At 41.4% G+C, this 254,929-nt stretch overlaps 6 protein-coding genes across 8 annotated transcripts in view; 4 read left to right on the forward strand and 2 right to left on the reverse strand.

Annotated features, from left to right (window-relative positions):
- LOC146689896 (protein mono-ADP-ribosyltransferase PARP12-like) overlaps positions 1-938 on the forward strand; it is a 15,656-nt gene extending 14,718 nt beyond the window's left edge. The window contains exon 12 of the mRNA XM_085437576.1: positions 1-938. This exon is cut by the window's left edge and continues 2,639 nt beyond it. The gene's annotated coding sequence lies outside the window, so the exon portion shown is untranslated.
- A 6,496-nt stretch (positions 939-7,434) lies between these two features.
- On the forward strand, positions 7,435-141,275 carry syn3 (synapsin III). 2 transcript variants are annotated; one of them, XM_085437581.1, is made up of 14 exons: positions 7,435-7,657; positions 22,458-22,927; positions 38,400-38,457; positions 52,170-52,261; positions 69,839-69,995; positions 70,761-70,850; positions 118,053-118,115; positions 125,308-125,450; positions 126,093-126,167; positions 126,413-126,515; positions 132,543-132,674; positions 135,146-135,164; positions 135,264-135,420; positions 135,519-141,275. In XM_085437581.1, the coding sequence occupies exons 2-14, from the start codon at positions 22,515-22,517 to the stop codon at positions 135,640-135,642; spliced, it is 1,626 nt and encodes a 541-aa protein (XP_085293707.1). In that variant the 5' UTR covers positions 7,435-7,657; positions 22,458-22,514; the 3' UTR covers positions 135,643-141,275. The 2 variants fall into 2 exon arrangements, with proteins under 2 accessions (XP_085293707.1, XP_085293706.1); XM_085437580.1 differs by having other exon boundaries at positions 7,435-7,650.
- LOC146689898 (metalloproteinase inhibitor 3) lies at positions 72,041-89,435 on the reverse strand. The gene is made up of 5 exons (XM_085437582.1): positions 89,096-89,435; positions 79,282-79,364; positions 77,510-77,621; positions 75,203-75,324; positions 72,041-73,268 (listed from the first exon to the last, which is right to left on the reverse strand). The coding sequence occupies exons 1-5, from the start codon at positions 89,433-89,435 to the stop codon at positions 73,071-73,073; spliced, it is 855 nt and encodes a 284-aa protein (XP_085293708.1). The 3' UTR covers positions 72,041-73,070.
- A 13,891-nt stretch (positions 141,276-155,166) lies between the features above and the next one.
- rerg (RAS-like, estrogen-regulated, growth inhibitor) lies at positions 155,167-207,520 on the reverse strand. Of its 2 annotated transcripts, none has more exons than XM_085436772.1 (5): positions 207,285-207,520; positions 194,731-194,878; positions 169,612-169,668; positions 159,811-159,884; positions 155,167-157,097 (listed from the first exon to the last, which is right to left on the reverse strand). In XM_085436772.1, the coding sequence occupies exons 2-5, from the start codon at positions 194,789-194,791 to the stop codon at positions 156,687-156,689; spliced, it is 603 nt and encodes a 200-aa protein (XP_085292898.1). In that variant the 5' UTR covers positions 194,792-194,878; positions 207,285-207,520; the 3' UTR covers positions 155,167-156,686. The 2 variants fall into 2 exon arrangements, with proteins under 2 accessions (XP_085292898.1, XP_085292899.1); XM_085436773.1 differs by lacking the exon at positions 207,285-207,520 and adding an exon at positions 207,157-207,275.
- Positions 207,521-214,531: 7,011 nt separating this feature from the next.
- Positions 214,532-235,530, forward strand: LOC146689900 (plexin-C1-like). The gene is made up of 16 exons (XM_085436527.1): positions 214,532-215,796; positions 216,821-216,943; positions 221,880-222,014; positions 222,089-222,189; positions 222,266-222,371; positions 222,450-222,615; positions 224,410-224,512; positions 225,983-226,058; positions 226,429-226,467; positions 226,562-226,695; positions 229,382-229,561; positions 230,507-230,615; positions 232,334-232,519; positions 232,599-232,754; positions 234,778-234,874; positions 235,001-235,530. The coding sequence occupies exons 1-16, from the start codon at positions 214,792-214,794 to the stop codon at positions 235,054-235,056; spliced, it is 2,772 nt and encodes a 923-aa protein (XP_085292653.1). The 5' UTR covers positions 214,532-214,791; the 3' UTR covers positions 235,057-235,530.
- An 11,926-nt stretch (positions 235,531-247,456) lies between these two features.
- Positions 247,457-248,373, forward strand: LOC146689901 (cornifelin homolog A-like). The gene is made up of 3 exons (XM_085436185.1): positions 247,457-247,556; positions 247,687-247,874; positions 248,137-248,373. Exons 1-3 carry the CDS (start codon positions 247,484-247,486, stop codon positions 248,371-248,373), a joined length of 498 nt encoding a protein of 165 aa, XP_085292311.1. The 5' UTR covers positions 247,457-247,483.
- Positions 248,374-254,929: the final 6,556 nt, after the last annotated feature.

Below are 254,929 nucleotides of genomic sequence, written 5' to 3' on the forward strand. Positions count from 1 at the left end.
GCTGCCGGTGCTTCATCTGACACAAAACATTAGGCCTGTAAAGTAACCCCGCTGTAGCACCCCCTCCTATCAGCGTACATGCACCAGCAACTGCCTTCTGTTATGTTTCCTATAAACTGCAGTGTGAATATGGGCATGTTTGGATGTTTCCACTGTAGCAACGAATGGTGGAAACAGACTTTTTGCACAATTACAAAGCTATTAAATCCAGGTCTTCTGTGATCTTAATGAAAAAAAAAGAAAAAAGTAATCTGCCTTGGTTAAAGATCGAAAACGGTGTCACACTGATTCTGATTAGGCCTGACTCCTGGGAATTAGCTTTGTGGAAGTGGAATTCACAACAAGGCAGATGTGATTTTGAAATGCAGAGATAAATATGCTCACTTGCTAATGAGCCGTTGGGCAGACAATTGTCGACAGAAACCCCCCAAAAAAGCATCAGGAAAGGGGGTTACTGAGCTGAGAGAGCAAGGCATTTAAGTGCAGTTTCCTCTTTAAACTTCTAAACAGCAGAATGATTGTTTTCAAGTTTAAGTGTCGCCCTCTGGTGGCCATTAGGAAGACTGATTCTATTACATGTCATATCCATCTCACAGCTGACACATCCACATCATGGTGACATTTAAAACTTTCCTCTCTGTGCTTCCAAGTTGCAAAGCATAATGCTGACAAATGGCATTATGCTGTCCATCTTACATATACAGTCTATGCTTTATCTTCATATCTTAGATTTTCTGCCCACTTCTTTTTTCCTTTAGCCCGCCCCTTTTAGCATAAGTACCTGTTGAGGAGGCGGGGTTAAAATAGGGAGGCAGGTACACAAACAAACTGATAAAGCCACCAAGGCGTTATCAAACCAAATGCATTGTGTTTCCATATATATTTATTTTTAATGTATGTGGTCCTGTTTCATTTCCAAATAAATCTACATTATTTCAGCCTGTTTGCATGAATGATATCAAGTCCCCCATCAACCACCACAGGTGGGGGACAAAGAAAAAGACAAAGAGCTCAGCCTCCACATTAGATTACAAAGACCCAATTCCCAGGGCGAAAATAAATTTGGCTGCCACTTCTGCTGCATCCATTTATCCACCACCCGTGCTTCATTATGCCTCTGCTGCCCATTAAGATAGAGCTGTCCTATGGGAAATGCAGCTGTGTCCTGCAGGATGCAGAAAGCTCACCCAGCGACAGTAAATATCCACTGACATTAACCAGCTTGAGTGGGGCCCCTTCCTGTCTGATGTGTGCTTCGTGGCGGCTGCAGTCCTGGCCCTGGCTGTCATTTCCTGGACCTCCAGAGTCAGCTGCCAGGACCTTCCAGGCTTCGGCGTATCAGACAATCTGGTCTTTCCTGCAATGCACTGGCTTATGAATTAAATATGACTCCTTTCTGCTTTGTTTGCACGCGGCCCTCCCGGCGTGTGAGATGTTTATGTTTCTGCTGAGTCACAGTGGTTTAGCTCCAGCTGATGGAAGAATGCTATGGCAAAAACCGCAGGGGGGGGCTATGAAAGCGAGTCAGATCTTTATTTCTGGCTGATGGCAGAAGTTTTTGTGGAGTATCTGAAATAGCTGCTTAAACTTAAATTGAAGGTGCAGGCAGCAGATCCATGCATGAGCAGCCTCAGTAGATGAATAAGGCACCTGTGGATCAGCTGACTGGTAATGGTGTCGATATACAGATATATTTAAAGTTACATAGTATATTTCTATGTTGTTAAAGATGCTTTATGTAGCAAGACTTCAGACATCTTTGTGGTGCAACAGTGTAATGTAAGTAAGTAATGTAAGGGGTTCAAAAGTCGTCTAGGGAATTTATGTTTGAGATTTTAGAAAGCATCTTTTTATAGATTTTTTTAAAAGAACTCTTTGATTTATTAACAAATATCTAAAAAATAATGACAATTCCCCCTCAGCTCAGCTCTACTTGGTGGTCAGTGCTAATTAGGAAATGATTATCATGCTCTCATGCAAAATTAATATAGCTAGCCATCGGTAGTGAATGCAAGGTAATACTGGCATTAAGGTCAAAGCACTTAGATCCCTCAAAGCTTTTCTGGCTTCATTTAGGTGCGATAATTAATAAAAAACAAAACAAAAACAAAAAAAAACAACGTATCTACTTATCCCACAAGACCCCTGATGATGTACCTGATGATGTCATTCTGCCCTTTAGGGTGAAGCACAAGAAGCAACTGAGCAGTGGGAAATGTGGTCTTCCTACAATTCTGCATAATTCTCACATGGTGGCAATACTCAGGTCTGCAGTTATTTTTTCACTTTCTGTGATGTTGTCATTTCCTAAAGAAAACCAATAAGGATGCTGTAGAGAAGATGTGTTGCATTACTATTTTGGTGCTCAGCGGATTTAAACAACACATCTACAACTGTTTCCTCTACAAATGGTGCTTAAGAGAAAGGCACACATTAGAGAACAACTTGAAACGTGCTTGGAAGTCGTGCTGAGGACTTGGTCTGAGAATAGAGTCCATATGTGAGTGGCCTGAGGGTTGATGGTCTGGAGGTGTGGGACCTGATTGACCCGAGACGCTACCAGTGGGCAGCGAGTCAAACGGGTGGTGGGTGGGGGTCACCTGTGATGGCCCTTGTTCTCCTCAGACAGGAGGATCTGGCGATGGCCTCCAGGGGTCACAGAGGGCAGCCAGTTATTTTTTGGCCAGTGTTAATTACCCTCTGCGCAGCCTTCCTGTTCTCATTGTGGCCCCTGCGTACCAAACATCCAGGCAGTAGGAGAGTCTCTACTGTGGAGTGATACAAGGCCAGCAGCAGCTTCCTGGCCTCCTGCATCAATTATAGATTTCTTTTCTTAGAAAAAGAGTGAGAGCCACATTTTACATTGTAGCTCTAAAAAATAATCTGCTTTGCTTTTCATTTGGAGCGTAAAGGCCTTTACATACCTGAGGTGTAAAATGCAAATATTTCAAACGTTTAAAATATTTTTGGGACTCACCTATTCATAATGCAGCCGTTCATAGTGACCGCGTAATTTCACTTGACAAATTTGGTGCAAAAAGTAGTCGTGATACAGCTTTACAGCTACACCTTCCTTGGATCAAACCATGAAATTTGTCTCTCTGCATGCCTTCTTGTGAGAAATGGATGAACCTAGAATTTCTGTTTCTTCCATTTCTCTGAACATGAGGACCAGCTCATGATCGCTGTCAACTTCCTGTTTTTTATCATAGTGCATTTTTTGAGGATGAATTTTTCAAAAAAAGGCAACATGTTTGGCGTGTATATAGGTTACACAGTAAGTTTGGATCCGTGATATCCAGAAATTCGTTGCAATTTTTCAAAATGCATTAATTGTGTAAAATATTTCCTAAAGATGTCTTTGCAGATGGAATTCTTTTTGTAATAGAAGTCACTATATGTCACCCCCTCCTGGCTATTAGAGAGAATGCAGGTTCAAGGCATTTCTTTAAAAAAAAAAATGTTATAGCCATCTTTTATATACAGTCTATACAAAACCCCTGTAGACATCCTTGTTAATTAATTTATTGCAGTAAATGCATATCATTTGAAAGCCTTTTCGCAGTTTCCACGAAAAGAAATGAAACTTAAAGAAAGTGAGTCTGAGGATTGAAAACAATGAATGCAGTGCTTCTCAGGTGTACTTCTTCGCCCTTTCCTGTTTAAGCCATCTTTTATACCAATCAGCATTCAGTCTTTGCATAGTTCAGTAGTTGTTCCTCTACAGCAGGGGTGACCAACTCCAGGCCTCGAGCGCCGGTGTCCTGCAGGTTTTAGATCTCACCCTGGGTCAACACACCAGAATCAAATGATTAGTTCATCACCAGGCCTCTGGAGAACTTCAAGACATGTTGAGGAGGTCATTTAGCCACTTAAATCAGCTGTGTTGGATCAAGGACACATCTAAAACCTGCAGGACTCCAGCCCTCGAGGCCTGGACTTCCCCCAGGTTGACTTTATATCTAAAACAACACCAGTGAACGACGTCACAGCAGCTACATCCATGATTTATATACAGTCTGTGGTTCCACTATATGCACATTTTACTCATTTGCACGTCTGCTGGAGGTCTCTTAACCCCAAAATGTGATTGTAACTGTATTAAACAACTCACTTGGTCATTTTCCAGAATCCACAGTTTCATTATACATCTAATCTGAACCCCCAAGCCCCCCCCCCCCAACAAGAACAACCCAAAGCAGCAAAAACTGCACTAACAGTGCCGCTGCTGTGAGACAGAGACTTCAATCTTCTGATGCTGCGCCGTCATGTCAGTTTGTATTTGTGTTCAGCTGCTGTACAGATGTGTCCTGCTGTGAGCTGATGACAGCATTTGCACTGCACTTTGGGGATGCAGCCTCCTTCTCTTTTCTTGTCTGCAACAGCTGTTTCACTGATGGAAAACTGAGCCAGGGCAGCAATGGATTTATGGCCAAGAGCAGGCTGGATCATAAACTGTCACTGATACTACTAATGGATAAAAAAAAAGTCAAACAGGCTTAAAATCGAAACAAAGCAGCATAAAATATACATACAAAAGCTGATTCATGTGTACATCTGTAAACAACCATCAACAGCTCGTGCTGAGAGCTTTACTGCAGTGCAACATAAAAAAGTGGCGTTAATTAGATCCCATTGCAACGTTTGTGACTGCGTTTGCATCCGGAAGGCTGGGAGATGGACCACTGCTTTTAATTAGAGTGTAATTAGCTCCAAAACAATCCTGGGATTTGTACATTCATTCACACTCTTACCCCTGAATTCATTAAAAGTTTTCTTAATCCAGCTCTGTGCCCGTGATGCTGCTGACGTGCTCATTGAAGAGAGCGCAGAGTCATTATGAGGCAAGCATGCTGCATAACAAACTGATGAAACCTACTCTTATTGCATCAGCTTTTTCTGTTTTGACCCCAGTGAAACAAACTGGGCATCGTGTCTGCAGACAGGCGGCTAATAAAAATCATCAGTGACGTTATTACTGTCTGTTACATCAGTGAAAGCCAGGCGGTCCGCTTTTAATCCCTCTTTTTTTTTTTGCTGTCATCAAATATTTACTACTGCTGATATCAGCATCACCAATATCTTCCCACTGGTTTCTTCATTTATATTTTGTTGTGATGATGGTAAGTGGTGGTATGTTGGGAGGCTACCTATCATCGAAGCATTAGTAGATGTTTTATTGGTCACTTGTGGGAAGAGTACATACCTGTAGACCAGAGGTGTCCAACTCCAGGCCTCGAGGGCCGGTGTCCTGCAGGTTTTAGAATAGAATAGAATAGAATAGCCTTTATTGTCATTGTACAGAGTACAACGAAATTGGAGTGCCACTCCCTTGGTGCAAGTTTCAATAATAAATATAAATGTAAAATATAAAAAGTACAAAAAAAACAATCGTAAGTACTCAAACAATAGTATGTACAATATATACAGGATAGCAGCATTAATATAATGACAGTATGAATAGCAGCATAATATAATGACAGTGACGGTATGGAATAGGTTCAATTGTTTTTGTGCTTATTTACTACGGTGATAGCTCTGGGAAAGAAGCCATCCCTGAATCTGTTTGTCCTGGTTTTATGTGACCTGTACCGTCGGCCTGACGGTAATAGTTCAAACAGTTGGTTGCTGGGGTGAGAGTGGTCCTTGATGATATTGCCAGCTCTGCTGAGGTACCGAGAGTTTGCAGTGACCTCCAGGCTGGGCAGAGAGCAGCCAGTGATCTTCTGGGCTGTGTTGATGACCCTCTGCAGTACTTTCCTGTCTGCAGCTGAGCACCCTGCATACCATGTTGTTATGCCGTACGTTAGGATGCTCTCTATGGTGGCTCTGTAAAATGTCACCAGCAGCCTCTCCTCCAGGTTGTTCCTCCTGAGCACTCTCAGAAAGTGGAGACGCTGCTGGGCCTTTTTAACCACCGCTGTAGTATTTGCAGTCCAGGAGAGGTCATCAGATATCTGCACGCCCAGAAACCTCATGGAGTGTACCCTCTCCACACAGCTCCCGTGAATGTAAAGTGGGTCTGCTCTGCCCTTCCTGAAGTCCAAGATAAGTTCTTTAGTTTTCGTGGTGTTCAGTTGGAGGTTGTTAACTGAACACCACTCAGTCAGTCTGTTGACCTCATCTCTGTAGTCCGACTCATCCCCCCTTGAGATGAGTCCAACCACTGTGGTGTCATCCACAGTGGTTAGATCTCACCCTGGGTCAACACACCTGAATCACATGATTAGTTCATTGCCAGGCCTCTGGAGAGCTTCAGGACATGTTGAGGAGGTCATGTAGCCATTTAAATCAGCTGTGTTGGATCAAGGACACATCTTAAACATGCAGGACACCGACCCTCGAAGCCTGGAGTTGGACACCTGTGCTGTAGACTTTGGTTGTGGCATGTTGAGCGCCTTAATTCTTTGTGTGCAGATTCAGTGAGGTGCTGGAATCATTCCTCAGAGATTTTAGTCCATGTTTACATGACAGCCCACAGTTGCAGCAGATTTGTCAGCTCGGCATCTGTAATTTGAATCTACTGTTCCACCACATCTCAATGGTGCTCAATTGGATTTAGATCTGGTGACTGTGGAGGCAATCTCAGTGCAGTGAACTTACTGTCATAAGTGCCTCTCTTGGATTAATACCACCGCAGTAAGATCAGTACTTTGTTTCTGTCTTCCAAGTTCAGTTTGTAGCCCACTGAACATAGTCTGAACCTTTTAGTGCTGACTTTCATGTCTATTATATTTATAGCATAAGTCCTTTAAGTCCTTTAAAGACGGGCGCATTTAGATTGCAGGTCTCAGAAAAACCCAGTTTCAAAATTATTGTGGAAAGTAAAAAAGATGTAAAAGTGATTTAGTGTTCATTCAAATGTGTTCAGAATTTATGATTCATACACACTGCTCTCCCCTAGATAAGATGCCTTTTATAGGGTAAAATTATCAGTACTGGTATCAGTATCAGAAATACTGAATTTACTTGGCATCTGATCGATATCAAAATCTGCAGTGTCATAGCGCTACGTTACATTTCGGGGGCAAATGTTGCACTTTGTGTCTGTGTGTGTGTGTCTCTCTGTGTGTGTTGCATTATTTCACACAAGTTTAGCAATGAAATATTAGACAATTTAAGATTTTTGCAGACTGTCACCGTAACCATGGTGATTCTCTTTGTCAGTGTCCCTTTGCACATTCTCTATATGCGCTGACATCCTTTGTTATAACAAGCTTCAAGAGATCAACAAATACAGCAAACTAAATACATGGATCAGCAGGTTCATATTTTCTACATTAAATAAGCATTTCATGATTAATTTTTAAAAAATCAAAAAAAATATTTAAAGGGATATTTGAATTAAACACACGAGAAAAATTTTTTAAATATAATTTTCTTTAATTTATTTTTCCATTTCATTTTAAGAAATAATTATCCGACCAATGAGCTTACAGGACCGACTGCGGTAATGAATACGCTACACCCCTCACGTTCCCAGCATGCATTGTGGAGAGAGAGTGAGAGAAAGAGAGTGAGGGGGACTTGGCTGGGAGGCTGAGGAGGACCGCGGACCTGAGCGCAAAAGAAGAAGAGGCAGCAGCATCAGTAGAAGAAGACGAAGGGTCATCGCCCGACACTTGCTGATAACTGACAATTGCCGCTCAGGTAAATTGTGCGTGTTTGCGCTTTCTGGTTCTCAGCATCATGCCCACGTTTCTGTTCCCAGCCTTTGTCGGGGTGTTTGTGCTTCCTGCTGCGGGTTCATTCTGTTAGGAGAGAACAGCTGCTGCTTCACACAATGAAGCTTTTTTTTTCCTGGGCATTAATCATGTTTTATTGATTATTATCGCTCCGATGGAAAAATGTGTTTTGGCTACACGAGCGCAGCGTTTTGCTGTGTCAGACTCATTTGAATTGGCAGCTCGTGTGATATGGATCTGTGCAGGGATTCCCTCAGCCGTGTCTCTGCAGCCTGCAGTCCAGTCACTCCGCTGTAAGGGAGGGGAGGTGGGGCTATCCATGTCATGACTGTGACCAGGGGGTGGCCAGTCTAGTGCTGTGTTAAGGCAGATGTCAGGCTACATTAACTCGTGTGTGTGTGTGTGTGTGTGTGTGGTTCCCATTCAGAGACATGAAACTGATGGAGAAGAGCCTGTTTTAGTCCTAATTGAGCTCCTACTTGTCACTAATCTGGTTTAAAGTAAAAAGCTAACTTTTAGATTTTACTTTTTTAAGGTATTTTAATTATTTTAGGTAATATCTTGATATATTAAAAATCATACATATGCTTTTAACCCAATTTAAACCTGCAGTAACTATTTCGGCAGCAGACACAAGCGCAGCACAGAAAATTGACATTTTTATTTTGACTTCTTAGCATACAAATCAGAGCTGACCATGTGTGTGTATGATGACAGTACAGAATGTCACCGGCTATATGAAAGCTTAATAAATTTAAATACATTTAAGAACATTAAAAAAAGATAAAGAGTTGCTGATTCGGAATCAAGTAAATATTGGCAATTGGTTGAAAAAGCTGATATTGGTCAGAAAAATACTTTAACATCATTTGTTTCTGGCCTTCTGGTCCAAGATTTACTCTATTTCTGTGTCTGTTAATTTAAACTAGGTGTAGTTTTTTAGCTGCTAAATGCTAGCCAGTTGCTAGCACAGGGGTGCTTGCGACCACCATCTTGATTACTAGCCTGTTGCTAAGGCTGTTTCTTTTTTTTTTCTTTTTTCTTTTGAATACGCTTTATTGACAAAGCACAAAATACAGATATACAAATACAAAATAGCAAACACAATGTCAAGGGGTTCGTATAAAAAAAACAAAATAGACACAGTCTATTAAAGAATCACATGATATTGAACAGGGAACAAGTTTATGGTTTTGACAGCTTTTAGATTTTGAGAATGTTGTATGGTTTTAACATATTGTTTGGTTTCATTTAAAAAGCACTGAAAGGATGGTTTTGTGTTAGAAAATTTCAACTTATGTATATGAAATTTAGCCAATAATATCAATAAATTAATCAAATAAAATTCGTTTGCCCTGTGCATGGGGTACTTAAAGAAACCAAACAATATTTTCTCGTAACAAAGAGAGAACTCAGAAAAGATAAAGGAAACAACAAAAACACAAAATTCTTGCCAGAAAAGATTTGTGTATAAGCATGACCAAAATAAATGAGAAATATCTTCCTTCACTGTTGCTAAGGCTGTTGTCGCTACCTGATCCGTACCGGATGCGCAAATCTTACGTCACTCCCTCTCTTTGCCAACATCGCGGCATTCAATATATTTGAATGATGGTTAGCGCTCAGTTAGCTCCTAGCATTTCTCAACAGCTCTGCCTCCTTTTCGACTGCCCGGGACTTTAAACAATGGATAATCCGTATACAAACAAATTCCTGTTTTTCTCCTCAACAGAGAGCGTCCCCCGATTGAACAAAAACGCCGTAAAAGAATAACAATGTTGTGTCACGTGAAGATTCATCAGCTAGATTAAGTGTTTACTGACAATTGATAGTGATAGCGGACATCATCATCACTATTCTAACAATCCTCTCCACACAGACAAGCATAAACACACTCGATTATCACTAAATCAAATTTAACACACATTTGTAATGATGCTAATTCAGTTTACAATAGGGTTCATTCGCTCGGTCAGCAGGTAGCGGTATCCTCGTACACTGGGGAGTAAACTGCCATTAAACGAAACAGAAGAAGAAAACATCTGCACATGCGCAGTACGGATCGGGTAGACCCGATTTGTACGTGTCACTACCCGATGCGTACCGGAAACCCAATCGGTACCCCGCATGCGCGAAAGGTGTCTACTTCCGGTCAAAGCGTTTTACGATAGTTACGGGTCAGAGTATCTGTTAAGATGTTAAGAATAATAAGTACCTCTTAAAATGTTTCTGATAATGACTCCCAGGACTCCCCGATCCTTGCTGCGCATGTGCAAAGTCGGACCGTACAAATCGGGCCTACCCGATCCGTACTGCGTATGTGCAGGGGTTTTCTTCTTCTTCTGTTCGTTTAATGGCAGTTTACTCCCCAGTGTACGAGGATACCGCCACCTGCTGACCGAGCGAATGAACCCTGTTGTAAACTGAATTTGCGTCATTACAAATGTGTGTTAAATTTGATTTAGTGATAGTCGAGTGTGTTTATGCTTGTCTGTGTGGAGAGGATTGATTGGAATAGTGATGATGATGTGCGCTATCACTGTCAATTGTCAGTAAACACTTCATCTGGCTGCTGAATCTTCACATGACATATTATAAAGTCTGTATTATTAAGTCTGTAATTAGGCGCCATTCTTCTTAATTTACGGCGCTGTTGTTCAATCGGAGAACGCTCTCTGTTGAGGAGAAAAGCAAAAATTTGTTGCGGATACGGATTATCCATTGTTTAAATGTCCCGGTAGTCGAAAAGGAGGCAGAGCTGTTGAGAAATGCTAGGAGCTAACTGGGCGCTAACCGTATCATTCAAATATATTGAATGTCGCAATGTTGGCAAAGAGAGGAAGTGACATAAGATTTGCGCATGCGGGGTACCGATCGGGTTTCCGGTATAGATCGGGTAGCGACAGTACGGTCCGACTTTGCACATCCGCAGCAAGGATCGGGGAGTCCTGATCCTTAACTATCTTTTTATTTTTCGTTTTTGTCTTTATTATATTGAAATGGTTCATTAATGCAAAAACTTTAAGAGGTACTTATTATTCTTAACATCTTAACAGATACTCTGACCCGTAACTATCGTAAAATGCTTCGACTGGAAGTAGACACCTTTCGCACATGCGGGGTACCGATTGGGTTTCCGGTATGGATCGGGTAGTGACAGCTGTATCCACACTGGAAGCGATTTGCTGGATGCTAAAGCTTTGACAGCTGGTCACTAGTGGACATTTCATGTTTTGTTTGTCTAGGTAGCTTTCAGATCCTTCTGTCCACCAATCAGAGTTTAGTAAAGATGTTTTGATTTAGATGAATGATGACTGTGCTGTTATTTTTTTTTTTTGTTGCCAGGTTACAGATCAGATTATACCACACCCAGTGTTTTTTCTTATTTACCCAGAGAGCTTAATTGTTGTGGAGCAAGAAAAAAAAAGCACTTAAAGAGTAAATAAAATTTTTTTTCCTGGTCTTTAAATGTTGCAAACAAACATGCATATTTATTGTAATGCACTTCTGTGCTGCACAATGGATGCAGTGTTACAACGTAGTTATTAATATTTATTACCAATGACGCCACACTACAAAATAAACGCAATGAAATAGTAATGAGGTCATCAGGAGGCAGATGCAAGCCTTCTGTCCATCAGCAGTTATCTGCTTCCCTTCCAGCAGATGCTCCTCAGCATGAAAGGCCGACTGCAGCTGCTAATGATTCACGTTTTCTGGCTAAAAGATGAATCGCAAGATAAGAATGACCTTTTTGTCCTTAATCAGCCGGCGTTACTGGACGAATGTCAAAGTTAATGCAGAAAATAGAGCAGTTTGAGAAATGACTGGGAGAAACAAGCTGTAGTAATGTGGAGGCTTGTTCTGAATGAATCAATATGCCACTGATGCTGCGATTATGGAAATGATTCACTGACAACCTGTTGGTCATAGCTCAGATATGAAGGGAATGGGTGGTGTATTGGATTACGTCGTGCTGGAGCTCTATACCAAACGCTGGAAGCCAGAATTGTGTTTACACTTGTATTTTTTTCCCTTTAACTGAAAGATGTTGTTTGAGACTGACTGAGTGATTGATGGATTGATGAACCTCTAATCTCTGCAGCGATTCAGTACATTTAGTCGGCCTCCTGCCTTTTTGTGTGGACGTGCACTAATGCGGTGTCTGCAGTGACGGCTTGGCTCGGTCACTACCGCGGTGACTTGGCGGTGACTCCTCGCCTCACCGGCTCCTCGCTGCTGCTGCTGCAGACACTTATAGTGAATTGAGACTGTTGTGTCACTTGAACCATCGAGTTTCGCAGTTTGACGATGACTTTCCTGCTCCTCCTAGGTGTGCTCTAAGTGCAAAATTAGTGAGATTTTCAGTTTAGGTCCAACGCTTCGTGGTTTTTGAAATGGATTTTGTATTCCTAATCGGAATTATGTCCCCATTATCCAAATTGCGTCTTGGCACAATGTCTTGCTTGGAAGTAAGTTGGTAGAAAGGAGAGGCAGTGCACTGAAAGCATTTCGCAGCATGTTAGCATTTTGGTGCATTGAAATCAACACCCTAGAGGCTAATAGTGTCTTCACAAGCTGCCATTTTGCAAGTTTTGCGATGGCTGATCAACTAAGCAGCAGGCGTCCACGCACCCTCCCACAGCAACTCAACATACCATCTTTGCTGTAAATGTCTCGGCCGCCGCAGAGGCGAGAACGTACAGGGAGAGAAAGATACTGCAGATTAACAGTATGTTTTATAATGTTGTGCAGTATTTTTGGACTTGTGATATGTTGGGAGGTTCTTATGGCTCCAAGTCTGGAAATATATGTGGGAAAACCTTTTGCTTGGTGTGGCCCAAATGCAAAGGATTCAGTTTTCTGCAAAGTTAATCAAATTTAAAGGTTTTGGTTTTAACAGTCGGATTGAAATCGTTTTGAGCCAGTGCTGTATAAAGATGGATATATGTATGTATGCATAAATAACAGTTTAGCTGATAGCAAATGCCACTGCTCATATTTTCATATTTAGGATTTAGAACACTTTCTGCTCTGAGCACATTCTGTATTGAGTATGAACACTATATGTATTTATTACCATTAATTAATCTACTTTTTTATGTAGCAATTTCAGTAATGGACTCCTTATGAGGTCACGTAATACAGCCCAATAAAGTCATGCCATCATAATCTAACCAGTTTAATATTGTGCATTAAACATATCAGACTGAGACAGAAGTAATTTATTTATTGCAGAGCTTTATGTTGATGTTGTTATTGTATGATAATGACTTGGGAGAGATGTTTTGTTTTTTTCCAGCTCCATAGCCTCCTAGTGCACTCCTAGTAGCAACATGAAAAAGGTGGCGGAGTGCTAGGCACACAAAGATGAGTCATGCAAACATCCCTGTTTCCTGAAAGGTTGGCGTGTCAGTTAGATGGACTTCTGCCCTGCTTGTAGCTGTACGTAAGCGTGGATTACTAAGTGACTGAGAAGACAGTGCAGATTATGTGATGATGCTGTTGTTTTGTTATAGTCTGAACTCTGTTATTTGCAAAGTACAGCGTGCATATGGAACATCGAACGGTTAGTAGCATTTACAGCTAAGCAAATGTATGAAACGTGAGCAGTGACGATCAGTGAAGATGAAAATGTATTTTTAGTTTCCCAAACATTGCTGAAAGGCAGTAACAGTCTGACTGTGTTAGCTTGTGGAGCCATATAATAGGAAATACTGCTAGCTTTGCACTGGGTTAAAACAGCACTGCAATCTATAGGAAAGGCCAGAGTCGTCTCTGTTTTCTGAGGCGGCTGAGGTCCTTCAACATCGGACAATGCTCAGGATTTTCTATGAGTCTGTTGTGGCCAGTGCCATGTTCTATGTTGTTGCATGCTGGGGCAGCAGGTTGAGGGTCGCAGATGCCAGCAGCCTCAATAAACTGATCCGCAAGACCAGTAATGTTGTGGGGATGGAGCTGGACTCCTTTGGGGTGGTGTTGGAGAGACGGATGTTGTCCAAGATAAGGACAATGCTGGATAATACCTCCCACCCACTCCATGACATGCTGGCTAGTAGGGCTGCCACGATTAGTCGACTAGTCACGATTACGTCGACTATCAAAATCGTCGACGACTGATTTAATAGTCGGCGCGTCGTTTGAAACTTTGTAAGATCACAAAAGACGCAGGAATAAGTAGTAGGATTTAAGAGTGTAATAACGGACTGAAACAGAAGATGGCAGCACTGCATGTACAAGGATGCCAGCTGCTGTTAAACCCCGAAGAAGAAGAAACTGTGTCCCAGAATCCATAGCGCAGCCCAGCGCAGTTTCCAACAATGGAGGCAGCTAGTTAGTTTTAATATTACTCTTATTATTCTTTCTGGGTCACAGAATAAACGTTTAACATATTTTCAGGGAAGAATGTAGCTGTGTAAACCTCAAATATCTGCTCAGTTTATCAAGACACCACATATTTTCAAAAGCGCTCCGACGTTTTCGGAGACGTCTGTTACCCACTAGCTCGATAGTTAGCCGGGGGCTAGGCTCACTAGAGCCGTGAGAACACCGGACTCCCGGCAAATCGTTTTCAAACCCACCGCAGTCTTTCGCTACTCAGGTTAAACATGATATATAAGTCACTTAGATAACTTAAAATGTTATTGTTTGGCTTTTTTCAGTATTTTATTTGTTCCTGAGTAAATCGGTTTGGCTGAGATTAAAGTTATAGTTTTTACACAGCTGAGTAAACGTCAAGCAGACAGCTGATTATCAGAAGTGTGAGATGCTCCAGAATTTACTCCGGTGTCCTGTTATATTTTAGATAGCAAGGAGTTTATTAAACTTCACCGAAACAATCTGCAAATTTCATTAAAATTTAATAAACTATCATCTTGTCTTTATTTTTAGTTAGCACAGACCTTAAACACTTAAAGCTGTAAGCTAATGATAGTTATATAAGAGCAGATGCTGCTGGTGCAATAAGCTGTAGTTTTATGTCCAATGGATGCATGATCTGATTAGTTGACTAATCGCAAAAATAATCGGTGACTAGTTGACTATCAAAATAATCGTTTGTGGCAGCCCTACTGGCTAGTCACAGGAGCATGTTCAGTGAGAGACTGAGATTACCAAAAAGCACCACTGAACGACACAGGAAATCATTCCTGCCTGTGGCCATCTCCCTGTACACCTCCTCCATCTAACACACTGTAAACACTGCAGTAGTTACAGCCTTTTTGCACACGCTCTACAGCAGCGGTCCCCAACGTTTTTTGTGCCACAGTCCGGTTTAATGTCAGACAGTATTTTCAATACAATATTTTCACAGACCAGCCCTTAAGGTGATAAATACAACAAAATAAAATGATATGACCAAGACAGAAATTGTGGTATTTTTCTAAATATAATAATAAACGCAAATTCACTGTGTAATTATGTAACTTTTATTAGCAGCATCTGAAATGCGGCATCAACATTGAGAGTAACTCCTCTCTGCCCCTTAATGCTCTCTGGTCGCTATGGTAATGCGCAAATATTTCTTCCAAAATAAGACACACAACTACAACACAGGAAAAGACCCAGGGAAACCGAATTAACCATAAAAACCTCGAAAACCATAAATTTCACACCTGAGCCTCAACTCTCGCAGCCCGGTACCAAACGACTCACGGACCGGTACTGGTCCATGGCCCGGGGGTTGGGGACCGCTGCTTTACAGTAAAATAGCAAATGACAAAGTTCACAGGTCAGAGTTAAGTGTCAATCATATATATTTCACCTCTGTAATATTCTTGATATTTATAATTGTGTGATTTGTATATATTAGTGCTATTTGTAAACTTTGTAACATTTTGTATTATTAATTAGTTTAGTCTGTTACTGTTGCTGTCTTGGAGCAACTGTAACCAACATAATTTCCCTAGGGATTATTAAAGTAGTCAGATTCTAATGATTGTGAGGCCATATTTAGCAGGAGGCAGCCATTGCTTCTGAATAAGCTAGCTAAGCTAGCAAGGCCCCAAAAGCCTTCAAAAGTGAGTCAAACCCCAGAAAGACAAAGAAAAATGTGTCATACTGGATGAAAACATGAGTTTCTTTTTTTACAAGCAATGAGATTCGCACCTTGTATCTAACTTTGGTACAATATAAATAAAAAGGAACTGAATAGACCCCAAAGGTGGACTGACTGACAGATGACTAGATCAGCTGCTACTAGCTTACAGCTAGCGCAGACACAGAAAAGTATCAAAAGATTACAATAAAAGATGTCCGTGACATGTCCATTATATATGAAAAATAAAATTACAGACAGGCTGTTTTGGTTTTTCCAAAGCAGAAATAACAAAGTCAAAAATCTAAATTGGGTTAAATGTTAATAGGAGAAGTTAGGTAATCTAATACAGTGTAAAGAAGTATTATAGTTAAATAAAAAAAAAACAAACAGATGTGGTAACGAAGCCTGGGACTTGACTTTGGAAAAACAAAAACATGTATTTAATTTGCTTTTTTGCTTGAGATGGGTGAGAGCATTGGTCTGAAGCAACAAAACAGCAGTGATCTAATTAGATTTTGAGGCTTGAGACAGGATGGCTCTACAGAAGAGGTCAGGGTAATTTGAAAGGATCTGATAAACCTTAGTGGGCCCGGCATGTTTCATGGCTGTCTGCCTTGTAGATTAAGATGCTTGCTGTTGAGAAGTTTGACCGATTTGTTTCCAAAAACAGTAGAGGAAACAACAACACATGTGTACAGGCAGACAGAGAGATTGACTGACTGATGATGATCGATGAATATTAATATGATCTATGGTAACCATGACAACAGGGCCTGCCACCAAGGAATTTTTACTGTATGGCCCCAGGATAGTAACATCATGAGCATCAACGCGGCACCGATTCCCGCACGGTTATTAATAATCCCCCAGAATGCCTCGGGGCAGGTTCCAGCCAGCTCGTTCTCCCAGCGTTTTGTCTCTCTGCTCTCTTTAATTTCAGACTCGAGTCCAAGCAGCTATGCTTTGCTCTCTCTCGTTACAACCCCCAGCCACTCACCTCAGACTGTCATGAATAATTAAAACCTTGTTCGACTGCTCGTGGTGACACGCTGCACACTGGGGAGATGAGCACTGATCCCTGTAAGCTCGTTCCAGTTTAGCAGACAATATCTGTCCGTGTGTTCATGTTTGGCTTTGGGGTGTGAGGGGCGCTGTACGCTCCCGTAAGAGCCTTAAGAAGGAAGTTAAGAGCAGTTAGGGTCTTAGATAACACACAGTTTAGGTTTCCACACTTTGTCATTTAGGAGAGGCAGGCACTTGAAAACCTTAGCGGGGAGCAAGTAGTCTTTATGGCACGGTGTGAATATATGGCACGTGCTCTTAACTTCCTGTAGGCCTGTGGAGTGGTCAAAGAAGACGACGTGGCACTGCTGCATGTCTTCCACCACTCAGTCAACACTTCTATCAGGCTTTGGTGTGTAAATTCACAGAAGAGGCGTTCAGATTATGTGCTAGATGTAACAGATTCACAGACTGGATGTGAAGGAGGAAAGAACAGGAAGGAAGGCTGCTGGGTCTGCCGCACTCTCTCCTCGTCAATTTCGAGATTTTTAAATATAGAAAAACGCACGCTGTACATCAGCGGGGCTCCAGAGTATGGTGTGGCATTATCGTCCTCCTTCCCCTTCATTAGCAGCTAAGCCTGTGATTATTGCTGAGCTGATTTTTGCTGCTATCGTCTATTTCAACTGAGGATTATTCAAGCTTTTGAATGTTTGGATATTTCAGTATAAACTCAGGCTTTGCCGCAGTAACCAGCGATTGACCCTGTTTCTGCTACTTCCTGCTAGAGTCCCATGAGCAGTGTTGCCACCTGTTCAGGGGTAACAGTGTGCGGGTATACTGCTGAGAGAACGATGAGGAAAAAGCTTTAAGGCTTTTAAAACTTGAGGCACAGAGGAAACTTTGCTGAGGGGGTGGTTGAAAAAGTAGAAATGTGCCACAAGTGTAAAGATAGTAATTTTCGTCTTTTCAATGAGATCAAGTCGTCACAAAGAGGACAGAGCTGCCAGTCAGTAAATCTATGCCTGTAATTGCTACAGTTTGCTGTTCTCTTTATTCTGTCGATTTTCTAGCTCCTGCTTTTGCTGTTTCTTTTTACTGTAATGTCTTATTTGCATTGTATAAACTTTGCAGTGGTTGACATATTAGCATAATTCCATGGGGGGATGCTCATCACTCGGTGGTAGGATACACTGTTAAGCTTAACTGCTGCAAAGCTTATTACAGCTCCTGTTTTGCTGTTCCTACTGACAACTGGGATCCTAATCCAGAATAAACTCCTGGGCAACAACCCCTAAATTCAAGTAATAAAGTCTTAGTCTCATAATATTCAGTATTTTTATGACTGTCATAAAGAAAGCACACTGTTGACCATGATTCCATCCTAGATATAACATCATGCTGCTGTATATTGATAGAGAGTAAATGTGTATCAGTCTCAAGCCGCAGACTTTGATGCTGAAAACAAAGCCAGTGTGCATGCGCCACTTCCCCACTTTCTTCCTTTTAAAAGGAAGTTTTTCACTCCCACTGTCAAAGCCTAAAGTTCTGCACGATTAAGGGTGTAGTTGTTGAGGGTACTATCAGCTAGGCATCATAAGGTGGAAATCCTGAACTGATTAGCAGAATGCTAATGTTTTATTCAGGACAAGTCCTTCCAGTGGCTCCAAATTCAATCAGTTGTTATATTAAATGCTATTTATGGCCTTTGACTTGAATATTTCCAGCCTCACACAAGAAGTCATTGAGCTAGTGTGTTGGTGCTTGTGTGTATTTCTGTCTTTTTAGTTATACTACTATCCTTCCCCAAACCCTGTGCTTTAGTTATCTATGTTGCTAGAGAGACTTTTATATGTTAGCAATGCATAGCATATATTTGTGTCTCTACAATTCACATTGCTAGCCAAGGTAGCTAGCATTAGGTACCTTGGCTAGCGATGCTTTAAATCTAGAAATGTTAGAAATGTCCCATTACTTACTTCTTCACCCTCTCGTCCTAATGCAATCAAAAATATTTCAAAATACCAAGATGGCATCAGGTAAAAAAAGAAAAAACACATTCAAGGCTTTAAAAATGTCCATATTTTATAAAAACCCATTTCCCAAAAAGTTGAAGGCGTCGTAAAATGTAATCGAAAACCGAAAACATTGATTTTGCAAATGTCATATTTTATTCATAACAGAACACAGAAAATATATAAAATGTTTAAACTGAGAAAATATACCATTAACTCATGTTATTTTGATGTCAGCAACACATCTTCAAAAAGTCTGTAAACTTCTGGGAACTGAGGAGGTCTTAAGTTTTGGTTCATGATACTCTAAATGATTTCAGTTGGTTATCAGTGTGGACTGCAGACAGGCTAGTTCAGTTAGCATCGTCTTGGTGAAATATACAAGGCCTTCTCTGAGAAAGCTGTCAACTGGCCGCTCCCATCCAGCCGAGAATGCGGGTCGATCACCACACAGACCAAACAAAACACAGGGCTTAAATACACAGAGGGAGCAATCAGGGAATGGGAGACAGGAGGGAAACACAGCTGGAACAAATCAGGGCTAACGAGACAAGGGAAGCAAAATCAGATACATTAATATGAGACGCAGACTTTCAAAGTAAAACAGGAAACATAACACAGAGACACGGACAAGAGGATACAGCCAACAGGGGAGACAGCAACTCTGGAGCACAGACAGAAACCAGAAGACTAAAACTCTAACATAAACACACAGAGAACCTAAACTTAGAACAGTCCTGTAACGCATTAGACAAAGAAAGCTAGAATATAATCAAATAAACAAAATGAAAGAAGCAAACACACAAAACACTGGGTCGAGGCCCAGGCACCCTAACACCTGTAGATGATGAGCTATTCAAAGTCTTCTCAGTTTTATGTTGAGGAACGTTCTGAAATTGTTCCACAATTTGTAGATGAAGGGTTTTTTTTGCAAATTGATAAACCTCAGCTCGTCTTTATTTCTGGGAAAACTTCCCTGTTGCCATTTAACCAAATTAGTTGCAAAGCATTCTTCTCAGTTTAAACACTTGATATGTTTTCTATGTTCTACTGTGAATGAAAGATTGATAGATTTATGATTTTGTTTTTATTTATATTTTATTCAGTATTCCAGTATTTTGTAGGAAATGGGGTTCCTTCAGTACCATATGTTTAAAAACTGCTTTACAGTGAGACACTTTTTAAATGTCTATGGAAAAAAAAAATCAATATTTTTACACTAACAATCTTTCAGTTTTGTGTAATATGAAAAAAGTCAAATATATTTTACAGCTCCACACACTTTTGTGGAGAACTTCTGAAACTTTTATAGCTAATTTTAGTTTTCGACCTTCATTGTCACTGTTCTCACTCTCAGCAGCTTCTCTAGCAGGGAGCCATGATAACATCACTGTATGCCATTTGCCCAGCAGCAAACAGCAATAAGGTGAAAGTTAGTCACTAGCGGGGGAGCATAATTAGCAGATTAAGGGCCCGATCTTTTTCTCGGGACCTAGTGAAGACGGAATTAGAGCTAAGTGGATGGTGAATGCTGTAGTTTAATTTGCCGGATGGCCAGATGATGCAATGAACGTTTTGAGTTAAGAGTGCAACTCTTACCTTAGGATGAAAACGATCAGGTCGTTGTGGACACTATGCTGTATTTAGATTTTGTAATAATTCATGTAACCTGACTGATATTAATAGGGCCTTACTCGTCACTGAGCTCAGTGTTCTGTCAGGAGAGATCCAGTGGCGCTTTATCACACTGCTAACAGCTGTAACTGTGCTGCTGCTAAGCAGAATAGTACGGTTCAGCTTCTGTGCAGCTCAGGTCTCACTTCAGTTTCTTGCCTCGCAATATCAGGCAACAGCTGCAAGTTTCACAGAAAGCTTCCTCTTGGCGATAACCTGACTACAGTAACTTGTCAAGATGTAACATTTGCTCCACATCCTTCTCTTATGTCTGCAGGCTTGTCAGGTTCTCCTCCTCTGCAAAAACACAGCCACAAACACTGGGCGCATCCGCCTGAGACAAGACGCCACAATAAGAAATGCACTTTTATCTAATCTAAGCTCCATTTATAGTGGGAGCAGCCTAGTTTTAATCAGGTTTAGGGGTTTCTTTTCCTCTCCGCTTGCGTGCGTGCTTCACTGCAGTTTGATGGCTAATCTGCCTGAATGTCTCTCCTCTGCCTCGCTGGGTTCCATGTGTTATATAACTGTTTTTTTCCAACTGACTCGTCTGCTTTACAAAGAAATGAGCTATGAATCTCCTCCAACTTTGCATCATCACGGCTGCGTCGCTGAATTATTTGCCAGCGATTTCTGTCCCACCCGGCATGGGTAACTCGATCTTATGCAAATCGGGTTTAACAGATTCCTAGCTGTTATAAGAAAAAAGAAAATCACAGTGGAACAACTTTGAAGTGTCACAGTAATAACAGCTCTAGTTTTTCATCCTCATCGATGTGACACTGCTTTCCATCCGTGGTTCATTTTGCCTGAGGTCTGACGCTGATTAGTGTGAACATGGAAAAGTAGAAAAGCATCATATTGTTAAATATTGGATCAGATTCATCTGTGCCCTCAGCATCTAATCCTGATGCTTACATGCCATATACTGTAGTCTGCTCAGTGAACTAACTCAAACTCTCCATAGATACTGCTGATAATCTTTTACTCACTTTAGGCTGTGTTAAACAATTCATAGCCTGACAGCTTTTTCAGTGTCTTATCATCTGGATTACTGTAAACACACTACTGATATATTATCATCAGAACTAATCTCGAGAAAGCATTTCCTGGTTTTTTTTTGTTGTTTTTTTTGTTTTTTTTTTTAAATCTTTATACCAAAGCTTCAGGACGCTCACGAGATAGTCCGCTATTGATAGATACGTATAAAGCTAAATGACTAGAATAATTAAATACATGGTAAATGGACTGGTACTTACATAGTGCTTTTCCACTCTAATAGATTGCCCAAAGCACTTTCTACTACAAATCTCACTCACCCTTTCATCAATTCTATCTGTGAAGCACCAAACTGTCACCTCATGGTGCTTTATATTGGAAGTTAAAGACAGAGAAATACGATTAGACGAGGAAGGGGGGGAAAAAGTTATCTTCCTGGTTAAAATTGTGCATTTTAACATAAGAGTCTGTTGAGTTTGACTTCATTTAGGAGCAAACCTCAAGTTGCCATTGGAGGAGCTGCAGTCAAGTTTGCATCATTCTGTTAATGTGCTCTCATTTTGAGAGAGGGGGTTTGAACCTATGTTGTTCTGTTGTGACCCTGTTTGCTCAGTGTGGGGAAGCACCAAACAGTTCTCTGTGCCATGACTATCATTGTCACTGTGGTTTAGTACATCCTCCATCATGATCATCATCTAGTTGCTAATTGTGTGATAAACTCATTTTGTACATTTTTATCAGAGCTGTTTTTGCTTGATTAGCTGCCTGCTGGAGCAGGAAACATGGCTGATTAGAGCAGTTAGTCTGAATCAAAACATTAATTTTGCTGGCTGCAAGCAATTACCCAGAAGAAGTTAAAATGCTTCTGTAGCACTGGGGGATTTTCTGTGAATACGTCAATTCAGAATGCGACCAAAGAGACAACCACCCCATCAGAGATTGGTGTAGCTTGTATGTTGGACTAACACAACATCAGCCATAGACAGCACTAAAAAGTGAGCCTGAGCTCGCTTCTTGTGTTTTGAATCTTCTCTTCTTTTTCAGGACTACAGGCGTTCTTCCCTCTCACCTCTGGCCTGACTGACCCACCAGCCCATCACCATGAACTACCTTCGCCGGCGCCTGTCAGACAGCAGCTTTGTGGCCAACCTCCCCAACGGCTACATGATGGATCTGCAGAGGCCGACCCCGCCAGGCTCATCAACTTCTTCTCCTGCCTCCCCAGCCACAGAGAGGCGGCAGCCCCCGAGCGTCCCAAGCCAGCCTCAAGCCTCGGGCGTATCCTCTGGCTCAGCCTCTGGTCCGGCCTCAGGCTCAGGGAGCTTCCTCAGCTCCTTCTCCAGTGTGGTGAAGAGTGCACAGATGGCCCAGAATGTGGCGGCTGCCGCGCATGCTAAGTCAGCAGCGGCAGCGGCGGCTGCTGAAGGCGCCTCTGCAGGAGGTGTTCAGCCGGCCAAGCCTGTGATACGCAAGCCTAAGATCCTGCTGGTGATTGATGATCAGCACACAGACTGGTGAGCAGAAGCCTTTTAATGTAGTAGCACAAGTGTGGGTTTATATTTGAGCAGAAAACATTTCACATCACAGTGCTTGCTCTCTGAAGTCTGAAATGACTCATCTGAGATCACTTCAAGTTCCAGCAAATAATGAACTGAAGTGTGACTGATTTGTTTGTCAGAGTACTAGAACTCTTCCATGTCATTTACAGTCGTGCTTCCCTTAAAATTTCCACAGCGGATCACAAAAACCAATGAGCAGTTAAGTGGAAGTAACCTTCTTACTAGAGATGGACCGATCCGATATTACGTATCGGTATCGGTCCGATACTGACCTAAATTACTGGATCGGATATCGGAGAAAAATAAAAAATGTAATCCGATCCATTAAATATCACGAAAGCACCTCACAAAACTTGCAACACACCGTAACTCACCTCAGGTTAGCACGTTGGAGTAGTATGCATCACGTGATAGAGCGGCTGTGGCATGCGGGACCTGTCGGTGGTCTGGATAGCATTTGGAGCTTCGCTAGCAACCCGGCATTTCATCTCCGACAAAGTTATCCCGAGAGAAGTAAAGCAAGTGTGTAAGTCCATCTCTGAATGTTTGTAAAGCATTCCTGCGTTAAGCTTAACAAGCGACTGCGTCTTCTTGCTGCTACTTCAATCATGAAACTGCTTAACGATCAGCTGATCGGCTTTTCTGTCGCGAGTCCGTGTCTCTTGTTTGCTTTTGGCCCACTTTGCACCAGAAAGAGGAAACCAGCGGCTGAACAACAGCAGCACGTTTAAGCTTGATCAGCTATTGTTAGAATGTATTTAATATTACTTTCTACTCGAGGATCTTTTTCTACGTAGCTTGACGGCTGGTAACTGTGCAGGGGCGGATCTAGCAAAGTTTAGCCAGGGGGGCCGATAGGGCATGAACAGGGAAAAGGGGGCACAAAGACATACTTTTCTTTCTTATTCTCATTTAAAATGTCTAGCTTTTAATAAATAATTATCTGACAGCCAAAGTTTTAATTTGATGCAAAATGAATAGAAGTCCATTACTGTATATAGTAACTATTAAGTCTAATATACCCTAGTAAGCTATAGTACTTTTTCCTTTGGGAAGGTACCATCTGTGCAGTCTGCAATTTTGTTGAAGAAAGATGTTGAATCTATTTAATATTTCTTGAAAAATAATTGATTTCTGTGCATTTTTTTTTCACACTGCATCAAATTAAGGTTGATTACGGCGATTAAGCATCATGAGGTGGAGCGTGAGGGGTGGTTCCCTATTTTTTATTTATTTATTTTTGTTGTTGCTGGGAGTTGGAACCCTATTAGTTAGGTTGCTTAATATTTATGCTAAGTACTCTTTAAAATACCAGAATAGGGAGGATGGTGTAGGTTTAAGTTTATTAGATTGATCAGTATTGCTGTACTATGAAATATTTTTTTTTGCATACAGGTATAACAGAATAGCTTTAGTGTAGTTGTTGTTTTAAACTTGAGTATGAACTTATACAAAATGCAGCAAGATATTTAAAAAACAGTTTTGTTGATTAAAAAACACTATATCGGATTCATATCGGTATCGGCAGATATCCAAATTTATGATATCGGTATCGGTATCGGACATAAAAAAGTGGTATCGTGCCATCTCTACTTCTTACTGCTGTATAAAGTGTAGTAGTATAAGTGGGACATGGCAAATTAAACTTAAGAGTGAACTTCTTTGATACATCACCAGACCTTCTAAAAGCAAGTCTACATTTACATTGACTGTTTGATTATTAAACTATAAATTAGCATGTTTTTAAAATGTATATAATTACAGAAAAGGTGTACATACTTTGTAAAACAGGACTGCTGTCATGGATGTAAGAGTGAAGCTGGACTAAGTTGGCATTAGAGTAAAATGAAGATAGGAAACAGCTAGCATAGCATTGCAAACTGACAAAATATAGTTTTTATTCATAAAGAAATACATAAATATAAATATATAAGTAAAATATAAAGTGACAATTTCTTGCCGTGTATTGTTTTTGTTGCTGTAGTTCATATAATTCAAGTAATTCTGAAAAGTGCTAGGCTAACTGTTTCTAATGTTTATGCTAAGTTAGGCTATCTACTTCTAGCTCCGGTTCCATACTTTTAATGCTATGATGTTAACAGTAGTACTAATCCGACACTCTTGTCTGGAAGCACGTAGGTGTATTTAGAAAAACATCTGTATTCCTTTAAGATGCTACTTTCAAAACATCTCATTGTCAGTAAGCTAATTAGCCACCAAAATCTTTAGCATCTAAAAAGAAGATATTGCTAAGATTAAAAAAAGGTCAACTTTGATAGCTTGTATTTCTCCTTCTACTCTCCTGCCAAATGGAAAACATTCTTGTGCTTCAGTTTGAATGAAGTGAGATGTGTTATTGTTTATGATAGATTTGTACGTCCTTGGTCTTAGCCGGCGTTTGCATTAGCGTTCTTTGCTGGAATTAAAATTGTCATGGTAACAAGGAAAAGGAACGATGGAATGTGACAGGGAAAAAAAAAGTGATTTAATCAGAAGAAATGAGCTCTTCTTTCGCTGACAGCCCATACATGAATTTTTGAAGCCGACTTCAGCTGCCTTTTACTCCCAACGCCGGAGGAATTGATTTCCTGAGCTGCAGTGAAGACACGCAGCAGCCAGTTTATCGTGTTTGTCTTACGGAATCAATAAACCACTCATCCATTTCATGAATTGTTATTCTGTTGCCTGACATTTGCTGGTAGACCGACCTCAGCTGGGCTGTTATTAGCCATTTCCAGCCGCTCAAGCTGCACCCACAGAATTAGTAGGGATCATTATGTGCGGAGGCAATCCTCTACTAGGAGATCAGGCAGGAGTCTAAAAATGATCCCTAAATTAAAGCGCCCCACTGACAGCCGTGTCAAAAGCACCAAGATTGCTCTCAATTTCCCTCAAAGCCGGGTGGCCTCTTTTCCTTAAGCTGCAATCCCAAGAGGACCCATTTCTTTTCACACCCTGGTGTTTTTGAAATGAGTCGTCAGGGGATCATCCACCCTCTGAGGCACAAAAGCTCACTCAGCCACTCAGATGGAGCATCCTCACTCTTTGAGAGAACAGCGGCTTTTTTTTTTATTTTTAAATCACCAACTCTGTTAGTTAAATAAAGAGAGAAGAATGGAAGTTTTTTTTTTAAAGTGCGGTTGATTTATTGATTTTTTTTTGTGAGCTTTTGCAGCAACAGGAACATCTGAGCAATATAAAGCAATCCAGGGTAACGAAACCTTACCTTCAAACGAGATTTTAGTATTCAAACTTTGATCATATGAGTTAACTCTGTCAAAATAGCTTGCGGCACTGTTGTAGTGGGTTAGATTATGTGTGATGGATTGCAATTTTGAAGTCCAGGTGTCCATCTATGCTCCATAGTTTCGCTTTGCTTATTGTCATTTATTGGTTGCAGCTTTTATTCAAAGTTTGAGCTTTTTTCTGCACAGTTTGACACGACAGTGCTGAGTTTAGGGCCCACATTTTAAGCACAAGCAGGATTTCTGTGATGCCACAGCTTGCTTTGAAGCCTTAAGCAAAACAGCATAACACCTACACACGTGAGATGTAGAAACACATCATTTTTTAATCATTTCTTACATCTTTTTAAACATTGCAACAGACTGGCGACCTGGCCAGGAGACCTCACATACCCAGCCACCCTCAATTTGATAAAAGGGATTTACTTAAAGCTTCCAAGCAACATTTTAATAACACATTATTTTTTTAAATATTGGTAGGCGTGGGTTCTCTCCGGGTACTCCGGCTTCCTCCCACCGTCCAAAGACATGCAGCTTGTGGGGATAGGTTAATTGGATAATCCAAATTATCACTAGGTGTGAATGTGCGAATGAATGTGAGTGCGAATGGTTGTCTGTCCCTGTGTGTTGGCCCTGCGACAGACTGGCGACCTGTCCAGGGTGTACCCCGCCTCTCGCCCTATGACAGCTGGGATAGGCTCCAGCGCCCCCCGCGACCCTGAAAAGGACAAGCGGAAGCGAATGGATGGATGGATGGATGGTAGGCACTGCTTTATTTTTGGCACATTTTCTGCAATAACTTTTCAGAATTGTGCAATTTAAGTGCTCTGAGAGGAAACTGCATTTCTGTCTACTCTAGGATGTCTTCAGAGGTAGGAGACAAAGAGACTGTTCCTGTTGGTTATCAATGCAAATGTCCATGGATGTCACTTCACAGGGCAAAGAGTCTCGTTCAGTGTGAGGAAATAGAGCAGGAAAACATGATATTGCTTTTAACTGCTGAATTCAAAGCGTGTCAAGCTGCTGTTAAACGCTGTTAAATGTAGAACTGTTCCTGAGTTAACCACTGGGTGGCACTGTAGCTTACTTAAAGCCTCATAGACGGCTGCTTATCATTTCCCTTGACGCTTCAATGTTTCTATGTAGGAGTGATGAGCTTTGACCAGCAGATGGAGTTATCTGATAGACTATAAATTTTATCTGAAGCACTTCCTCTTGCAGTCTTGTAGCGTTTGAGCCTACAGATGTTCTCAGAGTATTAGTCTTTACATCATCACTTATCACTTTGATTTCATTTCAAACCAGTGTTATCTCTAGAGATGAAGGTCATGTCTTTTCCATTTAGATAACAGACTGAAAGCAGTAATTAATTGATATCCAATTCAAGATGATTTTTTTTAGATTCACTTAACACTTTGGACTGTTATCACTGATGTCCATTGTTAGTGAATATACCTAAAATTGGCTCCAAAGCTGCCTGAACAACATCACATCCATGGAAACTGATACTGTTGTTGGACTAGTCGTGTCAAACATGAGGCCTGGGGGCCTGAATTGGCCAGGCAAAAACTCCAATTTGGGCCACTGGATGACTTTGGAAATGTGAAGGAAATTTTGGACTTTGGACCGACAGATCTTTCATTTACTGCAGCAGGATTTCTTCATTGTGTAGATGTACCTTTGAAATTGCATCTTTTTCTTATGATAAGATATCTCAGGGGTTAGTTAAACTTATTTACACTGAGAGAAAGGAGTTTCATCGATTAAGATCAAAGTGGGCTGCGTGAGGCATGTAACATGAGCTTGACATCCCTGATTTGAAGCTTGAATTTGCTTGATGGATGTCCTGAGAGTAAAGACAACTGTTACTCATTCTGCAGGAGTTTATAAATGTTCATCTCCAGCTCCTCTCTGGTATGTTTGCATGTTATCATTGACCAATGGCAGCTTTAAGAGTGTCAGTCATGGTGCTGCTGCTAACAATAAAACTGAACCAGCACTGAAGTGGTGACTGTGAATGTCCACAAGATCAGCTCAGGAGGTGGCTGTCGACTTGAGACTTGAGCCACTTCAGCCAGCAGTCGAACAGTTAACGCTCGACTCTCAGATGCAGATTGAGGGGGAAAAAATTTGGCTGCTCTTTTTGCAACATGTCTTCAACTAAACCTTGTCGCTGGATTTCATTTATAACCGTTGGGAAAGTGATGTATTGTGTGCTGCTTTGCTGTTGAAATCTTTAGGTTGCTCAAATGACAAAGTGAAGATAAGAGTTCCAATTGTGTTGGCGAGGTTTATGATTGGCTTTATGACCCTTTATTGACTCATGATGTACTCTTGATTTTTTTTAAGCCCCAGGAGTCCAATGGTCTTTCAACATCGCGTTCTAAATAGATGCAATGTGGTTTTCATGTATTTACATAGTAAAAATTGAGCTTATTCTATATATGGTCACAAGTTTAGACGCTAACGTAATGTTTTTTGCATGGAAGAAGTGCGATTGCTAAAAAAACACAACTTTAGCTCTTTGACAGACATTCAGCAGGTATATGGCCATCCATCCACTTTCCTTTGCTTACTCCATTTTCCAATTTCTGATGGGGGATTGCAAAATGATCCCAGGACAGTTAAGATGTGTAATATCTCCAGTAGACTGGGCCTACTTTAAAGTTTCCCTTCAGCTTGTTGTGCCTAGAAAACACCCCAGAGGTTTCTCAGTGAGACGTTATAACCAATTCAGTTGGTTTGGTCCAGACGCCCTAGGACAGGGGTGTCCAACTCCAGGCCTCGAGGGCCAGTGTCCTGCAGGTTTTAGATCTCACCCTGGGTCAACACACCTGAATCAAATGATTAGTTCATTACCTGGCCTCTGGAGAACTTCAAGACATGTTGAGGAGGTCATTTAGCCATTTAAACCAGCTGTGTTGGATCAAGGACACATCTAATACCTGCAGGACACCGGCCCTCGGGGCCTGGAGTTGGACACTCCTGTCCCAGGGAGAAAAAGGCTTTGTGGCCTTTTGGATCTGATATCTCATACCGTCTATCATAACCCAAAGCTCCTGGCCTTAGCTACAGGTTGGTATTGGCTGGAAAAATTGAAAGATTACATGTTTACTGGTGAAAATCCAAATAATTTTGTACTTGAGTGAAAATAGCTTTGGCTAGAAACCCAACTAAACACAACCAGCGCAGATTGTCAGGCTGCATGAAAAACGATGAATTCACTTGCAGCTTTTCTTACTGAATTACTGCTGGACAGCGATGTGTTTATGTACAGTTGGGAAAAGGGGAACCGATTGCCCTGATCATCGGCCATCAATCTTTGAACCGAACTAAACAAAGTGACTGGGGCAGGCAAAGGAATATGTGATTTCCACAACAGCTGCTTTACTCTGCTGCCCGAACCTGATTGTTCTTGTTGGAAAACAAACAAACAAACAAAAAAATTCATTCATGTCATTCATCCAGCCCGTTTGTATACAGTCATGTGGTCCATAAATGAAATGAAACTGTAGTTTTCATTGGGTTGTGCAGGAACATAGTGAAGCTATCTCTGAGTGTAGTAGGAACACCAGAACTTGTGCTGTGATTTCAGACAGGTTGCTCAATAGCTTGTCCAGTCTTTCTGAGCAGCCCTGACTCGAGAGCGCTGTGAACATATCGGGTGTCCGTTGATCTATCCTTTCCCCCCCGGGGCTGAATTTCCTCCTGGGCATTCCAGCAGAGAGGCTGGGGTCTCTGGGGAAACCCTGCTCTGTCCTGACAGACTTGGCCTCCAGCAATGACTCATGCACAATAGCAGTACACAGCACTGAGAGCATCACCGCAACCACCAACAATCCTTCCTTTTCTGCCTCTCCCGCTGCCTCTCTTTCAGGGTGACTCGTAAGACGGCGGGCCAAGTAGCTGTCAGTCTGTTTGCTTTGTGTTCTGAATGATATGAGCATCTGATTGCTCAATTCAGCCCCATGCTGGCATACTGCTTACTTCTAGAGTAGCCCAGTACTATTGACATCCCCTGGTCATCTCGAACCACATGAAGAAGATTAAAATTTTCTGTTTTGTCTGCAGAAGAAGCACAGAGGCCACACACTGGCACAAAAAAAGCTAAACATCCTCTCGCTGCATTTGTTAATCTATGCTTTGTCTCACAAAGAGTTCAGAAAGTGCAAAATGAATTCATTAGAAGGCCACTGGGTTTATAAAGCACTCAAAGGGTAAAGACAGTAATTTACTTTTGGAACGTTTAGTGCTAAAAGGTCCAGATAAAAACGTCCCAGACAGTTTGATTCATTTTATTTGATCACGTTTAGATACAGATTTCTGGGGAAAAACCCTTTAAAGTGCGCACCTTACAAAACAGGCACGTTTATTTTGGAGAATTCTCTAAAAATTAACAACATGAGAAAAGAAGCGTGAAGTCGCTCACCTGCTTTCAGTCTCTGAGATTAGTAATCAGAGGCAAAGCCTCGCAGTCACTCCTTTATAAAAAAGACAAATACATTTACATTTTTTTCTGCATACACGGCAAAATGTGACCATCAGAACGTTTCTACTTTCAGCATCAGCTCTGGTACATAAACCTCACAGTAAATGCAGATGGCACACTTTCTGTGTTTCAACTTACTGGAGGCCACGACGGCCACTCCACTCGATTCAGTCAGTCTATGTCCCACCCTCAGCTATCGCCACCAGCTCTGGGTAGTGACCAAAAGAATGAGACGGCAGGTACAAGTGACAGAAATGACCTTCCTCCAAAGGATGTCTGGCTTCACCCTTAGAGAGAGGGTGATGGGGGCGATTATATGGGAGGGATTGCTGCCCCATCCACATCAAAAGTAGTCAGGTGAGATGCTTCCTCAGCCTCCTGGACGTCTACTAAGTGAAGTGTTTTGGGCATGAGGAAGCCCCGGGGCAGACCCATGACAATACTTGCAGGGTTACATCTCTGTGCTGGTTTAAGCTGCGTACATACTGGCAGCGATCGTTTTGCAGCTGCCAGCTGGTTGCTTGCAGACATTCCAGGCTCTGGTTGCCTAGGCGACCTTCTACTGTATTTACTAGCAGGTCAATTCAAGTTATTTATATACCGCCCAATCACAACAGTCACCTCAAGGTGCTTTATATTGTAAGATAGAGAGCCTTAGGGCTGCTCGATTATGGCAAAAATGATAATCACGATTATTTTCACTGAAATTGCGATCTCGATTATTTGACGATATTTATTTAACAATAACAATGTGTTGAATAATGACTTTAAAGATTGTCAAAAAATAATATAAAATAGTGTGCAAATACTGATAACAGTGCAAATGTTTGCAATATAAAAAATAAATGAAAAATGTAAACATCTATGTTTAGTGAACTTTGCAGTGTTGCTCTGTGGTGCAGCTACACTGTAGCAAAGTTTACACACTGTGTCTACTTGATCCACGTCTGACTCCGCGAACCCATAATGTTTCCACACCACTGAAGTTTTTTTTACCTCTCTTTTCAACCAACAGCAGTCACTCTCCTCTCCAAATAACTTCTGCTTAGCTTTCCGAGCTTCCCTCGGGTCCTCTTAATTGTTGTGACGCGTGTTCGAAATGCAGAGAGGTGCGCTTGATTTGCCACACGGAGCAGCGTGAGAGTAAAGCACGAGGGAGGGGCTAATAATCGGCTCAGTCATTTTTAATGATTGTTGAAAGCCCAGATCGTAATCGAGATTAAAATTCAATTAATTGAGCAGCCCTAGAGAGCCTACAATACAATATTGTAAAGGCTTACAGTAATATAGAGAAAATTCCAAAATTCAGTTGATCCTCTATGAGCAAGCACTTTGGCAACAGTGGGACAAAAAAACTCCATTTTAACAGGAAGAAACCTAGAGGGGAGCGAGGGAGGACAAAAGAGCCAGAGAGTAATGATAATAAATGATTAAATGCAGGTCATATGCCAATCAACAGTATTTTTCACTCTCATTGGTATCCTCAGTTGCTTGCCTATAAAGTTTGTTGCAGATCCCGCCCACTTTGCGTTGCCATCATTTATTTTTTATGAATGCCTTGGAAAAGCTGGAGAAGGTGTCCAGGGAGGGTCTTAGACTGTTGCTGCCACAACCTGCAGCCCAGTGGAGCTACAGTTACACTTCTATTACAGATTAAAAATGAGTGGTGAAGTGGAGTTGCGACTCACCAGTAATTGCCACAATCCAGCTGTTGATGACACATTAACAGGAGATTATGTGAGTTTGGTGCTTCAGTTATTTGTAGTGTTTTTTTCTGAGTTTATTACAAACCTGCTGCATAAAACAAAAACAGGATCCATCCATGATCTCAACATACAACAGAGCTGTATGTGTAGCTGTAACGTAAAATAATACCATCCATGCATCCATTTATCCACCCACCCATCCATCCACCCGCCCCCTTTGAGTCCAGGGGCCAGCACATTGAGAAGCCCAGACTTCCCTCACCAGTTCCACCTCTTCTAGCTTATCCCGGGGGACACAGAGTCAATTCCAGGCCAGCTGAGAGATATATTCTCTCCGGGGAGTCCGGGGCCTCCTCCCAGTAGGATATGTCCAAAATACCTCACCTAGGAAGCTTCCAGGAGGCGTACTAGTCAGATGCCCGAACCACCTGAACTGGCTCGTGGTGGAAGACCAGCGGCTCCGAGTCATTCTGGAATAACTGAGCTCGTCACCCTACCTCCAAGAGAGCCCAGCCATCCTTCGAAGGAAACTCATTTCCTCCAAGAATTACTTAGAATAAATTTCCCAGACACAGCAAAACAGTTGTATGAAGCGCTATCATCAAATGAAACCATGTACTTCACTTCAGAGAGGTCACAGTCTTTCAGCTGCAGTTTAATAAGTTTGTATGGGTGCATTTCCCACAAGGTGGCCTTTCAAATCATCAAAGTAACTTTCAAAAAATAGCCACAAAGAAAACTCATTCCCTCAACGTCTGAATGAACTGTGAAGAACACAAACATATATGTAACCTATGTCTGAATGAAGAATGCTACTTTAATTTAAAGCCATTGTTCCTAGACTGACATTTTTGTTGAAGCACACATGGCTGATCATCTGTGCCCACTAAGATGGGTGTGGCCTTTGCTCTCTGATCATTCACCTGTTTGATACTTGATAGTGCTGATCACAGCGGATGTTCTTTCTGTGTGCAGAGAGGCACAATCTGATCTTGGCAGGCTTTTTCTAATCCAGATAACTTTTTATAGTTCCATTTTTATTTTTACTTCTAAAAAAGTTCACATAGCTGCCTTGGACATAGTGTTACAGCAGATGTGACGCTACTGACATCTATATTCTGCTGTCTCCAAGTGGCTAAAGAAATCACTATTTGCAGGTTTAAAGCTTAAGATATTGTGATGGTCTTGTTATGCATCCCTATTGCGCCTTCGTGGGAGTCCCTCCTACAGCGGATGTCTCCAGTGGCCCATGTTTGCCCTCGCCGCACACATGTGCACAATCGAATGGTGAAAACAACACCAGCTACAACCTTCTTTTTTTTTTTTTTTTTTTAAACGAGCTAAACCAGCACATTTTAAATTTTTATCTGCTTGTAAAAATATGAGGCCACTATAGAAAATCTCCTTTAAAAACAGAGCGGTATTAGCACATCATCAGCTCTGATGGAGTTCCTCCTAATAAAAGCAGCGATAACACATGCATGACTCATACGCCTTCTATGAGTGGTACACAAAAAGAAGTAACTTATTCTCATGGTTACAAAAATAAAAGAAGTCGTTAAGCCTCGTGGTGTTTATGTAGTGGGCGTATGCACGACCGAGGGATGGAAAGCCCAGGCCTCTGTGCAGCGCTTCTACATGTGATCACATCTAAAACACTCATTCAAACCACAGAGCCCAGTGGTCTGTAAATGAAATTGATGTAAATTAAACCAGTGAATGAATATTGGAATTGTACAGCGCTTTGAGGGCCCTGAAAAGCGCTATATAAATGCAATCCATTAATATTATTATTATTATTATTATTATTAAATGTTTTGCAATACCTTAAACATATACCGGGCTTTTTTTGTTTTTGTTTGGGCCATTCAGCATGCCTCCCGCTCTGAGGCAGCGGTGGTCCTGACTGCCAGGGGGCATTGCCTGTCTAGTATGTAGGTCAGTCATGAAGAATCCCAGCTTCCACAATTACAGAGAATGAGACGGCTTGGGACCCAAAACTATCAAGCCCAACAGCTGGGAGATGTTAGGAAAAAAGATCCTCCTCAGTGACTGTAATGAACATTAATGAATGGAGCTAAAAGGACACATGTGGGCAGATGAAAAACAAAAGAAGGCGGACAGGCAGAAGAGGAAAGAGGCTTTCTGTTTGGTGGAAGAGAAAAAAAATGTTGCAAAAAGGGAAATGTGTTTCAGTCTGAGGAGGTTGCAAAGCATATGTTGGATCAGAAAGCACTGCACATTTTATACTGTGCTTTACTACTGCCATATATGAGCTACTGTGTAGAGGTCTGGGGAAACACATACAAAAGTAACACACAAACAATAACTATAATACAGAAAAGGGCCATTAGATTAATAAATAATGTAGGGTACAGGGACCATACAAATGCACTCTTTGTCAAAATGCAAGCTATTAAATTCCAAGACTTGGTGAAGCTTAAAACAGCGCAAATAATGTATAAAGTCAGAAATAAATTGCTTCCCAAAGAAATCTGTAAATTGTTCATAGAAAGAGAAGGTGGGTATAACTTAAGAGGGAAATGGAATTTAAAAATACAAAGTGCTAGAACAACTTTAAGAACTATGTCAATCTCAATTGCAGGAGTTAAATTATGGAACAGTCTAACAGAAGAAATAAAAGACAGTCAAAACATAAAACAGTTTAAAGTAAAATATAAAAACCTCATTTTAAATAAGTATAAGAATGAAGAAAACGGGGTTAACCCAGGATGGTAATGTTGCTGGTAATGGTGTTGCGGTTCTTTTTTGGTTGTTTTTTTGTTTTTTTGTTTTGTTTTGGTTTGTTGTTTTTCCATAACTTGTGTATCTGCAAATATACACATTCTGTATTTTTCATATGAAAGAAACTATACTGTGGTGGGGCTTGCTAATTTCTTGTTTTTGATTTATGTATGTTATGTTTTGTTTTACTTCATATGTTTATATGTTTCATATGTTGTTTGTTTAATTTAAGACAAAAAAAAAATTTAATGAATGAGAGGTAAAACTTGAGGGGGTAGGGACAAATAAGTAAATACTTCAGCCTACTCCTTTTCAAACAAATAATGGAATGATATTTTGTAATGATTGTGAAGGCACATGTTTGAAATGTTTGAAATAAAAATGAACTGAACTGAACTGAACTGAACTGAAAGCCCGTCCCAGTAACAGAAGGCCTGTAGCATGTAGCCCAGATCCTCAGCTCCTCAAGGGTCCAGCCCGGAGCCTTTGACAGATTGTTCACTGTCCCACGTCTGAGAGTTCAGCAGCGTCACCTGCAGCTATAAAACAAAAACAATAACCAAAGATCTACGCTTAAGAAAGGAGAGCTGACTTATATCAGATAATGGTGCTCTTATTTTGAGTTGTGTATCGTTAAATACTTTAATAACTGTAAGGTTGTTGCAAATGATTGCGAGAAACCCCCTCTTCAGTTATATTCGCCATATATCATTACCCAACATGCACTGGGCAATTATGTATGCAAGACAAACTGGACGTATTTTTATTCACATTAATGTAGTCATAGATAAGTTGATACTATGAAAGTCTCAGTATACAATAAAACTAGAGCATGATGTTGTTGACACTGTGGCAGGTGTTGGGTCAGTCCACCAAATGAATAGACTGAAACAGCCGGATGGATGGAAACATATTCCAATTACAGTTTTATAATTGACATGGACATAATGTGTAGACGCTTAGCTTTCATTTGCGGGTCTCCAGATTCAAATTGGATCAAAAGTTTGGGAGTTTCAGATCCTGAACATGTGCCACCCTCTTTTTAAAGGGACCAAATGTAATTGGATCAACTGACTCAAAGGCTATTTCATGGGTAGGTGTTCCTTTGTTATTATATGCCATTATCAATTAAACAGATAAAAGGTCTGGAGTTGATTTGAGGTGTGAAGATTTTTGTTGTGAAAAACATGCAGCTAAAGGAGCTCTCCACGCAGGTGAAATAAGTCGTCCTTAACCTGCAAAAAGAGAAAAAAAAAACATCCAAGAAATGGCTAGAATAGCTGGATTGGCAAAATCTACACTTTGGTAAATCCTGAGACTCAAGGGAAGCGCTGGTGAACTCGGTGCAAAAAGACCTGGATGTCCACAGAAGAAAACAGCAGCGGATGATCAAAGCAGATAAACCCCCTCAGAACAGCCAACCAAGTGAACAACACTCTCCAGGAGTCTGCGTATTGATATCCAAATCTACAATAAAGAGAAGACTGCATGAAAGTAAATACAGAGAGTTCACTGGAAGGCACTCATAAGCCTCAAGAACAGAAAAAAGCCAGCACAGTTCTGCAAAAGCATTCTTTGGACAGATGAAAGCAAGACCTCTGTCAGAATGATGGCAAGTAAAAGTTTGGAGAAGGCAGCTCATGATCCAAAGGATACCACATCATTTGTAAAACATACCAGAGGTAGTGTGATGGTTTGGGCGTGCATGGCTGCCAGTGGCACTGGGACACGAGTGTTTACTGATGATGTGACACAAGACAGAAGCAGCCGAATGAACTCTGAAGCGTTCGGAGACAGACTGTCTGCTCAAATCCAGCTAAATGCAGCAAATTGATTGAGGAGTGTCTCATAATACAGAAGGACAGTGATCCTAGACATACAGCCAAAGCAACCCAGGAGTTTATTAAAGCAAAGCAGTGGAATATTCCAAGAAAGTCACCTGATCTCGACCCAGCATGCATTTCACTTGTTGAAGTCTAAACTTCAGACAGAAAGGCAAACAAACAGCAACTGAACGCCGCTGCAGTCAAAGCCTGCTCGAGCATTAAAAAGAAGGAAAGCCAGCGTCTGGTGATGTCCATGAGTTCAAGACTTCAGGCTGTCATTGCGGGCAAAGAGTTTTCAACCAAGTATTAGAAACGAACATTTCATTTTCAGTTATTACTTTCGGGCCCTGAAATAAAGGGATTGTGTTGAAAAATGTTTTAGTTCCTCACATGTTTATCTTTTGTTTAACCCACTGGATTAAAGCTGGAAGTCAACGGCATCTTAGTTGTTTCATTTAAAATTCTTTGTGGTCATGTACAGAACCAAAATGAGAAAAAAGTTGTCTCTGTCCAAATGTATATGGGCCTAATTGTAGCTGCTCTGTGTCCTTTTTTAGGCTTTTTTAAAACTGTTTTTTTTTTTTTACCGGTTTAGCCGTGCATTGTACATTCAAATTAACCAAAGAGAAAAAGTTCACGTTTCACTTTTCTGTACACAAACATCTTGAAATAGCTCACAGAAGCCACGTGCCTCTTGGTAAATCTAAATTCTGCAAGTCTGACAGGACAAAGTCTGATGGGATGTAAGATAACTCTTCTGGTAACTGGAACTTAATTGTGTCAGACCTGAAGGAAACTGCTGCACATCAGGACAAGATGATTCCTGTTTTTTTCCCGTGTGACTGTCACGTGACTTCTAAACTTAGTTTAGTGAGTAAGTGCTCAATATGTAGCAACCGCAGTGCAGTTTCACCTGCTCTACAAACTGCTGCCACAAACACATGAGAAAAAGCAACACGCAGCTACTCATTCATTGTGCTGCCTTTATTAAAAGCACTTTTTTTCACCCTTAGCCAAGGGATTGTGTTTACTTGAAGCCCCGCAAGGTCAGATTCTGTAATCATGGAAAATGTGAGTCATTATTTTGCCTACTTGCAAGGTATTTTGGAAGGTCTGTTGAAATTTCAGCCCTCTTTCTATCAAATAAACAAAGATATTTTAAGGTTGTTTTCACTGTTAGGAGTGTTTAGAGCACGTACATTATTCTGCAGGAGAGGAATCAGTGCATATGACCTATAGTAACAAATCATTTTGTGTTGGAATAGTGATTTATACCCTCTGAGTATCGGCTGAAATCAGAATTCCACTGTAGAAATGCCAAATGTGCATAATGCAAACAAAAGAAATCATCTGATATGGATCAAAAGCAAATCTATTATCATTTCTTTTACAAATTCTCTCTTTTATTTCATCTAGGGCCAAGTATTTCCGAGGGAAAAAGCTGAACGGGGAGTACGAGATCCGTGTCGAGCAGGTACAGTGTATTTAATAACGCTATTCTGCCTATTCATTATTTTAAAGTCATCATTGATAGCTATTGTGTTATGTACTCATTGATCCTTTAAACATAAATATTTTGCCTCTTAACAGCTTCGTACTGATTGCGCAGCAACATGTCACTAAAATATTTGTAATAAATGATATGAAATGATTTACAAAATGTTTGGTTTTTTATCTGTTCAAAACCAAAACTGTATAATAATGAATAATGCACACCAAGGTTATTGTCCATTTAATAAGAATGTAATAAATGTTGACAGACTATGGCAGTCCTGACGAGCTACATGTCGTCTTCCATTTAAAGTTTTTGTAAATCATCAGTTTGGCACTTTGTGACATGTGTGCAGTGGTCCCTTGTTTATCGCAGGAGTTACGTTCCAAAAATAACCTGTGTTACGGGTCCCAGATGTGAAGACCACAATAACAAAAAGAATACAAATCTGTAAAAATAAAGGTAGAGTCTCAGAGAAAGAATCACAGGAGCACTCGTGTCTTTTCCCGAATTGCATCTCTTATTTCAGATCAACAAATATAATTTACATCCAGTGCTTTCACTTGTCAGATATGCTCAATAACTGTAAAAGGTAAATAAAAGGCATTTGGCAAATATATGCATCTATGGTCATTACATTTCTCCAGTTTACACTGTTAACCACACTATTCCTTCACTCATTTACATCAGCAGTGCAGATAGCATATAATGCCTTAAACGTCTTAGTGCTCTTTCTCACATATAGGGCAAACTCAAAATAGCTTATCCACAAATCTGATATAAGTGCATAAATCTTACTAGATTAGACAAAACACACCTGGATGTATTACTTTGCAATGTAACAACATAAATGTACATTCATTCTTAGCTTATTCTTAACATTTCCACATCACTTGAACCATAAAGTATATATAAGATATTTTAATCTCAAATAATCTGATGTCAGGGCCTTTACAGTTAAATTGGAGCACCACACACACATATTTGCTTGTTAAATGGAGTTTACCAAGTTTAAATACATCCCGCGGGCTGGCGAACTCTCGCGGTAACTCTCGCGATAACTCGCGGTAACTCTCGCGATAACTTGGGGCTGCGCGGCTCGGCTTTACCACCGCTGCGGTGCCGCGCTTCAGTAATTTTCAACTAAACCCCGCTTAAGGTTACATCGGCGGTGTCAACATAACTCTCAGTAAACACCGAAGTAGAACAAGGCACAAAACCCTCATACACTGTATTTTTAAGACGATACTGACCTGTAAAAATAAAGGTAGAGTCTCAGAGAAAGAATCACAGGAGCACTCGTGTCTTTTCCCGAATTGCATCTGAGAGGACAGGAAGTTGGTCCGCTCTAGGCAACCGCGGGCGAACGACTACAGTGTCAACAGTTCCGTTTATTATTTCTCACTTTTACTCTCCTCAATTGTTATGGACTACACGTAATGAATGTAAAATAATAATTGTCTTAATTGCTGACATATGTTTTTCTTAAAAATAATAAAATTTCCCAAAATGTGGTAGCACATTTGTGTTCACCACACCTGCAACAGACGAAATCCGCGAAGTAGTCAGCTTAATTATTTTACAGTTATTATAGATATTTTAAGGCTATAAAAAAAACATTACACACTTTATGCACTTTTCTCAGACAGACATGAACATTTTCACACGTTTCTCTCTTGTTTAAACACTCGCAAAGTTCAAACCTTCGTAGAAAAATAAGTCCAGTATTATAAAATGAAACCTTTATTGTATTTTTCTTTCGAACATGAGGGTTTGAGGTCTTACTTTTCATGTTTTCTTCAAGCTAAAACTACACCGCTAGCTTAACGGCTAATTTAAGTTAATGAAGTTGTTCTTTGTCTTAATGGACACTTAAAATTTCTTCTCAGTCTTGAAATCTAAATGATAAGAGTTTTTTTTTTTTTTTAATTAACAGCGTATAACATTTAAGTGAATGCTTTAGTTGTTTAGGGGAAAAAACCTCCTAACGCTTCCACTCATGTGTCACCATATTCAATTATTCCTGTAAGGAAGAAAGCGTACGTTAATTCAGCACAGTTATGAAATTACCGCTTATATGTCTAGACATACGGTATTTACAGTGTGTAGATACCATCTAATTTACCTTAAAAAAGCTGTTCAGTTTGACATGTGCAAGCCATTGTTGAGACTGAAGCTGTCTTTGAAATGGAGTGGTGTGTTTTTATGTGAGAAGGGAAAGAAACCGCAGAAAGCTGGAACGCTGATTTTATAGCCTGTTTGCTTTACTCTCAACTGTTGTGGTCACATCCTCCTTCCAGGACGGCGTGGGAGCTGGAATGAATCAACACTTTCTTTTGAAAATCGATTTTTCTTTTTTTTTAATCTTGCGGCCTCATAATTATTGAACTCCAATAAAAATGCAGCTGATTTAATAATAAGCTCCCTTAAGAGAATAGTGAGGGTGAAGCGACGTATGAGCACCCCTCCACCCCCCACATAGCTCAGCTATAGCTTGAACTGACCTACTTGGATTTTGTTCGACCCTCTTTCCCAGAAGCCCCCTGCACTGACAAATACAAGTCGGTTGCTAATTGCCTTCAGCAGCCAGATTCTTCATCGGCTGTTTGGAGCCTCAGAATGATGGAAACACGATCTCTGTGTGAAAACTTTGCGACATGCTGCGATGAACCATTTTAGGGAACAACAATAAAAGCAGAGAGTCCCACTGCACTGGCTTCTGCTCTCTTGAATTCCACTGTTGTTGGCTTCTTATATAAATGTCCTTTCTTGAGTGACTTTGGGCTTTGGGGAGGCCAATCAATGTCTGATAGGTTTCCACTGTGTGCTTTTCTATCCAGGAATGTTTTTACACACTGCACTGGGAGTGTGTTTGGGATAATTGCTGTTGCCAGTCAAACACTTTCCAGATGATATTACTTGGCAGATAAGAAAAATCTAACTGCACTTTTCTGCTTTCATATTTCCATCCAGTGTGACAGTTTGGGAGCTGAAATGCAGTTCCACACCATGACAGAGCCTCCTCTGTGATCGACTGAAGGGCCAGATGCATCTCTTAAGTCTTTGTTGTATTTTTTTTTTGTCATTTTTGAAGAACATGACATTTAGATTATATTCAGTTGCTTCAGATTTAGTTTTTGGGGCCTGCCACTTCCTTTTTTGTCCTCCGCTTGTTCAGTTTTCCTCAATTTTCTTTAACAAAATGTACACCATGCCAAGATATGTCAAGTATTTAGCTAATAGCTCTTTGGGAATCACTTTGTTGGTGCAAAAATACTTTTTTATGCCTGTCAAACTGTGTTATCTTTGGCACTTTTACAACTAAAGAAATGGGAATAAATGGTGTGACGGGCTGCTAGTGACAAAGTGCCTAAAGATACAATTTAAATGAGCTCTTTGCTAATTTGTCTGCTTTGTATAGACACAGCACTGGTAAAAAAAGGGGGCCAATGTTCAAAGTAAGAGCGGCTGCTCAAGACTGCATTGAAAAATTACAAGACAGTGTGGCTTTTCAGAAGCAAAACATAAAGAAATCAAGGGTGGCTCAAGATTTTTGCCCAGTACTGAAAATAGCCTCTTTGTTTTTTTCACCAGAGTTGAAAGATAGCTCAACATGAAGGCCGTTTAGGTGCTCCCTGAGCTGTTTTTTCTCTGTTATAATGTAATTACAAACTGCATGCCTTACATGGATGGACATTTAGTTTGCTAGTTGCCATGCATCATGTTCATGCTGGTTAAGCTTTCTAAAGCAATGCCAAACCTTCATAACTCTTCTCTGACTTGCTTGCTGCCATATAAGGTACCATCTTTAGACTCGCAGAGCACACACTCACCACAGCGTGTGATGGTGCACTAAAGGAGGCCGGGTGCCAGTCCGAACTTGTCCGAAAGAGAACCAGGAGAGACTGGCTTTGATTCTCAGATGTGATCTCTCATTAAAGTGTGCTGCCTCTTATTTACACGACTCACTTCGAACTTCAGTTTAGTTGATGCTCACAGCCCCGTGTACACTGGCTAATCCCATTTTTCTTTTTTTAACCACTAAACAGATGCTTGTGGCAGTGCTGCTGGTGGCTTATTTGTGCTCCTAAGTGACTCATAAAACAAGCTTGAACCCATTGCTTTCTCACAAAATCATTACATGCAGCTTGTTCAGTAGTATTTCTTGATTCTGTTGGGGTTGAGGGTAACTGTAAGTCAGCATACCTTCTGGATTACAAACACACAAACAGTCCTGACTGCAGAGAGCCTGTTTCTGTGTAACTTCTTCACTGCACTCGGCAGTCATCGGGCTGGGAGTTGTAGATTTCTTTCTTTCATTGAAGCAGTTAGGCAGCACAGTGGCACCGTGGTTAGCACTGTTGCCGCACAGCAAGAAGGTCCTGAGTTCAATTCCACCATCAGGCCGGGGTCTTTCTGTGTGGAGTTTACATGTTCTCCCCGTGTTTGCGTGGGTTCCCTCCGGGTACTCCGGCTTCCTCCCACCGTCTAAAGACATGCAGCTTGTGGGGATAGGTTAATTGATTAATCCAAATTGCCCATAGGAGTGAATGTGAATGGTTGTCTGTCTCTGTGTGTTAGCCCTGCGACAGACTGGCGACCTTTCCAGGGTGTACCCTGCCTCAACAGACCCAGCCTTTCTGATGAGTTTGTTCAGTTTGTTTGCGTCCTTTGCTTGATGCCTCGCCCCCTGCATGCCGCAGCAAAGAAGATGGTGCTCACAACAACAGACTGATAAAACATTTAGAGCAGCCAGCTGCATACATTGAAGTATCTGAGCTTTTGTAGAAAGTAAGTCCAGCTCAGACCCTTTTTGTAGGCAGCGTCAGTGTTAGCAGACCACTGCAGCCTGTGGTCCAGTTGATACTTATGTAAATGGTAAACTGCCTGTATTTGTATAGCGCTTTACTTAGTCCCTATGGACCCCAAAGCACTTTACACTACATCCACCCATTCACACACTGGTGATGGCAGCTACATTGTAGCCACAGCCACCCTGGGGCGCACTGACAGAGGCGAGGCTGCCAGACACTGGCGCCACCGGGCCCTCTGACCACCACCAGTAGGCAACGGGAAGTGTCTTGCCCAAGGACACAACGACCGAGACTGTCGGAGCCGGGCTCGAACCGGCAACCTTCTGATAACAAGACGAACTGCCAACTCTTGAGCCACGATCGCCCCAAATTTTATATTGTGAATATTTCAACATCAGTCCCACCAATGCAGACGGGGGAGGGTCGGGATCTGTTCCTGCCAAAGTCCTCCACCAGCTCCTTTGTTTTGGCCACATTTAGCTGCAGGTGATTCACCTCACACACCGATCAGTCAGTCCTCTGTACGCCTCTTCCTATCCCATCTCCATACTTCCAGTAATGGCTGTGTCATCAGAGAATTTCTGCAGGAGACGAGTTTCTTTGATGTACTTGAAGTCGGCTCTATAGATGATGAAGAGAAAAGGGGAGAGCACAGTTCCCTGCATTTCCATCCCAATCTTTAATCACTCTAACCTGTTGCACATCCTTAGTGTTCGGCCTCACGTACAACTCACTACAAACCATTTCCTTTGCAACCCCCCACTGAACATTAATGAAATTTGCTAAATACTAAAAGGGTAAAAACAGTTATGACAAAGGCTACATATCTACAGATTTCCCAGATATTTCTACCTCACTGTGGTCCTGTCTAACCAAGCAAGGCCCAAACAGGGAAACATCAGAAATCAATTATATCCCTAACATAACCCCGTCTTCTGACCTGCGTCTGTATTATATCCTTCATAGATGTTAACTTGAGGAGTTTTATCTCGCAGTAGGTGGCTGTAGATTATTCGACCCACTGACTCAGTCAATTTGTTATTTGAACACTTGCCTGCTGTTTTACATTTAGACTCAAGAGCTGTGTTCATTCAGACGAGTGGTACATTCCACAGATCTCTGGAGCTTGTGGGATATCCATCTCCTACAATGCCTTTTGTATGTGTCTGAAGGGTCTTGGATGTGTTGCAGCCTTGTGGCAGTGCCAAGTTCAAGACCTTCTTATTTAGTTTCTCGTGCACTGGCAGTTTTTTTTACCGTGCCTGTTTCACTTTTAGATATTTAGAAAATTCTGACAGTCTGCTGCAAGATTTTTGTAAAGTTCAACAGCTACAATCAATGTTGATCACAGACGTAATGACACCCAACAACAGGCTGGCAGACAAACTGCCTGTTTACTACCCACAACTCATAAACACTGTAATTTACACAATTGGACAGATTAAACAGAACTGAAGAGGTCTGTTGTTTGCAAAAGAACAAGAGGCACTTCTGTAGGGTTGCCGGCTCGTGTGGTTTGGGTCGCGCGGGGCAACATCTGCTGGGCAGGCATATGACCTCAGCGCCGTCCACGCTCCTTTCCGCTGCAGTCATGGCAGCTCACAGGCAGTTGGCTGTATGTTATCCGTACCATTTTTTTGGCTCGTACTTGCCCATGACATAGGGCATGTGAGGAGAGCTTTCAGAAGACGGATGGTTTGGTGTGTAACTTGCTGCCTTCTGTTGCTCCGTTGCACTTAGCATCTGTCGTGAATTTCAGCCGTCAATGCCTCAGTGGATTATTTCACTGTTGCACAAGGTGGTAGCTATTAGCAACAAATACCTCTCTGTGGTGCATATGAATAGTCCACTGTACTTCAGGCTTCTCAATTGCATCAGCATGGGATTCAGCCGAGCTTATCGAGAACGACGAAAACATTAAACAAAGTATCTGCCCCGCAACTACTGCGTGTTCCCCATGTGCTGAGTCAAGTCACGCAGTTTTGTTCTGACTGCAGCGTAAAACTGAACAGCTCGACCTCAAATAACAAAAACAGCGCATCACATGCCAGATAATGTGGGATTAATAAAACTGCTATATTTATGTAACGTTTTCTATTTAGAGTTGTTTTTAAACTAGGTGTCAGTTTGTCAAGGTTTTCCCCCATTGAAACCAGAGATGTAAAGCAATAAAAGAAGCAGTTTGGAGCAGAAAAACATCTATTTTGAGGTGAAAAGAAATCACACAATTGGAGCTAGGGGTAGTGAGAGGCAGTTTTTATTCACTGGCAGAAAACGAACTTAGAAACACAATACATGAGCACTAGAAACAAAACCAAAATCCAAACTGGGAAGGATGACCTCAACTGGGAGTTCATGACATAACCTGACAAAACATGACGACTGAGGAACACACAGCTAACACGGAGGACACGTGGGAAAAACACAGGGCTTAAATACATGCTGGCATAATCAGGGAATGGGAGACAAGAGGGAAACACAGCTGGGATAATGCACTCATGACGAGACGCTGGGAAGCAGAACTGAAACCATAAACATGGGACCAGGACTACCAAAGTAAAACAGGAAACTGAGACAAAGCACCAAGATGCAGACTAGACACTAAGACGTGGAAACATAGAAACCTGAAGCACAGAGATGATACAAAACAGAAACCACAATCCAAGGACTGACGATGTAACATAAGCAGAAAACCATAAATCATAATGATAATCAGAACTATCAGTTCACCAAAAAACACAAAGCATTGGGTCTGTGACCAAGTACCGTGACAGTTACTGAGACTTCACCGCTTACGCTTAAGATGACAGTTCAGTTTGTCCTGGAGACTTGCGAACTTAAAGACCCAAAATTTCCATTGCACGTGTTACACTTCAAATAAATTCAGACAATTTCAGCTTTAATACTTCAACTAATCTCTGGTTTGCTCCTTCAGTCAAAACTGGAAATCATGAAATATTTTATGTAAAAAATTATCAAATGTTTTTACCTTCAAGAAAAAAAAAATTGTCGTTTTGGACATTTTTGCAAATCAAAGATTTAGGTGTAACGTGGCTGGTCCGTTTAAGTTGTTTTTGATTCAGGACCAAGCAAAATGCACCTTTACCCACGTGAAAGTTAATAACCTTCCTTAGTCCGGATCTAAAAATACCAACAAAGATTCCAGATGAGCTGCTGTCAGATGGTGTTTACTGTAAACAGTATCCATGGGTTAATGTAACTTGGCATAAGTTGACAGAGCGCACAAATAAATACTCCTTGTTGCCTTTCACCACAGCAGTGTTTGCCTAGTATGAGACTTTATCAGTCAGGAAGAGGCTGTATGTGATTCAAAGGCCAGTTAGACGTTAGCTGTGTGCTAAAAAGAAGAAAAGATCACAAGTTTGGATGACTGTGATGAAAGTAGCTGTGAGTAGAGGGAATGACAATGAAACTGAAAGTGCAGAAATTCAAACAAGCTTAAGTAAGCAAGATTTGTTGTTCTCAGCTTTGAGCCATAGTTAAACTTAATCGTAAATCAACTTTCTCCCAAACTGTGTTTCTGCTATAGCAGTTTGACTGCACAACATTCTTAATTCAGCCTGGATGCAGGTCAACAGATGAGAAGAATCAGTTCTGGAGGCAGTTGTCCTGTGTATCACTTCCTGTTTTCCTTTCCCAGGGCAAGAGCTGTTCCAAGACAAGTGTCTGAATGTGGTACCGTGATGGTAACCATGGCACTGTGAAAAGCCTCCTGCCCTGGCTTCTGGGCCTGTGCCCTGTACCAGCTTCTTTATCCATTACTACCCAGTGACACTGGCTGTTAGCACTCCTTTTAAATGTAACCAGCCAATTGGAGATGGTGTGTAATTCTTGAAGCTTGCCAAAATGTTGCCCACTCTCTGGTTTTATCAGGTCACCACACAAGCCACTGTAGGCCCTGGTGTTTGGGATGGGATTTGTTTAGAAGCAGCACGGTGCATTAGTGCGTACATGTGCATGGGAGTGTCACGCAGTCAGTGTGCATTTGGGTGTGTTGTGCATTTAGGAGCCTTTCTTGGCACGGCATGTGCTGCAAAGCACACAGATGTTTCTTTTGGGAATGGGTATCAGTAAGAGGGGAGCTGAGAAAAGCACCAGAGCCAAATACATGTCCTTCAGGCACAGTGAGCAAGAGTGGCGCCTCGTTGTCCCTGAAATAAGATTATGGTATTTATTCGCCCCCTGCTCTTCCTCTGAGAGTGCAAAACAATAAATTAAAAGAGGTGGGTGTTTCTTTTTTTCCCTCCCTCTCGCTCTTGCCCCTCCAACCCCACCCAAAAAAACCTGAACAGTTTTGTTACTCAGCAAATTCTTTTTAAAGGAAGTTTACTCCCCCATACAAGGTTTACATGGGCCACAGAGCTATCCTATCCTGATAATAGTCCTTTTTATGTAGATGAAAGCCCGTGTGAGTCTCAATAAAGTTTGGCAAAGCCTCAGATGAAAAACACAGCTTGAGGATGTCCAGATACCAATTTGCTTAACTAGCAATGCAAGCTTATTTGTTTATTAAATTACGCAAATACTGGACTGAAAATGAGTGATGAATCCACATTTTACATTTTTTTTGGTTAAAATCAGCTTTAATATGTAAGAGAAAGGTATAACCATCAAAACACAGTGGAGGCTGTCGTGGTTTTTGGCTGAATTCATCCAGTGATGATCTTATCAAAAGTGATGGAAGAATGAATGCAGGAAAATACTGCTCTGGAAAGCAACTGATTGGTAATAGCGTCACGTTTCGGTCTGACAGTGATTCCAAATCTAGTTCCAGTCCAGTAAAAGCAAACCCGGATAGAAAAAGACATAATGGGACACTACCAGTCATGGACTGGCCACCCCAGAGCCCGAACCTTAACATTATGTAGGCAGTGTGTGATCAAGCTTGTTAGAATTGTAAACTAAATCTGATATTGACTTTTTTTTTTATCTGTACTGTTGTCTGCCAACACCTAAGGGGGAATGTCTTAGGTGCTAAATGCCCAATTGTGTTTCTGTAATGTGTAATGAATTTGGGATTTTGTAAGAGTTCTACACTGGTAGAATAAAAGCAGTCTACCAGTGACACTGTGAATAAAGAAAAAAAATGGTTTGCTGACCATTCTTGCAGTTAACTACAACTTTCTCCAAGCTGTGAACTGTGACATACCTTAATGCAGATCTGTCAGACCAGCTGCAAAGGGTTTCTTGCATCTAACAAGTCCATGATTTAGACCGTCAGCCCTCGAGTCATAAACGTATTTGATTAGCTGAATGCCATATGTCATTAGCCATGTGCTGTACATGTGTTCTGGGATTTATTCCAAAGGCCAGATATCACTGTGGGAAGGTGTTTTTCACCCCATGAGTGTCCTTGGGAAACATTTGAATTGTAAAAATAAGAAGAATTTTCTTTTTCAGAATAATAATAATAGTATCTTCAAATGGTAAATGGCCTGTATTTGTATAGTGCTTTACTAGTCCCTAAGGACCCCAAAGCGCTTTACACAACCAGTCATCCACCCATTCACACACACATTCACACACTGGTGATGGCAGCTACATTGTAGCCACAGCCACCCTGGGGCGCACTGACAGAGGCTTCAGATGTAGCCCATTAGGTGTGCTACATTTTGATATGCTTTTTGGGTCCGGCTCTCCAGCCAAAAGCAGTGTTTTCAGTATCTCGTCCTCGTGGCGTAATCATGCAGCAGTTAAAGCAGAGCTGAGAACCAAACAAACGCTTGGCTCTCCGTTTGACACTTTTGTGAAATGGTTATGAAATGGTCGCTTGGTTATTATTTCATTTTTACTCACCGAGCCACAGCCAAGCCACAGCTGGCTTGGGATTAGCACACCAGGAAATGCAGCCGTGTTTCCTGTGAAATGTGGCGCTCGAGAGTCGACCACGTCACTTCAGATTGACTTTTTGCTTTTCCACAGAGAGCAGGCTACTTGTTTAGGGCCCATTTAATCCACTACATGAGTGTCATGTCTCATACTTGAAAGTGATGTGACGACTACCAAACGGCAGCGTTTCGTGTCTGAGGTCAACCGACTGCTGTTTAGTGTCCCTCCAGGGGCGTTCTGTACCTGCGGCAGATGGAAGTTTACAGTGACACAGCTTGACAGACTCTCCTCTGAGGGAAAGCAGAGAGCATGTTCAGAGTGAGGAATGAGGTCTGACAAACAGGCTGGAGCTGCATATTTAGGGTGTAGCTTTGGTTATATTACGCAGACATATTGTTTCTGCTGTATAATGCAATTCAATTCAACTCGTTATAACTGACTACAGTAGCTGTAGGGGCACCAATGACTGTAAATGTGTGTTGTGTTTTTTAAGTGGATATGATGTATTTGTACAAGAAGGTACAGCTGGAGAATTTTTAGCTAATCCTAGTTAGCATGAGTAATTCACGACACAAAGAGGTATTAATGTTGGCTAGCAAAGAACAGAAATTTATTTTTTTGACAAACTTGCTCAGGAGGTAGAGAAAGTTATCTACGTACTGGAAGTTTGGTGTTTTGGTCTCTGGCTGTTCCAGTTTGTTTGCCAAAGTGTCTTTGGGTGAGATACTGAATGGCAATGCCTCAAGATACTCTGAGGCATTCATCGGAGAATTGGATGAATGAAGCATGTCGTGCACTCAGAGTGCTTTGCTTCGAGTGATCACGTAGAGTAGAAAAACTACATAAGAACTAGTCCATTTACTATTTAATTAGAGGATATGGGAATTCTTGGGGAGAACATGAGGCCCAAGTGGAGCTGAACCACAATTTGTGGTTGAATTTTAAGTCCTGGAGTTTGCCATATGGGTGAGTGCCACAGTTGACAGTAAAGGTCTAAGCATAACTTCATAACCATTCGTCTAATGGTTAGAGGTAGATATACACTCAGCAGTAACTTTAGTAGAAACTGGGTTGGATCCACTTTTGGGTTGGCAGAGATTCAATAAGATGCTGGAAACATCCTTCAGAGATGCTGCTCCATATGGACATGATACCATCACACAGTTGTTGCACACCCATGATTCAAATCTACTGTTCCACTCACGGTTGCTCTATTGGATTGAGATCTGATGACTGTGATGGTTATTTGAGTACAATTATTATTTTGAACTCTTTGTCGTGTTCATAAAACCACTTTAGGATGTTCTGAGCATCGTGACCTGGTGCATTGTCCTGCTTTAAGCAGCAGTCAGAAGATGGATATACTGTGGTCATAGAGGGAATGGCATGATTAGCAAAAATACTGAGATAAGCAGCGGCATTGAAACGATTCCGACTTGGTAGGAAGAGGCCCAAAGTGTGCCAAGAAAATATTTCCCACACCATTACACCACCAGCAGCCTGAGCTGTTGACTGAGCAAACAAGGCATGCTTTCATGTTGTTTATGCCAAATTCTGACCCCACCACAGATATTAGGTCACCAAGGTCTGGACCTCAGTAATTTCTCTTCCAAAACAAGACAATAAAACTGAGACAAATCAGTGTTCATTTGCCACATGACTTTTAATTTGAAAGTTTTATGAAGTCCTTGCCTGTCCTACAGTCCCTCTTACTGGGATGTATTGAGAAGGTTAGGTTGATAAATCACCCACAAGGAAGGATAATAGATTGATTTAGGAGCGATGGGCGAATCAGAGGCACAGTAGGGCCAGAGCCACTGAGTAAGGAACTTTTTCCTTTGTGCAGTTTTAATTTCAGTATTTACTTTCAGTATTATGCTATACGTATAGCTCACGTTTCTTTTTACTCCCACAAAAGAAGGAAGATGATAAAATATAGTTTTTTACAGCTTTCAAAATTTCTGGTTTTGATTATTTGCAACTCTAGGAGCCCGTCTCCTCTGAAGTGTAGCCTTTTCTGTTGGTTATTAGACGTGCTTCACCTTAAACATAAGATATTAGCAAAAACAAATTTGGACCTGATTGATTTCTAAACCTGAGCATGATGCTGAACGTGACCTCCACGCTCTAATCCAAAAGGCACATATGATGTTGTTTTCCCATTTTAGCAGGTTTGCCTGGGTTTTGTGTAAGTTCTGGTCTACAAAGAGTTTCTTTATGAGCTTTTCTTTGCCTGCATATGTGCTGAGATCATTCTCTAATGGTTGGAGCTTGTTTGGGGAAAGGAAGGTCTGATGTACCTCTGACCAGCATCACTGAATGGTGCAGTCAGAAGTATGCGCACACCCATTAATGATGTTATGGTATTCTGGCACACACTGGAGTAATTTCCTATTTCCTCATTGCTGTCTAGCTGCAACAAAGTTTCTTACTATTTTGCTCATTTTTTTTAGGAAACCTTGAGAAATCCTTTGCAGTAACTTGGTTATCAATCTGATAGAATTACTCTTACTCTACTCTGAAATTTGGTCCAAAGCAGTAAACATGAATAGATTTATGGGCTGTTGTGACAATCAGTACAAGGACATTTGAATCATCCCTCCCAATCGTGCACAAAGTCCATTCCCAGAAGTCAACTGTCGCCTTTCGTTCTGAGTATTTCTGGAAGTTTGACTGAGTCATTAGGTAGCCAGGCTACGGCCTTTCACAAGGCCCTCACTGTCCAGGAGGCCACTGACTGGGAATAACTCAATTAGCCTTCTCTCACCAGCTCACTTTGTCACTCTGTATTTTGCTCATTTCCATGAGAGTGCAGAAATGTAAAATGGAGGTGAAAGAGTGTGTTGTAGCACTATCTTGTTGATTTTTGGTACTTTTCACAAACAACATAAAGTCAAATTTGAATGCAGTCTAACGCAGTGTCCACATTTCTTCCAGCTTGCAGACACTGATTCAAAGGGACTGTGAAATGCTCTATGTTTGTGCATGTCGCTGTATGATCTTGACATGCCTTGTCTTCGTTACTCCTAGGCAGAGTTCTCAGAGATCAACTTGGCTTCCTACGTTAACTCGGGATGTATGGTGGACATGCAGGTCAATAAAGGTGGCACCAAAGTGATCAGGTAAGACACTCGAAGGGAAGTCGTTTGAGGCACTGGGCCATCCAATATATACTGTGCCACAGTGAGCCTGCACACTTCTTTTCTCTCAGTGCTGTTAAGCATGGCTCTGTGTTTCCCCCGGCATGAGTGAGACTCTATAAAATCAATGCTTTAATGCGATTTAGCCTTTGAAAAAACTAAAAACGGCTTGCTTACTAATTTTTATCCTTGCAGGAAAATCTGTGTGACAGTGGAAAACTGTTTAATCTTTTCACTTTGGTCACAGTTTTCATGTGCGTTTGAGCTTTCTTTTATCTCTGGCTCTCACAGCGTCACCGTGAGGTTTTTCCACCCTGCAAATGCACGTTAAACCCACAGGAGTTGTAGCTAAGTGACCGAATTAGAACTCGGGCAAAACTGACAGTTGCTATTAATCTACTTGTACTAGTTTTTTGCATAAATGTTTCTAAATAACATGTAGACCTCATGTTGCTTTTACTTCATGAAACCTTTCAGTACAGCTGTTGTGGGCTGATGATGGTGACAAGCTTGGACTCCACACAAGTCACGTCTTTGGTGTTTTTAGTGACGTACTGAGCAGTTGGGTCAAAAATGAAAATATTAGCAAACTTTTCATTCTTTAGCTCGCAAGAAGGGCTTCTCTTCCTGTAGTACTGGTTACATTTTAGGAAAACTTGCACACAATGATCAACGAATGGCTCTTGACCAAACGTTTTTGTTCGATGTCAAGGCCATTTTTGTTGTTTTATCGACCCTGTTCCAAGAATCACAAGAATGGGCTCCTAAAAGAGTCGGTCTGGATTATGATTAATTTCATAAATGAAATGTATGCTGTGAGATAACATTGCCTCCAGTCTAAACCATTTCCACATGGGACAGGATTTAGTCTTAGTCTTAACTAACCTCTAGAGACCCATATACAAGGATAAATCCAACTTAATTTTAAGTTAAGATATTTTGCTCATGTAGGCGGTTCTATGATTGCCATGTTGATATTACACCTCTGTCTACTTATTGTTCTTCCGTTTTACGCCTTAGCTGTAAAAGCCTGATAGTGTATCCTTGTTTCCCTGGCGGGTAGGCGGGCAATGCGGACACATCGTTTTGAAAATGCAATAACTTCAGAACAAAGCAATGTGGAACTTTCAAGTTGACATAATAGGTGTGTACTAAAACTCTCAGAATCTTAGTGACCTCAACCTCAAGGTCAAGGTCAGAGGTCAAGTTTCCTATAAGTGTGGTAACTGCGATAACTCCAGAAGGAAGTCACCTAGGCTTTTGACATAGGTACCAGCAGTGGTACCTGAGGGGGTACCAGTAATTTCAGTTATTACTCTTCCTGGGTTTTAGCTTGGATGGCACTAATTGGCTAATCATTTGTCTTTCTTAGGCAATCATTGGAACAACCAATGAAGTGGTCTGAACCCAAGCAGTGCACTTTAGATGGTAGTTAAAAATGTTACTTTTCCAATGGACCTTTCAGCAGTTGGACTGCACTGTTTCCAATCCTAAGCAAAACAAACCAAAGCGTAGGTACTTCCTATTAGCTGCTAACATCCAGCTAATATTTAGCAGCAGTGGAGCAAAATGGGATTCGGAGGAGACAAAACAAAATGATAGTAATAACAAAAATGATATTAATAATAACTATCGTTGTGATACTGTAGCTATAGAAAATTTAAAAATGAAATAAAATAGTAGCAATAACTGTACGGTGTTAAAAATAAAAGAGAATCCTTAAATGTAACCTAAACTGTGCAAAATCATCCAAAAAGAACAATTACATGTGCGTATTATACACACAATATCGATGTTTTATTTTTAATTAGCAGCGTTACCATCTATGTTTGTTATCTCATTAAATTCATTTTCCTCTCGAAATATTTTTGCGTATGGGGAGTTATGGGAAGAAGTCTGACCATGTTACAAATCAAGTGAGAATAACTGCCGACCGAGAAGGCGAATGGTGCTGCTGTTACAATGCCACCTGTTGTCAGAGTTGACACTGAGGTTATTGTGGGGGTTGAATATTTTTCATGATGTTGCTGTAATGGTGGAGAAGCCAAATTGGTTACAGATGGTGTTACTCGCTCACAAACACTGACATTCACTGCCAGATTATTTGGGCTTAGCTTATCATTTATTATTCTGAATCTTATTCTTGTAACTCAAGAAGCCATTCTTAAGGAATGACTTCTTGACAGGGAAACTAAGATACGGAGAAGGCTGTGTTATGGCTTGGTGCTGTATATCAGCGAGTGGTGTTGGAAATTTTGTCAATTATGAATGCAGGAAAGTACTATCCACCACGGAAGTCGATTTACTAAGGAAAGAGTGATTGGCAGTGGCATGATAATGGCTCTAAACACACTGCCCGTGCAGAAAAATCATACCTGGATAGAAAAAGACACAGAGGAACAGAATCAGTCAAGGACCCGTCTCCCCAGAGCCGGGACCTCAATATTATTAATGCAGTGTGGGATCGTGTTGACCGAAAACGGAGCAAACTCCAAAGAAGAGCTTTGAATGACCCTCAAGAAGTCTGAAGAACTATTCCTGAAGCCTTTAAAGAAGATTTAAAGAAACAAAAAGAAAGCTAGCCTAAGAGAGTCCAGGCTGTGATACAAAATTTGACAAGCCAAATGTGGTGCCGAATATTGACTTTCAAGCTTGTTAGAATTGTACAAATCTGTGGATTTGTGCATATTTCAATACATTTCTGCACCTGTTTCCCATTTTGCAAAATAGAAAAAAGAGGGACAGCCCAAGGTTTTTGCACAGTCCGCTCTAAGCTGTAGAAGATGGACTTTACATGTTGGGCTTATGTGGTATAACAAGGCAAATCTGACCTGATATATCCATGTGCATGAAAATAAAAGATATTAATCAGTTCACACATGGATTTATTTTGCTCTTCAGCTCTTTAATCTGTTTTTATCTCTTAAGAGATTCAAGTTTGATTTGATAGTTTACTATTTGAAGTGTGGTTATATTAGTTATATTTCATGGAAAAGAGACTGTATCTGAAAACAAAATGTTTGTCATCTGGTGAGTATGATTAGAGATTAGCAGGGCAGTCATGTAATCTTTCAACTGTCTTTATACTTTCAACTGGGAATGCAGTAAATATCAGTGCTGAGATGCATTTTAAATCTTAACATGAGTGATGAACACACACTTTTTGTTCATATGACCTCATCCATCCATATTCATTTGTTGACTCTAAAACAAGCTAGTAGTAAAACACTGTAGATTTAGATGTAATCGATTACATTTTATTGAGTTATTTACAGCTGTTTATAACTGTTTACAGTGAAACAGTGAAGCAAAATGGAGGGACGGAGGGAGGGTAAAGGGTATTGTGTAAGGAAAAAGGGTTGGGGGATAAAGGATCAAGGTGTGATGGGGATAAAATGGAGGAGATGTAGGATTCTGGTTTGCTGTCTCCTGAATCCTTCACACAGTGTTCTGGATGTGGTGGAGCAATGGGAGAGCCGGTGCTGGAGGATAGAGGCAGTTTCTGAGAGGGATGAGTTAGGGGACAGATGGAGGAAGGTGGAGAGGGGAAACTGTAGGAATCAAAGTTGCTTTCTCCACACTCCTCTGTGCCTCCTCCCTCTTTCATTGTCTTTCCTCTGCATTTTCCTCTTCCCTCCATCTCCCCCAAGTCTTTCTCTTCCTTTCTTCTCCTCCTCTCCTTCCTGCTCCTTTTCTAAAGTGCAAGCTGTTTGACAAAAAAAAATCACTAAGGATTCTGCATTAAAGTTTGAAACATTCTGAAACCGCTTTTGGGATCCAACAGAACATTATCGTGAAATCAAACGATCAGCTCAGGCTGCGCACCTGAAGCTGTTGGATCCTGCTGATGAAGAGTTTTGTGTCTTTTTCTGCCTCTCTTGCTTTTCCATCTCACTGATTCCCTTCATCCAGAAATTCTCAGAGAGAATGTTTCTCTCCTTCTCCTCCTTTTGGACTTTGGTTATGCAGGATTCCTCCTGACGAGCAACGTTATCTTGAAGAGCAGCACAGGCGTCGTTCCATTCTACTTCTTTTCTCGCGGTGGACGAGGTCAGTGTGTGCTTTCACCCGAGGTGTTGGTTTTTCGTGGACCTCGTCTTTTTGTGTGAGGTTGTTGTGGAGCTGTCTTACCTTTGTTTTATGCCCATCTTCTTGGATAGCGATCTTTTCTTTGGGAGAGCTGCGTCTCGTAGCTCTTGCACGGTTGCTGATTGCAGCAGCTGGTTTGTGGGTTGCTGCTGACTGAGTGCAGTGTTGTCTCAGCTGATGCTCGCTGTAAAAGGCAACACAAATGTGAACTAGGCCTAAAGCCTGAAAGCATAAATGTAGCTATTGCAAAAATCCAGCCTCATTCTTATCATTAGATACACATAAAAACACAATGTGTCTACTTATGTATGCACCACATTCACTCCAGCACGCCACACTTGGCTATAGGACCTGCTGTTATCCAAGGACAGCAGTTGTTGCTGCCAAATGGGATTCTTAGGCTTCTTATTTCCACACTTACACGGGTATTTTTTTAAATGTGGATTTTTCCAAGTTTGATTTGAAACACGAAAACTCAAGAAATGATCTCAAGTGATTTCAAGTTCATGGCAGAGCGACAGGTGGCGCTATAACGCACACTGTGAAGAAATGTTAGCCAATTAAAAACCTGCAAATGATAACATGCCGTGTAATGTGACATCACAAAAGGAGCTAAAGGCACCTTTGAAGTTGGGGAATTAAATCTCAATTTTCCATATCCTCATGTAAATGCAAGAATGGAAAATCTTCACCCTGTTAGATTTTCATAAGCGATTCAAAATCTGTTTATTTAGACTTTCCACGACACTTTTGCCACTGCACAAGCAAAGCAGGATAAGATGCACATTGGCTTTGACAAGATCCTTAACCAAGATCAAGATTTGGCAAGAAAGCGATGACGCCAACCTGGTGATTTAGCCGGCTGAACCTTAGTGTCCAACAAATGCACGTGATTAGTCTTGGTGCTTTATGGACTTCCTGCCTAAACATAGGAAATGTTAAGAATGCCGGTCTGGTGTCACGGTGTGAGGACAACAACCCTCAACACTGATAAAACAAAGGAGATGCTTGTGGACATGAGGAAGAAGAAGAGGCCTCACCAGCCGCTGTTTGTCCAGGAGTGTGAGGTGGAGAGGGTGAGCAGCTTTAGGTACCTGGGCATCCACATCAGCGAGGACCTCACCTGGACACTGAACACCACACAGCTGCCCTCTCTGCAGAGCATCTACCATCGCAGAGTCCAGAGGAGCGTCGCCTCCATCCTCAAAGACCCCACACACCCCCAACACGGACTGTTCACACTTCTGCCCTCCAGAGTGTGTGTGGAGTGTGAAACCCAGAACGTCCCGACTCAACAGCTCCTTCTTCCCCCCTGCTGTCAGACTCCTGAACAGCTGACCTACCTCAACTGCAATTTGCACATCAGACACTTTGCACACTAACTTCATTTTGCACATTAAGCTCCATCTATATCAACATTTGCAAACCACACTCGTCTTCCTTTACTTATTTTTGTACTTATTTATCTTCCATTATTTTTTATCCTTATTTCTCTTGTTCTTTGAACCCTCGCCTAACTTGGCATTTGTGCATGGACAGCAAAGGAAAAACGTGCAACGTGGCACAAGCTGTACAGCCTACAGTAGAGCAGAGTGACACACCACAAGGTACAGTAGTTCTGGCATTTTATTCCCTGCTGCTCTGCTGTAGTCAGCCCTTTGGCTTCTCTGCTCTCTGCTGCCAAAACCTCCAGCCAGGCTGCTCGGCTCAAAGTGGGAACACTGGTCGCGGCAGCCAAAGTTTGATAAGCCAGGGAGCAGTGTTCCTCTCCTCTGCCATCTTCACAGAGCTCTGACTGTGGTTAATAAAGGCAGATGATTCATTAGTGGTGATTAATATTGGGCTATGGGGACGTTAACTGCTGGCGGTTGAGTATTTTATTGAGCTTGTTTTACTGTTGCACTCACTGGAAGTAGTTTGGGGCTGGAGCCAGATGCTTAAAATATAAATGTACAATTAGAGTGGACGTGGAGGACTGAGAAGCGTTGGCGTGTTCTCTGTAATGCAACACTGAACCGTCATCGTGGCGAGGATCACAGTTTTATAAAAAAATATTTTACTAGTCTTGGAGGATCTAATTAATACTTCTGCACACATTATTATACCCTCGAGGACACTGATACTTACAGTAACACTAGATCTCACAAGTGAACCACTCCAAATGCCCTTTTACATAAAGTTCAGCAAATACATTTAGTAGATGATGAAATGGTGAGTATTATTAACCCACTTAGCTCCAGACAAAAGCAGCAGTTGTATGGACAGAATAGCAGCGACATTCAGAGTCCAACCAGAACCTCGTAGATTAGAAAGAGCAATTCAGAAGTTCCTCCATACTTAGTGATGTTAGCTGCAAAAAGACACAGGTGCTCAGCAACCTCGCTTTAATGTAGCACTATAACTGAGCTGTCCTCGTGGGTGCAGATTGGCAACATGTTGCAACCAATCTGTCTGTGTTTATAAAGGAGTGGGTTAGGGCTGTTCGATATAACGACATATATCGGATATGAAAACATCTATCGTTTCATATTATACCCTTTCGTTTGTTTCGTGGTGTTGCAAAATAAACTGTTTACGGCAATATGTTTTCATGGTTTGATGGTCACTGTAGCAGCTATATTCATTTCTTGAAGTTCCCTATTTCTCTTTTATGTATTTATTATTTATTACACTACAGCTGGACAAGCGAATGTTTTTATGTGTTGTCGTTAGCAACAACGACGGTAAACCCAGCGTGTGGCTCCGCTGTCCGCTTCTTTATTTTCCACATAAACCTTTCACAATAAAGCTGAAGATCGTGTTGAGATTTTTCAAAATAAACTGAAATGACATGCATTGTTCTCAAACACCAAATTTCAGAAGATGCATCAAACAAATTACCTCAAATAAAAACATGAAGTAACTATAAATGGCGGTTATAGTAACCACGTGGATGCAGGCACAGAGAATACCAGCATGGCCAGTGAAGATGACGCAGAGCCAGGTAGCTCCAAACAGAAGGACCAGTCAAAACAAACCGAGGACTTTATTCCTAAATGAGGTGCTACCTCTGTAGCATGGAATGAGAATAGAATAGAATAGAATTCAACTTTATTGTCATTGCACGTCACAAGTACAAGGCAACGAAATGCAGTTTGCATCCATCTAGAATCCATCTAGAAGTGCTTTAGCCATAATATAGATATATTACAAAATATATATTAGCAATAACATAGATATATAGATATATTACAGAAATGGGTCTGTTATAGATATGAGGGTACAAAATATGGGTCTATTATGGGTATGTTACAATGTACACGGTATGAAGGTCTGTTATGAATCTGCTATAAGTATGTACAGGCTATGGACAGGATATAAATATTAAAACAAGTTATAAACAGTTGTAAACAGTTGTAGAATTATAATCATCTTATTTTACAGAATGATTGTCTATACAGCATTTACAGTAGTGCAGTTAAGTTCACCAGGATGTCTCAGAGTCCTCAGGAAGAAGAGGCGCTGGTGAGCCTTCTCGACCAGCTTGGAGCAGTTGGTCGTCCAGGTGAGATCCTCGGAGATGTGGACACCCAGGAACTTGAAGCTGCTCACACGCTCCACAGCCGTCCCTTTAATGTAGATGGGTGGATGGACAATGGTTTGGTTATGAAAAGTCTGACACGGACCAGAAAACTGTACTATGCAAGTTATGCCGCAAACCGGCCCCCACCACAGACTCAGACATGGCAAAATAAATGTCTCATCAGGATGTGAGATTTTGGTCATATCACACATCCCTAGAGTGATTAGTTATCTGCAAACCGTTGCTAGTCTGTCTGGGAGTGATTGCAGTCAGTCCAAGTTGGAATGCAATTCTTTGGAGATTGGCTGTCCTGTGCAGGCTACCAGAGGGTGTGGCTATTTCACGAGCAAAGAGGCGAGACGGGCATTTGGATAAAAGGTTATCCTCTAAGCTAATGTTGGGCTCAAGTGTCCTAAAAATCACACTTTCCCTCTGAGAATGTCACGGTCTGGCTGGGGCAGACCGTAAGTGTTGCAGAGGAGGACTCAAACGCAGACCAAAACGTGGTGTGGATTAACAAAACAAGCCGTTTATTGAGGTTAGCAACGAGGGTACAAAATAATAGGGCATCGGTGAAAACTAAACAATAACCTAAACTGGGTGAACTAATAACAAAACATGAAAAACCTTAAACATAATGAACTGACATGGGTACCTGGAGATGAGACATGGATGAGCAGACGACCTGACAATGGCATGAAGAAAACAAAAGGCTTAAATACAGACATGAGGTGATCAGGGGAAGTGGCGACACATGGGGGAAAACAGCTGACAGACATAAACCTAATGACAGGACCAGGAGAGGAAAGCTAAATACAATAAACAAAGAACACATGACATTGTCAGAATAAAACAGGAAATACTAAAACATGACAACACAACTTAACAGACCTAATATGTGATGAATAAATACAAAACCCCAAAACATAGAAAACCCAGGAACAATAACTGCCTAAACTAAAGGCAGATAGGAAATAACACAAACTAAATCACATAACAAAATGAGACAAATACAAACATGAACTCAGAGCGCTGGGTCAGAGACCCAGCCTGTGACAGAGAAGTTTTATTACATGCTGACTAGGGCTGGGCCATATTATACCGTTCACGGTAATACCGGTATAATGTTAGGCAACAATAGGAAAATGAAATATCGCGATAGAATATGAGTAAAACGGGCATGCGCAGTGCCTTTGTTTTCATACGCACATGGCCGATTGTTGAGTGAAACAGATGAACCAGAATTGATTTGTAAAAATGGTGCAACTTCAGTGATGTGGAACTGGTTTGGTGTTTGTCCGTCAGATACACGACAAAGCACATTTTTTTGCAGAACATGCAAGCGGCCATCGTTATTGTCGTATTTGTCGGACTAAGATGCTCTTAAATCTGGGAGTAATCTGGGTCCTAAACTCCGTATGCTTCAGGTCAAACAACACTGCAGCATCACTGAGCGTTAAAAACTGTCTAAATTCTTTCATCTTTAATAAAACGATCAGCATTGCTGCTTTACCAGGTGTAACTATGAAGTTTAACTTCCAGGCATCCATTAAAACAAAATTTATTACATTTAACAGAGTTAGAAGTTAGCGGGAAGCTAGCGGAAGTTAGCTCGCTAGTTACCTAAGCATGATATTGCATGTTCTGACTGAGAGATTTCTGAAAAAAATCAAACGTACAGCTCTGCTATCACTTCCAACATAAATGAAGACAGGAAACTAAACAGCAGTGACGTTTGTAGGGTTACTGAAGTTGGGCTAGCTGGTATATAATGATGTGCTACGTGATCACTAGCGACACAGCTATGTTAGCATAACATAAACAGTGAAGCTGGAGGACGAACACTAACACTTTTCCACTTATAAAAGTTAACGTTAAGGTTCCTCATGGTTAGAGACAAATGCAATCGCATGGCAGGATGCTGTAAACGGACCAAACTTCAGTCAGGAGAACAACTGAGATAATCCATCCACAATACGAGGTTAGTCATTAATATACTGCAACAACATGGGAATAGAGCAGCTGCTAGAGAATTCAACATTAATGAACCAATGGTACAGAAGTGGAGGAAGCAAGAAGAATGAGTTTAATAAAGTTTGATTTATCTGACTGCTTTGTTTCGCTTAATGTGCCTTATAATCCCGTGCACCTTATGGTCCGAAAAATACGTATTGCATACTGCAGTTTAATTTTGCAAAGCACCTCTTTTTAACTTCAGTGGATATTATATATGGTTATGTTCAGGATATGTCAGCCCATTTCTACTGGAAATGCCTTTTGGTTAAACTTTCAGCAAGGAATTTGTATTTGCACTGTTACATTTTTATAAAGCTTTAATGTACATAAAAACCAGCTTCTTATTTAAGTGAAAATAAATGGAAGGTTGTCTTTTTGCGCTAGTAATGTTGTGGAGTTGTATTTTGTCTCGCATCAATTATATCGTCAGTTATATCGTTATCGCAAATTTTCAAATATATATCGTGATAAATATTTTTGGCCATATCGCCCTGCTATAATGCTGACATTACATGAGAGTTCATTCACTGTGTCCCACTTCAAAGAAAGTTTCACTAACGCTGGCGAACAGCAGCAAAAACAGCAGCGCTTACCAAAAGAAAGGTTCTGGATATTCTCAACAACTCGCCTCAGTATCGCTGTCTTTGGTCAGAATTGAGCTTCACTGACTCACTGACTCTTTTCACAAAGTCTCCAGAGACATGGACACATGACTCTAAGGTAAACGGACTATGTACTCAAATTGGGAGGGGTAAGAAAACTGAATTCAGCTGCCGGCTACCAACCTAAAAGTTCACGTTTCTATTAATCATTATTCTTACCCATAAGCGTTGTTTTTTTTTGTTTTTTTTTCAGGGATATAGTCCTTTAAAACAGTGGTCCCGAACCTTTTTTGCACCACGGACTGGCCATTAAAGTGTCGCGGATAAATACAACAAAATAAACGACTCACGGACCGGTACCGGGCCAATGTCTCAATGCATGCTCAATCATCCAGATAAGTAAATCCCATCATCCGGACGTAGCATTTTCAGTGGGAGAAACATTTCATCACTCATCCAAGTGACTCTTCAGAAAGTCGCTTCTGGTCACACCTCATTGCTGTGATTGGTCAAACTTTGCTCCGTTCAGCGGCCATTACACCAGACTTCAGGTGGTGATGCAGAGGTCTAGAAAACAGACTGACTTACGTTTTAATATTACTTAAAAATGTCCTGTGGAATCTTTTTGTAGATAAACACAAGTTCACACAAAAAAAAACCCCAAACTGATCAATAACTCCACTATTTAAAATGAGCTTATTTAAAGGATGTAAAATATGCTATTGTTATTCGTCACCAAGAGCCCAGGTGAGGGCAGTCATGGGTAAATACACATACATACAAATGATCACGTTCTCGTTTGGGCCCAAATTGCAGTTCTGTCATTTTCTGTCAATGAAAAACCTAATTTTGGACGAACTGTCAGGGCTGGAGGTGATGCTCTGAATCGGTTTCAACATTAGATCCAGACTTCTCTTTAATTCTGCGCTTTTTTCACTCTCTGTCTCAAATGGCTGAATTGGCTCGTCACATTCCTCCCCATTCTCAACCACACAGATGGACAGAGGGAGGGAGGCCGCCAGATTACATTAGCAGATCCTTGTCCTGTTTCTTTCTTCTTTTTTTTTTACCCCCTCTTTTCATTTAATTTTCTATGCTGCGAGCTACCCGCCAAAGAAGGCCACCCCCGCTTTCCAAATCCCTTCTGCACATATAACAAGACTCTCCGCCTTTGGTTACCTCAGGTGACAATTTACAATTTAGACCACACAGAGGCTGTTCACACACGCACACACACACACACATTGGCTAGCCAAGAATCCTTAGCATCCCGCCCCCCTTCTGCTGACCCCCTTAAAAACCCATTTTAATCAGGGAAGGAACTGTCTGCCCAGAGCAGCCTGAACACTTAATACCTCAAACAGGTTCATCTTGTTACCGAGCAAATAAATCCCGCTCACAGACACGCTGAGTTGAGACGTGGCTTTAGGAGGCCTGAGGGTGGTTTCTTTTGACTGCAGTGAAAGCATGCAGCGGCCGTGAGGCCCGATCCACCATCTCTGCTTTTGTAATATAGCCATGAATACAAATGGCCCCGCTAATTCACTCAAACTCCTAACAACGCTCATTTCCCCTCCTGCCAGAGGTCATTTGGCGCTGTGTTCCTCTCGCAGCTCCTTTTCCTCATTACATCTGCCTCCTGTGGGACTCTTTTTCCTAATCTTCAACAACTAAACATTCTCAAAATTGCGGCACGCTAAAGTTACTCCCACTCCTGTTTAGATTTAACACACGTGTGAAGTTTTATTTTTTTGTTGCTGGGCCCCGTTTCTTTTTTTGGGTTGTTTTCTGTGTGACCTCAGTGTCGTGTCAAGATCAGCCTCGGATTGCGAGCTCAGCTGGAGACAATCCAGACCTCTGGCAGCCCTGACAGCAACTTCCCAGGATCTGAGATGCTGCCAGGTCACTCTGGTGCCACCAGGCCTGGAGCCACGGCCGCAACCACAAGGAGTCCTAGAGTCAGACTGGGGGACCACAACAAGATGCTCGGCTACAGGGAGAGACGGGACACAGAGAGAAATAAGAGTTCTTCAGAGCCTTTGGATATGGTAGCGTCATGTGTTCTGTCCTTAGTAAAAATCCAAAACAGCAAACTGAATCAATTGTTTTAACTTCATAAAAGTGGCTTTATTAATTATTCAATCTCATCAGTGTTCAGGTTCACGTTTTTGCTTCTGCTGTTTCAAACTGTTTTTAGTTGAACATAGATTTTCTAAAACTCAGGAACCTTTTCTGTCTGTGCTGCACTCGAGTGCAGTGGGTCCTCTGAAATGTCCTGCAGCTACAGACGCCAACGAGCGCTGCGACACCAAACGGTAGAATTCTGCACAGAACATACATTTTATTATAAAATAATTTGTTTCATTGTATTGATCACTTAGAGCTTATTTAAATCATGCAATCTCTAACATGTTAAGCTAACTGTGTTTTTCAGCTATGAGCTAATTGGCTCGCAGAGCCGTCTCTGTGCTGGTTGAGACTGTATATAAAAGATGAACAGCAGCTGTGATACCTCTTACGCGCTGCTGTTTTGAACCTTTAGATTAGCGTTTTGGCTATTATTATTATTATTTTTATATATATTTATTTATTTTTTTATATAATGACCAAACGTGACTATATTCTGATGAGGATGCAAACGTCGGGACCTCTGAGCTAATGCTGGCTAGTTTTGTTAGAACAATGCGCCTGCAGTCCACTGATTAAATGTGACGCTGATTTTAACTAGCGAAAAACAAAATGTACTCGCCAGGGAAACAGAAAAGCCAGCTCCAGTGGTTTCCAAAGTGTGGACCGGTGCCCCCTGATGGGACGCAAAAAGTACTGCAGGTGGGCCGCAGTGATACAAAAACTGAAATTCAGTTTTAAATTACTCACAATTATTTACATTCACAGATTTATATAAATGTAGTTATTTATGTAAAAAGCAAATTAAAACTGGTAATAGGAGGGGGTTAGTTTGTGATATCGCTCATTACTCCGACCTAAATTTACTGCTCTTGGTTGGGTCACTCATTCGCCTTAACACTTTGAATATGACTGGTAGCATTAGTGGTTTTTAGCCAGCACCCTGTGTTAGGTTCCCATTGACTTAAGGAAAAACTGCCTTAGTGTGTTCAGTCAAGTCAAGTGACAGAGAGCTATACCTCATGAAAAATGTAAAAGTTGTAAAGAAAAGCATCAGTCCTGTAGTTGTCTTGAAGTAGGAAATGTTCCCCATATATACACATAAAACGATTGTGGCCTGATTGAGAGTTTTTGCTCTGGAGTGCGTCCTCCTAACAGGAAAGCACAGACTTTCTCTAAGGTGCATTTCCCTCTGATGACAGGGAGCCAGCGCGGCACAATGCACCATTGTGTACGAGCGCTGTGCTGATCCTCGGTATGTACTGTTTGACATTTGTGGCATTCCCGCCGAGTTCTACCCCGATTATGCTTATCAATGAGAGACAGACTGATGGTGGAAGATAAGGCCCTCACCAGCTTTTGAAACAGCCGCAGGACCGTTTCGAGAACAAGTGTTCCCCACAATTCAGACATCCCTTTGGAGCCTATTAGAAGGTCAGAGATTCTGTATGATAAATGGATCTGGAGACCAAACGGCAGCATATTGTCCTGAGTTTTGAATACTTTCCTGCTCCAAGAATGCTGATGAAAACATCCTGTTGGCGCCGTTGTGCGGTACATTTTATGATGGGCTTACGTAACTGCCAGGCTCGATGTGTATTCACAGCCACTATAAAGTGTCCTGTTTTAAACATGTTTATCTGTGCTTTGAGGATTACCTGCCTTGTGCTATGACTCTTTCTGTCCTATAGAATTTGCACCTTTTCTCACTGGAGCAGTGAAAACGCAAACACAGCACAAGCTCATAGCGTTGGCTGTGTTTTTTGGGGGTTACTCATGAAACCGAAGCAGAGCAAATATTACTTTGGAGATGTTAGTCTGTCTGTGTGACAAATTAGTAATCACCCTTCATCTGGATCTATTTTCTGTCACCCGTTTCAAGGGGAAATATTTTACCGTTGGAGCAACCAAATGTTCCCGTGTTCCCCAGCTAGCTGTTGACCTGTGTTTAAAGGGTTGTGTGATGGATCTTACTCAGATCAGAGCTGTAACCATTTAACGAAATATTCAATTCAGATGTGGGTGAGTATTCAGATGCTGAAACTCACCCACAAAGCTGGGGGAAACTGCAGAGTCAGGCAGTTTTTCTCTGTGGGTTCGTCACTGGGAGTGGCTGCATTCACGAGCAAGGAGTCATGAGATGGAGATGTTGACTTAAAATAATGTGAGTAGCAGCTCCCAAACATTTTCTATGACTTATAATCAGCACATACTTTAGCTCATATTTGCACACAGCTCCTGTTGTGCAGTGACACCTCCCTGTTCTGGGGGCTTTTGTGAAGTGACTGTAAGAGTGACCTGTTGATACTGGACAAGTCACCAGTCTATACCAGGCGAACACACAGAAAGTGAGAAGACCTCAAACTCTCACATCCACAGCTAGAGCCAGATGAGAGTCAACAGTTAACCGTATCATTCTGTGGGAGGAGCACCTGCACAGACAGGTAGCAATAACATGCACGCGCCACACAGAACCACCCACTCGGTCCCTGTCTGGCTTACTTTACAAATCCTGTCTTATCTGTGGCCTTATGAATCCACACGGATCCTTTCTGTCCTCACCTCCTAATCTATATCTGTGCTCTTCCCCTATCTGAGCCTCTTATTAGCCTTTTATTGCACTGTAACCTATTCAAAGGCCACATTAGAATATCGCCTGTGAAGCAGTGAGTCTCAGGGCCCGAGGTATTCGCATCGTAAAACATAAACGTGCTGCTTCAGGGTTAATCCGTGGCTCGCAGGAAGCAGTACTTTAACAGGATGAGTCCAGGTGAAGACACACAAAAGCAAAGTTAATGGGTGACAAACTTCAGTGATGCTCTGCTGCTCCTGCCGTCATTAACTCTAGCCCAGTGAAATCCCACTGTGCTGAACGACCGCTGCGTCTGCCCGTTCTGTTATAATCAAGTAGTGTAATCAAGTAGGTTGTTTGAGGCTAATAAGGTGTTCTTTGATTAAACTGCTCGTGCACAGTTGTAACCAGGATGGAGTTTGCTTGGAACAGCACGTCCCGTGTTTAGGAAGCAGTCGAGTCTGGTCGGGTTCTGGGCTTCAATAAACAGCTCCATCCAGTATAAATAGCAGAGCCTTTGGTCTGTTGCCACTGCGGCCGAGCGCAGCAGCAGCAGGGAGGAACAGCTGTAGTCGCTCTGTCGCCGAGGACAGATCACTCCTCAGCCATCCTGCCAGTCTTCTCTGTGCAGTCTAACATGAGCAGCGCTTGAGGACCACAGAGTCTGCTGGAGGGCCTTGCTGTAATTTCAGCCCTCTACCTACTGCACGCACCTGTGTCTGTAACTGCAGGTAATCCAGTGGCTTGCTGTGTACCTTTGTGTTCTGTTTTAATACGTTTAAGTATATGTCACAAGGGGAATGTGTCAAAAGGCGTCTCCCTTAGCAACAAAGAATTTTCCCACTCTGTAGTTTCCATCAGCTTTATATTGCCTCAATGTCTTTCATTGTTTTGGTTTTATATCCCACAACTTTGTTTGGGTTTAGTCTCACCGCTCTCATCAGCTTGGTTTCCACCTGCAGCGGGCTGATGCTTCCTGTCGGAGCATGTCAGATTTGGTACTAACCACGGAAACATGAGTGCGAGGATTTTACCAGTCTCAGTGTGTCGAATCTTTGTTTCAAAGCCACTGGAATCTCACAAGTATATACAATGTGCCATTTTACATTAGTGTCATTATGCACCAAGTTCTGGAAATGGGTCGGTGAGTCTCTCATGACCAATTTACTAAATATGGACACTTTGTGTGCAAGCCAGACGTCACTGTATGATTGAGATCAATTTTAGAGCCTGATCAAATTAATGGGCGGGGCTGATAAATTGGCTGTTTGCCTGTATGTCTGTATCGGCTTTTATAACGGCTGATAAATTAATGAATATTGGAAAAAGTAAAGAACAGGCGGGAGAAACACCCTTATGAATGTCGTTATGAATGTCGATGTTGCACAATTTGTCCACTAGAGGGCACCCTGCAGCATCCCGTATGGTTAGAACACTAAAACCTGATGTTCTGAGCAGAGTGCGGCACAGCGTAAACTATTCATCCGTAACTTGTTGTCATAATAAAACAAGATCTTCATTGCCAAAGTAAGGACTCAGAAATTCACATAACAAATGTTCATTTCCCATGTCCCAAAAAAAATATCCCCTAACATGTCAGGTTTTCAAATGAGCAAATATTGGTCTTATAGTGGCCGGGCTCTAATAATTTTTACATCAATGTAGCAATTGGCAGGAACATTTGTTTAGAACTTTAAAGTTTCCAGGTAAATAAATAAATAAAAGTCAAACTGAATTCTCCTTGTTACTATGAAATGTGGGCTAGTTTAAAAGAGGCTTTCAGGTGGGTGATGGGGCACTTGGCTCTGATCCCAGAAAAGTGTCTAAAAAGGAAGGATTAGGCTGGGTTAATTGGATAGATGGTTCAAAAAGATTAGGTGCTGCAAGGAGCATTACTTTACCCCATCAGCTCGATGCACTGAACAACAGAGGGCCTGACTGTAAACACAGCGTCCAGATATAGTGTGTTAATAATGTGCCAACAGAGCTGTCAGCCTGCAAGGAGACACTATGCTGGAGATGTTTGCCCTCAGTGCTGTTAGGTTAGGTGTTAAACAGGAAGTTGATTGTTACATGGAGGAGTGGGTGGATGGTTACGATCTGCCAAAAGAGTCACATATACGTGTATATGTGTAGATGTATAGATAAAGAGAAGTACTGGACAAACTAAACTGGATCCTATAACGACACTAGATGAATATTTATCAAATACCATGATTACTTTTTTGTCCAACAGTTTTTGATACAGTTTACTTTTGGTGAAAAGGAAATCACTAAAGTCTGTAGATGTCTGGCACGTCTGGGTGCAAAAGCTTGCAAAGATTTCATGTTGATCAGTCAGACCAGGTATGCTGCTTCCTGCTTTTTCTGAACACTCAAGCCACACTATGTAGGCATTAAGGACATGTATAACACAACCACAGGCTAGAAGGAGCCCGGGATTGAACCACCAACCTTGCTTTACTTCTACCTATTGAGTCAAAGCTGCCTGGAATTCTTCGCTACTCTAACCCTCAACAGCCTAACTGTATGCTTAACCTTGACAACAGGCCCAGTCTGATGGTTCCTTTTCCATATCCGTCCTGCTGCAGGTCCTTCAAGCCAGACTTTGTTCTGATTCGCCAGCACGCCTACAGCATGATTCCCGGTGAGGACTTCAGGAATCTTGTCATCGGCCTCCATTTTGGCGGCGTCCCGAGCGTCAACTCCATCTTCTCCATATACAACTTCTGCAGCAAACCCTGGGTGGTAAGCGCTCCGTAACGGCTCTCTTTGCTATACTTTCACCCACACAAAGGTGTCGCAAAGTCCCTCCCTCGGCAGCTGCCTCCGACTGATTTATTTGTGCTAATAAATGGAGCTGCAACACCTGTGATTTGAGCTGGCCAGCAGAGCGGGCGGCCTCGGCCACCACGTGTTTTTAGTCACTTTGTGCTGAGAAAAGCTACAAAACTGCAGTGAAAAGTATGTAGATGCTTGGCTTTGAAAGAGGTCTTAAATTTAGGTTTAAAGCAGGAAATATGCAGCACAGTTTTGTTAAAGGTGCCATTCTTCACTATATATTTACAGTTCTGTTACTCATTCTACAAAGCACAAGTTAAAAAATGAGGTGGTTGATCACCAGTAAGGCACCTATCATGCTGTATATGTTAACCAACTGCTGAATGCGACACGTTTAAAACAATGAACCGAAGCAGGTCTGAAGACAAATCTATTGGAAAGGAAATTCCAGCACCTCAAGAATAAATAACTCCAAGAAAGTATTACCTCGGGGTGTAAGCAAATGGATTATTGATTTTAGAAGAACAGGTGTTCAAACCCTCACACTAACAGGTGGGTCTAACTGTACCAGGCCACATTTTATAAACAAAAAAAAACCAAACAAACCTGGAGTTTCAGACGATCCATATCCTCTGCTCCTAAAAGTCGTTAACACGCATGAATCTTATAGAAGTTTCTGTTTGTCCTCCTTGAATAATGACGTCTTCCTGTCTTGTTTATTTCTGCTTGCAGTTTTCTCAAATGATTAAGCTGTACCGCTCCCTCGGCCCTGAGAAATTCCCCCTGAATGAACAAACTTTTTATCCCAACCACACACAGATGGTGAGTGCCCCGCAGATATTATTCTTTATTCCAACGGGGGGGGGTCCACTCTCACGGATGTGCACAAAAATCACCCAAGACCTCCTGTGGAGCATTTTTCATTAAGTCTTTATTATAAAAATATAAAACACAGAAATTAAGTCAAACATTTCTACAACCCCAACAAGGAAATATCCCCAACCCACATAATTCATAAATCAGTGTTTACACACAGACTGTACACAGCTTCCTTGATTGGATTTTTTTTCCTTTTGACTGATTTCTGTGTTAAGCAGATAGTATATTTACATAAACATGAACCACAGAAATAATGACACAGAAATGCCACAGCTGGAGGAAGAGCTCATTATGTATGGAGGTGAAGAACGATAAACTAAATACTGCTGAAAGATTCAGTCATAAAAAAAAAAAGAAAAAAAAAGTGAGCCTTCGCTCAAAATGCTGTTTAAAAAAAACAAACAAAAAAACCCAAAAAAAAACAGAGAACCGAAAAACCCCCCCAAAAACAACAAATAAGAGAAAATATAGAATTTCGTAGAAATTAAAGGGATTAAAAAAAAAAAAAAAAAAAAAAAAAAAAGTGACACAGATAACCAGAAATGGACCATAAATGAAACACAACCTAGTTAGCCTAGCTTCACATAGTCTGGAAATAGCACAGCTAGCATAACCATCTCAACATATGAAACATACACAGTAGTGTTTGAACGAATTTTAAACCACCGTAGTTTGTCCTTCCTCTCTACTATGCTATGCGAGGCAGTTTACAGTATCCTGCTTTAAGCTGCCATAAACTAGGCTAAATCACTGCCAAAAATAGATGCATAATTAGCACAAACATGTCAGAGTGATATCAGTATTCTTTTAGCAAACCAACAGTTTCTGTGCTTGGCGCTCTCTTAGCATAAATTACGAATGGGCTCTTCCTCTTTGTGAGGCCAGTCTGTGTCCGTTATTGGAATGGAATGAAGGGAAGTAAAAATAAGAGAAAACCCCAGACGGGAACAGGCGAACAAGAATGAATTTAGTGACAATATATTGTTACTTTCATTTATATATAATGTTCATCTCAAATAGTTAAATAAAAAAGATTGAATATACACTTACAAAATATGTCCTTCTCTGAAACCTCTGTTATAGTTTTAATTTTATCGGATTGGTAACGAGTACCAGCTTGGGGGGGTGGGGGGGATTATAATGAAGCCAAAAAAACCAAACTACCATAATAGTACCATAATGTTGAATTTGCTGATGCTGGTGCTTCATTTAATACACTGCAGTGAGTTCACGATATTATTTGGCCTGTTTTTCTTTTATGCACATATACCACATAGTATAACCCAATAAACATAAATAAATGTAATAGAGGTTTCAGATGAGTTGATTTCTGTAGCTTATTTTATATACAGCAACAAATAAAATATCACCATCTCTGCAAGAAATCTGGCGCTTCCCCGCGCTGGCACTGTGTTACTTTTGTGAAGCAGTGCGCAACAGTCGCGTTAAAAACAGGAAGCAGACTTACTACCATTATAAAGACGTGTGTGACAGTTCAAACTGAACATAACCGATACTTCACTGTGAAATATTGTCCATTTCACAAAGGGGTTTGAAGCCAAAATAGACGTGTATCGTTAACATATATAATATGTTGGCGCTGTTTCGGCCATGTTCGGTATATTGATAGCAACAAGCTAGCTTTACTCAGCAAATTTACAAAGGATCATCTTCGTAGTATACTTCGTCTGACACCTCCTGGCTTTTGCTTTAGAGACTTCTCCTCGTTCAAATGATCCTGACACTAGCTACTAGCTAAACTGCAGGTTGCTAATTGAAGCCAATGATACTGATGCTGTAAATAATACTTATGATTAAATCTTTTCAGAAGCTCTCAGTAGGTTGAGCGAGGTCTTACACTTTTTATTGGCCCTTTCTGTCTTTGTCACCGATGTCAACTTGGTGCAAAGGACGGAGTTTGTAGTACAAGGAAAAAGGAGCCACAGGACAAGCTGTACAAATAAAGGGAGGGTGGGGGGTATTATTTTCTATCAGAAGTGCTACAAACAGGCACTGTAATAGATTTGCTCTTTTTTTTCCTTTAAAAAGGGGGACATCACCCAGGCAGGTGAGCTCGAACAGTCCTGTAATACTCTAAACGTGACCAGGGATGGGACGGAGTTTGGGAGGCGGCAGCGAGTTTCAGTCAGAGGGCGTTTGTGTTCAGGGGTCAGTGGCATTGATGGTGGTTTTATCACGGGTGGTCATGCCTCGGTACCAGCTGCAGTAGCCCTCCTTCTGCTGGATGCAGGCGTAGTGCCGGGACTGGTAGCCGGGATAACCGAAGTGGGACAGCATGTCCGTCCATAAGCACTCGTTCTTGGAGGTCACGAAGCAGGGCAGGTAGTGGCAGGGCTTAATCTACAGAGAAAGGAGAAAAACCCGAGATGAAGCCTGACAAGCACTATCCCATGATTTGGCATGTTGCTAGAACATACATGATACTGAGTTATAACAGCTTTTTATTAGTGCTGTCAGCGTTAACCTCGTTAAAATGATGTTAACGCCATAACCACATTAACGCGGCAAATCTCCGTTAGCAAGTTAACGCGGATGGCCCCGTGCGTGGGGCTGCACGGCGTCAATGCGTTCGCGCGGTTAGCACGTTAATAAGTTAACGCCGTCATTTTAACGCTGACAGCACTACTTTTTATATTATAACTAAATATCATACCATAGCGCTAATTAGCTTAGCACTTATTAGCTTTGAAAGAAGAGGTTAAAAATGGCGGAAAATGGTTACACTAGTTGAGCTTGGATCTGGCTTCCTAGGTAGCATAGCAAAAAGACAAATAAGCAGATTTTGGCAGTATGAAAGATGTTCCCTGAATACTTAAACAATTTACCGACTGCGTTTTCTCAAATCCTAAAGTACTTTGAATTTACAGTATTTAGGTTTATTTATGGTTCATTATGAATTAGCTTAATGAGTGCTAAGAAAAATAGCTTGGATCTTCAAAAACACTTGACATGAAATACATGCTTGGTGAAACAAGCAAAACATGCATCTTTGCTCTACTGCCTTTCAGCGTTTGCTTTCAGGGATTTACTGCAGAAGATTTATTGATCTGATGGGACTGGAGGAAAAAATGGCAGCTCTCTAAATAACTAAGCTCAAACCCAGTAAGTCTACACTGGCACGTGCTGCTTTGTGCGACGGAACGTTGACATCTTCCTGAAGCAGCGAGAGTTTTTTGTAGTTTGTCAAGGATTCAGTTCGATGTTAGCCTTTCGTGCGTCACCACTCCAGGTGCTCACACAAAAAGCAGCTTCACAGATGAATATACAGCCTGAAGTGACAGGAAGATTCACATAACTAACCGAGTCGTCACACTTATCTGGATATGAATTCAGCAGCAAATTCAATTAGTACATTAAAGGCCACGTTTGCCATTTTTGGCTGCTTTTGTTACTCAGGCCAAGAAAGTTCATCCTCCGTGGCTCAGAGATGTCTGACATAACTTCTCAGTTCGAGTGCTTCTAATGATCTGTAGAGAGTAATAAAACTGCCACGACATGCTTCTTCGCGCTCCAGTGCCGTAAGTCCTCATTTGTGAAGGAATGCGAAGGACAGAGGAGCTGGTTTTTTAAAACAGTGCAGTGATTTCTGTGTCTGCTTTGCGCTTAAGGGCCGTCACCATGACGCCTCAGCTGACTGATTGCCTCCTTCGATTGCCTCTGGGCTGCTGCCACGTACAATCTGAGCACAGTTTACTTGCTTTGGCCCGTATTGGGAACAAACAGGTCTCCCTGCTAATCCACTTATACTGATAGGGGCCCGGCGCGTTAGCAGATGTCCGCGGCGCCGCTGTACAGTAGGATGTTTATGAGGCGTTTCGGCAGCTGCGCAGCAGCAAGCTACATGTGTGAGTCACATGAAATGGGAGGCTTGAGCTGATTCCAGACCTGTTACTTAATTCCCTGTGACAGTAGTAAAACTTGTTTTTTTCTCCATTTCTATCCCAGCTAAACATCCGTGATGAATAATAGTGGGAATTAGACACTTAAAAAGGAGCTCATATTTCAGTCTTGATAAAAAATAATCCGTTCAATGGCTTGCAGTAGAATTAATGATTGATTTGATTCTTCACACAGAGCCACCATAACTAAGTATACACATCCTTCCTCCTGTACTGTTTAAATCCTGTTATATTAATCAACTTTATAAGTGGTCATCCAGCAGGATAACATTTGGTTGCCTTTGCAAAAATGAGCAGCAGTAAGCTCCTCTTGAGCCTCGTCTTTCCTCATCTATCATATCCTTGTTGGGACAAAGGTTGCCTGTTGACACTCACCCTGCAGTTGCAGCCCAGCTGGTAGCGATGGTTGATGCCTTTCTTCTGCGACAGCGAGAGGCGCTCCCACCGCTCGTTCAGGTTGCACAGCCCCGTGTAAACCTTGCCGTCGTAGACTCGTCCTGTGGAAGCACAGGATATTTGGATGTCACTCTTAGATTGTGTTCTCACCTCTGTATAAAACGATGTTTAAGTACCTCTTAGTCTTTAAAACGGACTCTGGAGTCATGCAAACAGATGTGAGGATTTGGCGTTTTTCTTTGCCAGACACACACATGACAAACTGAATCTTCGACTTTGGACGAACCAACAGAACGACATTATCGACCTAATTCACAGAAATTTTAATATTTTCCAAGGCCTTAAGGAGCGTATTTACTTTGCTCTCTCTGGCGCCCAATAAAAGCATCTGTACTTGATTAATGTGTAAAGACCCACACATTAATCCCGACTCAGGTCACGATGCATGCATGCCACTTATTTTGTAATCGTTTCAATATAACACAGGATACTGTAGTCCCATCACTCAACCAGTCCAACTTATTTGCCCATGGTAAGACAATATCATACAGTAAGCCCATATTAAACCAGCACCTCTATTTCTGGATATCCAAATGTCAGCAGACATCTATTTTTAGTGCTGGACCATTTGCACCTTACGGACTCCCGAGACAGGTGCACAATGGCACACTGCATGTGCTCGGGAACGTTTCGATGTCATCAGTGTTGTCACCTCATGGGAATGTGACAGCTCACAAATATGTGCATCTTCGACCCCCAGTGCACCTCCCAATCGGCCTGCATCGTTGCACTGGGATTACTGGAGTCGCTTGCGGGTTTATTACATGGTGCAGAGTGTGCGACACGCACCTAAAATACTAATCGGGGTCAGCGCCCTTATGCTTGATCAAAAGAGATTTTTGCAGCTCACGCTGGAGGCCTCGGTGTGTTTAAATTGTTCTTAATACAATCCTAATTATATGGAGTTCTTTCTATAGATGCCCTGGCAGGAGCGAAAGACACTGATGTCCCCTCGCACCCGGACTGGGTAAACATAGCAGTCACTGCCCAGCAACGCCAGCTCGTTGGCTTGCACTGTGCGGTGCAGTTAGAGTATTTACAGGTCGGGACTTAGCGACAGTTATATACACCAAGCACAGCAGGGTCCAAAGTAAACTGCACCTCTGTTAGAAATAGCAACTCATAAAGTGCTTCTGCTGGAAAATGCCAGTCGCTTCCTGCTGGCTGCTAATTACGAGTTGTGTGTGAGAGGAAAAAACAAAACAAAACTGCAGTTTCTAGACGGCGAAGCTAAGGGAAATGAGTTTTAAGAGGGCCATTCCTTTGCCACCTTGCACGGTGGCAAACAGTAGGTTGTAATTAGTGGGAAACTTTGTGTGACAGGACAAACCAAGAAATCCTTGGGGAGGAGAAGTGTGTGTATCTTGCAGTGATGCTGGCTGGAAGGCCTCTGAATGTTTTCAGCACCCATTTGGTGATAAAATGGATTCAGTTTGGATTTAATCATGCCACAAGCTCAAAAAAGGATATATTGAGAAAGAGTGTTGCTAACAGTTACACGTCCTCTGAGACTGTCACATACAAGCAGTCGCTAAGTTTATGTTATTACGAAACAGACCGCGAGTGGTCAGTTATAACTTTCTCTGGTGCTATCACAAATGATTACCTGAAGCCATTTATCAGAAATGCCAAAGGCAGTAAAATCAAATAAAAACAGTTATTTTGGACAATCAAAGACCTTCACAATGAGGATATTTTGTAAAAGCAACTTTCAGCTCTTATCCCACCTCCATACCCTTTAAAAGGCCTGTTTGATGTTTGATGGCTGAGAGTTAAGTCAGAATTAGGTGCCAGTTACACTCGGGGTAAAGCTTTGGCACTTAGCTGTGAACATTCAACTCGGGGGAGGAGTCTTTGGAATGCACCAATTAATCTCCTCATGAAGACTCTGAGCCCCTCCCCCTACACACAGAGTGGAGCAGCCACTCCAGAATGCTTTTTAACCGAAAACTAATTTTAACCAAAACTTAATCATTGCTTGTTCCACTTACATTAAACTCGGCACTAAAAATGACTCTGAGGAGCAGACAGCCATCGAGCAAAGCTGGATAGCTTAGCTTAGAGTTTCCTTCATATAATTTGATTACGGTGACATTTTCTCCCTTAGCACAGATTTCTGTAAACGTTGCATAGCCTCGCTTTGAGAGGGTTTCTCACACTTAACGTTGATTATTTCAACAGTCTGAGTAAAAATCAGTCAGAGCAACGCTCAAAACCACGGCTCACCTGTGATCAGGTACTGGTATTTGTTGATGTCAAACTTCACACCGCACAAACTCTCCGAGGCGTCTGTGTAAATGTGCTGCACATGCTGGACTTTTTCAAATCCTTTGTACATCTGTAAGACATGAGAATCAAACATGGAATTACACCCCCATGCTCTTTAAAAATAGGAAAGTGTAATGTTTCTGCACCATGGCACTCCATCTCTTCCTCAACCTCCACATATAAATAATGACGAATGGAAACAGCACACTGGCTTTATCAGATGACATTTCTTAAGGAGCGCCTCAGGGGAGAAGGAGTATTTGGCTCTGCCCTCAACCTAATCATAGATAACATAGCTACGTTGTGTAATATGCTTTCACTTTGATGGCGTTTTGGCAAGGTCACTGCTAAAATCCAGTCCTTCCATTCAGCTCAGTCATGTAGAGCCCGAAGTGAATGTTTGCTCTGAGAACTTTCTGGATTTTTCTTCCCCTGGCAGTGTAATCTATTTGTCTGGGAACAACAGGAAATCCCTGTTTAGATGCGGCGTTCTGAGAAAAGCAGAACAAACTGTTACTTAAGCCAGAAACTGTGGCACTTTGGGAAAGCCAAAGGCACAAGTCTCATAGGATCTGTTGAAATTTGAAAGGAATTGTGTAAGTTATTAGAGCAAAGCACTGTTTTCAGTACAAACCAGCAGACTGAAATACAAATAAATAAACCAAGAGGCTCAAAGGCCACGTCTAATTGCTGAGGATAATCCCAGAGTGGCACCTGCTATGCTTCGCCATCAACAGGCCACTTGATGTTTTTGTTACAACCTGGGATTTTACTGATGCATCGCATGACTCTACTGAAATATTTACACTCAGAGTGAGGAGTTTGGTTGAGCTCTAATGCCCGAAAGCCTGCTAATCCTCCAGCCTGGCTTCTATCTGAGCAGCAGGCCGATGTCAGCATCTGTCAGAAATATGCAGCGTTATGTAAGAATATAGAGGAAGTAAAGAATGAGCTTTCAGGGCAAAAGATGCAGAAATTTTACAATTTATTTGCTTCAGATTAAAAAAAACAAAAACCTTAAATAAGTGACAACACTGGGGGAAAAGCCAATCTTTACTAATAATAATCAGCATATTTCTTTCCTGTAGTGTGACAAAAGAAAACTAGACAGGCAAGCCTCATATATACATGTATGTGTGGATATTTTCAGGCTATACAGGTAACGTCCCATGTCAGCAGATGTCATGGTTTCATGGAGCTCAGGATTAACTTGTCATCACTAGCTAGTACATATCATTAGCTAATAATAGCAAAATTCTTTTTCTCTGTTCATGAGAGCTAAAGAAAAATGTATATAAATCTTATATAGAGACCATTTTAGAATATTTAGATAGTTTGTGATTGGCTTAGTTTAGCAGAAGAACTGGAAACAACCAGCCATTTCTGTAAATGTCCAGTCAGTTGCTAATATGACTTTGAGTTAAATATGGCGCTGTAGTATAGTTAGCTATACTACAGCGGGAAAAAAAACAAAACTTCGATATTGTTAAACTACTCTGTTATTTGTATAACATGTTATTTGATCCTGTTTTTGAAATGTAAACAAAAGCAAGATTAGATGTTTCGTTCCTTTTGGTCGTTTGCTAGGTGTCCTGGAAATCTCTTCTTGGTCATGTTATTGCACAAACACAGGGATTAAACTGAAACTTGCCATAAAAGGATTTTGCTTTCTGTAGCTTTGTATTTAACTCAGGCAAACAGCATCGGATTAAGCAGATGTTTGTTCTCACCTTCATTTGCTTGACAGTGTAGCGCATGGTTCCAAACGGTCCATCTCTCAGGAGCTTCTTGCCCACCACTTTAGCTCGAATCACTGTGAAGAGAGCACACAGGTGCATTCCTTTTAGCGTACAACTTTCCAAGCAAATAAACACATTGCTTCTGTTAAATGCCGTTTCAGGACCAGGTTGGCACCACAGTTAACCATTTATGCATTACTTCCATTTGCTGAGAAAGCCAATAGAGAAAAATCACTAAAGGAAAGAATGAGTTTGATACAGAAATGGAAGGAAAAGAGTCTGAACTAGAAAGACATGGATGTCTGCAAATAACTACTCTAGGGTGGGAGTGGAAAAAAAACATTCATGTTCACTGTTATTAACTTTTGACAATCTGAATACTAAATCTTCACATAATTAGGAAAAAGTGACTTTAAACAAAAACAGGGTCCCATCTTTGGGAGTACAGCTTGACAACGATCTTATCAGAGTGCAGGACCCTCATGTAAATGTTGGCGAGGTGAAAATGCTTAGCGGCAAGTTTGATTTGTTTGCTTTCACTTGTGTTGGCGTAAGGGGGCTTATTATGAAAGGCCAGGAACTGGGAGTGTACAAAACGAGTGATCATTTGAGCTGCTGCTTCAGCGCCTGCCTCGAGCTGCGGGCCCTGCATGAGCTTTCAGTCCCGCTCTGAAGTTCACCTGCTGCCCAAAGCCCAACAGCCACAGACACAACTAACACTGACTATGTTTGTTATCTTCTCCCTGTGGAATTTCCTTCCCAGATTCTTTGGGGTTTCACATTCCCCAGAAAGGGGGGAGAAAGAAATGAGGCATGTGGCATCTTCTGTTGGATTTCTGTTTGTCTAGCTGTCCTGCTAAAAGGCAAAAGGAAATTGGGCATAAAACTACAAGTCAAATAGGAAGCTATTACAGCATGGCCACCCAAAAGTGGTGACCACAGATTTATTTTAGTTATACGGTCCCCTATTTGAACCGAGACTTTATTTATGCAACACACCAAATCCTATTTTGAAGCAGTAAATTGAGCAATGCAGCCATCCAGGAGCCTCAAACAGATTTTGTGTTACTTTTCATTCATTTCAGTCTTCTTTAGTAGAAAGCGGTGGCATTTTGTTAACTGTCACTGTTAATGTCACCAAATAAAAGATTAAATCACATTAAATCGTAAATTAATAAAAAAAACAAAAAAACATGGGTCACTCCTTCCAGATTCCAGCCCCTGCCTGCCCTCTACTTTCTGAACTTTTGCAATAACTTGGTGCACAGCATTTGATCCATTAACCTGTCAGCTCGCTCTATATGAACTCAGGAGCGCTGCTATGTGATCAACCTCTGCTAAATGCTGTCTGACAGACGTCTGCAGCTGCAATTACAACAGCACAGGAGCACAATTACACAGGAATGTGCAGATATAACTGGATACTTTTGCCTCATTTCAGTACACTGCCGCCATTATTTTCAAATGCCACCCGAAAACGCAGTTTCATTCTCTGCCCCGGCCTCAAAACCAACCCTCAGGACTAACAAATGTTTGTGTTTGACGAGTCACAGGTCAGCTGATTTAGCTGAAGTACATCCAGATAGGACCCCTTCGTTTTTCTTTAGACGAAGGCCACTAATTGGCCTGTGATAATAAGTGTGACGCACCAAAGACAGGATTTCCTCGAATTGACCTCCTCTGCATTCAGCAGTTATATTTGCAAATGACCGCAGAGTTGCCAGCTCACATATTTAAACCCATTTCTCACATTACCCTGGTTCATCTGGAAACTACAGGTATACTAAGTAGGTACTTTCTAAACTTCTTTTAGTGTTTTTCATTGACTCAAAGTTAGCAAACTACGCTAGCTAACCTAGCCTGGCTTCCAGGTCTAAAAAAGGAAGTCAACAGCACTTCCAGCCTTAAATGTGTATTCTTTTTAATGGCCAGCAGGAGGCGATCATCTGATTGCAAAATATAATTTGTATAAAAACATTTAGTTTATCAAAGCTAATATTTTAGTAAAACACTTTTATTAGTTTATGGGGATCATCACCAGGTTCAATAAAACCTGAAGTTAGATTCAAATAAAGAACATAATTTACAAAATTACAGCCATCGTTTCTACGGTTAATGAGTGGAAGCTAGGTAACCTAGCTAAGAGTGATAATGATTGAAGAAAAAAAAAAAAAGTTTGGCTTTAACAACTTTTGAACTAAACCAAGTAAAATAACACGTGTAATAGTTTTGTTACAAAAATGTATTTTAATATCAGTCATGTATTACCTGGCTGAAGGTTCACTCCATCTTGTGAGGTAAATATATTAACTATTACACCATAGCCATGTCTGTCATGTTAAGTTTAGGTTAGCGAAACCTAACCCGGGCTTATGCAGTGTTCTTGCTATTGGAACTGTCAGTGACGAGTGAGGAGGAGGAGTCTTTCCCTGTGGTTGTCACTGCAACTGCAAGTGTAACTAAAATATGTATGAAGAAAATTTTGATCTGGAAGCACCCTCATGAGAAGAAATTAATCTCTTTGCGCAACAAAAGCAGTAGGCTAGGCCCAGAAAGGAAAGAAAGTTGACCTCAAGTAGTTCACCAACCTATTGTTATTCAAAACAGGCTATAACCCCCCACCCTCTTCCGCCACTACCTCCCCTCAGAACACTTTCCTTGTGACGCACAGGGATTCATCTTCTGCTGAAGACCTGACACACATTTTCAACAGTGGGAGTCTTTTTGTCATAAGAGAGGTAAACAGGAAATAACCTGAAAAAAAAAAAAGAAGAAAAAAAAATCCCCCTCCACTCTCTTGCCTGAAGCAGGCGATTACACAAGCATGGATGCAAATGCTAAGTCTTAAGGTGAGCGTGTAATTTAGTTAAACATTTAGCCAGCCTACGTACAATGTGGCAAACTGCAAGCATGGCAAGAATAAGGCTAGTCGTTTGAGTGTGTCTGTGGATGTGTGAGGGAGAGGAGGAAAGCAAGGCACGGGGCGCGTGACGCCGATTTTGGTATGCAGAAAGTTGTCCAAGCTTGAGGAGGCGAGTAGGAGGAAGAGGAATTCTCAGGACGACACACTACCACGCTCAAAAATAAACACTGAAACCGAATCCCCAATGCAGAGCTTTATGTCAGGTGAAAAACACTGGCGCAGAGAGCATGCAGCGCTCGCTCACATGCCAAATGGAGGGAAGCTTATGAAGCACAGGGATTTTTCTTTCCTATCACTCTGATACCATGATGGTCGATTTCTGCCAAATCAAATATAAGAACCTAACAGTCTTTAAATTTGGCTTAAATGTGCTCAAACGTAGCAGACTTCTTAAAAAGTACCCAACTGTAATGTCAGTCATCAAGCTTCTAGCTAATATTTAAGCTAAGTGAATACCAACACACAGCTGGTAATGCCAGACAAAGCAAAGTGCAGTGCATGAAAACGAAAATCCATTTAACTGCCTGTGAATTCAACTTCTTATTCACCAAATTAGAAAGTTGATTTCCCTTCATTAGAGGCTCCTGCGGGATCGAGCGACAGGAACCTTGAACCAACTACTCGTTTTAATGTTGCCGTCACGCTAGCAGACCTCAAAAATGCTAGTTGCCAGAGTTAAAATTGGTACCCTTTTGCACACTTTGGCCAAAGTATCTAAAACACAGCATCGTGCTCTACAATGAAACCTTGTATCTAAATTAGGGAGTATGCTGAGAAAGCTCTGGGAAAGGCAGTCACAACCCAACACTGGGTGCTATCTGTGCATCGTACTACCTTTGCACCTGCTTTGCATTTTCCTCTTCTTGCTTTTTATCTTTGCCACTCACCGACTTGCTGTTACTCACTCAAATCACCAGCTGCCTTTCACCTTTTTACCTGTTAGACTGCAAGTGTTGCGTAAATCTTGGTAACACTGACAGTTAGAGGTCAGTACAGATCAAACAGTACTTGTTACTATTCTTTCAAGTTCGCTAACCTTTAATAAACATACTGAAGCTGAATAAATGACAGTTTTTTGGTTTATTCTTCATTGTGTTTTCATGTATGAGTGTTGTACCATTGTGCGTCGCCCCTGTATTGGCCTCTTGTTTTGGAACAGTTAACCTCTGGGTGGCTGTGTGGTCATTAGAAGGGAAGGGCGGGCTGGACATTCGATACGCCTGGCTCAGGGGACGAACATCCCAAGCTTGTATGGAATCCAGACTCTTTGACATCTCCTCGAATTTTAACTCACTTGAGGAAAAGTATAAAAATCTGATCCAAGCTTACATAATTCAACGGTGGGGGGAGAGAGCAGATGCTGCTAAAGGGAGTAGCTATTTACCTGAATGCTACATAACTCATTAATAGGAGGATGAGGTCACAAAGCTCAATGCCATGCATCGCTCTAAACCCACTATGCTTTGCTTGTTTCACTAAGCTCCTCTATGGATAGCAAACATCCACAGTGGGGAAGGATCCTTTCTTTCAATGGCCTGATCCCCAATCCCAAACCGAGCATAAACGCATATCACGCTAATCCTCAGCTTCTAACTCGGTTTACAGCGCAAGCATGTAAAAGTTTGCTCCTGTCACCTCCAAGCATTTTGGGAATGAGCGGCATTACGAAGCAATATTGAATTTCATGGTCAAAGCTTACTCCCAGACCTCTAATCTTGCTTCGGGAGGGCTTTGGAAAAACAAGTGCTGCACATTTCCTCCTTGTGAATGGGCTGCTTTAACCCAGCTGCCTAGTAGAGGCCAACAAGGTCTTTGCATAAGGCAGCAGCCAGGTCATTGCCCAGTGCTCAGGTATGTAGCAGGGGAAAAAAGAAAACAACAAAAAACAACCAGCTACAACTCTGCCAACTCTAACAGTAGGCAATACATTTTGGGCCTTTCTATCACATGACCACAGAATAAAGTCCAACACAGACAGGAAACTGCAGCACATGCATGCTTTTGTATGTCACAGTTTTAGATTTGTCAAGTAAAAAGGAGACATTCTGCAATAACCTAATTTTCAACCCCTTTAACCTAATTGTGATTCATCCAGTGGAGTGCCTGCGGGTGATTGTGGGTCAGGGCCAAGAAACCAAGAGGGAAAATGCTTTGAACTCCACTGATGGTCTTAAATTTGGAAGATACAGGCTTTGATGTTGACGTTGAGAATTACAGCCCTTCTCTCCTGTCAAATGAGCATTTCAACCCTATGCCGTGTTGTTTTCCACGTCTCCGAGTCCAGCGAAGAAAGCAGGTTTCAGTTTGAGTTGACAGAAAGAAAAAAAAGACATTCAGCCTAAAACAACAACAATAAAAAGATCTCTACACCAGTTATACAGTTAAATTGTCCATGATTTGGTAATTGCACATGCTGGGAGGCTACACTTGACCCAGAATATCCTGTGAGCATGTGACCTTTTAGTGTTTCTGAAGCGCTTCTCATCGAGGGACTGGAGGTGCGCAAGCAAACCGCAAGCATTCAAAGCACAACCCAAGCTAAGCCCAGGGCCTTGGAAATGGGATTTGTGGGGCTCACAACTGATCGCTGGCCCCCATTGAAGTCAGTCCCAGATTCTACACTGCAAGTCTCATGGGGTGCCAACACCACAAGCTATCCAAAAGATCTGAAGGACTGTGAAAGGCATCGCTTGAGCGTTTGTCAAACGGGGTCACTTGGCTGAAGACACACCCACAGGCTCTGTGATCAGTCCCCACCAAAGAGAAAACGGCCATTTTGGGGCTGTAATGTCACAGTTTCTGTTATCTCCCCTTATAAACAGTGGGATCCTCTAAAGTATGACAGGCTAAACCTGCACCACCTCCTCCTCCTCCTCTAAGATGCTGCAGAGGATTCACCAAACCATCATTGTGAGTTGCTGCCCACGTCAGAGCTAAATGAAGTGACTTCCACCTACAGAGGCACGCTGGTTCTGTCCTCGGAATCTGAGCAAAGAGAAGCCTCCTTTTCACAGGCAAGTCTGGCAAAGCCTTAGGAAAAGCAAAGTCTTGTGGAGCGATTATGACACTCTGAGACTGGAAAAAGGAAACTGCAAATGAAATGGCATTTTTAAAGTTACACCGTGTCCTCGATGTGACGTTTTTCTTGCTGCCAAGGGGTAATAAAAATATGTGAACTGAACAGGATGTCAATCGACGAGAGAAAAGCAGGTTTATGAGAGCTGCTGGATTCTGGAAATATGAGCTTTATTATTGTTTATTGATGGTGATCCATATGCTAAATCGTTAAGGTTAACAGAGCATTTCAATGGGAAAATCTACTTTCAGAGTTAGCTGACACCACTAGCTTTGTGCCGGTATGAATACCATGCTGTACATTGAAGATAACCAACGCTAAAGCTTCAAGCTTAGCAATTTAGGCATTGCTACCTTGATGTTTTGAAACGTGATGTAATGCCTCCAGGCTCATCCTAAACCAAATCCTCCTCTGAGACTAATGGGGACCTCAGACCCCCCAGTACACCTCTACAGAGTTGGATGCTTTATAAGAGTCAGAGGAGTCACCGCCTGCTGGCTGCTGAAGAGAATGCAAGTTCAAGGCACTTAAGCCTTTAAAGTATGAACTAGAGATGGCACGATACCACTTTTTTATGTCCGATACAGATACCGATATCATAAATTTGGATATCTGCCGATACCGATATGAATCCGATATAGTGTTTTTTAATCAACAAAACTGTTTTTTTAAATATCTTGCTGCATTTTGTATAAGTTCATACTCAAGTTTAAAACAACAACTACACTAAAGCTATTCTGTTATACCTGTATGCAAAAAAAAAAAAAATTTCATAGTTCAGCAATACTGATCAATCTAATAAACTTAAACCTACACCATCCTCCCTATTCTGGTATTTTAAAGAGTACTTGGTGTAAATATTAAGCAACCTAACTAATAGGGTTCCAACTCCCAGCAACAAAAATAAATAAATAAAAAATAGGGAACCACCCCTCACGCTCCACCTCATGATGCTTAATCGACGTAATCAACCTTAATTTGATGCAGTGTGAAAAAAAATACACAGAAATCAATTATTTTTCAAGAAATATTAAATAGATTCAACATCTTTCTTCAACAAAATTGCAGACTGCACAGATGGTACCTTCCCAAAGGAAAAAGTACTATAGCTTACTAGGGTATATATATTAGACTTAATAGTTACTATATACAGTAATTGACTTCTATTCATTTTACATCAAATTAAAACTTTGGGTGTCAGATAATTATTTATTAAAAGCTAGACATTTTAAATGAGAATAAGAAAGAAAAGTATGTCTTTGTGCCCCCTTTTCCCTGTTAATGCCCTATCGGCCCCCCTGGCTAAACTTTGCTAGATCCGCCCCTGCACAGTTACCAGCGTCAGCTACGTAGAAAAAGATCCTTGAGTAGAAAGTAATATTAAATACGTTCTAACAACAGCTGATCAAGCTTAAACGTGCTGCTGTTGTTCAGCCGCTGGTTTCCTCTTTCTGGTGCAAAGTGGGCCAAAAACAAACAAGAGACAGACTCGCGACAGAAAAGCCGATCAGCTGATCATTAAGCAGTTTCACCATTGAAGTAGCAGCAGGAGAGGCAGTCGCTTGTTAAGCTTAAAGCAGGAATGCTTTACAAACATTCAGAGATGGACTTACACACTTGCTGTACTTCTCTCGGGATAACTTTGTCGGAGATGAAATGCCGGGTTGCTAGCGAAGCTCCAAATGCTATCCAGACCACCGACAGGTCCTGCATGCCACAGCCGCTCTATCACGTGATGCATACTGCTCCGACGTGCTAACGTTCTGAGGTGAGTTACGGCGTGTTGCAAGTTTTGTGAGGTGCTTTCGTGATATTTAATGGATCGGATTACATTTTTTTTTTTTTCTCCGATATCCGATCCAGTAATTTAGGTCAGTATCGGACCGATACCGATACGTAATATCGGATCGGTCCATCTCTAGTATGAACCATCAAATAATTGCCAAAAAATAAAATCTAACAAAATTACAAATACACCTGTATATTAATTTGGATATATGAGTTTTAGTTTGTGTCATATTTGTTACATACAGCTTTGTTATACTATTTATTGCTTAAATATATATTGTGAATTTAATTGTTTCAGGTTGGGGTGTGTGTTCAAAAATGAAATCACACTGATGATGTAGAAGTCTCAAAAAGTCATGTATCAAATATGGTACACTTTGCATTGCAGGTGTATTATTGAATTCTGACCAATAAGCTGTGTCCATCTTTTATCTACAGTTTATGTTCACTACCTTCAAGTTAGTTCGCTTAGCTTAACTTAGCATAAAGACAATGAAAAAAGGAGGAACCAGCCAGCCTGGTTATGTCCAAAGACTCAGCTATAATTATAAAGTTGAATAAATAATGTCTTCTTTGCTTAATTCATACAAAAGCTTTGGCTGCAGACATCTAAATGTAGTCAAAAGGGCACTTTTAGGAAGTCTGCTTCACCTTTAAGAATAATGGGTATCATTTGTGCAGTAAATTATGATTTGGTGTGTGTATTTAACATGAAGAAGTCTCCAGTTTCATTAAGATTTTAAGGCATCAGTAACTAATGTTCTCTATAATCGTTTTCAGCCTCTACTGGTTACTAGTAGCAAGTACAAGATCATTAACAATGATGTCAGAGTGTGTTCATGTGAATTAGCTGACAGTAGGTGTTAGGGCAAACACGTGGGTTTACACACATGGTAGCTGTGTGTGTGTGTGTGTGTGTGTGTGTGTGTGTGTGTGTGTGTGTGTTCTGAACTGAGAGATTATTGTTTGAGCTCGGGCTAAGGATTTTAGAGTGCCTCATGACGGTTCACACATTTTCAGGTCAAATGAGATTAAAACAAAATATCGGCTCCAGTCAGAAACCCAAATGCGAGTCTGCGCTCCTCGTCTGCAATAAAAACCGCCTTTCTGTCCCATCTGAAACACTTCAGCCCTCTCTCCCCCTACAGCAGAGATCAAATGATCCTCGGGTCTTTACTGGTGTTATCCAACCACAGAGGTCAGGTTGGACCGGCGTTCCAGGCTAAGCCAGATCCTAAATTCATATTATTCTGGGCAGTCAGAGAAAGCACACCCAGGCCAGTAAAACAAGCCATGTACACCTCGACCCTCCACTGCTGCTTTATCAACCCGAGGCCGGGGGTACTGAGCCACTCAACACAGAAATACCAGAGCGTGCAGATAAATAAACAGTATTTGAAACATGTAAACTCACTGTGGGTCTTGTTTTCAACTGGTTCCAATTCACACCAATCAAAGCACATTCCCCCTCACCCACCCATCCTCCCACCAGAGCACAGCTTTGGGAAGAATGTGCAGACATTTGTGTCCCGAGCAAAAGCGGAATATTTGAAGTAAATTAAAAGTCAAACAGTTTTCTGACACACAGACACGCACAGAGCAACAACATTCAATCATCTGTGTGGGGAAGCCTGCTAAGGATCATCAAGGCAGATGCTGGAGGAGAACTCTGCACTCGCTCCGATTTAAACAGGTGGGACCACGAGGTGAATTGAATCAGGTGATTCTTATACTCAGGTCCTCAAGCGTCTTCATCAGTTTGGGACATTTTAAGCTCTCTCACTTTAATCAGCATCCTGCACTGACCAAAAACTACCAGAGTTTATTAAAAATGTCCAATTCACAGTGAGAGATCCGCATGCGAAAACCCAGAAAGGACTGGAAGGAACCAGTTTTTTCACGCTCCTGTGACAAGCAAAGCTTTTATTTTAACATCTGACCTCCGTGCAGTGGTTAGAATAAAGTCACACTAATTTTCATGAGTATGAGAGGGGGGGAAAAAAATCGGGGTTACCCACCTATGTCGGAGTTGCAGAAGGCGTCTTGGGGGTGCGTGAGAGCGCACGAGCAGCCCTCCGTCAGCTGGTTAACATGCAGGGTGCTGAAGATAAACAGCAGGCTGACCAGGTACACTGAGTGCATTTCTCCAAACTTTCTCACTCCCTCTCTGGAATAAAACTGTCCGACTAAGTCCGCTGAATCACCACCACACGCTGGCTGCTGCTTCAGTAAGTAGTCAGTAGATGTAGCAGGTTCTGCGAGTACCGTCCACGTCTGTAGTGCTGCTCGTCTGTCACAGCTCGCTTCTCTCTGCTCGAGCGTTTCTCCCTGATCCCGCGGAGGAGCACACGCGCACATATAAGCGCGCGACGAAAGGTTCACGCCCCTCCCTCTTCAGAGCTCGCAACCAGTGCGGCCAATCACACGCTATTAGGAATAGCAGACACGATGACATACTGGAACATTTCCCCCTCTTCATCTTATTTTCCCATACAGACCTAAATATAATAAAAACAACAACAACAATAATAATACAGAAACATAAAGTACAGAATGAGATGTTAGCTAAAAAAAATATGCGTGCAACTGTTTGATGTTGATCACAGAAGGGAAAGTGGGGTGAGATAAGTGAAGCTCAACTAGTAAAAATGTCGTCTAGCGTCATGTTCATTACAAACAGGATTTAGTTATGTAATAACTAATGAAAGACATGTAGATAGCCAGTATGAACTCACATGTCATACTGGTACATAAAAAAAACAAACAATTAACACAGTTTCTAAGTAGAAATGAGCAACTAATGAATTTAAAGAGTTGTTTATCAAATCTCATTCACTAGATTAATTCCAGAAATACTTTATCTCCCCCTCTCCTCACCCCCTTCTGACTGCAAGAAGAATAACTAAATAATGAACAATGTCTCCTTTATTCTTTTGTTTCCTTTTTGCTCATTTCTCACCGAGGAGCCTCACTTAGTCATCCTGCCCACCCTCTGACGCCCCCTTTAATTACTAATGCTGAGTAATAGCAAACACAGTCTGCAGCGGCAATCCGAGGCAACCAGATGACTCTTCATCTCTGCACAGTAAAATCAACAGATGTGAGGGCAGAGAAAGCCACTCTCTTCTTTTTTCTCTCCCTCTTTAAGGTTGATCATCACTGTGCTTGAAGATTCATGTGGACCTGTGGATAGCTTCACTTTGTTTTGCAAAGGCTTTACTCAAGCCACCTGTTAGGCACATTCAGTTATATTAGCCAGTTAAAGCCTCTTTCCTCTCCCTCCTGACTGCTTCACAGATCCGCTGCTCTGTCGCCACCGGGGCTTATCTGCTGAGAGACTGAGCGAGCTATGTTAAGTGTTCACGCTGCTCGTGGTTACATAAGCGCGGCACAAATAATCATGTCGGGGAACTCTGACCCTAGATGGGCCTTCATTAATGGTTATCACGCTTTAAAGAGACATCGCAGGCACACCAAGGCTTAATTTTGTAATTAGCAGGGTACTGATAAGCATGTGAAATTTCAGTTTTAAACTTTTAATCATAAAATTTAAAGCTGACTGTTTGCCTTGTACATGTGGTCCCATTATGCTCGTTTCTTGGATTCTGTTAGAGTAAATTTGCACAACTCTAAACTCTTTAAATGCTGTTTTAGCACCTCTTTAAGCCAGCTTACTTCTGATTGCCTGCCCCTGGCAAACTGAAGGTTTGAACAGCCAGTGGGGGCGGGCCTTGTGTAACTGCTACATTAAGGACATCCCATCTTTTTGACATCATGTAGATCAAAAAGTTGAGAAGTTGTTGGCAGCATCCATTGATTTTACTGCAGAGAGATTGCTTGTTCTTGGAAAAGCATATGCCAACTTTGAGAAAATTCAGTCATTTAAAGGCCACTTAATGGATGCTTTTGTTAATGTGTCACACTCAGAAATACTAACAGGCTGAAATACTGCACAGGCACCTCAGGACTTTCTGTTTTATCCCTCACCCATGACTCGCATCAAGAACTCATCAAAAGAAGTCAGTGTTTGTTCAGCGGTACATTCAGGTGTAACGCGTCAACGCATTTCAGCCAGCAGGACATTAACCATCTGCGGAAATTCATTTTCACAGTGTGTTATCAGAGGTACAGCCTCATCCGATGGTCAACAGCAGCTACATTTCCAGCACACATTATTGAAAACACGTCAGCTGCGTAATTGTATTCAAGCACAGAAAATGCCCATGCTGTTAGTACTGTTAGTTCAGTCTCCGACCTCAAATCCAAGCCAAATTTATTGGCATCCCCTACTGAAGCAGTGAATCTGCATGTGTCATTTGTGGCTTTGGCGATGAAAACGGGAAGGTCCAGACTAGCAGGAAGTTAAGGCCGGCTGCAGAAAGGAGTGATTCACTTGGGCCAAATGACATATGACTTCATAGCAGTGGAACAGCTCTGCATTTCTAACATATTGTATAAGATAACAACATGAATCAGGGCCAAAGAATGCACAAACCTAATATGGTGATTATTGGCATAGACTGCTTTAAAATATAAATTGTCCTTAAAGTTGTCAGAAGTGATTGTCAGCTCAGAGCCAGTTGTGCCATACTATGAGAGGCTGAGGACTGACCATTTTCTTTTCTTTCTTTTTCTTCTTCTCAAGTCCCTCGAGTTTGTAGGTTCTCTGTCATCCAGGAAATGGTAGTCCTAAGTCAGGAACTCCAGGCCTCAAGGGCCGGTGTCCTGCAGGTTTTAGATTTCAACCTGGGTCAACACACCTGAACTAAATGAGTCATTCATTACCAGGCTTCTCTAGAATTCAAGACATGTTGAGGAGGTCATTTAGCCATTTAAATCAGCTGTGTTGGATCAAGGACACACCTAAAACCTACAGGACACCGGCCCTCAAGGCCTGGAGTTCGACACCTGTGTCCTAAGTGCTTGAAATTATGGCATCTGGACTAGAAGAGCACAAATCACAACAGGTGTTTGCAACTGTTGAAAATTTCCACCAATAAGAAGGGAGCTTTTTCAGTAGGGCTTTATAGATAAAAATATACTAAGTGCTATTGTCTCTTTACACTCAATGAAAGAATAAAAATATACAAGTCATCGAATTTAATATGAAATACAGAACTGTGAGAGTCTATTCAACTGAATTAAATTCAGTTTTATTTATGTAGTGCTAAATCACAACAGGAGTCACCTAAAAGTGCTTTATATTGTAAATAATACAGAGAAAACCCCATCCATCAAGAACTCCCTCATGAGCACTTACATGGTGACAGTGGGAAGGAAAAACTCCTTTTAACAGAAAGAAACATCCAGCAGAGCCAGGCTCAGGGAGGGGCGGGGCCATCTGCAGTGACCGGTTGGCGGTGGTGTGCGGTGAACACACTCGCACGTTGTCATGACCATTTAAGTCGTGGCACACAGTGCTCACTGAGCCCATACAATGACTTTGGACTCCTGTCGGGCACCGTGACGTCATTCTGGGATTGATTGTCCCTTCTTTGTTTTGTCCTTGCAGAGTCGTCTGCAGATGTACGTATGATAAGAAGCTATAAATGAACTTGAATGAGCCCCGCCCTCCTCTTCCTTTTGGGTCTGTTTCTCTCACTCTAATCTGGGCAGAAAGCAACATGCAAACTTTGTCCTTTGGTTTCTGTCAACAGGAATTCTTGAAAATGTAGGAAGTTGCAGAGTGAATGTTTACGAGGGTGGCCGACGGGAGGCGGCTCGAAAATGAAAAGCGCAACACTTCACTGCAAAATATTTCTCGGAATGTAGCAAGCATCAAAAAAGTGATTTATTATGTGTAGCGCAGAGCATGTGAAGGTAAATTTTCCTTTTTGGAGTGAGCAGCTGAATAGAGAGAGCTGTTCACCATATGTGTGTGGGTTCAATGTGTCTTTTTGGCTTGAGACGCTCTCGCTGGATAGTCGAGAGAGTAAGACAGATGCGGTGGGGATGCTCGAGTTCAACAATAAGTTTATGTTTGAAGATTGTAGGTGCACTATTAAAAATGATAGGCCCATGCTATGCAAGCATCGTGTTCTACTTTAACTTTACTGTCAGAAATGGGACAAGATAAAACAGACGATGGCCTCCAGAATATTCTGGTTATGTGTGTCTCTCACAGTCTGTCACTGTGACTTGATCCATGCAACTGAAGGGAAAAAAAACCCTCAACACCCTCTGGAAATCATGCTGCTAAAAGTAGGCCAGCATCCTGTAAGAATAATGCAGAGCATAGTGCATTTCATCTGAAAAAGTCCAATTATAGAAAAAGGTTTGTTGTGAGGCTGGCCGTTCGCCGGGGGAGCAGACAACAGCTTTGTATACCGGAGGTCTTTAAGCCATGGTTGACAAAAGAGAACATAGTGGTGACTCAGAGGAAATACCTTTCATCCGACTGACAGGCCTCTAGAGAGGCACAGGAAGAGTTGGAACTTGAAAAGATAGCACCGCTGGGAGAGACGGTCGCCGAGGGACAGTATCCAGCCCTCACTCACCCGGCCCTGGTGTTCGGCTTACATGCCATTCCACTTAAATGGGACACACAGGATGATCTCTGCTCTGCAGCTCGACACTGTAAGGAGGACCGGCAGTGAAAGTTGTGACACGGCAGGCGCACTGGCCGTATTTCGCAGGAGGATTTGGGATCTTGCGGTTTGGCGAAGGATCTTTCTCCAACTCGCTGGGTGGCTGCGTGGACACAAAGGAAACACCTGTTGTCCAGTGAAACTCCACTGGGTGGTAAACTGAACCGCAGGTGGAGTGTGGTTATTAGGAAGGGACTGGAAGTTATTTCACACAGTTTACCCAAACCAGTGCAGTTGGTACAAGCAGATGCTTTATCACAGGCATTTAATGTTTCTATTTTCAAGTCAGCATTGACACTATAAAGTAAAAGTATTGTTTGGCTTGTAGGCATAAAGGAAAAGTCATCCAAAGGTTGCCAGTTTGAGGCCAGATGCACGTTATTCCTCCTATCTCACAGTTTCTGTTTTCTGTACTAAAAATTTCGAGGATTGATTTGCTTAGTTCTGTACAGGGTTATGCTTCAGGTTCACCAAACATGTAAGCCTTTGATGACTGCTCCTGGGTCAGATGTGCCACGGATTGTATGGAATGCATATTTATAGTGGTTACACCTGCAGCGCGCGTTTGATGTGGAGCTGTCTGATTCACAGGCAGAGCAAGTTTGGTGAGCTTTTCTTCTGTATTCTGTGGTGTTTTCAGGTTTAAGAGTTGCTACACTGTTGCAAAACTGTGTAACAGGAGTGTGTTAACAACTACAGGTTTAAGTTACTAAGCAACCTCCAGCTCAGGGGTCAGTGGTTACTTTTCTCAAGGGGCCACATGGTAAACTGGGACTGTTGTAAACTGGGAGAGTTCCATGAAGAAGCTAAACTCAATTCTGCTGAATTCTAATTCGATCTTTTTAGAAACTGCTACTGATGAGGATGGATGTTACACTTAAGTGATGATATGAATGAAACAGGCATAGTCAAAGTGGTGATATTTTGTCACTATTTAATCAGCATTCCTGTTTTGTCCCCAGCCTAACTAGGCATGCAGTTAAGTCTGTGAACTTCCTGTACCTTTGACTGAGCGCGTTGCTGCCAGTTCCTCTGTAATCTTTAACTCTTTTGTTATCCCACATACAAAGATTAGTAACTGGGCTGTCTCGTGAGCAACACGGCTTTCATTATGTGCCAAGGAGAAAAATCCACGATTTCCTGGATCTGTCTTGTCTGTCAGTCTGGAGAGAGACACATTTTCAAAGCTTTCTTTTTTTCTCAGGGCATATTAACACAGCAGAGTACGCTCTTCCATAACACTCTTTGATGAACTTCTCACATTTGAGTCCTAATTTTCCATTGACCAAAGGTTTGGATGTAGTATGCAGGCAGTACAATGCTGAAATCTGTGCTAGCTGGTACTAGCAAGTTCAATGCACATGCTAGATTCAGGTGTTCAGTGTAGCCACAACATTAGAGTGTTGTTGCTCTAATGATGCATTTGATCCATCACAGTTCATTCTGCTCCAAGATCATGGCTTGAAGGTGGATGGCACTCTCAGTACTGAGATTTTTTTTCCCTGCTACCTTGGGGTGGAAAAGAAAGACGTTCCTTGCATCCACTTCTCAGGGTCCATCACTTCTAAAAAGTGACCTGCTAACTTTGTTAATTAACACCTTAATTTGTTAATTAACGTACAGCAGTGTTGCGATGGGCTGGTGACACCAACACACAAAAGCTAAAACAGGGCAGTACTGTAGACATAGGAGTCACCAAACACACCACAATACAACTTTATCACAATACTTCACTCACAATATGATATTATTGGAACATTTTGCAATATGGGGAATAGTACAATAACACATATTATGATTTACCACATTTTTTAAACTGCAAATTATGTCCTCAAATGTAACATTGGCAGCTGTCGCTGTCTTATCCAGTAAGATAAAGACATCTCACCTCAGCATAACAACACTGTCACTAAAACCTGCCCTAAATGTTGCCATAAGATGGAGTCAGTCTGCTGTCTTTCCCTGTCTGTGATTGAGTGGGGTCAGTGGGGTCAAGTTGGCAATTACATGCAATCTTCTGATAATCTTAGTATTAGTAGTATTACCAGAATATTTATATTTATTTAATAAAATATTGACATTTTGGCTCCCCATGTGGATACAATATCACAACACAAAACACTGGGATATTACACTTTATCAACTTTTACCCCCTTCCCCACAGTAAAACCTGAAAGATGCTGAAAGATGCTAAAACACTTTGTGCTGTAGAGCTGGCAAACAAAAATGAAGCAACGTAATAAATATTTAGCTGTTAGTCTTTATCTGCATTAATAAACTGTTTGTTTGTTTGTTTTTAAAAAGGCAAAATGCAGGTTGGTGATCTGCCCTTTTTTATCATTTAGCACTCCTGAAAATGAAAGAAATCGAATGCAGGCCTCTTTGCTGAACATAAAGGAGTAGTGGACTTAGACTGTGACCTTGCTTGCCTGATATTGTTCCAAATAAAGGAAGTGCAAGCCAGTTATTCTGTCTCTGTGTCTAGGAAAGTAGAGCAAACCAATAAATGGCTGTAAGGGCACAAGTGATGTCATTGTTTCTCTGGTATGGAATGACGTTACTAGATAACCTTAGCTATCACTGTTGCTTTTATCTGAACAATAGAGTTTGAATAGTTGGAAATGAGCTCAGGGCTTGCTATCTGAAACCAGTCTGTACAAGTTTGATATTGGTGGCTGTTCACCTCCCCACTGTTGCAGCTGAATTTTACAAAATGACATGACGGCCTGATGTTGAGCTACTCAGCATGTTATCTTCACTGAATATTTGAGCAGATGCTCACTGGTTACCAACTCCAGCATGTCTGTCATTTGATGTGTAGTTAAGACATCAGAAGAAGAAACACAAACATGGCCCTGACCCATGATCCTGCTCACAATGGGACTCCCCCTACAATAAAATATGATGAACGGTCAGTAACTTCCTACTCAGGCAGGCCAAATGCAACCGCAGCACTCGCTGCTCAGACGCAGGCTCCCCTGCTGTACTGTACTGTACATATTTGGTGTGTGTGCGGTCAGGAAACCCCACAAAATGACTATGTTGTATTACGGCATGAGACAATGAGACACCAGGCCTAACCATAAACATGCGCATATGACAGCATGGAAATAGCTTTGACAAATTCCTTAAGGTTGAGAGAATGCCGAAGCCGGATTCAGTGCTGAGAACAGGAGAAGAAAACCCCAAAAAACCCAAAAATCTGTTATATACATTTAAAAAAATGTTAAAAGATTTTTTTTAAATTTGACTTAACTGGCAAATCTTACTATATGAAAAGGCCTCCGGGAGACAAATATATATGTATATATTTTTAAGAAAACATGAAAATAGATTATCAGGCTTTTAAAAGATGATACATAATAACAACATAAACTATGCTGCTCAGTACATGGTTAACATCATTTTTTTAGTGGCTCATAATGTTATTACACTCCTCAAAAAAATGAAAGGAACACTTTAATCAGAGTTTATCATCAACTCAGTTAAACTTTCAGGATATTGATCTGGTCAGTTAAGTTTTGGAGGCGTTGTTAATCAGTTTAAGCTGCTTTGGTGTTGATGAACTGAGCAGCAGGTACAGGTCTTTGTCCTGAGCCACAGCCACCCCAAAACAGTGCTCAGTGAATTTAAGCATGGTAGGACGCCATCACTGAAAGAACTACACAGTTTAGAAACTCAACCACAAAATCTTAGAGAGCGGCGTCTCTGTGTGGTAAAGCGTACCCACCAACTCTTTGCTAACTCAGCAACTGCAGAGTTCCAAACGTCCTCTGGGATTAAAATCAGCACGAAAACGTTGCACCGAAAACTTCGTAGCATAAGTTTTCATGGCCCAGCAACTCCTAGCAACGTCCTACAACAAGAAAAAGTTTTCCACTTTTGTATAATTTTATCTTAAATTCTGTTTCTATTCACAAGTGTTTTGACTGCGTCACTGTACAGTGCAATAGAGTAACATTCATATTAACATTTCCTATGAGCAAAAACGTCCTTGACTTTACTCTGCAAATGTATTTTAAGGAAGTTTAATAAAATGGCGTGATCTGTTTTAAAGTACGATGTCATTTCGATCGATGTCGTTTAGATGACCCAGGTGTAAGTGTAAGTGTTTGTCACGGCCGAGGCCGCCTCAAAAGTGAAAGGACTCAAATGCTGGACGCCGAACAAGCACGTAAGTAGTTTTAGAGACGACGTTTATTTACTCAGTAAGTGTTCATAAACTGGAAAGTGAGGTTAACAAGTGCGAAATGCCACAACTGAATCAAAGGGGTCTTAAGCAGCCTGGGCTAAGTAAGCAATCTGGGCCCGTATCCCTAAAGAATCTTTGTGCAAAAAGTGGCTCCTAGCGGCCAAATTCTAAGAAAATTCTCAGAGTCATGACGTTTTCTTAGAATTTCCCCTAAAAGTGACATGACAATCCCAGTTAATATAAAAGCTATTCCTCAAGATTCCTAGCGCTTAAAAGGGCTCCTAAGGCGAGATCTGCTAAGAGCAGGGAAGAGGACTTTTAGTGGCTTAGGAGTTCCCCTAAGCAGCTGCACAAAATGGCCAACAGAAGAGGCAGGAGAGATGTCCTGCAAACACTGGATGACAGGGAATTATTGAGATGCTACAGATTGGATTGTGCAGGAATCATGTTTGTGGTGGATCTCCTTAGAGATGCAATTACTTCACCAACTCGACGCCACAACACTATTACACCGGAGACGAAAGTAATCACAACCCCGAGGTATTTGGCAACCGGGAAAATGCAACAATGCAGCAGTGATGACTTGGGTCTGCAATCACAGACATTGCTAAAAGCTGAGCCGTGTTACCCTCGTTAAGACCACACTGGACTTGTAACGTTGTGATTTCTACTTCATTAAGGACAGCCTCTTGAGATAGGCCATCTTGTTTTCAACGGGGTCCATATGGGAGTGAAAGTACAAAATATGCCAGCTAGGATATTAATATGAGCAAATAAGACACGAATCATTATTTGAACAGGGTGTAATGAGTTTAAGTTTTCACATATTTTAGATTCTAATGGCTATAACCCCTACAGCTTACTATTCATTTTCCAGATATTTTCTTGAATGTGAAATATTATTTACAATTACAGTCAGCATAAGATTAGAGTATATAATATGTTTATTGATTTGAGGGTACATCCTTTGCGCATTATCACCAAAAGCTCATTTCCATCAAACTTGTAGGATCAACCAATCACGGCTTTTGAAATGATGACTCATACCTAGCAACGGGGTCAACCACACCTCCTCACTAAGATAGGATTTTCCATCCATTCCTTGCTCAGAGTTCACTGAAAATGTTCTGGAATCACTTCTAAGCTAAAACTCCTGGCAAGGAATTTTTAGGTTAAGTTAGGAGCTCTCTGAGAGGATTCTCAGAATCTTTAGGGATACGGGCCCTGGTCTTGGTCAGTGGAAACAGCAGTTCCGGGGATTGGGCTGGAGGGAGAGTCACACTGGGTCCAGGGAAAGGGTCAGAGTTACTGTAAAAAGAGTACAGACGTTCAGGTATGGTTCAGGAGAAATATGGATAAGCTGTTCGTTCTGAATCTTCCTTCGTACTGCGTACTTGCCGCGGGTGGTCGGTGGTGACGTGGAGGGGTGAGTGGTCCGGGTGTGTGGTCCGAGATTCCTGGCGTGGAGGCAGGCAGGTGGTTCGGGTGAACAACCTGTGGGACTGTCAGGTGGTCCAGCGTCCGGGTTGGAGCTCTTCGGCAGAGATTAGTGTTTGGCAGCTTGGTGTGGCTATGAGAGAACCACACGATGAGACAAGGTAATTCACAAAGCGAGTGCAAAATCATGGTGGTGGCCTGCACTAACTAGGGTTAGCTGAGAATCTGGCGAAGAGAGGTTGAGTGCGCTGGCCGTATGAGTCCCCGTCTAAATTACCCACAGGTGTGAGCAATCAGCAGAACACTGAGGCCCCTCCCAGGGGTGGAGATGCCGGCTCGGAGGGAGACACACTGGAACACACCCGGACCATGACAATGTTAGCATGATTGCTGTCCCCAAATAGTCTATAAATTAGTGCTGTCAACATTAACATATTAACGCGTCAAAATTGTCAGTTGACTTAACGCAGATTAGTTCGTGTGAGGGGTTATTAGGCGTTAATGCAGCTCAGACGTGTTAACGCCGTCATCACTACTAATGCAATTAAAAATGTACTAATCTGGAGCGTACACTGTCTCAAAGTCACTGGAATGTCTCTGTCAACGCATTTTGGGCAGTTTGTCCGAAGTTTGTCCATTCTGCGCTCCACACGGGTTGAGTGCGCTTTAATCGCGTTAATCGTGATGACTACGTTAACGCGTTTAGCTAACGCAGTAATTAACGACTTAACATTGACAGCACTACTACAAGTATAACACTATTACCTTGAAGTGATAGTTAGGGGGGGTTTCCAAGTTATTTTTCAGATTATAGAAAATTTGGTCTGCATTCTGCTCTCCTTAGTGCTCATTAGTTAGCTCAAAACTGTTAGTAAGATCCAAATGCCCCATTGCCAGCTACTGACACGTAGCTGACTAGCAACAGGAACCTTCGTGATAAGGTTAAGCTTGTAGTCAACATATCTGAGCTGAATAAAGTGCACCACTCTCCTGGTCACTAGTAAAAATTTAAGAAGAAACACCCAAGGAAACCAGTATTTACATTATTGGTCACCTGTTTTAATTTCAGTTGATTTCTGGGAGAGCAGACAAAAATAACCTGCATTTCTGAGAATCATTTACTTATTTGAGTAAGAAGCCCAAACAGGTACGTGTGTTTAGTCATGTTGCTTTCCTTTACACAAGTGTGGCATTCTTTAGCAAGTATCACGGTGTTCTTTATTAACTGCTTCAAACAGAGTTCATCTGGTAAATGGTTTCTTCTGATCAGAAACTGTAAAAAAACAACAACCAAAAAAAAACAGCTTTTCCCAGAAACACGAACAACAGTGGGAAGGTGCATGTGGGAGGGGGAGAGGGAAAGTTAATTTAGGGAAGATGGTCAAGTGACTCATCGTCAGGTCAGAGGTTAAGGGTGTCTATGGGGTTCGCAGGATGCTGACATCACACACTGGGAGGGCGGAGGGTGCTCAGGCAGGGTTAAACTTAGAAACATGACATCACAGTATCAGGATTCCCCTGCCACTTTTTTCCATCTGTCTAAGCATACTGTATGTAATTCAGGCGTTTGAAATTTTCCATAATGTTTAACAGAACAGGAAACTGAGACAGTTGATGAGTTACTGTTTTAAGAATCATGTAACCTTGTGGACGAGATAATATTTATAGAACAGTTTAATTTCATGGACTTGGTGGGAAGTGGAAAATTCCACAGTTTATCATTGCTGTGGATTGCTGCTTTTTTCAAGCAGTATCAGGAGGTCATGTTACCCTGAATCTGCTCTGTTTAGTCTTACCTGGTCTGTAACTCAAACGTATCCGTTTCTTACTAATTCAGGCCTCCTGTCTCTCCTAAATGTTGTCGCATAACAAGAGGCCAAATCAACGTGTGAGTGAATTTATCATTAGCATAATTAAGCAGCAGAAAATCATCTGAAGCTTCAGCTTTTAATGTTCTCTGGCACATTGTAATATATACACTGCTTAAACAAGTTAAAGCATTAGTTTGAAAAACTGTCACATCTCAATGGGACAAAAGAATGCTGGATATTTATTTTGGACTGAGTAATGTATTAGGCACCAAAGGATGACACATCATTTCACTGGAATGAAAATGATCTATCTACAGAGAGCTTAATTCAAAAAGTGAAAAAATGAAACTCAAAAAGGTCTCCTAAGCTCTCCTCCCTGATCTGGACCAGGGCATCACTGAGCTCCTGGCCAGTCTGAGGTAAAACCTGGCAGCGTTAGACTGAACCATGATGTTTCTGAGGTGTACTATTGGATTTAGGTTTGGTGCATGCGGGAGTCAGACATTGGTATCGACTCCTTCATCCTCCAGGAGCTGCGTACATACTATCACCACATGAAACCGGGCATTGTCATTCACCCTTGTGTTCCTCCATCGATATGCTCTCCAGACCATCACTGACCACTAAACCAGTCCTGACGACGTTACAGGCAGCATAAGATCGTCCACAGCTGCTCTAGACCCTTTCACATCTGTCACATGTGCTCAGCGTGAACCTGCTTTCATTTGTGAAAAGCACAGTGCTGCCAATTCTGGTGCTCTATGCTATGGTGCTGGGCAGTGAGCACAGGCCCAACCAGAGGACGATTGTTTGGTCGGACACATTCACACCAGTGGCCTGCTGGAGGTCATTTTGTAGGGCTCTGTCAATGCTCGTCCTGGTCCACCTTGTACCACGATATAAAAAGGGATGAGCTTGCTTTTAGAGCCGGCCTCGTGTGGACAGTAAAGGAAATGCTGTACGGGCACTTCTGTACTGGCTACATTTTCAGAATTGAAGATTGCTTTTTGCCACAAACTAATAGTTGCTTAACAGAAATGATAAATATTTTAAAATAGTGCTGTAGCGCCATCACATCCACAATGATGTTGCAAGGCTTAAGCTGACTACTTTCTAGTCCATTTGGAATAAGTATGTGTTGCTGGTTTGTAGTATAGTCACCACAGCAAATTGGCTGGTATGTGAACACACACAGAGCCGCGCTTACACTCACTGATGGCAACATTTACATCAGACAGAAGGTGTACCTCTAGCACAAAGAGCGTAGGCTTGGCCAAAACTCTTTAAATGCCTGTTGGTCCCATCTTTGAAAACACTGACTGACAAAAACTGCTCTCAATGAGTTCCTTGTAATATCTGAGCGATCTCACACGTGGTTGACATTACAGATGGTTAGCCAATATATTTTAATAACAGGACACAGCCACTACTGCAGTCCAGTCTATTCATTTTAAATAAACAGAGATTTGTTTGAAACTCAGTGTTAAGTACATGTCCAGACTCCACTTGAGTGCAGCTATTTAGGTCCAGCTCCTCTGCGGTTGTGCTTTAATAGGGACCTGGACAGGCCTTATTAGCGATAATCAATTCACTACCCTACATTCCTGCTCCTGAAGAAAAAGGACAGACGGGTCCTGGGTGAGCCAGTCCTGCAAAAGCCATCAACACTGTGCCACATTCCTTTCACTCTAAAGGAAAAGCGATGCTTCTTTCCCAGTTTCCAGGGGCTCCGGCAGTATTAGGTCTCGGAAAAGATGGAGCAGAAATGAAGTGGCTGTGTGCAGATTTGGCCTCGGTGCGTTATGATGCATGGAGTGAATGGAATCATTCAGTCAAACCTTTCAGCTCAGTGATGCTAGCAAAAACAATCGCCGATCCAAACCTGCACCTGTGAGTAACGCGACAGCGCACAAATACAAAATGTTCTCTTGTGACGTCAAATGTATTTTCCCCTGCCCGTGTCTCCGCACACTTCGAGAGTTCAAAGGTCACAGTGACACACTGCTGGCAGTTGGTACTGTCCGTGAAAGCCGCTCAGCTGCCTCTACTCATCTCGGACCACGTGATTTTTCCAAGAAAACGTCCTTGCAGTCTCTCTTTGAATAATTCCTTCCTGCACTATATCCCGCTCCAATTTCCTGTTCCCACAGAAAATACATTAAAACAAAGGAGAGCTGGATGTTTTAAATATGCAGTTTCGTTTATGATATTTGGGACGTAAAGCAGATGTCAAGAGTCTGCATCGAGTGTTTCTTTAACCGTGTTTACACTGGGCTTTAACTTCATGGTTTGCTACAGTTTCGTGCAACTTTGTGAAGAAAATTACAGCTCGCCAAGGCATGAATTAAATCCCTCAATGCTCGGATCAAGTGTTTATTCAAACGGAGCAAAAGGCAGAGTGGGAACTTAAACTTGTCAAACATAAATGTATTCAATTTACTTCACCCCCGACAACTCCGGTCTAGACCCGAGAGACAAATCTGGGGCCTATGCATAGGCAGGCTCACGACCCTTTTATTAGTTGTCATTTCTATGAGAATTACAAATTCAAGCTTCACGTGATCCCATTCATCTGTAGAGGTTATTAGGACATCAGTAATAAAGTGAGAAAGCCTGCATGGTGTGATTTGATTGACAGGTGTCCTGTCATAGGCAGCTGTAGCCAGTCGGTGTCTGCTAGACCTCCCCTCAGCTAACTGGAGTAACTGAACTAGACATGTTCACTGTGTTTGTGCAGTTGGAGCATTTTCATTTTCAAATAATATGACTTACTTTGTGGCACAAACCATCTGAGATCATAGTTCAGTTTCACTGAATAAGTTCTAGGCTTTTATTAGTCTTCTGTCTCAGGGATTTTATTAATGTGACTGTCGATAATACCTGTGCAGCTTCCAGATGTAATCTGCTTACCGAGCTTGCCAGCGTTAGCTGACAATTTAGCTCCCTCTCATTCTGCTACTTCTACTTCTGGCTATAAAAAACCAACATGGCGAAGCCAAAACCAATGGGTAATTTCACGGTGGCTTTGTCCATTTTTTATGTAAAGTCTATGGTCTATATACTCCCATGTTAACAGCGTGGTACATAAAAACAGCTAATGGCCTCAATGGGTAGCTTCTCCCATCATTCCCTCGTTGAAAAGTCCATTTTTGTGTAGAACTGATCCATTTGTACACATTTAAATGTTAAAGTTAGGGGTGTTTGACAGGAGGAATAAGCAACTCTTTGGACAGTGGAGGAGGGAAGGCAGCCATGTGCAGCGTGCATACCAGGGCTCGGCCCAAATGTCAGCACTGCTACTGTTTTTAATTAAGACATGGTACACAGGGAGGAGAGAAGGAGAAGATCAAGGAGGAAGATGGTTTGGAACAGCTGGATGTGGCAAAGCTAATCTGTATTCATACCAGCTGTGCAAGCAGCGGGAAAGGGCGGTACTCTGCAAAACACTGCAGCAGTGCTGATAAATGAGCTGGAATTGATCTACATTTGAAAGCAATCAAGCTGTTGAAGTCTCCTAAATACATTTCAGTCATAGAAAGCGTTCAGGAATAATAAGTGCAAATTTGGATTTGAACCAGAATACTTTTGATGATAATCAACTACAGTGGTGTGAAAAGTGTTTGCCCCCTTCCTGATTTCCTATTTTTTTGCATATTTGTCACACTTGCATGTTTCAGATCATCAAACAAATTTTAACATTAGACAAAGATAACCCGAGTAAATACAAAATGCAGTTTTTAAACGATAATTTCAGGGATTTAAGGGAGAAAAGTAATCCAAACCTTCCCGGTCCTGTGTGAAAAAGTAATTGCCCATCTTCTTAAATCCTAAATTAGTTGTGATTGACCACATTTTTTGGAAAGCTGAGTTCAGTTTCACTAAACACAATCAGGTCTGATTATTGGCAGCCCTGTTGAGCCCATATCATACCATGATCTAAAGAAACCACTGAGAAACAAAGTTACTGGCATCTGTCAGTCTGGAAAGGCTTAAGGCCCAAGGCTTTGGGACTCCATTGAACCACACCGAACCATTATCTACAAATCAAGAAAACTTGGAACAGTGGTGAAGCTTCCCAGGAGCAACCAACCGACCAAAATTACTCCAAGAGCTCTTGGGTTGTGCAGCGGGACAATGATCCAAAACACACACCGGCAGGTCCACCTCTCAATGGCTTAAGAAAAACTAAATAAAGACTTTGGAGTGGCCGATCTAGATGCTGTGGCAGGGGTGGTTAACTCCAGGCATCGAGGGCTGGTGTCCTGCAGGTTTTAGATGTGTCCTTGAGCCAACACAGCTGATTTAAATGGCTAAATGACCTCAACATGTCGCGAAGTTCTCCAGAGGTAATGAACTAATCATGTGATTGTGGTGTGTTGACCCAGGGTAATAGCTAAAACTTGCAGGACACCGACCCTCGAGCCCTGGAGTTGCCCACCCCTGTGCTGTGGCGTGACCTTTAAAAGGCGGTTCATGCTCAAAAACCCTCCAATGTGTCTCAATTACAACAATTCTGCAAAGAATAGTGATGTAAAAGACTCACTGCCAGTTATCAAAAAACTCTTGATTGCAGTTGTTGCTGCGAAGGGTGGCTCAACCACTTATTAGGTTTAGGGGTCAATCAATTTTTCACACAGGGCCCTTCTAGGTTTGGATTTTTTTCCCCCTTAATAATAAACACTTTCATTTAGATACTGCATTTTGTGTTTACTTGTGTTATCTTTGTCTAATATTTAAATTTGTTCGATGATCTGAAACATTTAACTGTGACAAACATGCAAAAAAATAGGAAATCAGGAAGAGGGCAAACACTCTCACACCATTTAGTTTCATGTCATTTAGCTTTTCAGCTTTTTTGCCCTCAAAAGTTTTTGCTTAGCAGTAAGTTAGCCCAGGAATTCAGATATGTTTTGTTGGTGGGTTTTTTGTTGTTGTTTGTTTCCAGATTTGAAAAGTAAAGAAAAAATCCGGGAAATCGCCAAACAGTTTTTGTCCATCCATCCATCTTCCGCTTATCTGGGCTTGGGTCGCGGGGGCAACAGGTTAAGCAGAGGCCCAGACCTCCCTCTCCCCAGCCACCTCCTCTAGCTTGTCCGGGAGAACACCAAGGCGTTCCCAGGCCAGCCCAGAGATATAATCTCTCCAGCATGTCCTGGGTCTGCCCCAGGGCCTCCTCCCAGCCAGTCTTGGTAGCCCGCCAGGGCCTCTGCTCCTGGCTGCTGCCCGGCACACAGTGCACCCGACCTCTACTGCGCCTCCTGCGGGTGGTTGCCTGCAGGAGGATGGGCCCATGTCCCCTTTTCGGGCTGTGCCTAGCCGAGCCCCATGTACTAAGGCCCGGCCACCAGACGCTCGCCCTTGGGCAACCTCCCCGGGCCTGGCTCCAGGGCGGGGCCCCGGTAACCCTATCCCGGACAGGGTAAACTGTTCCCTCGGTGATATTCTCATAAGGGTCATCTGAATCGCTCGTTGTCTGGTCCCTCACCCAGGACCAACTTGCCATGGGAGACCCTACCAGGGGGCAAAAGCTCCATAGCCCCTGGGATCCCTGAGACACACAAACCCCTCCACTACGATAAGGTAGCGATTCACGGAGGGGAGTCAGTTTTTTTTTTGTTTTTTTTTTTAATTTTGTAAGGAAGCTGAATATCCGTTTCATTAGCCACAAACCACAAAAAAAGTTATTGGGTAACTTTTCAATACAGAGTCTTTTGTCCTTTGTAACGCCTTTAATCTACATGCAACAGTTTATCACAAACTCGATGTCTACAAATGATGAAAACTGTGAGCAATAACATGATCATTCTTCCTTGAATGTTGTTTTTAAATACACATTCACATTTAGGTCAGATTTTAACTATGCAGTGAGGAAATATAATTTTGTGTATCATACCCTAACCTTCTAATCTTACATAATCTGATAGAAGTATTGAAATGAACCTGCGTCAAATGTAATGAACAACCGTGGTAGATCCGAGATGAGCAAACGCACCAGAAGGTTGAGTGTTTGTGAGATGACTAAGATAACGGGTAGAGATCCTCTCTGCCAGTTTAATCAAAACACTGTTATTGCAGGCTATCTAAACACCTTTGTGAATATCTTAACAGCTAGAAAAAATACTTGCATAATGTGACTGTGTTTCCATGCTGTGCATAAATGTTTGTGTAGAGTCTCCGGTCTGGATTAGGGGGGGATTCCAGTCATGTAGGATGACTTGCTCTTGCTCTGGTTTGTACAGCTATGAACAACAAAACACACACCCTCTGGTCTCAGCAGGGTATGGTTCATGACTAACCACAGAAAGACTGAGCCATCCAAAAGAAGAGGTTTTAAAGGACACACTCCAAACAAGAGTTAGATTTTGTTTGGTTTTCCCCTTTTTCTTTTCTAAAATACCTTTCACCATTTATAAGTTTCTAAAAGTTTCTGAGAAATTATGTTTTGCTCCATCCATCACCGCCAGGTTGTACCTAAGTTGTACTTTGGGGTGACTTTAGCTCAGTTGGTAGAGCAGGTCAGCTACTAATTGGATGCCAAATATCCTTGAGCAAGATACTAACCCCCAGTTGCTCTCATACGTCCATTGGAGTATAATTGTGTGTGGATTTTAGCTAGAAAGCACTTGCATAAAACAAAGTGCTTGTGTAAATGGGTGTATGAGGCAAGTGCTCATTTAGAGTACAAAAGTGCGATATAAGAACCATCTACCGGTGATTCCCTGTTCCAGATCTGGGGGGAAATCTCTCAGGACACTATCTGTCATCCCATCCCAAGAAACATGCACACCAGCACATGGGGAAATAAAAACTACTGCTCACTATTTTGAGTTACTGCAATGACATTTTAGCAAATTGGACTAGTGTCCCGCGTTTCTAATTCCCGGGGTGTCTTTGAATTCAGCCCACTGTAGGTTGATCCTTTTCTTTTCCATCAAATGATGTGGCATCCTTTCATAGATCCAGTTCAAATCAGTTTAGATATCCAGCGTGATTTTCACGGACAGAAATGAACTTCTTTGCCTTTCAGTGTAAAAGTAACTTTTTAGATTCAGGTTTACTGGTTTCGTAAATGTACAGTAATTTGAAACAAATGAGTGCATTAATTCTTAGTTTTTGTGGTTTCCTATACCTTTTTATCTAAAGGACTACTCTGTCAGCTCTAAACATTTCATAACTTTTGCATGGAGTTGAAGGCCTTTATCTTGAGAAAGAGCCCAACAGCAAACATTCTTCCTGTCCTTAAACACTTGCCTATGATGACAAAGCAGGTGGCTTGACCACCAGAAGACACCACCGGCCATTTCCATCACTACTCCATCAGCACTTTAGTGCTTGGAAGCATCCACCCCGGAAACTTCTATCCTCGGGATTGTTTTCCAGACAGCTGCCTCCCTCATGGAAATACACCAGGACAGACCCTAATGGAAGCCAGATGAGTTTAAATTCCACAACAATAATTACCACACTGCATTAAATGGCTTTTACTGTACACACTTTAACACAATGGACATCTGCCACAGTTTTGGGCGGATGTTTGTCCAGGAAGTTGCTATGACAACTTTTTGAAGTCTGCTCTAGTGATGGATCCTGGAACTACTGCATGTGTCATGATTATGTCACTCTTGGTTTGGGGGCATGTGTAAAATTTGTTCTGAAGGTTTATGGTCTGAGTGAGGAAAATGGCTGACTGCTGTTCCAAGTACTTGAAACTAATTTTAGGAGGTCTTAGATACAAATTAGGACTTTAACTTTGAAAGTCCTCGTTGTAAAAAGTAATTGTAACAAACAGGGACAGTTTTACTAAGAAATGATACCAGATAAGGACCTGTTGACATTATTTTGAACATCAGATATGAACAGTTTAATATTTTAGTAATTTTCTGTCTATCCACTTTAAATATGTAGCTAAAACCTGTAGGTTAGCTTAACTTAGCAAAGAGGCTGTTTACAGTGGTAACAAAATTCTGTGTCCTAGCACCTCTTAAGTAAATTAACCCTAACACGGTGTGCTGAACCATTTATCTCTACTTACAAACAAAAGAGTTTTAAAGTAGAGACACGACTTATTGAAAAATGTTAACTAAACAAAGATCAAGTACAACTTCTTTCAGAGGGCAAAAACAAAATATCTTAAAGTGACAATAAAGCTCATCACTCAAACTGAGTACGAGCTCTAATTCAGTTATTAGATGCTGCTCTTTATAACTGTAAAACATTGGTTCACCTGTAGCCATAATATAAATAACCCTTGATTCTCTAAATTGTATGCATTTGGATTCAACCCCTGGTCTTACCAGACTTGTACCCACCATCGTCGTTTAAAGCACCTTATGTCATCCCTGCAGGGTTCTGGTCTAATAAATGTTTATTTGCACTGGCCACCTATCCACTTAATATTGCTCCAAATCAAATTTACCCTCCTGCTTTCAGTTAAAACACGGAGCAGTTTCAAAGGGTTCCACTCCTGTCAGGTGTATGAATTCAGTCAGTAACTTAGCAGGGACCTGCGTGATAAACCTTACTGGCCTCTTGAGGCTCACTTAGTCCCCAGGCAGAGTTTTGATGTGGGCGAACTGTCTTTGGTCTCGCTGCGGTCAGACTCTTGAAAAGGATTCTGGGTCGGGGTCCCCCCTGCTCTCGTCGTCTGCCTAAACCATCATGCCTCATGTCTTCTCCTTGATGTGGCAGCTTTGAGTGGCCATAATAAAAATTAAGACATCATAAATGCAGGATGGATGCACCATGTGTTTTCCTTTGTAATGCACGAGCCCCTAGTGAGAGGTTTAACTCCCACTGCAACTCGAGCAACTGAACCCTTCTCTGCAAGGTTTTCATCGTGTTGTGTGTGTCTGTGTGTGTTTGTGTGTCATACTGACAGACCGCGAGTAATTCACTGTGGCGCAGAAGACAACTGTTGGTGGGTTGGTTGAATATAGAAGTTGACTTGCTGCTGCTATAATAAATAGTTTTGGCATTAGCAATGGATGAAATGATTTTATAAGGCTTTTCAGCATCTTTTTGTGTTGTGTTGATTCTGAAAGCTGAAAACTTGCCGACATTTATTTCTGATTAATCCTGAGATTGATTTGCCAGTTCGAATTTGTCACTTCGCTGGGACGAATGAATATGTTTCCACTGGATACAGACCTGCCCTCCAGTCACAGATGGAAGCGTTCAACATGTCACATGGATTTGTTTTGAAGTTAGGAAGGCATGATTCACCTCAGACACCAACCTGAGGAACAGTCCCGGCTGACTCACACAAGCTTTGCATACAGCTATGCGGAGGGGCCGGTGAGGTTGGCGGATGGGTTTCCCTGAAGTATTTCTACCATGTGCCACCTCCGATCGTCTGCCACTTTTACTGTAACTCGAGGGGAGCCTGTGTGTTCCCAAAGAAGGACCTAGACTGGTAAAATCACCCACCGTATAATTAGCTTTTTTAGCATGTGACTTCTTAACATCTTTACCACACTGGATGCCTTTTACAGACTGCTGGGAACAAAAGGCTGAACGGTGAAGCTGAAGTTTCAGACCAACATTTCCACATCGGACAGCTCCGAGACGCTGACGGCCACCGAGGTTTTTTCTTTTCGAAGATGGAAACTTGTTTTGTCATACTCTCTCCTTAAAAATATCAATCACTGTCAAGTAAAGACTTTTCCCATAAAATAGACTCCCTCATGTCTGAAGAAAAGCTTACCGCCACAGTTTAAACCAGTCGCTCCTTTTTATAGATGAAATCTTCAGAAAACATTTAAAGTTTTAACTCCAGCTCTCAATAGAAATGAGACAGTGCTTTGCAAAGAATTTCATTTCTGCTTTCCAAACCTTTTAAAATTTAAACCCAAGTGTCATTAAATGTGTTTTATTTAGAGACTTTAAACACGACAAAACAGACATGACTTAAGCTCACAAATATGACTTCTAGTCCTGTTAGTGAGCAAGCTAACTGACAGTCGTTGACCTCGCTTGCTCACAGAGCTTTTATCCTGCTCAGCCGCTTTGCTAATGAAACGCTGCACAATAGCTTTGATAGCAAGAAGCCAGAGGGGAGACCAAAACTGAAAATAAAGAGTATATATGGATTTAAATGCTGTGTTAGGTTTTAAGTGTAGGGAAGCTATGGCACAGCTAAGTTAGTTTGACCTACTGTTGCTGTAAAGGTATGCAGAAGCATCTTTGATGGCACAACATGTGGAACCTTGAAGCAGGTGGACTTCTGCAGCAGAAGACCGCATCAGGTGCCACACCTGTAACTCACGACAATTTGGCTCAAACATCATGAACACATATCCATCACAGATCCATCCTTGCTTATAGCAACACTTCAGGCTGGTGGTGTTGTGGAGTGGATGCTTTCTTGGCTCACTTTCGGCCCCCATAGCACCAACTAAGTATCATTTAAACACCACAGCATGCCCAAGGACTGTTCCTGACCCTTTATCATCTCTTTATGAACACACATGTTCTAATGGCTGCTTTCAGCAGGATAACACACCATGCCATAAGATCAAATCATTTGAAACAGCTTGAACAGGACAATGAGTTCACTGTACTCTAACCAATTAAGAACCTTTCAGATGTGCTGAAACAGGAGATTCCAGGAGACAAATCTGCAGCAACTGTGTGACGCTGGCATGTCAACATAGACAAGAATCTGTGAGAGTGTTTCCGGCCTTGCTGGATCTCTGATTTGACGAATTAAAACAGTTCTAAACAAAACGGGGAAGCAAGCTCTATCCAGTGAGACTTCTTCTTTCCTTGTTACAGACATTTCAGGAAGAGTTTCTGCTGTTCTGCATTTATTAGCAGTTTTAGTGTAGCTTTAGCAGTTGTTGGACCTGAACACAGCAGCACAGGAGCCCCACTGACATCTAATTTTATCAAGGTGTTAATGCAGAACTAGAGGAAGTTTAAATATTATAAACCGGGTCAGCCACTAGCATGGACTTTGTGTAAATTCAGCACACGTTTTTCTTTTTAAGTTGAAATCCAAGTATTTTGCACCAACCTGCCAGAAGCATGTAATGCAAGATTTGAAATGTAAAATATTGAGACCGTCTTTCACACTGTCATGTTATCCCTACAGATGACACACAGTGACATCCTTGGTGTCACAAATGACTCTTCAAATAGTTCCTGGATGTCTAAATTTGATAGTTTTGGCGATCAGTCTTAATCTTTGTCTAGCTGATATTGTAATTTCAGCTGAGCTGTTTTTGTGGTCAGTGAAGAAACAAGGAGATAATAGCGAGGCCTCGTCAGTTTGTTGGGAAGCACAGGATGTGGTCTTCTCTTCTTGACAAGTCTGCCGTCATCGCCATGCAAATGGGAATGACTGGAAGCAATGTGTCCAGACAGAGTGGGTGGCTGCAGCCCTTTCCACCCTGAACAGAAGATAAATAGACACCCACACTCTACTGCTACTGCTGGGCTCTTCTCAGACACTTGTTGAACCTCAGGCATCTTATCATTTGTCATGTGACGCACACATGTAACCGCTGTACAAGTTTGGAACTCCTGACTGCTCTCCTACTTCCCACAGTCTTTAAAACAACGAGAAAACACAGGTCTGATTTAGATGTCAGCTCCGTTTCTGCTAATTAAGAGAGTTAGGACAAATTATGCAATAGAAAAACTTGTTGAATCTTGTTGAAGGATGTGGAGGTGTTGAGTTGTGCAGCAGTAGATTTGCAAGACAAGCAGAAAGATCCTTGGCCAGATAGAAGCATAAGTGGAATTTAAACAACACAAGAAATTCATTCCAGCTCAGTGTAGTGCTAGGTTATGGTCTCAGATGTGCTGTTGTGTAATTTAGGGATATGCAACGCTTTTGCACAAAACTAAAGTGGTGACATGGCTTTACACAATAAGGTGCTTCGAAATCACACAATAAAGCTCTGATATTAACTGATCTTGATAGTCGCAGGTTCCCAAATGGGGTTTGTAATCAGCAGGATTTAATGTGGGTGTCAATCATAGACTGTATATAGAAGATGACCATTGCCATCGCAGGATATGAGCATGTTTAGATGGGAGGAGTGACAATGAAATGCTACCTAGCTTGGATAGAGTAAGGTGTATTTTAATCTGAAAGCCTGTTTTAGCGAGTGCTGCAAAAAAAAGCTTAAAAACTAAATTTCTTTCCTGCACCCGTAAACACATCAGTCTTGATGTAACCGTACCCCAGAGCATGAACTGTTTTAGTATTTTGTCATCTGTTTTGCTCTGAATGTAACCAAATTTAAAAAAAAAAGAAGAAAAACATCTCGTATCTGATAAGACTTGAAATTATCCAAATAAAGTTTAAGCCTATAAGGAAAGTTGTTTATGTCACGGTCAGTGGGAGCTGATTGTGTGTTTGAGTGAATAGTAGGACCCAAATGCAGACACGGTAGGAGATGGAACTGAGTTCTAAACAAAAGGCGAGCCGTTTGTGAACACAAAAACAAAGCAAGAGCGAACAGGGCCAACCCTAACCTGAAACTAACCTGGGAAACCAGAGACATGGACATGAAACCGGACAGGTACGTGTGACTATGGAACTATGAAATAAACCGAACATGAACCTGATCAGTACGAAGAACTCTGAGACATGATGTCGCTAGACATGCAAACAAAGACTGAAAGAAAACACAGACTAAATACACACAGGGAGCGATCGGGGGAAGTGGAAACACATGGGGAAAACAGCTGACTAGAATGACATCATCAGTAACACTAAGCATAGAACATAGAAACAAGACTTTCAAAGTAAAACAGGAACATAATGGGATGCAGACATGACACATGACAGGTTAAAGACACACGAACCAACAAGGGAGACTTGAACAGAGGAGTGATGACACAAAGGCATCGAATACACAAAGAACTAAAACTGAGCAACCTTGGAGCTTAAGATGACTAAATGAACTTAAACATAAACAATGAATATCGGAATACAGGGAAAATTCAAAACACTGGGTCACACGACTCAGGACAGTTTACTGTTGTCATAAATGAAGTGAGACATTATATTTATCTTTTAGATGTAAACCTGAAGAAGTCCAGTTTCTTTCCTTCCGAGCTCCTTGGACTTTTTATGGCTAGACGAGGTGACTGGAAGTAACACAGGTTTAGAAGCACTTTTACTTTTCAGTCCTGGAGGCACCATACATCTTTTATATGCAGCCTATGCTTTGAAGGCAGTTTGAAATCTGTGCGATATTGATGGATTTCACAACTATTTATTAAAAAAAAAAAGAGGCAAAAGCAAGATTTGATTTCATGAAAATGAGGAGGATGATGACTTAAACCTTGTTACCATAGTTACATTTCAGTCCATGACTCTAAGGCACAGATATAGGCTTTTATATACTGTATTGCTGTGTTACATTTGACTTTTTACATCTACATCTTTCCAGTTTGCATATTTATTCCTCCTCCCTTACGTAATGCTTCATACCTAGTTAAGTTAAGTACTTGGACATTAGAAAGAGAACCTCATTCTGCAGCCTTGCCTCCCTCCTTTATTCTGGCACTTGTAAAGTGATAATGGCGTCAGTTAGAGTACACTTTATCTTGGCAGTGTGTCAGACAGGCCTGCACTGTCAAAACCTGTCAGCAGAAGCGGCGGTCACAGCCTCGAGCAGCTCCGTGTCCGTTCAAGCCTCGAAACGAGTTGACAGCAGCATTAGGGTGTGCAGTCACATGACTGCCAGGGAGGCCCTGGATCAAATGATAGCAGCTGTTTGGGCGTATCCTTCCTCCTGGCAGGCCTGATCTTACATTTCAGGGTATGATCTGGCCTGGTGCCCGTGCCCTCAGCATCTTCATTTAGTGTTTATTTAAGCTTCACCTGCAGCTATTCACATCGATAAGCACAGTGCACACAGTACTTATCTAGATGCATTTGTGAAAATGGAAAATGCACGAAGGCTTTTTGAATATTGAAAACTTGGCTTTGAATAGAATTGTATGTTTCTGAGTTTTTTTATAAATTGAAAAATTCAAATAATGTCATTCTCTATTACAGCCGCTGTAAACGACCTTCAGACCTCTCGTCTAACTAGGCGTTGCTGCCTGAGAGCTATTTCACGCAAGAGTGGGAAAAGTGCTCATGAAACTGGAAAAGTCCCTCTTCAGACTGCATCCCGTTTACAATCATATCAGCAAATTGATCAAGGGCGTTTAAACCACGTTTGAAGTAATGTGTTGATATTTCATCCATTGCAGTTGCGTAAACTATGAGAAAGAGTGTGTTTGCGGTCTGTCGGGTTTGTCCAAGCCCATTCCATTGAGCTGTGGTCTTCCCTCCACCTTCCCAAAGCGTTGCAGTTTTGTGTAATAAACCCACACATTCTTCTGTCTCCTCCTCATCCTTCCTAAACTGAGCAGCTTTAGGTTCAGTAGGAGCCAGGGCGTTATTTTACAAGACGGATCTGGACACTGGATGTATACATCCAAGACAGTTGCAATGGAAATAGCTGTCTGCTTTGAGTTGTGTCTCAGTGTGGCGTTTACCACACGTCTGTCTTACTGTATATATAAAAAGGGAGAGTTCAAAGTGCAGTTCTGTTCTTTTTCAAGCCTTTTGGACACTCCCCGATCTTACTCTTATATATTATATCAGGAATTTACATAAAAAAGCAAGAAAATATATGTCAGAGTTGTTGTTTGTGTTGACAGATTTCAATAATGACACTCAGTAGATCCGTAGAACTAGACAAGAATACATTTCAGATGTTAAAGAGCTAAATATTTTTCTCATAAATCATAAATGCTGCTGCCAGAAGCATAGCAGCTGTATTTGGTGATGATACAGTATGTGATTGTTATGTTACAGTGACTGTGTAAAAGGTCATGGAACATTAAGCAGACTACTGAAAAAGAAAATATGTATTTGACCTTTGACTTTATCACTGGCGTAACATCCAAGTCCTTGGATGTTTTCACTGCTGTGCTTTTTAGACCATTTTCAGGCCGTAAATCAAAAGCGGATACATTTTTACATTTCTTTTCAGAATCAGAATCAGAATACTTTATTGATCCCTGGGGGAAATTATTTTTTGTTACAGTGCTCCATTTTAAACCAACATTAAGACAAGACAGACAATACACTAACTAAGAATAGTACAATATATACATATATATACATACATACATACATAAGTCACTCATAAATAAATAGTTGGAAAAGAAACATGTGTAGTTGTAGCAGCAAACAGTGTGTTAAGTGGATGCGTTGTACAGGGAGATGGCCACAGGCAGGAATGATTTCCTGTGTCGTTCAGTGGTGCTTTTCGGTAATCTCAGTCTCTCACTGAACGAGCTCCTGTGGCTGACCAGCATGTCATGGAGTGGGTGGGAGGTGTTATCCAACATTGTCTTTATCTTGGACAGCATCCGCCTCTCCGACACCACCTTGAGGGAGTCCAGCTCCATCCCCACAACATTGCTGGCCTTACGGATCAGTTTATTAAGTCTGTTGGCATCTGCGACCCTCAGCCTGCTCCCCCAGCATGCAACAGCATAGAGGATCGCACTGGCCACAACAGACTCATAGAAAATCCTCAGCATTTTCTGGCAGATGTTGAAGGACCTCAGTCGCCTCAAAAAATAGAGACGACTCTGGCCCTTCCTGTAAAGTGCTGTGGTGTTTTTAGCCCAGTCCAGTTTATTGTCAATGTGTACTCCAAGGTATTTATAGTCCTCCACAATGTCAACACTGACCCCCTGGATTGAAACAGGGGTCAAGTGTTTCCTGGTCTTCCTGAAGTCCACGATCAGTTCCTTGGTCTTTGCCACGTTGAGCTGCAGATGATTCTGCTCACACCACGTGACAAAGGAGTCGACCACAGCCCGGTACTCTGTCTCATCATCCCTGCTGATGCATCCAACCACCGCAGAGTCATCAGAAAACTTCTGAAGATGGCATGTCTCTGTGCAGTGGCTGAAGTCTGTGGTGTAGAGGGTGAAGAGGAAGGGGGAGAGGACAGTCCCCTGTGGTGCCCCTGTGTTGCTGATCACCTTGTCAGACACACACTGTGGGAGACGTACATATTGTGGTCTTCCTGTCAGGTAATCAACAATCCAGGACACCAGAGAAGCATCCACCTGCATCGCTGCTAACTTATCACCCAGGAGGGTCGGCCTGATGGTGTTGAAAGCACTGGAAAAGTCAAAAAACATGACCCTCACAGTGCTCGCCGGCTGGTCCAGATGGGTGTAGACACGATTGAGCAGGTAGATGATGGCGTCCTCTGTTCCGAGACGAGGCTGATAAGCGAACTGAAGGGGATCCAGGTGTGGTCTTACTATGGGTCGCAGCTTTTTTTTCGGGTCATATGTGCAGATCGAAACACGGTAATTGCACTCGGGTGCAAAACAATCACACCAAGACCCTTTGCAGGAGATGGCTTCAGTCGTACTTCTGTCATTTTAATGTGCAGCACTGCTCAGTTCTGTTGTTTTAAAGTGCTAGATGAATCAGTTTGAAGTGTGAGCTGCAGTAAACGCCTTCCCGTAGTCAGGTATTGTTTGAACACCACAGACGTTCACCCTGGATTTACCTTTTTTCTTCTGCAATAAGCAGACAAAATCTTCTCACATGGTTTGTTGTGCCGCAGTAAGTGAAGCGAGAGCTGCGAAAAGATCCGTAGCGTGATGATATCTGATTTTCACATCACATTATATCACACATCAAATTATTGTGGTCAAAATAATGTACAATAACTATGTTATTGTAGTATCTATGAAACAATTATAGCAGTAATGGTAACAAATGACTTTGCTTCTGTCTTTGTTGAGTCCTGAGAGCTTGGTGGTCAGACGCAAACGAGATGCAGAGGCAGACAGAAAGAACAGTTACACACTATGATATTATCATATATGCATCGTTGACACTGTATTGATCATTTTGAATTATACGGTTGTTGTGAAACCCCACTGTTTTGTTTTTTTACAGCTCACAAGTCCATCCTTCCCTGTGGTTGTGAAGATGGGCCACGCCCACGCCGGCATGGGAAAGGTGAGTCTCCTTTACGATTTGAATAATGCTGTTTACTAATGTTATCAACCCTTTACAAAAGAAACCTAATTAGTTGGATGACCTATATTTGTGTCTAAGAATAATTCAGAGGGAATAATCAGAGATTTCAATCTAATCCACCCGTTTTAGGGCGGAGCCTTTAGTTATGAAACCTGAGGCAAGGCTCTCCCTTCTTTTCCCTCTCCATCCTCCTCTGTCAGGCTTCATGCAGTCACCCAAATGAGCAAATAAAAGATGTAAACTGGTCCGTATCTGTTTAAAGCACTATCAAAATTAAATTCTGGCTGCTCCCAGACATCAAAATCATTTTGACCTGCTGTCACCTGGATCTGGAACAAAAACCAAAGCCCATTTCAACCTGAAGAGGAAAATAAGATATTTTTTAACAAACTTAATAAAGTACATCAGCTCCTCGGCTCGTGTTATCCCAGCAGACAAGCGGATCAGGAGGTTAAAATCAGCTGATAAGCTAGGCTACATCAGCTAACATTTTTGACTATATTTAGACAACAAATATAAACAAGCTGACACTTTATATGTTACAGCAATCAGTCCCCACATTATCCAAACAGTTTGAACTTTTGCTATATTTCAGTTAAAGTGTGTTTTAAATCTGCATCACTGATTTGTGTTATTAAATTACCTCTTCATCTTCTTTCTGCTGCAGCAGCAGTGAAGGCCTCTGTGTGAGCGCACTGTAACATCATGACATCAACAACACTGGAGTTAAACCTGTACTGTTGTTAAAATAGACAAGTTAGGAAAATATACCATTTGAAGAAAATAATACTAAAATACGCTGTTTTTAAAAGGGTCTAAAATCGCCTATGAGATGAAATTTAAATTAAATATAATATCCATGTCTTTTTTTTAAATTTTACACACAAGCTGCTCATAGCTCAGATTTTCTCTTTTATCAGGTCAGACTCTCTCTCTCTCTCTCACACACACACACACACACACACACACACACACACACACACACACACACACACACACACACATACAAGTTGTCTTTATTCCATATATGCAAATTAAACATGATACTATCTGGACAGCTTCGGTTGGTCTGAGGTTCAGACAGGAGGTCTGAAGCCTAAACTGCTGTCTGTTCTAGTTTTTGCAGACATCTCTGTAAAGGTTCAAATCGGCCACAGTAGCCAAATTGCTCTTACAGTAAAGTTGTAAAGTCAGTAATGTGTTCCTGGGGTCAAACTAAGTTGATATCTAAGTGTTAACCTGGTGGACAAACAGTTTTAGTGCTTTGTTACACAATAGCCTGACTAACAGTTTCCAACCATTTACCGTGATTGCTGCATAGAAATAACTGGACTGATGCTAATCATCTCTGTTAAATACATAATGAGAAATGAACTGTGGATATTTTGCGTATGTGATTTATTTATTTCAAGACATGGAGTCACACTCTTGACACAATGACATAATTCACACATTTAGCCTCTCCCCTTTCTCCCGTATTTAAATATACAAGGAGCGACACTTTCTTTATGTCTTTTTCCCTCGTCTGTGGGCTTGGTTTCCTGTTCAGAAGCCAGACATGCTATAGAATTTCCCATGAGCCTCATGGGGAACTTGGAAAGTCCTTTCAGACTAAGATCTTGCTTTGCCCCACAGACCTCACAGAACTCAGAGAATGAATATTTAGGTCACTACAATTTTATTTGCTTTTGAGAGAAAAACCCTTCAAGGTGGAGCAAAGAAATTGAATGTGCCAGTAAGTCTCATATATTGATTATAAATAATACTAAAGTAGAACTTAACCACATTACAAGTAGTACTCTACACCGAATTTCCCGGAGGAACCCACCCGAGGAATAATAAAGTTTTATCTAATCTATTCTAATCTAAGTCGTAACCTCTTAGGCTGAGTGCTAGAAAATTGCAGTTCACTGAATGCCCACCTGAGGGCTCTGAAAGCGAGTCCCTTGTTAAAATACCTAATTACATCCAGATGTATAAAAAAAATGGCTGAGGTAATGGCAAGATTTTAGCTAACGGACATTACAGCTTTAACTGACAGCTGATCACTGCTAGGCATCACCTCTGCTAATTTAGAGTTAGTGAACTGGACCTCACAACCACTTATTCTAAGAGAAATTCTCATGTTTTATTAGTTAAAGAGCAAATACCGCTGTATGTGTGTGTGTTGCTCTGTTGCATACATACAGTTTATTAATGCATTTTGCCAAGCCTTGCTAGCATTAGTTGAAAACTGACCACTTAACTTTCTTATTCAAATATGGCCAAGTCTGCCTCCACGAAAGCAACATAGCGGCAACCAAAAGTTCAATTTAAGGCTTTAGAAAGTGAAATGAGAAACGAGTGGTGACATCATGTCGGTGACATCCATCTTTTATGTACAGTTTATGGTTGGGACTCTTAAACCCGTAAATGGAAAGCCTTTATAGCTTACTGTAGGTCAACATTTACACATTTTGCTGCTATTTTGTTTCTTTTTTTGCTAGTTTCTCAAACATATTATGCATATGCTGTATAATATATAATTGCTGAGGTTGTTCACCTTATGACCTTTCGGTAACTGATTTCAGACATTTACTGGAATTTAATGGCGATTTTGTTCATTAGCTAACAATAGAAAATCTACAGCTCAAAGTAATATTGCCATATTTTGTTTTGTTGGGTTGTCATAGGCTGTCTCCATTAATGAAACACACATTAATGACATCAGCTAAGGACAAGTCATGTTGATATTACTGTGGTATTGTTACCTGTAACTAATAGCAGTGTTTGTATATGTTTATCTGATTACAGTTTACATATTAAAATATAATTACACACTTTGCCTTTTTCATTTGACAAACAGCAGTAGAGAGTGAGCCTTTCTACTCAGCTTTCCCATTACGCTATTAGAGCAGCAGGCCTCTGTAATGGAGGTGGTATGTCATGTTATCTGGACACTAACCACCAGTTTCACCACCAGGCACAGCTCTTCATTTCTGTGCCAGTGCTTCACCTTTTCCGGCTTACCTTCTGTTTCTGTCTGCATCATTGCAGTTTGTTTGTTGACTCAGAGGAATTGCGTAAGTCTCTGGACAGGTTTGTGTGCCTACCGCTCACAACTGGACCAGTTCCTTGTGGTCAGCTTCTGCTTTTGCTACCATGACGTACTCTTTCAGTCACATTGCTGTAGTCAGTGGATTTTGTTATTTTAGCTTCTGGTCTTTTCGTGTTTCTATAAGAAACACTGACTGTATTATTTGATGACATGCGCCTTTAGTGTTTTTACAGTTTTTCACAGTTGCAGTTCTGAAATCTGTGAACACAAAACCCAGTTTTTCAATCTGAGTGTCGTGAGCACGAAGTTTCTTTATGTTGGGTTGTCCTGTTTACCAAGGACATGATCTTTCACAGCTGCTTGTATTTTATCTGAAATGCACTGTTGGTCTTCCTCTTCTTGCCTTCTGCCGCCTTTCCATCTTCCTCATCCACCAACTCCCCCCCACACATTTCCTCTTGTGCATCTCAGCTTGTTACTATCTGTTTTGTGGTATCGGTCTTCAACTCACCGTGGTGCCTGTGCGCCCTGACGTGGCATACACTCGTCTGATCACTTCATTAGCAAGTGTGAAAAATGGTTCATTGTTATGTGTAAGCACTGAAATCTGCCACCTGTGCTTACCCTTGCGCAACACAAGTACGTCACAGTGAGAACTGAATGAATGTGAGTGTATCTAAAGTATTGGAAAAAGGGTAAAATAATATCTGCAAATTATGTCCTAAAAGAATGTACGTTCAGTACGTTCAGCATGTTGGTTCTCATGGCAAAGAGTGGAATTTGGTGTTTTAGCAATTTAGGGAAACTCTAACACAAACCAGGAGAAAGCTTAGTAAATAAAATACAAGCTATTTAGTGAATTCTTTAAAAAAAAAAAAAAAAAAAAACAACACACACATACTATGCATATTTTCCTTTATATACGAAGCACTGAATTTATTACCTTGTGTGGTGGGGCGTGGTCTGCGGTGCCGCGCGGACGCACCTGCACGGCATCCGCAATCACGCCCGCCGTGTCAAAACACGGGGACTCAGTGGTTGGTGTGCGGTTGTGGTGGTGTGATGCAAATGTTAAATAAAGATGGCTCAAAACATGGCTCTGTGGTCCCGTCGTGCCTTAATTCCACCACACCTACAAAGCACATTCTCTAGGTTTTCCTATGAAGCCTCACTTGCCCTGGTTTGACTGGATGCTAATGACAGCGAATGTTAATCTGAGCAGACACAGTTAGTATAATGTTACTGCATTTGATTGGGTTTTTTATGTAATTTGGTTGTGCTGTGTTTACATAACACAGCACAACATATGTGACATGCTAACACATAGCATGTCACATATGAAGTAAAACTTACAAGTCAATGTCTAAAGTTTGCTAACACTAGCTAGCAGTAGGCGCTATAAGCTACCACTATGGTGGAAAACTAAAGAAATGAGCAAAAGATGGATTCAATGTTTTGCTTGAGAGAGGAAGAAGAGTTACTTTCTGTTAAAAAATGTCTGTATTGGATCTTAATCGGTAAGGTGTCTTTTCAGGTTTTACAGTGACGTGACAGCTAACCATGTGATATTAACTTGTCTGGCATTATGAACATATGATGCTGACGGGTCACGTGAAAAACGGTTTATGATGGGGCTGTCAATGTTAACGCATTAATGCGCATTAATCCATCGTCATGAGCAATGCAGTTAACATTTTTATTGAAATTAACCCATCTGGAGCGCAGACTGACTCAAAATCCCTGAAATGTCACTGTCAGGGCATTTCGGGCAGTTTGTACAAACTTTGTCCATTCTGTGCTCCAGATGGGTTAATTGCATTGCATAAACGTTGACAGCCCTAGTTTATGACAGTCGCGAGGTGAAATTGGTCGGGAGACAGTTTCTAGCTACAACACCGCAAACCGGAATGGAGACCAACTTTGAAGGAGAATGTTCTTTGTTTCCAGTTTGTGTCACAGCTTCACAAGTTTGGCAAGTTAGTCAGTTAGCAAACGTTTGCAGACATGTCTGTGTCTTCCTTGCAAACTACAGGCGACTACAGCGGTCTGCTAGTGACCAAAGTGGTTTAAAAAAAAAAGTTTTTTGGTGCAGCACTCGCTTTGTGACCAGTTTCACCTAGCAACAGCAAGCAACCTCCAAGAACCCCCAACCACTCAGGGAATAGACATTTTTAACACCGAAAACAATAGATAAACAAGATTTTGGTTACTTCTTCGTCTTTTCTAATTAGCTATTCATGACTATAAACACAGTTTAACTCAACCATGTCTAGTCTTAAAGATGTTCATTCTTTTAATACAGTACACCCACTAATAACAAGCACAAGCATCCTGTACGTGTATTTTAGCGAAGGTCTTGGAATAAAATGTGCTTAAAGCTAACAGAGAAGCTAACATCACACAGTTAAAATCCATAATTTCCTTAATGACCAGCAAGCGGTAGAAGTGTTTCAAACTAGGCATTAGTTGTGTTGCTGTTTTCTAAAATCTGATATGGATCCCAAGGATATTTTGTAAGAAAATACAGTCATGTTTTTTTAAATCTGTTGGCTTATTTGAAGCTATTTCATAGTCTGCCTTGTAAGCTCATTTTAGAAAGTCACTGATTTAGCGTCAGCGACATATGTGGGTTTTGACAAGCACGCTCATTATGTAATTACCCATCAAAGTGACAACACTGTTTATGTGACCACATTCACCATCAAAGCTGCCCACCCGTCTTTAAAAAATTAAAATTTACTTTTATTGTTCTGGTGTCATTGGTGTCACTCTTTTCGGATTTTCCTTATTTCTTTTCCTATTGACGTTTTTTTGTGTTCATTTTCTGAAGGTGGGTTGCATCATTTGAAAACAAAACAAAATCTCCTTGGGATTCCTTTGTTCCACCCAGACAACTTGTCCTTAGTTTTTACTAGTTTGGGGGATTTGAAAGGGCATTAAAGTAAAACTCTTATAAACACACAATTAAACTGTTGCTTAAGACCTCACAAATTGTTGCATGTAGACACAAGTGTCTTGTGCCTTGCCTTTCCATAACCTCTTTTATCTCTCTTTGAAGCACATTACAAAGAAATAGGAGTGTGGGCTAACCCATCAGTGCCATAGCAACAAACTGAACCATTTCAACACTATGTATGACTGTGTTGGCTGTTTTTTTTTTAAACTAAAATTGACCATAAATTGAGGTAACCCTGTCGATGTATATAAAGGGACTTCTTGACTAATGGATATGCAACTGTTTAGTCCACAGAATCATCTAAAGTGTTCTATATATTACCATTTGCAGAAAACTTAGTGCCCCAGTGTAAACACAGAAACAGACTTTGTTTATGGTACATACCATTTCAGTATGGAAAATGGTTGCCTTTAGATGTGCTATTTGAAGAACAGAAAAACAGAAGACGAAACCCCCGAGGAAACATCAACCTCCTGTTTTCCTTATCTGGTTTGTGTTTTATCATGACGGAAGCGCAATGTTCCCATTGCTTCCTCCGTGATGGTGCTAGTGAGAGGGATGGTGATGAGTGAGTGGATGCTCTGCACTGACTCGTTTGGTGCCTGAGACAAGAAAACTCGTAGCCGCACAATAACGTTGGCGATTGATGTGACTGTCTCTTAGGATGCCCAGTTTCCCATTGGAAGCACACCTCATTAATCTTTGTATCAACATAAATTACAATAATAATACCACTCAACAAGAAACATCAGAGTAAGTCTTCTAAAAATATATGAGAGCCTTAGTTTCCTACAAATGGCCCTCAGTGGTAATTGTCACTGGAGGAAAATATTTGTTTCCTCCGTATTTTACGCTGTCACACCTCATTGTTACCTAATAATCTCACGGTGAAATTGAAAAATTGCTTTGAATTATATGATATAAACATGTTGTGTGTCGATAGGCTCCCATTGCATCATTTCCCTCTTAGTCTGCGTCTGCAGTCTACTGTTTAATAACTGGGAAAGAGGTGATGTAGTTTCAAAGCCGCCCCCGGCAATGTTTCCATACGTGGACCCCTCATTATCCAGCTTGTGTACAAGTGTGAAATTCCTGTGGGATTTTAAAGCAGCCGCTGCCAGTTTCAGCAGCGTCCTTTGTAATTAGCTGCCCGCTAACAAGTGGCGTCTCTCCTGCAGATTAAAGTCGAAAACCAACAGGACTTCCAGGACATCACCAGCGTGGTGGCTCTGGCAGGGACGTACGCCACCACCGAGCCGTACATCCAGTCCAAGTACGATATCAGGATCCAGAAGATCGGCAGCAACTACAAAGCTTACATGTAAGGTGTTTTTTATTGGCTTGCTGCAACCAACTTCTGGTGGCTGTTGGTGGCATTGCAGGTGAATTTGAAAGCAAACATTTTAAGCGTTTTAGTAGGTTAATGGTAGCAAGGCATGTGGAGCCAGTGGGAAATGAACTCTTATAAAGCATCATCTGGAAAATAAACAGTTTCACCAATAATGGCAAATTATATGTTAAAGTAGCACTTTTCTTGGATTCCAGGCAGTTTTCAGCATTAATGCCTTGATTTTCATGGCCTCGTGCCCCAGCTCCACCCATCTGGAAGCCATAGACATTCCTGTCAGCCAAGCATATTACAACAAAGAATTTGTGCTCAACCTTTTAGCTTTCAAGACTGTATCTGAACAATTGCTCAACCGAAATCGGAGAGGGGGGGCAAAGTAGCCAAGGCTTATCTCATCGTATTTTTTTCCCTGCCCTCACCATTAAACCGTGTCTTTGATTGGCTTTCACACAAACATTATCTAGGTGTGGATTAAAATGGCCATCCTTGATGAACTGATGATAGCTTCCCCCTTGAGAGGGAAAAGCAAAAGTTGGGAGCGATTAACTGTTGCTGGAGCATTTTAGCTAGTTTTTTGCAGAAATATGAATTCATTTCCTGGTGCCCCCCCTTCAGGAGAACATCCATTTCTGGTAACTGGAAGGCCAACACAGGTTCTGCCATGTTGGAACAGATCGCAATGACTGACAGGTGAGCTGGTTCAGAGATTCTCTTGGAAAAATGCAGATCTGTTAAGTACACTGAATCATTCAGACATCTGTGTTCAATTGAATACACTGGCACTACTTTTAAGCATGAATCTGATTATCTCATTGTCCAAAAGTCTTGGAAGCCTTTACTGACATTTATAGCTGTTAAATCCATTCTTCCTTTAATGATATCTGTAGTGATTATTGGGTTTTAAACAGTCAGCTGTTTGCGTCCCTGTGCTTCAGATATCGTATGTGGATAGACTCCTGCGCTGAGATGTTTGGGGGCCTAGACATCTGCGCTGTGAAGGCCGTGCATGGAAAAGACGGGAACGACTACATTATCGAGGTCAGTGTGTTTTCATCTACAGCTCCAAGGAGAGTTTCAGGAAACAGGGGCTGAAACTTGCTCTTTCATTGCATTATAGTGTATTTTAGATAAATAAGATCTGTCATCATGTTTCAGGACATTTGCAAACATAACGGTTAACCAGCAGTTAGATCGCTTCTCAGCAGCATCACAGGGCTAAAGCAGTTTGTGTAACCGTTACCTTGGATTCATTCTCTTTCCCTGCTGATAATACTTTTCATATCATGGGTGAAAGTCAATCGGGAAGGGTGTAACCACACTTGCTGGCACATGATCTTCACAGCCTTGAAAGAACGATTAGTCTGCAGACCAAACATGGGCAGCTGAATGAAAACAACATCAGGAGTCAGCGGTTGACTCACTTCATCTTCTAATCCAGTCTGTTTGTTTGAGTCTGCTGGTAAAGTTTGGCAGTGGAAGTGTAGCTTGCAGTTTGTAGACAAATAAAACTGTCATGGCGTGACTTGACGCAACCAGTTTGGTTGGAGGTTTGGGCTTTCAATGTGATGAGCGTGGCAGTAACAGTGCCTGGGACGGGGTTTCCACTGGGGTCACTAGAGGTTCACTGTTCAGTATCTCTATATACAGCATTTAACATATGTTACACATAAGCATGGTTTAAAGGTGCAGTTTGTGGGGCTTTTAGGTCATTTAAGAGGGGCCAAAAAAAGAAGGTGGAACTCATAAATATACATTGCTTAGTGTGTAATTGTCTGAATGCAGGTGCCTCATGTGTTCAGGTCCTGTCTGAAAATTTCAGAACATATCTTTACTTGTTCAGATTCATGAGACTCACCTTGATCATCTGGGTTTTTGAAGTGCACTCAAGCACTTTATCCTATTTAAGATTTATACTATTTAACATTCACATGCCAATAGATGCATCAGAGAGCAACCTGGGGGTCGTATCATGCCTGCACCCTGCAGACAGTATCATGCATGCAGACTGGAACAGCCAGGGATGGAAAATACAATCTGACATGGCAAAGGTTAGCATAGCAACACATCTATGTTGCTATCATTGTCTGTTAGATTAGTTGGATAAATTATTGTTGGTCATTCACATAACATTCTTACGTACTTTTTTTTCCCAATAATGACATGAGAAATATAATTCATTTATTTGGAATATGTGTTATGGGGCTTTATGGGTCAACTCACTTTATTTATCGCTATTAAATAAAGAAAATCATTTAATAGTTACGCACACACGCCATCTCCAGCAGCCTCACAGGTCTCACAGCCCCAACAGAAGGAATAACTTGCACATATATGTTACTATGATGAGCTTCCCTGGAACTCACACTTTCTGTATGTCTTACTTTTGTTCCACTCCAATAATTTGTTGTAATGCTTATTGATTCTAATCAAGGTTGTCAGTTTATTTATTTCTCTTTTTTAATTTGATTTCTGTCCTTTTTAAAAAATATCTGTTTATCTAAAATCGTAAATACCTTACCCAGAAATGCACATTTTCCTTTAACAATTATTCCCAGGGGCGAAGCAAGAGACAAATAGTTGTGTGCAATCAGTTTTGTTTTTAGAGCAGCTTCCTATGCCTTCAAGTCTGAGGAAATGAGCCAGTCTGGACATCTGAAATGCCCAAACTTAGGATCAGAACATGACATCACTCTGGTGACTATCTGTGTGCTGGGAGAGAGCGGTTGTGAGAAAGCAAAAAAGACCTCAAACTATCCCAGGAAGTATCTATCAGCTCCCCAGGGGCGTGTAGTCTCAGTACTAGGCTGCTACGACAGAGAAACCCACGACACAGTCAAGTAGCAATGTTTCCTGACAAGCATTACTTCCTCCTCCTTTACTCCAACCCTAGATGGAATTTAATTAAGTGCGACGTTGAAGAGCTGTCGGCCGTCACAGTCAGAAACTGTTTTCTTTCTTTCTGTTTTTTGGTGTCAGAACAAAGACAGCAGCCGTAACACCTCACCCTAATGCACAGTAATGAGCTACTCAGAAGCACTTCATTAACACATTACTGCAGCTGGTATCAACATGAGGCAAACTCCAGCTTGTGTCACTTCACTGGGAAATGTATAGATAATAGGGGTGCAGTATTGTTATGTAACATGACACAGTGCACCACAGCGTTTGACAAAATGACATGACAGAAAGTATTTTATATACACAGCTGATCTGACAGGATGTGTCAGCCACATGACATGAAGTAGAATGGCTGTGCTGGTGTAGTCAGTGTCAGTTAGTCCATCTCTTTGGGCAAGACTGTGAAGATTGTTGCAGACCAATCAAAACACGTCCCATAGCAACGGCACTCCCTAGTGGCAGGAGCCTCACCACACCACAAAAGTGTGGCTTGAGTAACACAACAACTACCAAACACTCAATGAATGCCAGATCCCAGCGCAGCTGCGCATCCATGAGGCTTCCCATCCCACAACCCACAGTGCCCAGAAGACCCGCCGTCAGATTTTGGTTGCGCGTCCCCAAAGGACACTTGCTGAAGTCCCAGCACATGGGGAGCCTACACAATAGCAGGCACATAATACTATAAAGAAACTTTATTTAATTTAGCACGTGTAAATTCAACAGACTTTACATAAAAGGTAGGTCTACGATGCCTTAAGGCAAGAAAAACAACAAAACTTTCTAAGTCTTTGAGATTATCAGTACAAAAAAAGTTTTTTAAATTACAATGTCAAATGTAATATTTTTCTACTGGTCCACAGAAACAACACAAAACTTAAAGGGCTAATGTTATGCCTAATAATGATTAGAACATTGTTGGCCTAATTGTAAGAAAATATCATTATATTACAGATTCAGCCATCGGGAGTGACTTGATCTGTTGACAGAGATATTTCAGATATTGTGCCTTCAAGCTAGCAAAAGAGAACAGCACACATGTTGCGATCTTGAAGCTAAAGTTGTTTTCCCAGAAATGGATGACCCTCTGGCCAGCCCTGAACTTCAACTGCACCATCATTTTCAACGAGCACATTTCACTTTTTCTCTGTAAACATTTGCCATGCAGCCCGATATTGTCCAGAAAACACAAACCTTTGCTGCTTAGTAAAAGTACAGGACAACACCTCTGTGTTCCAGTGGTGAAAGAACTACAGCAGATCCAGTCTTCTGTTAGATGACTCTGTATCCTAATAAATCAGCAGGGTGGATCCCGCTTTAGCTTGCCACCGCACGCCGTTTGAAGTGGGGCCTGGCGGTCTTTTACCAGGCCTGCATTCAGTCCCCTGTGGTAATGACTCAACTGGCCAAAACACCGTGCCACACCCGACCTCGCTGCCAAATCCTAGCCAAGAAGCTGGGTACACACAAAAAAGGGGGAGCTTTAAAGGGTTCTTTAGCTTGGGAAGTGGTTCTGTGCAGAACAGAGAGATCCCAAACAGCTGTGAAAAACAAAGAAAATGAGTGGAAAAGACGACTAGTTTGGGTGTCCTCAGTTTGTTATAGGCGTTCTTAGAGGCTCTTTTAAATAAAGCTTTTGATTTGCTTTCAATTTTTTGTCATCAAATGTGGATTTTTTTTAATCAGTTTAGATTGTGCTTACAAAGGACGACATAAAAACCTCTCTTGTTTTAGTCATTATCACTGACAGATTGTTCCACGACTTTTCAATGATTGATGAGGCTATTTTGAGAAAGTTGTTGCAATGTGTGGCAAGCCCACAAAAGAAACAGCCCTATAATGATATGCAAAAAAAAGCTTTAAATTAATAAGAAATAAAATAGATGAATTTAAACCTACAACTGCCTTTGGGTGCTCTCTTCCTTGCTGGGTGTTGTTTCACTCCAAGTTTCTGTTTCTTGTATTACGCAAAGAAATCATTAAATAAATCTTACACTTTGGTCCGTAGTTTGCTGTACTAAGGCTTTTGTAGCTTTGCCTCTGTATACCACTACAGTGGATCTTAAATCAGATAGTTAATATGGAATTGAAATGCTGTATTTCAAGAGGTTTTACAAAATTATTAGATGAAGTTTTCAGGATTTATATTTTTATGCAAATCCCCCATTTTCAGAATCTTAACAAATAATTGGACAATTGACTGAAAAGCTGTTTCAGACGCAAGGAGGTAGCAAGTGATGATGTGCAAACCACTGGTTACACTCATAGACAGTATAAAACATGAACTTAGCCATAGTTTCTGGTCCTGGTCCTGTTTTGGAGCATCAAGTTGAACATTTCCCCGTTGCCATCTTTGCAACATAGAAAACACTGTGGATCAGACGGTGAAACTGGCGAACGGCTTATTATTGAAAACTCATTAGCTGGCGATGTGTCGATTCCGTACCATAACTAATCCTCAGTTTTTGGAACCAAAATTTACAAAAAAAGACTTCAGTATGGCCCAAAACAAGTGAACGAGCCAGCAGGAAAGTGTTTACGGACAGAAAGCCATTACTTCTTTTTGCAGCCATAGCGATCACCTTATGATAACCTTAAACAGATTGCAGGTCTTAGATGCCAAGTTTTGTTGCTCTGGAAGCTACCTCCACGTTCTATAGATCAAGAAGGCCAGATTAAAAAACTTGTACTGTTCTGAAAAGATTAACTTGTAAAAGAATGATGGGAGAAAAAGCGACCACATCGTCAGTCAAACATGGTGGAGGCAGTGTTATGGTATGGACAGCTGTTTAAAAAGAGCCTAAAGAACAACTCTAGCCTGTGTGAAAACAACAAGTGGCTGCTCTGCATCCTACCCCAATCACCCCGAACCGGTCGGAGCAGCTGGTTGCGCCTCCATGAGGCTGGATCTGCAGGTTTCCTCCTGTTAAGTGTAAATTTTTCCCGCCCACTGTCATGAGTGCTTGCTTAAAAGAGGTCGTTTGATTTTTGTTTTTTTCTCTACATTGTTTTAAGCTCTTTACCTTGCAATATAAAGCACCTTAAGGCGACTGTTGTGAATTGAAGTGAGTTAAGTCTTTGCCTGCATCAGTATCTTGTGCCATAATAAGTCGCATTCATTTGAATCTAAGCAAACACCAAGTGTGTGCTAAGAGGCCAGTTTGTCTGAAATTGGACTAAAGAACATTTTTGGGATTTAACTGATACCACTAATAAAAACAACTTCAGCCACAGAGAGCTCCAGTACAGTCTAATCTCTGCCTGGCATATGCTGTGTACCAGAGGATAAGCACACACACCCCCACACACACACACACACACACACACACACACACACACATGCATGCATGCCTGCTGATGTGTTTACAGCCTGCAGCTGGGGTGCGGTGCAGCAGCTTCTTCCACCATGATGGGCATCTACATCCTAGCCAGCAGCAGCAACACTCCTTTGCTCCTGTTTGTTTTGGTTTTTAGGGAGGAGGACAGCAGGTCTCTGAGCCTCATGAGGCCTGTGGTTCTGCAGCACACATGGACCTGCATGTGAGCTCAAGTGCTGGGAAAAAACATTTTTCCTTGTTTTGTTTTTTTTCTTTTTTGATTATTTTAATTATTTGTGTGGCAATGGGTTTGGTCTATGCCCTTCAAAGTCATGCCCCAGCAACATAATATTTACAGATGGAGCCACTTTTTTTTGCAGATCACTGGAAATTCTAACTTTGGCTTCTTGTGTGTGTTCAGATAAACCTATTTAGTTTATACAGAGCTTAACTAGAGAAGTCTGTGATCAGTCAAAATTAAACTGTTGTAAAGCTTATATGAACACACATATAGAGAAATAAACTAAAGCATCTTTTTTCGCTTCTGTTTATGTGATTGATTGCCAGAGCACCGAAGACCTCCTGAGAAGACAGAAACTCGCAGTTTTCGTCACACACTTCTTTGTATCCTCCAAACTGTGGTTGCCACAGGGCTGTAAAGCTTGTTTCTGACCCCAACAAACATGTGATCTACACTAAATGACTCATCACGTGTGTCCACACACAGTCTTATCACTAATATCACTTGAGGGTCAGAGTAGAGGAATTCTGAATAAGAGGTAACATCCTGCCATCTAGTGGGGGAATTTTAACACTTCAGCTGAGGTCTGTTTGTTTTCTGTCTCTGCAGGTGATGGACAGTTCAATGCCTCTGATTGGCGAGCATGTGGAGGAGGATAAACAGCTGATCACAGAGCTGGTCATCAACAAGATGGCCCAGGTGCTGCTGGGAGTTTCCATGCCTCAGCCTTCTACTGTTAAGGTACAAAAAGCTTTTAAACAAGCCACTACTACTACTGTAACTCACTTTTTTCATAGTACCAGGCAGTAATTATAAAAACTGCTACGAATTACAAAACTTTGTTACCACTTCTACCAATAATGCTAATAAAATTTTTCTACTATGGATACTTATTATCAGGTCTGTTAATTAATAATGTTGTCACTGATGATCACTATAACGCTACACAGTTTTACCAACTGCAGTGACTACTGTTGGAGTAGCACTGTAATTACAAGCAGTGCTTGTATGGCCATACTTTCACCTGTACTCACACTGATAATTTTTTTCAGAAATAAAAAACTTAAAATGCACTTTTCCAAATTATTACGCACACATAGTTTCAAAAGATTTTATAGGTTGTAGAGAATTGAAAATGGCCATTTGTTGAATTTGCAGCATTAGTAGATCAATTTCACTGAAATCAAAAGCTATTTCAATCAAAAACATCTTAACGGGTCAAGTTACAAATGAACATAGGACCCCTTATTTAAAAGCAGTTTTACAATTCTTGCATACATGGAACTTGTACATTTTTAGATAAGATAAGATAGAACTTTATTAATCCCTCGGGTGGGTTCCTCTGGGAAATTCGACTTCCAAAAAGCACAGCAACGACCGAAGTTACAGTTACAGAATTGTTATATATATATATATATATACACACATACATATACATACACATATATATATATATATATATATATATATATATATATATATACACACACACATATATATATACACACACACATATACATATATATATATATATATATATATATATATATATATATATATATATATATATATACACACACACACACACACACACACACACACATATATAAATACAGAGACAAATATAAATAAAATATACAAAGGGGATAAATAGAATAAATAGGAATAAAAAATAAAAAATAAAAATACAAGTGGAAAGTTTCTACTTGAATGTCTTTGCAGGATGTCATAATAGCCTCCCAGAGCTGCTGTTTGGATGTGAACTGCCTCCCACCCTCATAGTTTTTTGCTTGAGGATGCTCCAAAGGTTCTCAGTAGGATTGAGGTCAGGGAAGAATGGGGACCAGACCATGAGTTCCTCTGCTTTTATGCCGATAGCAGCCAAGGATGCAGAGGTGTTCTTTGTAGCATGAGATGGTGCATTGTCTTGCATGAAGATGGTTTTGTTGCAGAAGGCACAGTTCTTCTCTTTCTACCATGGAAGAAAGTGGACAGTCAGAAACTCCACATACTTTGCAGGGGTCATTTTCACACCTTCAGGGACCCTAAAGGGGCCGACGCAGCTTTGTTGGGACATGGTGGCCGTCCACCACTGCATCCATCTGTACCATCCAGGGTTGCACTGCACTCATCAGTGAAGAAGACTGTTTGAAAATTAGCCTTCATGTAGTTCTGGGCCCACTGCAGCCATTTCTGCTTGTGAGCATTGGTTAGGGGTGGCCGAATAGAAGGTTTATGCACAACTGCAAGTCTCTGGAGGATCCTACACCTTGATGTTCGCAGGGCTCCAGAGGCACCAGCAGCTTGAAATATGTGTTTGCTGCTTTGTAATGGCCTTTTAGCAGCTGTTCTCTTAATCTGATGTATTTGTCTGACAGCAACCTTCATCATTGTGCCTTTATCTGCACGAACCCATGTGTGCTCTGACTCAGCCACAAATCTCTTAACATTATGGTGATCACGCTTAAATTTTTGTGAAATATCTAAGATTTTCATTACGTGTCCAAGGCATTCAACTATTTCACGCTTTTCAGCGGCAGAGAGCTCAGTTTTCCTTCCTATATTGCTTAAAAATGGTGGTCTGCTTAATAATGTGGAACATCCTTCTTTAGTAGTTTTTCCTTTAATTGGGCTCACCTGGCAAACTAATGATCACAGGTGTCCGAGATTGATTTCAGTCATCCAGAGAGTCCTGAGACACAATTGCATCCATGGGTTTAATTGAAAAACAACTTATTTAATCTTTATGACACTTAAACACAATTTTCACAATAATTTGGAACGCGGTGTGTTTCTAGACTAGCATCTGAATTAATGCTATTTCAGCATCTATGGTCACTTCACTAGCGCCCTTGTTTTTTTTTTTGGTTTTGTTTTCAAACTGTCATCACAATTAATGACTTTCACATATAGTATAGATTACTTATTGTTGGTTCATCAACAACCATATAGCTTGAAGCCGGATTGGACCATCTGAAAGGAAACAGCAGGAGGAAAGCTCTGTGATGGTTTGGGGTAGGATATGTTGGAGCTGATCATCTGTGGCATCAACCTGAGTTGATGTATTTGCAAAGAAAATCAAAATGTCTCATCGTGGAAACTGTTTCCTTTCCATGTTTTCAAAAATGTGTTGTTGTCATGGTGTTAGCAGTAAATTTCAAGCATTTTTATGTAAATGATGCTATATCTGTGTTTTTTTGTGTCTTCTTCAGACCACGCAGCCCAGACGAGGTAAGTAAAGTGCTTCATTATGATTCATTCCACTACCTTCTGTGGTGATACAGTACAGAGAAATAATAAGCCTGTGCATCACATGTTCATGTATGGTAGGGGGACATCGTTCCGCTTCTGCCTCTCCATCTCAGTCGGCCCAGGGATCCCCTCAGAGAGCCCGGTCCGCCACTACGTCTCCCAGCCAGGCGTTCCAGCCCGGTCCCATCCCTGCCTCTTCTGGACCTGGAGCTGGGAAACAATCACCGCAGCTGAAGTAAGTCCAAGCTGGGGTTCTGTTAATCTCACACATGACTTTGCTTACGATGATTTTCCTCGTCGGGTAGCTAAACCGTCTTCGTCTTCGTCGCGCAGCAAATCGCAGTCGCTGACAAACAGCTTCACGGAGACGTTACGAGGAAGCTTGACCGACGACGAGGCCAAAGCCGAGACCATCCGCTCCCTCCGACAGTCCTTTGCCAGCCTCTTCTCTGACTAAAAACATCCCTACCGCTTTCCTCTTCCTGTCATCAGGTTTCAGAAAATAATAATAATTGCTTACTCTGTTTGTTATGGAGTCGCCTCTCTCCTTTCCATGTTTGTGAAGTTTAACACTGGTGCAACCCTCTGTCTTCAAATCAGTGATCAATCTATCACTAGAAAGGCCAGTGGATTTCAGAGGACCTACACCATGTTGACTGGAGATGGTAGATTTTAAGATGTCACCAAACCCCCCGTTCACGTTCTAATTATTCCATATTCAGGTTTAATCTACGAAACTCCTGAAACATTTCTAGTCACTCCAATGTTGTGTTGAAACCTAAAACCTGTCCATAGAAATTGAACTTCCTAGAAAGCAAAACCAGCCAATGGCCTTTTTAGTGGTAGGTGATCACAGTAGATATTCATATTCTCGCTCGTGCTGCTTGGTATATAATTGTTATTCTGCATTCTCTTTGTCCGACCGGTGAAACTATTTCTATGTTCATATTTCTACATTTATGTACATCTGTCTATCTTCAGTTTCTTTATTCGACACACAGCTTCCAAATTGTTTGCAGATGTCCATGGCAATATTCTGATCTGAACCAGTTCCACTTGAGTCATGAGAAGCGTACTGAATCCTCTCGCTTCACCAGCGGTCTCTTAAGCATCTTAGCCAGCAGCAGCATTTCTCAGACATCCGTGTGCTGTAGACACATATTGGCTTATGTAGTGACTCCTCTGCCTTGGCCTAACTTTACCAAAGTGCTTTTTAATAACAAAAAAAGAACAGTTTTTTTTTAAAGAAACAACCCCCTTAACTTGTTTGAGATCACAATCACACAGAAAAACCTTTGAGCTTGTGATTTTTTTTAACGAGGTGCAAATGCTGTACTGGCTTACAGCCATCGTCTTCCATCACAGCTCTGCTCTTCCCCAGCAAATTGTTCCTTTTCTTAATCTTTTATGCTTTGTTAATAGCACCGTGGGGTATTTGTTGGTGTGGGGACTGATCTAGCAACTAGTACTGGTGAGTCTTTAGAAGCAAACAGCAAGGGTCTGATATTTTAATCATCTGTCTCTTGTTCTCTGTCAGCTAGGATTGCAGCTCATTTATTGTAGTTCTTTTTAGGAGTTTTGCTCTGTAGCAGATATAACCTACGCACACATATACCTGCAGGAATGGCAGCCATCCTCTTCTAACATCTGTCACTGTTTTGGATCTGCATGTAAATGAATGTGATGTGTGGAGCCAACCTGTTTTCTTCCACAGTTTATTTGATGGGAGCTGACGCTTACTTTGAATTTTCTGGAAAAAAAAAGTGCATTTTTGGGTAACTTATTATGAAATTAGACACCAAGTACTTTTGGTTTATCGTAGATGGACTATGTAGATTTTCAGCATATTTCGCAAGATGGAATGTGCATACGCAATGAAGCCTTCAAAGAAAAACTCTTAATTGATGACTGATGGCAAAGATCTCTTATGACTATTCATTGGATCTGAAGGGTATGCAAAACATCTTAGTTTACCAAAGTCTTAAATTTCCAAAATATTCTTTAAAAAAAAATGTTCAAAAAATAATGAGTGAGCTACAGCTTTTAGCTTCTTGTAGCAGCAAGCTCAAAGACACAAACTGACTACATGGTTTTGCTTTCCATGCAAAGAACAATCAAAGTATGATACTCTAAATAAATTGGTACTTTTATTGGAAAATTATCAAAATAGTAATGGTAAATAATAGTTATATCTTGTGACTTAGAATGAGCCTGTAATAGTTTCTCCCACCTTCCATTTAATTCAGAATCTGGATCTTTAGTAGATAAATGATAATCCCAAAGCCAGTGTTAAATGATGAAAGTTCCAGAAAAGGAGAAAAAAGTTAACTAGCCATTTTTGCAATAATTACATTCATTGCAGGGAAAAAAATGCCACCACAGATTGCATATTTATCCTGCAAAACACGGAAACATTACAGTGGCATTGACTAAAGAGAGCATGGCTTAGCAGATGTAAATAAAGTGAATTCAGGCTTCGTTTAGTTTCCTTAGCTTCAGCTTCTACTTATAAATTTAACTAACAGGTTTCTTTCTTCCTTTGAAGCAATGTTACTGTGGTGGCAATTTTTTTTCTGCATTTTTCAAATGGCTGGTTCTTGAGTTCAACTAGAAAGCTAACTAGCTAGCTAGAATGCAGCTAGTCAGCTAACGGATTTTAGCAGTAGTGGTTTATTAGCTTGCTACACCAAAGGGGACGCCATGGGTTTGTTAAAAATAAATTAGTAAATTAAACTTAAATATGCATTTCTGATGGAAACGGTTTGAGGCTAAACATACTAGGATACACGAAACAGAATAATGCTAACTAAAAATCAATTACATAAAAGTGCTAATTATTCCTAAATAACTTCAAGAAGACCATTTCAAATTTTAGTCTAGCTAAATTTTATTTAAATCATGGCCATTCTATCTTCCAGAGGGGATGTTCCACTTTAATAAAAGCATTTGTGAGTTTTCAATGCTAGCTTGGTCAACTTGGTTGGGGTTTCAAATGTCTAAAATTCCACAAATGTATTTATTTATTTATAAAGAGCAGGCTCAATCTGCTCGTGTTAACCACCCTTGATAATTAAAATATTACTTTATTTTTTTAAGTGCTCATTAGGCTTTAAAGTAACAACATTGTGGTTTTCCACTGTAGGCAGTAAGCTAATTCTCCTGTCAGTTGTCATGCTAGGGCAGATAAACACTAATGTAATAATTACTTAGCTTGTATTTTTCATTTTGGAATAATGAAAATATTGACATTGCTTACTGTGATTCTTTTGTTTCAAGTTATCGCTGGCTGTATTAATTCTGACTTTTTGTCAAATTCTCATCTGTAATCTCAGATTTACTGCAGTGTCTTGTGTTAAACACTTTTGCAATTATCTCGTAGCTTTTGGTACTGTGTCAAAGTGGACCAAATCTGCATTTGATTGTGAGGCCCCTTAAAGGTTTACATTAAATTGTTCCATCTTACCTGTAAAGATTATTGCCACTTCATATATAATACTGCAGTGTGATAAGCCATAACCAAACCGTGAGTATTTCCTATCCCTTATGTGCCACGCAATAATGGCTGTGACGTTGCTGAAAATTTTAAATGTTAACTTTAAACACTGTGTCTATAGCCTAACTTGTCCTGGAGAGAAACAGCAGTTACTCTTTCTGGATATCAAGGTTATCTCAAGATATAATTATTTGCTCATTCTGTCAGGGTGAAAGATGAAAGAACTATGATGTCACTTTTCTCACATTTTGGGTTTAAAATACAGTTTAGGATCTGGCACGTTCCATAAATCTGTTTTATTGGGTCAAATTATAAACAATGACCGGACATCAAATAATTTTAGTTTTGTCACTACTGTAGGTTTGCTTCCCTTTTGTCTGAGGGTCAGATGTGGACCCGTACCTGATAGTTTCTGAGCTGATTTAATTGGAACTGAGCTGCAATGTTGATTGGTAACTACCTCAAGTTCAGCAGTGCTCTGCTGAAACTGACAATAGAGTGGTAGTACTGGACAAGATTTTGTGCACTGAGCATGGCTTCATGTTATAACTGATGTGCTCATAAAACAATAAACCTGCTGTGGTAAAACAACATCTAAGTGCAGAAGGAATGAGAGGAATACAATTTTGTTAAAGTCAAATATCGAGTCACACATTTTAAAATTCTTTGTCTCAAAATTCCCCCCCCAGTTTATACATTTCTCCAGTTTTTCAAAATTGTATTTAATTTTATAAATTGTCTTTCCTCTTTCATAACATTTCAGTTAAAGAAAACATTTTGTAACGTGTTACTAGAATGCAATATAAATTGAAATGATTTGGGCTCTTGAAGGTATCTGTGTCAAAATCTTATTTGAATATTGTATCTTTATTATTTCAAGTGATGTTGTGCTTACTATACTGTACATGTTACAGATTTCATATTTATGACAGATATTTTGATGTCACTTTTCAGAATTTTACTTCCTTTATGATGAAACATAGACTGTATATCAAAGATGGACATGGCCACTGCGCTAGCATGTGTTGGTTTGTAGTTAACAATCCCAGAGCTTTCACTTTCACATTTTGGTCATCAACATTTTGGTCTTTTGAGTGTATTTGGAGCTGATTAGTTAACACTTAGACTAGCTAGTTAGACTTGTTACCAAAGTGCATCCGTTATTCACTGTGATATTAATTTGGATGCCAGTTTTTGCTAACACCAGGCTTAAACCAAATGTGTAAACATAAAAAGGCTGTCCCCCTAAAACCCCTAGTGCTGAAAAAGCAAGGATGAAATTACAATTAGGAGGTTAGCTTACTGTCATTAACAACTTAACCATGGGCTAAAGCACTGCTAGCTTTAAATAGACTTAAAGCTAGCATTTAAGACCATAAATACATCAAAGTGTGAGAATTTTCCCATTTCAATGGAAATTTACAATGGAATCCAGTAGAGTCGCCCCCTGCTGTCATTTAGAGAAAATGCAGGTTTAAGGCACATCCTCACCAGCTTCACTTTTCATGTCCATCTTTAACATACAGTTTGTGGGTTTAAAAGGGCACTCTCACAGGTATTTACGCCCCAGGTTTACTTCTGCTCGCTCTCTTTGTCTCTATAGATGTAAGCATTTCTAGTAATCCCAAAAGGTTGATTCTGTTCTGGATGTAGCGTTTTCAGTGGGAGAAACAGGTTTCCCCAACCTTGTAAACAGGACATTTGCAGAATAACTGTCACTTGAAATGTACTGTTTCAGATTGGGGAAACCTGCAGTCAGCTGAGACTGAAGACGTCACTCGGATGAGTGACGAAATGTTTCTCCCACTGAAAACACTACGTCCAGAACAGAATCAACCTTTTTGGATTTACTTACCTGGACGATTGAGCATGCATCAAGACATTTCTAAGAATAGTTCACATATCATTTGTCATCGTAAAGAGAGGTGTTTGAGTTAAGCAGGTTGATAGCTATCTCAGCCAATCACAGTGCCAGATTCACCTGTTTCTCCCAAAACAGGTTGCTGATGTCACCAGTGCTATATCTGGGAACTTTTACAGTGTGTATGGAACGTATGCTCATTTCATAAAGCTTTTTTTAATTTCCCCAACATTGTTTTCATTTAATATATAACTTGGAGCAAAGGCAATACTCTGCTACCGGGGTTGGCTCATCGTGATTTGCTCTGGGTGTGTTGAAGTGATGCATAGTGTAAGACTGAATTAATATGCAGCCACAGAGACTTACAATGAAATACAGCTATTACTGAAAGCAAACTCAACTCTACTTTAATGTGGCATATGTACATGAGAGAAATAATGCCGTTGCACGGGTTCATTTGCCAGTTTTTGAGTTCACTGTGTCCCTTCCTCTCTGCTGAATGGTGGGTGATATTGTAAGTGTATTAATGTTGTGTATATTGGTGTAAATGTGGCATGAAAACCAACCCCTCTTGTGTGCCTCAGGTGTATAAATTTAGGCGTTATGTGATCTCGATGTCTGGCTGCTTATTTGTGAGAAGTGTGATGTAATTTATTAGTATTAACATTATTTCTGTACTTTTGTTCTTTTGTCTGAACGAAAGATTTCTGTTAATAAAGTAAAAACTTTTATTATACCTGTTGCCGTGCATTCCAGTCTCTATCAGTCATCTGCTGAGCTCCACTTGATCAGATTTGAAGGTTTTTTTCTCCATTTATGGTCATTGAAACAGAACGTTTGGCTATTACTGTACTTTTAAAAGCCCTGTTTGAAAAACGCAACTTTCAGAATATGTAGCGATAATCCCAAAATCCTTTCATCTTGGATTATTACCCTTTTTATATTTCTCTTGGCATGATGCTCAGGGTGTTAAAAGCTGTCTGGCAACACAAGGCCAAGGAGAAAGAAACCTGCCGGCATCCAGTGCTTCTTTTCATCTGCTGCCCACTTCACGTCAGGTCCAGAAATTAATTGTGTTAAGAGATGATATTAAACACACTCAGCTGTGAATATGTCACTGAGCACACACGAACGTGTTATAAATTCTCAAACAGCACGATCATCATTCAGGTATTACTACTTTACGACCGAATGTGACTGCCAGACTCGAAAGCCCAGCTTTAAGGAGTAAAGTACTCGAGAAGAACTGAACTGAGACAATCGTATTTTTGTGGCCAACCTTAAATTCAAACTACAGTATTTCTTTTCCCCCTTTTTTAATCACTTTGGCACACTAGAATAAAGTGTAAACAGATGTAGGCGTGTAAAATGTCTGAACTTAGAACAAATTTTGAACACTTCTTCTTGTACCGATGTAGTTGGTAGTGTTACTTAAAGTATGCAGGTCCAAATAAAAGCTGCGATGGTTAGGTTAACAAATACAAAGAAAGTTCATGAGGATATTTTTTTCCGTGCATCTAGTCATGATGAAGTGATGAGCCCTGTTGCCCGTAAACTAAAAAGTACGAACAAATATTTATGACACCGTTACCAACACCACTGATTAAATGATGCACATGTTTCCACATCAAGCAGACACTGATCAGCACTGGCTTTCAGTTAGAGTTGTGTTTCTATTGCGGTTCATTTCCACCGTATGCTGAAAGCATTATGTGGCTCTTGAGCAGCTCTGTGTACATCGCCTAGTCACTACTGTTTTTCTATTGTAGGTTATAAAAACAAAAAAGAGAACCTTTGAGCTTTTAACCTAAAGGGAATACTATGTGTTCATCAATCACTGTGAGTGACCCCATTCACATTACACACTCATCGTTTTATCTCCTTTTTTTATAGTAAAAATACTCATTGGTACTGAATTTATAAAATTTACAACATGACACAACATCATGGACAAGAAAGAGACTGACTTTACCTCCAACTACAATATTTGTTTGTCAAAAAGATAATCAAATATCTAATTATTTAAAATTACTTACACAGTATAGTAATATTGGTGGGGTGTGTGTATAGCAGCTTGACTGTTCCATAACTTTAAGAAAGAAACCCACTACCTATACTGTTCACATACTTCACTGCAATATAAACAATGTGTCAGTAAGAACACCACAATCTTGCAACCCAATAGAGAAGATAGTTACAACAAATACAAAGTGAATGATTTACTGTTTATATGACAGAAGCCGAAACGCTAATATGGAGGTAGCCAGATACAATAACACGATTATTGTGGCTGAGATGATGATGTTTGTCTCAGCCACAGTAAGATGGCAGCATATTAGCTTCTACAAATCGGAGCCCGCTTGTGTATTTTTAATGGATTAAAAATAGTTTCTCTGAATACATCAGTGTGTTGGAAGATGCAATTGCACACTATTAATGTATTTTTATGGGTACAACATTCCCCTTTTCCTATTAAATTACCTAAAAATTACTTACTGTACCTTTAAAACAAACTAATAATAACTAATAATAATAATAATAATAATAATAATAACTTTATTTGTAAAGCGCTTTCAAACAAAGTGCTGTACAACTATTTAAAACTAAAAAGATAAAAAAATAATAATAATAAAAGCGATACATAGCAATACAGGTAAAAGACACAGTACAAGTTAAAAACAGTAAAAATTTCCTTTTCTAACTCGTTCTAATTCAAAGTTCCCACTCTGGTACATCCAGGTGACATGTAACACTCATGAAACACGTCCCAGTTAATATAAAGCATTTTAAACTCGAAACACAGTGGGTTAACAAACTCTTTTACCTGTCTGTTTTCTTGGGATTTGAAGCTCCTCGAGTTATTTAGTATGAAATCAAAGAGATGGCAAAGAGGCTGCATTTAACATCAACTGATTTAAAGAGGCAGAGACTGCAACCTAATTCTTCCCCAAGAATTCATCCCACATGCTGATTTATGTTATCTTCACAAAGGTGTTAAACTTTCTTCCCTACGATGAACCTCTGACCTCTCACAGCACCCGGTGCCTGCTCTCACTCTTTGTTCTGCAGCTCTCAGTTGTTTCACGAACCACAGTTGCATACCAGACCACTGGCAGCCTGATGGTAATCTGCTGCCAGTGTAATTTCTTGCATTCTTAAGGTGGAATGTCCAATCTTTTATCAGCCGCAGGTCCCTGCCTGCCTGCCTGCAGCCTCCACTGGCTGCAAAGAAATCCATTCCCACCACACTGTAGTGTGCAAATATCGATGAAAAATAGATGTAACTAAATTACTCTTCACCTCTTACCTCCAAATGCTGTTTGGGGCAGGAATCAAAGGGTCTTTACACATTTCCACAGTAAATTGATTAAACCAGTAGGCCAGTAGGGGGCATTGTCCATTCAGCTATACCCAGTCCACCCCTCCTAACTGTTTAAGGATATTTAAGCCTTCATCATGTTTCAGGGAAAGCACCTTCACACATCTTCATTTGCATCTCCTGGAAAACAAGTCAGTGCTGTCTCAGACAATAGTGGCACCAGTCTGTCTCTTAAGGATGGAAACTGGGAGTGATTTACCTGCAAGATAACAGACCAAAGTATTTTCAACTTCACTTATTTTCCCTAACATGCCAGCATTACATCTTATTGAGTTTAGGGCGCTGTTACAATAGATGTGTGGTGCAGTTGGGATCTGTCTAAGTCATGACACAGTACAATAAAGAAACATTAAAGCGCCCCCTGGTATACATTTTTAAAGGAATAATATGAAAAAGAAAACTGTGTAAAGTGGGTACTGTCATCGTTCTCAGTTTTTAAAAATATACTTGCCAGCACATCAGTCCGGTATTACACAGGATGCTTCAAAGCATGAACAGCTTCAATCCAGCAGCATCAGAATAGGACTTGTCCAGGTAAATGTGAAGAGGAAAGAAGGTGTTGCTTAGCAACAAATGGAACATCAACACGTGAAAACTGCACAAATAATTATTACATTTTGCATCAATGTTGTTTGAACACACACGCAAGCACTGCAGTGGTGCAAAAAGCTGCTGCTAGAGGATCATACATAAACAGGTCCTGTATGAAACTGTGAGAATGTAGCATCACAGTTTTCAGAACAAGTTTCGCTCAAACATTTGTTTGAGTTTATGCTCTCTGCATAGACTGTATCATAAGAGAATGGATGGATTGTTTTTTCCCTCTGTGCTTACAAAATCCAGTTATGACCTTTTCTTCCTGCACAAAACATGACAGCAGTATTCATGAAAAAGCATGCCATACACTATTTAACTTCAACACAATTTGGTAAAACTGTTACGTATTTTAAAGTTTGTTCTGAGAGTCAGCGGAGGTGTGTCCTGCAGCTACATCATCTTAAACGTGGATCCGTAAGAAATGTTTCAAAAAGCTCCAACAGAAAAAGATGGTGAAATTGCAATGCACCACTTTAACCCTCAGTTTCCTCCCTAAAGTTGGGCATTTTAAAAGGAGACTAAGGAATGACTCACTTTTGGAAGTAGCCTCAAGTGGCAAACTGAGGAACTGCAGTTTTGTCACTTCTGCAGTGGGTTGAGTTAAATACTTGTCAGTGTCCAAAACGACTCGCAATCCCTGTTTTATATCATGATAAAACTAATCTATCACAATAGTCAAACTACATATTTGACTATGTTAAGGCTGAACACAAATGCTGTGTCCAAAATGGTGTGTCCAATGCTGGGAAATGTTTTATTTGTCTCTGATGACTGTCATGTTTTCTCGTGAAAGCTACAAGTCAAAGTGTGTAACTAGGAAGCCTGCAGGAAAGAGGGCATTGATTTCAAATCTATATTTAACCATCACTCTGTTTTATTCAGTTGTCTAACCTGTTACAGTTGGACATCATTTAACCCCTGTTTGAACACATATGTGTAGGTGGATGTGCACCCATGCGCCGACGTGTCCTGTATTTGCACACTTGAGCGAGTGTACATGTGAGAAACCCTGCTGTATCCTCTCAGACCTGCCCACAGTACAACAATGCCTCGGTCACCATAGTGAATCCCTTTAAAACAAGGAAAGGCCTTGGTTGTCATGGCAACTGCAATGCTTCATAAAGCACAGAAAGATGGAAGTCTTCTACTCTTGTCTCCAGACTTTGTTGTATCTCTGCTGACGTTTCTGTGATTCTACAGTAGGAAGGAGTGTTCCTGTCACTGGGCTATACATCCTTTATATCACTTTCACAACAAGAAACTGACACATGAAAAACACCAAAAGACCAAATCATCGGGAGAAATTTTGAACCCTGTGTCCGGCGCGTGTATAGATATGGACAAAAAACTGAACAAACTATCAGTGCAAGACCATTTTTAGGCACTTCTTGAGCTGGAATTTTATTTCCTTTGTGTGACGTGCTCCCTGTTTTTACAGCTAAGACATATTTCAGTAAAGAAAAATGAGCAGGTAGGGTGGTGGTGGTTTGTGGAAAGCGGGAGAGGTTAAGTGGTTGCTATTCAGAAGCACACAGATGTGTTTCTGTCACTTCAAAGGTCATTAAACTGACTTAGAGGTGGGTTTTGTAAAGTGTTAGTAAAGCCTCCTGCAGTTTCACGAGTTTCATCTCTAACTCATGACCCTTTCAAAGAAACTCATGGTGCACCATTCTACTAAAAGATGTTTCCTCATTTAAAGTTTTGATGGTGTTACTGGAGAGACGCGTCCACAACACTCAACCCCCTCATTATAGGGATCAAAAGTTCATATTTTTCTTTTAATTTGTAAATATGTGTTCAATCATCAATCAAGTTCATAAAGTTGCCTTAAATCGCTGAGATATGTTGATATTTCTATTGAAAATTAAGTGTTCGACCTCCATCAAAGGTCATTTTCAACCCTCATGTAAAAGCTTTACACATTTGAAGATTGTCATTGTATTCATTATACAGTCACATGAAAAAGAAAGTACATTCTCTTTGTATGTATCAAGACACAATAAAAATAATAACCTGGTGCTTGAATACATCCTCAGGTGAACAGCAGTGACTTTTAACACTGTGTCATTATTTATTTAATAATAGCTGGTGATGGTTATGTGTATGACTTTCAGTGTCTCACATAATTGTGGAGGAATTTTGGCCAATTCCTCTTTACAAAGTCATTGAAGTTCACTTTTCACACTCCTGTTGTCCAGCAGGCGGTTCAGGAGCATTCAGACCTGCACTAGCAGACACAGGAATAGTTTCTACCCACAAGCCACCAGGCTGTAGAACTGCTGACATTCTGTACACACCATTACACACTCACGACAATTACAGGACTCTACACACGGTCACTTCAACAAATATTTCTTAAATGCTCATTGCACAAGTTTTTGCACAAACTGTAAATACCAACAATTGTCTCAAATTCTCTAAATTTAATACTGTAGTATTTTGTTTTTATTATATTTTATTATTATTACCACAATTTTCTTGTTAATTTCTTCTTAAATATAACGGCACACTTTCTACATGCTCATGCAAAGCTGAGGAGCACGAGCCAAAGAAGTGGTTACACTGTTTATCTGTATATGACCATAAAACTTGAAGTTGGGCATTAATTTATCCACAGTTCTTTTAAGGTTTCACTACAACATTTCATCAGGTTTGACTGGGCTATTGCAACACTTTGGTACTCTGTTTTTTCAGATTTGCTGCTGAGCTTTGGTATTCATGCTCTGTGCATCATGTCCGTCCAAATATCTTCACTTTGGTCTTGGCTGTTCCAGAAATCTTGCTGTTGTGCAAATCCAACTTTGCAAAGCTAACGTCTGCTGCTGTGTTCTTTTTGGAGAGAAGAGGTTCTTTGCTCATAACTCTTTCAAACAAGCCTTACACATTTAGTCTTTTTCTAACTGTACTGTCATGAACTTTAATTTATAACAAAGTAACAGAGGCTCGTAGAGTCTGAGATGCAGCTCTTAAAGTTTTTTTGCAGCTCCTCTGAGCACTGTTTGATCGGACCTTGGGGACGTCCACTCCTGGGAAGGTTGGCAACTGTCTTGAATGTTTTCCACTTGTGTATGAGCTTTCTCACTGTAGAACCATGCACTGCATATTGTTTGGAAATGGCCTTTTAACCCATCTCAGATAGATGAACAGCAATAAATGCCTCTCTAAGATCAGTGTTTTCCTCCTTTGGATTGTGTTAACAGACAGCTGAATGCTCAAGCAAACTGCCAAAAATGTCTGCTTTCATAGAGCCGCTCACGCTTGCTGATGATCACTTCAGCGAATAGATTTGATCAGCAGCGCTTGGGTGTTACTTACTCTCTAGATCTCTATGAAAGCAGTCCACTTCTGGATTATGCTAATGGCACAGTGTAATATGTCACATGTCCTTGTTCATCTAAAATTATATTAACACCTGTTAAAATCACCTTTGACGTTTCACATGGCTGTATTAGAAAAAAACAGTTTTGTTTCACGCTTACGACTCCGTACGACATTTGAAAAACATCTGAGTTGATGACGTTTTTCTTTTTTTATCATTTTTGGAAACAAACTCTTTAAAGTTTAAATTAAACAGCGTGTCACCAACCCGTTCTCAGAGGAATCACGGGGTATTTCCAAGAGAACAAAGTGAAGAGAAAAGAAGAGCTTTGAAGAGTCGATTTGTTTACAGAGGGAACATTACCCCTCTCTGCACGCCTTTCATTTCCTCCACTATGAAACTATCCTGTTTTTTTCTTCTCTCTCCACTTTGTGAAGGAAAATTTAATCACTGAGGTCAGGGCAGCACGTCTGCTACCAAACATAAAAATAACATCTGAACGTCCGAACTCACGTCTACTGATTTGTAATTGATTCATATAATAAATTATAATCTGTTGTGTCTCGGTAATGCTGTACATCTATTTTGTTTTATAAGCGTGTGCTGAATCACTGCAGAGCTCATTTTCCCCATGATTGCATATCTAAACAGGATGTCTGGGGATATCAGCATCGAAGGATATGAGAGTTATTTTTGCTCCAGAGATATGAGCAGCAAGATTAGCGTGCTTTCCAAGAGGTTTTGCTGAATGCAATTAGTATTGGAAATGTATAATTTTCCCTTGTGTGTCGCATCAGTACTACTTTCTGTATAATAATTCTTCCATCTGTATGATTAAAAAAAACATTTATTCAGCATCTGCTGCTAAAGATCAGTCTTTGAACCATTGCTGCTTTGTTGTCCACTGACTGAGCAAGTGTCTGGCTATGGCAATGGGAAATTAGTGATCAGTAAGACAATAAAGACAATAAAGCAATAAAGACAACTAAAGTGAAAAAAAACTAAATATGTAATAAGTGTGTAGAGTCACTGTTAAACCTTGTCTAGCTTTGTAAAACTGTAAAGAGGTAAAAATCAGTCTGTAAGTGTTTTTATTGGAATATGTTTACCTCCAGTGGACTGTTTCCAATGGTCTACCTTAACTTTTAACCTCTTAAGCCCCAAAGTGGTTTCTGAGCTTCCTGCTCAAAAATGAAATGCCCAAAATTAATTCATTATTTCTCTGCAATTACAAACTCTGTGCTTACAATCTTGGTATCAAAATAAAGCTGACTCTTGTGAACTTTCATCAGAGGTGTAATTATTGCAGCAAATATTACTGTGTCAAAGGTACTGAGACTGGAACACAGAAAAAGTTAGTAGATTTTATCCTCACCTAATTTTTTAATTTACTTTTTTTTTTTTTTAGCATATAACTCTTTTAAAAACATGCCTCAGTTCACATTTCATTGCAGAAATTAAGTAACCAACATATAAACATCATCTGTGCAAAGATTTATGTTTCTAACGTGAAACAGTGAAAAATTACTGCACCGTAAATACATGAATATCCAGACGTTGAACAAAAAATGTCCAACTCTGGCACACAATGGACACCATGCCAGTTTAATTTTTTAGGTATTAAAGAGCAGAAATAATTTAATTTTATTAACAGGCCTAAATACGGAAGAGGATTAGGGCCACTGGAAAAAAACAAAACAATTCTGACTTTAATCTCAGAATTCTGAGATTAAAGTCAGAATTCTGACTTTTTTTTCCAGTGGCCCTAATCCTCTTCCGTACCTAAAAATGCTTTTTTTTAAAAATATATATTTGTGAAGAATTAACCACACATTTACATGGCAATGGCCCTTTTCTGCCGTCCTCTGGCCCTTTAAGCTCTGAGAGGCTGTAACTTTGGTTTCTTTTGGTCAATTTGCATGATTGACACCACCTGAGCCAATAGGATCACAGTAACGGTGACACTTCGGGTCACTTCAACCAATCAGAAGTTTTGAGGTCAAATCTCAGCTGGGCACAAATTTACTTCATGTGGCGTCTGTCCAGGTGTCTGCAGGTGGGTCTAAAACGGAGCTTGTTGATGGAAAACGGCTCTGATGCAGCTGGGCAGGTAACTGCTGATAATCACGTGGCTAACGGCTACCGATGAAAATAACGAAATCAGAAGCCAATTTCTGTTTTAGCGCATTTGTGTTTGTGTGGTCTTCTTTTGTGGCTCATTCAGTGAATTTTGGTCTGATCGTGGTGAAACTTGGTGTTTGGAGTCAGTACTAGCTCTGGAAGATAACCAGCCTTTCTATAGCCGGTTACGTGAAGTTTGAAGGATTTCTGGCTCGGTTTTGTTTGTTTAGCAGACGTGTGCACATTTACTTAACTGCTCGTTTAATCATGGCTTGTTTTCGTTTTGTTTGGTGGTTGTAGAAAGTGTTTATATGAGATTTTAGCTGAGATTCAGAGGTTTCTGTGGATACCACACATGTCAGAACATATATTTCTGACCCCGTGTTATAACCGATTAAACATGATCTCCTCCTTTTTGCTTTTTGGCTTAAGTGCCTGGAAGTTAAATTCTGTATGTTTTTCTAATGAGTACTATTATAGTCCCTTCGCACAGAAGTGTCTCAATTTTGAAATGAGTATTTTCAACAGCTTTTATTTTTTGCTCCTCTGCTCAGTAGGACATGAAACTGTATATTGAGACACCAATCAAATCTGATTAAAGTGAGATTTTAAAAAGCTTCATAATTGTTTCAACAAGCTCGTGGTAGCTCCATTAATGTCTCCGGTCTAATCACTGCCTGTTAGCTGTATTCATATCACCATTATTAACTGTGTTTTATGAGGTTTTGTGGATGTGGGGATTGTGTTCTTGGGATATTCTGCTGCCATGGGGGCCAGTTAGCTGCACACTGAAGCTGGCAGAGCCTGAGCCGGACTGTTCACGGCACCGTGCACTGCTGGAGAGCTTCCATAGAAATGTGAGTGTGATTACATAATGTTAGAGCGACTTGCAAACAGTTTTGGGATTAATGCCCTACAGATTAATTAGCTAAATTCTCAAATGCGCTTCTGTTGTGACAAGAAGCTTAAAGTAACGTGGTGGTTTTGAAATTTAAAAACATTATAAATAATGTATTGTGATGGATTTAAAAAAAAAAAAAAAGTTATCCTGTAATGAAAAATGCTCAGTTTCCTCGTATACTGTAAACTGGTAACTGAGCAGGTGCATGACTTTCCCCCCTACATGACATAAAACCTTGACCTCAATCATATTTAAACACTCAGCTGTCTGCACGTTGATAATGAAGTCCTCCCTATGGAAACATGTGGAGTGCCCTAGTCACGGCACTGGGTCATGGACCCAGTGCTTTGTGTTTATTGGTGAACTGATAGTTCTGATTATTATTATTATGATTTATGCTTTTCTGCTTATGTTACATCTTCAGTCCTTGGATTGTGGTTTCTGTTTTGTATCATCTCTGGGCTTCAGGTTCCTATGTTTCCACGTCTTAGTGTCCAGTCTGCGTCTTGGTGCTTTGTCTCAGTTTCTTGTTTTACTTTTGTAGTCCTTGTCCCATGTTTATGGTTTCAGTTCTGCTTCCCCGTGTCTCATCATGAGTGCATTTTCCCAGCTGTGTGTTCATCCCTCGTCCTGTGTCGTCAGGTTATGATATGCTACGCCATGTATTCCCAGTTTAGTTAAACTCTCCTAGTTTGAGTTTTGTTTTTGCTCAGTACTCATGTGTTGTGTTGCCAAGTTTGTTTTGCCAGCAAATACAGCTGCTGCCTTTAAGTTAAAAATTCCATCTCTGAGTCCTGCGCTTGGGCCCAACCACTGCCAGCCACACAGCTCACTGTGACAACACTTTGCTTTGATCGTTTCTGTTGTGTCTGTCAAAGGACTGCAGCTCCCACAGACGTCTGCTCTGAACCTGAAATGAACAAATTCTGGCCTCAACCTTGCGACTTTAAATTAAATTTACATCGTATTCTTATGTGTCAGGAGTGTCGACAGCTCGTTACTGAGCAGAAATCACCGTTGTAGTGGGAAGTGATTGTCTCCCCGTCCCCAGCAGCAACCAAGGAGAAAGATGAATCCATTTATCGTAAAATTGTGATTTCTTTTGTTTTCCTACAGAGGAGAATTGGTTTTCACAGCGGTGGTGAGCAAAACGATTGTTAAAATATCTTTCTATATTTTAAACCCTGCTCCTCATCTCCACTGTGCTACCTTTTGCATGACAGTTCCTGAGTGCTGTGTGGGGAGGTCTCCCATTTATTCCAAAGGTTTGTTTCACTGCCTCCACAGTTAGCTTCAGCGAGCTTTGTGAAGCAGCACAAGAAGCAGCTGTCCACCCGCTGGCAAAAAAGTTGTCCCCAACATGTGCAGTGTTTTCCTTGCCAATTTTCTACTGTGTATTTGTGGCGTTTATTTATGATCAGATAAAGCGATTTCCTTTGGGAGCCACACCTGCTTTGCTCTTGGTTCCCCCCTGCACCCCACAAACATCCCGGAAAAAATGCTGTGTGAAAGCGTATTTGCTGATCCATAGTTCAGTTTCGTGTGGCCCACCTCCTCCCACACACACACACTAATCTAAGACACAAAAAGCAAGTTGCAGTCACAAATCTCCTTGGCTGCCACTGACACTGCCTCATCCATCCAGAAGCAGAATACTGTGGTGTCAGCGTGATCCGTGTGGGAGTACCAACAGTTCACAACCCGACCAACTTCCGCAGCACTGCAGCGTAACGGCATAAGGAGAAGGCACACAAGTTCAGCAGTCATCTCCCCTTCCTTTTGCTGTGTTTTCTGACCAGCTCTGCTGAATCTTCACTTATCTGTATTTTAACACAAGGAGGCGGTTTGAAGAATCATCATTAATGATTCCCTTCGGCTTTAGGATGGATTTTAGCATCTTGAAGTCCAATGCTTCAGCCTTGTTGCTGTTTAGTTACATTGGTTCTTAAACTGTGGGGCGGTGGTGAGGTGAATTGTGGGTGAACAGGAGAGAAATATAAAGTGGAACTACGTAGAGTGAATTTAATTTTTTAAGGGGAGATGATTAAAACAGAGGTTGATGATGCTGTGGTGCTGATTTCACTACTGTTCATCTTAGATCACAGGGTGGTGAAGTGGGGCATGCCAGCAAAGGTTTGAACCACTGCATTAGATCATTGCTATTATCACTGTGGGTTTAATAGCAACTCCAAATCAGCACTGAATACTCACATTCCTGTGCTTAACTGTGGACTTCAGTCCTATTAATGCACTGTCCCAGTTCACAGTGAAGTATCACCTTTAATCACTAAATTAAAAGTAACTAAATATGGCTCATAATGTAAACAGCAGGGATGGCAAAACCATAAAATGCTCTTTTCTCCTGCTGGTCAGGATAAGAAGGAACCCTGTGGCTCCTTTCCTGGGTTATTATGAGATTTCCCACTGTAGTAATTATCTGCCAGATCGCTGAGCCACTCCTTTCTGCTTCATTTACAGTCTGTCTGAAGTAACAGGGTGTGCTCAGTGAGAAGTTTCCTTTTTTAACACAGGAGAATGTCAAAGATGTGTTGACTTTGAGCTTCTTGGCTGCTATATCGCATATGGAAGAAAAGCTTTTCGACGTGGTCCTTCTTAATCTAGAACTGCAGGAAAACAAGAGCAGGTATAACAAATGTTTTATAACTGCTGAAACAAAGCGCTACAAGAACCCTAGTGTACTAATCTAGGCAGCATTTGCAGTGAGGGTGACACAAAATCACTGTTCATCAGTCTATACATGGAGGTCACAAACACACTAATCAAGATTTAATGCATGGCAACGTTCCACCCAAGTCTAATAAGATAAATTAAAATTATTACAGTAAATGTCTAATAGTACAAAAAGAAATTATATTTTATATCCAAAATGTCAAACCTGAAAAGAAATGAATGAAAACTGCTATTTGACTGGTAAGCCAGAGGTTTACAGCAAAAGCGGCAGTTCTCAAATTTTATACCTGATGCTTAGATTGCATGTGTGGTGGGTAAAATTAAGCATTACTATGGATAATTTGCAAGTATCAGATGGTGTGCAAAAAACAGAAAAGGTTAAAATGTTACCCATGAAACACCTTATTACTCAGCGACTGCCATCTTGGCTACATACAACAATGGAAGTGTACACCAAACAATGTACAGCCTGTTGAAGGTGTATATAGCTAGTTCACTCACTTGGCCCACGTCCTCATTTTAGGTTTGACAGCATTTTAGTAGATAAAGGTGAACGGCTTGGACATGAATTGAGCTGCGGTTTGGGGAAGGCCTGAAAGGGGACTGGCGGCGGCTCCGGGACCTGGCAGATCCCCATGCACTAAACAGAAGTTAAAGAATTGAAAAGGGTAGGGAGGGTGGGGCACGTAAACAAGAACAAACAGATTGTAGAACTGGGGGAACATATATAGATAAGAACCGGAAGGAGTGTGTTTGGAGGCGTGGTCCTGCTCCTGAAATTCAGATACTTTGTCTCCAACAAGAACTGCCAATAATGTTAGTTCTAGCTAGCTAGCTGTTAGCTAGGAGCCAGGACCTTGCCTGTAAATTCATGTACTACACGAAGAAATACATATGAGGATGGTGCATTAAAAGCATGCTAATCCAAGCTGAGACACTGAGTTTAAACGGGTCAGGCTTTGTTGCCCAGTTGCAGTGATGCTGGAATCTGGTTCTGTGAACCAGAACTGGTTTGCCAAAGAGAAGAAACTGACTCTTTTTAAAGTGTAAAAATTGCACTTGAGGTAACCATCGTTGTTGGACACAAAGCCACTGTGGTTCATGTGAGCCAGTAGACTTAATCAACATCGGTTTTACAGCCTTTTCTCTAAGTCGAGACATTACCAGAGTCTGCAGTACAGCACCAAAGTAAGAGCTGTGGTGGAGCGTCTGAGTTACATCATTAAGGTTTCTTCTAATGAAAGAGAGACACTGTGGAAAACTACTGGAACTGGACGTATTCACATCTTTTAATTTGAAAATCCATGGTTATGTTAACGATTAGATTTGAACTTATACGAATGTCAGCTATCAGCAATGTCTCCATCCCCTTTGATCGCAGCTGATACAGGCTTTCATCATTTGAATATTTCATAATTTTAACAAATAAAAGCAGCATTTTGTGTTTGGAGACTAATATGTAAATGTGACATTTGATGGTGTGCATCCTGACTTTTAATGATCTGCTTGGAAGCATCTGTACCAATCAGTGATGATTATTTGAAACTGTTTAAGTGCTTCTCTTAAATTTTCTGCAGCCACTGAGGACATTTGCATCAATTATGACCAACAGGAAAAACTGGTGTGATATGTCAGTCTTTTATTGTAAGTGCACAGCTGATTAGTTTCATCAGAGAAGTTCACATAGATATCACATTTCTACAATTACAGTATATTCTATTATAGATGACTCTTGGTTCTGTACACACCTAAGACACAGCAGTGCTTAAGGCTATATATTCTGTTGAACATGCTGTAGTTTACAGTATTAACATTATCGCTGTGAAGAACATCCCAAGTATGTGATGGTGCTTCCTTTTGTTTAGAGCAGGGGTGTCCAACTCCAGGCCTCGAGGGCCGGTGTCCGGCCGGTGTCCTGCCGGTGTCCTAAGATGTGTCCTTGATCCAACACAGCTGATTTAAATGGCTAAATGACCTCCTCAACATGTCTTGAAGTTCTCCAGAAGCCTGGTAATGAACTAATCATTTGATTCAGGTGTGTTGAGCCAGAGTGAGAGCTAAAACCTGCAGGATACCGGCCCTTGAGACCTGGAGTTGGACACCCCTGATTTGGAGAAAACAACAGATATTGTATGCATATTAGCTTTAAGACGTTCCAAACCTGCGGTGCTTTGGGTTCCTTGAGGGGAAAAATGTTCAGTTCATGAGTCCTGGACCAACGCACACACCCTGACAGCTAATGTCAAAGGAACATCGTAGACTTGATCGTAAGGATTGCTTGCAAGACAGAGACGGACAGCTTTGTAGATCTGTCTGGAACCAAAATGAGTGAAACACAGTAGATCTACGTTTATCTAAAAGGAGTCCTCTGCTCCTGAAGTTCTTTGACTGCTGCTGACAGAATAGTACAACAGCCCCCTGCACATGAGATAGAAACAGGAAACTCTAAATCTTACTGTGCAATGTCAAAGTTTTGGATTCCCTCCATGTTAAACAGGAGAGCGTGCATGAATCATTTTCTGGATACTCTCTGGTTTGTTTAATATGTCAGTTTGTTTGATGAAAGAATAAAAGAAAAAAATTAAGAACCTTGCCATGTTCCTGATCCTTTGTGATCTTAGCTCAGGGGTGGGCAATCTCAGTCCTCGAGGGCCGGTGTCCCTGCAGGTTTTAGATGTGTCCTCGAACCAACACAGCTGATTTAAATGGCTAAATTAGCTCCTCAACATGTCCTGAAGTTCTCCTGGTAACGAACTAATCATGTGATTCAGGTGTGTTGACCCAAGGTGAGATCTAAAACCTGCAGGGACACCGGCCCTCGTGGACTGAGATTGCCCACTCCTGTCTTAGCTAGTCGACATGACTCATCAATGTCTGTCATCTCAATCCAAAAGCATTTCAGTTTTTTATTAATGAGAAATCATCTTTTATGGCTCCCAAGCCAAGTGTCATTCGTTGTCTCTTACAGCCTGAAAAGACAGTGCACTTGGATTTTATTTTTTTTCATCGAATAACAATTAGAGAATAACAGAAGAACACATTTCACACTTAAATCAGTCATCGTCCACTGATGGTCCAAAACATTTGAGCGAGAAAAGCAATTTTTGTTCCTGTCATCAGGCGGTAGCATGGCTCTTCCCTAGCTGCTGATCTTGGTCAGCATCTTGTTGATGGCCTGTTTGACATGAGTGGTGGAGCTGCGGCGTCTGGCTTTTCCCTGAACAGCTTTGCGGCGTCTCACCTCTCTGCAGAGCTCGTGGAACGCCTCGGCCACAGCGCCGCCCTCGTCGGCACAGGCAGAGCATTCGTAGAAGGCACACGCCATTTCGGCTGCCAGCCGCTCTCCTTCCTCTGTACCGACTTGCCGGACGTGGTCCAGGTCAGACTTGTTGCCCACCAGAACCAGAGGAACGTTCTTCGGTTTCTTCACCTCCTCTAGGAGGCTTCGGAGCGGCCCCACCTCCTCAAAGCTTCCCCGATCCGTGATGTCATACACAAGGACAAAGCCGTCACCCCAACGCATGTGACCCTCCCTCTGCTGGATGTCCTCCTGAGAAGAAGACAAGACACATGGTGCTGAAGCTGATTTAGAGTTTTACAGATTTTCCCATGTTTTTAAATAAAATGATGATGTAATAATGATTCATATCTATTTTATGTGTGAAGCTTTAAGTCTGTAGAGACTTTGCTGAACAAATCCATGTTAGCAGTTCCTGTTTCCAGTTCCTAAATTAAGCTAAACAACTGTAGCTTTTTGTTTTTGTTTTGTTTTTTTTACTGTAAAATTATCATAAAACACCAACCAAAGAAAATCTCAGGTAAAAATAACAGACGGAGCAGCTGGAGAATTTCAGATGTGCTGCCTTTACCTTTGGGTCCAGTGAAGCTGTAAAAGTCATATTAGCATTTTCCTGTTTGTAGATTTATGTTGATAATGTAGTTTCTCTCTAATTTTCCCACCAAGAAAACTTTTCATTTAATATTTTTGACTCAAATATTATTTAAACAGAACAGGCTGCAGTCAGCTTCTTTAATATGCATATACATTTTTAGCTCTTTTTGTGTTTAAACATAAAAAGACGTGTAGTCCTTTCTGATCTAAGAATCATGTTTAGTTCCTAACATTATCTTTGCACTCTGCCACACCCTCTTAAGCCCTACATTGAATTCTGCAGCCATCTGTGTAATGCAAACACTCGAGCATGTGCTCTTAATTTGATCATGTGGCTGCAGAATCATCCATGACCGATCACACAACACCTGCTTGGACTAGATGGAGGCCCAAAGGCTCTGATCTCACAGTTACCGACAGAGGAAGCTGAACAATTTATCGAAGAGTGGCCACATTTTTCAAAAATAGAATATTAGGAACCTGAATGGGGGGGGGAAATGTTTTGCATGTGCATAATATACAAACAATATATCTGATACAGTATGGTGCTGAAAACATTAGATATATTTAATGAATATTCATTTTAAAAAGGCACATTTACTATATATATATATATATATACACACACACACACACACACACACACACACACACACACACACACACACATCCAAATATGCTAAATAAATAATAATAATTTATTTCTAACCCATTTTAAACATTAAGGAATGATTTTGTTGGAAGGAAGTTTTTTGATTATGTAATTTTCTTGTACCAGATGCCAGAAAACGACTTGAAAATACTGCATTCCTCCTCCAGAGGACAGATGAGTCTGATGTTTGTGAACCTGGCCGCCTTCTGAACTTAAGACTCCACCTCCATAAATTACAAGAGTTAGCACAATGCTTTGATACAATCATAGCCGTGAGAGGTCTGACATTCACTGAAGTCGTGTCTGGAAACATTCAGACCTCATCCTAATGCCAGCTGAAAATAGACTACATTGTAATGAGAGCAAGAGAGAGAGATGGCTTGGCTAAAGTGTCGCAGGGGAAATCAGCCGCCAGCAGAACACCTACGCAGCAGTGCAGCATATTTATCTTCAGCCCAAGGACTTACGCAAGCTCTCGCTCATGGTCAAACCTGGCAATACTTCTATTATACTCCAGGAAATTAACATCTTTAAGTGCCATCCACTCTCACATCCAGCCAAACAATTCTTCAAAACACCTGAATAATCAGAGGACAAGTTAACTGAATGATGTCTTTTCCATCTATTTCATTCACATTCATATTTAATTAAAGTACATTTCAGAGTTGAAAAACACTTGACAAACACTTTTTCAGTCGACATAGACAGTGGGCTGTACACCTACTTTTGGCACAAAGAAACAACTGTGAAAATGAATGATGCAGAAAGACTTGTTATTTTTTTTATTTTTTACAGACAGTTGGCATAAGGACTGAAGATGATTCATAAAGTGGATAAATGCTTGTTTTGTTATAAAGGCTTTGTCACAGTCTCAAAGGCCTAGAGCAGGGGTCCCCAACTCCAGGCCTCGAGTGCCGGTGTCCTGCAGGTTTTAGATCGCACCCTGGGTTAACACACCTGAATCAAATGATTAGTTCATTACCAGGCCTCTGGAGAACTTCAAGAAATGCTGAGGAGTCATTTAGCCCTTTAAATCAGCTGTGATGGATCATGGATCACCGGCACTTGAGGCCTGGAGTTGCCTACCCCTGGCCTAGAGACTGGTTGGAGACTCCCAGCAAACATCTGTCCTAAGAAAAATGTGTATCGCCCAACCAGTAGGTAAGTGATTTCCAGAGGTTGAGTGTCTTTGAAATCAGTTGCTAAAGGCCCAGCCAAACACCTGTCACACTCAGAGAAAAATGTGTATCCCATGACTGGTTTCTTGAAGTTGCAAACACTTCTCCAAAGTAAAAGTTACATCTTTTGAAAGTTGTTGGTTTCAGCGATAAGGCAAAACCTTTACTTTGGAGGTGTACCTTCTGTGTTTCCAGTTCATACTTAGTTGGGGAGTGTTTCAAGACAAGCTGGTGTCTTCCAAACAAACTACAGGTGGCTGCTAGCGAGCAAGGCAATAACTAGTTTAGCACCCTGTTGGCAACTTATTTCACCCTACGACAGCCAGCAACCTCCAGAACCACTCCAGAGTAGTTTTCCCTTGTGACCGGAAGTTGCCGAGAGGTTGCCAACTTGTTTCTGGGCCTCTGCAACTGTGCAAACATCTAAAGAAATGCCATGAAATGTTTGATCTCACTACCACCCAGAGACTACCCAGTGTAATCAAAAACAGCAACATAGGCGATAAACTACTGAAAAAAGTTACCTGACAAATTGTCTCACCTGGCCTGCAGTGTCGAGAATCTCCATGGTGACAGCCTCATCGTCGATATTGGCTTGATGACGATATGTTGATTCTGCAAGGCAAAAAATGTGAGGAAATATTTTATGCAGCATTCAAAAAAAGAACTAAAGTGAGTCATTACTGGAAAACTGACACTTCCTAACATGGGAGTGGAACTCTTTTGAATATTCAGACGATGACACATAAAAGTGATGATTACTGTTTGCAAGAAGCTTACTCACACTAAAACCCTGCATCTTATCTAAGCTGTAATTTTATCTAAAATATGTTGGTGACAGGGCTGCTGGTGAGAAGTTTCAGGAAACTTGCAGGACTGACGCAGTTTACTGCATCACTGTAGCCTTCTTAAAACAACGCGCAACACATCAGAAACACATAGCAGATACCTTTCAAAGTGACGGCTCCAAACTCTCATGCTAGTTATAAAAACATAATGTGACAAAAAAACAAACATGTACTGCAAATGTCTGTGAAAGTTCTCAGCCAAAATGTTCCCATTTTGGACAGATGGTTTGAAAGAGGAGTGAAAGACGCCATCTATGTCTACCGTGAGCGACCATCTTTGAACAGAGGCGGGGCTTACGACACCAACTGTCTGCCATCTATAATCCAGTTTTGAGAGCCTTTCCCAGACACCTTAACGCCCACTTACATCCTGGGCCATCTGACCTCAGGAAATCACATGATAGGGTGGGGCTAGGCTTCTCAGTGAGCTCACCAGGAACCTTGGCTGGTTGTGACCTACACCCGTTTTCACACCTTGGCTCGTGTGATTAGGTAGAGGATCAATAGGGGGTCCATGTCCCTTTTGGGGGGGACACTCCCACAGGGCTTAAATCTGGGACTCTCCACATTTGACTGTAGAACTGAAGAAGCTTCTTGAATGAGAGTTGAAACGTCTTCAAGCAGCTTGAAGAAGTCCAGACGCTTTTCTTTTCAAGCTCCTTAGACTTCACTGCAAATGTTTTAGAAGTGTGGGCATCACAAAAAGCCAGTCAGAGTGACGAACATGATTACATGCTACTAGCCAGCTAGTAATATATGGTTGTGATCAGACGTTAATATACACTCTTCATGTGCATGATGACTGTCATGGGAATTTTAGGCTTTTAATGCTTTTTTTGGGACTGTTTTTTCCCCAGGGTGGAATGCATGCATCTTTAATGATGTGAAGCTTGTTGATGGCTACCAAAAGCATCTGGTTAAGGTGCAAAGTTGCATGTAACAGACACCGGTACTCCGTGCACATTTTGTACACACGTGTAGAAGTTGCAGTAAGCTGCAGCAACAGCAGAGGGAGATGTTTTATTTCAAGGTAACATGAAAATAGTTATTGAAAAGTGTTTAAACAGACGTTATTAACGCATTTACATCTAAATACATATTAGCCTTTCTGGCAATTAAGGAGCCAGAAAGGATTAAGCTTATGTTTTTTGCTGAAAAATAAAATAAAAAAAGTAAAGCGCCTCGTGGCGACTGCTGTTGTGTTGTGCTATATAAATAAAATTGAATTAAACAGAATCTCCACCCTTAAAATGACTGCAACTGTAGCTCATCTGCAACAGTGGGTTGTTTATTAGTTACCATGGGGTCATTTTCTAGTTCTAGTCCTTTCAGGTCATAAACCTCTTTACACTTTGACCCTCTGTTTGCTGATGATAAAAGCCAGGCAGGCAGTGCAATCCCCCCTGTTTGACACAGTCAGAGCAAAGGCATTTGGGTTTACAGCGTCCCTTTAGAGACATTAGCTAGTTGTCATTGGCACCACATTTGTTTTTGAGGAACCATGTATTAAACATGTTCATGCCTGAGATGGGAGAGCATCATTTTTAGGTCAAAACAACTGCTTTTTGCCTGGTTCAGACAGATGCTGAGTAGCTTGAAGAGAGAACACTCTTTCTCTTCTGCTTACATTTTGGGGACAGGTTTTTCCCAGCATGCTGTCAGACTCTCCTGGTTGCAGGGTGAAGTTTGACTCTTGCAATGACCTGAAAACAGTCTGAGCTTCGCCTCTCTGTGATTTGAAAAACAGGATGAGAGCTCTGTATTGCCGGCACAGGTGTGAACTGTGACTGTGACCTTTCATTTGACCTCAGTCAGAGAGCAGGTTATCTGCCCGCCCCCCTTCGCTGTCATAAAATCCCATCTGTAAACACCTCGCAGGCAGGATCGAGGCTCCCTGAAACCTTTTTTGTGCAGGCAAACTGCCGGGATTTTCCATCGCATGACATTTTCCATGACAGGGCTTAAACCGATGCTTTCTTCTAGCATTCTGAGTGATTTCACAAAAAATCTCTTACCTCTGCTATCATGTACACAGAGGTCCAGGATTCCTGACTCATTTGTCCCAATGTCTAAAATGAGCAAGTACTCCATGTGCCAGTCACAAAGACTGTGCAGTTCATCTTTAGACATAATTTGAAATGTTATTTTGTTTGTTGCTCCCAAACGTCATAAAAATGCAGTGTGCATTTTATTTAAGCCATTGCAGAATTTTGTTACTGAGTGTTTGAACCTTTCAGACTACAACAAACACGAGGAACACGCTAACATGACACACAGGAACGAAAGCTGCGCCCACACTGGAAGGAATGAACTTCAAACCAGCTAAACTGTGTAACAGTTTGTAACACTACAAAGTCCGATTGTGCTTCTGTTTATATATTTACTGATTCTTCTGGCATGATAGTTGTAAAAGTTCTGGGAATCGTCCCATAAACATAAAAAAAATCTGTCCAGTCTCTCATTCAAGATCATCTTCGTGTGCATCCCTGGACTGCTTTCAGCAGGGCAGTTATTTTTAGATTATTCCTGGAGCTCTGTGCCGGCTTTAATTTCACTACAGTCCTCAAACTTCCAAGGTCTTTATGGACCATGACAGGTCAGGATCACAACCAGGAGCGTAGTTTTAGTCATAGTTTTTTTTCCTCTTTCACTGTACACTGTGAATTCAGACTAATAAAGCAGAAATCTGCTTCTATTGCCACTGTGTCCAAGTATACAATGCATTTAAAAAAAAAAAGAAAAAGAAACACACCCTTCAGTCACCAGCCAACATACCCTGGAAGTCCAGCCACTTCCACAAAATGAAAGTTAAGTTTTAGAATTTGGCAATGTGTCGGTGTCAGTAGTGCGATTTCCAGGGAGTGATCTACACAACTGCACTGGACGTTTGTCAAAAACACACCAAAAGGGGCCCATTGAAAAGGTTAAGGTGTTTGATTTATTTATGTTTTGGTTTTAACTACATAAGACTGTTTTCTATGAACCTAAAGCACTACACATTTGATACCAATGAAAAGAACTTTCATAGTACGTATTAAAAGAAAAGCTTTGAAGATAAGTTCTAAAGTATCACTTCAATCGAATTAAATGCTGTATTTCAAATGTTTTTTTCTGACTAAAAAAAGATTAGGTCTTATTACTTTAAAAACCCAAGCCAAGAAGCGATGGAGAGGACCTGTCAGACTGATGTTCAGATTCTATCTCACGAGAGAGTTTAAAATGACAGGTCCTGCAAGGCCCCCTCTGCTGTGTGCCAGGTGTGCTCACCTCTCCGGGGGGGATAAATTGTGTTGTGTGATGTAAATGAAATGTCACAGGGAGCCAGAGGAGGAAGCAACTGACGCAGCTGTTTGGCTGCATTCACAAGGAGCCTCCTTAAGGAGAACCAGAGTCACGCTGTGCCTCGTGGGACAGCCTATTTCAGGAGCCAGCTCCCTGTCAGCTCCCAATCTGTCCACGTCCACACCCCAGTGTATCTGTTGATAAAAGCACTGGCAGGAGGCAGTGCTGGTGGTATGATTTAAGCAGGCTCACCATCCTTTGTAAGGGTCTTGGGAAGAAACAAAAATGACAGTGCAAACAGCTGCTTTACGCTGTTTTGGGATCAGGCAGGGAAAAAAAGTCTCAGTGTCGACAGTGAAAACCATCCAGTTTGTTGATGAACTCTGTCAGTGTGCGCTTCCATAAATTGCTCCAACAAACCAGAGAAAATGGTGCAGAGCATGAGCAAGCAAAAAAGCCGTGTGATATAATATAAAGCAGAGCTGCTGTTGTCATGCCAAACCACAGGAGATTAGAATCTGTAACCAGACGGTGTGCAGAGACAGAAATAACTTTTGCAATATTGTGGCCATGTGCAGTCTGAAGTGTTGTTGGTTCCCATTGTGCTGCTGGGAATGAGAGCCATGTAGTGTTTCTGCAAACTCAGTCTCTGTTGCTACCAGCCGAGAATTTAAACATACAGAGATCTGCACGTTTTTTGGTTTGTGTTTTTTTTTTTTTTTTTTTTTTACTCCTGTTTTTGCATCTTTTAATTCTCTTCAATGATTGGTTCCTTAACTAGAGATGAAAAAAAAAAAAGAGATTAAATTCTTGCCACACATTTTCTTTCTTTGGATGTGCAGGCTTTTATATGTAAAAGCTAAAAAATGCAGCGAATGCAAAAAGTGCTTTCTTTCTTAGTTATCAGAACTCACAGTTTTGTTTGTTTTTTCCCACTACAAGCATGCTGACACAGACGATGGGCTAAGTTAAGAGCTGAAAAAGTATTAATTCATAAAATTAGCCCTTTTGGACCTTAGTTTAGTCTTTTAGCTAATGAGTGTGCAGTTTCACAGTCAGATGTATGCTTCCTCCGTCACATCATATCCAGCACGAACACAACAACAGCGTGTGTGTGTGTGTGTGTGTGTGTGTGTGTGTGTGTGTGTGTGTGTGTGTGTGTGTGTGTGTGTGTGTGTGTGTACACAAGCACACTCATTCTTCATTCAAGTACTGATCATATCTGGAGATGCCCACATGTTCGTATAGTTACATGATTCTGAGAATATGAATTTAATGTGTTAAGCAGTGGTTCCCAGACTTTTTTTGCTAGGCCCCCCTTTGTTTTGCAAGAAAATGTTCGCGCCCCCCCTTCTCACGCACGCACACACGCATCCTCCAACCACACACACCCATATTTTGCTCCATTGCGGTTCCTTTCACACCTCAAGCATTTAGTAAACAATTAGGAAAATACAAGTAACCTGCAATAAATTACAGGTAGAAAGAATGTAAACTACTAACTCTATTACTCTACGTCCACGCCTACAGGGGTATTTTTGGACATGCAGCCGTTTCGTCCACATGTAAACGGCGTTTCAAATCACTAAAAACGGAGATATTTTAAAACTCCTTTTCCCGTTTACGTGTGGACGAAGAATACAGAGTTCGTCACGCAACGTCAAAGGTAGGTGCCTTTTTTCACGTCACGCTGTGCGCCACGTTATTGTTTACATGAGATGAATTGCAGAATGGCAGATAGAGACAAAATACTGTTAATCTGACTATCTGCAGGTTTTACACGCTTGCATATACACATGCATTTACCGTCCCTCCACTTAGAAAGGCAGAGGCGTCACGATGTGATTATTTTACTGTATGTGTAATAATATTCAACATTGCCATCAATGCATTTTTCAAAAAATGCCTCTCTGTGCAAAATGGGTTTAAAAACATAAACAACTGTGGGATACTGTTTGTCCATGATTTGAAGAGCCCAGCGCTGCTCCCCACGAAGGGAAAACCAATTCTGCAGGGGAGACCTACCTCGGCACTTGTGCAGGTGAAGCCAAAGGGAAGACATGCTTCACCATATTTTCTAGTCTTTGGCTTAGAATGAAGTTGGTTTGGAAACATATTCAGCGATGCTTCATCTCCTGCTTTGCATTTCTGCATTTCTATCCTGCAGAAAATTGTCTTCGCTAAGCCTGAATTTTTTGCAGTCACAGTAAATCTACTGTCCCCTGAAATAAAATCTGCCTTTGAAGATGCACAAGATAGCTCTGCTTGGGCTGTTTCGTACATCTGGGGCCCGTTCTTCGTACCTCGCTAAGTAAGTTAGCCGGATTTGACTGTTGACGATTTCGCGTGATCCTGGATCGTTCGGTTCTTCGAAGCCCATCCGGGACTTGCTGTCATAGCAACAGAGCCGTAAGCGTAAACCTGCTGGGGAGCAGGTTTACTTTATGTAAACAGGATTAGATCGCGGCCACTCAGGTATTTCCGCTTCATGTATACGAAAGCAACAGCGATATTTTACCACTGTTGTACCATAAATAAATAACATCAATGTAACTAAAGATAATGCAGCACCTGATCCTTCTATTGATGTCACACAGATACATACAGGTCATTTCCTAAAAAAGGGAAATGTACTATTAACATTCTATTACATGTATGTGATTATTACAGATGTAATTCATATTTCAGAGTAGTAATTGTAAATTACTTCGTGTAATCAAGATGGGAGACCACGGCTATAAAAGCGAAGGTGGATTTGGGAAGCCTGTCGCAGCCATGTCCTGTCCGTATACGCGAGCCACCCATTGCGGAAGGTGCAAGATTGATAAGGAGAGTCCTCAGAATTCAGCGTATATTGCGGGACAGACAGGATCCTTTAGCTCAGCGCGACAGTGTGCTCATAGAGAGATATCGATTTTCCCGTGAGGGTATTATTCACTTAACCAACTTGTTGACGAGGGGGTGCAGGACCACCACCTGTCTTTTTTTTTGCTCTGCCCTTTTCTTGGTTGCTGTTATGAACAAACAAACAGATTATTCCAGGGTCTCTTTCCAAGAGACGAAAAGCAATATAAGTGATAAATATTACCATTCTGTAGAATATTCTTATATTTCACTTTTACTTGTTCCCATGTTCTAGTGGGTCCTGTTGTGGCTCTAATGTGAAAGGGGATATAATATAACATATTATAATATAATATAATGTAATATAATATTGGATAATATAGTGTGATATGATAAATCTACCCTACCGCCTACTGGTGTTGGCCAGAGGGGCCGATGGCGCGATATGGCAGCCTGGCTTCTGTCAGTCTGTCCCAGGGCAGCTGTGACAGCTACCAGTGTGTGAATGTGAGAGTGACTGAATAGTGGCATTGTAAAGCGCTTTGGGTGCCTTGAAAAGCGCTATATAAATCCACTCCATTATTATTGTTATTATTGAATTACTTACGAGTTTAATTTGTCAGCAACTTTCTGCCAGCCCTCTCTCCTTGCTTTTGCAGCCTTTGCAGTGTTCCCTTGCGTTTTAATTAAACTCTGAAACTCCTGAAATCCCTCACTCAAGAGTTCTTGCTCTGCTGCCGAAGAATACAGAGCACGCTCCTTCGACATTTTCGCCGACCAATCAAAGGGTTGCCGATCAATGTTTCTACTATCGATGCGTAGCCCCTGTTGGGCCACCCAGTGATCTCACATTACTTCATCCAGCTATACTAATCGTCAACAACAGGTGTGTTCGGGGAACCGGAATAGCGAGCTCAGAGTTAGCGCGATGATTTGGTCTTGGATGTGTCATTTGATCTTGGATGTAGTAAGCGACGTACGAAGAACGGGCCCCTAGGCTGAAAAGGGACAATTCACTGCAGGGAATAAGATCTGAGCTTGTTTGTAAACCTGATCCAGATAAATAGGTAGATAATAAATGGAGATGAATGGTGAGCAATAGCTACTGGAAGGCATACTGAGATAGATGGAGTGCAGCCCCCATTGCGGCAGTAATTCTCCAGCATGCAAACCCCCTACCTGTGCGATCTGCTCATAATAGTGTTTTAATGATGTTTTGAGCACTTTGAGGGTAATTTCATCCAGGCAGTCTGATTGGTCACAGACACCCTCCAGCGGTGCTGTTATTTCCATTACAGACCTCAAGGGGTTGTGACGTAACCTCTTGTTGTAACCAAGGAAGCAGTTATTGCTCTTTTCCTGATTTCTACCACATTCCCTACTTTGAGTTTAAACAGCAGACGTGTAATATGAAGCTGGCACAGTGGCAATACATTATACTGTAAAAAAGTAGTAAGATGTGGATGGGTGGCAGCTGAGTATGATCTAAATGCCACGTATGCTAAATGTAAAAGAAATCCAGAATCATATCGCTTTAAAGTGTTTCCTCTTTGTTGGTCTAACACCTGAACATATCTCAGCAGTCTCACAGGCATATGTTGAGATGTCACACAGAGGCCATAATGACTGTGATCATTATGTTATTATATGAAAATGGATTAATTATGCTCCTGAGTGCGGTCTGCTTTATGTTGGTGATTGCACTGTACTGCACCATGTATTGCTAAGAACAGGCAGGCTATTGAAGGAGCATCATGTGAACAGTCCAGAGGCGCTGACCTGCCAAGCACAGCCAGGAAATGAAAAGCACATTATAGAGGAGGCACTTTGTGTCCCATAATTACAATGTAGAGAACTGGTTCAACCAGAGTATGAAAAGGCCAGTTCTACTGTATATAATGCACTGATAAGAGAAACCCCCCAACAACAATTTTACATTACGCTGAGTTGTAGCAGTTTCAGCACTTTATCCCAGAATTTTTAATGAATCAATTATTGCTTTTATTCTGTTTTCACCAGATAAACATTTGTGCAGAAGATTAAAGTGCTAGCTCTGTGCTGGCCATGATAGTGCCCATGATATAACTCCTGCACCTAGAATTTCCATTTTCTCTTTTTCCTGTTAGATGAGGAGATTTGGTATATATTAGTGCTGTCTGCGTTAATCTCGTTAAATCTCTCATCGCAGGGTGTCAACGCGTTAGCGCCGTCCAGCCCCACATGCGGGGCAATCCACGTTAACTCGCTAACGAAGATTTGCCGCATTAATGCAGTTATGGAATTAACGTTATTTTAACGAGATTAACGCTAACAGCACTAATATGAATCTATGCTAACTATGAAAACTAAAATGAGCAGCAGCTAGCTTACCTTAGATTAAAAGCTGGAAACTAGCTGGGGAAAGCCATTACCCTAGCTGTGCCAAAAGCAAACACATTTTCATTATGTCATCTTTAGAGAGGTTCATGCAGGAAAAATGCCTGAACAAGATGTTTCTCCTGCTTTCAATTTTTGGCTAAACTTACAGAAAGAGGTGTTACACCCCGGCCTAGGCAACCGGGGTGCAACGTAGAAAAGCAAAGATAAGGAAAATAAAACTACGAAGAAAAAAACACTAAGGCTCTCCACCAAAATCCCAAAAAGTGTCTCAAAACGAATTTATTTACATCAAAACACAAAACGTCAAACTATTTACAACGGGGGGGAAGATCGCGACCATGACACACTGAAACACAGGGTTTAAATACCTAGAGGGAGCAATCAGGAAAATGGACAACAAGAGGGAAACACAGCTGGGGCAACTCAGAACTGACGAGACAGGGAAACGTAAACTGAAAAGACTAAGATAACACAGACTTTCAAAGTAAAACAGGAAACACATAACAGTCACGCCAAAAACAACACACTGACAACACCGAAACGTAACAGAGGGCACAAAGCTAAAAGTAATGCTAGGCTAGTTACAGAAGATTTCACATTAGCGGTAGCATGGCAGAAAAGAATCAAGGTGTTGCAATGGTCCAGTCAAAGACCAGACCTTGAACTGACTGAATTGCTGTGCTGGGACTTTAAGACACCTGTGCCATATAACACTTGTATGACAAAGTCATACAGAAAACCATTACTTCAAGTTATTGCTGCTAAAGGTGGTTCTACAAGTAACTGGCTTAGGTTTTGTAAAATTAGTGGAATCTGCTGTGTGTTTTTTACACCTGAGGATAGCTTTAAATAATCAACTTAGTTAAGGACTACATGTATTATAAGAACTTCATATAAAACCATAAAATTGACAGTGTGCAATTTCTGCAGATACAGGAGATGGCAGTAACAGCAGCAGGAGGGGATACACGTTTCTTGGGCTGTCTTACCAAGTGTGGGGTCATACTCCCAGATGAAGCGTCTGGTCAGAAATCTCACCACCAGAGCTGCAAAGAACCACAGGACAAATGTGTTCAGCATATGAAATCAGCACACGAGACACACAGCAGGGTGGCAGTTTGATTTTAAGTATTAAATAGTTTTCTTTTTTAAATAGACTGCATACTGATTCATGAATACACTTTTTACTACGTAGATGAAATTAACTAAAAATTGATGACCATTTGTTTATAATAGTGAAGCTCAATCTACAGCCCTAATATGTACATCCACTAACATGTATTCTCAGAAAATCAGCTGTGGCTAACGCACCGACAGTCCATAAGATCCAAACCACTTTAACACACATTTCATCTAAATGCTAATACCCACTGGAAAACGTCCAGCTCATTAAGACAGAGTTCAAACAACCTTGAAACATCAGCTCTCAGGTTTTATCAAGAGCATCTTCTTCTCTGAGACAGGATTGTTGGCCTGCCTTTGACAGTATCAGCCTTCCTTTAAAAAAACATCCCCAGTGAGCCAGTGACTCACTGTCTTAATGGTTTACCATCAACAAGCAATCTGCCGCACAGAAATGTCATTTATGCAGGCTGAATTAGACAGCCCTTCCCTGTTTATCAGGCACAGCCACACACCAAACTCTCTTTCTCAGAGTAAAATGACCTGTAAACACTGGTGTAAAATGTGTTCAGTTAGCTGAATGCTGCAACATTTCTCCTTTTAGTTCAGTTGTTGGGGAGGGGTGATGTCACTGAAAAAGAGACCTGCTGTATCAGTTTACTTTATGTAAAGAGATTAGCAGAGAAAATAAATGTGGTGGCTATGAGCTCATTCACTTTCACTCAGAGTGAAATGAAATGATTGAAACCACTCTCGTCTGTCAGTGAAATATGGATTCAGCTGTAGGAGGTGGGCATCTCTGTCATGGTCCAAAGGTTTTGTCTAGTATTTGCTGAATTTTGGTTCCTTTTGTTGATTCTTTTGCTTCTAATGTTGTGTTTCACTGTCTTTGCCTCCCTCTGTCTCTTGTGTTCCAGTGCCTTCTCTGCTCTTTTATTGGGGTTAATATGAACCTTCATGTCTTAGTTTTAGCCTTGCCTTTTTGTTATTTTCTGTTTACTTTGATAATTGAGGTTGATTGCGTAAAGTGGTCAGTGTGAAGTTATGTCTTTTAGTCTTTATTTGGACATTGGCTGCTTTTTCACTCATGTTCCATCCCGTCCTTGTACCTGACCATTTCTAGATAAATAAATCAGTACAGGTATTTCACATTTTCCTAGTAAACTATAAAGAAATGACAGGTGGCTTGAGATTCACCATTCAGCATCTAAATGGACCGTTTCTCACGTAGCGCTTTGGTGCTTGTTTGATTGTGTCCATGTATTTATACAGTCTTCCCCTGCATTTAAGTTCTAACGTTCACACACCAATTAACTCACACAGGGATACTTTGGCCCCCCAGTTCGAACCACCAACCTCCCAACTGGAAGATGAGCAGCTCTACCTCCTGAGCCACGACCACCCTTCATGAAGTTCAAAGACGTTCCACAGGAAGACTGTAAGTCTATTTACTTCATTCACCTAAAGCTGGACCATTTAAATGAGCTGAGTTTTGCACTTTGGCTCAATATCGACATGCTAAGCTTTACTGACCTACCAGGCGTTCACCGGATTGATTTGTCAATCCGTGTTCTTAAAGGTAAAAGTAGGGTAACTTTGTTCTTTTATCAGCATTTAACTTTCTTCACAGTGGTATAAATAAAACAGTATGGCTTTAGAACTTATATTATAAATGAATTTTTAGTAACAAATATGTTAAAGCAACATTAAAGCCACCCAAGTCTCTTCACACTTTTTAATTAGCTTCGACTCACTGCCATTGGGACTGCCTGGCTTTCATGAGTCCAGGTGGGTCTCTGTGTAATCATGTCAGCTTACTGAGCTCCTACTTATGGAAAAGAGCTCATGAAGGAACAGTTCCTCCTTTGAACTTGAAAAAACAGGCCTGTCTTCCAATTAACCAAGTAAAGGAAGAAAATCCACAATGAAAAAAGGAGTGAAGGTGAGCCAGTGCCTTTGAGCTCAGGACAGTAACTTTCACGCATGAGGCAGACTGCAAAGCTTTACCCTTTTATCAGCCAAATTGGTCTTTTACTTCAGCGTTCATCATTCCTGTCTTGCTGATTTTGTTCCTCAGGAAATCACAGCCTCCCTTTCTCGCTAACAAATTCAATGTGTTTTTAGGCAAAGGGAGTCCGGGTCATGTAACGTTCAATTATCCCCTGAACGCAGTGAAAACAGAACAGTGGCAGGTAATTTGTCAATTTGCTGTTGACAAAGCAGACGAGCGTGCATATTTATTCTCGGAGCACTTTTCCTTTTCCCGTTCAACCCTAATTTTGCCGTTGAGGTTTTAGTGGCGGTGGCCTGGATTCCAGGTGGCGAGAAAAACCAATGGGGTGTGAAGTCCTTTTCTCATTAGATGTAACTCTATCTCCTGCTTTTCACTTCCACGGGAAAGAAAGGTACACACGGCAGAGAGGAGCCTTTGTTAATGTGCATCAGTGCACATTGTGGCCCAGATTCACTGAAGGATTGCAAACAGAATAATGTGCAAGGTATCGCCAAGCTGACCAGAACACAAAAACAGGTGATTTACTGACTGTGTGCAGAGAGAGGAAAGCTGATAACAGCGCTGGCATTTACAAAAAAGCCTTTCTGTGCTCATCACATATTGCTTATGTGGATACCATTTTCTAGTTTGATCCTTTTTTCTTTTTTTTAACAGTCTGATAGAGGCGTTGCTTTGGCTAAAATGGAGCCACACATTTTGCAGCGACTCTGAATTAGAGTTGCATTTATGCTTTTAGCAGCGTTATTATGTGTTATTATGTTTTGAAAGGTGTGATCAAAAACTGGCATTTAAAAAACAAAAACAAAAAACAGTCCAGCAGGAATAATGACCTTCCGGCCACAAATTTCAAATCAGAAATCAGAATACTAAAGTGAGTGGCCGACTATTTTTTTTTTTTTTTTTTTTAAATGACTGAATTTGCATAAGCAGGAACACCCTGAACACACATCTGTTTGTATGGTGGTTGGTAATATCCAGGTGATGCTAAAGGGGAGACGGAATGAAATTTAATAATAAAAATAATAATGGATTGGATTTATATAGCGCTTTTCAAGGCACCCAAAGCGCGTTTCAATGCCACTATTCATTTACTCTCACACACTGGTGGAGGCAGCTACAGTTGTAGCCACAGCTGCCCTGGGGCAGACTGACAGAAGCGAGGCTGCCATATCGCGCCATCGGCCCCTCTGGCCAACACCAGTAGGCGGTAGGTGAAGTGTCTTGCCCAAGGACACAACGACCGAAACTGTCCGAGCCGGGGCTCGAACCGGCAACCTTCCGGTTACAAGACGAACTGCCAACCCTTGAGCCACGATCGCCCCATATGAAATTTAAAAAAAAAAAAAAGAAAAGAAAAAAAACCAACCTAAGAATCAAACAGATGTTAAGGCAAATCCAAAACAAGACACAAAAGAAAAACAACAGAGTAAAACAGGAAGCAAGTTTAATTCAAAATAGGAACTGAAGCCAAATAATGACCAAGAAAACCTCTAGAACAGTAAAGCAGTCTTAACAGGAATTTGAAAATCAACAAGATACAGATGTAATACAATATAATTTAAGCCTAATATTACATTTGAATTCATAATAAGGCCTCAAAACTGTAATTCAAAACTCAACCAACTCGACTATATCAACTGAGAATTCAAAATAATGAAAAAGACCCAAGGACCATGAAGCAATGTCCTGGTCTGCTTTGGTGAAGGCCCACTGTGGACTAGATCAATCTTCAAATACATGGTAACTAATGTTGCTGTCTGCTACACATTTAGCATAACTGGGACCAAAAAAAATAAACTAAGCATTAAAAACAGGCTGCTGTTTGGCAATAGCAGTAAAGTCTTAGAGGTAATAAACCAATAATAAGCAGTATGTGCTTGCTAGCATCAGCTAATATTAATCAGCTTAAATTGTGTTTATTCTACAGCAGCTTATAACTCCTGCATTGACTTTTGTCAGTGTCACTGGCTACAACATTACCGCTCCTTAGCCACAAATAAAACAGGCTGTGTGTAGCGATGGAAAGTAGATCAGAGTAGAGCCGCTGTTTTATATTTTCTCTGGTGTTTATTCTCTGGTGTCACATAGCCTGCATCATGTGGCTGGTTGAAAAATTCTCTTTATATTAACTATTGCCTTATAATGTCTTCAGCTGCTAACGGTTTCTTCACAACTTGACATTTCCCAACAACTGACCGCAGCTGGAGTCAAAGTAACAAAAAACAGATCTGATCTTATCAAATTGTTCAGCTCAGACTTCATAGGGCAGCTGCGAGCTGATGGATGACAGAGGTTTCAGATTTACGTCAGACACACCATCCGTAGTAGGTGTTTGCCAAAAGCTTCTTTTATCTGAAGTGACCTAATCACATTAGCGGCAGAATGTTGGACTAATTGCAAACAAAGCAAGAGCAATTAGTGGCGCCCATGCCCCTGTTCTGAACCAGTGTTGTGTTACTCATTGAACAGTCTCTATTGATTCCTCATGACCATCAGATGAACACCCACAGCTCTTTAGTTCCTTTCAGCCACAAAAAAACACCTCTTCGCTGTCTCTCCCAGAGCTGTGGCTCTGCAGTCAAGTCCTGTACCTATTGTGTTCGTGTCACGTTGGGTCATGTCACACAGCCAGCTGTGCTGATAAGACTGGAGGAGAAACGGTTACATGGGAACTGCCTTAAAAACAAATAATAGAAGCGAGAAAATAAAAATGTAATAATAGAAAACTTGAAATACTATATATACAGATATGAGAAATAAAGTTTACACAAGACTGTTTTCAGTCTTGTGTAAACCACCCACGCTGTTTCTCTAGGAACAAAGAAGGTAAGTAGCAGTGTGACCACCTCTGTTAAAGTGTGGGCATTAATAGAGTTTAACAATTGCACCAGGATGATGTCTGTGCTCAGACTGTGCAATGATCAGGGAAATTACAAAAAAACAAAACAAAACCAAGAGCTACAAACTCTACAAGTGTCAGTCAGCAGGTTAAATGTTAAAGTTCATGACAGTACGATAAAAAACTAAAAAGACTCAACAAGTATGGCTTGTCTGAAAGGGTTACCAAGAGAAACTCTTTCCTTTCTATAAAGGTGCACCTAAACAAAGCACAAGATTTCCAGAAAAATGTGCTTTGAGCAGATGAGACTAAAGTGGAGATCTGTGGCCATAAAGCAAACTGCCAAATGCTGCACATCAGCACAAACACATCACACCAACTGTTGAGTTGTTGGTGGTGGAGGGGTGATGATTTGGGCTTGCTTTGCAGTATCGGACCTGGACACCTTGCAGTCATTGCTGTGTAACTGAAAGCTACTACATGACAAACCAGCATACAAACTGAGCTAAACTGAGCTACATTTTCCCCTTGATTTAGTGAAGATTATCTAAAGAGAGCAGTAGCTGGGGGATCAGAGGGTTAATGTTAAGTACAGCTGCCTTCTACCAGGTGGAAAATGTTACCACATATTTGGACGCATGGGTTTGATATTAATATGACTTCACGGATAACTTTATTTCTATAATACCCGCGAGAGCTCAGAAATACTGGCAAATGTGATTAAAAATAATCAGCAGCAATTGAATTTCACACAGAATTCAGTGTTGGATCTGGTTTAGACAGATCATAGCATTTGCCTGTGCAGATTGATGCCATCAGACTTGTAGTACATTGGCTGCTTTTATGTTTTATGTGAACAGAAAAGGGATGAATCATTAACAAGACATTTCTGGGGTTTTATTGCATTTGGTTTAGAAAAAAATGGCCACTCTGCTGCTTTGTTGGCAGATAAGAAGCAGCAATTTACACATAATGTTCTCCCCAAAAGCTTGTAAAGAGTAACACTTACCAGGAATCTGTAAAACAAAACGGACAATTTTGTTCTGATTCTGTCAACAACTTTGAGATTGTAAGATTCATTACTAGTTTAGATGACTAGAGGATTACTATTTGTGCAGCCGGCCCCACCCCTTAGTCAATATCATAACCATTTATTTCAGAGACGTTGACAGGATTACAGGTCACAGCTCGCTCTCCTTTAATTATCGATTTATGGTTCCTGCAAATCCTCTCAGCAGTTAAACGGAAACTGAGGAAATGAAGACGTTTTATTTATGCAGCTTTGCAGATCCATTACCCCCTGGTTCGAGGATTACTTCTGAGAATCTGAAAAGCTTCTGCAGGAACTAAATTATTTAAGAATGGTTAAAGTCAACATAAAGTGATGGACAGATGAGAGAAAGGCGTACAGCAGCGTGGCAGCTTGATGCTTACAGCGCTGACACAAATGTATTCAACGTTTTTATTAACTTGAGAGATTTCACCTCATTTTAAAGTACTGATGAATCTGAAAGCAGTTTCATGGAAACAGCCAGCATTTTTTGTTGCTTTTTTAAATGCCAGTCAGCTAATTTCTCCAACTGTGGAAATGAAAACATTACTGTGCTGGACTGTTTCTTTACACACGCCAAGATGTGACAGCCCTCATGCTAAAAACAAGCAAACATATGACCTACAAAAGCTCCCAAACCACTTCCTGAACAGTAGGTCAGGTCACAGTTTCCAGTCTCAGAGCTTTCCCAGACTTCCTTTCACCACCATTTTCCCTGGGGCATGACTGTATCTCATACCACCAACCAATACACCAAGCTTTCTTGGAACAGTTGAATACCCATAAACCATTTTTCAGCCATAAGGATGTGTGTGCTTGTCTGTTTAACATGGGCTGTTACGATTCCCAAAGCTGCCAGGGGAAATATCCAATCCATCTTAATACAGATAGATGTGAGGGCAGACATCTAATCATCTCAGTCCCATTCCAGATCAGATTACAGCTCGCCAATCACGCTCCCATTCATACATATATATTTTAAATCGTTTTAAAAGCCCATAAAGAACGGATGTGGGAAGTCTGAAGTGAGTGGAGTAACAATAACACACAAACCAGTAAACATGTCAACTCCCAGGATGATGGTGTTACCCTCTGAGCTGGAGTTCAGAGCCTGAGCATCTGAGTGCGATGCATGAGGACGAAATAACACGAACTTTTAGACCTTTGTTAATCAAAACTACCAGAATTAAGAAATAGAAAAGAATCCTGTAGAAAACTTCACTGATTATGTTGAGACCTAAAATGAAAACGTATCTGTATAAAAGCAGCTCAGCGGGACAGCTCTTTGTTTCGAGCTTCAATTTTTAGCATGTCCTGCTTACTTAGAGGTTAGTGTGAACCAAGCATGACTTCAAGACAGCGTAGCAACAAAATTGTTACATTAGGATTTAGCTTTTAGTTACATGACTAGTCATGCTGGCTGCTGCCATGACTCCATTACGCCGCCTCCTCCAGTGTTTTGGTCCTGAATGCTGTCAAGGTTTAGGTCTAATGTTGCCACACACCCAATCGCATAAATGGAATATAAAAGTAAATCAAACTGAAGTCAAATTAAACTTTTACTCAAGTAAATGTACAAAATGTTGCTAATAAAATCAGTGGTAATGTGCATTATATAATTAGAATAAGATTATTGAAGGATTAGTGTATCACTTGGAGTTTCTTGTAATTTTGGGTTATTTAAACTAATATAAAGCATTACACTTTATTCAAAAGTAAGTCGAGGTGAGGTGAAATATATTGTGATTCATTTATCTGTATAAACTTGCACTAAAGTAGCAGTAAATATAGCAGATAACCTTCTACCACTTCCTGAGAGCTTAATAAATTTACATTCATAAAATCCCATGTCAGTAAAATCCATCTTTCTTGTCAAACTTGATAGTGACATAAAAATATTGGGACTGTTTAGCACCAGTGTTGGGCAATAACGGAATATGTGGACCGGCGTTACGTATTTAAAATACGAAATATGAGTAACTTTATTCTGTTACAGTTGCCGCTCAAATAGGTGATAATTAGAATACAGTTACGTTGTGGAAATAAATGGATTGCACGGCGGTCTTTTCCTCTTTCTTATGTTTGGCTATCTTCTCTCTAATTTTGGTAATTTCACACATTGCTGGAAACTCAAACAAAACACTCAATGAGAAGCTCTAATGTGAGCATCCTATAAATGTTGATGGTGTCAGTTACACAATGGACCCGGAGCCAGCACAACAGATCCAGCAGTGCACGGGCAGGAATGCATTTCATACTTGGAAATTCTGACACCACTTTACCTTTAAAGAAGAAAGGGATGATGGGCAAAATCTGACTGTGCAATGAAAACTCTCTCAAGCTGCTCTCAGCATCAGAAGACTCCAACCTAAAGAAACATCTGGAAGTAAGTTCTATTTTAAAAACTAACGTTAGCCTGCTGCAGCTACCTTGTTTTAGTTGTGGTAGCTACCTGGGTTATGTGCTCTGCAGCATCTTCGATGTACTATTGCTGTGTGATTTATTACTATTACTGAAGGCTACTCACCAACAAGCTAACATCTAACATTAACTTATGTTAACACAAGCAAATATATTGTCTATTCAGAGAGATTTGGGCTTAACGGCCAATTGGTAGAGAAAAACAAATGAGAATTTGCAGGATGTGATATATCTGACTACAATCAAACCCCAGTTAAATAATATACAAATTAACTAAATCAAATCAAACTAAATATTCAGCCCATTCACACCCTCAGCTCTCATCTGATAGTTTACCCCACGAACAGAGGATAATTGGGGAACTCCAATCAGGTGAACATCATTAGGCTGTAATCATGTGTGCACATCATGAATCCAGCCTTCAGGGAGTTGACATCAAAAGAACATTGATTAGTGGACTTCAAAACAAAAGCACAACAAAATCAAAACTTCCTGTCAGACACTGCAAGAGTGTGCTTCACCTTAGTGAGGGAGGTGCTTCCCAGCACCCCCACAAACACTATAGTGCACAGCAATAATTAAGTCATTAGCGTCAGTCTTGCCTGCCTTGCTGTTCGTCATCAAGAGCATATATATAAGATTGTATTCAAATTTTAATTAGCTGACAAGTGCTAGCAGGTTCCTTACTGGGAAAAGTCAAGGACTGTCAGAGTGAAACTACAGCCTCCATACTGATACAGCTGCTGTTAATTAATTTGATATTTTCACAATAAAATGTATTTAATATTGACCAGAAGGTCAATGAGGCAGTAGCTCATCCGGCCCAACATTCCTCACAGTTTACTGGTTATTTTCTGAAAAACAACAAATGCGACTTTGTCCTTGAGCACAGTTTGAATGTGTGCAAGTTTGTATAGATTCTGACCAATACTGTAGGAGGACTGATTCTGGTGAGCTGTGGAGGCACACACGGATGTGTGGATGAATGGATAGTGTAGACCTTGGAGCTCGCAGCTCCAACAGCAAAAATGGGAACATTATAAAGTCAATATTTAGTAACTTCCCAGCAATGTATTTTACAAACTAGCTGGCAACCACCTTTCTCTGTATCTGATTTAAAAAGTGAGTACTGTACTTACAGTGCAGCGTTCATCATATTAGATTTATCTGTGAGGAGCCAGTATCGGCTCAACGACAGATAGTTTGACCTTTAATGTCTTTCTCGCATATCTGAAATCAAATTACTGTTTAAAAAAATTATCAGTTGGCAGTGTTAAATCTGCTACGCTGTGATTACAAGCTGCATACGAGCCGTAACTGTATGTAAACAGGAAAGCAAAGTTTAGCAAATGCTCCAAGGAGCCTCAGCTATGTTCTGTTCCCAGAATACCAAACGCAGTAATACTTGAAGAAATCTCATCATCTCTCTTCCCCTCCTGATCAGATTACAGCTGGCCAATTATCACCACATGACTCATCTCTTTTTCTTCTCCATGCCTACTCATTAGTGACAGAGGTTCTCAGATTCCTGCTCATCATACAGCATTTAGTTTAATGAGATGTCGGCCATAATGAGCACAAGTGCTCTTGTGAGAATAATAGAGGAGCGTTCTGCTTTTCTGCCATGTTTACTTTGCCATTAACCATAGTAAGATTAATAATTAACCCTTTTCATAAACAACATTAAAAACAGAAAGAAAATGTTTTACATGAACAGCTCTCGAACAGCTGTATGAACCCCACTCAATCCGTCAACTACCAGTTTTTAATCTCAAATCCCCTCCTCAAAAATACTCCAAATTAAGCACGCTGTCGGCATACTACAAAATCAAAGAGCTTTGTAAAACATAAAAGATTCATAAATCATCCGGTGGTGCCCAGGAGCAGCAGCAGTGAAAATGAACACATTTGTCTTTGTATCAGTGTGAACAGCGTCCGACCTGATGCTGCAGACGGCCTATTTAAATGCCGTTGTGTGATAAACACATTCCCAGCGTCATGAGTAGATATTTTGGCAGCTAAATTGGTTTTGCTGCCTCAAGCCAGGTTCTGGTAATAAATCAAACGGCAATTAAACCATCAGGTGTCGCGCCGTTTTACTCTGCCGAGCTGTTAAATCGCTCCCCTCTGTAAATCTCTAATGCAGAGGGATTTGCTACACTTGCGAGCAATCTAATTAGATACGACAGTAACATTACGACTGAGAGAGATAACAGGGATTCAGATCTTCCGCATACACAAATATAATTTAAAGACCTGCACGGCACTTAGAAAGCTCGACTCTGATTCATCTGTGGCTGCTTTCAGCTCAACAACTGTTTTTGCATCACTGCCTGTTTTATCTTTAAGCGATGTCTGCTCCTTTTTTCGTCTACTGCTTTGAAGCATCAACTTTGGCATTTTGACCACCACCATCTTGGTTTTTTCTTATGTGGACGAGACAAGCGAAGGGTGGAAATCTGTGGGAGTATCTTTTTCTGTATGTAAAAAATAAATAAATAAAAAAAGCCACTTCCCAGTGATTGCATTAAGAAAAAGCTGGTGATGTATCACACATTTATAGCCTTTTAAGATTTTGAGAAAGACTTAAGCATACAGCAGTGGAAAAGTAATTTGGCTGGTTTCTTTGGGCATTTAAAGGTGGAAATGGGAGCAACAACACGGGGTAATGCCCGGATTCTCCATTGAGCACATTGCAGTTTATGGTCTCCGTGTCAAAGGTTAATGATTTGTAATCGGGGTCTTTGCAGGTTAAAGATTAAAGTGGCTCCAGAGAGAAGCTGCGCAAATATTTAATAAAACTGGCATAAGTGAGATCACTTGGCTGACAACAGTAGCCATCTGCACTCTTAATTCAATGACTTTTCTTTTGAGTCTGTTGAACTACATCCAACCTATGTGGCCACTTCATTAGATGCACCTGTTTAATTGCTCATTCATGCAAATATCTATTCAGTCAAACACATGGCAGCAGCTCACTGCATTTACAAGATGACCTGTCGGACAGAAAGGGGAAGAAAGGTGATTTAAGTGACTTTGAATGTGATTTGCTTTACTTGGTACCAGATGGGGTAATCTGAGTATTCCAGAAACTGCTGATCTAATGGAATTTCCCCACACAAGCATCTCTAGGGTTTACAGGGAAAAGTCAGAAAAATCAAAAATATCCAGCGAGCGGCAGCTCTGTGTGTGAAAATGTCATTTTCACCCGATCTCTGCCAGCTACAGAGAACCGGTGAAAATGAATGGCTGAAATGCTTTAAGCTGATAAAAGGGCAACAGTAACTTAAATGACGACTTGTTAAAAGGAAAGCATGCAGAAGAACAAACAACCTGTTCGACACTGAAGCAGCAGAGAAACCTCTACCTCTGTGAGCAAAGAACAGGAAAGTGAGGCCCAACAAAATTGGACAATTAAAGATTGGAAAAATGGTTTGACGAGTCTCAGTTTCCGCTGCAATATTTGGATTGTCAGAAACATGTTGCAATGATGTTAGGGATCTTTCCATGGCACACCTTGGGCACACCAAGTTAAAAGACCATACTATCTAAATATTGTTGCTTGTCTTTTGTCATAAAGCTCAGAAACTGAACCTCAAACAGCCCTCAAGAGGCCTCCACAGTCGCGAGATCCCAGTTCAACAGAGCACATTTTGGGATCTGGTGAACTGAGAGATTTGCATTATGAATTTGTAGCGGACAAATCTCCAGCAACTGTGTGATGCTGTCATGTCAATATGGATCAAAATCTATAAGAAATTCTTCCAGCATCTTGTTGAATCTGTTCAATGAGGAATTAAGGCAGTTCGGAAGGCAAAAGGAGGCCCAACCTAAGAGTGCAAAGTTGTATCTAATGAAGTGTCAAGTGAGTGTACTCAAATCCTTTGCCTTCAGAGTTCATTTATTCACTAATAACTTCACTATGGCCAGCAGACATTTTTCTCATCTAATCAGATTATTTTCACGTCAAGCTCAAGTAACTTAATTACAGCTAAGAAGTTTCAATAGCAATCAGCTCTGTTAGTATAGCACTCCAAAGAGGCCTAATCACCTCTTGTAAATCACTATGCATCTTGAGTGGAGCAGTGTGATGTATCATGACGACATACTGTATGGTTCAGAGCAAAACTACCCGCACAAAGAGGGACTCCAGTCATGACAACAACAGAGGTCTTGCAGTATTACATCTAGGCGAGTGATGCGAATTGATTTTAGTCTCTTCTGACCCAAAAGTAGTTTGTCCCATATTTTTGTCAGTACGGGACAAACCGGCTTCACATCCTTTGGCTGAATGCGCGTTACCTTCACAGGCAAAGACAGATGTGGCTTTGTTTGAGCAGTGCATATTAAGTTCATTTTGAATGACAGTAAAGGTCGGATAAACTCCCCTCCACTAATCTTTGGATGGGATCCATGAACACACAATGGCAGAGGGTGATGCAGACATTTTCCTCAGGGCCCTGCGGCTCTGTAACACAGGACACCAGAGAGGCTTTGATTTCACGTCTCTGAAGATGGAAAAGGACAGAGGCTTGCACTCGTGGGGTTAAAACAGGAAGGGCGTGAGGATCCCAACACCACACTCATCCCTTTAATTTAGTCTTCTAACAATAGCACCACAGCGCTATTCATCATGAACCATTTGCAAGGCTGATGAGACGCTGCGGTGACCACACCTCATGGAGCGATCTTCACTGCGGTTACGGGCGAAAAGGTTAAGTGCTGTGTAGAAGAAGCAGCTGAGAACAAGCAAAGCAAATATTTTCAAGAACAGCCTCAGTATTAAAGCTTTCAATTTTCCTTGCAGCAGATACTTTGAGCCCTGTGGAGCTTAAACAGAAACCATTCAAGTTTAACCACTTAATGCATAGTGCATCATATTTGATAGAGTTTTTGAGCCTTTACATCATCACTGGAATTTCATCACTGGGGCAGAGATTTCATGGCTCAGGCTTTAAAGTGATATTCATGGTTGCACAGCCAGTTGATAGTGGTTTGGGCCATTCTTTTCTGTGAAGAATTAAGACTTATTTTAGGACTATATTCATAAGAAGAGCCTTTCCACCCACACAGATTTATATTTGGTGGTATAGCTCTAGCTCATGTCTCTTGAAACATTCCTGTGCATTTGTGGGCATGTACAAAAAGCCTAAGATAATAACTGAGTACTGTATGTCACTTAAAGGAGGAAAAGCTGGAAAAAGGTGGGTTGCAAAGTGGCTTGCTAATAATTGCTAATGCAAAAACCCACCTAAAGATCAGTATTTGCATTCTTTACTTGTTTATTTTCTCACATTTGAAAACTTTTAGTTTAATATGCTAAAACAGATCTCAGGATACTGATGGAAAAGTCACCAGTATCATTAAGGGGGCAAAATTTGCTAATGCTAATAATGGCTATAAGCTGAAACGCATCGCTGATTTAGCTAAAAGCTCCCTACAATGTCATAGACTGACTAACTGCAATAAACAATGATTTGTGGAACAATCTTTGATGTGGTGGTCGACTTCTGTCCCCCTCTGTTATTCCATATGAGCTTATCAGCTGTCATGATTTGCACAACCACAGCAAAGAGCCACAGTGGAGCCTTATAAGGACAGCATTGATCCTGGTTTGGGTTTTTTAGGCTCTGACAATCTGCAGTTTCACATAAGCATATAAATTTGGTATCGATAATTAAGAAAACTGTTGCAGTAATATCCACTTCTAATGTCTTCCAAAAGGCATGCACACATACATGCATGCAGAGTAAAACTCTGCAGTTTTTGGAGTTGAATGACAGAAAAGCAGAAAGATGCTACTGCCCAAAAAATGTGGGAAGGCAGAGGGTGGAATAAATCAAATAGAGCTGAAAGTGGCCCTGAATATTAAACAGTAAGCTGAACCTCAGCTGATAACGCACCCCGAGAAGCAAAAAAAACAAAATACTTCATGGATTCATCATGAAATTTTCAATGAGCTGCTAATCTCCAGAGAGAGAGAGTGTGTGAGAGAGAGAGAGAGGTTGTGAAAAGCGAGGAGGAAAATAATCGGTGATGAGTCACGCACCGGCTGAGGACAGCGGCGGCTGTCCGAGTACATGAGCGGAGAATGGATGTGGATGTGTGGAGGCTGAGAGGAGTCAGAGGTGTGCGCTAAAAATAGTTCAGCAGAAGAAATAAGCGTGGCCACTCGACAAACTCATCTTCCTGTGACACAGTCATTTCCTTTTATGGCTCCTCTTTATCTTTGTATATGGCAAGGAAAGACTGATTTTCTGGTATTTATACACAGAACATTGGCTTCCTTCACTCCAGAAATACATCATTTGTAGTAATATTAGTAAAATCTGTGTAGGTGTGTGTCAGGTGAATAGGAACACGGGGGAGGGTTGGATTCTGAGGCCGCCAGATGGCCTTAAGAAGGCACAAACAGAAAAGGTGAATAGCACAGTCATTCTTTTCCTTTCTGAGGACAAAAAGCAGCTCTGGGCAGGAGATGCAGCACATTCAGAAGGAGAGGGAGTGGAGGAAGATAGAGAAAGACCAGCTGAGTGTGGGCATGCTAAGGGAATTCACTTTCTTTGACATTTTAATGAAGCTTCAGAGATGGTAGAGGATGAGGCATCAGAGGGACTGATGATGTCTATCTGCTGTCTGAATAGTCCTGCTCCTTACTGTAGCTGAAACTCAAACATGCAGTTAAGACTTTATTCTTAATGACCTCGTTTCACACATACGTGACGAGAATTTTAGACACGTTGAAAGTTTGTGAAAAGGCACCATCAATTCAACAGCTTGCAATACTCAATATCAGTGAGTTCTCAAGGAGACAAACCACTTCCAGTTCACCCACAGCAGCCCACTGTGGGCCTACATGCAGTCCAGCTTTGCCAGCAAAAAAAATAATCAAGCTGGATATCTACACTGATACGGACTGGATAAAGTGTTAGGCACAAAAGATGCCACATCACTTGATGGAAATTAATATTATTAACCTACAGCAAGGGTGTCCAAACCCAGGCCTCGAGGGCCGGTGTCCTGCAGGTTATAGTTGTGTCCTTGATCCAACACATCTGATTTAAATGGCTAAATTACCTCAACATGTCTTGAAGTTCTCCAGAGGCCTGGTAATGAACAAATCATTTGATTCAGGTGACCCAGGGTGAGATCTAAAACCTGCAGGACTCTGGCCCTCGAGGCCTGGAGTTGGACACCTCTGACCTACAGAGAGCTGAATTCAAAGACACCCAAAAAATCAAAGTGAAAAAAATATGCCCATTTTGCAGCAACTCAAAGTGATAGATGTAGTAGTTTTTATAGCTCCCACACGGTTGACCTGACAATGTCTGGGTATGCTCCTAATGGCATCCTACAGGATCTCCTCACAGATCTAAACCAGCACATCACTGAGCGTTTGATTGGTTAAGTCCCTTCTGTGACTCTGTCCAGCTCTCATAGAGTAACTTCTGGCAATTACACACAGAGCATTTAAAAAAATTAAAACTAAAGGCATATCATTCCTTTGCCTTCATAGTACATGTTAAAGAAATACTTGTGTGATATTGATCTCTCATCTGGCCACTGCTGCTTACTCAGTTTGCAAATGACAGCACTAACACAAGCTGATCGTACCCATTTCTGCAATAACATGGCTTCATTTTTTGGAAAATGGGAGGAAGTACTGATGAGTCATCTACTTATATAAAGTCTGAACCAAAGCATTTTATTTAGTGACATAGCAACATAGCCATCTCTGGAGCCATATAGCCACCATGCCTAAAACATGTTTTTACGCTGGCAGCATACGCTGAACATGAATTCTGCAACAATAACCTGAGTGAGAAGTCATTCTTCCTTTGTTGCCCTGACTATACTCATCAGCCGCTGTGCACAGAGTTATCAGGGCATGCAGGGTCAACAATTTCCTTTCACACAGCAAACACTCAACTTGCACACTTAATTACTTTGGAAAGGCATGTTCAGATAAATACGCAGCCTTACTGTAGCTTTCTCAGCTTTCTGAATAAAAGAAAAATACTTCCTGCCCATTTTAAAAGGTAATTAACGTCCTCACCTTTAACCTGCAATCCTTCCAATCAGTGTCCAACTTTAGCAAAGAACCAAGTGGAGATCCTGCTGATAATCTGATACATGTCAGCTACATAACGGCATCCAAATCCAATCACTCATGCAATTGTGTCCGGATGCATCTTTTTTTCCCCTCTCTCAAGCAATGATCAGCTGATCCTGATCAAAGAGAAGAACACAAACGGCTGTCGTTTCTTTCCGTTGGCTTCTGCCTGAAAAATGTCTATAATGCATGAAAAAGAGTCGAATGCTAGTGTTTTAAAATCACCTCAATCAGGGCAATCACTAAAGAACAACCTGACTCTTGGCAGTCACTTGCTTTTTTTTCCCTTTCATTTGGACCTTTTGTTTCTTGCCATCTGCTAAGAGCCCAAGATTTACCTCTTTTAGCTCTGTTTTGGTCTCCACGTATGAAATTGTGCATTAAGGCGCCATACTCATTTTCTACTTCAATCAGATTCTGGGAACACAACAGTGCGGACTTATTAATCTAACATACTGTGAGAAATTAAATTCATGCATTATTTACTGGACGTTCCTGCTGTCTGGTGATCTTGATAACTTTTTTTAAGCACCTGACCTCGGCTGCATGTTCGTGAGCACCTACTTGACTTTTCACCTAAACACAGAGAGGACTGGCTTGCTGAGCGAATAAGCCAAATTTAAAAGAATAAAGCCTTGAAATTTGATCAACTCTTATGTAACATATTCAAGTGCATAAAAGTCACTTAGCGCTTTGCACAGCACATCACTCACACTCTAAAAGCCAATTGGGAACCTTTTCAGATCTCTTATCTAAAACCAGTCAAATCTACTTCCGACCCACTGATTAGAGCACTTGTTCTGGGGCATAATGCAGTCTATGAGTCACACCATATGGCTGCTCACCAGGTCCGGCACGGAGAAAGCAATCAGGAGGAGTCAAATATCCAGTCAGCTTCACAGCTTTGGGCTCTGTCAGCTGTCAAAGGCTGAGGATGTGCCTGGAAGCTCGAGCAGCAGGACAGGCAATTTGCGCTCTTCTGCTTCTGCACCCTCGGAAATAGCTTGACTGTGCAATGTGAGGAGGTACACACAAGCATTGTTGATGGATGTCAAATAACTGGTGAGTTATTTGATCACTCTCCAGGTATTTCATTTCACCCAGCAGGAATCACAAGCAGTTGATTTTGGGAGCAGCATGGCCGCTGCAGTCAGAACGTTTGACTGTGCCATCTTTCACCAGGTTTGTTTCAAAATCAGATCACACTGTAAAGTCAAACTCATTTTCTTCATTAGAGATTATATTACTGTAAGTGTTACAACATCTCATCCATATTTTGTTTTTCTGCAAAACGAAAACGATACCAAATAATCTTTTTACAGTAGTTTTTCACAGTAGAGTCCAGTAGTGTCTTGTTTTTGTGGCCTCGTCTCCCCTGTCCGCCCTCTGAATGTCTGTTTACATCTCCAGACCATACATCAGGCTGATCCACGGTCCTCTTCTTGGCATTGAATGTGGTAAGCAAGTGGTATTTCAGAAGCAGACACATTTTAGCTCACTCCTTTGTTTTTGTTCTGCTGTCTGGCTGTCAGACAGGCCAGTGAGAGGGGGGGAAGGCGGCATGTTTGAGGAGTGACGAGACAAGAGTTTTTACGAGCTGGCGCTTCACACGCCTTGAAGTTAACTTTCCGAAAGAATTTCCAGAGAAGTTTCAAAGCACATTTCCCTCTGTTAATGTGAATGCTGTATAAACAGACAGAATCAGTGAAAGCCAGCCTGTGAAAAACACTTTCTTACAGTTATTTTTGTTTATTAGTAATTACTGTCAGCACATTCACAGCAGAAGGAACAGAGCACACACGATCAGCTTATGAAGATGACAAAGGCAACAATACTAGTAAACATCATTTTAGTACTAACGTTGCTTTTTATATGTGGACTGAAACATTTAAGCTACACTAGGCTGAAGTCACAACAATGAACACCTCAAGGCACTTTATATTGTAACGTTAAGACCCTACGATTATACACCAACAATCAGATGACCCCTATGAGCAAGCACTTGGCAACAGTGGAAAGGAAAAACTCCCTTTTCACAAGAAGAAAGCTCTGGCAGAATGAGACTCAAGGAGGAGGACAGGACAACAGACACCTATGAAGAGAAGCCAGTGTGGGAGAAATCTGCTCTCTCTTTCTAGTCCCAGTACTCCCACTCCAGCCTTTTGGATCAGTTGAAGGCTTCTCAGGGAGTTTCTTTTAGAACCACCTGATAATAATGAATTACAATAGTCCAGTCTAGAAGCAATAAATGCTTGAACTAGTTTTCACCGTTTCACTCTGAGACTTTCCAAATTTTGAAAGAAAGGCAGGAACATATCAGAAATTACTTCAGGATTCCTCACAGTGTTACTGGGGATACCATGTTTCTAAAACTTTAGGGCAGAGTACAGTAACCTCAGTTTTATCTAAACTTAGCGACATGGATAGAAAAAGCTGAGTATCATTGGCATAGCAATGAAAATGTACGATACGCCTTTTAATAATACTGCCTAAGGCACAGGTGTCAAACTCCAGGTCATTGTAAAGAAATGTAATGTAATGAAATGTAATACTGGCAAATAAGAGCAGTTTCAACTAGAGATGGACCGATCCGATATTACATATCGGTATCGGTCAGATACTGACATAAATTACTGGATCGGATATCGGAGAGAAATAAAAAAAAAAAAGTAATCCGATCCATTAAATATCAAAAAAGCACCTCACAAAACTTGCGACACGGCTCCGACAGTCTCGGTCGTTGTGTCCTTGGGCAAGACACTTCACCCGTTGCCTGCTGGTGGTGGTCAGAGGGCCCGGTGGCGCCAGTGTCCGGCAGCCTCGCCTCTGTCAGTGCGCCCCAGGGCGGCTGTGGCTACAATGTAGCTGCCATCACCAGTGTGTGAATGTGTGTGTGAATGGGTGGATGACTGGATGTGTAAAGCGCTTTGGGGTCCTTAAGGACTAGGCCATTTACCATTTAACTCAGCACATAACCGTAGCACGTCGAAGCAGTACGCGTCACGTGATAGAGCGGCTGTGGCGTGCGGGACCTGTCAGCGGTCTTCCGATTACAAGGCAAACGCCCAACTCTTGAGCCACGATGGTAAGGCTCAAAAAATGTTAATATGAATCCCAGGAAAAGGTCCTCTCTGTAATATTCTAAAATTTATTATAACTGTAACAATCTGTCAGTGTGTGCAATAAAGATCCTGGAAGTCATTTCTGCTGTGAGTCCTCTCTCTATACAATAGAGCTGTTGAAAGATGGCGAGGCAGCAGAGGGAGAAAGTGCCTCTACGCTCAGATATTGACTGATGTTCTCTGCAGTGTTAAACATAATAATCTGCTGCCGTGTTTTTCCTAATACAGCATGTATTAAAAGTCAGAAATAGCTCATGGAACAGAATATTTACTTGATGTGCAGCACTCTGACAAAACTACTGAAAAGCCTTGCTGCAGAGGAGCTAAGAGAGCTCACAGCATCTGCTGTGTGTGTGTGTGTGTGTGTGTGTAGTAGGCACAGCAATTGGATAAATGGGTCTTATTTTCTCACTCCACTCCGCTCTACGTCTGCTGAGTCAATAAACCAAAAGACTGCAAACTGCTAGAAGAGCCAGACTTAACACACTCAGCTCTTTATTAGAGCTAGAGCTCTCTGCAGGAGTCCAAGTCAGACCCTCACAGGGAGCCTGGCACCCTGGAACCCCATCAAACAATTTTGAGACACCCCAGAGGTCTGCTGCTGATCATTCAGAATAATCACAGCTAAAGTGAAAATACCACCGGTACTGCTGTCCAAAGTAAAGATGAAACACTGATACCCGACATTTTTTTCCAAGTTAAACTAAGTATCAGAAATCTAAAGTGTTTGGAATCAGAAGGAACATTTAACACTCAAGGACTGCAAATTGTTCAAGGTTTTCGTCGGTTGAATTGATAGCAATTTGAACAAACCTGACAAAACATGCAAACAAACAAAAATGCAGCACAAAGATGGAATTTAGTGTTCTGAAAGAGATTTATGAAGTTCACAGTGTGCCTCCAAAACAACATATTAAATCTGCTTAACGTTGTTATTTTGCTTTTCCTCCCTGTTACAATGTGCGCGCAGGGGGAGTGTAATTTATTGCCCACATGCAGATGTTTTCCCACTGAGAAGCAACCTGATTGATCTGATAGCATCTGCCAGTTTCCAGTGAAGGCCTATGTTTAGATGAGAGCTGCTCATTGCTGAAAGGATCACCAGGGCTACACGAAGCATCAGATGTGGCAACAATGCCTGTTATGCTGTGCTCTGTTTTTGTACATTAAAATAAAGCAAAAGGGAGACATGCTGGTGACACGAGGATCAGGCAAATACAAAGCTGCAGCTGTCCACGTGAAGATCAAATGTCCATGTGAGAGAGGAAGAAACCTTTCATTGAGCAAGTGGCTTTGTCACCAGAAGAAGGAGCATCAGTCTCATTGTTTTCAAGCTTGTTACAATTTTCTGTTCTTCTACACTTTAGACAACAACTTAGGAGACGAGCACTCCACCAAAACTCTGGAAAAGGCCTGTGAGAAAGTTCTATAGCTCAGTCCTCGCTGAAATATTCCCCTTATCAGACTCCTTGAGAAGTTTTTCACAGACACTCCGTCTGAAAGGATGAAACCAACTGACTTCAGTGAGCTGTGACTTCTCTTTCAGAGTTATAATGAGCTGCAGTTGTACTGATATCTTGAGTAAACCACTGACTGGCCAGAATGACATAATGTATGTTGTTCTCAGCTGACTGCAGGTTTTATGTGCAACAAGTTAAAAACATTTGAAACATGAAAAAAGAAAAAAACTATCTGCAATACACCATCAACTGCACTTTGATTTTAGTACAAATGACAAATGCTAACCCACTCAATAAGAATCAGTGTAAATAGAAACCATGAGGCATGTGAGGCCCAGAGACTAATCAGCCAGAGCACAGAGCAACCTCTGGTCGCTGAGGAACAATGTGTGTCCTCTGACAAGTTGCTAAAGGTTGTTGGAGGTAGCTGTGGAACTGGTTTTTAAACCCCATTCGATAGGTCTAGAGCCTGGTTAGTGACCTGCGGTTACTAGGGTTACTAAGTGTACTCTGCAACTGGCTGGCATGTGGTTGCTGGAGGTTGCTGGTAGCCACTAGAGTGTAAAGAGGTATATGGTGCTGAATCAAAAACCGGCTCAGCTCACCAAGCAGAAAGTTTGAAAAATGCAACGCAAACTAAAACAGAAAGTTTGCCTACAAAGTTAAAGTTGCACCCAAGCCCCAGTGTTTTCTCTTTGTGTTGGTTGCAGTGTTAAGGACCAACATTTTCTCTGCAGGTGATTGTTCTCAACATTCATAAAGCTAAATGCTCCATTCCTGCAGACACCTGGAAATTGCATGGAGGTTGCAGACGTAACTGTTGCAATCTGCTGACGAAAGCAAATACAGGGAGGTTTTGGTGCATTGGAGGAAACCTCCAGCAACCACTCGCCAACTATTCAGGGAATATGGATTTTTCTCTAGCAAGCCGAGGTTGCAAGGGGGTCACTGACCAGCCTCATTTGAGCCACTGTTTGTTCCAAACACAGATGTGTTAGCATGGCTACAGACTTTGCAGCCTAGTCTGATGGCAAGGCGAGAAATAATCACAAAATTGCTACAAATAAAGAGGTTTTTTTTTTCTTTAAAGTTTGGACAACTTTAGTTTTAAAACTAAAAGACGCTTACCTGCTGCTCCTTGGCAGGTAGCTCCATGCCCTCCTGGGTTTTAATTGCACCTTAGAACACATATGCATCAACACTACAATGAGCGGGTGGAGGGAGGTTTGGAGTCTTCTCCCACCCCCATTCTCTGCGGCCTGCTGGAGCGGGAGGGCTAGTAGGAGGAGTTGGCCGTCCGACTGCGGTCTGGGGTGTGGGGCCTCCCTGCTGCTGCGGAGTCGGGGTGGTCTGCCTCTCCCCACCGCAGGGAAAAGGGTAACACCACCTGGGTCTGGGTGCAATTCCCCCCTCCAGGGGCAAGGGTACCTAGACCCGGTTTGTAGAGTACGCTTGGGGAGTGTGATTGTGTGTACAGCGTCTCTTTATGTCTGTCTCCACGTTGGTTGAGTGTGGAGTGAGTGCATATGAGAGCATGAGGGTGGGAATGGATGTTTGTGTCTGTGTGTGCCTGTATGTCTGTGTCTATATGTCAGGTTGGGTATCAGACGCCACCTCTCTGGGGACACCTCAGGCCCTCCAAGGTTTGGAGGCCTATCTCCACCCACCACCACTTCCCCTGCCGGTGGCGGACTCCCTCAGGTGTCGGTGTGTTGGTGGTTCTTTGTGTCTGGGGGTGGGCGTCCGGGTACACACCGGCTCACTCCTTGGCGGCCGCTTGTCGGGGCCTGGGGCCTCTCGGCCTGGGGCTCGGTCACTCAGGCACAGCTGGAGGCCGGCGGAGCTCACGGGCGCGTCACTGCAACTCCCCCTGACTTCTGCTCCGCGGCTGCTGGGCGAGCCCTCATCTGGGACTCTCCTCAGCTCTTACTGGAACAGTGGCGCGGCTGCCCCTCTGTTGGTCTTCCATGGTCTCTTGTGTTCTGGGGGCCTCTGGATGTCTGGAGTTTTGATCTCCTCCATACCCGCTTCACACCCTGGAGGACGGGGCTGTGGCCCCCCCACACTCCCTAGCAGATCATTACATGGAGAAACCTTTGGAATGCAAGCATGCTGATCCACACAGGTATGCACACATGGGTATTCACAGACGCGGACTAAAGCTTTCTTGGCTGCTACCTCAAAGCACACTGTGCGCTGTCTATCTTGCGTGCTGCACAATATCGTTTATTATTTAGTAAATATTGATATCTATGACTAGCTAGTTTATTGTGATGGTGCTTTGTTTTCTCTATTATTATGTTGCTCTTTGTTGTTTGCTGTCTCCTCTGTTTGTTTTTTTTGTTTGTTTTTTTTTTTTCTCCATACAGGTGACCCAGGAGTTCTTTTTTTTTTTCCTCTCTCTTCCCCCCCCTTCTCACCGTCTCTTCTCCCCTTTGGTTTTCTTTCTTTCTCTCCCCCTCTTTCTCTCATTCATTCCCCCTGTCCTATTTATTAAAAAAAAAAAAAAAAAAAAAAAAAATGACAAAGGATGAACTGAAGCTCTGCCATCACGTAATGTCGCATACTGCTGTTTCTGATGTCATTTATAAAAAATTTTTTTTTAAAAAAGACACATTTTTGTGCCTGTACCACTTAGGTTCTAATGAGTAAAAATATAAATACTGTAAGTCCTGAGTGTCTGAAGGCAGTTTCTATTGAAACTCCTGTCTGAAAGCACAGGGACAGCTGTGACTTGCGATTCATTGGGACATAAAGATTGCATGGTCATGGCTTTCTATCCAGGCACAGGACTCAATATATTACATCTTGCAAGCATTTCACAAACTGCTGTGAAATTTTTTTTTGTACTATTTTATCTGTTTCCATCAGCTTTTTCACACGTATTTTGACAGTTGTGTGACGGTCAAAATACGTGTGAAACACTGCAGGAAATAATCAGCAGTAACCGTTTGCAGCAGTTGGAAAGGTTATCAGTGAGGTGCTTTTTGTTTTGTTTTTTTCTTAGAGAAAATGAGCAGTGACATGTTCATACATTAAAGACAGAAGCCGGAACACTAATCTTATTTCCAGAAGTTAAAACAGAAAGTCGCAGTAAAAGACGGGAACTGCAGCAGTGTGATTGACACGGACAGATGTCAGCTCCCTGATATATATTTTTTTGCAGGGGGGGATAAAAACTTGATGAAATGATGAGCTTCCAGCACCAACATCACACTTTTTAGTTCATGGAAAGAAGCAGCAGATTCAAGCTTCAAGGTATGTTGTGAAGAAGAACCCAGACTTACGTCAGATGCCATCATCCTCACTGACGTGCTTCAGAGCTTCACTCCTTCCACCTGGGGGCTATGAGCCTCTCAGTCGTTATACTTCTCAGTGCAGCACTTGAATTGACCTCCAACGACATTTTAATGGCCTCCTTTAACAAAGAGGAGATCCCGCCAAGGCCTGTTTTCCAACATCTGATTGCTACATAGAAGCAATCAGGCTTGATTTGCCGCCAACGGGAAACACATGGTCTGTTTTATTGCAGAGAAAACGTACACGGTGCCAGCTGAGTGTGAGTGGCTGCAGCTTATGGAGGAAAGCTGAAACCAGATGATAATGACTCAACTTACTTATCTGCGGGAATGAAGGCTTTTAAGCCAGACCGATAACAACCACCTACTGCATTGGTGACAATGCAAACAAAGTCAGTATGATTTTTATAGCAAGCATAAAAATCCTGAAGGGACGATGGAGGGAAAACACTGGAAAGCACAAACTATGAAGACACAATATGGCAACATTAATGAGGCGGAAGGAGATTGGGAACAAAAACCACATTTATGCACCTAGTCCTATGGTGAAGTTGTTTAATATATTAGTTTGAGCCACTCGAAGAACTAAAAGTGTGCGCACAGTAAAACAGTCCTTTGTTAGAGCTCGAATGTACACAAACACACACAAGCACACACTGATGTTTACCTGACTTTCCCACCCCGGCTCTGCCGAAGACGGCCAGCTTCACCTCCGGGCTTTTGGCCATGACAGCAGCTGTGACGAGAGAAGCTCAGCGAGCCAGTCAGTGATCTCCGAGGTCAGCCCCAAACATCCTCCATCCAGGAAGCAGCGTCTGAGGAGACGAGGTAATGCGTCTACGTTTAGCTCCACGAAACATTCACGAAACATTTCCACCATCAGAAGTGAGTCACAGAGAAAGTGTTCAAGGAAGCAAGCAGAAGTAGCAGACTATGACTGAATGTGATGAAAAGGAAATAAATAGTTTTAGCAAATAAAATGAAATAATTCATACGTCAGTGTCACATCACTAGTTGCAAATAAATATAAAAACCTGATTTTATGTGGACACGGTTGCATAGATAACATGAAGATTGTGATGCTAGCAGCTCTTTTAAGAAGATGGCCACAAATTCAGGACCAAAGCATTTTCTCTCTTCCTTTTTTTTTTGCAATTTTTGGTACTGAAAGGATCAAGTTCAGTCTAAAAATGAGTTCATTGTGTACAGGTTAAAGAAAATATCAGTAGAAAGGCTGATTCACTTACTCAAGAAATGAATGAAACGATGTGGAAACATGTCAGCTCTCAGTGGAAAAGAATCATGCCAGATTTCTACACTGATATGGACTTTGTAATGTGTTAGAAATGAAAAGATGCCACATCGTTTGATGGAAATGAAAATGATCAACATGCAGAGAGAGGGCTGAATTCAAAAGTCAAAGTGAAAGTGAAAAAAAGGAGAATACCAGGAAAGGAGATACCAGCTTTAAAACACTTTATTAATCCATCAGCAGTCACTGAGGATGAAATGCACACTGCAACCTTCCTGCAGCTGTCATCTGTCTATGGAGCTTTAATCATCTGAAGGTGATGGCCCTCACACACCTCTCACTGTACCTCCACAGGAGAGAACCGATACAAATCACAAACCCACAAATCAGTGAGTTTTCCATTTCCAACAACATAGTGAAGTGAATGTTGGACAGTCATGTCCATCTTTTTTTTAGGCTGTTGATCTACCCAGGCTATGGTTTTTTATGTTGGTGCATGAAAAATGTGAAGTGAAAAAGACAGGAGAGAGAGGGGGAGAACACCGAGATCTGAAATCATCCATTCAAAAGAAAACACCAGTACAGCCAGATGAAACAGCCACACACCCGTCTGTTTAATAAGAAAACAAGCAGCTGTGGCGCTGTCTCTCCTGGTAATTGACTCTAAAGTTCTGGCCTGATCACTCTGTTTTTCTCCTGGATTCCACTCGGACCTTTAACCTGAGAACAAACAGATACTGACAAGGCTTTAATTCAAATCTTAGCTTGATGACTTCACAGCAATCCTGGGACAAACTAGCTGGAGACTGCTGTGTTTCCCATTAGCACCAATGCTGACAGAGAGAATGTAACACCCCAGGTCTATGTGGGGAGTCATGCTGTGTTTGGCTGGGCAGCTGCAGCTAAAGATAATTTTCATTTTTTCTCACTGCGCTGCAGTTTAGCGACGATGCATGCAGAAAAACATACAGCTTAAGTCACAAATCTACTTAGGAAGCAAAGTTGTCGACATTATCTGTTTGCAAATCCTTTATTCTAATGTGCTGCAGTGCAGAGGTGCAGCTTGTCAACCACAAGCCACAGTTAAAGGTGCAGTAGGTGGGAAGGGGCTACCTTTATTTTTCAGCCTGTCTGTCTTTGGACACTTCAACACATGGACGCTGAAGTAATCACTATTCCTGTATACCTGCCACCCGTGCAATGATACTCAAAGTAAGATCTTGGCTTGCTGTAGGAACCAAGATCTCCAGCTCTCAGTCACCTGATGCCAGTGATCAGGAGGAGTGACGCCTCAGTTAATCCTGCTGTGTGTTAGTCAGCTTTGATACAACATGAGGTGAAAAAACTCTGGCAAGTGACAGTCTCCCCAGTTACTCAAAGGTCAGACTGTGCCATGCTCAGAGAAAGTGTAATAAGCCAAGAGCTACATCTCAGACTCTACGGGCCTCAGTCAGCATGTTGAATGTTAAAGTCCATGACAGTAGAATTAGAAAAACACTGAGCAAGTGTGGCTTTTTTGGAAGGTTTTACGGAACATAGGGTCAGAACATGTCAACACAGCTTAGTTTGCAAACTTCGATCTGAACAAATCATAAGGCTTATGGATCAGTGGCGTTGGGACACATGAAACTAAAGTGGTAATATTCAATTCAATTTTATTTATACAGCGTGAAATCACAGCAACAATCACCTCAAGGCGCTTTATATTGTAAGATAGACGCTACAATAATACATACAGAGAAAAACCCAACAATTATATGACCCCCTATGAGCAAGCACTTTGGCGACAGTGGGAAGGAAAAACTCCCTTTTAACAGGAAGAAACCTCTGGCAGAACCAGGCTCAGGGAGGGGCGGGGCCATCTGCTGTGACCGGTTGGGGTGAGAGAAGGAAGACAGGATAAAGACATGCTGTGGAAGAGAGACGGAGGTTAATAACAGATATGATTCAATGCAGAGAGGTCTGTTAACACATAGTGAGTGAAGAAGAAACACCTAGTGCATCATGGGAATCGCCGAGCAGCCTACACCTATTGCAGCATAACTAAGGGAGGATTCAGGGTCACCTGGTCCAGCCCTAACTATATGCTTTAGCAAAAAGGAAAGTTTGAAGCCTAATCTTGAAAGTAGAGATAGTGTCTGTCTCCTGAATCCAAACTGGAAGCTGGTTCCACAGAAGAGGGGCCTGAAAACTGAAGGCTCTGCCTCCCATTCTACTTTTAAATACTCTAGGAACAACAAGTAGGCCTGCAGTGCGAGAGCGAAGTGCTCTAATAGGGTGATATGGTACTACAAGGTACTGCAATAATATTGCACAGCACCACAATTAGCAAGAAACACAAAGATCTCATGCCAGGTGTCCAGCACGGTGGTGGAGGGGTGATGATTTGAGCTTGTTCTGCACCTACAAGACCTGGGCACCTTGCAGTCCCCGAGCCACCCACGAACTCCTCCGTACACCAAGTATACGAGAGTCAAATGTGTGGCCAACAGCTAAACCCTGGATCATGCAATACGACAATGATCCCAAGCAGAGCAGCAAATCTACAACAGAATGATGTTGAACAGGCAGATGTCAAGAGACAACAGTAATTTGTTCTGTGAATTATTTTTAAATGTACACTCTAATTTAACACCACATAACTTTGCCGTTCAATAATTAAGACAGCCATTTATAGCGTGCTGAAGTTTGTCAGCCAAGTTTTTGAACAGATTTATCGTCAGTCACCGTTGTGTACATTACATGAAGCACAGACTGGACTGGACTTCTCGCTCTTTGTTGGCTGAAATGAGCTACAGCAGGAAAATGAGAGAAAGCTGAAACCGGATCACACGTTCGTGTGCCCAGTTAAATAAAAGCTGTGCTTGGTTAATATGTTGCTGGCACTGACACACACCCAACTTCACACTGGCTGAAATTATTAAGTGGCCAGCATCCAGTTTTCTTCTCCTTTACTCCAGGCAGACGCTTAAACACACACATATGTTTTAAACTAACCTTTTCCCCTTCATAGCAACACACATATGTCTATATATGGTGTGACAGCGTGCCGCTCTGTGTGACCCAAGTGGAGATCGATCATCTGTCTACGTCTCCTACTCGGCGGGTGGTGTCACGGCAGCTGCCAGCATCTTTAAATATTTGTTTCGGTCATTGCTGATGTGGCTCCGATAACCACACAGCACAGTCAAAGCAGTGAGCAAAACCGCTGCTGTAATAGCAATAATGACGTTGTGTTCTGTCCTCCCAGCTAAGTTTGTGGTGTTTGGCAGTTTCGAGGACAAAGATGAATGACTGAGTTTAACCCTGAGTGGCATTCTCCCACTGTTCAAGTTTGAAACGTGTCATTACATCTCCAACCAATATTAATATCACTGCCTCGGTGATTCTTCCCACTCCCTTTCAACATGTAAATTAATCAGAATGTTTTTTTGTATGTAATTTGTATAGTATATTTTTTTTTTCTCTCATTTCTTTTCTAAATGTACTTGTATATTGTTCACATGTTGAAATAAATTACCAATCAATCAACCTTTATTTCCTGAGTGCTTAGAATGAATGAAACTGCCACATTTAAACAGTCATTAAGGCTGGGTCTAAAATCAAGTCACAGACTCCCATGTCTTTAAGACAGAGGAAGCATGTTTACAACCTGGTTTAAAACAAACAGTATAGGGGTACATTTTTCACATGACCCACCCAATTAAATGCTATTAAGGCTTAAAGTTCTGATTAAGTGTGTGGCTGCTTTTAGAGACAGGCCAGTTCATCTTGTTTAGTCTTTGTTTTAAAGGACACTCTGAGCAGTTGGCTGGTTAGTTGCTCCAGTAAACAACGTGTCGACACAGCACTCACATCAAGGCTTTAAAACGGGACATGTCTGTGAAGGTTCTCAGTCATCCAGGTCATCGTAGTCAAAGGAGCTTGCAAAGAAAAGCGTCTGGACTTCTTTAAGTTGCTTGAAGACATTTCACCTCTCATCCGAGAAGCTTCTTCAGTTCTAAGGTCAAATGGTGGAGAGTCCCAGATATAAACCTAGTGGGAGTTTCCCCCACAGAGGGACAAAAGGACCCCCTGATGATCCTCTAATCGCCTGAGCCAAGGTGGGAAACTGGGCGTGGGTCCCAATCAGCCAGAGTTTCGGGTGTGTTCATTGTGAAACCTGGCCCCACCTTATCATGCGAATTCCTGAGGTCAGATGGCCCAGGATGTGAGTGGGCGTTAAGGCGTCTGGGAAGGGAACTCAAAACTGGATTATAGATGGCAGAGAGTTGGTGTCGTAAACCCCCGCCTCTGTTCAAAGATGGTCGCTCACAGTGGACATAGATGGCTTCTTTCACTCCTCTTTCAAACCATCTGTCCTCTCTGTCCAAAATGTGAACATTGGCATCCTCGAAAGAGTGTCCTTTATCCTTAAGATGCAGATGGACTGCTGAGTCTTGTCCTGTGGAGGTGGCTCTTCTGTGTTGTGCCATGTGCTTGTGAAGTGGCTGTTTGGTCTCTCCAATGTCTGAGCATTCCTCGCTGCACTGTACAGCATACACCACATTGCTAAGTTTGTGTTTTGGCGTTTTGTCTTTCGGGTGAACCAGTTTCTGTCTGAGTGTGTTGCTGGGTCTGAAATACACTGGGATGTCATGCTTGGAGAAAACTCTCCTGAGTTTCTCTGATACACCGGCTACATAGGGGATGACAATGTTGTTGCGTCTGTCCTTCTTATCCTCCCTCGCTGGTGTCTGGTCTTCTTTCCTGTGCCTCTTTGCTGACTTTAAGAACGCCCATTTAGGATAGCCGCACGTTTTGAGTGCTTCCTTTACATGTGTGCGTTCCTTCTTTTTCCCTTCAGGCTTAGAGGGAACATGTTCTGCCCGGTGGTGTAGGGTCCTGATTACTCCAAGTTTGTGTTCCAAAGGGTGATGGGAGTCAAAGAGGAGGTACTGGTCCGTGTGTGTGGGCTTCCGGTAAACTTCGATGTTGAGTTTGCCGTTCTCTTCAATGTGCACAGCGCAGTCCAGGAAAGGCAGACAGTTGTCCTTTGTGTCTTCCCTGGTGAACTTGATGTTTTTATCCACAGCGTTGATGTGCGCAGTGAAGGATTCCACTTCTTGTGTCTTGATTTTGACCCAGGTGTCGTCCACATATCTGTACCAGTGGCTGGGTACTCTTCCTTTGAAAGAGCCAAGAGCAAAAACGGGACTTGACAAACCAGTGGGTGACACCACTGTAGCAACATCCATCTGTTTTGCCATCTATGTTGATAACGTGGTCGTCCTATGTATAGTAAATGGTGGAACCACAGTCTCTCCCCTCTGTCTATCCGACGCAGTAGGAAGCAAAAACATGGCATTGAAGACGAGCGTTCTAACCGAGGTTTTTTTTGTGAAACTGACAGCACGTACGCTTATCAGTGTAATCACAATCAAACGGCACTTAGATCCCACCTGTTAAACAAGCTCTGTAGAAGATCAGATATGAAATAACACTAGAAACTTATTTTGGCTACTCTGTTGCTCACAGGGTTTTACATAGTTCCACATATTTAAGTTGGGAGACTTTTTACAGTCTCATCGTGATCTCGCAGCAGGGATCTTTTGCATATTAGGTAAACACTATGATATGGAGCCATCAGATATGAAATTATACTAACAACCAAAAACAACTCCTGTCTGTTTAAAGACTCATCGCTTCCTTAGTTTGCTGTGTACCATAATATACCGCTCAAACACCGACATTTTTCCCATGGAGAGACTCACAAACCTCTACATGCTGTGCAACCACACCCTGCAGCGCAATGGCTGCCATTAGTTATCAGAATAAAACTCTTGGACCCGTTGTCAGAGCCCATGCCGGTGCAGTGGGTCCTGGATTCCTCGTGGTGCGCAACAATGCCCAGCTTCGTGTTCCTAGAGCAGAGGTAGGCAACTCCAGGCCTCGAGTGCCGGGGTCCTGCAGGTTTTAGATGTGTCCTTGATCCAGTACAGCTGATTCATCTTGATGCATTCTCAATCATCCAGGTAAGTAAATCTCCAAAAGTTGATTCTGTTCATCTGGACGTAGCGTTTTGTGGGAGAAACGTTTCGTCATCATCCAAGTGACGTCTTCAGTCTCAGCTGACTGCAGGTTTCAATCTTATAAACAGTACATTTGCATAATGACTGAAACCAGCCCACTGAAGGAACAATGGGCTGGGAGGTCAGTTCCTTAATCATAATTATGCAAATTCTCATGACCATTGATCAACAACCACTGATGAATGGCCAGGAGTCCCATTCACAGAGAGTTGGGGAATGGCTGCAATCACAGCATTGTAAGATGCGAAAGATGTACCCTTAGGCCCCTCCTCGATTCAGAGATGGTCTTTCCCTTTTCACGTAAATGGCCTCCTTGGGGGTTAATCAGATACAGCTGATTCAAATTGCTAAATGACCTCTTCAGCATGTCTTGAAGTTCTCCAGAGGCCTGGTAACGAACTAATACTTGATTCAGGTGTGTTGATCAAGGGTGATAATTAAAACCTGCAGTTGAGGCCTGGAGTTGTCCCCCCTGTCCTAGAGGATAAAGGAAGTGATACCACTGGGTTAGGGTTAGGGATACCACTGACGAACCCCCAAGTCTTTCTGACCCAAATTCAACAGAACACCTCTGGGATATTATATTTTGGTCATTCCAACGCTTCCAGGGTGAGAGGTAGGGTACACTGTGGACAGGTCGCCAGTCTTTGAAAGAGCTAACATAGAGAGACGGACATTCACTAATCTAATCTGAGCTATCTAATCTGTTTTGTTATTGGTGTCTATCTAACACCTGCATTATAAAAGTTTGAGGGGACATGAGTATCTACTGATACTGGAGTTAGCTGTGCACCAGACCTGCTGCTACTTCTGTAAAACACACCCTCTGTCTTCTAAAATGCTTATTCACTCCATCAAATGCTAGCTATAAGAATTAGTAACATCCATAACAACAGTGCTCTAAAGGGAGATAAAAGCTTCTCTTTTAGCTCCACGCACAGTGTTTACACTGACAGTAGATGCTAAAGGAAAAGTCTTCAGTCGAATGTAAACAGGACATGAAGGGAATATGTATGGCTGTTACAGCACTTTTTTTTCTGCCTTGTTTCTCACTTTTACGCTCGTGTTTGCTCTCCCTCTGTTTCCCATCTCGCACACATTGCTGTAACGACACAAACACACACACACACACACACACACACACACACACACACACACACACACACACACACACACACACTGCTGCAGTGATCCCTTGCTCTCCCACGCAGCAGCAGGGAATCACCACTGAGAGGAAGAAGAGAAGCACAGAGACGTGTCTCCCTATCGACTCGGCCATTCGTCTTCCTGTTTTGCCTTTTATGGCCTCCACACCTGCTCCATCCTTCATCCAAACATACATGTATGTACACACACACACGCACACACCTCAGTCATGCAATGAAGTCACAGGATGATCTGCTTTAGTGAAGCTGAGGTGTCTCTCTATTTTACTCAACGCATGTAGAGCTTTTTTCTGACAGAGAACAAATTCCAGTGGCTGCCAAGACAAAAACAAATGATATGTTGTTTCAGCATGGATCCAAGGTCAAAGAAACATAGGATCAGCCAGAGAAAGGAAAAAAAACAACAACTATGAGCCAGGATAAGCACTACAAGTAAAGCAGGGATGCATTTTAAAGAGCAATTTTTCTCACATTCTGAAAGACCACGGCCTGTGTGTTTGCCACCTTTATGTGTCAAACGTGGTAATCACTATCAACTTCATCTCACCTGCATGCGGTACAGAGATAAGACAAGCTGTGACTAGCTTGGCTGACCTTAGCACTGCACTCGTCCAGCGCTAACAAAGGTGCATTTGCATGTTGTCTCTTGTAAATATGGAGCCTCCTCTTTTTCTTCTGCTCTTTTTAAAAAAAAAACCCGATAAAAACCTGGCTAGCTGAAGTCTGATACTGTTGTTGGATAACAAATCACTGCTTGAATCTGAAGATGGGGAAAATAAGAAGAGGGAAAGAAAGATCTCAGGATTTACTTCAACAAGTGAGTGTTTACCGTGACTGTAGTCTAGCTTAACTAGCATGCTGTAAAGACTAGTGAAAACTGTTGGCCCAACTTTTTCTAAAGTTAATAAAAATGATCTTTGGTTCAACTAGAAGTGCCAAAAATTCAGTTCCTTAAGGTATTTGCCCTCTGTGAGAAATTCATCCATCTGAATACAAGAGTTACGGATGTGTTTACTTTGACTGACAGGCAGCTACAGCCAGTGAGCGCCTGCCAGGCCTTACCGCCACCATCTGGAATTCTTGACCACGGTCGTACACAGATTTCCAGATCAGCCACCCTTTGCTACCCAAACCTGGCTGGGCAGAAATGTCCCCGGCAGTTCATTATATCTGCCAGGCTTCCAGTGTGTTATTATTTGTGCCATGTTGCTATTGTCTGTATTGTCTGTTGCCTATTGTGCAGTGTACATTGAGAGCAAAGAAGTAACCTGAGCCCAATTGTGTGTGTACACATACTTGAGCGATAAAGTTCTGTACTGTTAGCAGACATGCGTGTCTGTTTGTCGCATATATACGGCTTATGAATGCATTTCTGCTGGTGTTGCTAGTCTTAACCAGCAGTCCCCAACCCATCAGGCGGGTCCGTGAGTGGTTTGGTACCAGGCCACAAGAGTTGAGGCTCGGGTGTGAAATTTATGATTTTCAGGGTTTTTATCGTTAACTCGGTTTCCCTGGGTCTTTTCCCGGATTTTAGGAGGACACTGCTAATAAAGTTACACAATTACACAGTGAATTTGTGTTTATTATTATATTTACAAAATACCACAGTTTTTGTCTTGGTCGTATCATTTTATTTTGTTGTATTTATCTGCGACACCTTACGGAGCCCTGCAGGGGACATGGAAGAAAAAAAAATTAAGACAGACTTTTGCGAGATCTCGCAAAACAAACTCGGGTTCTCGCAAAAGTTTTGCGAGATCTCGCAACATTCCAACAATGGCGGCAGCTACTTAGTTGTAATATTACTCTTTCTGGGTCACAAAATACACTTTTAAGATATTTTGAGGTGTGAATGTAGTTGTGTAAATGTCAGATACCTGCTCGGTTTACAAGACATCACAAATTTCCAAAAGTGCTCCGACGTTTTCGGAGATCTGACACCCACCATCTCGAAGCTAACGGGAGGTCGAGACCTACTACAGCCGGGAGGAACACCGCTTTCCCGGCACATCGTGCCTCGATCTCCCGGTCGGCTTCGAGCTGGCGGCCTCCGAAGGATGCGGCTAAAACTTTTGCGAGATCCCGAGTTTGTTTTGCGAGATCTTGCAAAAGTCCGTCTTAATTTTTTTTTTCTCCCATGTCCCCTGCGGGGCTCCGTAACACCTTAAAGGCCGGTCTGTGAAAATATTGTCTAACATTAAACTGACCCGTGGTGCAAAAGAGGTTGGGGACCGCTGGTCTTAACTAGCAACACTACCAGTCTTAACTAGCCAAAATGCTACCGTTGACGCATCACAGGAACTACGTCCATTTTATACATCTAGTTTATTACAGAAAAGGGTCTTTTTTTCTTTGCTTTTTTTGGCTGGGTGGAATGACTTCATTCTCAGACAGTTTTTGAGCAACACATGGTAACGGCAATGCTTTAGGAATTCACAGCACCAGACTGTTTTTAAGCTAAGCTAAGCTAAGCTAAGGGTGTCCAGACTTCATAGGTACAAATGAGCGATCTCAGCTAACTCCCATCAGGAGACTAAATAAGTGAATTTCTGTATTTTCTACAACATTCCTTTAAATTGACTTTCAACGTTAATTAGAACATTCTTAACAAATCAACATAAAAGAGGCGAAAGACAAACTCGCTGTGTACGGCAAAGGTTAAAAACAGTCAGCACTAACTACAGCATGTGATTAGAAATGACTACAAGATTAGAAAGCAAATCCTGTGATCCTCATCAGACTGTGTCTTAATAAACTTTTCCATAATTGGCTACATAGCCAGTGCTGTCAGTGTTTCTGTGAAGCTGTTCTTGTTTACTTTCAGGAGAGGCAAAAACTTTAACAGAGAAATACAAAGAGTGATGATTGATGGACTCGATGCCCTCTGTCCAGGATGCAGCAGTGTGCTTATTTCGACACGTGGACCTCTGCTCTGCAGGGACTTCATCCAGACTGTCAAACTGGGCACGTGTATATATTTTTTTCCACTGTGTGCCCAGCTGGCCTTTTTGTAATTTTTACCCTGAGAAATGAATCTGGGTGGTGGTGCTGTGGTTGACTGAGATTACAGACCTCAGTGCTCCAAACCAAGGGAGGAGACCTGCTGCACCACAGGCTATAGAAAGACGGCAAACCGCAGGCCTGTCATCAGAATATACAGTGAAATGGTGCGCAGCCTCTGGAGGGAAATTAGTGGGGAAAATACTTCTGCAATGCCCTGACTCTAAGAAAACGTTTAAATTATATTTTTAGTTAAGTAAAAGTCGAAAAAAGACGCTAGATTTTCAGTAACGATCCAGACCAGGCTTTAATATTATACAAAAAAATTCCAAAAATTTCTACCATATGGTGACACTGGAACACCAACCAGGGGTGACGGGTATCTGTCACATGATCATCATCCTGATACATAAATAGAAGAAGGAGTGGCTCAGTATAAAAGCAGAACTCTTCACAACTCTTCTAATAAATTTCATTCAAGTTAAAGTAAATAAGTTTGGCCTCATTTGACCTGTTAACAAATAAGTCAGTGTGTACTCTGAGATTTCCTTAGGAGCAACTTTAACATTGAACTCGATACCATGCAGAATGGCCCCATTCTGGACATCATGCTAATTTATATGTTAATGATATGTTGCTATTATCTATGAATTAGTGTTAACATTAAAGTGCATTGTAACTAGTTGCGGTGATTTTTTTCTTATAGGTTAACACGTGTTTATGTAATCATAATCTACTTGGAAGTTCAGTTCAAGGGATATTAAGTAGCAAAAACTGAGAGTATGTTGGTTGTACTTGTGTTTTTTAGTAAGTGCACCAGTTACAGTGCTTCATCAGAAGGCAGAGACTGTAGTGCTTCACAGCTCTGTTTACAAAAAGGACTATTATACAGTTATTTAAGCTATTATAAACACAATATAGCAACATTTATCTCTGTTTTAAATATAATGAGTACATGCATTTTATCTTTCATTATTATTATTACTATTTATTAATTAATTATTATTCTTATCTGGCCTTCAGTCCAGATTGAATTGATTGAAATTCAGTGCATAAGCAGTATATCAAAGCCACTCAGCATTTCCTTGCCCCTCTTCTTCTGCCCAGTTTGGCAGGCACCAGTGCTGGGCGACAGGACCCTAATTCCCATAAAGATTTGGCCTGTTCTGCAGTACTCGGGGCTGCCCATGAATGCGAATGGAGAAGGAGAAGGGAGAGTAACACGAAACTGCATATTCATAAAGACTGAACTCTTTTGGTTGTATTACAAAACTGGATTCTGGCTTTCTCTTTCATTGCTCCATTTTAATTTCCTAAATAACTGACTTGCAAGACTTTTCCAACTTGCAACACGTCACTAAGACCACAGACTAAATTACATTAAGCTATGGTTCAGGTTAATTTAAAGCAATCCCAGCAACACTTAGGATAGACTTTCCCCCCATGAGACTCAACCTCACCTCAGGAAACACGAGCTTCCTTAAAAGGATTCCCTCAGCTGCTAATATATCAGACCTCTTGGCCTGACCACAAGTCTGATCGCTTCCACGCCTCTATATTGCGGGGATTTCGCCTCACGAGAAAACACCGGCAGGGCGACTCACCGGTGACCGCTGAATTCAGTAGTAATTCCTCCGGTGATGAAATCAAGAGGACAGAAATGGGGGGGAAGAGAGGAAAACAAGAAAGAAAAAAGTTGACAGGTCCGATGATCGAAAATAATGTGTCTGACCTTCTGAGGTGCAGAGGCGGACGCTGCGCACCTCTGGGCAGAGGGGGAGGTGAACACGGATAGGTGGATGGACGGGTGGATGGAAGAGGAGATCCTGTCCGGGCGGACCGAGCAGCAGCTCTGACGGGGATGAATGAATCCCAAAAACAGAGCCTCAGTGGAAATATATAGAGAGGAGCTGCTGGAGTTCCCGACACTCTGCTGCCTCTGACCGGGCTGATGCTGCGTGCCGCTGCATGAGCACAACGAGGGGGACAGCGGCCTCTGGTGGCGGGGAGCAATAACACAGGCTTCGAGATTCTAAAGGGAAATTCCACTATTTTCCAGTTCCTCTCTCATTTCGCCAAACCCCCTAAAGATTTCAAAGATCTCAAAACGTTAAACGATATTCTTCCAAACCGTCTATGTTAGATTTTTTTCCAGTGTTTTGGCGGCATTTAGGCAAATGACACGCACAACTTAAATGTGCTATGACATGTAAACACAGACACTTTTTCACTTTTATTAAACCCTGGCTGACTTTAAAAAGAGCACCACAGAAATGTACAGTGGACTAAAACGTGTTCAGACACAAAAACAAAGTGGGGAGTTTGTCTGTGAAGGTTCAGCCAGTTTCAAGCAACTTAAAACAGTCCAGATGCTTTTCTTTCCAAGCTCCTTAGACAAAAATGTGGAGTTATTTAAAACTTTAGACAATATAAATCATTAAACTGAGAAAAGCAAAATGATACTCGTGAAACTATATGCAGCAGAAAGCAGACAAAGAAAATATATACAGTCTGAGAACATGGCACCAAAACTGTATAGTCCAGTAGAGTCACGCTGCATACATCCAGCAGCCAGTTTATTATGTGTGCCTGTTCAGGTCAAACTGAGCATCACGATGGTGAAGAAAGATGATAGAATGTGTCGTGGCTGTTGATGCCAGACAGGCTGATTCTGCTTGGATTTTCCAGAACAATGATCTCTGTGGTTTACAGAAAATGGTATAAAGAAGTTGAGATATCCAGTGAGCTGTATTTTCCTGGGGGAAAATACCTTCCTGATGCCAAAGGTCAGTGGAGAATGGTCAGACTGCTTTGAGCCAATAGTGAGGCAACAGGAACCATTTGTTACCATCAAGGTGTGCAGAAGAGCAGCTCTAAGTGCACAACACAAAGTAAATGGGCTACAGCAGCAGAAGACCACACCAGGTGTCCTGATCCTCCGGTCCTCTCTAGAGCTCCGTTTGTTTTGGATGTTTTCTCTCCCTCTTCATTCCTCCTCCTGGTCCCTGCCTCAATCTCCACGACTGCTCATCATCACTCACCTGCTGCATGATTGCTCTGCCACTACTTAAAGCCACGGCGGACTGTTGTTCATTGCTGGGTTGTTGTGCTTACCTTCGTTAGTGTAGTTCCAGCTCTCTTTGTGAATCTCCGAGTCTCATCGTGATTCCTGGTTTTTCCTTTTTTTTTTTTTTTTTTTTTTTTTTTGGCCTGTCCCGTTTGGTTCTTTTGCATCAGAATTGTTGTCTAAAGGCAAAGAAAGATGCCCGACGGATTTACTTTACCAAACTGACCATCCCAGCCTTGCCGTAATGGTCCATTTGATTCACCTTTTATTGTTTATTTTATTTTCACTTACTGAATACGGGACAGACTTGACTGGGGGAAAGAAGGGGAGAAAGAAAGAGGGAAAGAGAAACAGCTGAGAAGAGGGACGGGGGAGAAGGGCAAAAGACAAAAACCAACAGAACGGGCAGAGAAAAAAAATGCATATATCAATCACCTGGATCACCTGCTGAGAAAGAAAAAAGAAAGCAAGCAGAAGAGAACAAGAGTAATAGAATAAACAACATCACAATGATATATGGGAATATGACAGTAAATACTAAATGTTAAACATTATTGTGCAGCACATAAGATCAACAGAACACAGTGTGCTTTGAGGTAGGAGCCAAAAAGGGTGTAGTTTGTGGGTGTGATCACCCGTGTGTACACCTGTGAGCATGGACGCGCTTGTTTTTTGTTTTTTTAAAAGGTTCCTTCATGTAATAATCTGCTAGAGGGTGTGGGGGGGCCACAGCCCCGTCCTCCAGGGCTTGAAGCAGGTGTGGAGGAGATCAAAACTCCAGACATCCAGAGGCCCCCAGAACACAAGAGACCAAGGAAGACCAACAGAGGGGCAGCCGCGCCACTGTCCCGGAAAGAGCTGAGGAGAGTCCCAGATGAGGGCTCACTCAGCAGCCGCGGAGCAGAAGCCAGGGGGAGTTGCAGTGACGCGCCCGTGAGCTCCGCCGGCAGCCAGCTGCGCCTGAGTGACCGAGCCCCAGGCCGAGAGGCCGGGGGCACCCCACCTCCGAAGTGGCCCGAGCGAGCCCCAGGCTCCAGGCCCCGATAAGCGGCCGCCAAGGAGTGAGCCGGTGTGTACCTGGACGCCCATCCCCGGACACAAAGAACCACCAACGCACCGATGTCTGAGGGGGTCCGCCACTGGCAGGGGAAGTGGTGGTAGGGGGAGATAGGCCTCCAAACCTTGGAGGGCCTGAGATGTCCCCAGAGAGGTGGCGCCTGACACCCAACCTGACATATAGACACAGACATACAGGCACACACAGATACAAACATCCATTCCCACCCTCATGCTCTCATATGCACTTACTCCACACTCAACCAACGTGGAGAAAGACATAAAGAGACGTTGTACACACGATCACACTCCCCAAGCGTACTCTACAAACCGGGTCTAGGTGCCCTTACCCCTGGAGGGGGGAACTGCACCCAGACCCAGGTGGTGTTTCCCTTTTCCCTGCGGTGGGGGGAGGCAGACCGCCCCGACTCCGCAGCAGCAGGAAGGCTCCACACTCCAGACCGCAGTCGGACGGCCAACTCCTCCTCCTAGTCCCCCTGCTCCAGCAGGTCGCAGAGAACGGGGGTGATAGAAGACTCCAAACCTCCCTCCACTCACTCATTGTAGTGTTGATACATGTGTGTTCTAAGGTGCATTTAAAACCCAGGAGGGCATGGAGCTACCTGCCAGAGAGCAGCAGGTAAGCGCATGGTCCCTCCTGCTAGCCCTCAATGTCTACGTGTATTTAAAATTGAGAGGTGGGCAACGATGCCAGGGGTGGGGTGTACACCCTGATGGTACTTTGGACTCCGTGTATCGTGCCCACCCCCAAGATCCTATATGTATGTGTAATGAGAGTGTGAGTAATGTGAATGTCTAAGTTGTGGGATAAAATTGAGGCAGAGGCAGCCAGAAGGGGACAGAGGGGGGGGGGGGGGGGGTAGCCTCCTCTGCACCCTGGTGACATACCCCTACTCCAAGGCCCTGCATGTGTGGGTGGTTGTGGTGGAGCGGGAAGAGGGAGGCAGCTGGAGATGGGGAGGGAAGGAAGGGAGGGGCAAGTGACCTCTCCCTGGGGCCAGCTCCCCCGCTGACCCCAGTAGGCACCCCCATACTCCGCGACCCGCCAGGGAAAGGGGGCCCAGGCCCATCCAGACCGGGCCCAGTGCAGCAGCGCCGCCCGGCCCCACAGAGCCCGGGACAGTCCACCCAACCCCACCACAGAGAAAACTGCACCCACCCCACCATCCACTCATCTTCCAGACTACATAAGACAATAAACACCCAGGCTGAGATCTTCCTCCACCTCTCCTGTATCTCCCCCTCCTGCAGAGGGAGCTCCTGAGGAGAGGAAAGCTCCTGCAAGATGTGACAATCTCCCCCACCAGTTGAAGAGCCCCCCAGGTGGCTCGACGCACCGGCGGCACCCTGCTCCAGGGCTGGGCCCCCATGCACCCACCCGCCCACAACCCCGGCAACACACCAACCAGTGATTCCTGGTTTTTCCTAACGATCCTCAGGATCCCTGCCTGTTTCATGTGGACCCTGCTTGGATGAGTGTCAGTGAGTTTCAGCGTGGGAGTGGATTGAGTACGAGTGAGTCACAGACAGTGTGAAGAGGACTGTGGACGTGGACCCCTGCCCTGGACCTTCCCCTAGATTTCCTGGAGCCCGTGTCCCTTCATCACTGTAATTCAATTCAATTTTATTTATTTAGCACCAAATCACAACAAAAGTCACCTCAAGGCCCTTAAATATGTACATATGTGTATATATTTCACTTGGTGTTGTTGTAAATAAACCTCCCTTTACATGCACAGCTCTGAGTCCCGCATTTAAGTCCTGCCTGACCAGCCGTGACACCAGCCGCATGTTAGCTAACATCAGTCCATCAGACACTTTGATCCACAGCAGAACATTAAGAAAGCAATGAAATTATCCTCACTTTGCTGTGGATGTTATTGACCCACAGAGGGTTGACTCAGTGTACTGCTGCTTGTTAAAACTCTTAATTTGCAACAACCAAAGCACTGTTTTACTATTAGTTTGGGTCGTCATTGTAAAAACAGAAAAAAACTTTCTTGTGTGATACATTATGTCTGTCTGCTTTCATAAAATGCTACTTCAGCTAGTCCTGTATGAGCTCCTTCTTAGGGAGGACAGCGGCCTCTAGTGGCCACAAGTGATAACAAAGGTTCTGAGTTTATAAAGGGGAATCCCTACACCTGTTTCACACACCCTGCCCGGGATGAGGGGCTACAGGCAGTTTTTGGGGCACCGTCCCAGTTTGCTGCTGGTTTCGGGGGGAGCTGGATGTTCTGGTGTGGTCACTGACCCGCTCCCTTGGTTGCTTGGGGTGGCTAGGACCTCCTTGATGGGAGGGGCTCTGCCGGGTGGTTCTTGGGCACCTGTGGCCCTTTGACCCTGTTCTCGGACCAGGGCAGCCAGCCTCTAGCGGGGTCGACTACCTCTGGTCCTCTGGGACTCTCACCCCTTAGCTATGGGAAACCCATCTGGGCCCTTCCTGCTTCTTCTACTGGAATAGATGCGTGGATGACGCAGATGTGTGTTGGGGGCTTTGGATGGCATGTATCATATTCTGAGTGAGTGTTTAGTGTTTTTCCACCTTATTTACTTATAAATAAATAACTAAATAAATACGTTTTCAATTACTCTCTCCCCTTTATCTAAATCCCCCTAAAGTTTTCACCCAGCTATACCCAGTGAAAGCAACATCAGCAAAAGGGAACTCTAGAAGCCCGAGAAATATCAAGGGCTGAGGGGGGAGCTTGAGAAGATGTGGATGGTGAAGGCAACAGTACTAGTGTGATAACTGCAGCATCGGGGCAGCTACCCCCCAAATTGAGCCAGTGGCTCCAGCAGATCCCAGGAGTGATATCAGAGATCTCTGTCCAGAAGAGCGTAGTCCTGGGAACGGCAAAGATAATGCGCCAGGGCATGTGTATCCAGTACACTTTCCAGCCTAGGTCCCACATGCTACTCCTGGGATATGAGCAAGAGAGACAAAACTGAAGCTATATCAGCTCAGACATCATCTAGATTAACAAGGTTTGTGTCGGAACAATATGAGAACAGCATCCATTCCAAGCCTTGAGTTGGAGCAATACTCGAACAGCATATGGAAGAAGGACATCACCAGACCCTGACACGATTCATGCCTACTGGCTAAAGAAACTACCTGCACTCCATGAGTGTCTGGCAGCACATGCAGCACAACACTACATGCCTTTGCAACTTCAGGTTGGGGGTCTGACTCCCGACCAAGGCGTCTGAATCCAGTAAGGGTCCTTTTAGAGGTTTCAGAAAAACTGGAGAGGACTAAAGGAGAAGTGATGCATATTTATGGGACCCAAACACACTGTATGGCAGCATTTATTGAGAACACCTTGATGGCGATTATTTTATATTGTGTCACAATTAAAGAGGGTTGTTATTAGCTTCCGGAAATCAGCTTTAGTGTCGAAATCTAGTTTTCAGCTAATGTTTTTTTATTGATTTAAAACTTAAACTTCATCTTACTCTGTGTTGAGGGAAAGGGAACTACTGTAATTGTGCCTCTTTTTTGTTCCTGGATATTCATACATACAGAAAAAAAGACTTCAGGGGCATAAATACACATATACCATTGTGAAAATATTCTTTTTAACAAGAGAGAGGACAGTTCTCATAATGCTGGACACAAATGGAGAACTGATTCACTTGAGTCTGTTGGATCAGGAAATGTGACGACGCTGCACTTGTGGTCAACTAGACCACGAGTCACATGCCACTGTTCATCAACAACCCAGCCGTGCATTACAGAAGCACTTACGCCTTACTTAAACCTTTTTTTTAATTGTTTGCATGTTCAAATATTCTGTGTATTTTTGAGTGAACGGACTGTTGATGGCATTCTGTTTATCATTAATTATGATTTTATATCGTAACCATAGTCACGACACTTAACACTTTTCATGTTTGAGATTTGTGAACAGAGATTTGTCCTCACACCATCTTTCACCACCACTGCGGAGCAGCTTTCCGGCCGACTCCACACACACACACACACACACACACACACACACACACACACACACACACACACACACACACACACACACACACACACACACACACACACCTCTCCCTCCAGGCCCGGTGTCACTGAAATGGCTCCTCTGCAGTGGAGCCATTTACCACACCTCCGCCAAAATATTTAACAGAAAATATTCAGAGCAGCACTTTGATACTCACACGTTGGGACTTTGTTTCACTCAGAAACAAAGTCCTATAAATATGTTTTAAAACCCCCACACCTGTACTAATGAAGATGCTGGTGCACAACTACATTTTCTTCCTCTGAGTGGTGATTCCATGCTGCTACATAGGAGAGCAAGGGATCACTGAAGCTGTGTGTGTGTGCGTGCATTAAGGTGTTGAATAAAAATGATTAAATATTAAGATTTTGTCAGTACCCTTATGCCATTGTGTTACAGGACATGTTACAACTAACCCAGACTATGGGGTTAATTGCATCATTTCACTCTTTGTGTTTGAGACCATACCATGCAAGTACTAATTGTATTGCTGAGAAAATAGCTGTACTATTTAACAGCAGAGACATGTAAATAGTTTGCATTACATTTTGCATCCACTACTTTAAAAGAGCTCGAAAGCAACAAATGCCAGAAACAGGGGAGACCGGGTATAGTTGTAACTATTTCTGGCTATTGTACTCACAAACACATATGCAGCGAAATATTGCCATAAGAATACAACGCTGAACTACTTCCTTTTCACCGCAGGGGTACAAAGCGAAACTTTTTTTCGGAAATGAAGACACTGAGAGAGTGCTGCTCTTAAAAGGTTGCACACTGTAGACAACTGTGCACGTCAGAAAGAGGATGTGTCTTGTCTTCCTTAGTTTTTTCTGACTTCATGGCACCGAGAGAGAGGCTGCTACTGTTAACTTGTCTCTTAGATATAATTTCTGACAGGATGTAAAAAAAAGCCGAACAGGCTTTGTTCTGACGTTTCGGAAGGCAGTATTCGTCTCAGCTTTTAGACCCACGCTGCGCTTTTACGCACAAGTCTTGAGACACCACGTCAGAGAGAGAGAGAGCCGAGTGCCGTGCCAGACTTCGCTGTGTAGAGGAAGTATTGCTGTAGGTTCAAGATGATCCTGCTGCTCGCTCTGCTTTCTGTTCTCTGCGGAGAACCGGGTTTGTGCCTGGAGGAGGATGGAGGCTTCACGTTTAATGGAGACATCCGTCAGTTCGCCGTGACCTCAAACACACTTTACGTCGCCACAAAGGAGAGGCTGTACCAGCTGAGCCACGGCCTGAGTCTGATCAACAGTCTGACCCAGAGAGGAATCTTAAAGACCGGAAACCAGCAGGATGATGTCCAGTTTTACCGGGTTTCTGAGGCAGCTGAGTGGAACGCAACTTTCAGCATCAACGTGCTGTTGCCTTTCACAAAGAATGACTCTCTGATCAGCTGCGGTGTGACTGACGATGACTGCGGTTACTGCGAGATTCTGGACCTGAAGAACATCTCCAACCTTCTGTACAGGGAACACTTCCAGGTGGGACCTCTGAAGAACAGCAGCAGGTCTGTCAGCTTTCTGGTGGATGTGAAGAAGAAAACTCAGACCGACGCTTACATTCTGACCGCGATCCAACAAAACAAAGAACAGCCCGAAAACAACAAGTGTGGTATTAATCAGCAGGCTGTCAACCTTCAGAATACGCATAACAAACAGGGTGGAGGTATTTTTTCTGTGACTGATGGAGCTTCGGGCGAACCTGGGATCAAAAGTAAAGGTGACGTGGAGTTTGTTGACGGGTTTCAGATCAGTTCAACCATCTATCTGTTCTCCAACGTGCTCTCAGCTCGAACAAACAGAGTCCGTCTCATTTGGCTCGAAGGCGATAAAAGTAAAACTGACACACTCAGGTCTCTGCGGGGCGCGACTCTCAGTGTCTCTAACGGTGAACGCAGCAGACTCGTGGCCTCCTCGGTCATCCCGGGGGAGCAGCCGGTGCTTTGGAGCGGCGTGTTCGGTATCGATGGAGGAGACACCGACACCGAGCTGATGGTGTTTGACATCAGCCCTGATTACAGCACGAACACCGACAGAGATCCAGACTTCTACACCTCTGCGCCAACAGAAGCGACGGTGGGACGCTGAATAACTTAAGTTTATTTTTTTAATGGTTATTTTTTGTGTTGAAACTGTTTCCACCTGTCCCATTTTTTTCTCTGGTTTGTAGAAAGTAGCATTAAGTCATTGTTATGTGGCATCAAAAAGACATAACAACTGTAAGAAATGTGCAGGGACACAATCTACTGTATTATTAAACTAAACAAAAAATAATTATGGTGGAACTAAAATAACAGCGACGAATCAAATAAATGACACAAAATATTCCATTAAAAGTTTTAAAAATATTTAGACTTTAGAAAACAGAAAAAAAAATCCAGGGCCTCATATTGTAAAAAATGAACTAAAAGTCATGACTGAATAAGGATTCTGAGGTATTTAAAGTACTGTGTTGTCTGCTGGTTCATGTGAAGATGTTTGATTTATTAAAAACCATAAAGTATACAGACCAGCTTAAGCCTTCTGTAGAGTTGGTGCTGTGCATTCATAGGACCTCATATTGATTCATTATCAGAATATTAGTTTTCCAAACTGTAAGTAGAAACCATGTTGCTGCAGCTGCTGACCAGCACAACTCTCTGGATTTTAGCAGCTGTGGATGGGAGATCATTCTGTTTAGACAAGACGTGTTGTGTGTGAAACTGCATCTAATTAGTATTCAATTAAGTAAATGTATATAAACAGAAATGATCTATAAAAAAGTTTAGTTCCATTGATTCTTTAAGGCTAATTTTTAAACTGTACACATGATGTAATAAAAAAAAAGAAAAGAAAAAACCCTAAAACAGTACACGTGACATGTTGCCACATTATGTACTTCTTAATTTTCAACTGGCACTACGAAGTATTTGCTAGCACTTAATTTTTTGACAAGACAAAAATACAAAGTGAATAAATAGAGGTCACTTTGATGGCACAACAACACAAGGCTTTTTTTAGACTTTGAGTAATGAGATGCTATTTCTATATCAGGTACTTTCAGTACTTCTTCTGGTTAGTTATTTGTAAATATCCAATCTGCTGGTTGCCTGTTTTTCAGCCAAAGATCCTGAAACCGAAGGCAGTGCTCTTCAGGCACAGCTCCATGACCTCTGTGCTGGCAGTGAGGCAGAGAGGCTGGATGGTTTTCTTCATTGGGACAGGAGACGGGCAGCTCATTAAGGTGTGTATTAAGTAATAGATATCAGTTAATAGAAATAAGTATCTAACACTGCCTTCTGCTTGGATTCTCCTCCATCACTCATCATCCTCCACCTGCTTTCATGTAGTTGACAAAAAAAACCCCATTCAGCAGAGATTCTGTATTGACAGCTCACTCACATCGTTAAAGAATCATATTGTGCTTGCTTGACACAATATTTACTATATTTACTAAAGTATTTTCTTTCAGGGTGCATTTACACTCATGTATAAATTATAATAGTAGCTTAATGGCTTTAATGGATGGAGGAATGCAGCTCCATGTAATGCCTTCCTCTGCCATAGTCTCTTGCATTTTACTGTGATCTAATAAAGCCAAAGATTAACTGAGTTCTCTTGCCAGTCCCACAAAGTTAGATAGATGCTACTGATGTCAGTTAGTGAAGTGATTTTCAGCAGATGAATCTCTGACTTAGGGTAGCCACCCAAACAAGACAGACTACCCCGATGCACTGGCACAGTTTACAAATGTGAAACAGGGAGCTCATACTACCACAGTAATCTGAGAAGCACATGAGTGTCAGGTCAAACATCTATATAGGAAGGGAAGAAAGCTTGAAACCACAATCAAGGAAGTCTGGAACAATGTTAGTCAGTTTACCGAGATGCAGAATGGTTCAATGAGAAGCATGATGAATAGATGAATATGAAGTACAATATAAGTACATAAGTGCGACTCTGAAAGCTGCCAAACAAAGGCTCACAGCTCAAGCCACTAAGCTGAAGAAATAAACAATAAATGGTCTGTTCTCCAAAGCTCCAGTTCTGTTCTCCCAGCTACAACGAAATAATAACATGGGAACAGATGCACCCTGAACTGCAACTGAGTAATACTGGAAGAAGAAGAACTGGCTGAAGTCGCTAGCAGCATTCCATGAAAGGCAAGTGAACACTTGCTCAGAAATAAAAACAGGATGAAGGCATCTACTCCTGTTTGACAGAGCAGTGCACCAAGACTCTTAGACCAGGCAGACCACCCTAAACACCGCTGCACTGACTACGAGAAAGCCTGTCACTCAGTGCCCCACACGCAAACACTGGAGTGCTTGGCACTGTATCAGACTAACAGTGCACTAAGAACATTCATTCAACAACCCCAAAGGCAATCACTCATGTCACCATAAAGTTTCAAACATATCTAGGTGATGCACTGTACCTACTGCTTTTGCATAGACCTCAACCCTCTAAGCCAGCTTATTGCAGAGAGCTGATACGGACATTAATTCAGGAGTGAAGCGATCATCAGTCAGCTCCTTTACAATGAATGATTGCAAAGAGAGTGAAGGTGATGGAGTTGCCAGAGGGCAGAGAAGCAGACATAAAGGATACAAGTACCTGGATATCCCACAGGTCAACAGGAAACATGACAGAAATGCACAAAGGTCAGCCACAGTCAAGTACCTCAAGTAGACAAGATGTGTACTGAGCAGCCAACTGAGTGGTAAAAAGTGTTGGGATTAAAACTACAAATACATAGGCCCTGACAGTCATTAGACACCCAGATAGAATAATAAGCTGGCCATAGGAGGAGGAGGATGCCACTGAAATCAAAATACGAAAACTCCTCACAATGTACAGATATCTCCATGTTACTAGCAATGGGAAGCGGGAGGGTGAGGATCAGCGAGTGTCAGAGCCAGAATGGAACATGGAGCATCCTCAAATACATCAGAGAGGTGGTCCCTAAAGACTAACTGCTTCAAGACTGCCTCGGCAGTTGAAGACACATGTTAATGAGGAACAGGAGGAGGAACTATCCTGGACGAGCAAACCCCTGCATAGGCCGTACCACCGACAGGTAGACAAAGTGAAATCCTGCCAGCCGGTAAAAAGGCCAGCTTAAAGGACACGGCCTCTGATCTTGTAGTTATAGTTGTTCTTGTGCTGCCATGATCATGTAGGAGTCCACTACACCTGACAGGACCCAAGTTGCAGGCTGGCCAAAGGTACCCCAGTGACTATTCAGTACAAAGTAGCAGGATGTAAGATGAAAGCTGTGTACACTGAGAAGCACAACCAAGTGCCTGGGACAGTGTACAGGAAGACCTTTTCCCCACCTGAAGTCCCCAAGATCCAATGGAAACCAACCAGACAATGTGGTGGTTGACAAGGAACAAAAAATGCAATTGTTTTCTTTTGAATAACCGCTGGGTTTGCCACATCCTGGCAGACAGCAAGGTCGGGAAGGAGAGTGAGAAAAAAGAGAAATACCAAAGTGCTCTCTGTGGTAACAGGAGCATTAGGAGTTGTAACCCCCAAATTGGAAGAACGGCTTCAGTAGATTCCAGGCACAACATCAGAGATCTCTGTTCAGAAGAGTAAAGTCCTTGGGACAGCTAAGCTAAGCACTGCCCCCAGATTCCCAGGCCTCTTGTAGAAGAGCCAATCTTGAGAAAGAACACAGACATACCAACCCACAGGGAGGCAGAGGGGGGTCTTATATACATTGTATATCTTTTTCCATTAAAACACCTGTAAATTACTTACTGCTTAAAATTATTTTTGCATTACTTAAAATTGCTAATAATTTAATTTGTGTCTCTTTTCCTCTATATTACCTGAAGTTACACAATACTTTAAATTCCTTACACTACTGTGTAACTGTCACAATGTAACAATTTCATTTAATTCTAGAGGAATTCGACGGAGTAAAGAGTTCTAAAGTGTTTTTCTAACTGGATGCTGGCAGACAGTAAATGTTTCTGATGACACGACTCCTTTTCCGGTCACTATCTTGCAGCATTCGTGCTGATCCTGTTTAGAAATATGACACCATTACATCTGAGTGGGCCTCTGAAACGTTGCCATGATCTCAGCATTCAGCACCGCTGCTGTTTGCTGCAGATATTTCTATTTTATTGCAAAACTGTTCTTTTCTGCTTCTTAGTCATTCTGCTATATAGAGCATGGCTTCTTCTAAGGAAGCAGCATGGATCATGAGTGCATTCATTTCTGTTTGTGGTTGAATACGAGAAGAGGAGGAGACAGATTTGCTGCACTCTGAGACATTGCTTAATCGATCTGAGAGTTTAATGGAAGTGTTTGTTTCAACATTTGAAATGCTGCCATGAGGCTCCATGTTACCCTCACCATCATTTTTAACACCCAGACCTTTAGCATGGATACCAACTGTAATACTTTATTTGGCTTAATTGCAATATAAAATGTTTGTCAATTAAAGGTCATTATGGTCGCAGTATGACATTTGTGTTCATACATGCAAAGAAAGTGAACTGATCACAAACAATAAAATATGTCCACTTTCTCAGACCTTATGTTATCTTCTTTTAAAGGCACATGAAGTATTTTTAGGTAATTTAATAGAAAAAAGAACGTTGTGCTCATCAGTTATACAAGAAAGTGTGCCATTACGTCTTCAACCAAAGTGATACATTCTTATGAACTTAGACATCATCCATTAAAAATACATAAAAGGAGGCGTTTATTTGTGGCAGCTAAACAACAACAGGTGGTTATCAGGTGAGATTATGCCAGCTAATTTAGGCTCAATAGTCCTAAAAATCCCACTTTACAGTTTGATAACATTCTCACATCATATTAGAGTTTCTTCATTAAGTGTCTGAGATCAACAGTATTAGATCCACTTCAAAGAAAGTTTCACAAATGTAGGCTAACAGCAGCTAAAAGAGGCTAACAGCTGCTAACAGCAGCAAAACTAGCAGCACTCGCCTACAGAAAAGTTCAGGATATCCTCAAAAACTTGTCTCATTATCACTGCCATAACTGAGCTTTACTGACTTATGGACTCCAAATGGACTTTCACAAAGTTTTACAGCCTCCTCCAGAGTAATTAGATGTGGTGTATTGCTGAGGTAAACAGCAGACATATTAAAAGGACCTGAAATATAAACAAAATATGACCTGGTTGAAAACAGTCCAGCCTAAAACAGGTTTAACTTTACGGTAACACCTACAATATAGCTGTTACAGGCCTTAGAAGTGGACTCTGAACTGGTTTTAATCACTATAAACTTTTAATGAGTTGTGAGATGTTCCACTAATATTTTTTTTTTAAATTTTGTTCCTGTTTTTGTAACTTTAAAAAAAAAATGTATTGGCATCCAGTTCAAAAAAGGATATAATGGTCAGTGTTCATTTTTTTTATTAAATTTTCTTTGCTTCAAAAAATGTATTTATTGTCTTTGTACTATTTAAAATTAAATGTATTTTTTAAATGTCTGTGCTGATATGACCCAATCTGTACAACCCTCAAAAGTTGGCGGTATCACTCTAACATGACCGCCAACCAGCTTGTAGACCGGGTTTCTTTAACTTGGATCTGGGGGTTGTTTTGAGATCATGCTCGAGGTTGGTGCCTTGTGATCAGGTCTGCAGAGGGGACCAAACAGAAAAACTATCAAACCAGAGCTGCTGACTCACGGTGGACTCCCACATGTTCCACTGGTCTCATGTCAGTGTCTGATCATTTTATCACCTTTTGTTTCCCTTGCACTCTCACACTCACCATGACATCTCTACACATCTCTTTACGCCTGAGTATCCTGAATTCATGTTTATCCTATTTTTCATATTGTCTGTTTTTGGAGACAAAGTTTAAAAAGCGTATTTACAGCTATTATTAAAGCTGTTAATTTACATTTAAAAAGCTGCATCACCTTCATTTTAAGACCCAAATATATTTTGTGACTACATGAAATTTTTCATGGGGTCAGAAATTTAATCACTCTGACTCATACACTGAGCAACACAATGACAGTTGGAGGATGTGATGAAATTAGGCAGCAACAAAGAGTTCTCTAAAACAGTAGCAGTGTTTTCTACACATTGTTTTTTATTTCTGCGCTGGTGTGATCCCGTTATTAGTTTTAACCCAGTGTTCAAAGGCAAATTTGGCAAAACCTCCTTCTTGTTGTCAGCTGTCTGTGGACAGGAACTATCACGCTGGCTGTCCCACGGTGCTCTACAGGACCAGTGATGACCGCAAAGTGTTTCCCAAATTACATCTGGATCCAGTGGATCAGAAACATGTGTATGTGCCATTTAGTAGCCAGGTACTTATATTTTTTACAGATTATCTGAACGTCACATGTACCTGTGCTGCATTTGACAGTGTTTGTTGTTCTAGATAAAGCGAGTTCCTGTGTCGAAGTGCAGCACGTACACAAATCTGCAGGAGTGTTGGTCTGCACAGGATCCATACTGTGTGTGGTGTAGCTCTAAACGCAGGTGAGAGAAACAACACGTGCAGCTGACGTCTTCAAACAATTCTGAACTTGGTGATCATTTCTTTTTCTTCTCGTAGCTGCACATTTGAAGATGACTGCACAGATTCAGACTGGCTGTCCATTCCTGATGAGTCCCAACACAAAATGATTTCCCACAGAGTAGAAAAGGACACAACCGGACAGGTGCAGCTTACAAACACACTCGGGACTGTAACCATTTGTGGCTTTCAGTTATTTGTCAGTTTTGTTCTTCATTTTCAGATCTCACTAAAAGTCCACGCACACCTGACTGTGGGTGAAGAAGTGTCATCGAGGTTTGCCTGTCAGTTTGCTGCAAGGTCTGGCTCGATTTGTGTTTCGAATAGCCCTCCTCCACAGTTCCCACATTGCACCTGCATCCTGTCTGATCGTACACTTCCTGCTGATGGTCAGTGGCTTTTCAGAAATAATTCCAAGAATTAAAAACACTTCACAGTAAAAGTTGTTTATTGATTTGCAACATTTGCCAACATAAGAAAATATATTATACTCAGATATAATGATAGAGGTTCTCTGACTCTGTTTATTATTATATACTGGCTCAGCTCATTAAAACAGACATATCACTACAGGGAGTGCAGAATTATTAGGCAGGTTGTATTTTTGAGGAATAATTTTATTATTGAACAATAACCATGTTCTCAATGAACCCAAAAACTCATTAATATCAAAGCTGAATATTTTTGGAAGTAGTTTTTAGTTTGTTTTTAGTTTTAGCTATTTTAGGGGGATATCTGTGTGTGCAGGTGACTATTACTGTGCACAATTATTAGGCAACTTAACAAAAAACAAATATATACCCATTTCAATTATTTATTTTTACCAGTGAAACCAATATAACATCTCCACATTCACAAATATACATTTCTGACATTCAAAACAAAACAAAAACAAATCAGCGACCAATATAGCCACCTTTCTTTGCAAGGACACTCAAAAGCCTGCCATCCATGGATTCTGTCAGTGTTTTGATCTGTTCACCATCAACATTGCGTGCAGCAGCAACCACAGCCTCCCAGACACTGTTCAGAGAGGTGTACTGTTTTCCCTCCTTGTAAATCTCACATTTGATGATGGACCACAGGTTCTCAATGGGGTTCAGCTCAGGTGAACAAGGTGGCCATGTCATTAGTTTTTCCTCTTTTATACCCTTTCTTGCCAGCCACCCTGTGGAGTACTTGGACGCGTGTGATGGAGCATTGTCCTGCATGAAAATCATGTTTTTCTTGAAGGATGCAGACTTCTTCCTGTACCACTGCTTGAAGAAGGTGTCTTCCAGAAACTGGCAGTAGGACTGAGAGTTGAGCTTGACTCCATCCTCAACCCGAAAAGGCTCCACAAGCTCATCTTTGATGATACCAGCCCAAACCAGTACTCCACCTCCACCTTGCTGGCGTCTGAGTCGGACTGGAGCTCTCTGCCCTTTACCAATCCAGCCACGGGCCCATCCATCTGGCCCATCAAGACTCACTCTCATTTCATCAGTCCATAAAACCTTAGAAAAACCAGTCTTGAGATATTTCTTGGCCCAGTCTTGACGTTTCAGCTTGTGTGTCTTGTTCAGTGGTGGTCGTCTTTCAGCCTTTCTTACCTTGGCCATGTCTCTGAGTATTGCACACCTTGTGCTCTTGGGCACTCCAGTGATGTTGCAGCTCTGAATTATGGCCAAACTGGTGGCAAGTGGCATCTTGGCAGCTGCACGCTTGACTTTTCTCAGTTCATGGGCAGTTATTTTGCGCCTTGGTTTTTCCACACGCTTCTTGCGACCCTGTTGACTATTTTGAATGAAACTCTTGATTGTCCGATGATCACGCTTCAGAAGCTTTGCAATTTTGAGACTGCTGCATCCCTCTGCAAGATATCTCACTATTTTTGACTTTTCTGAGCCTGTCAAGTCCTTCTTTTGACCCATTTTGCCAAAGGAAAGGACGTTGCCTAATAATTATGCACACCTGATATAGGCTGTTGATGTCATTAGACCACACCCCTTCTCATTACAGAGATGCACATCACCTAATATGCTTAATTGGTAGTAGGCTTTCGAGCCTATACAGCTTGGAGTAAGACAACATGCATGAAGAGGATGATGTGGACAAAATACTCATTTGCCTAATAATTCTGCACTCCCTGTAATAACAGAGACACTGACATTCATCGTAAGTTTTTTTTTTTTAATTTACAGGCCTTGATGTCACAGTAAAATTCAGACTTGGGACATCACCACTGTCACAACGACTGAGGTTAAACGACTGCTCTAACATCAGGGGAGCGCCAAGTTTCGTGTTGTAAGTCCATCAATATCAGAAAGAATTCAACGACTCACTGTGGACAGACTACAGTACATCAGACAGATCAGACAATCAGGTCACGGTTAGAAATCAGAGAGAATGAAACCTTCATGACCAAAGCTAGAAAAGTTTCATAATTGTAACTGTATCAGACGTTGTTAGCGAGTGGTCTTTATTTTGGTGTAGTATAGCCATCGTCAAGACAAAAAGGACGTCTGGAGGTGTACAGAGACTTTTTAGACAGGAATTTTTATCAAGTGAGCACTCGCAATGTGCTGTGGTCTGGAGTTTCCCCAGAGCAACATCATCATTATTGTTAGATGTTGTTAGTCAGCACAGTAAACTAACACAGCTTCCTAAATTCAGCTGTAGTCAGAACATCAGCCGGTTTCCCCCTTAATTCCTGCAGAATAACGCAGACTGAATGTTTCTGCAGTTCTCACTGAAGTGCATGCCAAGATTAAAGCAGAGACTAAAATATAAGAAATTAATAAAATTAATAAATGAGATATTAGATAAAAGACACATGAAAAGTACGAGAGTCGTCGCATCCTCGATTCCTCGACTGCTTTCCTCTTGTCTCGGCGAGTCCCACCAGACGTGTGAGCGCAGACACGTCTGCAAAAAAACATTTTCAGCTGCAAGGAATATTTTTGGTAAAATTTTATGTTTTGTAGGGTGCTGAATCCAAAACTGATCTCCATTTCCCTCACATACAGTTTTGTTTGCAAAACAAGAGAAATTTACATTTTTTTAAAAAGCGCAACCGCGATGAAAAAAATCAATATTTTATTCCAATTAACTCGGCATAATTTCTCTGAGATTCCTTACTTTCACTGTGAACAAACTAAACCTGTTAGGACGCGATCATCTGAGGTCCTCACACTGCCACCGGACCCCCCTCCTACTGACCCCCCTTATTTCCTCGCATTTTCTATGTGTATTTCTCTTGTGTTAGAAATATCAAATTAATGTAAGAAATCATTATTGGAAATGTTTTTTTTTTTACTCAAGTATAGGATACCAGATTTTGACTGCTTAATTGTACACTTAATTACATTTAAAAAATGAGGTTTGCAAGAAAACCTGACGAGATGGGATTTTAAAAATATTTTTCCTGTTTTCAGTGAGTAAAAACCAATAAGACACAGTCAAACAATCCTATGCAGTGTTTTGGTTGCCGACCTGTAATTCTCACCTGATGTCAGTAAAACACAAACCACAGCTGTCTTTTATGATATCAGATCAGTGTCCACGATGTTTTATACTTAGACAAAATGTGACTTGTTACTGTATCTGGTCCTTTTTTTAGTCCCACACACAGAAAGTCTGATCACCTTAAATGACTGAAACAACTCACAGTCAGAGTAAAAAGAAAGCTGTTTCCCGTCTCTTCTTCATGCTCATCTTTTTTGTGATTACACCTTTTATTTTGTTCATCTCATCTCCAATATGTCTCCTGTCCAGGTGTCAGGAGTGCATCAAAGCTGGTTGTGGATGGAACAAAAACAGCTGTTCCTGGGCTAACCAAGGAAAGACTGATGTACTAATGACTGATTTTCTGGATTTTCATACTTCATATCAGTCTGTGCTACATTATTTTAAAGTCATCACTTTTAACATTGAGCAAGAAACATGGGATTGATGGTAGAAAATGAAACTATTAAACATACACCAGAGATGCTAAAGAACGATTTTTTTAACTTAAAAAATGTTATTCACCAAGTGCTTATTGCTTCATCAGTACAATGATTTACATGTCTAGATTATAAAAAAAATGTCAATACTTTTATTAGCAGTTTTCTGTTTACTCCTCTTTTTGAACTAAACTAACGTTAGCTACAACAGGTCCTAGGTCAGTCCTGATAGATTATAGTGCTGTGCAGATGCTAAGTGCTGTATCCCTCCCGCAGGACAGAGCTTGCAACGATTTGGAGTCTGGGAAGAAATCTGTGAGTCTGATCCTCATTATCCCCATCCAGTAGAGGTCATGATGTCAGCAGAAGGAAACTAAATGATCTGATTATTTTTGTGTGTTGCTGCCAGGGGCCGGAGATCTACTCCATCACTCCCAGTGTGGTGTCTTTCTATGGGAGTAACCATGCGGTGTTATCAGGTCAAAACCTTGGTTTTGTAACACGAGTGAGGATCCAGACGCATGCTGAATGTACTCCAAAAGAGTGAGTCACTGTACAGATCACTAAGATGCTGAGAAATAACTGAATAAAGAGCAGATTTTAATCCAGGGGAACACCACCCATATTACAAACCAGAGGTGCGGACTCGAGTCATTAATTTTATGGCTTGAAAAAAGACTTGTGACTTGACTTGGACTTTTACACCAATGACTTGGGACTTGAATTGGACTTGAACCTGTTTGCTTGAAAAGGTTTGCTATATTACTCCAAATCTAAAATTTAACAAGCATATTATATAAAAAGTGTGCACCATTTATTCATTCATTCACCACACTACGTACTGTGTGCATGAGCTGTTGCACAGCCAATCAAATTAACCAGATTTAAAAAAAAACAAAAACAAAAAAACACTCAAGCCAAAAATGCTGCCAAGAGGAATTTCTTTCAGGTACATAAACTACGAAGTAGTCAACAAAAAATGAAATGCAATATGCAAAAACATGCAAGAAGAGAATCACAGCCGAAGATGGAACAACTTCCAACTTTGTCCGACATTTGAAGTTGCATAAAGAACAGTAGGTGGTGCTTCTCTTTTGCTACGATGTGATAGCTGACTTCATCTTACTAGCAAATGTTGTCCAGGCTACGTTGATGATATTGTTTGGCTTTCACGTCTATGATATTTTTGTTATGCTATTTTAAATCCAATTCTACAAGCGCATCTAACATGCAGCTTGTTATCTCACAATTGTCGGTGGATGGTGAGCGGGGTCTGTTTCAGAAATTGGGTCCTGTACCTGAACGCAGGGAACGCACACTCTGTCACTCAGACATAGACACATACAGATACATATGTGCACAAACAGACTAGGCAGGAGAGAGAGGACATGCCAATCACAGCGCACTACATTTACTGCAATGGTTCTTTGTTTTCTACTGTGGAAATCTCAGCAGTTTTTGTCTGAATAGAAGTTCTGCTTTTGCAATTTTCATTCAGGGGAAGACTATTCCTACAGCTAAGTTTAATTGAGCTGCATTTTATAGAGGTGCAATTTCAGAATAACTTTGTGTATATTTTGTAAGTTCACGTGTTTCATCATGTGTTGAGATAAGTGGTCTCCTTTTTAGCATATAATTGCATTTTTTTTTCTTTTTTCTTTTAAAGACTTGAAAAGACTTGAAATTCAAAGTTTCAGACTTTACCAGGAACTTGATACTTGACTCTTGACTCGAGTATAAAAACTTCAGACTTACTTTTGACTTGCAAAACAATGACTTGGTCCCACCTCTGTAACAAACAGTGTTGGTCAAGTTACTTGAAAAAAGTAATCAGTAACTAATTACCGATTACTTCCCCAAAAAAGTAATCCTGTTACTTTGCTGATTACTTATTTTCAAAAGTAATTAATTACTTAGTTACTTTTTAAAAACACGATTTACAACCTGAAGAGGTGATAAAGTGATAGATCTTTCAGCCCAATTCTACTTTTTCTGCATAATCCATCATACAAAATGTAATCAGATGGAAAAGTCTCTTTTTAAAACTTGTTTTATTAGTTTTAATCTTTTAACTTTATGCATCAAGCAAACATTTAATTATATGCAACATTCTCTGACTGGAAGAAATTTGTTTAATATTTAAACCTATTTTCTGCACATTCCAGCTCATAAAATATATATATATTTTGTGTTTACACTCAGTCTTTCAAATAGATGCAAGTAAAACACAGCAGAAAATAAATAAAGTCAAAGACTCAGCGGTCCTGTTGCTCTATTTTCACCTGTAAAGCAGGAGTGGGGTAGGCGGAGGTTTACCCTGGTGCAGGTGTGCCGCGGTCAGTGGAAGAATCCCATTACGTGGCAGCTACTCGGTGCTTGTTTAGGGGTTTTTTTCGCTGTAAAAAGAAGTTTTCTTCCCATGCACGATGGACACTAATGTTTTTGTCACTTTTTATGGAATCAAACTCAAAGTAAGGTCAGTACTTCCACGCTTTAAACGCTGCACGCTCATACTCTCTCCCGCACTCGATATATGATCCACTGTTGATCTGCACACAGCTGTTGTCACAAATGTCGCACTCGCTTACGTCACTGTCATGAGACATTCTCGCAAAAAAAAAATCACGGTTTTAGTAACGCAGTAACGCAGCGTTCCTACGGGAAAGCAACGGTAATCTAATTACCGTTTTTGCAATAGTAATCCCTTACTTTACTCGTTATCTGAAAAAAGTAATCAGATTACGCGTTACTGCCCATTTCTGGTAACAAACCACCATATTCTACAATTTGGGAATATGCGAGTTCTCACCCAGCACTTATCGATGGCAAAATAGTTAAAAATGAGTTTAAAAAACACTGATACAGATTTCATTGACAACAAATATTCATTTTTACTGGACACGCTGATTTTTATTTATGTTTTTTTGGCTTTGGAGCTTTTAGACTCAGGCTTGCAGAAATTAGGACAAATGATGCACAGTTTGAAACGCAGATTGTTTGGTTTCTGAGTGTAAAACAGAAGGAGGAGAAATGTACTGTTGTCTGCACAGTAAGAAAAAACACAGCAGTTTACAGCATGCAGTGAAATTCACAATGAAGTCTCCCACACAAAACAATAAAATAACTTAAGCATTGAAAATTAAGGTGCAAACAACGAAATTAGTAAAAACCAAAAAAAGGTTTTCTGCATGTCGTGATGATGTCACTGAGTCTGTGTGTCTTTGCTCAGGTCTCCTATTTGGGACAACGCTGGCGTCAGTCTGACGTTCCACATTCCCAGCACAGATATCAAAGGTGTGGTCCGTGTGTGTGTTATCCTAGAAGATGGTAGTTGCCATGGTGACGCCAACATCACTTACCGCTCATTGCCATCCTGCGGCAACATTACTCCAAGCAGCAGCTGGATGAGGTAAAATTAGTTTTGCACAATTCGTTAGTGATAACTGCTGATCGTAGATCCACAACTTCCAGAAGCCGAGGTTACAGAAAGAGTTTGAACTCTTTGCTTAATGTCAGTTTCTTTGCAATTATGATTAAAAGAAACTTGTGCTGATAGTTGTTTTTGAGGAGGCCACCTTTGGGAATCCCCAGACGCCTAAGGCCGTCCCTACCCTCAACCACAATAGCGAAGGCAGGACCAAACCATGACCCCCCAGCCATATGTGCTCCATATGTCTCATTTAATGTGACATATGGAGCACACTGTCTCTAAGAAATTATCTTCTGAAGAAGTGCAATAACAAACCTGATTAATCAAAATCATCTGCAGATCATTTTATTGGAGATTATGTATCGTAATTTCAGGAGCAGGACCACGCTTCCAAACACGCTCGTCTATAGATGACAACCTTCTGGTTTCCCCAGTTCTGCAAGCTGTTCATTCTCGTTTACATGCACCACCCTCCCTCCGTCCTTGTTCTCCATTCTTTAACTTCTTCACTTCTATTTAGTACACGGGGATCTGCCAGGGAGCCGTCGCCAGTCCCCTTCGAGGCCTTCCCCAAACCACAGCTCAAGTCATATCAAAGCATTCACTTTTACCTACTACAACGCTGTCAAACCTAAAATGAGGACGTGGGCCCAGCTAGTGAAGTGGGGAGTCTTCCTGAGGCAGATAGTCAAGGTGGTGTTAATCATCCGAATCTAAAACTACATTAGTTTTATTTATTTATTACAAATATAACAGGTTGGCAGGAAAGAAAATAGACAGATGGTTATTTTTCTGGTCCATCAAACAATAAGCTTCTCGTTATTCTTCAGTGAGATCTGCTGGATCCAAGGATGACTCACTTCTCTGTGATCAAGAGTCTTTCATATTCTCTGCTCTGCATAAATGCTGCTCTGTGTTTTGCAGTGGGAAGAGGAAGCTCACACTCATGGGGTCACACCTGGAGGTTGCTGAAGGAGTGAAACACAGCCACACCAAGCAGGACGTCAAGCTTCCCAGAAACAGCAGCTATCAGGTCTGCAGACACACACAGTGGAAATGGGACTGTTTATTCTAAATTGAATACGTCAGTCTAACATTCTGCTCTGAGTTGATGGACTCACTAGCTTGGGAAACCTGGGAAACACTCGGTGAACAAAGTTTCAGAGAGATTAGCTGTGACTGAAAGAGTAACCGATTGGCGTCTTTGTCTAGATGAACGATTAATTACAAAAGTGTTCATGTTAACAATGAGCAAAGTAGGTTTTCATGTTCCCGATCATTATCTCTTTAATGCACTCTGATGTGTCCTTTTCTGTTGAATATATGAATGAGAAAATGAAAGTGAGGGTCAGACAGATGGTTCAGTGCAGCAGGAATGAAGAGGATTTTGGATTTACAGTCTGACATTTATTACAGCTACAGTTTTAACACAACTTAAATGTAAATATTTCTAGTTTCTTAGTCAAGAATTCCTGAAGGCTCCGTGCTTCCAGGAAGTATTCAGAGCGCTGCAGTTGTTCCAGCCTCATTCCAAAATGGATTCAATTCATTTTCCATTTAAAATTCTAGAAACATTACCCGAAAAAAGACTAAATGAAATACATTTGCTTGGAATTCCTGCAAATTTATCAAAAACAAAAAGATAACATGTAAGTATTCTCAGCCTTTGCTCAGCACTTTGTTGAAGCACCTCTGGCAGCAATTACAGACCTAACTGTTTTAGATTATGATACTATGAGCTTGGCACAACTATTTTTGGGAAATCTCTCCCATTGTTTTTTGCAGAACCTCTCCAGCTCATCAGGTTGGATGATGAGGATCGGTGCACAGCCATTTTCAGAGAGGTTCAGTTGGGTCTGGGCTCTAAATTGGGTCACCCAAGGACATTCACAGACTGTCCTGAAGCCACTCCTTTGTTATCCTGACTGTGTGCTTAGCATTGTTTTCCTGCCAAAAGATGAGCATCCTCCTCAGTCTGATGTCCAGAGTGCTCTGGTGCAGGTTATCATCAAGGATGTCACAGCATATCGCTGCATTCATCTCATCTCAACCCTAACCATTATTCTGCCACCACCATGCTTCACTGTAGGGATAGTATCGGCCAGGTGATGAGCAGGTGATGAGCAGTGCTAGTTTCCTCCCAACACTTTGCATTTAAGCCAAAGAGTTCCATCTTTGTTTCATCAGACCGAAGAGTTTTGTTCTCATGGTCTGAGAGTTCTTCAGGTGCTGCAGAAATGATTGTCCTTCTGGAAGGTTCTCCTGCCTGACTGTGGCCCTTCTAACCCGACTCAGATTGGCCAGGCTGCCAGAACTATGAAGTCCCCGTGGTTCCATACAAGAGGCCAGCATTTTTGCTCATTGGGACCTTTTCTGTACCCTTCCCCACATCTGAAAAGGCTGGAAATACTTATGTATATGTTATATTCTTAATTTAAAAAACTATATTTGCAATAAGTTCAAACAACTATCATTCACTGTGTCACTGTGGTACACTGTGTGTAGAGTCTTGAAAGTGAATTTTATCCATTTTGGAATAAGGAATAGCTGCTGGAATGTTTGGAATAAACATGACAAAATGTGGAACAAGTGAAGTGCTGTGAATACTTCCTGGATGCACTTTATGCTCAACAAAATAAGGTGACGTAAGCATTCCAGCTCTTTTGGAAATGTGTTTGTGCTTGCTTTACCTTGACATCATCATCTGCTTGCTGTACTGTCCACACACTAAATACATTCTGTGTTATACAGTCAAAGTCCTTGCAGAGTCTCACCTATGACACACCTGCAGCTGAAAAAACTTTGAGCAGCAGTGTGTCTTTGAAAGTAGCCAATCAAACCTTGGCCTGCTCCACAAACATCACCTACTATCCGGACCCTGAGTTTACCAGCTTCACGGCTATAAGAACAGGGGAAGATGTACGCGTCACCATACAGGTAATGTTGCGTCTGTTGAAACAATCTACTAACATATGACATCAGCTCACTGAAGGTCAGACTTCTGTTGTTGTTTCAGAAAAAGTCAGACAACCTGGAGATGTCAAAAGAAGAGTTATCAGTGTGGGGCGTTCAAGACAAACAGGAACACCCCTGTATCCTGGAGGCCAAAGAGATGGATTTATTTATCTGTCGGATTAAAAGGCCACCCAACACAGAATTTTATGACTTAAAGGTAAATCTTTCTTTTAAGTGTGATTAATGTGATAATAGGTATAACATCACAACATCTCTATTATCTTACAAAGTCCTCAGAAGTGTAGTACTGTGCTAACAATTTACACCATAAATACATTTCTGGTATGTTTTCAAATTACTGTTTTTTTGGTTTTTTTTATTGAGCTTTAAAATACAATTAGCAGAAGAAAAGATCAAATCAGCGCTATTTGCCTTTAAAAATGTCATGAAATGGTCGTGTGTGGCAGGCAGGAAAGGACCCAAATGCAGACTTGTAGGCAAAACTCAGAAAACAGCTTTATTTGCTGAATAAATAAACAATGCAAAACTAAACTGGGAAACCTAATGAACCAAACACACAGAGAATCACACAACCATGAGGGTATGACGTGACAAAAGGCAAACACAGGGTTTAAATACACGAGGGAATGAGAAACAGGAGGGAAACACAGCTGGGACTAATCAGACATAATGAGACAAAGGGAAGCAAAACTAGATACACTGACATAGGACAAGGACTATCAAAGTAAAACAGGAAGCATGAGACATAAGCAGACTTGACACAGAGACGTGGAACATGGCAGGTTTAGACCCAAGCACATAGCACACGGAGACTACATGAGACAGAAAAACTAAACCTTCACTAGAGTCAAGACACCAGGAACACAAGGAGGGCTTAGAAACAGAACATGGAGCACAGAGACAACAGTAACTAACAGTGACAGGGAGACGTGACTGACTGGGAAGAACTGACTTTAAAAAATACTGACACGGTTCAAATGATGCATGCGCGTGAGGAAAACAAAAGAAGAAACCAAAGAAAGCTGACGAAATGCTAACCAAGCTGAAAAGGGATGAAGAGAGACAACGGGACAGATGGACACAGGCATGAAGACAGCACAGTGACCATGCAGAGTCTCACACAAAAACTAAAAATATTCAAAGCTGAAGTCAAAAGTGAAGTGAAAAAAAGAACTAACTTGCATCAGTTATGCTATGAAAAGGAAATTTGGAGAAATTCAGGAAACAATTCAAGAAGAAATAGCAAAACTTAACAAAATGCAGTGCTGGGTGACAGAATTAGGAAAGTGGCACAAAGAAGCTAACGAGGCCCTTGTGATGTTGTTGAGCCATGCACAGCAGATGCAAGAAAAAAAAAAAACAACCTTGAGCAAGATCGTGAAGAAGCATCATCCATATATTTGGCATACCAGAAGAAACAGCCTATACGAAAATAAGCATCCATCTGAAAGACGGGGTGAAACTGCAAGTGACCTATGGAAGAGGGGGATCGCACTAGAAGCTTCAGGAGAGCAAGAGGCTAGGACGCTGGGAGAAACTGGAGCACCACCAGGAAGGCAGCAGGTGAGGGCTGGCAACCTGAACGGAAACAGTACAACAAGTGAGGGAAAGCTAATGAGAATCAATCCTTTTATGTCAGGTTTCGCTATGCGGCAGGCAGGGTGGGACGAAAATGCAGGACTCAAAACTCACGAACACAAACTTTAAAATAGCTTTATTGCTTAAGAGCTCAAAATGTGCTATTCAAAATAGCTCAGGTAAGACGAAAACCAGTAACTCACAGACTGGCGTCCAACAGGGGCCCATGGATCACACAGCTTGTGGGGAGAACAAAACAAAGACCACGTGAAGACTGAAGTAATGAGACATAGTAAGCAAAACTGAATATAATGTACACGGGACTATCAAAATAAAACAGGAAGGAAACGGTGAGAACGTGAACCTGAAAAAACTAAACAGAGACACCTCTGGGAGGTAAATAAACACAGAGACAAGACTTCCACAACAGACGCTGAAGACAAGACAGAGATGAAACTGGGACATGAAAGGAACGAACATAGTAAAACAAAAAACCATGAAACAGACATAGAGATAACAACAGTTCTCTACAGTCGTTTTCAAATTGATATTTCTTTCAAAATGGTAGTAATAGAGGAAATACTGTGACCCAGTGCTCTGTTGAGACGTCCCTCTGTGAAATGCGTTTTTGTGTTTTCTAGATAAAGTATGGTGACAAGACAGTGAGCCTCAGTAATCCTCCACCACACAGTGTCTTTCCAATAGTACTTTCCCTGCTGATACCCGGTATTCTTGCTGGTAAGTTGGCTTTTTCTTCAAACCTGGACACAATTTCTTAAAAACGCCTGAAAACCTTTTCTACTGCAAATTGAAGATGTTCTAGTTTTTCCGCTCAGGTCAAATCTGTTACCGTTTGTCTTTCAGTGTTGTTGGCCATCTATCTGTGGCGGAAGAGTCGCTCGGATAGGAATGGGTTTTGACCACCGATGCCCGTCTCTGTATTCAAGTGATATTATATTTGAAGTCTTGATGTCTGTTTTTCCCCTCTCTTGGGATTAATTTCTGTGTTGTTTAATTCAGGTGTATTTATTTTTTTATTTTCAAAAAAAATTTCAGGTTTCTCAATTTTGGTTGATTGGCAACCTCATAATTCGACCTTAACTCAAGGTAGTTTATGATACTGTAGGTTAACGTTCGGTGTGCGTTCCAGTTGTTGTATATATTTATTAATTTTATATATGTTTTATACTTTACATCATGCTTGAAAGGGGTTATTGATCTAAATCTCCTCCGGAATGCAAATAAAAGCTTTCCTACAGTGTTGAATTATTTTGTTAAATCAGCTTCTACTATTTCTGCTTTCCTGATACAGTCTTTGGCTGTATCATATATGAAGTAATTGTATTTTTACTGTAATTGTATATTTAATAAATATTGATATATGTGCAACAACATTTGTTTCCCATGAATGAAATTACCTGAGAGAGAAAGACAATAGAAAGCCATAATACTGGTAGGCCTTCTAAAACATTTAGAATCAGAATCAGAATACTTTATTGATCCCTTACTATTACTTTGCATCCATCTGTTTGGTCACTTCTTGTGTGTCAAAAACAACTTCCCAGAGCTGACCATAGATATCTCCTTTGCTGCACTCTAGTAATAACCCATGTTTGGAGGTATCCGATATAGTATAGCATGTAATAGCCCTATAAATAAATCAATAAAACTACTTAAAGACACTCTGTGTGTGTGGACTGCTGAGAAAATAACCGCAGAGATTCATGAGTCTTTGACTCCGTCCTGTGGTCAGAGACAAAGACCCATGTCTTGGTGTGCTTTTCTTTCCATTCTTCTTTCAAAAACAAAAAAACAACCACACCCTTCAAAACATGCAAATGGGAAGGGTGTAGGGTAACATTGTTTCTATCAGTCCAAAATGCATGTACATACATACTTACATGCAAGCATATTATGATCGCACTGAGAGAATAAGTCATTAACAATGACACCAAAAACATCGGTATCATAATGATAACCATCCCCACCAATAATAAGTCATTAGTAATAATACTGACCTGCTGCTGTTTGTGGATGTCATAAGTCTCACAAGCTATCCTGGCTGATGTCCATCCCCAACACTGACACTATACTCAGTCAGTTTAATTCAGTGAATAAATCTAAACATCATCAAACAACAACAAGTGAAGGTCCCATATATTTCAATATGAGAGATCATTTGAAAGAACTGGAGATGATTTATTGATGTACAGAATTCAGTTTGAGGTTAGACTCTGATGACCCATCGCAGCAGAACAGAATCCCAGCGGTGATGGGGATTAGAGCATGTCCTGCAGACTCTAGATCCTGGTGGTGGACATGAAGATGGAGGCTTAAATGGAGCCTGAGTGACGAGAGAGAGGAGGTGATGGGGAGGAGGTGGGTTGCACAAATGGGTCTGCAAGGGAGAATGACAGATGGGAGATTTAAAGTACATGGAATGAAGGCTGATTGTCCTGAAGAAGGGTGACAGAAAGATGATTGGGCTAGACCAGTGATGTCACAGTCAGCTTGACAGCATGAAAAGTGGATGTGATATAAAGCCAATGCTAAGTTTGTTTCTTTGTTGTGTTTTAGTAATAGGATCGTACCCTAAACAAATGTTTGAAGTTGGAGTTACTTAATTTAACCCTTTTGAATGTAGTCTATTTTCTACTGTGAAAGTCAGAAAGACCGAGTTGGATGAGGCTCTGCTGTATTTCTTGTGGAGGATTTGCAGCTCTTTGAAGAGAATGAAAGCTTTCAGGGCCTTCGTCCAAAAGCATGACCCCACCTTTATCCTTCCATCGAGAAAGACACTCAAGGAAGTGGTGGAGGACAAGGACAGCAACATCAAGGAGAAAGCCACGGCTGACCTACAGAAGGGGGATTTTGTTAGTCCAGCTGAAATGTGGCCTTCCATTAGCATAGATGGGTATATTGGTGTGACTTGCCATTATGTCGCAAGTTACAAATGCTGTAATTGGGAAGGCTTTAGGACCCAGGGGATGAAAGGGAGGGTATAAAAGTAGTAGCATGTGCTCTTCTTCTCTCCTTTGTGCTGATGAGTGGCTGTGAACAAGGGTGATTTGTGAAGGCAAAGAGCCTGAGATGATTTTGTGGATGTAGGAGTGATGGTAATTTAATATATTTGACATTAAAAAGGGATATTTATGCATTGAAATGTGATTTATATTGTATTGTCTCCTACAAGACTGGCTGTACATGTGATTGTCTCACTGCTTTTTCCTCTTTCTCCTTTTTTGTTGCATTTTTCTCCCTAGTTTGTTTTAGAGCATGTATGAATGTATGAATAGTATAAAGGCGCTTGACGGTTATTGTGTGGTTTTAATCACTACACTAAGATATTTGGTGCCATATAAATAAAACTACATTTAATTTGTGAAATGTCCAGCTGCTAAACCTCCTCTCATACTTAATTTGCCCACACTCTAAATCATTTTATAAAGTAGGCCTGTGACTGAACACCTGCTCTGCAAGAAATTTGCAACAAATCCTGAAAATAGTTGCATTATTTGTGACTATGGACAGATTCATGAATGCATGTCACTTTAACCATTTAAGCTCACGATGACAGAATGTTTGAGGACCAGAGTACTGGCATTAAAAGATAAGATAAGATACCTTTATTAGTCCCACAAGTGAGCAATTTCATGTTAAGGCTGCCGACCTATTGCACGCAATGGCGGCGCCATCTTTCCCTCCAACCATACATACATTACACAAAAACATCACATGGGGAAGACAGGTCAGAGAGGTATAACAATGGAAAAAGCACAACATGAGGAAAGATAAGGAGAAAAAAATAACTCCCCCCAGATTGAGCTCCAACAGGGAGATCAGGTTGAGAACAGAAAAAAAAAAAACACACCTCTGCACATAGCACATAACAAAAAAAAAAAAAAACCCAAAAACTCTTAATACCATAAGGAAACACATGACAAGCAACAGGGATGCGTGTAACTTAGGCTTACACTTGAAGGCCTGCACACCAGATCATTCTGGGTACCAGCCTTGGTCACGCTGCATGACCCAATTTTTAAAAATACTGCATGTGGACATCTGAATAAGGCCCACGAAGCACAGACTCTGGTGTGTGCTTCACTGATACCACCACCACCAGATTGTGAGCAGTTCCAGTTTTTATTTCACTATAAGTGATATCAGCTAAAAAAGTAATGTGTTTGTTATGCCGATGCTTTAGTTCTCATTAACTCAGAAGCACAGCCGTCAACATCTACAGGCCCACCACAAGCTCCACCACCACAGCAACCAATCAGCAGCAGCATCAACCACAGTGATCACAGACTTGACAGACAGTGTGGGAAGTTTCTGACAACCGGGTTATAGAAACCCCAGAGTGCCCACAGTTACATGAAAGAGGGCATTATAAGCTTTATTATTATTTGGTATCAAAAAGCCACATAATCTAAGGAAATATGCTTTCATTTAACTCATTCACTGCCAGCCATTGGCAGTGAATGAGTTAAACCCATTGACTCATTCACTGCCATTGACGGCTATAGACGTCAATGGCAGTGAATGAGTTAAAATCAGTTCATTTGTACAGATGAACTGACTAAACTTTTTGAAAATCAGTTATGTTAATAATAATAATAATAATAATAATAATAATAATGTATTGCATTTATATAGCGCTTTTCGGGGCCCTCAATGTAACAAAATCAACACAGATTTTCAACAGTACAGACATATATAACGGCAAAAGCTACTCGCAGCAGCTCTTAGAAAGTTCCGGATGTTCGATTCTGTTCCTGCTCTGACTTCCTGTTTCCTTCACCCACTTTGTGTAGCTTGACTCAGGTTTCTTGGATTGTCATGAGTGTTCGCAATCAGCTCTAATTTTCATGAAACTAGAGTAAAGTGGACTTCATGTTGAAGGTATCTTTGATACCGCAATCAAACATAACTGTATGTTCTCATCCTCCTTCCTAAACGTCAATATTAGCTTGAATTCCTCTCTTGCTATCTTCTTCCAAACTACAGCACTTCCTTCATCTGAACTGATTTCACCTATCGCCCATTTCCAACTTGGCGTTCCAACCAAACTTTCATCCTCACTCCACTTCCTCCCTCGTTCTCGTCCTTTTCTACCCGAGACCTCTGTCCTCCATACCCATATCATCCTCGTCCTCCACTTTCTTCCAACAAAATCAAAGAGGCTTTTCTCCTGGACTGAATGCAGTGAATTCGTCAGTCACAGCAACATTTAAAAGCTGCTGCCCTTTAGACAAACTTGTAAACTGCCAGACGGGTCAGTTTAATAAGTTCACTGTTGGCAGTTTTGTGTTAAACCTTGTGAGGAGGACAAACACAGAAGAGGGACTAAAATGACCGATCATCTACAGTTGTGTAACTTTATTTGACAGATTTATTCACGGCCTTCTCTTCCTCTCTTTCAAAGAAATCTAACCCACATCCTCAGTTGGTGTTCCTGACACAAAATACCAGATCCATGAGCCATCCAGGAATGTGTACGAGTGGGATCTGTCTGCTGAGCCCTGCAATGCAATTCACAGAGATGGGCTATAAGCGTGCACTCAGCACCGTTTTTTTAATCAGAGTTCTTCCAACTGAGTCATGCAGCTGCTGCACACAGGAAGAAGTCCTTGAAGCACACGTGTGGAGGACACAAGGGTAAACTGTTTGTGTAGCATCCCCGGTTGAAAAGATGGTCTCTCAAACTGATGGTTCACAATCCTTTTATTAAACAGCCGTGTATGTGAACACACCGTAAGAGCTACAACATACAGAATAAAAGACTATTAGTAAATCAAACAGTGTGTTACCTTTAACCTTTTGACTTATTCATTAATCACAAATTAATTCTCCTTACCTTGCATAACAAATAACACTAAAACTTGTAAATTATTTCATATAACAGGGAAATCGTGGCATCGCTGCCTAAACATGACGAGGTACGTTAGCGCCCTCTAGTGGGTGAAAACTTAGCCTTTATGCTTAGTAGCGGTCAGCTGCTATATGCTCCGTAAAACAACAAAATAGATATCTACCAGACAAACTTTGTTACAAACCTTGTTCCCTCATCAACCAGGTGCTAAGAAACTGCTTTCAACTCAGTGTTGCACCTTAATAGCCGTTTTGTTTGTGACCGACACATCACTAGTAGCTGATAGTTGGTAGCTGTGCAGGGTGGGTCTAGCAAAGTTTTTCCAGGGTGCCACGTAGGGCATGTTAAGGTTCAAAATATTGGGGATGGAGACAAGAGAAAAAACCACAATAACAACACTGGTCCGGCCGGGTTGAGTCAAACGATGATTTAATGATCACACACGTGGGAGATGGACACTGATGCAGACAGCCTCAAAATCTCAAAATGGTGGAGCATTGCTCAAACTTTTATAACCTCTGGTGCCTCCACCTTATCATAAAAAGCCTAAACATTCACATGCTCTCTCTCACACAGCGCCTAAGCTACGACCTTGGCTCCCTGTTTATCTGCTCCTGCTGAAATGGGGCAGAAAACTCCAGCACACTCTGTCCTCTTCTACTCAGACAAATTAGACAATAACCTTCTGCGAACAGTATTTCTTATAACTCAGCAATATAATGCATCATAAAACAATATCATTCATTCACAACAAGTCAGCAATTCAATGTAATGCAAATCAGTTTAACTAATGCAATAGTTATCAGCTTCTTCCAATTCAGGAGAACAATGCAAACTAAAACTACATAATAATTCACAATCTTTAATTAGGGGTATAACATGGCATAAAATAATATCATAATTTTACAGGCATTAACAAGGAAAGGAAGGCACAAAGACATGCTTTTCTTTCATTCTCATTTAAAATGTCTCACTTTTAATAAATAATTATCGTAATCTTACAACCAGATTGTCAGGAAACAAGATGGCGCAGAAAGAAACAGGCGTTTGGTGATTCTAATTAATTTTATGTAATTCTGAGTAGCCTATAGATCCTGCCTGGAATTAGGTAATAGTAACAAAGGGAAACGAATAAACAAAGGATAGATATCTAAAAGAGGAGAAAATGGCAAAAATGAAGAAAATCGAAGAGGATTTGGAGGAGATCAAGCTTTCACTTAATTCATTGTCGACGGATGTCAAGAAAGTAATTAAGCAACAAGGATTACTTACGTCTCTGATGGACCAAATTAAAGAGCTAAAAAACTTGATTACAGAGAAAGACAAGAAAATCCAACTCTTAGAAATGAGAGTGGAGGAGTTGGAACAGTAGACATGGCTTGAGGATGTCATCATTACTGGTCTGGAAACCAAACATAGGAGTTACGCGAGAGTCATCGAGACAGGGATCGGTGTAAAAACTGGTGGTGATGAGCCCCCGGTAGAGAGCTGCAAACACTGGAGCGGCAAGTTGTGGAGTTTTTTGCGAGTAAAAAACTGCCCCTGCACAGTAACAACATTGCAGCATGCTATACCCTTCCCAGAAAGAATGCAAAGCACCTCCAGCGATAGTAGTGAGATTTGTAAATCAAAAACACAAAACTGACTTACTGAGGCAGTCCAGACAGCTGAGAGGAAGCGGAGTATACTTGAATGAACATCTTGCAAAAAAGAATGCAGACATCGCCAGACAAGCTCGCATATTACGGAAGGGAAAAAAATCCAAGCAACTTGGACGAGAAACTGTAAAGTGATGATAAAGCTTAATGGAACACCAGAAGAAGCCAAGGTCATCACGATTAAAGATCTCGAGGAATTGGATATATAATTGTATGGAAGAGGACCAGAGTCAGGCTGTAATTTGGACATGGGACTGTGATAAGATCACCGGATTTTCACTTTATGTTGGTAGACAGATGCCGACTGCTAATGTTGTTTCGTCTTTTGTTTTTTTGTGAGAATAATAGTCATTTAAAGAATACTCATTTACAATGAGCGGTGATTTAGATTATAAATCATATGACTTTGAAGCCAATATTGATCTAGAAGGGAATGTGCTTAACACAATTAATGAGACATGTGAATATTATATGGAGGACCAATTTAGAGATAACGTTGATATAAGTAATACATTTTCTTTAATTGCTTTTAATGGCTGTGGCTACAATGTAGCTGCCATCACCAGTGTGTGTGAATGTGTGTGTGAATGGGTGGATGACTGGATGTGTAAAGTGCTATACAAATACAGGCCATTTACCATTTACCATTTAATTGTAGAAGCCTATATAAAAACTTTGCTCCGATTAATGATTTTTTGCATAGTTTGAGAGGCAAGTTTAAGGTAATTGCTTTATCTGAAACATGGCTAGATGAGAAAAGGGGCTGTGATTTCTATATTGACGGGTATGAGTTATAGTACATAAATAGATCTAATAAGAAGGCAGGAGGGGTGGCACTTTTTGTTAACTGTGATCTGAAATGTAAACAACTTAAAGATATGTCTATGGTTATTGACGACTTAATGGAGACTCTTACAGTAGAACTAGAAATGGAACGAAGAATATAATTGTTACTTGTATATATAGAAAGCCTGGAAAAATGCATAGATGTAGTGGAAGATTTATTAAGTAGGGCTAAGGGAAATAAGACTTTCTGTTTGTGTGGGGATTATAATATTGATTTTCTAAAAGAAACTAATCACAAGAAACAAAACCTAAGAACGGGAAATCACAAAACGCTGAAGAACTTAGAGAGCCAGAAAATCAAAAGACTAAACCATGAGAAAATCACAAAATCAAAGAATATAAAATAATCAAAACTTAAAAACTGGGTCACCAGACTCTCGTCCATGACAGTATGTCTGAATACCTGCAGCCTGTGCATCATTTACAGATGCAGCATGGCAGTGTTATTCACAGTGCTGCTGTATAACTCTTAGGGATGCTTCGGGGATGCTGAAGTGACTGAGGAGGACATCGCTGTTTCTGTGTGTAACATATCTCCAACCAACAACTTTTCTTGTCAGAAATAAATCTTTGACTTTTTTTTAATCAATTCACTTATTTCTCTTTTTTTAAAATTGCATTTTGAAAAGATTTTTGTAAAATTCTGTTTTTTTATTTAGAATTAGAAAATGGTTTTTGAAGTGAGTTTTCTATTGAGAGTTGAATTCTTTTTTTGACATCCATTTTGAAATGGTCATTAGAGAATAAGTCCTTAATTGATAAATGATTTCAGTACCATCCCTAACCACAAGATGGCTCTCCAACACAAGGAAGGGAAGTATCTCTCTACAGGCAGTTTGTCAATACTGCCCGAATACTTCCAGTTAGTCTCTGTACACAAGCAATATGGTTCTTTATCACTTCGGCTTTACACAGAAACACAAGAAACAGTCTGAGCTACAATAAACACTGACAAAAACAATTAAACCCCTGAAAGAGTGCGGAAACAATCAAACAATCAGGCATCTCCGACCCTTGACCTCTTCATTGTGGCCTTAAACTATGCTCAAGCCTTGACTACGATGTCTTCATCTTCCAAGCTTCTAAGGAAGAAAGATCTCTTGGTAAGTGAGGCACACCCTCTCAGTCAACGGCTAATGTGACGCCTATCTAAATTACCTCTATGGTCACTAGCATATTTAAGCTACATATAAAAAACTTTTTTTTTTAAGTTTGTTAACTAGTTTCTGGTTTGTTCTTCTTCTTTGTAATTATTAGATTTTATTTGCTTTTATTTATTTATTTTATTTATTCATTCAAGTAATCCCTAACTACCATAGGGGGTTATCCTATCAAATTAGCATGTGAATTACATTTTGATGGTGGCAACAAAGTCATTAATTAGCTGCTAGAAAAGAACAGAAACAGAAAGCACTAAAATCCACTTATGTTACAAGTAGCAACAAGAACAAACATAAGCAGGTCTTACAGAAATATTCTTAATAACTGTAGTTTGTTCATAACGAAGCAGTGAAAAGTATGCTGCACAAGACTGAGTGCCCTGTTGATTGAATGTTTCGCCCAGGGTACCTGCTGTTGCTCATTGCTTTTACTGAGCAAAGCAGCATTTTTACCACAAGGTGACACAGTTGGCTTTTCCTGCACATCTACTAACATTTTTATGTAGTAAGTCTTTAAAGATTTTCTGTATTAAAGTGTATGAAAGATAATTAACCCATTGCTAAATTAAAAAGTAAACAGTCATAAGCATGTCCTGATTCAACACATGGATGGCCTGAGGACAGAAAATCCTCTTGAGCCTCTCTGTTTTTGCTTGGATGGTTCTGAACCTTCTGCCTGATTACAGAAGTTGGAAAGGTTTATTGCTGGGATGGGACGGGTCCTTCCATATCAGCATCTCCTGGTGTAAATGTCCTGTGGGGAGGGGAGGGCAGTCGTGCAGCCGTACAGATCACTCTCTGAAGAACGTTTTGGTCTTTAGCAAAGCTGTTCCCGCACCAGGATGTGATGTTCTGTGTGAGGATGCTCTCCACAGCGCCTGTATAGAAAGTCCAGAGGATCACTGGAGCAAAGCCGAACTTCCCCAGTTGTCAGAGGTGATACAGGCGCTGCCTGCCCTTTTCGGACTGGACCTGAATGTGGGCAGACCATGTCATGTAAATGGTAAATGGCCTGTATTTATATAGCGCTTTACTAGTCCCTAAGGACCCCAAAGCGCTTTACATATCCAGTCATCCACCCATTCACACACACATTCACACACTGGTGATGGCAGCTACATTGTAGCCACAGCCACCCTGGGGCGCACTGACAGAGGCGAGGCTGCCAGACACTGGCGCCACCGGGCCCTCTGACCACCACCAGTAGGCAACGGGTAAAGTGTCTTGCCCAAGGACACAACGACCGAGACTGTCCAAGCCGGGGCTCGAACCGGCAACCTTCCGATTACAAGGCAAACTCCTAACTCTTGAGCCACGATCGCCCCATGTTTGAGGAGATGTGGACACCGAGATACTTGAAGGACTGCACCCTCTACACTGGAGCTCCATTGATGACAATGGGCTTTGTGCTGACTCATTCTGAAGTCCACCACAAGCTCCTTGGTTTTGCCGACATTCAGCTGGAGGTGGTTATACTGGCACCACGATGTCAGATTCTTCACTTCATCCATGTAGGCCGCCTCATTGTTATTGGAGCCCAACACCACTATGTTGTCAGCAAACTTCACAATGGTATTGGAGCCGTGGGTGGCCACACAGTCTAAAGTATAGAGGGAGTAGAGCAGTAGCGAGAGTACACACCCCTGTGGCGCTCCCGTGTTGATGGCGATACTGTCAGAAATGCACCAACCCACCCTCACCACCAGAGTTCTGCCAGTGAGGAAGTCCAGCACCCATGCAGACAGACGACTGATGAGTCCTAAATCCCTCAACTGTGTGAATAGTCTACCGGGCACTATTGTGTTAAATGCTGAACTGTAATCAATAAACAGCAATCTCACTTAGGCTACGTTCACTCCGATTTTTTTTTTGTCTGCTTGTTCACACTACAAATAAAATGCGACAGCAAACGCGCTCTAGTGTGAACGCTCAAAGCGGCCGCATGCAGAAAAGAAGACGTCACACACAACGCGCTCTGTTTAGACCCAGAGCAACAGTATTGTTTGACTGATGGCCCTTAATATAAAGACTTCGGTCTTTACGTTTCCCAATTTTTGCTTTAAGTTATTTTGTTATTTACATAATAATGTAAATAACCTAATACTGATCCTTATTGCTGTTTTAGAGGAGTGGTGCTTCAAAGGATAGTTGCAGATTTCTGTCAGTACAAATAAAACGTTCACGTTGTCTTCCCAACAGTTTCACTGACATCTACACGGGATGGCCAGGAAGCGTTCACAATGTCTTCTCTGGCGCTGATAATTGGAGTCTGTCTTGTGTCGGTGACGTAAAAGACGGATTTAATGCGACATGACCATCAAACAGCAGTCGCTTTCTAAAACATCAGATATGTATCGGATTCAGTACAACATACGAAAGTGACCCAGATCGGATTTGAAAATATCGGATTTGCGCCGTTCACACTGTCACACCATGATCGGATAGATGGGTCGCATAGGGTCAAAAAAGTCGGATTTGATGCGCTTTCACCTGCGATGGGCGATGGCATCTAGGTTGGTAGGCGAGTGGATCTGTTAGAGAAGGGTGCAGTCCTTCTCGAACACCTTCATTACTACAGAAGTCAGTGCAACAGGCCAGTAGTCAATCAGGCATGAGGGCATGTTGGACTTGGGCACAGGGACGACGGTGAATCTCTTGAAGCATGTGGAGACCACAGACTTATCCATGTATCACTCACTTAAAAAAAATCAACCAAACATGTAATTAAAAAAACTATATATAACCTCCATTTGTTCTCATGCATAACCACACTGAAGGACATAACAAAAGGGTGAGAACACTAAAATCCTGATACATTAGAGAAATGTGCAGTCAAAAATAAGCAATATGGAAGATAAACTGGCAATATTAGTACAGCTATCCTACCACAGTAAGTTCTATTGGTTGTTAAGATAAAAAGACAAACATGATAATAATTATTATTAGTTCCTGTTCCAAATTCAAGATTCAAGAGATTCAAGGTTCCTTATTCGTCACATGCATAGTTATAAAGTATAGCTCACAGTGAAATGTAACCAGACACGCTCCTCGACTTGTGCAAAAGGGGGGGGGAGAGAGAGAGAGAGAGAGGAACTATTTCTTTACTATTTGGGACTCTTTCATTTATAATAAGCATCCTTTTTGAAACATGTCAGTTGTGTTTTTCCTTGTTTGATGCAATTATTAACACATAATGGGCAGATACTGTTGTAGGAATGCACTTTTAGTTTCATTTCTCAGTGTTCAGCATTTCAGGCTTTGCAGCATTGTTTGTGTTGACCCAACTGACAATAAAACTCCCAATCCAAGGAGCATCCTTTCAGTCATTCATTCAAGGATCAGAGGTGGGCAGAGGGTGTCCAGCAACAAAAGGTAAGAGTTTCCAGTTTTCTACAAGTAATTTCACATTAACTTTGTTACATAGACTGGGAAAGGTAATTTATATCATGAAGCTAGTAGCAGTTTTATAGAAAAGTTATCGCTTTTTAATTTTTTGGAAATACATATGTGCACATGCGGTACATTCGTCCTGTTCAGGGAAACAGAGGTCAATTGAATGTCCATAGAAAGCTTTTAATTTTTTCTTACACTCACCAGACGATTACTCGTGCTTACTTTTTTCTCTGTGTAATGCTGTAGTGTTTTCATCTTGCAATATAACATTTCTTGTGAATTTACTTTGTAAATCAAGCTTAATGTAGAGATGTAGATGTATTATACAGCACTGTGTGTCAGCTGTAGTTATTTTACTTTTTCTTCTCGACTTTCACAGAGTGAGCGTTCAGTGTCTGTGGGTGAAGTTCAACATACAATGGCAATTGCAGGAAAACCCTTGCCAGACTGGGACAGTGATGTCCTTGGCTGTTGTCAGGATATGAAAACTTGTAAGAAGCCAGTTAAATTTTACTGACTCACAGATTAAATTCAGGATTTTTTTCCTCGTTTGTGTTGCCTTCATCTTTTCAGACTTGTTACCACTTTATTGATGTGTTTCTGTGTTTTTGTGTTTTTCAGGCTGCTATGGATTCTGGTGCTGCCCCTGTCTCGCCTGCACTGTTTCAGGAAACTTTGGAGAGAACAGCTGTCTCCCTTTATGTGATATATGTGGCCCTGGTATATTAGCAGCCTGTGGGATACCTATCTGTGTTCCTCCTGCAGTTTTGTCCTTAAGAGCTGGCATGCGAAACCGATACGGCATCAAGGTATGAAGCATTTGATGGTGACACTGAACTCAAAAATCAACTTAACTAGGAATTACAAATCTTATTCACCAAATCAAAAAAAAATCTATATTGGATTTAATCTATGCCTAAACCTTTTTTGTCTAACATTCACACACATAGTATCTCTTCCGAGGAGATTCCAAGGGATTAATCTACCAAACTTCTGATTGTTAGATTTTGTTGAACCTGCTCTTCCACCTGAATTACACAAAATCTGTATGCTTGTATTCCCTTTCTGCAGGGCTCTCTCTGTAAGGATATTGTACTTTCCTGTTTCTGCGAGTGGTGCTCCTGGTGTCAGATGCATCGCGAGTTAAAGCATCGCAAGAAAAACCCGACTGTCATCACTATACAGAATAACCCTGTTGTCAGCATGCAGCCTATTCCAACTGTCCAGCCAGCAATGATGATGATGCCTGCGCAACCAGTTGCAACTGGTTTCGTGTCTCAACCAACAGTGGTCATCCAAACAAAGTGACACTCGTAGAAGTCTGATGCTGCTCAGAGTGTGTTCTCATGTATTTACTTGTGAAAGCATAGAGTCTAATCATGCTCATGTTAAATCCTTTGTAATTATCAAGAAAATTATCTCTATTAAACGTTAGCATAAATGATAGGAATGATGATTCACCTATTTGAAGTTTAGTAACAAATATGGATTTACGTTGTAGTTATAATAAAGTAATAATAATGTTTTACTGACTCAATAAAAAAATGAAATCACAGATATGGGCCTCATTGTGTACCTTGATCCTACTTTTCTGAGAGGTTTTTCAAATAAGTGTAACACCCGTCCCACGTTCTACTGAGAGGGGCCCTGGGTTCCTATTGTTACTTTCCTACTGATATTCCCTTTTTGATACTTATGATATAAAATATGCAATAAAACTACACTACAGTGGAACCCCGATTTACGAAATTGATCAGAGAAGTCGGAGACCTCCGTGAGGAGCCTTCCGTTAATCCTGCACCACTGAACCTGTTGATGCTGGGGTATTGTCTCTGGATTAGCCTTTGCACAACATAGATGAGATGAACAACTCTGCAATGACCAGAGGCAAATAAAGCAAAGTTCTTAAAGGTTATGGGACTTTTGTAACGCAGAACTTTAGAAATTGTCAAATTCGGTTAAAAAAAAAAAAAAAAAAAGGCCTTCTCATGCATGTTCTGATTGAATATACAACAGCAGGCTATCGTTGGAAGATCCAAAAGAATAGGAATAGAAATACATTTCACTGCAAATAGTTTAGTTTATTAATTTTATCCTTCCATCCATCCATCTTCATCCACTTTATCCGGGGCCGGCTCGCGGGGGCAGCAGCCTAAGCAGAGAAGCCCAGACCTCCCTCTCCCCAGCCACCTCCTCCAGCTTATCTGGGGGAATACCAATGCGCTGCCAGGCCAGCCGAGAGATATAATCTCTCCAGCGTGTCCTGTGTAAATTGAGAGCTTCGCTTTTACACTCAGCTCCCTCTTCACCATAACAGACTGGTACAGCGTCCACATCACTGCAGCCGCTGCACCAATCTGTCTGTCGATCTCCCGTTCCCTTCTCCCATCACTTGTGAACAAGACCCCGAGATACTTAAAAAAAACAAAAAAACAAGTTAGACCCTTCTCTTATTAGCAGTTACAGACCAATTTCAAAATTACCGTTAATTGCTGGAATTTTAGAAAAGGTTGCGGCTAAGCAGCTTTTCAGGTTTTTAAATCGGGAAAACAGCATGAAGGAAGTAAGACAGCGCAATGAGGAACACTGAAACAATGCTACACATGCCATAGATTCTCCAACAGTTCACAATCCACCAGATATACGTTTAATCTGAGATAAGGGAAAAAAAGAAACGACAAACGACACACAGCTAAAAGCAGACAAACGGCCAACAAGGGGAAATATGAAGTCACTCAAATATTTAACGTATCTATAGCTTTTTGTTGTAACTTGCTTAACAATGAAAAATCTGACACCAGGAAAAGATTTAAAAAATAAGCTTCTGTGGTGACTATTTTCAAACTGGAGTCACAAACAGACTTTCTACACATTTGATAATTAATTTTATTGATTATTTCTTCGTAAAATAACTATACAAAAACACAGGACTGACAGTCTTTTCAGTCAGTTACTGGGATTTAAATTAAAACCCAACATGCAAATTTGTTGGAGGTGTTTTCTGTCCATGTGGTCTTCAAACATCATCACCAAGTCATCTAAACAAATATAAAATAGTTATGGCTTTAATGGACTACTTGCACTAACACTTCCGCGTTCTATGTAGTCCTGCTCCAGTGCTTCCGGTGCGGTTAAACCATGGCGACGTTCTACACTCGATGCCTACAAGAGCTCCCAAAATTGAACATCACCGATGTTCATCGGATTTGCAGAGTGACGACTACCCCCGCCAGCAAATTAGATAAAGGATTTAAGTTATATGCTGCATCTTATATACACAACTACGAAGGTAAGAAAACGTAAATTAACCGACAAAGAAACGCTAGCTAACGTCAAATGCAAACACTACGTTACTCCGCTATGTCCTTCATTTGATGTCAGTTCTCTACATTACATGTTTTCTTAAACGGTGTTTTATGTCGTCCTAAACTATAGTTGAGGTTTTCTTAACTAATGTCACTTTTGTTGTTAGACACTGTTATATTAGCGTTAGGTAGTTGGCTAACTATGGAGGTAGTTAACTACCTAATGCTACTCTTGCTAAGTGTAAAATATATATGTTTAAGACATGCTGAAATGAGTAATACAGAAATAATGCTAATGGTACTTGTATCTTTATTCAGTGTCCAATAAAGACAGGTTGTCAGGGGAGGTCGGTGTGAGAGCCCTGTGCTACAGGTCGATGAGGAAGAGTGAGGCACCACACAGACTAAGTGTAGGCAGGAAGCTGTGTAAAGTTGTTAATCCCCGTTCTGTGGGGTTCAGTTCATTTAAGCATTAGTTAAGTTCATTCCTAAAGGCCCATCAACTTGAATGTTTTCCTTGTCTCCCTGCTTTATCACTCCTAATTTGACTAGTCAGATAGTTAAATCAACGTGTGTTTGGGTGATCAGAAACATTTGACAACAAGTTAATACTGCAAATATACACAATCTAAGTTATTACAGTTATCAAGCATGGTTAAGTTGTTTTAATAGGGAGAGAAGGAAACACTAAGCATTCAGGAGGGTGCGTAACCATAACACTGAACTATGTTCCTGTTCAGCTCTTCCATAACTCAAACTGGCTATCGTCATTTATGCTTCAAAATCCATAAGATGTTTTTTGGTGTTTTCCCTAATAAAAGTTACATCCCCTGAATCATAGTTGTTATTCACCTCTGGCTCTCTTCTACATTGTGTCTTCATCCTGTCTTTCTTCTCTCACACCAACCAATCACAGCAGATGGCCCCGCCCCTCCCTGAGCCTGGTTCTGCAGGAGGTTTGCCAATTATCTATGAAGCCCACATCGTTTCTGGGACACCACTCAGACAGCCAGCAATGGTTCTGTCGGAGGTTTCTTCCTGTTAAAAAGGAGTTTTTCCTTCCCACTGTCGCCAAAGTGCTTGCTCATAGGGGGTCATATGATTGTTGGGTTTTTCTCTGTATCTATGAAGCGCCCTGAGGCGACTTTTGTTGTGATTTGGCGCAATATAAATAAAATTGAATTGAATTGAAGCTCATGGCTCTCCAACGGGAGATTGAGAGACCATTGACGGACATTTAGATCGACTGTAAAATTGACATGCAGTTGTTCGCACTAAAGGAAACCACCATCATTTCATGCAGTTACCATATCGGCGCCAGCTGTGGTCTCAAGGCTGGAGCTGGACAACAAAATTTCTCCCTGATAATAAACTGTGTTTAGACTGTTCCTTCCCATCCTATGCACCCTCATCCTGGATTCCAAACGCCTTCGAACGCTTATCTCCAAGGCCGAGGTCAGACGGTGGGTCTGGGCCCAGCGCTGGATTAATAGCTGCAGGGCAGGATGGCTGTGTCTACATCGGCTCACCTCTCACCCCCTTACCCACCCCAGTTGCTCGTCATGTGGTTTATGGTGTTGTGATGTGGAGATGTATGTGCTCTCTGTGCAGAGGAGTTGTTTTTGTTTTCTGTTCTCATGCTGACCTGCCACCAGGAGGCCAGAATGAGTAGAGGTCTCGTTTTTTCCCCTCCTCCACTTGCCCATTGTATTGTACATTTCATTGTTTTTCCAGGTGTAAACTTTGCATGTGACAAATAAAAGGCTTGATCGATTGATGTCACTTAAAAAAGTTTCTTTTTCACCATTCAAGCTCCCCCCGCTTTTCAGGTTTTCAATCGGGAAAACAGCATGAAGGAAGTAAGACAGCGCAATAAGGAACACTGACAAAATAGATTCTCTAACACTTCATAATCCATGAGATATACCTTTGAACTGAGATAAGGAAGGACAGATCTAAGACAAGGGACGCACAGCTAAAAGCAGGCAAACTGCCAACAAGGTAAAACATAAAGTTACTTAAAAATATTTAACATACCAATAGTTGTTTGTTGTGCTTGCTTAACAAGGAAACAGCTGACACCAGGAAATAATTTAAAAAATAACCAAATGTGTTTTGGAGTTTGTACGTGCTTTGTCTCTAGGGGCCACCGTATATATTTATATATAAACATATATAAATAAAACCACGCTTTTTTTTTATCAGTAATTCCTTTTGTGCATAATTTTATATTGTTGTTAATAATAAATGAAAGCAACCTGAAGAGCTGGTTGGTAGCCGGCTCTTTCGGCTCTTTTTAGTGAGCTGAGCCGAAAGAGCCGGTTCTATAAAAAGAGCCGGAAATCCCGTCTTCCTTCTCTCACCCAAACCGGTCGCAGCAATGGCCCCGCCCCTCCCTGAGTCTGGTTCTGCAGGAGGTTTCTTCCTGTTAAAAGGGAGTTTTTCCTTCATACTATCGCCATGGTGCTTGCTCATAGGGGGTCATATGATTGTTGGGTTTTTCTCTGTATCTATTATTGTATGATCTACTGTACAATATAACTAATGTTGTGATTTGGCGCTATATGAATAAAATTGAATTGAATTTCTTCGTAAAATAACTATACAAAAACACAGGACTGACAGTCTTTTCAGTCAGTTACTGGGATTTAAATATAAGAAAAAATATATATTAAATTATTCTTTAAAAGCTTTAAATACAAAATCATTCATCCTGCTGTTTAACTGCACTGCTCATTAAAACCCAACATGCAACTTTGTTGGAGGTGTTTTCTGTCCATGTGGTCTTCAAACATCATCACCAAGTCATCTAGACACATATAAAATAGTTATGGCTTTAATTAAATGACCCACATTTATTGTCTCAACTGTAGAAAACGTTTCACACACTGCCTCCCTGTGGTCACAATTCGAAACTACATGACAAACTGGCTTAATGAAATTAATGTTATTTTAACTGGATTTGAAGAAAACAGCTGTCCCCTCTTATGAGGTATATGTTCATTACTATCTTTACCTCTTTGTGTTCCTCCTGTAGCCTTCTTTGTGAGGGCTGCCATGCAAAACAGATATAGTATTAAGGTGTAAAGCACTGGATGATGGCATATTCTGAACTAAAGGTGGAAAGACAAAAACATACTGTTTGTTCCTTCAGTGGTGCTGGTTTCAGTGCAAACGTACTGTTTATAAGGCTGAGGAAACCTGCAGTCAGCTGAGACTGAAGAAGTCACTTGAATCAGCGACGAAACGTTTCTCCCACTGAAAATGTCCAGATGAACAGAATCAACTTCTTAGGACCTACTGACCTGGATGAGCATGCATCTGTAATGATCTGTAAAACTAACTAACCCTTTAATATGTTTTTTTCTTTTGTTCTTCTTGTTATATTTTTGAACTGTGAGATTGATGTTTGATGTATAATAAAGTGTCATGATCCAACAGTATTTAAATCTCCTCTTGGCTCTTCACCAGCAAGCAAATAAGCAATGAAAAACACAGATGTTGTGTCAGCAAAATAAAATTAAAGCCCAAATAAAATGTGTACACAAAGTAAAATGGTAGAAAGACACACATGGTAACATTTAGTAGCAATTGCAGTCCATTTCCATCCTTATCCACAAGTTGGCTTCAGTCTCAGGTGGCATGTGCGCCCAAAGCACGCGCATCTCGAAGCACAATACTCCAGTCCACCAGTAGGTGGCAACAATACAACATGGGAATTAGATTAAATATCCCAAAAGGTTGATTCTGTTCTTCTGGACGTAGCGTTTTCAGTGGGAGAAACGTTTCGTCACTCATCCAGGTGACTTCTTCAGTCTCAGCTGACTGCAGGTTTCCCCAACCTTATAAACCTTGAGACACTTCACCTCTCTAAAGCAGGGGCAGTAATATCTGTACTCATCCAGTTCTGTTCTTCAACGTCTTCAAGAAATTTAGTCCAGACGCTTTTCATGACAAGCTTCTTAGATTACGATGACTGGGACACTTGTACACTATATGTGGGTAAGACAATCAATCAATCAATCAATCGATCCGCAGAATGACGGGTGACTTTGGGTGGTGTTTGAAAAAGGAAACACCACCTAGTTCAAAATAGCCGAGGATCTCTAATTTTATTTTAACAATTTAGGTGCCACAGCAGTGTGAGCTGTGCTAGAAACAGAGTGGAGCAGAAACACAACAATAGAAATCGACGTCTTCTCTGTTCAGGACGTCTTAATTATCACACCTGGTGTTACGCATCCTGTCTGCCTAATACCAGGTGAAAACTCACTGTATACTGGAGCCTGCATTAAATATGTGGAAGGAGCTTATGATCCTTTGTGATGAAGACCTAAAATGCTATTCTGATATTCTAATAATATTATATTATCTAATATTCATGTTGCAAAATGTAAGTAACAAACAATGAAACAAAAAACAAATAAACAAACAAAACTAATATCTTTAGTCTTCCGTGAGACTATAAAACAGGCCATCTCAGCAACATCACCCTAAATATTTGCCAAAATAAGTTACAAATAAAATCCTAGGTTTTTTTCAAGTCTGTTGTAAAATTA

The sequence above is a fragment of the Copadichromis virginalis genome, linkage group LG17 (genome assembly GCF_057382275.1).
Source record: "Copadichromis virginalis isolate Kocher_CV1m ecotype Utaka linkage group LG17, C_Virginalis_male_GT1.1, whole genome shotgun sequence".
Classification (NCBI taxonomy): domain Eukaryota; kingdom Metazoa; phylum Chordata; class Actinopteri; order Cichliformes; family Cichlidae; genus Copadichromis; species Copadichromis virginalis.

What these genes read in the sequence shown, in the direction of transcription:
- rerg (XM_085436772.1), bottom strand. Translation starts at nt 194,791, where the DNA reads ATGGCCAAAAGCCCGGAGGTGAAGCTGGCCGTCTTCGGCAGAGCCGGG. An exon ending in AGCCGGGGTGGGAAAGTCAG is followed by an intron (nt 169,669 to 194,730) that starts GTAAACATCAGT and finishes GGTTCTTTGCAG; the next exon opens with CTCTGGTGGTGAGATTTCTG. An exon ending in TTCTCGACACTGCAGGCCAG is followed by an intron (nt 157,098 to 159,810) that starts GTGAGACAATTT and finishes TCTTCTTCTCAG; the next exon opens with GAGGACATCCAGCAGAGGGA.
- LOC146689900 (XM_085436527.1), top strand. Translation starts at nt 214,792, where the DNA reads ATGATCCTGCTGCTCGCTCTGCTTTCTGTTCTCTGCGGAGAACCGGGT. An exon ending in CTAACCAAGGAAAGACTGAT is followed by an intron (nt 226,059 to 226,428) that starts GTACTAATGACT and finishes TCCCTCCCGCAG; the next exon opens with GACAGAGCTTGCAACGATTT. An exon ending in GATACCCGGTATTCTTGCTG is followed by an intron (nt 234,875 to 235,000) that starts GTAAGTTGGCTT and finishes TTTGTCTTTCAG; the next exon opens with TGTTGTTGGCCATCTATCTG.
- LOC146689901 (XM_085436185.1), top strand. Translation starts at nt 247,484, where the DNA reads ATGGCAATTGCAGGAAAACCCTTGCCAGACTGGGACAGTGATGTCCTT. An exon ending in TTGTCAGGATATGAAAACTT is followed by an intron (nt 247,557 to 247,686) that starts GTAAGAAGCCAG and finishes TGTGTTTTTCAG; the next exon opens with GCTGCTATGGATTCTGGTGC. An exon ending in GAAACCGATACGGCATCAAG is followed by an intron (nt 247,875 to 248,136) that starts GTATGAAGCATT and finishes CCCTTTCTGCAG; the next exon opens with GGCTCTCTCTGTAAGGATAT.
- LOC146689898 (XM_085437582.1), bottom strand. Translation starts at nt 89,435, where the DNA reads ATGTGCGCGTGTGCTCCTCCGCGGGATCAGGGAGAAACGCTCGAGCAG. An exon ending in CTTCTGCAACTCCGACATAG is followed by an intron (nt 79,365 to 89,095) that starts GTGGGTAACCCC and finishes CTCTCTTCACAG; the next exon opens with TGATTCGAGCTAAAGTGGTG. An exon ending in AGCTGGGCTGCAACTGCAGG is followed by an intron (nt 73,269 to 75,202) that starts GTGAGTGTCAAC and finishes CTTTCTCTGTAG; the next exon opens with ATTAAGCCCTGCCACTACCT.
- syn3 (XM_085437581.1), top strand. Translation starts at nt 22,515, where the DNA reads ATGAACTACCTTCGCCGGCGCCTGTCAGACAGCAGCTTTGTGGCCAAC. An exon ending in TCTGCAGCAAACCCTGGGTG is followed by an intron (nt 69,996 to 70,760) that starts GTAAGCGCTCCG and finishes TTCTGCTTGCAG; the next exon opens with TTTTCTCAAATGATTAAGCT. An exon ending in CCCACGCCGGCATGGGAAAG is followed by an intron (nt 118,116 to 125,307) that starts GTGAGTCTCCTT and finishes TCTCTCCTGCAG; the next exon opens with ATTAAAGTCGAAAACCAACA.